The sequence below is a fragment of the Narcine bancroftii genome (assembly GCF_036971445.1).
Source record: "Narcine bancroftii isolate sNarBan1 chromosome 2 unlocalized genomic scaffold, sNarBan1.hap1 SUPER_2_unloc_2, whole genome shotgun sequence".
Lineage (NCBI taxonomy): Eukaryota > Metazoa > Chordata > Chondrichthyes > Torpediniformes > Narcinidae > Narcine > Narcine bancroftii.
Window position 1 is genome coordinate 15,679 of NW_027211799.1, and position 288,358 is coordinate 304,036.

At 45.4% G+C, this 288,358-nt stretch overlaps 4 protein-coding genes across 10 annotated transcripts; 2 read left to right on the forward strand and 2 right to left on the reverse strand.

Moving 5' to 3' along the window:
- Positions 1 to 21,631: 21,631 nt before the first annotated feature.
- Positions 21,632 to 23,230, forward strand: LOC138750086 (basic salivary proline-rich protein 1-like). Its single transcript, XM_069912209.1, has one exon. The coding sequence runs from the start codon at positions 21,632 to 21,634 to the stop codon at positions 23,228 to 23,230; it is 1,599 nt and encodes a 532-aa protein (XP_069768310.1).
- Positions 21,799 to 182,926, forward strand: syne3 (spectrin repeat containing, nuclear envelope family member 3). Of its 7 annotated transcripts, none has more exons than XM_069912216.1 (13): positions 21,799 to 21,881; positions 26,752 to 26,906; positions 39,020 to 39,192; positions 40,856 to 41,165; positions 43,586 to 43,765; positions 50,123 to 50,449; positions 53,523 to 53,656; positions 57,572 to 57,737; positions 62,943 to 63,125; positions 72,982 to 73,119; positions 78,584 to 78,739; positions 82,488 to 82,520; positions 182,867 to 182,926. In XM_069912216.1, the coding sequence occupies exons 2-13, from the start codon at positions 26,760 to 26,762 to the stop codon at positions 182,909 to 182,911; spliced, it is 1,992 nt and encodes a 663-aa protein (XP_069768317.1). In that variant the 5' UTR covers positions 21,799 to 21,881; positions 26,752 to 26,759; the 3' UTR covers positions 182,912 to 182,926. The 7 variants fall into 7 exon arrangements, with proteins under 7 accessions (XP_069768317.1, XP_069768313.1, XP_069768315.1 ...); XM_069912212.1 differs by lacking the exon at positions 182,867 to 182,926 and adding an exon at positions 101,104 to 102,180; XM_069912214.1 differs by lacking the exon at positions 182,867 to 182,926 and adding an exon at positions 101,104 to 102,179 and having other exon boundaries at positions 43,601 to 43,765.
- On the reverse strand, positions 151,258 to 152,790 carry LOC138750085 (probable G-protein coupled receptor 139). The gene is made up of 2 exons (XM_069912208.1): positions 152,775 to 152,790; positions 151,258 to 152,171 (listed from the first exon to the last, which is right to left on the reverse strand). The coding sequence occupies exons 1-2, from the start codon at positions 152,788 to 152,790 to the stop codon at positions 151,258 to 151,260; spliced, it is 930 nt and encodes a 309-aa protein (XP_069768309.1).
- A 38,011-nt stretch (positions 182,927 to 220,937) lies between the features above and the next one.
- On the reverse strand, positions 220,938 to 271,052 carry ssbp1 (single-stranded DNA binding protein 1). The gene is made up of 8 exons (XM_069912211.1): positions 270,653 to 271,052; positions 269,606 to 269,675; positions 265,583 to 265,628; positions 253,947 to 254,007; positions 243,217 to 243,357; positions 239,448 to 239,535; positions 224,736 to 224,824; positions 220,938 to 221,132 (listed from the first exon to the last, which is right to left on the reverse strand). Exons 1-8 carry the CDS (start codon positions 271,050 to 271,052, stop codon positions 221,089 to 221,091), a joined length of 939 nt encoding a protein of 312 aa, XP_069768312.1. The 3' UTR covers positions 220,938 to 221,088.
- Positions 271,053 to 288,358: the final 17,306 nt, after the last annotated feature.

Below are 288,358 nucleotides of genomic sequence, written 5' to 3' on the forward strand. Positions count from 1 at the left end.
CAGGGTAGGGGTCGGGTGGGGGGGGGAATACAGGGTAGGGGTCGGGGGGGGAACACAGGGTAGGGGTCGGGGGGGGAACAGGGTAGGGGTCGGGTGGGGGAGGGAACACAGGGTAGGGGTCGGGTGGAGGGGGGGGAACACAGGGTAGGGGTCGGGGGGGGGGAACACAGGGTAGGGGTCGGGGGGGGGAACACAGGGTAGGGGTCGGGGGGGGAACACAGGATAGGGGTCGTGTGGGGGGGGGGAACACAGGGTAGGGGTCGGGGGGGGGAACACAGGGTAGGGGTCGGGGGGGGGGAACACAGGGTAGGGGTCGGGTGGGGGGGGGAACACAGGGTAGGGGTCGGGGGGGGAACACAGGGTAGGGGTCGGGGGGGGGGGGAACACAGGGTAGGGGTCGGGGGGGGGAACACAGGGTAGGGGTCGGGTGGGGGGGAACACAGGGTAGGGGTCGGGTGGGGGGGGGAACACAGGGTAGGGGTCGGGGGGGGGGGAACACAGGGTAGGGGTCGGGGGGGTGAACACAGGGTAGGGGTCGGGTGGGGGGAACACAGGGTAGGGGTCGGGTGGGGGGGGAACACAGGGTAGGGGTCGGGTGGGGGGGGGAACACAGGGTAGGGGTCGGGGGGGGGGGAACACAGGGTAGGGGTCGGGTGGGGGGGGAACACAGGGTAGGGGTCGGGGGGGGGAACACAGGGTAGGGGTCGGGTGGGGGGGGGAACACAGGGTAGGGGTCGGGGGGGTGGAACACAGGGTAGGGGTCGGGGGGGGGGAACACAGGGTAGGGGTCGGGGGGGGAACACAGGGTAGGGGTCGGGTGGGGGAACACAGGGTAGGGGTCGGGTGGGGGGGGGAACACAGGGTAGGGGTCGGGTGGGGGGGGGAACACAGGGTAGTGGTCTGGTGGGGGGGGAACACAGGGTAGGGGTCGGGTGGGGGGGGAACACAGGGTAGGGGTCGGGTGGGGGGGGGAACACAGGGTAGGGGTCGGGGGGGGGAACACAGGGTAGGGGTCGGGGGGGGGGAACACAGGGTAGGGGTCGGGGGGGGGGAAAACAGGGTAGGGGTCGGGGGGGGAACACAGGGTAGGGGTCGGGTGGGGGGGGAACACAGGGTAGGGGTCGGGGGGGGGGAACACAGGGTAGGGGTCGGGGGGGGGAACACAGGGTAGGGGTCGGGGGGGGGGAACACAGGGTAGGGGTCGGGGGGGTGGAACACAGGGTAGGGGTCGGGGGGGGGGGAACACAGGGTAGGGGTCGGGGGGGGAACACAGGGTAGGGGTCGGGTGGGGGAACACAGGGTAGGGGTCGGGTGGGGGGGGGAACACAGGGTAGGGGTCGGGTGGGGGGGGGAACACAGGGTAGTGGTCTGGTGGGGGGGGAACACAGGGTAGGGGTCGGGTGGGGGGGGAACACAGGGTAGGGGTCGGGTGGGGGGGGAACACAGGGTAGGGGTCGGGGGGGGAACACAGGGTAGGGGTCGGGGGGGGGGAACACAGGGTAGGGGTCGGGGGGGGGGAAAACAGGGTAGGGGTCGGGGGGGGAACACAGGGTAGGGGTCGGGTGGGGGGGGAACACAGGGTAGGGGTCGGGGGGGGGGAACACAGGGTAGGGGTCGGGGGGGGGAACACAGGGTAGGGGTCGGGGGGGGGAACACAGGGTAGGGGTCGGGGGGGGGAACACAGGGTAGGGGTCGGGTGGGGGGGGAACAGGGTAGGGGTCGGGTGGGGGGGGAACAGGGTAGGGGTCGGGTGAGGGGGGAACACAGGGTAGGGGTCGGGTGGGGGGGGGAACACAGGGTAGGGGTCGGGTGGGGGGGGAACACAGGGTAGGGGTCGGGTGGGGGGGGGAACACAGGGTAGGGGTCGGGGGGGGGAACACAGGGTAGGGGTCGGGGGGGGAACACAGGGTAGGTGTCGGGTGGGGGGGGAACACAGGGTAGGGGTCGGGGGGGGAACACAGGGTAGGGGTCGGGGGGGGAACACAGGGTAGGGGTCGGGGGGGGAACACAGGGTAGGGGTCGGGTGGGGGGGGGAACACAGGGTAGGGGTCGGGGGGGGGGAACACAGGGTAGGGGTCGGGGGGGGAACACAGGGTAGGGGTCAGGGGGGGGAACACAGGGTAGGGGTCGGGTGGGGGGGGGAACACAGGGTAGGGGTCGGGTGGGGGGGGAACACAGGGTAGGGGTCGGGTGGGGGGGGAACACAGGGTAGGGGTCGGGTGGGGGGGAACACAGGGTAGGGGTCGGGTGGGGGGGAACACAGGGTAGGGGTCGGGTGGGGGAACACAGGGTAGGGGTCGGGGGGAGAACAGGGTAGGGGTCGGGTGGGGGGGGGAACACAGGGTAGGGGTCGGGTGGGGGGGGAACACAGGGTAGGGGTCGGGTGGGGGGGGGAACACAGGGTAGGGGTCGGGTGGGGGGGGGAACACAGGGTAGGTGTCGGGTGGGGGGGGAACACAGGGTAGGTGTCGGGTGGGGGGGGGGAACACAGGGTAGGGGTCGGGGGGGGGAACACAGGGTAGGGGTCGGGTGGGGGGGGGGAACACAGGGTAGGGGTCGGGTGGGGGGGGACACAGGGTAGGGGTCGGGGGGGGGGAACACAGGGTAGGGGTCGGGTGGGGGGGGAACACAGGGTAGGGGTCGGGTGGGGGGGGGAACACAGGGTAGGGGTTGGGGGGGGAACACAGGGTAGGGGTCGGGGGGGGGGGAACACAGGGTAGGGGTCGGGGGGGGGAACACAGGGTAGGGGTCGGGGGGGAACACAGGGTAGGGGTCAGGGGGGTAACACAGGGTAGGGGTCGGGTGGGGGGGGAACACAGGGTAGGGGTCGGGTGGGGGGGAACACAGGGTAGGGGTCGGGTGGGGGGGGAACACAGGGTAGGGGTCGGGGGGGGAACACAGGGTAGGGGTCGGGGGGGGAACAGGGTAGGGGTCGGGTGGGGGGGGGGAACACAGGGTAGGGGTCGGGTGGGGGGGGGAACACAGGGTAGGGGTCGGGTGGGGGGGGAACACAGGGTAGGGGTCGGGTGGGGGGGAACACAGGGTAGGGGTCGGGTGGGGGGGAACACAGGGTAGGGGTCGGGTGGGGGGGAACACAGGGTAGGGGTCGGGTGGGGGAACACAGGGTAGGGGTCGGGGGGAGAACAGGGTAGGGGTCGGGTGGGGGGGGGGAACACAGGGTACGGGTCGGGTGGGGGGGGAACACAGGGTAGGGGTCGGGTGGGGGGGGAACACAGGGTAGGGGTCGGGTGGGGGGGGGAACACAGGGTAGGGGTCGGGTGGGGGGGGAACACAGGGTAGGTGTCGGGTGGGGTGGGGGGAACACAGGGTAGGGGTCGGGTGGGGGGGGGAACACAGGGTAGGGGTCGGGGGGGGGGAACACAGGGTAGGGGTCGGGTGGGGGGGGGAACACAGGGTAGGGGTCGGGTGGGGGGGGGAACACAGGGTAGGGGTTGGGGGGGGAACACAGGGTAGGGGTCGGGGGGGGGAACACAGGGTAGGGGTCGGGGGGGGAACACAGGGTAGGGGTCGGGTGGGGGGGGAACACAGGGTAGGGGTCGGGGGGGGGAACACAGGGTAGGGGTCGGGTGGGGGGGGAACACAGGGTAGGGGTCGGGTGGGGGGGGAACACAGGGTAGGGGTCGGGTGGGGGGGGGAACACAGGGTAGGGGTCGGGGGGGGAACAGGGTAGGGGTCGGGTGGGGGGGGAACACAGGGTAGGGGTCGGGTGGGGGGGGGAACACAGGGTAGGGGTCGGGTGGGGGGGGGAACACAGGGTAGGGGTCGGGTGGGGGGGGGAACACAGGATAGGGGTCGGGTGGGGGGGGAACACAGGGTAGGGGTCGGGGGGCGGGAACACAGGGTAGGGGTCTGGTGGGGGGAACACAGGGTAGGGGTCGGGTGGGGGGGGAACACAGGGTAGGGGTCGGGTGGGGGGGGGAACACAGGGTAGGGGTCGGGGTGGGGGGAACACAGGGTAGGGGTCGGGGGGGGAACACAGGGTAGGGGTCGGGTGGGGGGGGGAACACAGGGTAGGGGTCGGGGGGGGAACACAGGGTAGGGGTCGGGGGGGGAACACAGGGTAGGGGTCGGGGGGGGGAACACAGGGTAGGGGTCGGGTGGGGGGGAACACAGGGTAGGGGTCGGGGGGGGGGAACACAGGGTAGGGGTCGGGGGGGGAACACAGGGTAGCGGTCGGGTGGGGGGGGAACACAGGGTAGGGGTCGGGTGGGGGGGGAACACAGGATAGGGGTCGGGTGAGGGGGGGAACACAGGGTAGGGGTCGGGTGGGGGGGGGAACACAGGGTAGGGGTCGGGTGGGGGGGGAACACAGGGTAGGGGTCGGGGGGGGAACACAGGGTAGGGGTCGGGCGGGGGGAACACAGGGTAGGGGTCGGGCGGGGGGAACACAGGGTAGGGGTCGGGGGGGGAACACAGGGTAGGGGTCGGGTGGGGGGGAACACAGGGTAGGGGTCGGGTGGGGGGGGAACACAGGGTAGGGGTCGGGTGGGGGGGGAACACAGGGTAGGGGTCGGGTGGGGGGGAACACAGGGTAGGGGTCGGGTGGGGGGGGAACACAGGGTAGGGGTCGGGGGGGGGAACAGGGTAGGGGTCGGGGGGGGGAACACAGGGTAGGGGTCGGGTGGGGGGGGAACACAGGGTAGGGGTCGGGGGGGGGAACACAGGGTAGGGGTCGGGGGGGGAACACAGGGTAGGGGTCGGGGGGGGAACACAGGGTAGGGGTCGGGGGGGGAACACAGGGTAGGGGTCGGGGGGGGAACACAGGGTAGGGGTCGGGGGGGGAACACAGGGTAGCGGTCGGGTGGGGGGGGGAACACAGGGTAGGGGTCGGGGGGGGGAACACAGGGTAGGGGTCGGGGGGGAACACAGGGTAGGGTCAGGGGGGGGAACACAGGGTAGGGGTCGGGTGGGGGGGAACACAGGGTAGGGGTCGGGGGGGGAACACAGGGTAGGGGTCGGGTGGGGGGGGAACACAGGGTAGGGGTCGGGGGGGGGAACACAGGGTAGGGGTCGGGGGGGGAACAGGGTAGGGATCGGGTGGGGGAGGGAACACAGGGTAGGGGTCGGGTGGGGGGGGAACACAGGGTAGGGGTCGGGTGGGGGGGGGAACACAGGGTAGGGGTCGGGGGGGGAACACAGGGTAGGGGTCGGGTGGGGGGAACACAGGGTAGGGGTCGGGTGGGGGGGGAACACAGGGTAGGGGTCGGGGGGGGGGAACACAGGGTAGGGGTCGGGGGGGGGGAACACAGGGTAGGGGTCGGGTGGGGGGGGGAACACAGGGTAGGGGTCGGGGGGGGGAACACAGGGTAGGGGTCGGGGGGGGGGAACACAGGGTAGGGGTCGGGGGGGGGAACACAGGGTAGGGGTCGGGGGGGAACACAGGGTAGGGGTCAGGGGGGGGGGAACACAGGGTAGGGTCGGGTGGGGGGGGAACACAGGGTAGGGGTCGGGGGGGAACACAGGGTAGGGGTCGGGGGGGGGAACAGGGTAGGGGTCGGGTGGGGGAGGGAACACAGGGTAGGGGTCGGGTGGGGGGGGGGAACACAGGGTAGGGGTCGGGGGGGGGGAACACAGGGTAGGGGTCGGGGGGGGGAACACAGGGTAGGGGTCGGGGGGGGGAACACAGGGTAGGGGTCGGGTGGGGGGGGGAACACAGGGTAGGGGTCGGGTGGGGGGGGGAACACAGGGTAGGGGTCGGGGGGGGAACACAGGGTAGGGGTCGGGTGGGGGGGGAACACAGGGTAGGGGTCGGGGGGGGGAACACAGGGTAGGGGTCGGGGGGGGGAACACAGGGTAGGGGTCGGGGGGGAACACAGGGTAGGGGTCAGGGGGGGAACACAGGGTAGGGGTCGGGTGGGGGGGGAACACAGGGTAGGGGTCGGGGGGGGAACACAGGGTAGGGGTCGGGGGGGGGAACAGGGTAGGGGTCGGGTGGGGGGAGGAACACAGGGTAGGGGTCGGGTGGGGGGGGAACACAGGGTAGGGGTCGGGGGGGGGAACACAGGGTAGGGTCGTGTGGGGGGGGAACACAGGGTAGGGGTCGGGTGGGGGGGGAACACAGGGTAGGGGTCGGGGGGGGGAACACAGGGTAGGGGTCGGTGGGGGAACACAGGGTAGGGGTCGGGGGGGGGAACACAGGGTAGGGGTCGGGGGGGGGGAACACAGGGTTAGGGGTCGGGGGGGGGAACACAGGGTAGGGGTCGGGTGGGGGGGGAACACAGGGTAGGGGTCGGGGGGGGGAACACAGGGTAGGGTCGGGGGGGAACACAGGGTAGGGGTCGGGGGGGGAACACAGGGTAGGGGTCGGGGGGGGGGAACACAGGGTAGGGGTCGGGTGGGGGGGGAACACAGGGTAGGGGTCGGGTGGGGGGGGAACACAGGGTAGGGGTCGGGTGGGGGGGGGAACACAGGGTAGGGGTCGGGTGGGGGGGGGAACACAGGGTAGGGGTCGGGTGGGGGGGGGAACACAGGGTAGGGGTCGGGGGGGGGAACACAGGGTAGGGGTCGGGTGGGGGGGAACACAGGGTAGGGGTCGGGTGGGGGGGGGAACACAGGGTAGGGGTCGGGGGGGGGAACACAGGGTAGCGGTCGGGGGGGAACACAGGGTAGGGGTCGGGGGGGGAACACAGGGTAGGGGTCGGGTGGGGGGGGAACACAGGGTAGGGGTCGGGGGGGGGAACACAGGGTAGGGGTCGGGGGGGGAACACAGGGTAGGGGTCAGGGGGGGGAACACAGGGTAGGGGTCGGGTGGGGGGGGAACACAGGGTAGGGGTCGGGGGGGGGGACACAGGGTAGGGGTCGGGGGGGGGAACACAGGGTAGGGGTCGGGGGGGGAACAGGGTAGGGGTCGGGTGGGGGAACACAGGGTAGGGGTCGGGTGGGGGGGGGAACACAGGGTAGGGGTCGGGTGGGGGGGGAACACAGGGTAGGGGTCCGGTGGGGGGGAACACAGGGTAGGGGTCGGGGGGGGGAACACAGGGTAGGGGTCGGGGGGGGAACACAGGGTAGGGGTCGGGGGGGGAACAGAGGGTAGGGGTCGGGGGGGGAACACAGGGTAGGGGTCGGGGGGGGGGGAACACAGGGTAGGGGTCGGGGGGGGGGAACACAGGGTAGGGGTCGGCGGGGGGAACACAGGGTAGGGGTCGGGTGGGGGGGGAACACAGGGTAGGGGTCGGGTGGGGGGGGAACACAGGGTAGAGGTCGGGTGGGGGGGGAACACAGGGTAGGGGTCGGGTGGGGGGGGGAACACAGGGTAGGGGTCGGGGGGGGGAACACAGGGTAGGGGTCGGGGGGGGGAACACAGGGTAGGGGTCGGGTGGGGGGGGAACACAGGGTAGGGGTCGGGGGGGGAACACAGGGTAGGGGTCGGGGGGGGGAACAGGGTAGGGGTCGGGGGGGGAACACAGGGTAGGGGTCGGGTGGGGGGGGGAACACAGGGTAGGGGTCGGGGGGGGAACACAGGGTAGGGGTCGGGGGGGGAACACAGGGTAGGGGTCAGGGGGGGGAACACAGGGTAGGGGTCGGGGGGGAACACAGGGTAGGGGTCGGGGGGGGAACACAGGGTAGGGGTCGGGTGGGGGGGGGAACACAGGGTAGGGGTCGGGGGGGGAACACAGGGTAGGGGTCGGGGGGGGAACACAGGGTAGGGGTCGGGGGGGGGGGGAACACAGGGTAGGGGTCGGGGGGGGAACAGGGTAGGGGTCGGGTGGGGGGGGAACACAGGGTAGGGGTCGGGTGGGGGGGGGAACACAGGGTAGGGGTCGGGTGGGGGGGGGAACACAGGGTAGGGGTCGGGTGGGGGGGGGAACACAGGATAGGGGTCGGGTGGGGGGGGGAACACAGGGTAGGGGTCGGGGGGCGGGAACACAGGGTAGGGGTCTGGTGGGGGGAACACAGGGTAGGGGTCGGGTGGGGGGGGAACACAGGGTAGGGGTCGGGTGGGGGGGGGAACACAGGGTAGGGGTCGGGGTGGGGGGAACACAGGGTAGGGGTCGGGGGGGGAACACAGGGTAGGGGTCGGGTGGGGGGGGGGAACACAGGGTAGGGGTCGGGGGGGGAACACAGGGTAGGGGTCGGGGGGGGAACACAGGGTAGGGGTCGGGGGGGGGAACACAGGGTAGGGGTCGGGTGGGGGGGGAACACAGGGTAGGGGTCGGGGGGGGGGAACACAGGGTAGGGGTCGGGGGGGGAACACAGGGTAGGGGTCGGGGGGGGGAACACAGGGTAGGGGTCGGGTGGGGGGGGAACACAGGATAGGGGTCGGGTGAGGGGGGGAACACAGGGTAGGGGTCGGGTGGGGGGGGGAACACAGGGTAGGGGTCGGGTGGGGGGGGAACACAGGGTAGGGGTCGGGGGGGGGAACACAGGGTAGGGGTCGGGGGGGGGAACACAGGGTAGGGGTCGGGCGGGGGGAACACAGGGTAGGGGTCGGGGGGGAACACAGGGTAGGGGTCGGGGGGGGGAACACAGGGTAGGGGTCGGGTGGGGGGGAACACAGGGTAGGGGTCGGGTGGGGGGGGAACACAGGGTAGGGGTCGGGTGGGGGGGGAACACAGGGTAGGGGTCGGGTGGGGGGGGGAACACAGGGTAGGGGTCGGGGGGGGGAACACAGGGTAGGGGTCGGGGGGGGGAACACAGGGTAGGGGTCGGGTGGGGGGGGAACACAGGGTAGGGGTCGGGGGGGGGAACACAGGGTAGGGGTCGGGGGGGGAACACAGGGTAGGGGTCGGGGGGGGAACACAGGGTAGGGGTCGGGGGGGGGAACACAGGGTAGGGGTCGGGGGGGGAACACAGGGTAGGGGTCGGGGGGGGAACACAGGGTAGCGGTCGGGTGGGGGGGGGAACACAGGGTAGGGGTCGGGGGGGGGAACACAGGGTAGGGGTCGGGGGGGAACACAGGGTAGGGGTCAGGGGGGGGAACACAGGGTAGGGGTCGGGTGGGGGGGGAACACAGGGTAGGGGTCGGGGGGGGAACACAGGGTAGGGGTCGGGTGGGGGGGGAACACAGGGTAGGGGTCGGGGGGGGGGAACACAGGGTAGGGGTCGGGGGGGGGAACAGGGTAGGGATCGGGTGGGGGAGGGAACACAGGGTAGGGGTCGGGTGGGGGGGGGAACACAGGGTAGGGGTCGGGTGGGGGGGGAACACAGGGTAGGGGTCGGGGGGGGAACACAGGGTAGGGGTCGGGTGGGGGGAACACAGGGTAGGGGTCGGGTGGGGGGGGAACACAGGGTAGGGGTCGGGGGGGGGGAACACAGGGTAGGGGTCGGGGGGGGGGAACACAGGGTAGGTGTCGGGTGGGGGGGGGAACACAGGGTAGGGGTTGGGGGGGGGAACACAGGGTAGGGGTCGGGGGGGGGGGAACACAGGGTAGGGGTCGGGGGGGGGAACACAGGGTAGGGGTCGGGGGGGAACACAGGGTAGGGGTCAGGGGGGGGAACACAGGGTAGGGGTCGGGTGGGGGGGGAACACAGGGTAGGGGTCGGGGGGGGGAACAGGGTAGGGGTCGGGTGGGGGAGGGAACACAGGGTAGGGGTCGGGTGGGGGGGGGGAACACAGGGTAGGGGTCGGGGGGGGGGAACACAGGGTAGGGGTCGGGGGGGGGAACACAGGGTAGGGGTCGGGGGGGGGAACACAGGGTAGGGGTCGGGTGGGGGGGGGAACACAGGGTAGGGGTCGGGTGGGGGGGGGAACACAGGGTAGGGGTCGGGGGGGGAACACAGGGTAGGGGTCGGGTGGGGGGGGAACACAGGGTAGGGGTCGGGGGGGGGAACACAGGGTAGGGGTCGGGGGGGGAACACAGGGTAGGGGTCGGGGGGGAACACAGGGTAGGGGTCAGGGGGGGGAACACAGGGTAGGGGTCGGGTGGGGGGGGAACACAGGGTAGGGGTCGGGGGGGGAACACAGGGTAGGGGTCGGGGGGGGGAACAGGGTAGGCGTCGGGTGGGGGGAGGAACACAGGGTAGGGGTCGGGTGGGGGGGGGAACACAGGGTAGGGGTCGGGGGGGGGGAACACAGGGTAGGGGTCGTGTGGGGGGGGAACACAGGGTAGGGGTCGGGTGGGGGGGGAACACAGGGTAGGGGTCGGGGGGGGGGAACACAGGGTAGGGGTCGGTGGGGGGAACACAGGGTAGGGGTCGGGGGGGGGAACACGGTAGGGGTCGGGGGGGGAACACAGGGTAGGGGTCGGGGGGGGGAACACAGGGTAGGGGTCGGGTGGGGGGGGGAACACAGGGTAGGGGTCGGGGGGGGGAACACAGGGTAGGGGTCGGGGGGGGAACACAGGGTAGGGGTCGGGGGGGGAACACAGGGTAGGGGTCGGGGGGGGGAACACAGGGTAGGGGTCGGGTGGGGGGGGAACACAGGGTAGGGGTCGGGTGGGGGGGGAACACAGGGTAGGGGTCGGGTGGGGGGGGGAACACAGGGTAGGGGTCGGGTGGGGGGGGGAACACAGGGTAGGGGTCGGGTGGGGGGGGGAACACAGGGTAGGGGTCGGGGGGGGGAACACAGGGTAGGGGTCGGGTGGGGGGGAACACAGGGTAGGGGTCGGGTGGGGGGGGAACACAGGGTAGGGGTCGGGTGGGGGGGGGAACACAGGGTAGGGGTCGGGGGGGGGAACACAGGGTAGGGGTCGGGGGGGAACACAGGGTAGGGGTCGGGGGGGGAACACAGGGTAGGGGTCGGGTGGGGGGGGGAACACAGGGTAGGGGTCGGGGGGGGGAACACAGGGTAGGGGTCGGGGGGGGAACAGGGTAGGGGTCAGGGGGGGGAACACAGGGTAGGGGTCGGGTGGGGGGGGAACACAGGGTAGGGGTCGGGGGGGGGGACACAGGGTAGGGGTCGGGGGGGGGAACACAGGGTAGGGGTCGGGGGGGGAACAGGGTAGGGGTCGGGTGGGGGAACACAGGGTAGGGGTCGGGTGGGGGGGGGAACACAGGGTAGGGGTCGGGTGGGGGGGGAACACAGGGTAGGGGTCGGGTGGGGGGGAACACAGGGTAGGGGTCGGGGGGGGGAACACAGGGTAGGGGTCGGGGGGGGAACACAGGGTAGGGGTCGGGGGGGGAACACAGGGTAGGGGTCGGGGGGGGGAACACAGGGTAGGGGTCGGGGGGGGGGGAACACAGGGTAGGGGTCGGGGGGGGGAACACAGGGTAGGGGTCGGGGGGGGGGAACACAGGGTAGGGGTCGGGTGGGGGGGGAACACAGGGTAGGGGTCGGGTGGGGGGGGAACACAGGGTAGAGGTCGGGTGGGGGGGGAACACAGGGTAGGGGTCGGGTGGGGGGGGGAACACAGGGTAGGGGTCGGGGGGGGGAACACAGGGTAGGGGTCGGGGGGGGGAACACAGGGTAGGGGTCGGGGGGGGGAACACAGGGTAGGGGTCGGGTGGGGGGGGAACACAGGGTAGGGGTCGGGGGGGGAACACAGGGTAGGGGTCGGGGGGGGAACACAGGGTAGGGGTCGGGGGGGGAACACAGGGTAGGGGTCGGGTGGGGGGGGGAACACAGGGTAGGGGTCGGGGGGGGAACACAGGGTAGGGGTCGGGGGGGGAACACAGGGTAGGGGTCGGGGGGGGAACACAGGGTAGGGGTCGGGGGGGGAACACAGGGTAGGGTTCGGGTGGGGGGGGAACACAGGGTAGGGGTCGGGTGGGGGGGGAACACAGGGTAGGGGTCGGGTGGGGGGGAACACAGGGTAGGGGTCGGGTGGGGGGGAACACAGGGTAGGGGTCGGGGGGGGGAACACAGGGTAGGGGTCGGGGGGGAACAGGGTAGGGGTCGGGTGGGGGGGGGGAACACAGGGTAGGGGTCGGGTGGGGGGGGGAACACAGGGTAGGGGTCGGGTGGGGGGGGAACACAGGGTAGGGGTCGGGTGGGGGGGGGAACACAGGGTAGGTGTCGGGTGGGGGGGGGGGGAACACAGGGTAGGTGTCGGGTGGGGGGGGGAACACAGGGTAGGTGTCGGGTGGGGGGGGGAACACAGGGTAGGTGTCGGGTGGGGGGGGGAACACAGGGTAGGGGTCGGGTGGGGGGGGGAACACAGGGTAGGGGTCGGGTGGGGGGGGGAACACAGGGTAGGGGTCGGGGGGGGGAACACAGGGTAGGGGTCGGGTGGGGGGGGGAACACAGGGTAGGGGTCGGGTGGGGGGGGGAACACAGGGTAGGGGTCGGGGGGGGGAACAGGGTAGGGGTCGGGGGGGGGAACACAGGGTAGGGGTCGGGGGGGAACACAGGGTAGGGGTCGGGTGGGGGGGGAACACAGGGTAGGGGTCGGGGGGGGGAACACAGGGTAGGGGTCGGGGGGGGAACACAGGGTAGGGGTCGGGGGGGGGAACACAGGGTAGGGGTCGGGTGGGGGGGGAACACAGGGTAGGGGTCGGGTGGGGGGGGAACACAGGGTAGGGGTCGGGGGGGGGAACAGGGTAGGGGTCGGGTGGGGGGGGGAACACAGGGTAGGGGTCGGGTGGGGGGGGAACACAGGGTAGGGGTCGGGTGGGGGGGGGAACACAGGGTAGGGGTCGGGTGGGGGGGAACACGGGGTAGGGGTCGGGTGGGGGGGGGAACACGGGGTAGGGGTCGGGTGGGGGGGGAACACGGGGTAGGTGTCGGGTGGGGGGGGGGAACACGGGGTAGGTGTCGGGTGGGGGGGGGAACACGGGGTAGGGGTCGGGTGGGGGGGGGACACGGGGTAGGGGTCGGGTGGGGGGGGACACGGGGTAGGGGTCGGGGGGAACACGGGGTCGGGGGGGGACACGGGGTCGGGGGGGTACACGGGGCAGGGGTCGGGGGGGAACACGGGGCAGGGGTCGGGGGAACACGGGGCAGGGGTCGGGGGGGAACACGGGGCAGGGGTCGGGGGGGAACACGGGGTAGGGGTCGGGGGGGACACGGGGTAGGGGTCGGGGGTGACACGGGGTAGGGGTCGGGGTGGAACACGGGGTAGGGGTTGAGGTGGAACACGGGGTAGGGGTCGGGGGGAACACGGGGTAGGGGTCGGGTGGGGGGGGGGACACGGGGTAGGGGTCGGGGTGGAACACGGGGTAGGGGTCGGGTGGGGAACACGGGGCAGGGGACGGTGGGGGGGGAACACGGGGCAGGGGTCGGTGGGGGGGGAACGCGTGGTAGGGTTCGGTGGGGGGAACTCGGGGTAGGGGTCGGGGGGGAACACGGGGCAGGGGTCGGTGGGGGGGAACACGGGGTAGGGGTCGGGGGGAACGGGGTCGGGGGGGAACACGGGGTAGGGGTCGGGGGGGACACGGGGTAGGGGTTGGGGGGGGACACAGGCTAGGGGTCGGGGGGGGGACGGGGTAGGGGTCGGGGGGGGACACGGGGTAGGGGTCGGGGGGGAACACGGGGCAGGGGTCGGGGGGGAACACGGGGCAGGGGCCGGGGGGTAACACGGGGCAGGGGTCGGGGGGGATCACGGGGCAGGGGTCGGGGGGAACACGGGGCAGGGGTCGGGGGGAACACGCGGCAGGGGTCGGGGGGAACACGGGGCAGGGGTCGGGGGGGAACACGGGGCAGGGGTCGGGGGGGAACACGGGGCAGGGGTCGGGGGGGAACACGGGGCAGGGGTCGGGGGGAACACGGGGCAGGGGTCGGGGGAACACGGGGCAGGGGTCGGGGGGGGAACACGTGGCAGGGGTCGGGGGGGGAACGGGGCAGGGGTCGGGGGGGAACACGGGGCAGGGGTCGGGGGGGTGAACGGGGCAGGGGTCGGGGGTGAACACGGGGCAGGGGTCGGGGGGAACACGGGGCAGGGGTCGGTGGGGAACACGGGTCAGGGGGGAACACGGGTCGGGGGGACACGGGGCAGAGGTCGGGGGGAACACGGGGCAGGGGTCGGGGGGGAACACGGGGCAGGGGTCGGGGGGAACACGGGGCAGGGGTCGGGGGGGAACACGGGGCAGGGGTCGGGGGGAACACGGGGCAGGGGTCGGGGGGGAACACGGGGCAGGGGTCGGGGGGAACACGGGGCAGGGGTCGGGGGGAACACGGGGCAGGGGTCGGGGGGGAACACGTGGCAGGGGTCGGGGGGGGGAACGGGGCAGGGGTCGGGGGGGAACACGGGGCAGGGGTCGGGGGGGTGAACGGGGCAGGGGTCGGGGGTGAACACGGGGCAGGGGTCGGGGGGAACACGGGGCAGGGGTCGGGGGGAACACGGGTCAGGGGGGAACACGGGTCGGGGGGACACGGGGCAGAGGTCGGGGGGGAACACGGGGCAGGGGTCGGGGGGGAACACGGGGCAGGGGTCGGGGGGGAACACGGGGCAGGGGTCGGGGGGGATACGGGGCAGGGGTCGGGAGACACGGGGCAGAGGTCAGGGGGAAACATAGGGTAGGGGTCGGGGGGATACGGGGCAGGGGTCGGGAGGCAGGGTCGGGGGGAAACGGTAGGGGTCAGGGGAAACACGGGGCAGGGGTCGGGGGGGGATACGGGGCAGGGGTCGGGAGACACGGGGCAGAGCTCGGGGGAGACACACGGGGCAGGGGTCGGAGGGGGGGAAAACACGGGGCAGGGTTCGTGGGGGATACGGGGCAGGGGTCGGAGGAGGGAAAACACGGGTCGGGGGGGGAAACAGGGCAGGGGTTGGAGGAGGGAAAACACGGGGCAGGGGTCGGGGGGAAACACAGGGCAGGGGTGGTGAGAGGGGGAGATTGAGAAGAGATCGCAAGGATTGGGAATTCACTGAGGCAGCGTCTCCTGTTTGGAGTTAAGGAAGAAAGTGTGCAGCCTTGACAGTTTTATTGGATCATTTCACAGATTCACTTTTCTCTGGCAAAAACATTTCCTACTTATCTCTCTTAAATCGACAGCTCCTCCCTAAACCTCAACTGTCAGAGAAACAAACGAGCTGCTTCTCTGTTTTCTATTTCTTTCTTAATTTGGCTTCTGCCAGATCTCCTGTCATCCTTCTGAACCCCAATGAGTATTGTCCCAGTTTATCAACCTGTCCTGAAAAGATAACCCCTTCATTTCAAGAACTAACTGGTGAACCTTCTCTGCATGGCAAGTAAGCAGTACTCCAGGAATGGCCTCATCCCAGTGTCTTGGACTATGGCAGAACAACCACCCTTTTTGAAAATTCAATCCTTGCAATGAAGCCCATCATCCCATTTCCCTTCTTGAATACCTGCTGGAAAAAATAACTTTTTGCAATTCTTGCTGAAGTTCTCCCAGGACTCTGCACAACAGCATTCAGCATTTCTCCACCATTTAATGTACTGTTTTCCTTCCTTAAGTGGGTGACCTCACATTGTACTCCATTTGCCAGACCCTTGTCCACTCACTTATCAATATCTCTCTGCAGTCTCACACAATTTGCTTTTCCACTCAGTTTAGGGTCACTATCAAACTTAGATCAGCTACACTAGGTCCCCTCATCCAAATTATTCATGTATGGAATTTAATGCAGACAAGTGGTAGGATGACATTTTGCAAGGACTGAGCTTGATCAGGCACTGAGAAGTGAAGTGGAACATGTTTCTGGGAACACAGATATATAGTTCCCTGAATGTGTTGTCACATGTAGAACAGTCATAAAGAGGCCTTTTGTCACATTAGCCTTCATAAATCAAGGTATTGAATACAGGAGTTGGGATGTTTTGGCGAGGTTATTTAAGACATTGGTGAGGCCAAATTTGGAGAATTGTGTGTAGTTTTGGTCACTGAACAACAGGAAAGATATTAATAAGATAGAAAGAGTGCAGAGAAGATTTACTAGGATGTTGCCCAGACTTCAGGAACAGAGTTACAGGGAAAGGTTAAACAGGTTAGGACTTTATTCCCTGGAACGTAGAAGAATGACATCTTTCCTGTAGTTCGGTGACCAAAATTGCACACATTTCTCCAAATTTGGTCTCTCCTTTTCAAACCACACTGACCAGCCTAATTTATCTCGTGCATTCAAGTACACAGAAACTTTATCCTGAATATAGTAAAAGTCCTAAAAACTGGACTGCTTGGGGATTGGGTTGGATTTTCTGGATTCTCAGGAAGTTCTTTTAAAATTCAAAGTTAAGGATGAATAAAGAAGAGATAAACAGGTAAATTTTGATTTTTTGTTCACTACAGTAAAAAGCACAGGTAATCCTTGAAATGATGTTGAAAAATGAACGTTGTAAAAGAAAAATGCAATATACCAATGAATTTCTTTGCGATAAGATGACCTGTATTAAGCGTGGTCACTTGTTGCCGCTGTGCATCTGTGGCAATTGCACACACACACCTACACTAGCCGCTAAATTTAAATAGTTTTAGAATCCAGATTTTCAGATGGTTCCAATTTCTGGAATCTGATTTTTTCAACTTTTATATAATGACTCTCATTCTTCCTACTACTGAAGTGAAGCAAGTTGGCCTTTTGCTTTTCTCCCTTCTTCAAGAGTGGAGTGACATGCTTCTTATTTTAGCAATTGAACCACTGGTGGAGATAATAAGAAGGGATCCAGATATAAAGGGCTTCAAAGTCAGGCAAGAAGAACACAAAATTAGTCTATTCACTGATGATGTGTTATTGTACTTATCAGAACGGCTAAATATTTGGAAAAATTACAAGGAACACTAGAAAAATATGGAAGAATATCAGGCTACAAAATAATTATTGATAAAAGTGAGATAATACCATTAATAAATTCTGAATATGAAAGAGACCAAAAAGGAAGTAAATTTAAATGGAATAAAATATATTGGAATAGCAACTGACAATAACTTGCAAAATCTGTACAAACTCAATGATGTTCCTCTTCTTGGGAAGATAGAAAGAGACCTACAGAAATGGAGGGACTTACTGATTACTTTAGTGGGAAGGGTTAACTGCATCAAAATGAAAGTGATGCCAAGACTGCAATACCTTTTTCAATCACTGCCTATTCTGGTATGGACCGGGTGCTGGTCAGTGGGACTAGGAGGGTGGGGATTTGTTACGGCATGGACTAGTAGGGCCGAACTGGCCTGTTCTGTGCTGTAAGTGGTTATATGGTTATATGGTATAGTTTTGGAAAAAAAATTCAAAAAAAGAGTGGAATGAATTTGGCATTTTTCCAGTCCTCTGGAATCATTCCTTACTCCAGTGATTCTGGAAAGATCTCCAGCGATGCATTCACAATATCTTCAGCTGCATCTTTCAGATCCCTGGTGTTTCATCTCTCCAGTGAAGATAACATCCACCTTCAGCCCCTTGACCTTCCCAAGCACCTTCTCAGAAATAGAGGCTCCACTCACTCCTGCCGCCTGACTCTTTCAAATTTCTGGCATCTGTCTGGTCTTCCACAGTTAAGACAGACACAAAATACCCATCCAGTTCAACTGCCATTTCTTCGTTCTGCATTCCCCTTCTCCTGGGTCAATTTCCTGTGATCCGATGTCCACTCTTGCTTCTCTTTAACTCTTTATGCAGCTGATATATAAAGATCTTTTTGTTCTGGCTAGCTTAATTTTATTTGTCATCTTTCTCCCCTTAGTGCTTTATTTTGATGTTGGTTTTTAGAGCCACCCCAATGCTCTGACTTCCTATTAATTTCTGCAAGGGTTTTTTTGCTTTGATGCTATCTTTGACTTCCTGGGTCAGCCACGGTTGCTTCACCCTTCACAATGCTGCTGCTTGCTTGGGATGAATCGATCCTGCACCTTCCGATTATTCCCACAAACTCATGCTATTCCTGCTCCACTGTCTCCCTCCTTGGGCCCCCCTGCAACTGCCTTTGGCTAGCTCCTCTCTCCTTCGTTCAGTTGTAACCAACTCCTCTGACCTCATCGTCTCCCTCTCTGATTTCAGAGCAAGTTATATTGTGATCTTCGTCTTCTGAGGGTTCCTTTACCTTCAGCTCCTTAATCAAGTTTGGTTCATTGCACAGCCCCAAATCTAGAATTGACGTTTCCCCCGTGGGCATGACCAGGAGCTGCTCTAACAAGCCATCGTGTGGGCAATTATTCCCCAGTCTAACTTCATATCAAAGTCCCTCATGGCCACCGTAATGTTACCTTTTTTACATGGGTTTAACAATTTATTGTCATGGACAAGTCACAAAATTGATTGTTTTGTGGCGGCATCACAGGGCAAGCATTCAAAATAAATAAAAATAATGCATGAAAAGTCAAAGTAAGACAGTGCCTGTGATTCAATATCTGTGATTGTTCAGGAAACTGGTGGCAGCAAGGAAGAAGCTGGAGTAATTTTTTTCCTGTGCATTGGCACCTTCACACCAGACAGTGATGCAACCGGCCAGAATGTTCTCCTGTAGAATTTTCAAGAGTCTTTGGTGACATACTGGATCTCCTCAAACACCTCACAAAGTATGGCCACCAGCGAGCCTTCCTCATGATTGCATCAACACGGAGGCTCCGGGACAAGTCCTCAGAGATGTTGACACACAGGAATTTGAAATTCTTGACCCTCTCCACGACTGAGCCCTTGAAGAGGACTGGGTCGTGTTCCCCTGACTTCCTCCTGACATCCATGATCCTCTTCTGGGTTTTGCTAACGTTGAGCACAAGGTTGTTGGTGTGACTCAATGAGCTGATCTATCGCCCTCCTGCAAGCTTCCTCGTTGCCGTTTGTGATTCTGCCAACAACTGTGGTGTCATTGGCAAACTTGTAGATGGCCTTGGGATTGTGCCTGGCTACACAGTCAAGGGTGTTTGTGAAGTAGAGCTGAAGGCTAATCATACACCCTTGATGTTGAGAGTGTGTGCAAGTGTACTTTATCAAGCAAAGATACAGACCCAACATTTCGGGCTCAGCCCTTCATCAAGGAACAAGCAAAATATGGGTAGGTTCCCTATCTGGGCACTCTCTACTTTTTGCTCATACCTTGGTGAAGGGCTCAAGCCCGAAATGTTGGTTCTGTATCTTTAACATCGCTAGGATTCTACTAAATAGAATAATACCTAGTGTCGCCGAGAATATTCTCCCAGAATCACAGTGCGGCTTTCGCGCAAACAGAGGAACTACTGACATGGTCTTTGCCCTCAGACAGCTCCAAGAAAAGTGCAGAGAACTAAACAAAGGACTCTACATCACCTTTGTTGACTTCACCAAAGCCTTCGACACCGTGAGCAGGAAAGGGCTTTGGCAAATACTAGAGCGCATCGGATGTCCCCCAAAGTTCCTCAACATGATTATCCAACTGCACGAAAACCAACAAGGTCGGGTCAGATACAGCAATGAGCTCTCTGAACCCTTCTCCATTAACAATGGCGTGAAGCAAGGCTGTGTTCTCGCACCAACCCTCTTTTCAATCTTCTTCAGCATGATGCTGAACCAAGCCATGAAAGACCCCAACAATGAAGACGCTGTTTACATCCAGTACCGCACGGGTGGCAGTCTCTTCAATCTGAGGCGCCTGCAAGCTCACACCAAGACACAAGAGAAACTTGTCTGCGAACTACTCTTTGCAGATGATGCCGCTTTAGTTGCCCATTCAGAGCCAGCTCTTCAGCGCTTGATGTCCTGCTTTGCGGAAACTGCCAAAGTGTTTGGCCTGGAAGTCAGCCTGAAGAAAACTGAGGTCCTCCATCAGCCAGCTCCCCACCATGACTACCAGCCCCCCCATATCTCCATCGGGCACACAAAACTCAAAACGGTCAACCAGTTTACCTATCTCGGCTGCACCATTTCATCAGATGCAAGGATCGACAATGAGATAGACAACAGACTCGCCAAGGCAAATAGCGCCTTTGGAAGATTACACAAAAGAGTCTGGAAAAACAACCAACTGAAAATCCTCACAAAGATAAGCGTATACAGAGCCGTTGTCATACCCACACTCCTGTTCGGCTCCGAATCATGGGTCCTCTACCGGCATCACCTACGGCTCCTAGAATGCTTCCACCAGCGTTGTCTCCGCTCCATCCTCAACATCCATTGGAGCGCTTTCATCCCTAACGTCGAAGAACTCGAGATGGCAGAGGTCGACAGCATCGAGTCCACACTGCTGAAGATCCAGCTGCGCTGGGTGGGTCACGTCTCCAGAATGGAGGACCATCGCCTTCCCAAGATCGTGTTATATGGCGAGCTCTCCACTGGCCACCGTGACAGAGGTGCACCAAAGAAAAGGTACAAGGACTGCCTAAAGAAATCTCTTGGTGCCTGCCACATTGACCACCGCCAGTGGGCTGATATCGCCTCAAACCGTGCATCTTGGCGCCTCACAGTTTGGCGGGCAGCAACCTCCTTTGAAGAAGACCGCAGAGCCCACCTCACTGACAAAAGGCAAAGGAGGAAAAACCCAACATCCAACCAACCAATTTTCCCCTGCAGCTGCTGCAACCGTGTCTGCCTGTCCCGCATCGGACTTGTCAGCCACAAACGAGCCTGCAGCTGACGTGGACTTTTACCCCCTCCATAAATCTTCGTCCGTGAAGCCAAGCCAAAGAATGAAGGACACTGTTTGGCCTGCTGAGTTTCTCCAGCATCGTGTTTTTACTTCAACCATGGTGTTTGCAGACTTTTGAGTATTACTTTCATCAGTGAGCCTGCATTCATTGCATCCACACCATGGTTCTGAATCAATCAGCAAATAAAGCTTAAAACGAGCTGGTGCACAAGAGTCACAGATCTGAGAAATCTTATGGAATTTTCGAGGAGGTTACCAAGAAAGTTAACAAGAACGGCTGTGGATGTTTTTTCCATGGACTTTTGACAAGGTCCCTCATGGGAGGTTAGTTGGGAAGGTCCAGACGCTGCGCATTCATGGTGAAGTAGTGAACTGGATTCGACAATGGCTGGATGAGAGAAGCCAGAGGGTAATGGTGGATAATTGCCTCTCAGACTGGAGGCCTGTGACTCATGGTGTGCCTCAGGGGTCGGTGCTGGGACCAGCATTATTTGTCATCTACGTCAGTGATCTGGATGGAAATATGGAAAACTGGATCAACAAGTTTGCAGATGACACTAAGATTAGAGGCAATGAGATCAGTGATGAAGACTTTCAAAGCTTGCAGAGGGATCTGGACCAGCTGAGAAAATGGGCTGAAAAATGGCAGATAAAATTTAATGCAGACAAGTGTGAGGAAGGACAAACCAAGAAAGGTGAATAGTAGGGCATTGAGGAGTGAGGTAGAATGGAGGGATCTGGGAATATAGATACATAATTCCCTGAAAGTGGCGTCACAGGTGGACAGGGTTACAGAGAGAGCTTTTGGCATATTGGCCTTCATAAATCAAAGTATTGAGTCCAGGAGTTGGGATGTTATGTTAAAGTTATACAAGATATTGGTGAGGCCAAATGTGGACTATTCTGTGCCATTTTGGTCACCGAATGACAGAAAGGAGATTAATAAGATAGAAAGAGTGCAGAAAAGATTTACTAGGATGTTGCCCAGATTCCAGGAACTGAGTTACAGGGAAAGGTTAGGACTTTATTCCCTGGAGCGTAGAAGAATGAGGGGAGATTTGATGGAGGTGTTTAAAATTCTGAGGGGAATAGACAGAGTAAATGTAGGTCGGCTTTTTCCACTGAGGGTGGGTGAGACACAAACTGGAGGACAGGGGTTAAGGGGAAAAGTTTAGGGGGAACTTCTTCACAGAGAGAGTGAGGTGGGGGTGGGGACCGAGACCAGGTGGGGAAATGAGGGCTCGATTTGACACTGAAGGAGAGTTTGGACGGGACAGGGATGGAGGGAAATGGACTGGGCGCAAGACCCACGACCGCTCCCTCCCTCGCCCCGCCCCTCGACTCGGCCCCGCCCCTGGACCCGGCCCCGCCCCTCGGCTCGACCCCGCCCCTCGGCTCGGCCCCGCCCCTGGACCCGCCCCCGCCCCTGGACCCGGCCCCGCCCCTCGACTGTCGCCGTGTTGGAACCGGAAATGATGCTGATGGTCCGGCGGCGGGAAGGGAAGGGGAGCCGGCGGCATCGGAGCTGGGTAAGGCCGCGACGGGATCGGCTGGTGGAGGAGGAGGGAGCCGGGGACGGATTTGGTGGCGGGCGGGGGGCGAGCGAGCGCCGAGGCTGAGCGGATGCAGGGAGGCCCGGGCGGGGCGGGTGGGTTCACGGCAGCCCCCTCATTTCACCGCTTACCCCCTCCCCTCCCAACACCCCCCCCCGTGCCCTCCCCCACCCTGGTTCCTACCCCCGCTCCCAGTAACTACCCCCCACCACCCATACCCCCCCAGCTCCTTCCCCCCTCCCAGCAACTACCTCCAACCCCCCGGCTCCCCGCAACCCCCCGGCTCCCCGCAACCCCCCGGCTCCCCGCAACCCCCCGGCTCCCCGCAACCCCCCGGCTCCCCGCAGCCCCCCGGCTCCCCGCAACCCCCCGGCACCCCGCAACCCCCCGGCACCCCGCAACCCCCCGGCTCCCCGCAACCCCCCGGCACCCCGCAACCCCCCGGCTCCCCGCAACCCCCCGGCTCCCCGCAACCCCCCGGCTCCCCGCAACCCCCCGGCTCCCCGCAACCCCCCGGCACCCCGCAGCCCCCCGGCTCCCCGCAACCCCCCGGCTCCCCGCAACCCCCCGGCTCCCCGCAACCCCCCGGCTCCCCGCAACCCCCCGGCTCCCCGCAACCCCCCGGCTCCCCGCAGCCCCCCGGCACCCCGCAGCCCCCCGGCTCCCCGCAACCCCCCGGCACCCCGCAACCCCCCGGCACCCCGCAACCCCCCGGCTCCCCGCAACCCCCCGGCACCCCGCAACCCCCCGGCACCCCGCAGCCCCCCGGCACCCCGCAGCCCCCCGGCTCCCCGCAGCCCCCCGGCTCCCCGCAGCCCCCCGGCTCCCCGCAGCCCCCCGGCTCCCCGCAGCCCCCCGGCTCCCCGCAGCCCCCCGGCTCCCCGCAGCCCCCCGGCTCCCCGCAGCCCCCCGGCTCCCCGCAGCCCCCCGGCTCCCCGCAGCCCCCCGGCTCCCCGCAGCCCCCCGGCTCCCCGCAGCCCCCCGGCTCCCCGCAGCCCCCCGGCTCCCCGCAGCCCCCCGGCTCCCCGCAGCCCCCCGGCTCCCCGCAGCCCCCCGGCTCCCCGCAGCCCCCCGGCTCCCCGCAGCCCCCCGGCTCCCCGCAGCCCCCCGGCTCCCCGCAGCCCCCCGGCTCCCCGCAGCCCCCCGGCTCCCCGCAGCCCCCCGGCTCCCCGCAGCCCCCCGGCTCCCCGCAACCCCCCGGCTCCCCGCAACCCCCCGGCTCCCCGCAACCCCCATTGCTCTTCCCCCCTGCACCCATGCAATTTCAGCATGAACTGCGGGAGGAGGTGGAAGAGTGGGCGGGAAGAATGTCTGTGAGACACTGATCTTGGCAAAAGGTGGGTGGGGGCAGATGCAGCCATCAGTGTGTTGACACTGAAATTGGCAGAGATGTGGAGGCTGGTGGGGTTGACATTGGGACTGAGGGGAATCTGACCTTGTCCTGCCTGGTGAGGTGGCCAGTAGGAGATGCTGATGACAGTCGGATGGATGGAATGCACTTGTTATTGAAGAAAGGTGGCATCAAGGTGGAGGCTGACAAACTGGGAGAAAGCAGTTGATCCAAGGTGATGGCGATTAGTATAATCCAGGAACCTATGGGAGTCGATGGGCTTGGAAGAGATGTCTGTTAATAGTTTGTCCTGAGATTGAGACAGGGAAATGAAGCAAAGAGAGGTATCAAAAACCATCCAGGTGTATGAGAATGTGGAGTTGGCCCTTTGAATCACAATTTTGTGTTATCCCTTGTAGTCGCACACCCTTCAACGCATGATATTGTGCTGACCAGTGTTAACCAACTCCACAACAATCTAATCCTTCTCTACCTCACACGTATAACTCTCTATTTCTTACATCCATATCAGAATCAACATTTCTTCTCATGAATGTTACGAAATTCACTGCATGTGTTGATGTAGAACACTACAGCATGGTCCAGGCCTTTTGGCACTCGATGTTGTGCTGACCCATATTCTTTTTCTTGGCTTCGCGGATGAAGATTTATGGAGGGGTAGGTCCACATCTGCTGCAGGCTTGTTGGTGACTGACAAGTCCGATGTGGGACAGGCAGACACGGTTGCAGCTGTTGCAAGGGAAAATTGGTTGGTTGGGGTTGGGTGTTGGGTTTTTCCTCCTTTGTCTTTTGTCAGTGAGATGGGGTCTGCGGTCTTCTTCAAAGGAAGTTGCTGCCCACCGAACTGTGAGGCGCCAAGATGCACGGTTTGAGGTGATATCAGCCCACTGGCGGTGGGTCAATGTGGCAGGCACCAAGAGATTTCTTTAGGCAGTCCTTGTACCTCTTCTTTGGTGCACCTCTGTCACGGTGGCCAGTGGAGAGCTCGCCATATAACACGATCTTGGGAAGGCGTGGTCCTTCATTCTGGAGACGTGACCCACCCAGCGCAGTTGGGTCTTCAGCAGCATGGATTCGATGCTTGGTAACTCTGCCAGCTCGAGTACTTCGATGTTGGTGATGAAGTCATTCCAATGAATGTTGAGGATGGAGCGGAGACAGCGCTGATGGAAGCGTTCTAGGAGCCGTAGGTGATGCTGGTAGAGGACCCATGATTCGGAGCCGAACAGGAGCGTGGGTACGACAAAGGCTCTGTATACGCTTATCTTTGTGTGTTTCTTCAGGTGGTTGTTTTTCCAGACTATTTTGTGTAGTCTTCCAAAGGCGCTATTTGCCTTGGCGAGTCTGTTGTCTATCTCTTTGTCGATCCTTGCATCAGATGAAATGGTGCAGCCGAGGTAGGTAAACTGGTTGACCGTTTTGAGTTCTGTGTGCCCGATGGAGATGTGGGGGGGCTGGTAGTCATGGTGAGGAGCTGGCTGATGGAGGAACTCAATTTTTTTCAGGCTGACTTCCAGGCCAAACAATTTGGCAAGTCCGCAAAACAGGACGTCATGCGCTGGAGAGCTGGCTCTGAATGGGCAACTAAAGCGGCATTGTCTGCAAAGAGTAGTTCACAGAGAAGTTGCTCTTGTGTCTTGGTGTGAGCTTTCAGGCGCCTCAGATTGAAGAGACTGCCATCCGTGCGGTACCGGATGTAAACAGCGTCTTCATTGTTGAGGTCTTTCATGGCTTGGTTCAGCATCATGCTGAAGAAGATTGAAAAGAGGGTTGGTGCGAGAACGCAGCCTTGCTTCACGCCATTGGAGAAGGGTTCAGAGAGCTCATTGCTGTAGCTGACCCTACCTTGTTGGTTTTCGTGCAGTTGGATAACCATGTTGAGGAACTTGGGGTTGCATCCGAGGCACTAGTATTTGCCAAAGCCCTTTCCTGCTCACGGTGTCAAAGGCTTTGGTGAGGTCAACAAAGGTGATGTAGAGTCCTTTGTTTTGTTCTCTGCACTTTTCTTGGAGCTGTCTGAGGGCAAAGACCATGTCAGTAGTTCCTCTGTTTGTGCGAAAGCCACACCCATATCTTTGGCTTGGCTTCGCGGACGAAGATTTATGGAGGGGGTAAAAGTCCACGTCAGCTGCAGGCTCATTTGTGGCTTAAAAAAACACAAAACCCTCCACATCTCCTCCATAAATGTCCCTGTCCAAGATTCTCTTAAATGTCTCCAATATTTCAGCCTTTACCACCATCCCTGGCAAGGCATTCCACAATGCATCACCTCACACTTATCTGGATTGAAATCCATCTGCCACTTTTCTGCCCAACTCTGCATCCTGTCTATATCCTCTTGAAACCTTCAGCTCCATCCACAACTCCTCCAACCTTCATATCATCCACAAACTTACTGACCCATCCTTCTGCCTCTTCCTCCAGGTCCCATTGAAGAGTATTTTTAATGTCCCCACTGTACCAGCCTCTTTCTCCACCCTGGCGATGCATTCCACATACCCACCACTCTGTGTTTTATTACCTCCTTCATCTCCCCAAAACCTTTCCTCTGCTTACCTTAAACAGATGTCCTCTGGTATTTGATATTGTTGTCCTGTGGGGAAAAAGGCGCTGACTGTCCTCTTAGTCTATGGCCCTCATAATCTTTTGTATCTCTTGAGCACCTCTCATCTTTCGTCACTCCAAAGGGAAAAAACCTCGTTCTCTCAACCTTGCTTCATATGACAGGTTCTCCAATCCAAGCAGCATCACAGTACTCAACATCCTCTCAATTTTCCACATCTTTCCTGCAACGAGACGGCCATAATTGAGCACAATATTCCCAAGTGTGACCTAACCAGGGTTTTGTGGAGATGCAACATTACCTTCTGGCTCTGGAACTCGCTCTCCTGACTAATGAAAATCAGAGTACTTTACGGCTTCTTAACCTCCTCATCTTGTGCAGCAGCTTTGTGGGATCTGTGCATTTGGACCTCAAGGCCCCTTTTTTCCTCCCTGCTACCAAGAATCCTGCCATTAACCATGTATTCTGCACTTCCAAAGGGGTTGACTTCACTTTTCCAGAAATAACTGCAGGTGCAAACTAACTGACCCACTCTTCTATGTCCCTGTCTATCATTTATAAACATCACAAAGACCAATGGGGTCCTGAACAGAACAGCGAGAAAGAGACTGTTCTAGAATCAGGTCTGCATTTTAACTTGATTTTTATCTGCCTGGCAGATGGGGAGAAGGGTGAGAGAACCTGCTTAAGATGGTTCATCTTCGAGTGGGTGGAATGACTTTCCTGGTGCACCACTGCTTCATTGTGGGGTGCAGATCACTTGCTCCCATGAAATCTGTTGTACCACATTTGCTTCTAAGTGTTATCTGATCAGTGATAGGGTGCTAAATGTACATTACAAGCAGGCTCTTGTGTTCAGGAGTAATGTTACTTCCACCTGGTTGGTGGATATTATTTTACTGCATCTGTAATGCCTCTGTTTGTAATTCCAGTTGCTGAAATGATGGTGCAGGGAGCAGAGGAAGAATTTGGAACATGCTATTCAAATGTACACTCCTGGATCCAAATGATCCAGAAACGTTTGCAAGCCACTGACAATATAGAAGGATCAAAGGAAGCTCTGGAAGCCAGGCTGAAAGAGACTGAGGTGAGGAAAGAACTGGTCTATGGGTGATGCACAACCAAATTAATGATAAAGTAGTTATCTGTAATTACTCCAGGATTTTGATCAAATGGGGGAAATGGACCTCAGAATGTTGGAAGGAATTGAAATTGAACAAGTGTGTTTTGTGAGAGGTAGGGAGGGTAGGAATTACATGGTAAATGGCAAAGATTCAGAGAGAATTATCAAACAGGGAGACCCAGGTATCAGTGGACACAGTTACATGTGATGACACAGTTGGACAGTCTGGTGGTGAAGGCGGCGTTTGACACGCTTGTTTTCATCGACACTAGGAACATGTGGTTACCAAACTGGACAAAGGATGTCATGAAGCTGGAAAAGGGGCAGAAAAGATTCACTAGATTAACACTGGCACTGGAAGGCTTGAGAACACCGACATAGCATCATAAAAGTTCTCTGGCACATAATCTTGTGCTGAACAATGTCACCTACACCACAATAATCTAATCCTTCCCTACCTCACACCCATAATCCTCTATTGTTCTTGCATCTGTATGTCTATTGAAGAGTCTTTTGAGTGTCCCTATTGCATCAACCCTCAACACCACCCCTAGGTATGCATTCCAGGTATCCACCACTTTTTGTGTGTGGGGTGAGGGAAACTTGTGACATCTGCCATAAACTTTACTTGACTCATCTTTGCAGATGCCCTTTGGTATTTGCTATTTTCACCTGAGGATAAAGATGCTGGCTGTCCACCCTGTCTATGAGTCTCATTATGTCTATTAAGTCACTTCTCATCCTTCTTTGCTCTGAAAAGCCCGAGTTCTGTTGCCCTTGCTCATTAAGACATATTCTCCAATTCAGGCAGCATCCTGGTAAATCTCTTGTACACCTTCTCCAACCTTGTGTTGAAGTGATGAGAACTTAACATGATTGAACAATGCAGCACAGTTCAGGCCCTTTGGCCCTCAATGTTATGGTAACCCATATATCTCTTTCTTTAAAAAAAAGTACTAAACCTTCCCTTCTCTGACTCTCTATTTTTCTTTCATCCATGTGTCTGTCTAAGAGTCTTAAATACCCCCAGTGTTTCAGCTTCCACCACCATTCCCAGCAAGGCATTCCAGGCACCCACAGCTCTCTGTGTGTAAAAAGAAACCAAAAAAAACATTATCCCTGACGTCTCCCCTAAACTCCCCTCCCTTCACTTTGTATGCATGTCCTTTAGTGTTTGCTAATCCTGCTCTGGGAAACGGGCTGGCTGTCCACCCTATCTATACCTCTCATAATCTTATAGACCTCTATCACTCTCCTTTCATCCTTCTATGCTCCAAAGAGAAAAATCCCCAACTCTGCTAACCTTGCCCTGTAAGACTTGATTCCCAATCCAGGCAACATCCTGATAAATCTCTGTATCCTCTCCACAGCTTGCACATCCTTCCTATAATGAGGTGACCAGAACTGAACACAATACTCTAAGACTGGTCTCACCAGAGATCAGTCGATGACCTTTTTTCTCCTGAACTCAATACCCTATTAATGAACCCAGCATCCCATAGGCCTTCTTAGCTATCCTATCGTCCTGTGCGGTGACCTGGAGGGATGTTTGGATTTGAACCCTAAGGTCCCTCTGTTCATCCACACTCTTAAATAACCGACCTAGAACCCTGTACTCACCCTTCTGGTTTGTCCTTCCAAAATGCATCACCTCACACTTACCTGGATTGAAATCCATCTGCCACTTTTCTGCCCAACTCTGCATCCTGTCTATATTCTCTTGTAACCTTCAACAACCTTCAGCTCCATCCACAACTCCTCCAACCTTTGTGTCATCCATAAACCTACTGATCATTCTTCTGCCTCTTCATCCAGGTCATCTATAAAAATCACAAAGAGCAGGGGTCCCAGAACAGATCCCTGCAACATTCCACGAGTCACTGACCTCCAGACAGAAAACTTTCCTTCCACTAATACTCTCTGTTTTCTTCCTACAAGCCAATTTTTTATCCACACAGCCAAGGTTCCACTGATCCCGAGCCTCATGTCTTTCTGAATGAGTCTTTCATGCGTGACCTTGTCAAATACCTTGCTAAAATCCATGTAGTCCACATCTGCTGACCGACCCTCATCAATTTCTTTTGTAACCACCTCAAAAAACTCAATTAGACTCGTGAGGCTCGACCTTCCCTTCCCAAAGCCCTGCTGACTATCCTTGAGTAGACTGGACTTCTCCAAATGCTTTATTCTCCCACCCCCAGCCCCCCAGAGAACACTATTTTCCTATACTTATAACAAAGCTCTCTTTTTTCCCCCTTCTTCCCCTTCTCTTATCCATCTTTAAATCTTTATATATACATTATCTTAACTTTATATTTTTACATATTTTTGCATGTTTTCTTGCCGGTCCTTCTTGTCACTCCTCCTCCTCTCTTCTCCTGTCCTGCAAATGTTCAGCAAATTCTTGGGCTTTCTTTGAGTCCGAGAACAGTCTATTCCGTTCCCCAGGAATAAATACTTTGAGTACTGCTGGATGTCTTCATATAAAGTTATACCCTTTCTTCCATAAGATTGTTTTTGTCGTGTTGAATTCCTTCCTCTTCTATAAAAGTTTGAAACTTATGTCTGGGTAAAAAAATATTTTTTGTTCCTTATATTCCAATGGTTTATTATCTTCTCTAACATTCTTTCTTGCCTGCTCCAGTATGTTTTCTCTTGTCGTATATCTTAGAAGTTTTACCAATATGGATCTCGGTTTTTGATGTGGAGGCGATTTCGGTACTAGTACTCTATGTGCCCTTTCGATTTCTATTTCTTCATGTGTATCTGTCGTTCCCAGCACCTTCGGGATCCATCCTTTTATAAATTCCTTCATATCTGACCCTTCTTTGCCTTCTTTCAGTCCCACTATTTTTGTTTTTCGCCTACTGTAGTTTTCCAATACGTCAATTTATTGTGACAATAAATCTTGTCTCTTTAATTTTTTTTCCCCTCTCTTCCAACTTCCCTCTTAAATCATTTGTCTCCATTTCTACAGCAGCTTCTTGTTCCTCCACATTTTCTACTCTTTTCCCAATTTCAGTCATGACCAATTCTAATCTTTGCATTCTGTCTTCAGCTCTTTTCATTTTTCTTTTGATTGAACTAAATTCTAATGATGGCCATTCTTTTAATGACCTTATTTGTTCTTCGAAAAAGGCTTTATCTAAATTTTGTCCTTCTATTTTACTTTCTTCTTTCCTTTGAAATTCTTGGTCTTCTTCCTCCTCTTCTCCTGTGTCTGTATCTCCGTCTGTGTCATCATCTTCTCTGTATCTGTGTATCTTCATCCTTCTCTGGTGAGCTGTTTCTGTATCCCTGCCGGGCCTCCCGCCCCTGCCGGGCCTCCCGCCCCTGCCGGGCCTCCCGCCCCTGCCGGGCCTCCCGCCCCTGCCGGGCCTCCCGCCCCTGCCGGGCCTCCCGCCCCTGCCGGGCCTCCCGCCCCTGCCGGGCCTCCCGCCCCTGCCGGGCCTCCCGCCCCTGCCGGGCCTCCCGCCCCTGCCGGGCCTCCCGCCCCTGCCGGGCCTCCCGCCCCTGCCGGGCCTCCCGCCCCTGCCGGGCCTCCCGCCCCTGCCGGGCCTCCCGCCCCTGCCGGGCCTCCCGCCCCTGCCGGGCCTCCCGCCCCTGCCGGGCCTCCCGCCCCTGCCGGGCCTCCCGCCCCTGCCGGGCCTCCCGCCCCTGCCGGGCCTCCCGCCCCTGCCGGGCCTCCCGCCCCTGCCGGGCCTCCCGCCCCTGCCGGGCCTCCCGCCCCTGCCGGGCCTCCCGCCCCTGCCGGGCCTCCCGCCCCTGCCGGGCCTCCCGCCCCTGCCGGGCCTCCCGCCCCTGCCGGGCCTCCCGCCCCTGCCGGGCCTCCCGCCCCTGCCGGGCCTCCCGCCCCTGCCGGGCCTCCCGCCCCTGCCGGGCCTCCCGCCCCTGCCGGGCCTCCCGCCCCTGCCGGGCCTCCCGCCCCTGCCGGGCCTCCCGCCCCTGCCGGGCCTCCCGCCCCTGCCGGGCCTCCCGCCCCTGCCGGGCCTCCCGCCCCTGCCGGGCCTCCCGCCCCTGCCGGGCCTCCCGCCCCTGCCGGGCCTCCCGCCCCTGCCGGGCCTCCCGCCGGTTGCACCTTCACCGCTCACCTTCTTCCAGCATTTCATTCTCTTTCTCACCACTCTTCTTCTTTATTACTTACTTCCCCCAGCTGATCACCCCAATATTGGGGATCTCTCAGCTGGCTGCTCCTCAGCTGAGTCCCCCTCCCGCTGGCGTTAACCTTTTCTTTTACTTGCACACTGCGCATGCGCAACTCTTCACGCATGTGCAGTTGTGCACCTTCTTGGCTCTGAGAGACATTTTTTAAGTCCGCCAGTTGGGAGGACACTGCTCCTCTGGGGACTCACCAATACCGGAGATCGGCCACTCCTCTTCACAGTGGCTTTCTGCTCCGACCTGCAGGTAAGGCCTTCTTCTTTCTTCTCCAGTGATTTTCCTTCTTCCCTTTTCTCTGTTGTTTTTACTTTTTCTCTTTTGGGTGCCATCTTCTGTCTCTTCTCTGTAACTTTATCTTTCTCTTCCTGTATTTTATGTTTATTGAGCTCTGTTTTTTCACACTTTTTTTCTTTTCTCTGGAGAGGGCTGGCTATACTCGACCAGCCATTACTCCATCATGTGACTCCTCCCTCCTAAGCTCCTTCCTGGCTACCATATATTTCTCTTGAGCCCTTCCTGTTTCCTGCTTCCTATATCTAACATATGGTTCCTTAATTCTCTCGACTAGTTGCCTGACCTGTTTCGTCAGCCATGGTTCCCTTTTCCTACCATCTTTTCCATGTCCCAGTGGGACAAACCCATCCTGAACCCAGCTTATCTGTTCCTCTTTGCCCCGAGGGCTATTTGGGGTCCTAGACTCCTAGCACAATGAGAGCTCCCTTGCTATTTCTGACCCACCCATATCGACTCAGTGGACACTCTCTCTGCAGCCTCCTCCCTGTCTATAGTCGTGATACTATCCCTGACCCGGTAATGCTACTCCATTCCCCCCCTCCCCCCACCCTTTCCTACTTCCCATCCTATTTTTAAAATCCCTAAACCCCAGTACTTGCATCAGCCAATCCTGCCCTTCCTCCAGTCAAGTTTCAGTAATGGCCCAAACAATACTCTTAAGTGTTGTGTAACCAGAGTTTTGTGGAGATGCAACATTACCTCACAGTTCTTGAACTCGATCCCCGGACTTGCGAAGGCCAGCACAACATACTCCTAGATTATCTCATCGACTTCCATGGGAACTTTGATGGAACAATGGACCTCAAACCTACGATTACTCTGTTCCTCCACAAGAATCCTGTCATCAAGAGTGAGGTTACAGTGTACTTGGAGGCAAAGCCAGCGTGGTTTCCTTAAGGGAAAATCTTGCTTGGCAAACCTATCAGATTTATTTGAGAGGTGACAGGCATGCTGGATAAGAGAGATGCAGTAGATGTGTATCTGGATTTTCAGAAGGCATTTGACAAGATGCCACACATGGGGCTACTTGACAAGATCCCATGGTATTACAGGCAGGTGGAGCATTGGCTGATTGGGAGGAAGCAGAGCATATTCTGATTGGCTGCCAGTTGCTAGTGGTGTTCCCAGGGTCAGTGTTGGGGTCGCTTCTTTTTATGTTGTATATTAATGATTTGGATTATGGAATTAATGACTCTTTGGCCAAGTTTGTGGATGACACGAAGGTCGGTGGGGGAGTAGGATGTGTTGACGAAGCACAAAGGCTGCAGAAGGATTCTGATTAGAAGAATGGGCAGAGAAGTGGTCATTGAAATATAATTTCGTAAAGTGTACAGGCATATACACTTTGGTCGAAGAAATAAACGGGGAGACTATTTTCTAAATGGGGAGAGAATTGAAAATGCCCAAATGCAAATGGATCTGGGAGTCCTCGTATAGGACGGCCTGAAGGTAAACTTGCAGGTTGAGTCAGTGGTGAAAAAGGCAAATGCAAAGCTGGCGTTCGTTTCAAGGGGAATAGAATATAAAAGCAGGGCTTTATAAGGCATGGGGAGACCTCGCATGGAGGATTGTGATCAGTTTTGGGCTCCTCATTTAAGAAAGGATGAGCTGACATTACTGAGGGTTCATTTTGGACAATGAGGGGGTGATCTCATTGATACATTTTGAATGTAGAAAGGTGTGGACATATTAAATGCGGAAGATTGTTTCCGATGATGGGAGAGTCTTGGTCAAGAGGACGCATCTTCAGGATGAAGGGATGTCCACTTAGAACAAAGATGCGGAGGAATTTCTGTAGCCAGAAGGTGGCAAATCTGTGGAATTTGATGCCACAGGGGGTTGTTGAGGCCAAGTCATTGGGTGTATTTAAGGCAGAGATTGATAGGTTCTTGACTTGCCGGAGCATCAAAGGTTACGGGGAGTAAAGCAGGGAGTGGGGCTTTGTCGGGAAATGGATTAGCTCATGATTGAATGACAGGCATACTCAAAGTCGTTGAATAGTCTATTGTCTTGTGAATAAAATATGTCTTGTGTTCTCCAAATAGGAGATTCAGTATTGATCTCTCTCTCGTTGGAACCCCTATATAATGATTCAGTAAACTTTCCTGAACACATTTGAAATCTCTACTCGATCCAGCCCCTTTACACTTTGGGAATACTAGTTAATATATGTAAAGTTTAAAATAATTTATTAATGCAACATTATGTTTCTTGGAATTGTCTCATCTCTAAAACTTTTCCCTGACCAACAATGCCACCCATCCCCTTTTTATAATAATAATAATAATAATAACAATTACAGCACGGAAACAGACCATTAGGCCCTTCTAGTCCGCACCGAACCAAACACCCCTTTCTAATCCCACCTCCCTGCACAATGCCCATAACCCTCCATCTTCCTCTCATCCATATACCTGTCCAACCTTTTCTTAAATAATACAATTGACTCCGCCGCCACTATTTCTCCCGGAAGATCATTCCACACAGCTACCACTCTCTGAGTAAAGAAGTTCCCCCTCATGTTACCTCTAAACCTCTGCCCCTTAATTCTTAACTCATGTCCTCTTGTTTTAATCTTTCCTCCTATTAACGGAAATAGTCTATCCACATCCACTCTGTCTATCCCTTTCATAATCTTAAATACTTCTATCAAATCCCCTCTCAACCTTCTACGCTCCAAAGAATAAAGACCCAATCTGTCCAATCTCTCCCCATACTCCAGATGCTTAAACCCAGGCAACATTCTGGTAAACCTTCTCTGCACTCTCTCCACTCTGTTTATATCCTTCCTATAATTAGGCGACCAGAACTGCACACAGAACTCCAAATTAGGCCGCACCAACGTCTTATACAATCTCAACATCACCTCCCAACTCCTATATTCCATGCAATGATTGATAAAGGCCAGCATACTAAAAGCCTTCTTCACCACCCTATTCACGTGAGTTTCTACCTTCAGGGAACGATGTACCGTCACTCCTAAATCTTTCTGCTCTTCTGTATTCCTCAATGCTCTCCCATTTACCACATATGTCCTATTCTGATTCTTCTTACCAAAATGAAGCACCTCACACTTATCAGCATTAAATTCCATCTGCCATTTTTCAGCCCACTTTTCTAAGCAGCCCAAATCCCTCTGCAATCCTAGAAAACCTTCTTCATTATCCACTATTCCACCTATCTTAGTATCGTCTGCATATTTACTAATCCAATTCACCACCCCATCATCTAGATCATTAATGTATATAACGAACAACAATGGGCCCAATACAGATCCTTGAGGCACACCACTGGTCACCGGCCTCCAACCTGACAGACAATTATCCACTACCACTCTCTGGCCTCTCCCTTTCAGCCAATGTTCAATCCATTTGACTATCTCAAAATTTATACCTAAAGACTGCACCTTCCTAACTAACCTTCCATGTGGTACCTTATCGAAGGCCTTACTGAAGTCCATATAGACAACATCCACTGCGCTACCCTCATCCACATTCCTAGTCACCTCTTCAAAAAATTCAATCAGATTGGTCAAACATGACCTTCCTCCCACAAATCCATGTTGAGTACTCCTGATCAGACCCTGTCTATCCAGATGTTTATAAGTACTATCTCTAAGAATTTTCTCCATTAATTTACCTACCACAGACGTCAAACTTACAGGCCGATAGTTGCCAGGCTTCCTCCTTGAACCCTTTTTAAATAACGGAACCACATGCGCAATGCGCCAATCCTCCGGCACTATCCCCATATCTAATGACATTCGAAAAATTACCGCCAGAGCCTCTGCTATTTCCTCCTTCACTTCTCTCAATGTCCTGGGGAAGATCCCGTCTGGTCCTGGTCCACCTTTATATTCTTCAAAAGCCTTAAAACTACACCTTTTGTAATCTCTATATTCCCCATATTTACCCAATTTGCTTTTTTTATCCCACATCTCCCAATATCCTTCTCCTTAGTGAATACCGAAGAAAAGAAACTGTTCAATATCTCCCCCATTTCTCTAGGTTCCACACACAGTTTTCCACTCTGATTTTCTGAGGGACCAATTTTGTCTCTAGCTTTCCTCTTACCATTAACATATTTGTAGAACTCTTTTGGATTTGTTTTCACCCTGCTTGCCATAGTTTTCTCGTACCTTCTTTTAGCTTTCCTAATTCCTCTCTTAAGATTCCTCTTACATTCAATGTATCTTTCAAACATCTCCTTAACTCCATGCTTCTTATATCTAATGTACGCCTCCCTTTTTCTTCGAACCAAGTTTCCAATATTCCTTGAAAACCACGGCTCTCTCAAACCTTTTGCCCCTCCTTTTAACCTAACAGGAACATAAAGCTTTTGCACTCTCAAAATCTGATCTTTAAAAGACTTCCATCTCTCTACTACATCCTGCCCATAAAACAAATTGTCCCAATGCACACCCTGCAAGTCCTTTCGCATCTCCTCAAATCTAGCTTTTCCCCAATCAAAAACCTCAATCCTTGGCCCTGATTTCTCTCTTTCCATAATGACATTGAAGCTGATGGCATTATGATCACTGGACCCGAAGTGCTCGCCAACACTAACCTCCGTCACTTGACCCATCCCATTTGCCAACAGTAGATCTAACACTGCTCCTTCTCTGGTCGGCACCTCTACATATTGTTGTAAAAAACTATCTTGCACACATTTCACAAACTCTAACCCATCCATTCCTTTCACAGAATGTGTTTCCCAATCTATATGTGGAAAATTAAAATCTCCCATAATTACAACCCTGTGCTTATCACAAATATCTACTATCTCCCTACAGATTTGCTCCTCTAGGCCTCGGTCCCCTCCGGGTGGTCTATAATACACCCCTACAAGTGTAACCTCTCCTTTCCTACTCCTCAGTTCCACCCAAATAGCCTCCGTGGATGTGCCCTCTAATCTATCCTTCCTAGGCACCGCTGTAATATTTTCCCTGACAAGCAATGCAACCCCACCTCCTCTTGCCCCTCCGACTCTATCACACCTAAAACAACGAAACCCAGGGATATTCAGTTGCCAATCACATCCCTCCTGCAACCATGTCTCACTAATCGCTACCACATCATACTTCCAAGTATCAATCCACACCTTCAGCTCATCCACCTTTTTTACAATACTCCTGGCATTAAAATATATGAATTTCAGGGATTTCCCATTTTTTAATCCCTGTTTTCCCTCATCTTTAAGAACAACATTATTTACTTTTCCTGACAATTGCCCTTCATCTTCTTCCAGAGCATTTCCCTTCTCTATCACCTGCCCATCCATATTCAAATACTTACTACAAACTTTCATTGTTTTCATTCTAACCTTCTCCTTACTGCTCTGTACTATTTTGTTCCCTTCCCCCAACCATTCTAGTTTAAAGGATCCTGAGTAGCCCTAGCAAATACCTCTGCCAGGATTCTGGTCCCCCTGGGATTTAAGTGTAACCCGTCCTTTCTATACAGGTCACATCTCCCCCAAAAAAGGTCCCAGTTATCCAGAAACTTAAAACCCTGCCCCTTACTCCACCCCTTCAGCCACGTGTTAATCCTCCACCTCATCCTATTTCTATTCACACTGTCACGTGGCACAGGGAGTAATCCAGAGATTACCCCCTTTGCGGTCCTTCTTTTTAACTCCCTACCTAACTGCCTGTACTCACTTTTTAGGACCTCTTCTCTAATTCTCCCTATGTCATTGGTACCTACATGTACCACGACCTCTGGCTCCTGTCCCTCCCACTTTAGGATATCTGGGACACGAGCAGCAACATCTCGGACCCTGGCACCAGGGAGGCAAACCACCATCCGGTTCTCCTTGCTGCGTCCGCAGAATCCCCTATCCGTCCTCTTAACTATGGAGTCTCCTACCACAATTGCCCTCCTCTTCCTTTCCCTCCCTTTCTGAGCTACAGGGGCCGACCTCGTGCCGGAGGCACAGCCACTGTCACTCCCCCCAACCTTGATGTCCCCCTCAACAGTGCTCAAAGAGGCGTACTTATTGCTGAGGGTTACATTCACAGGGCTCGTCTCTGGCACCTTACGTTCTTTTGTCCCTCTCCTAACAGTTACCCACCTTTCATCCTCCCGTGGCCCTGGCGTGACCACCTGGCTGTAACTCCTGTCTATGACTACCTCTGTTTCCCTAACCAGCCTGAGGTCATCGAGCTGCAGCTCTAGTTCCCTAACACGGTCCCTGACAATCTGCAACTCGACACACCTAGTGCAGATATGGACATCCGGGAGTCTGGAAGACTCCAGGACCTCCCACATCTGGCACTCCCGACAACACACAGCCTTAACACTCATCCCTTACCCCAATGAAGTAGTAATAAAGACTATCTTAGCTTTCTCTCCGCCTGCTTTCGCCGAAGCCTGATGAGCCAAAGCCTGGAAGTCCCACTCCTTCACTGGGCCACTCATTCGCTGGCCGCTCGCTGTCCCTCTTATTTATTGGCCTTTTACCAATTAACCCCTACACACTCTCCTGTACGCTGACTCGACCAATGGCCGCCTCCGACGCCGACTCCTCCCCGCAGACCCTGGTAAGAAACTTTTAAAAAAGTTTTCTTACCTGCCCCGGACTCTTTTCTTTTCTGTCCTTCTCCTCTCCTCTCCTCTCCTCTCCTCTCCCTACTGCTAAGCTCTGTCCCCAGTAAGAGTCTTTAAAAAGACCTTACCTTCCCGTCACACTCTCCTGTACGCTGGCTCGACCAATGGCCGCCTCCGACGCCGACTCCTCCCCGCAGACCCTGGTAAGAAACTTTTAAAAAAGTTTTCTTACCTGCCCCGGACTCTTTTCTTTTCTGTCCTTCTCCTCTCCTCTCCTCTCCTCTCCTCTCCCTACTGCTAAGCTCTGTCCCCAGTAAGAGTCTTTAAAAAGACCTTACCTTCCCGTCACACTCTCCTGTACGCTGGCTCGACCAATGGCCGCCTCCGACGCCGACTCCTCCCCGCAGACCCTGGTAAGAAACTTTTAAAAAAGTTTTCTTACCTGCCCCGGACTCTTTTCTTTTCTGTCCTTCTCCTCTCCTCTCCTCTCCTCTCCTCTCCCTACTGCTAAGCTCTGTCCCCAGTAAGAGTCTTTAAAAAGACCTTACCTTCCCGTCACACTCTCCTGTACGCTGGCTCGACCAATGGCCGCCTCCGACGCCGACTCCTCCCCGCAGACCCTGGTAAGAAACTTTTAAAAAAGTTTTCTTACCTGCCCCGGACTCTTTTCTTTTCTGTCCTTCTCCTCTCCTCTCCTCTCCCTTTACTGCATTTGAAACCATGCAACCTGGAACAGTCGTGCCCCTCCTGCAACCAAGTCTTACCATTAGCCACAATGTCATCGCACCATGTGCTGATGTATGATCTCCATTCATCTGCCTTTCCTACGATACTCCTTGTATTGACATAGACACAACTCATTATTCTCTTCTCTTGTTGTTAGTCCTGAAGTGAATCACAACATTTTGCTGTTCACTTTCACACATAAGAATGGTGTGGACTCGATGTGTGACTTCCCTGACCCTGGCACCCAGGAGGCAGCATAGCTTCATGGAATCTTGATCTCATTCACAGAAACAGCAGGTGTTGATCAGCTGTTCAGGTTATTAATTTTTCATATGTTCTGTTGGATAGGAAATCTTGACCAAGGAAGCTGAAGGAAGAAGGTGGTTACAGATGGTGCAGGCAAAGGCAGATTTGATACTGCGGGATAAGAGTGATGACAAGAAGCACGAAATCCACAGGGCGATGAAACAAATCAAAACCATGTGGGAAGATACTCAGACTAACATGGTGCATTGTCACAGGTACCACTCACACAGCTTCCAGGGAAGATTTTCAGTGCCTGTTGAGAATTTGAGTGTGGCATAACGTTTAGTCTCGGTACAATTTCTCTTTGACATCACTGAACAACTTGAACATTTTGTAAAGGCTGAAGAAGATTTTTGCATGGGTGTGTGGGTTGTGGCTGTGATATTGGTGGGAGATGCGGATAATGTGGAGGGAGTAGAATGTTGTGGAGTAATGATGGAGACATCCAAACCTTGCAGTATTTTCATAATTCTATAATCTTGCGCATTAATCTCATGAGGGAAATGTCCAGCCTGCCTTCCTCAGCCATTAAATCTCACCTTTGACCCCTTTAAACATGGAACATAGAAGCTCACAATGTTGGGCCAACTTCATAACCTACCCTAACAGCTGCCTGGACTTTCCCTACTGCGTAACCCTCCATTTGTTTCAGTTCCATCTAATAGTCACTAAAGAGATCCTATTGTACGTGCCTCCACCACTTGCTGTCAGCACCTTCCATGCACCCACCACTCAGTGGAAATATGTACTGTACCTCTTGAATTCTCCCCCCCCACCCCCCCCAAGTTCTTACTCCCAAGCACCATAAAACTATGCTCCCTGGTGTTAACCTTTTCAGCCCTGGGAAAAAGCCTCTGGCCATCCACATGATCAATCCCTCTAAGTTCTATTACCCCTCATCCTCCATTCCTCTAAGGAATCCATTCCTCAACCTATCCCCATAAGGCATGTTCTCCAATCCAGGCAACATCCTTGTACATCTTCTCTGCCCCCATAGAGCCATGGAACGCTACAGCACAGAAAACGCCATTCAGCCCCTTTAGTCTGTGCCGACCATCATTTCCCTAGTCCCATTGACCTGCTCCCAAACTGTAACCCTCCAGGGCTCTCACATCCATGCAACTATCCAATTTACTCTTAAAACAGAGGTGGAACCTGCATTCACCACTTTAGATGGCAGCTCATGCCCTGCTCCCACCACTCTGAGTGAAGAACTTCCCCCTAATGTTCCTTCTAAATCTCTCCCCCTTCAGTTAAAACTAGTACCTCTCGTATTTATCTCCTGCAATCTATGTAGAAAATTCCTATTCGCATCTACCCTGTCTACACTTCTCTTAATCTTATAAACCTTGATCTAATCTCCCCTCATTCTTCTTTGCTCCAAGGAATAAAGTCCTAACCTGTTGAATCTCCCTGTAACTCAATTCCTGAAGACCCAGAAACATTCTAGTACATCTTCTCTCTCAATCTTTCAATCTTATTAATATTCTTCCTGTAATTAGGCATCCAGAATTACACACAATATTCCAAATTTGTCCTTAGCAATGTGTTAAACAACTTCAACATAACGTCCCAACTCCTATACTCAATACTTTGATTTATAAAGGCCAAGATGCCCAAAGCTTTCTTTACAACTCTGTCCACATGCAACACCACCTTCAGGGAATAATATATATGTATTGTCCGTCTGTATGCGTGTTTTGTCTGGTTGTGTGTCTGCGTGTTTACACTGAGGACCGGAGAACACTGTTTGTCCGTTTGTACTTGGCAGCCAGATGATAATAAATGTAACTCCTTGTAACTGAATTTTTTCAGCTCTGGCAGGATGATGAAGGTCTGATTTTGATTAGAATTGATGTTCATCTTATTCCCTCCCAGTCGGATTGAATGGGTTTTGCTGCATTGGTCGGAATATTTGAAGGCAAGGGAGGACTATTTTTCATGGCTGATAAACATAAAACAGAAGCTGGACTCCGATCTTGAATTACAGCTTGCCTTAAAGGAGAAGAAATTGCAGCTCAACCATTATGAAATTATCCTCAGTAGCATCCTGAACCAGACACCTCTGCTTGAACGTCTCCTCCAGGAATCGGGGTCCTTGTTTGCCAAAACTGTAGATGAGACGCTTAATGAGGAAGCTCAGCAGAAATTAAAAACTGATCATGAGGAACTTGAGTTGAAAGCAAAGGTGGGATGAACTCGTTGCTTCTGTACTTTGTATGAATGGAGGGATGTTTGTGTGAACCAGTGTTCTGTTTTATATTACAAATTTCTATGCATGTCTTTAATAATCTGTTTGGAACATGGGCAAAATATCATCCCTGGTTAAAATCTTCCATCAGGCCACCTCACAGAACACAGATTTCAGGTAATCAACAAAAGAGCCAAGGCCACCAGTCGACATGGGCTGATGAGCTCTTGGATTCCACAGCATGATGTTTGAATGGTGATGGAAGCAGATTGAGTCGTAAATTTCTAAAGTAATTCGATTAAATATTGGCAAAAGCTTGAACAGACACGATTGCCAAAGATATTTCATGCTGTATGATTCAGTGGGCATAAATCAAAGAGCAATGGGGTAGATCGACAGGGATGAATGATTTATTTAAATTTAGACCAACAGCAGAGGAACTGGCCTTTTTGGCTCACAAGCTGCTGCCACCCATTTACACCCAGTTAACTTAGAACCCCGGGTACGTTTTGAAGGGTGGGAGGAAACTGGAGCCCCTGGGGAAAACCCACACAGACATGGGGAGAACGTACAAACTCTTTACAGACAGCGTAGGATTTGAACCTGGTGCCGAAACAGCATTACGCTAACCGTGGTCAATACCAAGTTGCAATGTTAAATTAGGCAGGAGAAGACAGGACCTTGATGGAGGTTTTCACCTCTTCCTCAGTAACAAATGAAGAGTGAAGAGGGGGCATGGTTGGCATAGCAGTTAGCGCAAAGCCTTTACTGCACCAGCGATTGGGACTAGACTGGTGTTTGAATCCCGCACTGTCTGTATGGAGTTTGTACGTTCTCATGTACGCGCGGGTTTTCTCGGGGTGGGGGGGGTTCCAGTTTCCTTCCACTGTTCAAAACGTTCCGGAGTCCTGGTTAATTGTGTGTAAATTGGGTGGTATGGACTTGTGGTCGAAAGGGCCTGTTACCGTGCTGAATGTCTAAATTTGAAAAAATTATAAAAACTTTTTTATTGGATTGTTCCTTTCTTTAATAAGGGCAGGAAGGGAGAGGCAAGGTCATCACAGAACACTCCAGCACAGAAGATTGCCCTTTGGCCCATCTTGTCCATGCTGAACAATGTATTGCAATGACTCTCATCATCTTATACCTGGACCATCCCCCTCCTATCCATGAAACTATTCAATTTTCTTTTCAATGTCAAAATCAAACTCACATCCACCACTTCTGCTGGCAGCTCTTTCCACCCTTGAGTGAAGAATTTCCCACACGTTCCCCAGAAATATTACAACTTTCATCCTCAACCTTATGTCTCCTAAATATTGTCTCACCCAACCTCTGGGAAACGCCTGTTTGCATCCACCATGTCAGTTGTTGGAGTAAATCCAAAGGGAAAGAATTCATTTAAACTTTAAAATGGGGCTAAGCCAGAATAGACACCGTGGTTTTGGTCAGGAAATTCCTGATTCAATAAATGTTTGATCTTTGAGAAATGTTGAGCGTGGAATAGTTCAGTACAGGAAAAAGCCTTTTGGCTTGCTGTCTGAACAAGAGATGTGCACAGAGATAGGGTTAGGGTTCCAGACACCTTCCACACTGTGGTGGAGAGGACAGGGGGTGGGGGAGAGAATTACTGTATAGTTCTTGTACTGTAATCTCCTTTCAACCTTTTCTTCTCTCATTTTAAAGCCCTGCCCTCTGGTATGTGACATTTTTATGCATTAATTGCACGAGTTACTGCAGAGAGATGCTTCAAGTATCAATGTTTTTCTCTATATTTTCCACAATTTGGTTTATAATCCCTGTGATTGGTAAATACAAATTTATTATCCTCTTCAAAACAACGATAATTCAAGGTGATTGATTACTTTTGTGACACTTGTTCATGACAATAAATTCTAATCCTGATTCTAATGCAAAATAAAATGTCCTTAACAGGAAATAATTTTTAACACTTAATGTTAATGGTACCGGTCATGGTTTATTCTTTGAAAGCAGCTTCTTCCCCTGTGTGTTTCAGAATGAACTGTGTTGGGGTGGGGTGGGAGAGAGTGAGAGGAACACCACCTGGAAGGGACAACTATCTCCTTCGCTGACGACCAAGGGTGGTGATCCACTAGGTCCGTCTGATGAGTAAGGGCGGCGATCCTCTGAGTCTGTCTGTGAGTAAGGGCGGTGATCCACTGGGTCTGTCTGTGAGTAAGGGCGGCGATCCACTGGGTCTGTCTGGCGAGTGAGGGCAGTGATCCACTGGGTCTGCCTGGCAAGCAAGGGTGGTGATCCACCAGGTCCATCTGACAAGTGAGGGCCATAATCCACTGGGTCCATCTGGCGAGCGAGGGTGGTGATCCACTGGGTCCATCTGGAAAAATGTGTGTAGAAATGTTACCACCTTGATTCATATTTAAAATCCAGTTCAGATTTTCGTATTTCAGCAAAAGGTGACCATTTTGGAAGAAATTGTGCAAGAACATCAGCTTTACCTGGAGAATTGTGAGAAATTTGCAAACTGGCTGCAATTGATGAAGGAAAAGAACAACTGTTGCAACATGCACAAGAAGAACCAGGACCACGTGGATGGATCACTCCAAGAGCTGAGGGTGAATACATTCATCACCATTTGTACTGGTAAAACAACACCGTGCACTGAAGGGCCTTGTCTGCGCTACACTCGTGTTCTAAATTGGATTACAGGAGCGGTTCCCAGAATTCTTTCAGATGCTCCTGTATTTGACCTTAAACATACATTACAGCACAGTACAGGCCCTTCAGCCCACAATGGTGTGCCAGCCTTTGTAAACCTACTCCACAACAGTCTGACTTTTTGTGACCTCATTCCCATTGCTCTCTATTTTTTTCATGCATTCATGACCCTGAGCATTTGTACCAGCCTCCTCTACCACTCTGGCAGTGTGTTCCAGGCATCCACCATTCTCTGTGCTTTTTAAAAAAAAACCCCATAAATCGTACTGGTGGTTGTACCTCTTTTAGGTGTAATTGGGCATCATGGGGTCATGGACTAAAAGGGCCTGTTACGGTGCTGTATATCTAACTTTAAAACAAAATTTACCTTTGACTTACCAAAATTTCTCCACCACTCACCTGTAACAGATGTCCCCTGGTATTTTCTACTGCGATGCCAGGGAAAAGGCACTGTACGTCCACCCTATCTAAGCCCATAATAATCGTATACCTCTATTAAGTCACCTCTCATCCTTCTTCACTCCAAAGAGACAAGTCCTAGCTCTATCATCCTTCTTTTATAAGACAGGTTCTCCAATCCATGTAATTATCATCTGCACCCTTTCGAAAGGATCCACATCCTTGCTGCAGTGAGGCGACCAAAACAGCATCCGAGTGTGGTCAAACCAGACTTGACTAGAGCTCCATCAGTACCTCACCGCTCTTGAATTCAATCCCCTGACTCATGAAGGCCAACATGCCATGCATCTTCTTAACCAGCATATACAATTGAATGACAACCTTATGGGATCTATGGATTCGGATCCCAAGGTCACTCTGTTCCTCCACACTGTTAGAATCCTGATATGAGCCATGTACTCAGTCTTTAAGTTTGACCTGACAAATTGCATCACTCCACACTTAACCAAATTGAGCTCCATCTGCCACCTCTGCATCTTCTTGTAACCTTGGAACCATAGAACACTATAGCCATTCAGCCCTTCTAGTCTGTGCTGACCATTGTTCAGCTAGTCCCAATAACCTGCTCCCATTCCATAACCCTCCAGACCTCTCCCATCCATGTATCTATCCAATTTATTCTTAAATCTCAAGATCGAGTCCGCACCCACCATATCAGATGGCAGCTCATTCCACACTCCCACCACTCTCTGAGTGAAAAAGTTCCCCCTAAACCTTTTCCTTTTCACAATAAAGTCATTTCCTCTTTAAAGGAAAAAAGTGAAGATATGGATCGATTAGCATCCTTCAGAAACCAGACAGAGAATTGCTGGATCATCCAAATTACTTAAATCTGCCGATCATGATAGTTTTCTATGGATGGGCCCCACTTCAATTTCATTATTAATATCCTTATTTATGAGGATTTATTGGATTTCAGATCAGCCTCAATGACTGGGATTAAGAAGGATTGGAGCGTGATCTCAGTATAACATTTCCAGATGAAGACTGGTTCTCTGCTCTTTGATCAATTTTTCATTTTGTGCAAGGCATTGTGTATTACAATTTAAGGTGGTACATAGAACACATATGTCCAAACTTAAATGATCTTGTTTTTATGCAGGTGTTGATCCATTATGTGAGAAGTGCAAAATTTTTGAAGTGTCATTGATCCATATGTTTTGGGAGTGTCCCAATTTAGGAATATTTTGGAAAAAATTTTCAATCTTTATCGATAATTTTTAAGATCAATGTTGAACCATGTCCTTTAACTGCCTTGTTTGTTTTTTTTCTTGGGAACCAGATCAACCTTTGTTAGCATCTCAGGAGAAAAGTTTTAACTTTTAGCACATTGATAGCCAGACAAGCAGTTTTATTGAAATGGAGTGATGAACTCCCAGCGGTTTGTATACAGTGGCTACACGATGCAATTATATATTTAAGCTTGGAGAAAATTAGGTACAACATTATAGATAGAAAGGTTTAATTTCAAAAGGTCTACATTAAATTTCATCTGGAATTTTTCCAGCTGGTCCAGATCCCTCTGCAAGCTTTGAAAACTTTCTTTGTTGTCCACAACATCTCCAGTCTTATTGTCATCTACAAACTTGCTGATCCAATTTACCACATTATCATCCAGATCATTGATATAGACAACAAACAACAATGGTCCCAGAACCAATCCCTGGGGCACCACTAGTCACAGGCCTCCAGTCTGAGAAATTACCATCCACCACTACTCTCATGTTGATCCTTGTTAAAGGCCTTACTAAAGACAATGTAGACAACATTCACAGCCTTTCCTTCATCAATGTTCCTGGTAACCTGCTTGAAAACTCTACAAGGTTGGTAAAACACGACCTACCATGCACAAAGCCATGTTGATTATCCCTAATCAGTCCTTGGTGATCCGAATAATTGTATATCTGATCTCTTAGAATACCTTCCAATAATTTACCTACTACTGTCAGGCTCACTGGCCATTAATTTCCAGGGTTACTTTGGAGCCTTTTTTAAACAATGAACAACATGAGCTACCATCCAATCCTCCGGCACCTCACCCATGGCTAAGAACATTTCAAATATTTCTGACAGAGCCCCTGCAATTTCTATACTAGCCTCCCTTAAGGTCTGAGGGAATATCATGTCAGGCCCTGGGGACTTATCCACCCTTATTTGCTTTAAGACAGCAAGCACTTACCTCTCTTTAATCTGTATCGGTTCCATGACCCAACTGCTTGTTTTCCTTACTTCCCACAACTCTGTGACTGTTTCCTGAATGAATACTGATGGGGAAAAAAAAACACAGGATCTTCCCCATCTTTTTCAGCTCCGTACAAAGCTGACCACTTGATCTTTAAGGGGACAAATTTTGTCCTTTCCTATCCTTTTATTCTTAATATACCTGTAGAAACCCTTAAGATTTTCCTTCACATTGTCTGCCAAAGCAACATGTCTTGTTTTTAAGGTTGGATTTTCTTGAGGTTTTTTTTTTGCATTTTCTATGCTCCTCAAGTACCTCATTTGCTCTATGTTGCCTATACCTGTTATACACTTCTTCCGAACCAAATCCCCAATATCTCTGAAAAACCAAGGTTCCCTACACCTGATGACCTTACCTTTAATCCTGACAGGGACATACAAACTCTGTACTCTCAAAATTTCACCTTTGAAAGTCCTCCACTTTCCTTGCACATCCTTGCCTGAAAACAACATCCCAATCCATGCATTCTAGCTTCTTTCTCGTTTCCTCAAAATTTTTCTCATGTTTTAAATAGAAAGGACCATTCCAAACAGTTGAATGCTTTTTCCGTTTCCAGGGAGACTCTAATACTTGGATTGCATTTGAATTTTGTCACGTGTATTAAATACACATCTCCTGGCACTATTTTCCCCCTTAAATCGGAGTTCCCACCCTGCTACTTTCTTTTCTTTCTAGAGCTCGCCATGTAAATTTTTCTTTTAGCAGTAATAACAAGGTGGTTCAGAACTACTAAATATAAATAAAAAGATACAGGTTTCAATTAGTCCTGTTATGAAATGGTCTTTTCCGTCTTCTCATCTGGTGACTTTAATCTTTTAATGACATTCTTAAAAACTCTTCCACTTCTTCTTTGTTCTTGAAAATTCATTGATTACCTTCTGAGACATCCACCCTCAATGTCGCTGGGTTAATCATTGAATATTTAAAGATTTGGATTGTAGTTGTCTCTTTACCTCATCAAATTCCTTTCTTTGACCATGTACTAGAAAAACATCACTTTTGCATTGTACACCACTAATAGGCTTTTGTAAATTTTTTTGAATATTCGTATGTTGCTCCCAACATCACATCTCTCTCCCAGAAACTTAAAAGTCTTACCAGGACTGGTCGTGGTCAGTTCGCCGTTTCTTCTGGGTCCGAGGGTCCGGTGAGGCCTTTCAATTTGCAGCTTTGCATTTAACTTATTTTGTCCCAGCATTTGTGGGATCTGTGTTTCAAAGAAACTCACCGTTTCTTTCCCCTCGATTCCTTCTCTCAGTCCAATGATTCTTACGTTGTTACATATGCTGAAATTTTCCCAATGGTCGATCTTGTCCATCAGTCCTTTTCTGTGTCCCATGTTTTAGCTTTTTCTTCCAGAGCCTTTAGCCTCTTTTGTTTTGCCAGTTCAGCCTCCACTTGACTCATTCGTTCCATTAAATCTTCCATGATTTCTTTCATTTCTGATAGGTGTCTTATCGCTGATTCAACACTCATAAAACAAGTGCACAAAGTTTCCATCTTGTTCAGGATGTTGGCTATATCTTGGGCCAACCCCTCCAGCTCTGCTGGGTTCAGCCAGTCCCAAGGATCCTCCTGAGCCGCTCCTCGTTGGGCTTTGACTCGATGTTCTTGGCTGAGCTGTTGCTTCTTCAGTTTTTGTTTTTGGTTGCCTCGGTCATTTAATACTAGTTTTATCCATTTTTGACAATAAAATTCTGGTTTTTGAACTTTCAATCTGTCTTTTTAATGCTTTTTATGGAGAGCTCTTTCAGAATGCTTCTCAGATCCTCAGCACAGCCACGCCCCCCCCTCTTGATATACTTTTTGATCTACGATTTATTCACAGTGGATTGATATCACACATTTATATTGATTTATTGGATTTAAGTCTAGTCCCAATGGCTAAGATTAAAAATGACTGGGAGCGTGATCTCACTATAACTTTTTCAGATGAGGACTGGTATTCCGCCCTTGGTTTGATCAATTAACCTTCATTTTGTACAGGACACTGTTTATTACAATTTAAGGTGGTTCTCAGAATACACATGTTTAAACTCAAATTAGCCCGTTTCTATGCGGGTGTTGATCCATTTTGTGAAAAGTGTAAAATTTTTGAAGCCTCACTGATTCATATGTTTTGGGAATGTCCTAAATTAGAGGATATTGGCAGAATATTGTTCAGTCTTTATCAACAATTTTTAAGATTAAATTAGATCCATGTCCTTTAATTGCCCTGTTTGGTTTTTCACGTGAACCAGATAAACATTTTATCGACATCTCAAGAGAAAGTTTTAGCTTTTAGTAATGTTGATAGCCAGACGAGCAGTTTTAATTAAATGGAAAGATGAACTCTCAGCGGCTCGTGCACAGTGGCTACATGATGTAATGACATATTTAAGCTTGGAGGAAATTAGATATAGTATTAAAGATAAAAAGTTACAGTTTGACAAGGTTTTGGGCCCATTTATAGAATACTATCATAACTGACAGTTTTAGAGGATTTGGGTGCTCTAGGTCTGATCTGTCCATCCTCTGGAGGTCGCAACTTGATCCATCTTTGTATTTTTCTTGTAACCTTGACTAGGGGTTAGTTTAGTATTAGTTTTAGGGTTTTTTCCTTCTATGGCGTTTAATTATGATATCCTAGATGATGTCTTTTTTTACACACTATATTAAGGTATAATTAAGTTTGTTATAATATTATTTAACTGATCTTTAGTATAATCATTTTAACAAGGATCACATTTAACAGTTAGGGCTAAAATTTAAAATTGGTCGTATGTGCGTTTACTTTAATTATATGTGATATATATGGTATCCTATTGCTTTGCTACATTAATAACTTGTACATGGATTATTAAACCCAATAAAAATATTTTAAAAAGACACTCAGCACAGTAACAGACCAGTTCAGCCTATGAGGGGGTTGTTGATCAACCAATTGATCAACAATCCCCTGGTACATTTTGAGTAGTGGGAGTACTGGAGCCCTGGGGAAAACCCATGCAGACACGGGGAGAACGTACAAACTCCTAACAGACTGCGTGGGACTCAAACCCAGGTCCCGATCGCTGGCGCTGTAAAGGCCTTGCGATAACTGCTTTGCCAACTGTGATGCCTTGGAAATATAGATGTGTTTCAAGACATTGTTAATCATTTACCTCAATATCTGAGTTTCCATGACCCTCTCCACAGAATCTACAGATGAGGAATAGTCTTCACCCGTGGGTTAATGCATTGACCTTTAAGGAGATTTATTCTTTACTGAGTTACCATTTTGCTCTTAATATACCTATAGAATCTCTCAGTAGTATCTTTTAATCTTGTCTTCCTGAGCTACCTAAATTCTTAGGCCCTCCTGATTTCCCTCTTAAGTGAACTCCAATATTTAATTTTTATCAAGGGATTTGCTTGTTCCAGCTGCCTGTCCTTTACATTAGCCTTGTCCTGACGAGAGCCTCAATATCCCTTGTCAGCCAGGGATCCCTAAATCTGCTTGCATGCTGAATAGCACTGACTATGAACCCACTTTATCGCACTTTGACAATGTAAACCAACCAAATGTTTGTAGGAGTTGAGAGATGCAGTTATGGGCAAGGAAGGAGACCTGGACAATCTGCAGACCCGGGCCCAAGCCGTTATGCAGAATACTTCTCCCAAGGGTGCAGAGGACATCATGAGAGACCTGGATAAACTAAGGACAGACTGGGAAAACCTGAGGGTGAAGTGTGAACAAGATCAAAGCACATTGGAGCTTCAACAGGAGTCCACGCAGGAATCCCAGTCCAGGGTTCAGCAGCTGGAGAGACAAGTTGTTGAGTTATTGGACCGATTACAGTTCCTGGATCTGGAGCCTTCAGCTGAGAACGAGCCTGAAATGATGTGGCATGAGTGTTTGGTAAGTCGTGTCTTTGGGGTCGCAGGTCAGCCCATTTAACTCTTGGAGATGGAAAAGCCAAAAGCCGGCCATCTCTCGTTGCTTTTAAACCTTTTCAGTGAAGACTGAAGCACAGACTCCATACCTCTCTGAAGAAAAGTGTACAGTCATGCCCTTTGGTTGAAGGATTAAAAGGGCAGACTTATTTGGATGGGGAGAAAATTCAAAATTTGAAGATGCAAAGGGGCTTGGGAGTGATAGGATACCCAAAAGTTTAAACTCCAGCTTGAGTTGTGGTGAAGAAGGCGAATACAGTGTTGGCGTTCATATCTAGAGGAGGGATATGATGTTGAGGTTTAAAAGGCACTTGTGAGGCCTCACATAGAGTTTAGGATATAGTTTTGTGCTCATTTCAGAAAGGAAGTGCTGGCATTTTTGGGATTTTATTTTGGAAAGATATTTCAAGGCTTTGAGGATGATGTCAAGGATGATGGACTGGTAATTTGTTTCTGTGAGAGATAGAGGATGTAGAATTGTTTTATCAGGAGCAGGTAAGATAATTTAGTAGGATGTTGTCAAATTTCAGGTGGCTATTGTGTGGCACTCACCCTCCAGTCAGTCTGTGTCTGTGCCATCGCCATCCTGCACCTCCTCTTCTGGTGGAAGAAACTTTAAGGAAGAGATCAGAAGTGTTAATTATGAAGGACTAATTAGAATAACTAGAAAGCATAAAGTTTCTTTTCAGCTGGTAACTTGTACCTTAAAATCACAGAAAAGGTTTTAAAAAATGCATGAAGGTCAGAAATATGAGACCTGGTTGGAAGCTGTTTGCCAGTCATGTGAAGATTTGTGGAAGGCAAGGTGTGTGGAAGAAGAGAGTCTACAGAGGGGGTTGGGCAAGTTGGGAAAATGGGCAGAGAGGTGGCAGATGGAGTACAGAATAGAGAAGTGTACGGTTATGCACTTCAGTCGAGGGATTAAAGGCGTGGACTATTTTCTAAACGGGGAGAAAATTCAGAAACTGGAGGTCCAAATGAATTTGAGAGTCCTCGTGCAGGATTCCTGAAAGTTAACATGCAGGTCGAATCGATAGTAAGGAAGGCAGATGCAATGTTCAGATTCATTTTGTGAAGTCTAGACTTTGTAAGCTGTAGCTCAGACTGCATTTAGAATACATTAAAATCCCCATTTTCTGCCATCTACAGGGATCATGGATCCTGGATATGCAAATTTTCCGGTTTCCTGAGGCTCATTCTTACAGTGCTTGACTAATACACCTGCTTTAAGAGAACAAGTTTAACAGACAAAAGGCAGCGCAAAATGTAAAGTAATTTGGGGAAAAAAATCAGTATTGTCTTTAATTATATAAAGTTCACTTTATTCAAGTAATTCTCATAATTCACAATATTTAAATATGAACCCGGTCCTGGTGCTGTCACAGTGCTGGCCTAAACACTACATTATAATTAACCCCCTCCCCTCCCCCAAATTTACAGATAAAGGCTTAACACTAATAAAGACTCTCCCAGCAGGGAGAAGGAGACACAGGGAGAGTCGGCCCAGCAACAAGCAGTATCGGCTGCTCTTCATCCTATTGTCCTGGTTAGGCCTTCGGCACAACCTGACTCCCCTCCACGCCAGTGTCCCAGTCAGGCCTTCGGCACATCCCGACTCCCACATCAGGTTCCAGGTCAGGCTTCAGCACGACCCGACTCCCCTCCATGCCAGGTTCCAGGTCAGACCTTCAGCATAACCCGACTCCCCTCCATGCCAGGTTCCAGGTCAGACCTTCAGCATAACCCGACTCTCCTCCATGCCAGGTTCCTAGTCAGGCCTTTGGCACAACCCGACTCCCCTCCACGCCAGGTTCCAGGTCAGATCTTCAGCATAACCCGACTCCCCTCCATGCCAGGTTCCAGGTCAGACCTTCAGCATAACCCGACTCTCCTCCATGCCAGGTTCCTAGTCAGGCCTTTGGCACAACCCGACTCCCCTCCACGCCAGGTTCCAGGTCAGATCTTCAGTACAACCCGCCTCCCCTCCACGCCAGGTTCCAGGTCAGGCCTTCAGCACAACCCGCCTCCCCTCCACGCCAGGTTCCAGGTCAGATCTTCAGTACAACCCGCCTCCCCTCCACGCCAGGTTCCAGGTCAGACCTCCAGTGTACTTTCCTTTAATTTTGAACCCGGTCCTGGTGCTGTAACTGCTGCACTAAATGCTACACTAACCATGGTGCTGTCGTACTTAACCCCCCTCCCCCAAGTTTACAGCTAAAGGATCACTAATATACATAATACTAATAAAGATAAAGACTCTTTCCTGTCAGGGAGAGGGAGACACAGGGAGATTCAGCCCAGCGACGAGCAGCATTGGCTGTTCTTCATCCTGGGTGCCACCATTTTATTCAAGCACAACTTTATTGAAACAGCTATTGTGAGAGGGGCGTGACCGGGGCTCCGCTGGCTGAATGTTTGCTCCCATCTTCACCAAGGGGTTGTGTGTGGCTTCGGAGAACATTTACTTTTACAATATTAAACTTTTATTTAAAATGATTTATTTCTATTTATTTATTTCCTCGGTTATTTGAGTTTCTGGTTGATTGAAGCTGGATAATGGGGATTTGAATACATTGTGAGCAGTTTAGGGCCCGATGTCTAAGGAAGAATGTGCTGATGTGGACAAATCTTCTCTTGTAAGCCCTCCAATTGCATTCCTGATTTCCATCTCAAATGTATTCTCTTGCAAGCCCTTCAGTGCATTGATTGATCAAGCTCAGCAAATTCCATCCAAGCCCTTTGCACTTTGGCTGTCCCAGGAATATAATGACTACAGCCCTCCCTCTGTGATCGCCCAACACCCCTGCTTCTTTAATTCCCATCGGTTATTGGGGCCAATAATACAGTCCCATCACAGTGATCATTTCTCCCCCAAGGCTGTCCTCCAAACATTGTTGTGATGTCTTTCCCTAACAACAGCTCCTCCCCACCTCACCTAAACTTGTATCATGCCTGTGGCATCTGTCTTGAGACATTGAGCTGCACTTGTATAAACTTGAACAAAAAATAGTTTCATTTAAACTTTTTCTCTGACGTAGAGCTCCAGATCTTCAGTTTTAGAAGAGGAATCAAGAGTGGAAGAACTTCAAATGAAACTGAAAGACCTCGATAGATTCTTTCAGAATGAAAATCTCTCTGCTAAGGTCTTGAATGCTGTTCAAGAATGTAAAAGGTAAAGTTGCCGGCTGAGTTCCAGTGGTTGAATGTTTGACAATGACCTCTTGGTTGATGGCTATTGATTATGATTGACGCTAACTGGATCTGTGGACATTCGACCCTTCTCCAGATGGACCAACCTCATCCATTTACCTGCGTTTGGCCCCTATCCTTCTACACCTATCGCACCCCAGTACCCATCTTAATGTCTATTGAGGCTTGCAGTTATACCCACTTCCTCTGGCAGGTTGCTACACATACCTATCACTGTGGAAAAAGGCCCCTTTTAAGCTTTTCCTCTCTCGCCTATGACATCTTATTTTAGATTCATCCGTTCCTGGGTGAAGAGGGGATAACTATTTACCTTGCCAATGCCCCTCATAATTTTACAAATTTCCGGGAAAAAACTTTCCAGCCCTTCCTTGTAATTCAATCCCCCAGTTACAACAATTTCTCGTGAAACTTTTCTGTTCCCTTTACAGCATAATTATATATTTACAGCAGCAGGGTGACCGAAACCACATAAATATTGTCTTGCCAACCTCTTGTCCAGTTGTATTTCTGCCTCGCTGCCCGTGGACTCCTTGCTTCGACAAGTGTGCCAAAGGCTGTCTTCACTACCCTGTCAAACTCTATTGCTACTTTCAATGAACTAAATATAAGGAATAAAAGTGTGTGGTGTTGGGTCAATATTGGACAGATAATAAGGCAATAGGATATAAATAGCAAAGAAATATGATTTAAACATCCTGAAATTCTGGGTTTTCCATTTTCCCAGATTCTAACAGGGATTGACAGGTGGATGTTATATACTTACACAGGGTGTTTTATAAATATACAAGACCTCTGTATCAAATAAAGACTCATTGAGTAGGGGTATTGTGAGCAGAGTGTTGCAGGTAAGTCCATGAGACTATTGAGCAGGAATAGTCCATTCAGCCCATCAAGTCTGCCCCACCATTCAATCATTCCTACTCAACCCCACTGCCCAGCCTTCTCCCCCTTCACCTATGGTGCTCTGGCTAATCAAGAACCTGTCAATCACAGTCTTAAATTCACCCAATGACTTGGACTCCACAACCACCTATGGCAACAAATTCCACAGATTCACCTCCCTCTGGCTGAAGAAATTCCAACAATTTCTCCACATCTCTGTTATAGGTGGGTGCCCTTCAATCCTGAAGTTGTGCCCTCTGTCCTAAGCTCCTCCACCATGGGAAACAACATTTCTACATCTGTTCTGTCCAGGCCTTTCAACATTCAAAATGTTTCAATGAGATCCTACCCTCATTCTCCCAAATTCCAATGACCAAGAGCTGTTAAACCCTCCTCATATAACTCTTTCATTCCTGGAATCATCCTCGTGAACCCCCTCTGAACCATCTCCAACGTCAGCACATCTCTTTTTAAATGAGGAGGCCTGAAACTTATGTTTTTCAAAAAAAGGTATGGGGGTTGTAGGTTTGTTTGTGGGCCAGAAGGGCTTGTTACTATGCTGTATGTCTAAATTTTAAAAAACAATTTAAAATTGCTCCCAAAACTCCGTGAAGTCTCCCAGTGCCTTATAAACCTTAATATTTTTCTTGAACCGAATGCCAGCGTTGTATTTGCCTTCTTCACCACCAACTCAACCTGCAAATGTACCTTCAGATTATCCTGCACGAGGACCCTTTGGGCCTGGTTTTTCAGTTTTCTCCTCATTTAAAAAAATTGTCTGCCTGTTTGTATTTTTCTACCAAAGTGGATGACGTTCACTTTCTGACCTTGTATTTAACTTGCCTTTTCTCTGCCCGCTCTCCTCATCCGTCTGAGTCGCGCATGCGCTGTTGCGCACTTTTACTCGGCTCTACGAGCCCTTTTTGTAGTCCCGAGCCCGGGACTTCCACTGACCTGAGGGAGCGAGCTTCTCTCTCCGCGGCGGGCCTCCTCGGACAGGTAAAGCCTTCACCTTCTTCTTCCGACGTTCTTTCTTCTTCTCTTCTTCCCGTCGTTTTCGACTTTTCTCTCTTCGCTGCCATTTTCTTCTCACCTTTATTTTTACTTTGTTGTAAATTTTAATCTTGTACCTTTGTGTTTTGTGCGTTTGTTTTAAACTTTTCGGGAGCGGGCTGGAATTCCCTGACCGGCCGCTACTCCATCACGTGACTCCTCACTCCCATTAGTATTTTCATGCCTTTCCCATTCCTCACTTCCACCAAATATCCTCACTGGACTACCCTCCGATCTGGGATGGAGAATGGAAATGGGTGGCCACTGTGAGATCCTCGCTATCGTGGCGGACAGAACCAAGGTGCTGAACAAAGTGATCTCCCAGCATAGCCCCGCTGTTATGTTTTCTCTATCAAGTAACGCGACTCCCCCTGTTCTATCACACCTAAAATAACAGAATTCTGGAACGTATATAGCTGCCAATCGAGTCCCTCCTGCAACCAACTTTCACTGATGTCTACAGTATCATATTTCCACATGTTCATGCTCTAAGCTCATCCACCTTATTTACAATGCTCTTTGCATTGAAATATATACACTTGAGACAATGTCCCCACATTCACTCCTTTGATTACCATCTACTTTTACCAACCCCTCCCTTTCATTAACTCTAACAATCTGATTCCTCTCTCCCTTCAGATCTAGGTGTTCTACCCTAATCTCTGCCCTTACATTCTGATTCCCACCCACTCCCGCCAAACTAGTTTAAACCCTCCCCGACAGATCTTGCAAACCTCCCCACCAGGATATTGGTCCCCCTGCAATTCAGATGCAGCCTGACATGTTTGTACAAGTCAGAGATTCCCCAGAAGAGGTCCCAATGATCCACAAACCTGAACCCCTGCCCCTTGCACAAACACTTTAGCTACACATTTATCTGCCACATCTTCCTATTCCTACCCTCTCTAGCATGTGGCACAGGCAGCAATCCCAAAATTACCACCTTAGAGGTCCTGCTTTTTAACTTCTCTTCTAACTCCCTATACTCCCTCTTCAGGACCTCATCCCCACTCCTATCTATGCTATTGGTCCCCAGGTGGACCATGACATCCGGCTGCTCACCTTCTCCCTCCAAAATGCTGTGAACGCGATCAGAGACATCCCTGACCCAGGCGTCTGGGAGGCAACATACCATTCGGAAGCCTCGATCTCATCCAGCAAACTTCCTATCCCCTCGTCTAACCAACGAGTCCCCAATCACATGCCAAATTTCCTCAGACTTCTTCATGGTTACCTCGATGTGCTGACTCCTGAGAGGTCTTCTGAAACATAGACTCCCAGGAACTTGAAGGTTCTTGCTCTCTCCACCGCCTCCTGTCAATGAAGACTGGTCCGTTAGCATCCTCTTCCTAAGGTCCACGGTAACCTCATCAGTCTTTGCTTGAATTGAGAGCAAGATTATTCTGGCACCACACAACCAGATTCTCAATCTCTATCCTATATTATCTGTCTTTTATTTGACAATATTTGTGTGTACTTGGTACTTGTGTTGAAATGATAATAAGCTTTCATTCATTCTCTTAAAGAATTGATTAATCTTTGCCACTTCCTTATTCTCAAATATAATTTCTCCTACTTGTTGGTAAGGAACTCTAAACCTTGCTGAATTTGTATCTTTCGTCGATATCGCGAGAAGAATTTATTGTTGGTGCCTCTTGAAGCATTTACAGTCTGTTCTTAGTTTTGTGCTAATTTTCCGATTGTGTGTTCACTGGAAGAGATTGGGATATAGCTGGGGTTATTGTGTGGGCTGGTGAGCAATGCGAAGGGATGGGGTGTAGGGTGAGCTCTGAGTGGGGTTGTCAGTGGTTCAGGGTGGTGGTGAGGATTGGGGGCAGGGGTGGGTGAGGCGGAGTGGGGATGCAATGCCCGACGCTGCTCGAATTCTGTTCTTGGTTGTTTTTGTTACAAATGAACAGATTTGATGTTCTCTGCTTTACAGAGTAAAGAGCAATATAATGAAAAGGTGCAGCCGGTTGGGGGAGAATCTTCGCCAGGGCTTTCAGAAGCTGCTGAAAGAGTTTGATCAATGGAGGCACAGCGCCAGGAATCTGCTCAACTCTTTGCATGATGAAACAATGACCAGACCTGATCTGCAGCACATTGAGGTATTGGGAAGACAGCAGAAAGACCAAAGGAGTTTGATTGTTAGAGTGAAATTTTCAAAGCAAGACAAGAGACCAGAAAAACCCCAGGAATGTTGGAGGATCTCAGTTCTCACAGCAGGAAGTAAAATTATTACTGACATTTCAGGTTTGAACCCTTCTTCGAGGTACGAGTAAAACATGCCTGAATTAAAAGGCTGGGAGAGAAGGAAGGAAAGGGCAGTGGGAGGAGTACAAGCCGACAGACAAAAGGTGACACTTAGTCAGGGATTGGAGGAGAGGAAAGGTGAGAATTGAACGTGCAAAGGAGTGGCTCTGTGGATGTAGAGCTGAAGGAAAGGAGGCAGGGAAGGGAGAGACAGAACAAGAGGAAAGGAGAAATAGGGATATATTGGAGAGGGCGGGGGGGGGAGGTAACAGAAACCAGAGAAGTCCATGTTAATGGCATCCATTTGGAAGTGCCCAGATGGAATTTGTGGGTGGTCTCAGTCTGGCGGTGTTTGAGATCATGGACAGAAATGTCAGCGAGGGAATGGGATGGATAATGGAAATGGATGGCCACTGTGAGATCCTCGATATTGAGGTGGATAGAACCAAGGTGCTGAACAAAGTGATCTCCCAGACTGATTCCAGTCTCTCCGACATAGAGGAGACCACAACAGGAGCAGCAGACGAACCCTGCAGATTCACAAGTGAAGTGTTGATTCACATGGAAGGACTGTTTTGGGCCCTGACTGGTGATGAGGGAGGAGGTGTGAGCATGAGTGTAGCTGGGTGGAGAGGGGGTAATTGGGAAGGGAGGAGTGGACGAGGGAGGGGGGAGGAGGTAATTGGGAAGGTAGTGGATGAGGGAGGGGGAGGGGGTAATTGGGAAGGGAGGAGTGGATGAGGGAAGGAAGGAGTGGAGGAAGGAGGGGAGGGGGTAATTGGGAAGGGAGGAGTGGACGAGGGAGGGGGGAGGAGGTAATTGGGAAGGTAGTGGACGAGGGAGGGGGTAATTGGGAAGGGAGGAGTGGACAAGGGAGGGGAGGGGGTAATTGGGAAGGGAGGAGTGGATGAGGGAAGGGAGGAATGGAGGAAGGAGGGGAGGGGGTAATTGGGAAGGGAGGAGTGGACAAGGGAGGGGAGGGGGTAATTGGGAAGGGAGGAGTGGATGAGGGAAGGGAGGAGTGGAGGAAGTAATTGGGAAGGGAGGAGTGGACGAGGGAGCCATAGAGGGAGCGGTCCCTGTGGAAGGGAGTGAGGGGAGGAAAGAGGAAGACGTGTCTGGTGGTGGGTGCATTGTCCTTATGCCTCACATGGAGGCCTTGACTCAGTTTTGTTCCCCCAGCCCAGTCTCTCTCCACCTCCATCCAGGACTCCACGTGCCCTCCATCGCTTCAATAACTTCCAAATCCTTGACCTCGATCCCCTCACATTTTCCATGTACATCCAATCCCTATACGCCTCAAAGCCCTTCATTTCTTTCTCGACAACAGATCCAAGGTGTTCTCTGCCGCCACCAGCAGCCTTCTCCAGCTGGTAGAACTTGCCCTCATCCAAAATAATTTTGACTCATCCCTCTTTCTCCAGTATATAGGAGTAGCCAAGGGAATCCACACGGGCTCCAGCTATTCCTGTCTTTTTTTCTTGGCTACGTGGAGCAATCCATGCCACAAACCTACAACTCACCCGCGCTACATTGACGAAACTTTTGTGCTGCCTCATGCACCTTCACCAGTTCCCTCACCACCATTCGGGGCCCCAAACAGTCTTTCCAAGTGAAGCAACGTTTCACCTGTGAATCTGCAGGGATCGTCCACTGCATCTGGTGCTCCCATTGTGGTCTCTACATCAGAGAGACTGGATGCAGACTGGGATATCACTTCATTGAGCACCTTGACTCTGTCCGCACAATAGCGTGGATCTCCAAGTGACCATCCGTTTCAATTCCCTGGCCCATTCTCTTGCTGACATGTCTGTCAACGGTCTCAAACCTTGCCAGACTGAGACCACCCACAAATTGGAGAAACGGCACCTCATCTTCTGATTGGGCCCCCTCCAACCAGATAGCATTAACATTGACATCTTCAGTCTCTGTTTATATCTCCCCCCACCATCTATCCCTATTTCCTTTTTGCTCTGGTTCACGCTCGCGCTCTCTCTCTCTCTCTCTCCCTCCCCCTCTCCTTTCCTTTACCCCAATTCTGCATATACAGAGCCACCTCCCTCCCCTGATCAATTCTCCTTTCCTCTCCTGTCCCATCCATGTTCAATCAACACCTTTTGTCTGTTGGTCTGTACTCTTCCCCCTGCCCTTTCTTTCCTTTTAATACAGACACCTGCCTGCTTTTTTCTCACACCTTGAAGGAGGGCTCAGCCTTGAAACATTGGTTATATATCTTTAATACACATCCCATGGACTCTGCGATTTCCTCCAGCATTTCTCTGTTTTAACTTCAATCACAGCCTCTCAAGATACAAGCAGGCAGATTTGATGGAATCTCTTTTGGAATGTTGAAACATGGTGAAGAGAGAAATAAAGAAGCCAAAATGAAGTTTGGAGATAGCTTTGGCAGACAGTGTAAGGGAAAATCCAAAAATACGTTCACAGTATATCGAAAACAAAAGGGTCACGTTCTTCAGTGCCCCATGGCTTGAAGTTCAGCATCCCACCCAGTCTGTCTGCATGGCCACTTCCAATGAGTATGTATCTCCACAATGACATTTCTTTGCACATCAATACTTTTAAGAGCCTGACCATTAATTGCATACATTCCCCTTCCATTAGACCTCCAAAAGTGCAACACCTCACACATGTCTGGATTCAACTCTTTATCTACCACCTCTCTGTCCATGTCTGGAGCTGATCTACTTCTGTATAATTCTTTCACCCTCCACACTGGTCATAATTCCAATCTTTGTAATGTGCAAATTTGCAAACTCACTCACCTTGTTTTTCATCCAACTCATTTATGCACATCCTGTGGAACGCCTCAGTATTCAGGCCTCCAGCCTGAATAACACCCACCACCGCCCTCTGTCTTCTGTGAGCCATTCAATTTCATATTCAAGCTATTAACTCACCAGAATCCCATCCGTCTGTACTTCCTGTGCAGCTAACCACGAGGAACCATACCAAGTCTACATGGCAACATTCACCACTCTACCTTCTTTGTCACTTCCTCCAAAAATAATATCAAAGGGGTCAGACATTTGGGAAAAGGCCAATGTTGGTACCATTAGGCAGTATTTGCTGATTGGGAAAGGATGATGCCGATTAGGATGAGGGCTGGCAAATGGGAAGCATTACAAGGAGATAGTGAAGAGTTCAGGGGCAGCATGAAGGGCAAGGTTGGAAAGTTTAAGCAGCGACAGATATTGACGCTCAAGTCAAGAAAAGAGAAGCATGCTCCAGCGTCGTCTGAATCAAGCCAATCCCTTGAGTACAAGAGTGCAGAATATTTCAGGTGTAAATCAGAAGGGGCACCAGTGGACATTGGATGAATTTGGCAGGTCGGAGAATTCCAAGAGATTGTAGAGGAAAATTCTGAGTACAAAGGCGACCAACTCAATTCAGGACTCGTTTAGGGACTCTCACCTTTACACTTTATTGATGTTTTTGTATTGAACAGTCAGTTTGTTAAAATGTGTGCGTTGTGTACACTTTTTATTGCACCACCAATAAGTGGTGATTCTGCCTGGCCTGCAGGAGAAAGAATCTCAGGGTCATATGTGACGTTATGTATGTACAATGACAATAATGATCTTGGACAGTATGGAGCGTTATCAGGATATAAGGTTAATTGGCAAGAACGGATTATACAAATTGTCGACCTATTGTTAAATTTAAGTGGTTGGATAAAATTAAGTATTTAGGGATAATTGTAGATAATTATAATCATTTATATGAGTAGAATTATTTATCATTGTTGTTTAAAATTAAAGTTGATTTAAATAGGTGAAAGATTTACCGATAACTTTAATAGGGCGTATTAATTGTATTAAAATGAATGTTTTCCCTCGTATTCAGTATCTTTTTCAATTGATTCCATGTAGGATTCCGAGAAAGTTTTTTAAGGATTTAAACGCATTGGCAAGATCTTTTTTATGGAAAGATAAATTGGCAAGAGTGTCTATACAAAAATTGACTTGGAAGTATGCCTTAGGAGGTTTACAATTACCACATTTTCAGAATCATGATGAAGTGGCACAATTAAAGTTTATTAATAGAATGTTTGAATCACAACAATCTTTAAGCTGGGCTAAAATTCAAATGGCTCAGATTCACGAACAAAGAATGGAACATTTTATTAATAAATATAATCCTCAACTTTTGCAAAATTATAATTTGCCAGTGTTAAAACATTTGATGGAATTATGGTGTAAGACAAATGTTGTTATTGGAACTGAAGGTAAAATCTCAGCTAAAACTCACTTGTATAAGAATAAGCTTTTTTCTTTTTCAATGAATAATCAATTCTTGAAAAATTGGGAACAGAAGGTATTAGATTGGTTGAAGACTGTTGTGAAACCAGAAGATCTCTTGAAACAATTATTGCAAGGACACTTAGCAGCAGCAATGTCCGCTTTCTATTGAACGTTCTGTCCCAAAATGTGACTTCTTGTCCACATTGAGGGAATCAACATGGTGATGGGGAGAGACAGAGTAAGTACAAGTAGTTTTTCCACTGAGGGGAGGTGAGATACAGACTAGAGGACACGGGTTAAGGGTGAAAGGGGGAATGTTTAGGAGGAACCTCTTCACTCAGATTTGTGGGAGAATGGAACGAGCTGATAAATGAAGTGGTGAATGTGGGCTCGATTTTAACATTTAAGAGGAATTTGGACAGGTACATGGATGGGAGAGGGATGAAGGGCTATAGACTGGCTACAGGTCAGTGGGTCTAGGGAAAAAAAAGTGGCTCAGCACAGACTAGAAGGGCCAAAGGGACTGTTTCTGTGTTGTGACGTTCTATGGTTTTATTGAATTCCATCTGCTCTTTCCCTGTCCAACATTGATATCCTGACAGATCCTTCAATAACCTTCCTCACCTACATCCTTATTTTATTATTCCCTATTTTCTTTGAGTGATCTTCAAAATCTGTGATGTAGACTTTTAAAAATGTGATCGTGTCTGTACAAGATGTCTGGTAATTGGAAGAATAAATTTGAGACAAGTTATTCAGTTCCAATTCCATCTGAATATTGACTTTTGTTTCTTTCAGAACCATTTGACTCGTAGCAAAGAGCTTCAGGTCCAACTTGGCCGATTGCAGGCACTTGAGGGGGTGACGAGGAGCATTTTCAACAGTGAACAAACAGCAGCATTCGGGGCTGAGCTGAGGGAAGCTACATGGCAGCGAGAATTCCTCACTCACCTTCTGATGAGGAAAAAGGAGCAGATACAGGTAATAACACCATCCAAACTAGTAACCATGGCATCAGCCTTCACTATGATAAAAACGACAGCAACTCCGAATGCAGCCCATTGAGTTGAACTGGCATTTTGACCATTTGATACACAGTCAAAATTATTTTGAGAAATGGAAACATAAAGACTGCAGATGCTGGAATCTTGAGCAAATAATGTGCTGCTGGAGAAACTCAGCAGGTTAGACAACATCCATAGGTAGAAATGTCAGTCAATATTGCAAATCTGGACTTGTCATCAAAACCAGAGGGTATGTGATGATATCACATAAATGAAGGGGGAAAGAAGCTGGGGGAGGGACAGAAGGTATGAGAGGTTGAGCGAGAAAAATCACTAGGAGTGGTTGGGGGGGGTGTGGGTTGGAAATGGGGAAGTTAAGTTGGGGGAAAAACGTGTAGAAGTTGGCCGAGTTGGAAACAGTGGAACCATCTTGGTGGGAGTCCGCTAAAATTGGGAGAATCCATGTTCATGTTGTTGGTTTCAGGCTGTCCAGTTGGAATATGATGTGTTTTTCCACAAGCTTGTCTTTGGCCTCCTTGTGACAGTGGATGAGACCAAGGAACGAATATATCTCCTGTGTTGGAGTGGTTGTGGGAGGAAGCTCAACTTTCGACCAACAGAGTGCAAGTGTTTGGCAGTGGTCAGCCAATCTAAGTTTGGTCTAGCTGCAGGAGAGAGATTGAGAGATTTTGAGGCCTTGGTTAAGAATAAGGAGGAGGTAGATTGCAGATATTGGCAACAAGGAACAAATGAGGGACTTGAGGAGCACAAGATGTGCAAGAAAACATTGAAGAAGGTAATCAGGAGGATAAAGCAAGGCTCAAAGTGGCTCCAGAACACAAGGTGAAGGCAAATCCCAAGGGCATTCACATATATATTAAGAGCAAAGGGACAGAATCGATCTAATTAAAGTCCCGAGTGGTCTTCTGTTGTTGAAGTCAAAAGAGATTGGGGAGATCTCATTTTTCATTTTGCATGGGTGTCTCCCTGGAGGAGAAGGACACCGTGTCTGTAGAATTGAGGCGAAACACCAGTTCAGTTATGTACCTTATCCAGGTTAGAGGAGGTGGTGCTTGGTGACTTGAGGCAAATAAGTGTCGATAAATCCCCAGGGCCTGACAAGATATTCTCTTGTACCTTGACGGAGGCTAAATCAGAAATTGCAAGGGCTCAAGCAGAGGTATTTAAAACATCCTGAGCCACAAATGAGGTGCTGGAGATTTGGAGGAAAGCTAACATTGTCCTGTTGGTTAGTAAAGGCTGTAAGAATCATGTGGGAAGTTGTCGGTCACTGAGCCCTGATGCCGGATAAGCCAGAACTTGAATAGACATGGACTGATTAGGATAGTCACATAGAAACATAGAAGATAGGAGCAGGAGTAGGTCATTCGGCCCTTTGAGCCTGCTCCGCCATTCAACGAGATCATGGCTGATCTTAAAGTTCAGTACCCCGTCCCTGCCTTCTCTCCGTAACCTTTAGTACCCTTATACTGAAGAAATAGATCTAATTCCCTCTTAAATATATTTAATGAACCTGCCTCTACTGCCCTCTGTGGCAATTAATTCCACAGATTCACCACCCTCTGGGTCAAGAAATTCCTCCTCATCTCGGTCCTAAATGGTTTGCCTATTATCCTCAAACCATGGCCCCGGGTTCTGGATTTTCCCATCCTTGGAAACATCCCATCTGCATCCATTCTGTCCAGTCCTGCCAGAATTTTATAGGTCTCTATGAGATCCCCTCTCAATCTTCTAAACTCCAGCGAGTACAATCCCAATTTGCGCAATCTTTCCTCCTAAGTCATTCCTGCCATTCCAGGTATCAGCCTGGTGAATCGCCTCTGCACTCCCTCCATTGCAAGAACATCCTTCCTTAGATAAGGCGACCAAAACTGCACACAATACATGGCTTTATGTATGGTAGGTAGTGTCTAGGTTACAAGTAAAGCACAGAAGACTGCAGACACCGTGACTGAAGTAATAACACATGCTGATAAACTCAGCAGGTCAAACAGCAAAGGTACATAACCAATGTTTCCATCTCGAGCTCTTCATCAAGGTATGAGCAAAATGTGGGCAGGTGTCCAAACAAAATAGTGGGGGGGAGCACAGGTCCACAGGCAGGAGGTAACTGATAGATAAGGGAGGGAGGGCATAGCACCAAACAAGAGGATGGCTCTGGATGGAGAGGGAATGGGCTGGAGAACTGGAGGAATGAAGATGGATGGATGGGGAAGTGTGGTGAATGTCTGCCAAACTGCCTGTCTCCCCTCTGGCGAGCCTTGCTGTATTAACATTGGCTGTGCATTATCTCTTCTGTTAAGGACACTCCCCTTGGATATAACTGTGTATGCACCTATTGTCTTTCATTTTTGTACCATGAGTTTCTGCTAATAAAAGGCATGATTATTGTTTGACCCCATCGTCTTTGTCTACTTCATCAACTGGCACTTCAATTTTATGAGCAGAAATGGATGGAGCCCTCAGGCCAGAGCGGCTGATAATCGACCAGTCTGCCCCGAGGGCCAGAGAAATTTTCAACCACTGGATTGCTTGTTTCGCTTACTACATGGCTCGAAACAATGTGGTCGACAAGGCGATACAGTGGGGCCACCTGAACTCTCTGCTGGGTGAGGTCCATTTTGCCGTAACGCAAGGAGCTACCACTCTGGCTATAGCCCGGGAACGTCTGACAGTTTACTATGCAGTGCCACGGAATGTGGTGCTTCCTCGACACCAGTTGCTGACTAGACACCAGAAACCCGGGGAAAGTGATGCTGCCTATGCACTGGCCCTCGATTCGCTGGCAAACGAATGTGATGTCAGGGCAGTCAATGTGCAACAACACCGCAATGCCTTGAAGCTGGATGCTTTAGTCAACGGGATTGACTCCAGTTACTTCTGATAGAGGCTGCTGGAGACGGAGCCCTTAACCTACGACCAAGCTGTCACTCAAGCCAAAACACTGAGAAGTGTCATGCAGTCCAGTGAAATGCTAGAAACCGAAAAGGAAACATCCAGGAGTGCTGGAACCCCGAAGGAAAGAAAAAGGTGAACTCCTGAAAAATGCTACTTCTGTGATAAAAGCTGGCACCCCAGACAGAAGTGCTTGGTTCGATTTGCTACCTGCAGCTATTGTGGGAAACTCGGCCACTTTGCTAAAGCGTGTAAGGCGAAAAGTACTCCCACTGATAAGAAGAGAAGCACCAAGAAAATGCGTCCTGGAGCTGCAGGAATGGAAGACAACTGTAAAAAGGGGGAATCTTCAGACGAGCAGGCTGAATCGACTTCAAGTGATGACGAGGTGAGATCCCCTGTGATAGCTCAATTAACTCCAAAGCTTGGGGGATGTTATGGACTGGAACAGTCGTCTATGAAGGGGGAGGTGAATGGTGAGACTCTTGATTGTCTAATAGACTCGGGGAGTGCTGACAGCTACATCCACGAGAGAGTTGCCAGAGCCTTAAATTTGTGGAGATATCCAGCGAACCAAAAGCTATCGATGGCTTGTAGTGAACATACAAAAGCTGTATGGGACAAGTGTAAAGTTACTTTAAATTTACAGGGACTTTGCTTAGCTGATGTGTGGCTCTTTATTATGCCGGAGCTCTGCACCCCTGTGGTACTGGGGTTAGATATTCAATCTCAGGTGAATAGTGTAGAGTTAAATTTTGGTGGGCCACTACCCACACTTACCATCTCCCGCGCTAGTTATTGCGGTCTGTCCACATTAAAGATCAAAGCTCCCTCCATAAGATTGTTAAGATGTATGAGTTACAGGGTACGTTTCCCTTTCTGGATAATGTCACTATCTGTGAGAAAACACAGACTGAGCATGACAGCAACTTAAAGAAATGTTTAGCAATAGCTAAAGAACTCAACCTTACATTTAATGAGGGCAAATGTGTGTTCAATGCGGCAGAGCTACCCATTTTGAGCTACATTGTCTGCAAGGGTGAAATCCACCCCGACCCGGAAAGAATGGCCCCCCTTTTGGAGGTTTCCACCACCAAACTCAGCAAAAGCCCTTAAAAGGTGTATGGGATTCTTTTCCTACTACTGCAAATGGGTACGTGACTACGTCACGAAGGCACGCCCTCTGTTTGACACTAAATCTTTTCCTCTCTCTCCAATGGCCTTGAAGGCTTTCGAGAGAATTAAAGCTGATATTGCCAAAGCTGCACTCTCGTCCATTGACGAGGATGTCCCATTCCAAGTGGAAACTGATGCCTCGGATTGTGCCTTGGCAGGAACCCTTAATCAAAAGGGCAGACCTGTGGCATTCTTCTCCCGCACGTTACGTGGACCTAAACTTAAACATCCTGCCATTGATAAAGAAGCCCAGGCTATTATTGAAGCTGTTCGCTACTGGAGACACTTTCTAGCTGGCAGAATATTTACTCTTGTCACTGATCAGAAATCTGTAGCCTACATGCTCAGTACTAAACACAAAAGTAAAATCAAGAATGATAAGATGGCACGCTGGCGATTAGAACTCTCAACTTATAATTATGAGATCCAGTACAGACTGGGTGTAGAGCACGTCAAAAGAACCAAAGACTTGTTTATCCAAACCAAGGCTTTTATTAACTAAAAGACTGGAGCGCATCACATGTAGATTGACCAGTCCAGAATGACCTGGTCTGGCTAGGAGCAATCCTTTAAGATCTGCCAGTAGGTGGTGCTACACTCTCAGCCAATCACAGTCATCCTACACGACCATCTGTACATAGACACATTGGTGATAGAATCTGTACGATCACACTGGTCAGGTTAAATGATCCCTCTGACGCATTGTCACGATCTGCTGCTGGTGCTCAGCTGGAGGGGCTAAAAGAGATCCATAGCAGACTGTGCCACCCAGGAGTCACGAGGTTCTTCCACTACATAAGGGCTAACAACCTTCCTTACTCTCTGGAAGAAGTCAGGAAACTGACTAAAAGCTGTCCCGTTTGCGCAGAATGTAAACCGCAATACTTCAAAGCTCCAGAGCCCACTCTCATCAAGGCAACCCAACCTTTTGAGAGGATTAGCTTAGATTTTAAAGGGCCGTTACCTTCCAACAACAAAAATGTATATTTCCTTGCTGTAATTGATGAATATTCCAGGTTTCCCTTTACGATACCCTGCCCTGACGTCTCGTCAGCGTCTGTCATTAAGTCACTTGACAGAATTTTCAGCATTTTTGGTTTTCCCAATTACATTCATACCGATAGGGGCTCAGCATTCATGAGCGCTGAACTGCGGCGAGCCCTGCTACGGAAGGGGATTGCCACCAGCCATACCACGAGCAACCACCTGCAGGGCAATGGGCAGGTTGAAAGGGCTAATGCAAAGTCTGGAAGACTGTTAATCTTGCTTTAAAAACACATGGTTACCCTGTTACCCGGTGGCAGGAGGTGCTGCCTGAGGCGCTACATTCTATTCGGTCTTTATTGTGTACTGCAACAAATCAAACACCTCATGAACGTATGTTTGCCTTTCCTAGGAAATCAGGAACTGTGATGGACTGGCCAGCCTGTTTATCTGAGCCTGGAACCGTGCTGCTGAAGAGCCACGCTCGGGCGTGTAAAACAGGCCCCCTAGTCCAACCAGTTCAGCCACTGCATACTAACCCCAACTACGTACATGTTAGATTCCCAGACGGGAGTACTGACACTGTACCCCTAAGAGATCTGGCCTCGCCTGGTTCCGCCCCTTCCTCGCACCCCTACTCAGAGTGAGCCTGAGTGGTTGGACTCACCCCCCCAGCCTGTGACCCCTAGTCAGCTTTCAGATGGCCATGCTGAGGCTCCACTGCCTCTCGCTGGCGATTCTGGAGCGGGTCCAGAAGTCAGTCCTTCCCACACTACTGACCCAGGACCTGTACCAGTTCCCAAGGTTGCAAAGGAGCCACCTGTTTTGAGACGAAGCACCAGAATTCGTAAACAACCTGATAGGCTGACATATTCATAAAACATCTCATTATATTTCGATTGCTTGCTGGATACTGGTGTATTTTGCCTGTTAGAATATTTCAAGGCCAAACATGATATCCATGTATCGCTTGCTTCAGTCTTTCCTCGCAGCTGTCCTTTTGATTTTAACCCTTCTTCTGCCAGGAGGGAGACTGTGGTGAATGTCTGCCAGGCTCCCTGTCTCCCCTCTGGCGAGCCTTGCTGTACTAACATTGGCTGAGCATTATCTCTACTGTTAAGGACACTCCCCTTGGATATAACTGTATATGCACCTATTGTCTTTCATTATTGTATCATGAGTTTCTGCTAATAAAAGCCATGATTATTGTTTGACCACATCGTCTTTGCCTACTTCATCAACTGGCACTTCAGGAAGAGAGGGAGAATGGGGGGTAAGCTAGCAGAAACTGAAGTCTATGTAAATGCCAACCATTTGGAGAGGGCCCAGATGGAAAATTAGGTGTTGCTCCTCTAATTTACGGGTGGTCTTGGTTTGACTGCATGAGGCCAAGGATAGCCTGTCACCCCATTCCCACGCTGACACCTATATCAGTGATCTGGATAATGATGTGGTAGATCAGATCAGCAAGTTGGCAGATGTCAGTAAGATTGGGGGTGTGTGGACGAAGAAGGAGGATTTTAAAACTTGCAACTGATGTTCACCAGCTAGAAAAATGGACTGCAAAGCTGCAGATGGGATTTAATGCACCTAAGTGTGAGGTGTGACACTTTGGATAGACCCACCAGGGTAGGAGCCATGCTTAGCATTCATCATCATACCATCGAAAATTGTGATCAAACCAGGGATCTGGTTTTCTCAGATTTAGAATCAGTTTATTGTCATGAATGTTTGTCATAAAATGTGTTGTTTTTGTGTTTATAGTAAAATTGCTATAAATTACATTTCAAGATTCAGGATTTAATTTATTGTCATGTAACGAAGTCTGTGATGTTAAACGAAATTTGTTTTCATCTGCTGTAAGGCAGACAGATTCACAATTGGCAGAAATTGCCTGAGGTGCCTCTTACAGTCAGAGAAGGAAAACAAGAGAGTTTCCCCCAGAGTCACTGAGTTATCTGGAATTGCCAGCACTTCTGCAGTCCCCACAGCCACACAGAGTCTGTGTCCAAACCATCATCAGTCTGAGCTCCAGATCCAAACCTCCGGCACAGTCAGGAACCCTTCAGCACCCTTGGCACCCTCTCGTATTCCAGTTCCAATACCTGGTATCCCTTTAGCCAGTCTCCAGCCTTCCACAGGCTGGTCCTTAACTGCAGTTGCCACCGTCGCCAACAGCCCACCACCTGTGTGTTCTTCAGCTGTAGAGACCCTCACTGGTCCGCCACCATGGTCACTGTCCTGTGGGTCATCTCCTCTGCTTCTCTTTCTCAAAGGGGAGGTGGTCTCCTTGTTTTGTGGTGTCCCGCGCCAGTCCTCTGCTTCCCTGGAGTCTGTAACCCATCGTGACTGCTGCCGATTACAGGTCTCGCTATCTTGGGAGCAGACCTTGCAGTCATGGAATTTTTCAATAAAACCACTTGGCTCCTTTTAAAGCCTGTGCAGATTAATGGCAGCCAGACTGGGCAGTTGGACCCCGCAGGAGTGTTGTGACTCTACTCTCCGCGGGTCCACACCAGTGGCAGCACTGCTGGTGCAACAGCCCTGGCAGCGCCAACATTTAAATTCAATTTCTGTGAGTACACTATTTAAAAATGAATAAATTAGTGCCAAAGAGGGGGAAATGTGAGGTCGTGTCTGTGGGTCATTGTCCATTCAGAAAACTGATGCACTGTTGTTTGTCTTCAGACTCCTGTACCTCCTTCCTGATGGAAGGAGTGAGAAGAGGGCCTGGCCTGGGTGGTGAGGGTCTTTGAGGACAGATGCTGCTTTCTTGAGTTACCACATCTTGTAAACATCCTTAATGGAGTGAAGACTGATGCCCATGATGGCACTAGCCAAGTTTACAACTCTCTGTAGCCTGTTCCTGTCCTGTGCATTGACACCTCCATACCAGACAGTGATGCCACCAGTCAGAATGCTCTCCACCGGTCCACCTGTAGACATTTACAAGTCTTTGGCGACATATCAAATCTCAAATAAGTCATGCCGCCGTTAAGCCTTCTTCGTGATTGCATCAACATGAAGGCCCCGGGATAGATCTTCAGAGATGTTGACACTCAGGCAATTGAAATTCATCACTCTTTCCACTGCTATCCCCTCAATGAGGATCAGTTTGTATTCCCTTCCTGGTCCACAATCAGTTCCTTAATTTTGCTCATGTTTAGTACCAGGTTGTTGTGACACCACTCAACCAGCTGATCTATCTCACTTCTGTGCGCTTCCTCATTGCCATCTGTGATTTGCTGACAACCTCGGTGTCATTGGGAAATTTATAGATGGTATTTGAATTGTGTCATGGGTGTAGAGTGAAGAGAGCAGAGGGCAAAGCATGTATCCTTGAGGTGCTCCTGTGTTGATTGTCAGTGAGGAGGAGACAATGTGACTGAACTGCACTGCACTGACTGGTCTCCCGATGAGGAAGTTGCAAAGGGAGGTGCAGAGGCCCAGCGTTTGAAGCTTGCTGACCAGTGCTGAGGGGCTGATGGTGTTGAGAGCTGAGCTGTAATCAATGAAGGTCTGCCAATCCCTCTACAGTTGGACACTTGACTTCCTCATTGGCAGACTCCCATCAATACAGATGAACAGCAGCACCCTCCACACTGACCATTAATACAGGGGCACTCCCAGGCGGTGTACCGAGCCCACCACTCTATTCTCTCCACTAATGATTGAGTCGCCAATTTCAGCTCCAACCCAATCTATGTTCACTGGAAATGATGCCACAGATTGCAGGATGGAGGTGGAGAATCTGGCTGGGTGGTGCTGGAGGAACAATCTCTCCCCCCCCACCCCCCAGTCAACAACCCGAGGGAACTCATTGTTGATATTTGGCCAGGGACCACGTGCTTGTTTACATTGATGTGACTGAGGTGGAGATAGTCAGAACCTTCCAGTTCCTGGGACCTTTCCTGGAGTTAGGACACTGAGGTAACTGTCAGAAAATACTCAATGTTTCTACTTTCTGAGAAGCCTGAAGGATGTTGGCATGTTGTAGGTTGCTCTCTTAAACCTCTTCAGAGGTACTGTGGAAAGTACAGAGACTGGGCATATTATATCCTGCTTTGGGAATTCAAGTGCCCAGGAATGCAAAGCCTCCAAAAAATGGCAAAAAATACCAGGGCCATCACAGGCTTCAGCCTCCCATCCATTACCGACATATACGTGAGGCACAGCCTCAGGAAGGCGGCCAGCTCGTGAAAGACCCTCATCACCTTGGTCACAGCCTCTTCTCACTGCTCCCTTCAGCAGAAGGTACAGAAACCTGAAGACCAGTACCTCTTAGTTCAAGAGCAGTTCCTTCCCAAAAGTTGCTATGGTATTGAATCTCCCCTTGTTACACTAATCACAGACTGCTCTGACACCACAAATGGACTGCCTGCACTATTCCCTCATTGTTTTTGCACGAGGATTATGGTGAATGTTGGTCTTTCAATTCGTCATGTGCTTGTCATTTGTAATGTCATCCTGTTAATATTATGATTTTTAACATATGCCTGTTCGCTTCAGCAAGTAGGAACTTCGATGTATATGTACATTGACAACGATGAGTTTGCTCATTAGCGCTTTAATGTATCTCTCATCATGGAATTGAGTTGACCTTGAAGCTGGATAATGACCTGAAAGGAAAGGATTTGCGGGGCCTTGAACAGAGTGCAAGTAGTGAGACTGGCTGGATTGGTCCAGTGTGCAACCAGTCGAGATATTGTAATCGTTCTGTGACTTGTACTCCTATTCCTTCTGATAATTGCTAATAGATGAGGAAACACGATGGCGTTAATCGCAAGTTCCTGATGAAGAAGTTTGAAACTTGGCTAAAAACTGAAGATCAGAAATTGACACATATTTTGGATGCCAAGAATCCCCTGAGCAACAACAGGAAAGAAAGTCTAAAGGTAAGAGAGGCCTCACATGTTTTGAATGGCCATTTTTTTACTGGACTGTGTGAGTGAACATGTATTAATCTTGTATTACATTGGCCACGAGTCTCATCAAATGGAAATTAATCAATAGCTTGGATATGGAACAGTCTGCCTCAGAGAAGATGGAGTAGTGCTGGAAGGGTTCTATTTGACCTGTTGGCCCGTGACCAGTGAGGTTTCAGTGTTCAGACCCTGTTTATAATTTAGCATCTGACTTGGATGAAAAACATTTGTAAGTTTGCAGATGACATTAAGATTGGTGGAGTTGCGGAGAGTGTAGAGAGCTATTTTTTTTTTTAAAAAAAAAAGAGAGCTATTATAGAACATAGAACTGTACAAGCCCTTTGGGATGTGGTTTTCTACCAAAGAATACAACAGAATATTGATCAGTGAAATTGCAAGTATGAAGTGGGCATTGGGAGATGAAATGTAAAGGGCATGTATACAGTTCATGGTCGGAGCTTTTTAAGCACAGTTGTGCAGACGGATCTGGGGGGCGGGGTTCAGGACTGAAGCTCATTGAAAATTACCACGTAATTACAGGTTGGTTTTTATGAAAGGATGGGGTGTGAATGGTTTCATTGGGCAGGGCATTGGTTATAAAATTTGGTTATGCTACACTTGGAACACTGTGCAGTTCTGGTTGCCCCATAATGGGAAAGATGTGAAGGCTTTGGAAAGGGTACAAAAGAGGATCACCAGGATGTTGCCTGGTTTAAAGGGCATGGGCTGTGGGAGGGAGACTGGACAAACAGCTTGGCGTGTCAAAATACAGATGCTGGAGGAACTCAGCCAGTCTCTCAATGTTACTGACATTTCAGGCCTGAGCCCTTCCTCAAGGTATGAACACAAAAAAGCTAAGTATCTGTGTTAAAGGCTGGGGAAAAATGGGGAAGGGGAATGAATGGGGGGAGGGGGGGATGAGCACCAACCAACGGACAAAAGGAGTTTTTGGACATGCAACGAGGACAGGAGAGAGGTAAGTTCCGGGACCGGACAAGATAAACCCAGGTTGCTGTGGGAAGGGAGGTAAGAGATTGCTGGAACATTGGCAATTATCTTCGCATCCTCCTTGGCCAATGGGGAGGGAGGTGCCGGAGGATTAAAGAATGGGAAATGTGTGTCCTGATCCAGGGTAATCGAGGCCAAAGTCTGGTCGCTGCTGGAGAGTTGGTTTGGGGCGGTCGCCCCCATGCTGCACATGCGGGGCTGCTCCTTGCTGCCAGAAATGGTGCCAATCTGGTTTGCCGCCCCTATGGCCCTGATGAGCTGTTCTCCACCACCAGAAGTGACACCAGAGGTGAAGCTGGAAGTGGCGTGGTCCAGGATGGTAGTGCCTGTTGCCTGCACGCGGCGCTGCTGGATGGACGTTAGGATCTACATACCTTCCCATAGTGTCCCTTCTTCCTGCAGGCAGACCATGTAATATTTCAGGCCAGGCTTTCTTTCGGGGATGCTTCATGTGTCCGCAGAAGAAGCACTTCTGGTGCTCGATGGCGGTGGTGATGACCTAGGACCTCGCGTTCCAAGATGGTGGCACCCGAGCTCCCCATGTGTTGGCCGTGTTCCTCGAGGAGAAGACCACTGCCTTCAGCTGCTCTGTCTCAAGCGCTTTAGCCAGGTTGACTACTTCTAGCAGGTTTCAATCGTCCTTTTCTGAGAGTCTCTGTCTGATGTGATCAAACTTGAATCCAGCTACAAATGCATCATGTATCAGGCCTTCTAGATGGGCAGCAGCAGAGACTTCTCGACAGTCACAGGCTTGCCGCAACTCCCACAGGACCCTTATGTACTCGTCAACTGACTCACCAGGTGCTTGTCTACAAATGCCCAGGAGGAATTGGATGTAGATGACGTTTGTCAGGGCCAGATACTGTTTATGCAGGAACTCCGTTGTGGCCGAGTACGTTGTGCAGTCCTTGATCACCTGGAAGACACGTGGCTGACCTGAATGTTGCGTCTCATTAAGGCGTTGAGGCAGTGCAGCTCTTGATCAAATTTGATTGAGGCCTCCGGATCTTAAGGGTCGATGTCCAGTTTATCCGCCCATGTTGCCTTGTCCATGGCGATTAAATTGTAGTGCGATCGATCAACCACATTAGATAAAGAGTTGTGATTAATAGGCTTTAATCACCTTAAGAGATCAGCACATCTCACATGTTGCTGGCCTGGTTCCAAGGCAGGTACTGAAGGAGGGGTTTGGGTGTAACAACCTTTATGGGGATTGCAGGGAGGGAGGACTCACAGGTTCGGGGGCCGGGCCAGCCAATACAGTGATTGCACAACAACCCTCCCACCCCTTGTGCTGAGGGGCTGATGGTGTTGAGAGCTGAGCTGTAATCGATGAAGGTCTGCCAATCCCTCTACAGTTGGACACTTGACTTCCTCATTGGCAGACTCCCATCAATACAGATGAACAGCAGCACCCTCCACACTGACCATTAATACAGGGGCACTCCCAGGCGGTGTACCGAGCCCACCACTCTATTCTCTCCACTAATGATTGAGTTGCCAATTTCAGCTCCAACCCAATCTATGTTCACTGGAAATGATGCCACAGATTGCAGGATGGAGGTGGGGAATCTGGCTGGGTGGTGCTGGAGGAACAATCTCTCCCCCCCCCCCCCCCCCCCACCTTGTTAGCCTGTACTCACTGTGCCCCTCCCCTCCACCTTGTGAGCCAGTACTCACTGTGCCCCTCCCCTCCACCTTGTGAGCCAGTACTCTCTGTGCCCCTGCCCTCCACCTTGTGAGCCAGTTCTCACTGTGCCCCTGCCCCCACCTTGTGGGCCTGTACTCACTGTGCCCCTGCCCCCACCTTGTGAGCCTGTACTCACTGTGGCCCTTCACCCCCCTCCCCCACCTCTTCTTCCACTACCTTTTCATTCAGGAACCTGCCTGTTTGAGGAAGGACTCAGATGTAAATTACTGGTTACCCTTTATCTACAGATTCTGTGTGACCTGCTGAGTTTCCTCAACAATTTTGTGTATTTCACTAAAATCACAACGTCTGTACACTTTCTGTTTGAACTGAAGTAACAAGGGATTCCAGGGAATGGAGTCTTATTCTTTAAGATAAGATTTGAAGGGAACCCAAGGGAGAATTTTTCATGCAGAGGGTGGAGAACATATGGAATGAGCTGCTGGTGTAAGTCATTTAAAAAGATGGAGACAGGTACGTACTGTACATAGTACAGGTGTAGAGGGATATCGAACCACAAAATACTGCGGCACTGAATCAGGCCTCTTCGGCCCTCCTAGTTTGTGCCAAACCATTTTTTTTGTTGCCTCGACCCATTGACCTGCACCCCATCCATAGCCCTACATACCTCTCCTATCCATGTTCCTGCTCATATTCTTCTTAAATGTTGAAATTGAACCCACCCCCACCACTCTCTGTGCGAAGGTTCCCCTCATGTTTCCCCTAAACTTTTCACCTTTCATCCTTAACCCATGTCCTCTGTTTCTCCCCATCTGCCCTCAGTGGAAAAATTTGACCTACATTTACTCTGTCTGTCCCCCTCATAATTTTAAATAACTCTATCAAATCTCCCCTCATTCCTCTATGCTCCATGGAATAAAGTCTTAACCTGTTGAACCTTTCCCTCTAACTCAGTTCTTGAAGTCCGGGCAACATTGTAGTAAATCTTCTCAGCACTTTTTCTATCTTATTGATATCTTTCCTATAGTTGGGTAACCAAAACTTCACACAATCCTCCAAATTTGGCCTCACCAGTGTCTTAAACAACTTTACCATAACATCCCAACTCCTGTACTCAATACTTTGATTTATGAAGGCCAACTTGCCAAAAGCTCTGTTTATAACCCTATCCACCTGTGACTCCACTTTTATGGAATTATGTAACTGTACTCCCAGATCTCTCTGTTCTACATCATTCCTCGGGCCTGACCATTTACCGTGTACGTCCCTTCTTGGTTTGTCCTTCCAAAATGCAACACCTTACACTTGTCTGCATTAAATTCCATCTGCCATTTTTCATCTCATTTTCCAGCTGGTCCAGATCTCTCTGCAAGATTTGGAAACCTTTTTGTTCACAACACCTCTTGGTGTCTTTCTCTAAGCTTACTGATCCAATTTACCATATTATCATCCAGCTCATTGATATAGATGACAAACAATAATGGTCCCAGCACTGATCCCTGAGGCACATCACTGGTCACAGACCTCCAGTCTTTGAACCAATCATCCACCACTACTCTCTGGCTTCTCCCATCCAGCCATTGTTGAATCTAATTCGCCACCATGTAGCGTCTGAACTTTTCTGACTAACCTTCCATGCAGGACCTTGACATCATCCACAGACTTTCCTTCATCAACTTTCCTGATAACCTCCTTGAAAAACTCTGTTTATTCCATGCAAAAGCCATTTTCAGTCTATAGTTTCTATATTCTCTCTGTGTCTGCGTGGGTTTTCTCCAGCGGCTTCAGTTTCCTCCCACTGTTCCAAAATGTACAAGGGCGTTGGTTAATAGGATGTAACTTGGGTGGCACGGACTTTTCGGCCGAAATGGCCTGTTACTGTGCTGTATGTCTAAATTATGATCACTAGACCCAAAATGTTCCTCTTCATCTACTTCAGTCACCTGTCCTGCCTCGTTCCCTCTCTCTAGTTGGTACCTCAATATATTGATTAAGAAAACATTTGACAAACTCCAAGCCGTCCAGGCCTTTTACAGGATGGGAGCCCCAGTCAATATGTGGAAAGTTAAAATCCGTTCCTATCACAGCCTTCTGTTTCCTGCGTCTGCCATCTCTCTACAGATTTGCTCCTCCAATTCTCGCTGACTATTTGGTGGTCTATAATGCAACCCCATGAGGGTGGATATACCTTTCCTGTTCCTCAGCTCCACGCATATAGTCTCAGTAGATGAGCCCTCTGGTCTGTCCTGCCAAAGCACAGCTGTGATATTTTCCCTGATGAGCAATGCCATTCCTCCCTCTTTCATTCCCTTCTCCCCCCCCCCCACCCAACGCCCGCGTTCTATCACGTCTAAAGCAACAGGAGGCTGAAATATTGAGCTACCAGTCCTGCCCCTCCTGTGACCAAGTTTCACTAATGGCCACAGTGCCACACACTCTAAGCTTGTCTGCCTTTCCTACAATTGCTTGCACTGAAATAGATGCACCTGAGAACATTTCCACCATGTACAACCTGTTGACTCTAACGGTGCATGTAATTTTCGCATCTTTTCCCTCCTCCACTCTGGTTCCCCTTCTCCACAAATCTAGTTTAAACCCACCGGAGCAGTACTAGCAAACATTCCCGCAAGGATATTCATCCCCCTCCAGTTCAGATGCAAACCAAATATTGGCTAATGGCTCAGGAAGACACCTTGGTCAAAACCAGAGTTGGCCCAAGGGACTGTTTGCTGTAAAACTGTAGATCACTAACTTTTTTGAAATGATTGTTTCCAGAAGCTGAATTGTGCTGTCCCTCATGGTCAGAAGATCTTTGAAAAGCTGATGGATATCAAGTATGCCATTGTAAATGAAGAGAAAAAGAAGCTGGAAGATCTGCGATATCGATGGGTATTATACAAAACAAAGCTGAGAGATGCTGCCTATCTCCAGGTATGCACTGTTTCTTGGATTCACAGGATTTCCAAAATTTCTTCCAGGTTTATGTCAACATTTTGAATTGAGTCAAGTTCATGTGTACTAAGATGAACTTTTAGCATTTTGGCAATTTTAACATTTAAGCAAAATTTGGACAGGGACATGGATGGGAGAGCTATGGGAGGGCTCTGGACTGGATGCAGATTAGTGGGACGAGGCAAAAAAAATAGTTCTGCACAGACTAGAAGGACTGAGGGGGCCTGTTTCTGTGCTGTAATGTTCTATGGTTCTAAGTGATAGAGGTTGTTTTGTGAGCAGTCCAGGAGACATACATGGTACAACAAATGTGACCATACAAAAGTGCAGTTTCAAAGATTAGTTAATATGGAACAATGGCTGCATGAGAGTACTGTTGGGGTTCATTCTGGAGTCTGATGGTGGCAACAAAGAAACTCACCTTGAACCTTAATCTCATGCTCCTAAATTCTTCTCATTGCGAGAGTGGTGAAGGGAGTGTGACTGAGTTGAATGAGGTTTTTTTTAAACATGTTGGCTGCTTTTCCAAGGCAGTGGGAGTTGATGGACGAGAGGGCGATATATGTAATGGCGTGAGTCATATTAATAATCATCAGCTGTTTCATGTGGTCTTGGGCAGAGCAGTTCCTGCACCACGTGGTGATACATCCTGATAGGATACTTTCAATGGTGCCCCTCCAGAAGTTGACGAACAATCGTGGTGACTTGCCAGAGTTCCTCGGGGTTCTGCAGTGGAGGTGCACCAGCATCTTCTTGGCCTTTGGATTGACATGGGTGGACTAGCACATATCATTGGATATGTTGATTCCAACAAAATTCAAGCTGCCTAACATCACCACCTAATGAGGTGACCAGAACACGACACAATATTCCAGAAATATGGTCTCACCAGAGATTTATAGAGCTGAAACTTTACCTCATAACTCCTGATTTCCATCCCCCAACTAATGAAGCCCAGCATACCATAGGCTTTCTTAGCTATCCTATCAACCTGTGTGGCCATCTTGAGAGAATATCCATTTGGACCCCAAGGACCCTCTGTTCTTCCACACTGTAGAGTATCCTCCCATTAACCATGTACTCTGCCTTCAAGTTTGATCTTCCAAAATGCATCACCTCACACTTATCCAGTTTGAAATTCATCTGCCACTTTTCCCCATACTCTACATTCTGTCTATATCCTGTTGTAACCTATGACAATTTTCAACACTAACTGATGAGAGGAGAAGCCTTCTTGGATTTAGTACTGGGTAATGAAACTCCAATCTTTGTATCATCTGCAAACTTTTTGACCCATCCCTCTACTTCATCCAGGTCATTTATAAAAATCTCAAAGAGCAGGGGTGTCAGAACAGATGCCTGTGGAACTCCACTGGTCACTGACCTCCAGACAGAATACTTTCCTTTCACTACTACCCTCTCTTTCTTCAGTCAAACCAATTCTGTATCCACAAAGCCAAGGTTCCAAGGATCCCATGCCTCATAACTTTCCGAATGAGTCTCCCAAGGGGGCCTTGTCTAATGCTTTAATCAAATCCGTAGACACCGCACATGCCATCCTGCATTCATCAATTTCCTGTTGTCCCATCAAAAAACAATTAGAATCGTGAGGCACGACCTTCCCTTCACAAAGCCCTGCTGACTATCCTTGAGCAGATTGTACTTCTCCAAATGCTCATAGATCCTATCCTTAAGAATCCTCTCCATTAGTTTACACACCCCTGACTTAAGACTCACTGGTCTAGAATTTCTAGGATTCTTCCTATTACCTTTTTTAAACAAGGGGGCCACATTTGCCGTTCTCCAATCCTCTGGTACCTCCTCTGTTGCCAAGAAGGACACAAAGATCTAGAACTACTTCTTTCCTAATCTCAATGTGCTCCAACACAAGTGCTGGTTCTGTTCTGACCTCATCTTTTTCTCTTGTGAATACTGAAGCAAAGTATTCATTTAGGTCCTCCCCAACCTCCTCCGCCTCCAGACACGTTGCCTCCTTTATCCTTATGCACCTCTACATTCACTCTTGTCATTCTTCTGTTCTTCACATATGCATAGAACACCTTAGAGGATTCCTCAATCCTACATGCCAAGGCCTTCTCATGCCCCCTTCAAGCTCTCCTAAGATCTTTATGAAGTTCCTTACAAGCTACCATAAAATTCTCATGAGCCCTTCCTATCATCTGCTTCCTAAATCTTGTGTAAACTTCCTTCTCCCCAACTAGCTGTCTCGCCTCTTTTGTCAATCATGGTTCCCTTTTCTTACCATTTTTTCCATGTCTCAGCGGAGCAAACCTATTCAGAACCCTGCACGTGGCCCCTAAATATCCTCCACAGTTCTTTGCTTTTCCCCGAGAGACTAATGCCATCATAATTAGCCCTTCCCCAATTAAACACACCATTTTGTCTATTCCTATCCTTGTCCATAGCTATGCTAAAGTTCAGGGAGATGTAGGCACTCTCTTCAAAATTCTCCCCCACCAAGAGGTCCAAGTTCATTACCCAGTACTAAATCCAATTATGGCCTCTCTTATCAGCTGGTCCACATATTGTCAGGAATCCTTGGACAGACCAGAGAAATTCAGCCCCATCCATTCCTCTTGCAGTCAGGAGGTGCCAGTCAATATTAGGGAAGTAGATGTTCTCTCTGCACCATTCCAAAATTTGCTCACTGATCTGTCCTCAGTGTCCCGAAGGCATTTTGGGGGCCCATAGACAACTCCTAATACAGTAATGTCTCCCTGTTTCTGACTGACTCTGTGGCACTTGCTTTTCAATAGAAGTGATTCAATCCCTGACCAGTAGTGCTACTCCCCCACCCCCTCCCCCTTCTACCTCCCATCCTTTTCCTTTTAAAACCCCTAAACCCTGATTCCTGCATCAGCCAAGTCTCTGTAACAGCCACAACATCGTAGTTCCATGTACTGATTCAGGCTCTAAATTCATCCCTTTTATTCCTAATGCTCCTAGCATTGAAATAGACACATTTCATCCCCTCTAACTAACTTCACTTTTCCCTCATATACCCATAAAATTTCATCATCTTTTCCACTTCATGCCCTATTCTCTGCCCTCACATAATGGTTCCTACCCCCCTGCCAAACTCGTTTAAATCTCCCCAACTGCTCTAGCAAACCTGCCCATTGGGATATTGATCCCCCTCCAATTCGGGTGCAGCCCCTCCTTTTTGTACATGTCAGACCTTCCCCAGAAAAGATCCCAATGATCTACCATTCTAAACCCCTTCAGCCTCGCATTCATCTACCATAAACCTACCCTCTCTGGCATGTGGTACAGGCTGAAATCACGAGATTACCACCCTTGTGGTCCTGCTTTTCAACTTCCTTCCTAACTCCCCATATTCCCTCTTCAGGACCTCATCCATTCTCCAATCTGTCATTGGTACCAGCGCAGTCTATGACATCTGGCTGCACATCCTCCTGTTTGAGAATATCGTGGACCCGATCAGAGGCATCCCTGACCCTGGCAGCTGGGAGGCAACATGCCCTCTGGTAGTCTCGGTCTTCTTCACAGAAGCCTTCAATCTGATCACAGAATTATTGAATCACCAGCCACTGCACTTATCTGTCTAAGCTTGCGTTCAATTCATCATATGGTATTTACAGATCTTGGCTGATCACTCTGGGCTGCTCAGCACCCTGTCTTTGTTCAGGCACTGGTTATTTGCTGTTTTATTTACTGTCCACTTTTCATGTGATTTATTTCTTAGATCCAAGCTGAAGATGCTGTTGAAGTTGAAAAGGTAATTGTATTTTGTTGAACTGATTGTTTTTAATGGTATGCACTCAGCTTTCGAGGAGGCAGATGTGGTGTGTCGAATTGAAAGCATAGATTGGGTAGATAGTAATGTGGGTCATCAGGGAAGCTCGCAGTATCCCTGATGACTTTATTAGCGAGAAGTGCATCCAGCTGCAGCTCGTGACAGACTGTATTATGGAATTGGAGTTGGAGCTGGATGAAGTCCGGATCATTTGAGAGGCTGAGGGGGTGATAGGAGGTGCAGGGATCCTATCATACGGAGGAAGCAGGAGGGAGGTAGCTGGGTGACAGACAAGAGGGAAAGGGAATAGGCAGTTAGTGCAGGGCGCCCTGTGGCCATGTCCCTCAATAACAAGTTCAGTAAGATCCAGTAAAATCCCCGTTATCCAGAATTCAAGCAACCAGCAAAAAAAATCACAGAAAATAAATAGGTTAAAAAATGAAAGCTTAAAATTAGGCCCCTCCCCCTCCCACCCAGTCACTTTGCCAATCACACAACACGCTATCTCAAGCAACTGGCAGGGAGGTTTGCTAATGCTGCTGGGGGGTGGGGGAGTTTAAATGAGATTGGCAGGGGATGGGGGAGCCAAAGTAAAGCAGTAGAGGAAGAGGTGGATGGTACACAAGTAGGGGCAGCTGGTGGGGAATTTGTGTGGAAGGACAGGCAGAGCAGGCAAAATTACAGCCAGTGGGATGTTTTTATTAAAAAAAAAGTAACAAATACAAGGCTGAAAATTTTGTATTGAAATGCACACGGGATAGGAAATAAAGTGGTGACCTTGTAGTGCATCTCCACATTGGCAGGTGTGGTTTGGCCATCACATCCTTTATTATCTAATTGCAGAAGTACAACCCGATGAAACCATATTCTCTAGTCCTCGGTGCAAAACACACAGACACGGACCCACACGTAACACGCACACAGACAAACAATACATACGTATCTATATAAATAATGTTCCGTGAATATGAGAGTATCGGAGGGTCAGTGTGAGCAGTTCCTATAGTGGTTTCAGCGTTCTCACTGCCCGTGGGAAGAAGCTGTACCTCAGCCTGGTGGTGCATCTCTTCCCTGACAGGAGCAGCTGAAAGTGGCTGTGTGAGGAGTGGAAGGAGTTCTCAATGATTTTGGGCACCCTCTTCAGACAACAATCCAGGTTGATCATGTAGATGGAGGAGGGAGACTCTGGTGATCCTCTCTGTCACTCTTGTGGTCCTGTGGATTGACCTTTGATCCATTTCTCTGCAGCAACTGTACCCACACAGTGATGTAACTGGCCAGGGCGCTCTCGATACAGCTCCCGTAGAAGGTTGACCTGATGGTGGCGGTAGCCTTGTCCACTTCAGTCTTCTCAGGAAGTGCAGTCGCTGTTGTACCTTCCTGACCAGTGAGGAGATGTTGAATGTCCACAATAGGTCACTAGTTAAGTGAACTCCAAGGAACTTGGTGGCTTCTACTCTCTCCACTACAGAGTTGTTGATGTGTGGTGGAGAGTGGTCGTCCCTGATGCACTCAGGTAAGTCATTCCTGAACTGCAGCTCCCACACTCATCAAGCTTAACAATCAATATCTTGTTGACACTTATAGTCGACTGGTTTTGAACCTCTTCTTCCTGCAAATGGTTCAACCAAGCATAGTTTTTACAGTGCGAGGTTCATCTCCCACACTCCTTATCCTATCTAGTAGTTCCAGAGCATTTGGAACGTCTGAACCAATCAGCAACTCTATCTCAGAGTTGATTTTTGCGTAAACAGACATTTTTCCAATGCGTCCACGGTTCAATGTCATTTTGATGTGGGATGTTTCCTTCATGCACAGGCATAGGTTTCTGAGTGCATTCACCTGGAAGTTCACAAAATGTGTTACTATCCAGTCCGGTGATCTCGAAACCCAAAACAATGATGGTTTCAATGGGTTGAACTTGAACTATAGTTATCAATAGAAGTTTTGACCACCTTCTTTGAAGATTAAGCTTATTCATTAGCCCCTTAGTATTGCTTCCTGGGTGAAGAAATGCAGAATTATGCACTTTTGCATTTCCTTTCTTGGCCTTGACTTTTTTAGGTACTACACCCCTCCCCCCCCCCCCCCCCCCCCCGTCCTAGGAAGACAATTTGTCAGTGCTGAAGCTTCAATATTGTTTTCACCAGCTTCTTTTCTTGGAAGATATGTAGCATTTTGGGATGCTTTTGACTACGTATGTTGCAGCTAAGTTGCTTTTTGCAGTTTTTACTGATGTGTCCTTTACACAGATGACCAAAACACACTCCATTTTCCTTCACAAAAGTGACTTTCCCACTATTCATCTTCCATCTGTGCACACTTTCCAAAGTATACTTATCATTGCAGAAAAAACATTTCTTCACAATAGGCAAACTTTCATTTTCCTTATTTTCTTCATCCGGCACTGTCAGAGAGATGGCAAATGTTTGTTTTTAGAATTTTAGTTGCGGGTCCAATAACAACCAATGTCACCAAAACTAAGGAGTTGATTGTTGACTTCAGGAAAGGAAAACCAGAGGTTTACAATCCAGTGATCATTGGGGGATCAGAGGTGGAGAGGGTGAGCACATTTAGGTTCTTGGGAGTCACTATCTCGGAGGATCTTTCCTGGACCCAACACACCAATGGCAACGTGAAGAAAGGACGACAGCGCTTCTATTTTCTTGGGAGTTTGCGAAGGTTTGGTAGACGTGTGGTGAAAAGTGTGCTGACCGGCTACATTGTAGCCGGGGACACCAATACAACTGAGTCTGGTCCAGGGACACCAATACTACTGAGCATAAAGCCCTCCAAAAGGTAGTGGACACAGCCCAGGACATTACAAAACCTTCCCCACTATTGAGTACATTGGCAGGGAACACTGCCGTCGGAGAGCAGCAGCAATCATCAAAGACCCACACCACTCAGCACATGCTCTGTTCTCACTGCTGCCATCAGGAAAGAGGTCTAGGGGCCACAAGACTCGCACCACCAGATCCAGGAACAGTTGCTGCTCCTCCACCATCAGACTCCTCAACAACAAACTCATATCAGGGACTGGTTTAAGGACTCGTACTTGTGCACTTTATTGATTTTTCTTTCTTTGTTCTCTCTGTATTGCACAGTTGTTTACATTTATTACCTGTTAACAATTCTTTTGATTGTTTACATGTTTATGCTGTGTACAGTTTATTTTTTGCATTACCAATTAGTGGTGATTCTGCCATGCCCGCAGGAAAAAGGAATCTCGGGGTTGTATGTGATGTTCTCTGACAATAAATCTGTAATCTGATTTGGACCACTCTACTTCTTCCTGTCTGAGTGCCTTTGATATTTCCATTGTTGTTCGTTATATACATTAATGATCTAGATGATGGGGTGGTAAATTGGATTAGTAAATATGCAGACGATACTAAGATAGGTGGAATAGTGGATAATGAAGAAGGTTTTCAAGGATTGCAGAGGGATTTGGGCTGCTTAGAAAAGTGGGCTGAAAAATGGCAGATGGAATTTAATGCTGATAAGTGTGAGGTGCTTCATTTTGGTAAGAAGAATCAGAACAGGACATACGTGGTAAATGGGAGAGCATTGAGGAATACAGAAGAGCAGAAAGATTTAGGAGTGACGGTACATCATTCCCTGAAGGTAGAAACTCACGTGAATAGGGTGGTGAAGAAGGCTTTTAGTATGCTGGCCTTTATCAATCATTGCATGGAATATAGGAGTTGGGAGGTGATGTTGAGATTGTATAAGGCGTTGGTGCGGCCTAATTTGGAGTTCTGTGTGCAGTTCTGGTCGCCTAATTATAGGAAGGATATAAACAGAGTGGAGAGAGTGCAGAGAAGGTTTACCAGAATGTTACCTGGGTTTAAGCATCTAGAGTATAGGGGAGAGATTGGACAGATTAGGTCTTTATTCTTTGGAGCGTAGAAGGTTGAGAGGGGATTTGATAGAAGTATTTAAGATTATGAAAGGGATAGACAGAGTGGATGTGGATAGACTATTTCCGTTAAGAGGAGGAAAGATTAAAACAAGAGGACATGAGTTAAGAATTAAGGGGCAGAGGTTTAGAGGTAACATGAGGGGGAACTTCTTTACTCAGAGAGTGGTAGCCGTGTGGAATGATCTTCCGGGAGAAATAGTGGCGGCGGAGTCAATTGTATTATTTAAGAAAAGGTTGGACAGGTATATGGATGAGAAGAAGATGGAGGGTTATGGGCATTGTGCAGGGAGGTGGGACTAGAGAGGGGTGTTTGGTTCGGTGCGGACTAGAAGGGCCTAATGGCCTGTTTCCGTGCTGTAATTGTTATGTTATGTTTATGTTATGTTACACTGGATCTATGACAATGTCCACTTGCCCTTCAATGAACTCCACCAAGTCCTTAAGGGTAGCTGTCTCATCGCATCTTTTCTGGTATTCAACATCCGGTAGGGTAATTTATTTAAGATGATTAGTATACTAGTAGATATGTCAAGCTCTCGTAGATGGCCAATCTCCGACCTGTCCTAAGCTTGTAAAAGCCTTGTGTCGCCTGGTTTTATTGATGACCATGAAAGAGCCTTCTGTACATAAACTGAAGGAATTTTATTCTTGTTGTCAAAATGCCTCTTTAGTAAAAACTTTAGTAAACAGTGAATTTCATGACTTGTTCATGACAATAAATCCTGATCCTGATTCTGACTTGGCCTTTTCAAATCCTTCATTCGGGGTCATTTGATGGCAACTTGATTACAAGTTAATGCGCCTGTCCACTCGTCAATTTATCCAAATAACATAGACAATCCAACTAGCTTTGGGTCTCAATTTTAATATTTTTCATAAATGATTGGAATTGAAGTGGGTCACTATCAAAAACTGGACTCTTTTGGGCAGAGAAGAGCGAGACTGTAACTGAATGAATGATGAATGCAGCCACTTCATCTTGCCTTCTTATGCCGAGGCGTAAATTACTTTGTTCACCTGGATTTCTGTTACTTGTCAGGAGTGGGCAGTATTCTGCTTGATTGGACTTGCATCTCTGTCCACTGGGTTCATAATTGGGCTTTGAGATTTGGAGTCGAAGTGGGAGTTCCTGGAAGGCCCGGCGAGGGGCCTGCGTACAGAGAGTGGGAGGAGTGAGCAGAGGCAATTTCGATGAGGGAGAGGGTTCTGATCACACGAGGAGTAAGAGGATTGGGGAATTACCAGGCCGAAGAGGCCCGACGAGGATCGCAGGCTTGGAGAGCCCCAGCGAAGCCTGCTTGGAGCAGTGGCAGCCGCGGAGAGAAGTCCAGGCTGGCGAGACCTGGGGGGGAGAAGTGGTGAAGAGGAGAATCAATTTTCTTTCTTTGTGTTTTGGTCTAAATTGTTACATAATATTAGAAATAATATTTGCTGTTAGTGCATCATTCCTTTTCAGTGATGATCTGGAGCTTTGCAGATCTGTTACACTGAGGAGACAGGAAGAGGATAGTTGGGTTACAGTCAGGAGGGAGAGAGGGAGCAGGCAGAGCAAGGCTCCCCGGCGGATAGATGGGGAAGATGTGTACACAAGGCTCTTTCGTGCCGCAGAATGTGGACCAGGCAAAGGGTGGAGAGGCCATACTGGGTAAAGAACTTGGTCAGGTGACAGACCTCTCAGTGGGGGAGCAATTCGGTGACAGTGACTGCAACTCCCTGGTCTTAGCAGAGCTAGGAACAAGGATAGGAGTAGACAAAATAGACAAGAGTCTACTTGGGTAAGGGCTAATTACAATAGGATTAGGCAGGAACTGAGGAGAGTAAATTGGAGCCGATGTTCTCCAGCAAAAACACAGACATAATTGGAGGATGTTTAGGGACCACTTGCGTGGGATTCTAGTAAGGTTTATCCCACGGGAAAAGATGGTAGGATAAGGGAACCGTGATTGACAGAGGTGAGACAGCTAGTGAAGAGGAAGAAGGAAGCACATATAAGGTTTAGCAAGTAAAAGTCAGGAAGGGCTCGTGAAAATTAACTTAATTAAAAGAACTTAAGGACTTAGGAGAACTAGAATCGGGCACAAAAAGGCCTTGGCAAGTTGGATTGAGGAAAAATGAACAAGATGTCTGGAGTTCAGGTAGGGGTGCTTAAGAATAATGGCGGCAACATGAGTCTGGAGGAAGAGATAGGGGAGTTCCTGAATGAATACTTTGTTTCAGTGTTCATGGGGACCTTGGCCATTTTCAAACAGGCTTATGTGCTGGAGTATGTTGAGTTGAAGAAAGATACAGTGCTCGATCTTCAATGCATTGAGATTGAAGATTTATGCAACATGGTTTTGTGAGGGGGTAGGTTGTGCATCACGAGCTTAATTGGCTTTTTTGAAGAGGTCATAGAAATTGATGAAGGGAGGGTGGTAGATGTGGTGCAAGGTCCCCCAGGTAGACTTATTCAGAAAGTCACGGAGCATGGGATCCACGAAACCGTGGCAGTATGGATACAGAATTGGCTTGCTTGCAGAAAGCAGAAGTTAGTAGTATTTTGCCTGGAGTAAAGCACAAAAATTTGCAGACACTGTGGTTGAAGTAAAAACACGATGCTGGAGAAACTCAGCAGGTCAAACAGTGGGTCCTTCATATAGTAACGTTAAAAATACAGAACCATCGTTTTGGGTTTGAGCCCTTCAACAACGTATGGGAAAATGTCAGCAAGTGTCTGAACAAAAGAGTGGGGGTTGGTAATAGGTGGAGAAGTGGGAGGGGAAAAGGGCAAGCAAGGGCAGGGCTGGGTGAATAAAAAGGGAAGAAAGGGAGGAGAGCTGCAAGGGAGTTCTTCAATAACAATTTTGATATCAGGATGACCTGGTTGCTCAGATTCAACTGAAAAAGGATGATATTGTAGCTATTACTGAAACATGGCTCAATGAGGGGTGCTCAATATCCATAGTCTATAGGAAAGATAGGCAGGTGGGTAGAGGAGGAGGGGTGGTTCAGATGATTAAAAAAATTACATTAAATCAATAGAAAGAAGGGACATAGGGTCAAAAGAGGTAGAATCATTACGGGTTGAATTAAGAAATGTCAAGGGTAAAAAGACCATATTAGCAGTTATATACAGGCCCCCAAACAGTAGCCGGGAAGTGGATAATGAGAAACAGCAGGAAATATAGAGGGCGTGTCACAGGGATAATATCAAAATAATTACGGGGGATTTTAACATGACAGGAGATTGGGAAAGAGGAAAATTCTGGAAGCCAGGAGAGAGAGTTTGTAGAAAACCTAAGAAATAGCTTTTTTGAACAGCTTGTTGAGAAGCCCACCAGGGGATCTGCAGTTCTGGATTGGGTCATGTCCAATGAACCCGAGGTTGTTAGGGAGTTAAAGGTCATGGAACCTCTAAGAAGCAGCGATCATAAAGTGGTTGAATTTAATTTAAAATTTGAAAAGGAAAAAAAATTATCGGATGTATCAATTTTTCAGATGAATAAAGGAAATTACAGTGGTATGAGAAAGGAACTGGCACAAGTAAATTGGGAAAGCAAACTAATTGGAAGATCAGATAGGACTGGAAGATATTTTTGCAAGTAATAAAAGGCATGCAGGATAGATATATTCCAAAGAAAAAGAAATTTGTCCAAGGAAAGATGGTACCATTGTGGCTAAAAAAAGAGGTGAGGGCTAAGAAAACCAAAGGAGAGGGGATACAAGGAAGCTAAAATTAGTGGGAAATCAGAGGACTGAGATTCCTTTCGACAATTACAGAAAGAGACAAAAAATGTCATTCAGAAAGAAAAGATGACTATGAAAGGAGATTAGCTAACAATATTAAAAACAATACTAAGAGTTTTTTCAAATATATAAGGAATAAAAGAAAGACTCGTGTTGGCATAGGACCGATAGAAAATGATGCTGGGGAAATTGTAATGGGTTAGAAAGAGATGGCAGAAGAACTTAATTAATATTTTACATCTGTCTTCACCGTGGAAGACATTAGTAATATCCCGGACATGCAGAGGCTCCATGGAGTAGAGTTAGATTCGGTTAGGTTTACTAGAGAACTTGTGCAAGGCAAACTAAATGGATTAAAGATTGATAAATATCCTGGGCCAGATAAAGTGTATCCATGGGTTTTGAAAAAGGTGGCTTTGGTAATTGTAGATCCACTGGCGATGATCTTCCAGAAATCGATAGACTGGAGAGATTTCAGAGGACGGGAAGGTTGCAAATGTGGTTCCACTGCTTAAGAAAGGTGGGAGACAGAAAAAAAGGAAACTATAGGCAGATTAGTCTGACATCGGTGGTTGGGAAGATATTAGAGGCGATCCTCAAGGATGAGGTGATGAAATACCTAGAGATGCATGACAGGATCGGTCCAAGTCAGCATGGTTTATTAAAGGGTAGATCCTGCCTGACTAACCTATTAGAGTTATTTGAAGAAATCTCAAGTAGGATAGATAAAGGAGAGGCTGTGGATGTTGTCTTTTTAGATTTTCAAAAGGCTTTCGATAAGGTGCCGCATATTTATCATAATTCTGTTAGTTTTAGGGTAGTTTTAAAGTGATCATAATTCTGTTAGTTTTAGGGTAGTTTTAAAGTGATCATAATTCTGTTAGTTTTAGGGTAGTTTTGAGGAAGAGCAAGGAGAGGCCTAAAGTTGAGGTTCTGGATTGGAAAAGAGCAAATTTTGAAGGAATAAGAAGGGATTTGGGGAGTATTGAGTGGGACAGGATATTTTCAGGTAAGGATGTTAATGAAAAATGGAGGATATTCAAAAAAGAAATTTTGAGGGTACAGAGTAGTTATGTCCCAGTCTGGATCAAAGGAAAGGCTGGAAGTCATAGGGAGGCTTGGTTTTCGAGGAATATTAGAAATTTGGTTAGGAGAAAAAGGGAGGTGTACAAGAGGTATAAAGAGCAGGGAGCTGAGAAGTTGAAGGAGGACTACAAGGAGTGTAGAAGGAATCTTAAGAAAGAAATTAGAAAGGCCAAAAAAAGGCATGAAGAGGCTTTGGCTGACAGAGTAAAAATAAATCCAAAGGGTTTCTATAAGTACATTAAAAGTAAAAGATTAGTGAGAGATAAAATTGGACCCCTTGTAGATAGCGAGGGTAGGCAGAGTGAGAAGACAGAGGAAATGGGGAAAATTTTGAATGATTTCTTTGCCTCGGTATTCACTAGGGAAAAAAATGTTGAACCAGTTGAAGTAAATAAAAATAGTGGGGAGGTCATGAAGCATATAAGGATAACCGAGGAGGTAGTGATGGCTGTGTTAAAAAAGATAAAGGTGGATAAATCTCCCGGACCGGACAAAATATTCCCTAGGACATTCAGGGAGGCTAGTGGACAGTTAGTGGGGCCATTAACAGAGATATTTAGGATGTCACTGGCCACGGGGGTGGTACCAAAGGATTGGAGGGTGGCACATGTGGTTCCTCTGTTTAAGAAAGGGACCAAATGCAAACCTGGGAATTATAGGCCTGTAAGTCTGACGTCTGTGGTGGGCAAGTTGATGGAAAGTGTTCTGAGGGATGCTATTTACAAATTTTTGGAGGTACAGGGATTGATAGGGAGTAATTAGCATGGTTTTGTCAGGGGTAGATCATGCTTGACAAACCTGATTGAGTTCATCAAGGGGGTTACAAAAAAGGTTGATGAAGGGAAAGCTGTGGATGTTGTCTATTTGGACTTTAGTAAAGCTTTTGACAAAATTCCCCACAGGAGGTTAGGAAAAAAGGTGGAGGCATTAGGTATAAATAAGGAGGTAGTGAAATGGTTGGATGGAAGGTATTAGAGAGTAGTGGTAGAAAATTGTTTGTCCAATTGGAGGCCGGTGACTAGTGGAGTTCCTCAGGGTTCAGTCCTGGGTCCACTATTATTTGTTATATATATATTAGCGATCTGGATGTAGGGGTAGAGAATTGGATAAGCAAGTTTGCGGATGACACAAAGATTGGTGGTGTTGTGGACAGTGAGATAGATTACCGTAGATTAAAAGGTGATTTAGGAAGGCTGGAGGTGTGGGCTGAGAAATGGCTGATGGAATTTAATACAGATAAATGTGAGGTGCTACATTTTGGAAAGGCAAAGGGTTAAAATTAAGGGTTCCCGTTCTGAATGGCTGCCTGTAACTAGTGGTCGGTCTTGGGGCCACTGCTGTTTACAATTTATATTATTGATTTGGATTATGGTATCAATGGTTCTGTGGCCAAATTTGCGGATGACACCAAGATAGGTAGTGGAGTAGGAAGTGTTGAAGAAACCATTAATTAGCAGAAGGATATAGACAGATTAGGAGACTGGGCAAAATTATGACAGATGAGATTTAACGTAGAGAAATGTACAGTTGTACATTTTGGCAGCGGAAACAAAGAGACAGAATACTATTTGGATGGGGTGATTCAGACCTTGGAAGTGCAAAGGGACCTGGGCGTCCTCATGCAGGGAAAGCTAAAAGTTAATGACCAGGTGAAATTGGTAGTGAAGAAAGCGAATGCTATGTTGGCTTTCATTTCAAGAGGAATAATGTACAAGAGTAAAGAGGTGTTGATGAGGCTCTATGGGACACTGGTGAGACCCCATTTGGAGTACTGTGTCCAGTTTTGGGCTCCCTATCTGAGAAAGGATGTGATGTTAGAGAGGGTGCAGAGGAGATTTACTAGGATGATTCCCAGAATGCAAGGGCTAACATGCGAAGAGCAGTTGGAAGCTCTTGGGCTGTATTAATTGGAGTATAGGAGAATGAGAGGAGATCTCATGGAGGTATTTTGAAAGGTTTAAATAGGGTGGATGCAGGTAAGATGTTTCCCTTGGTGGGTGAATTGAAGACAAGGGGTCATAGTCTGAAAATGAGAGGTTATCTATTTAAAACAGAGATTAGGAAGAACTTCTTTAGCCAGAGGGTCGTGGATCTGTGGAACTCACTGCTGTATGCAGCAGTGGGAGCCAGATCACTGGGAGTATTTAAACAAGCAATAGACAAGTATCTCATTAGTGAGGGCATCAAGGGATTATGGGGAAAGGCCGTAAATTGGAACTAGTGTAGAGTAGCTGTGTAGATTTACGGAACAGACTCGATGGGCCTAGTGGCCTACTTCTGTTCCTTTGTCTTGTGAAGTGATTCATTTTGGAAGGTCAAGCTTGAAGGCGGGGTACAGGGTTAATGGCAGGATTCGTAATACTGTGGAAGAACAGAGGGATTCGTATCCATAAATGATCCAATTTTACAAGATGAGGGGGGGAAGGTTTAGGTGAGATGTCAGGAGTATCTTTGTTTTACAGAGTTGTGGGTATCTGGGATGCATTGCAGGTTTCAAAAGGGATCAGGAGGGAGGTATAGGGGGGAAGGGTGGGGTGGAGGAGTGCCCATGCTCTTCATGGATAGTGTGGAAACTGGAAAGGACGGATGGATGTTGTGAAGGGATTATCTACTGAATCCTTTTGAGTTGAAGTCAGAAGCAGGAAAGGAGATCCGGCTGCAACCTGAGGTGTGCAGTAGGAATAGGGTGGTATTAGTTGGGGATTTCAATTTTCAAAACATAGATTGGGAAACGGTCAATGAGTGGGCAGGATGGCTTATTATTTATACAATGTGTTCAGGACTGCTTTTTGCAGCAATATGGTGAGACACCAACTAGAGGGGGAGCAGTGTTAGATCTGTTGTTTGGGAACGAAATAGGGCAGGTGATGGAGGTGAGCGTTGGGGAGAACTTCGGATCCAGTGATCATGGGTCCATTAGCTTTAGCTTAATTATGGAAAGGGAAAAGTTGGGTCAGAAGTCGAAGGTCTTCGAGTAGGGGAAGGCCAGATTTGAAGAAATGAGAATGGATTTGCAGAGAGTTGTATGGTCTGATATTTTTGCCGGAAAGAATGTAGAGGAAAATTGGAGGGCATTTAAGGGTGAGATTTTGAGAGTACAGGATCTTTATGTTCCAGTCCAGCCGAAAGGCAAGACCAAAAGTTCAAGGGAGCCGTGGTTTTCTAGAAAAATTATGAAGTTGGTTTGGGACAAACAGGGGATTGAGGAAATGTATGATCGTTACTTAGATTGCAGGAAGAACCTTAAGAGGGAAATTAGAAATGCAAAAGGAAGGTATGAGGTGTCCATAGCTAATAAGGTGAAAGTGTATCGTAAGGGTTTTTAAAGATACGTGAACAGTAAAGGAGGGTTAAGGATAGAGTAGGTCCACTAGATGACAGGACCGATGAAGTATATAAGGAACCATATGAGATGGGAGAGATATTGAACAATTTTTTCTCGTCAGTATTCACGAGGGAAAGGGACATTGGGCTATGTGAGATAAGTGAGGCAAAGGGCTTAGTTATGGAGTGGATGGGGATTAGTAAAGAGAGGGTTTTGGAGCTTCTAGGGTCAATAAAGATGAATAAGTCTCCTGGTCCTGATGGGATTTTTCCCAGGACATTAAGGGAGGTCAGGGAGCAAATAGTGGGGGATTGGAGGGTTGCAAATGTAGTTCATTTGTTTAAAAAAAGGCATAAGGTGAAGCCAAGTAATTATCAGCCAGTAAGTTTGACTGGTGGTGGGGAAAGTTATGGAGGGTATTCTCTGAGATAGTATGGACAAATATCTGGATAGGTAGGGATTGATTAGGGGCACCCAGCTTGGTTTGTAAAGGGAAAGTCATGTTTGACGAACCTTGTTGAGATTTTTAAGGAGGTGACAAAAAAAGCGGATGAAGGTAGGGTGGTTGACGTGATCTATTTGGATTTTAGTAAGGCTTTTGATAAGGTTCCGCATGGAAGGTTAATAAGGAAGGTTCAATCACTAGGGATAAATAGTGGGATAGGTTCAGACAGAAGAGAGTCATGGTGGACAACTCTCGGTCAGGATTGAAGACTGTGACAAACAGGGTGCCTCAGGGATCGGTGCTGGGTCCCCTGTTGTGTATCATTTATATTAATGATTTAGAGAAGGGTGTGGTTAACTGGGTAAGCAAATATGCAAACTATACGAAAATAGGGGGAGTGATGAATAGTAAGGAAGGTTTTCTTGGATTACAGAAGGATTTGGTTTGTTTGGAAGAGTGGGCTGAAACATGGCAGATGGAATTTAATGTAGACAAGTGCGAGGTGCTGCTTTTTGGTAAAAATAACCAGAATAGGACATAGCAGTAAAGGGGAGGACATTGAGGCACGTAGAGGAGCAGAGGGACTTGGGGGGTTATGGTACAGAGTTCACTGAAGGTGGATTCCCATGTAGACAGGGTGGTTAAGAAGGCATAGGGTATGCTGGCCTTCATAAATCATAGTATTATGGCGGTGAACTCGGCAAACTGGCCCCGCTTGTGACGCCACGTGGCAGGGCATCCCTGGGAAGATGGCACCGTCGGGGTTTTCTTCCCCGGTCTAATCTCCCACGTGGCGCACGCCCCAGGCAGCTTTTATGATGTCATCACGCACAGGGTGACTGAGCCAGCGCTGTCCTTAAAGGGGCATGCGCCAAATTCAAATAAAAGCAGTCATTAATGATCCTCAACGTGGTGGCTGTGTCTCTTTCACTGCTCACACCGCCACAGTGGTGACCCCAACGAGCCCACATGCCTTTCTGGACTCAAGAAAAAACCATGGATTCGGCAGAGCTTAACGCTATCTCCATCAAGCTTCACCCCTTTTGGACCAACTGACCGAGAACGTGGTTCAGGCAGGCGGAAGCGCAGTTTCAACTCCGCAATATCTCCGCAGACGCCATGACGTTTTACCACGTTGTGAGCGCTCTGGACTTAGATATGGCGGTGAGGGTGGACGACATTATCCATCACTCCCCGGCTACAGGCAAGTACATCGCCCTTAAAGATTTGCTGCTGGGAACATTTGGGCTCACCCCCCTCCCACCCCAGCAACGGGCTTCCAGGCTCCTACAGCTTGATGGGCATGGGGACCGTAGTCCTTCGGCGCTGATAGACGAGATGCTGGCCCTGGTGGAAGACCACAAGCCACGTTTTCTCTTCCGCCAAATATTTCTGAAGCAAATGCCGGAGGACATTTGGCTGCACCTTACAGATGAGGACTTCTCAGACCCGAGAAAGACAGCAGCCCGTGCGGATGCTCTCTGGCTCACGAAGAGGGAAAACTAGGCAGCCCTCAACTTGGTGGCATGTCTGGGAACTAGCAGCCTGCCCCCCGCCCCCAAGACCAAGCCAGAAGAGGGTCAGATGTCCTGGTGTTTCTACCACCAGCACTGGGGAACTTAAGCCCATAAGTGCCACCAACACTGCAGGTTTCAGGGTAATGACCAGGCCAGCCGCCGTTAATGGCTAGGACAGCTGGCCGCACGAACAGCCTCCTTCATGTGACGGACAGATCCACCGGCCGCCGATTCCTGGTGGACACAGGCTGAGCTGAGTGTCCTCCCCCTCCCCCACTGCATTAGAGACTTGCACCCGATCTTGCGGTCCAACTTTGCAGGCGGCCAACGGCTCCACCATCAGGACCTATGGCACCTGCAAGGCACAGATCCAGATCAGGAAGGAGAATTGCCACTGGAGGTTTATCCTAGCCTCCGTGGGCACCGCACTGTTGGGGGCCGACTTCCTGAGGGCTCACGGTCTGCTGGTTGACATGAAGGGCAAGAGACTGGTCAACACCCGAACGTTCCACTCCACATAACTGGACACAGTAGACGCCTGCAGCCCTGAAATCACCGCCGTAGCCACCGCCAGAGATGAGTTCGCCGACATCCTCCGCTAGTTCTCCACCATCCTAGAGCCATGGTTCAACACCGCCATGACCCAGCATGGGGTTTTCCACCACATTGCCATGCAAGGCATTCCGCTGCACGCTAGGCCCCGACGGCTGCCACACAAGAAGCTCCAGCAAGCAAAGGAGGAGTTCTCCAGACTCCAAGAACTTTGAATCGTCCGGTGCTCGAACAGCTCCTGGGTATCGCGCTCCATATGGTCCCAAAATTGTCTGAGGGCTGGAGTCTGTGCGGGGACTACCGTTGGTTGAACGATGCAACGTCCCCGACAGGTACCCGGTGCCCCACAAACAGGACTTCTCCACCAACCTCCACGATGCACGGGCCTTCTCCAAGGTGGATCTCGTGCAGGGATACCATCAAATCCCAGTGCATCCAGACGACGTGGGTAGGACGGCCATTATCACCCCATTTGGCCTCCGAGTTCCTGCGTATGCCCTTTGGCCTAAAGAAAACAGCCCAAATGTTCCAGCGCTTCTTGGACGTGGTTGGGAAGGATTTGGACTTGTGTTCATTTACCTGGATGATATACTCATTGCCAGTCGCGTCCGCGACATGCACAAAGCCCACCTCCCCACCCTCTTTGCTCAGCTGGCGGATTTCGGCCTCACGGTCAATGCAGCCAAATGCCAGTTCGGCAAGGAGACCCTCCAGTTCTTGGGGCATACCATTTCAGCGGCTGTGTCACACCACCTGTTCAACGTTTCTCCAAACCCACATCCCTGAAAGGCCTCCAGGAGTTCGTGGGGATGGTGAACTTTTACCATTGTTTCATCCTCGGCGCTGCTCACACCATCCGCCCATTTTTCGCGCTGATGTCCACCAAAGAAAATCCTGGCCGGAAGAGGCGGACAGGGCTTTCGTCACGACAAAGGAGCCCCTAGCCAACGTGACACTATGAGTACACCCACAGCTGGAGGTGCACACAGCGCTCTCCGTGGATGTGGGGGGGGGGGGGGGGTGTCCTGGAACATTGGCACCTGCTGTCCTTTTTCAGCAAGCAGCTGCTCCTGCCAGAACTCACATGTAGCGCCTTCGACTGGGAGCTCCTGGCACTGTACTTGGCCATCCGCCATTTTCGCTACTTCCTCAAGGGCTGGCTGTTCACAGTCTTCACGGATCACAAGCCCCTCACTCAGACACTGGCGATGGCCAAGGATCCGTGGTCCGCCAGACAACAGCATCACTTCTCGTACGTGTCGGAATTCACAACAGACACCCGACACAGGGCCGGCAAAGACAATGTGGTGGCGATACACTTTCGTGCCCCGCCATCAACACTCTCACCTATTCTGATTACCCCCAGCCTAGATTACCCCCAAATGGTCCAGGCCCAGAGGAACGATGCGGAGACACAGGCCTTGCGGACTGCCATCTCGGGCCTCGAACTCCAAGACGTCCAGTTTCCCAACAGCCCGGACACACTGCTCTGCGATGTCTCAACAGCACGCCACGACCGGTAGTCCTGCTGCAATGGAGAGCAAGGGTTTTCAGCTTAGTCCATGACCTCGCTCACCCAGCAGTGAAAATGACAGTGCAGATGGTCGCAGAGCGGTTCACGTGGCATGGGCTTAAGAAGGAGGTGGCGGAGCTTGCCAGGAACTGCACCAGGTGTCAGACCTCAAAGGTCCATAGATACACGCTGACTCCCATACAGAACTTCGACTCGGCGTCTCGCATGTTCCAACACATCCATGTCAATATCGTTGGACCCCTGGCGGTGTTAAGGGAGGCTCGTTGCCTCCTCATGGTGGTCGACTGTGCCTGAGGCCATCCTGATCAAGGAAGCCTCTGTGGAGACTTGCGCCAGGACTCTAGTCCTGGATCACCCAATTTGGAGTCCCGCCGCACATAACTAGCGACAGAGGCGCACAGTTCACGTCTGCCCTGTGGACCCAGATGGCGAAACTCCTGGGGGTGAAGCTCCATCACACCACGGCATACCACCCGCAGCCCAACAGGTTGGTAGAGAGGTTCCACAGGCATCCAAGGCATTGCTCATGGCCAGGCTTTCCGGACCAGATTGGGTGGACGAACTACCCTGGGTCCTCCTGGGATTAGGATGGCACCCAAGGAAGACCTACAAGTCTCGGCGGCGGAGATAGTGTACGGTGCACCACTTTCCCTACTAGGTGAGTTTTTCAGCTCAGACCCTGACACCGTGGCCACCGACGCAAACCTGCTGGCGTACCTCCGTAGGAGTCTGGGCTCCCTGGCTACCCCACCCCCAGCACGCCATGGCACCCGGCCAATCCACCTCCCCAAAGAACTCGATTCAGCTCAGTTTGTTTTCGTGCGAAGGGGTCTGCAGGGTGCACCGCTGCAGTAATCGTAGGAGAGGCCGTACAGTCTTGCACTGTGAAGGCGGAACCTTTACCCTAGACACTGGGGGGAGGGAGGAACTTTTTATGGTGGACCGCCTGAAGGTGGCCCATCTGGACTTGTCTCAGCCGGTGCCGACAGCCAAACCTAAGCAATGGGGCCACCCGCCCAAGCGGTGGGACACGTAGCCAGTTCTGGGTGTTTGTGTGGCGGCGTACTCGCTCAGGGCAAACTGGCCCTGCTTGTAATGCCACGTGGCGGGGCAGCCCTGGGAAGATGGCACCGTCAAGGGTTTCTTACCCAGTCAAATCTCCCGCGTGACGCGTGACCCAGGCAGTTTCTATGATGTCATCACACACAGAGTGACTGAGCTAGCGCTGCCCTTAAAGGGGCACGCACCAAATTCAAATAAAAAGTCGTCAACGACCCTCAACATGGTGGCTGTGTTTTTTTCACTGCTCACACCACCACAGTATAGAATATAGGAGCTGGGAAGTGATGCTGTGGCTGTTTAAGGCATTGGTGAGGCCAGGTTTGGAGTACTGTGGTCAGTTCTGGTCTCCAAATTGTAGAATTAAGGTGGAGAGGGTGCAGAGAAGATTTACCAAGATGTTGCCTGGCTTACAGCATCTGGATTACAGGGAGAGATTAAGGAGACTGGGACTTTATTCATTGGAACATAGATGACTGAGAGGGGATTTGATAGAGGTATTTAAAATTATGAAGGGAATAGATAGACTAGACATAAATAGACTCTCCCCAAGGGCAGGGGAGCTTGGAACGAGAGGGCATGATTTAAGGGTAAGGGGGCAAAACTTTAGGAGTAATGTTAGAGGTGGCTTTTCACTCAGAGAGTGGTGGCAGAATGGAATAATCTTTCAGAAGAGAGAGTGACAGCAGGGTTCCTTCTGTCATTTAAGAGAAGTTTGGATGAGTACATGGACGTGAGGGGGTTGGAGGGTTATGGGCAGAGAGCGGGAGGAGGGGAGCTAGTAGAGTTGTTCAAGTGAACCGGCGCAGACTCGAAGGGCTGACAATGGCCTGTTTCCGCGCTGTAAACTTATATGGCGATATATAAATCAGGGGGACATGGCGGAAATATTCTGCGAGGATGATGTGGCCAGTGGGCTTGTGTCTGTGCTGTAGAGTTGAAGGGTTCTTTTTGAACCTTGTGCGTTTGGATTGGTTTGAAAGTGGCTGCCTCCCTCTCCATGATTTTTAATTTATTATATTTTGTATCTTCTTTTGTGGACACCATCCAATACCATGCAGCTAAATTTTGTTTGTCATTGCCTCCAATATGACTGCCCTTGGTGCCACAGAAAGCCTTTGTAAAGTTGCTGGGAGAAATCAGCAAGGGGAATGTGGAACTATGGCATTATTGGCAGTTGCCTCATCTTTGGGCTTGTGTCAGTTTAAATTATTTATTAATCTGTCCTGGTGAGGTCAATGGGTTTTTTCCCCCATATTCAACTGAAAACTAAAACAAAACATAAAATACTACTCCTTAAAGCCTCATAGATGGCTGCGAAACACAATGTGTGTTTTGAATTTGCAATTGAATGTTCTGCTTTGTAACTGATTTTGTTCTCTGCTTTATTTACCAGTGCACCTCACGAGGAATCTGCCATTACCTCTCTCGTGTCTGCTGGGCAGCTCTCCCTCTCCAATTGATCCTGCTCCTCCTGTTGCTGCTCGCCTTCTTACTGCCTCTTACAGAAGAACAGGGCAGCTGCAGTGTGGTCAATAATTTGGCACGCTCTTTCTCCCTGATGCTGCGATATCAGGGCCCCCCTCCAACATAGGCAGTCACATATGTGCACGCTCTTTCTCCCTGATGCTCCGATATCAGGGCCCCCCTCCAACATAGGCAGTCACATATATGCACGCTCTTTCTCTGATATTGCAATATCAGGGTCCTATTCTAGCTTCTCACAGTGTATCCAGCACCCTGATCTTGCTCTGAAATGAGTATCCAATGCAGGCAGCTTGTCTTGCACAATGTTTGGGGACTGACAAGGGGTGATTTCGTCTGAGATGCTGAACAGCAGTATGTGCCTTTTGTTGCCTGACATCTTGTGGCAGAAGTTATCTTTTTGTCTGTGTGGATGTGGAAGCAAGGTGTGCCATTCTTCACAATGAGCTGTTTTATAAACCTTTTTTAAAGTTAGGAGATAAAAATAATTTATTGGGAGGAATTTTCAGCTGATGTTTGAGATTCTGGACCTCGTATTGAAACAAGACATGATTGATTTTATTTGTAAATTCTGAGGGGAGTATCTTTTTGTGATGGGTGGTCTTAAAATTGCAGAAAGTCATCTGTGTCTCTTTAAAGTTAACCAAGTGTGAAGTTTTTGCAACTGCACAGCAGTTGACGCAACTAATATGAAGGAAAAATTCCATGAGAAATGTTATCCTCAATTACATAATAAATGTTAGACCGTCACATCATTTCCATAGACTTGTATAAGACAGAATAACAGGCCAGCTATTCTCGACAGGGGTCCTCCAACACCCCCCCCCCAAACAAAAAACAACCTGAAGCTACATCTTGTGTAACATAAATATTTTTTTATGATTTTATATAGTCGGAGAGAAGTATGGAAGAAGCCAAAACCTGACGGCTTCACAGGGAAGGGGGTCCGTGAACTTTGAGCCAAGTCCAAGGTGGTGGGGGTGGGGGGGGGGCACAGCTGCAGAAAGATTGAGGATGGCTGACAGAGACCACTAATTTGGTCATGTTGCAGAATCTCGCAGCAGTGGAGGTCTGATGCGCTTGTGCCGAAGGTTGAAAGATCTTTCCATTGCCCTGTAAAGAAACCTTGTTTTTGTCTAGAATGGCTGAACCCTCTTTTGAGATGCTTGGTTCTGACTGTGCAAAGGGAGGAAAAGCCTACAGTCAAACAGCACTGGACAGGCTCTATGGCCCAACATCCATACTGACTAAGTTGGCATTCTGAGCTGGTTTCATTAGCCTGCAATTGGTGGTACAAATGTCTTTTGAATTCTGTTATGGTTCTCCTTATGGTTTCCATTGGCAGATTGTTCCAGAAACAGATCACCCTCAGCTTAAACAGATGCCTTCCAGTGTTTGGCTTGTCTACACTGGACAAAAAGACAGCGAGCATTTACTTTATCTCTGTCCTCGGTTTTATAAACTGCAGCTACTGAGTCTAGCTCCATACGAACTGTATGTTCAATGATCTCACCTCGTCATTGTACTTGAAAGTGTGGGCTGAGACCACCGTCTGTCCTCGTACAACAAACTGACCACCCCAGCCAGCAGTCTGGTGTACCTTTGCTTCCATCTGAGGGAAGTCAATAATTACTAGTTACTCGATCGATTCACAAAGTTCTGGATGCAATCTCACTAGAGCCTTAAATAATTGAGAAAATGTCTCTGTAACAATGGTAAACCCGAATTTTATATATGTTCTCTTGCAACAAAGATTAAAATAATGTTTATTATTATTTGATGTGACTGCGTATTGTCTTTTTGTGATTCATGTAATTTGGAACTATTTTTCAGCCTCCCAACATTTAAAAACAAGTTTTGTCCATTGTTCGGCATGGACTAGAAGGGCGAACTAAGTTGGCCTGTTTCTGTGCTATAATTGTTATATGGTCTTCTGACTGAAATGCCAGAGCTTGCATTTTCAAATGTTGAGCATAGAAACAAACTCATTGTGTCTATTATGACATCCAAATCAAACTCAAAATATGCTGCTTGCACCTGATCGATAACTCGCCATCCTCTTCATGTTCATGTGGCCCTATAGAAGCCTCTTCAGTGGGACCTCCACTGCTCCTGGCAGCCTGTCCCAGGTTCCCACTGCTGTTTAAAAATACATTTTTGGACATCACCCTTAAAGATTCTCCCTCTCAACTTAAATCTTTCTCCTCCTCTAATGCATCACCCCTTTACCTTGGGGAAAAGAGTAGAATGTTACAGCATAGGACAGGTTCTTTGGCCCATAATGTGACAAGACCACAACCTAATCACTACCTCACATCCACATCCTCTTTTTGTTACACCCTCTATCTGCTTATCAAAGAGTTTTGAATATCCCAGTTCTACCAGTCTCCACTAGCACCTCTCACTACAACAACAAAAAATCCCTCTGCCATCTCCCCTGGGCTTTCTCCACTCACCTTGAATAGATCTCCAGTATTTTCTATTCCTGCTGACTGTTCACCCTTTGTAGGCCCCTCAAAAACGTGTATTCCTCAATTAAGTCTCCTCTCGTGCTTGCTATTCTGAGAGGAAGAGCTCCATTTCTGTCAGCCTTGCTTCATATGACATGTTCTTCAGTCCAGGCAACATCCTGGTGAATCCTCTCTTGAACTTCTCAACTCTTACTGTGTTATGCAACCAGAACTTCCAATACTCCAAATGTAGAGTTTTGTAGAGCTGCAGCATTACCTCATGGCTCGAACTCTCCCCAATACATAAAGGTCAGGACACCATATACCTTCCAAATTACCCTATCAACTTCAGTGCAGAGTAGAGGGGCTTGTTTCCTGTGCTGTCATGTTCTATGGTTCTAATTTGTAAGGCAACCTTGAGGATTCGATGGACTTGAACTCCAAGATCTGTCTCTTCCTACACATTGTCATGAGCCACATATTTCACCTTCAAATGCATCACTTCACACTTGCCTGGATTGAACTCCACTTGTCACTGCTCAACTGAACTCTGCATCCTGTCTATCCTGTGGCAACCAGCAACAACGACTATCAAGCAGTGGCTCTCACATCCATAGAGATGAAGTGTTTTGAGAGGCTGGTGTTGAAGCTCTCTGAGCAGCGACATGGATTTGTTCCAATTTGCACGTCTACGGCAGATGCCAGCTCACTGGCTCCATACAAAGCCTTGGAACACGTGGAAAGCAAAGACTCGTACATCACGATACTTCTCATCGATTACTGTGGAAGTCGGTCGGTGGCTCTGAAATGAAATCCGACTGCAAAAAACCTTTTCAAAGTAGGCAGACTATTATAAATGATCAATTCACATACGGGAAGTGAGGATGACCAGTCAGGAGTCGTCTTTCTAAAGTCTCAAAAATACAGAGGTATGCTTCTGAATTTATACAATTTCAAACGAGTCAGGGGCAAAATGCATCATTCTATATGGAAAAATAGTTTCCCTGCCCCGATGCCTGGGTTTTTGGTGTTTACCTTTCACAAGCAGAACAGAACGTACATGTCATTGCTTCAAAAAATGCAAAATGAATTCTGTTTATGCCAGCTTTATCTCACCGTCTAATTGTGTTTACGTAAGCCATCCTCTTGGCTGTCCATGTAAAGTACATTGGGTGTTATTTTTCATATTGTGTTGCAAGATCATATTTGCAGCTGTCTGTTTTCAGCCATTTTGTCTGTCTCTAAATTTAAAAAGCACCAGCTTTAGTATTGGGATATAAATCAAAAGCATTGCAATATAACCCTCATTCTTCTGCACTACACTACACTACCTTCACCACCACCATCATCTGCTAAACCTGATCAGCAAACCCCATAACCTGGGCCCCAATACCCCCCTACGGAATTGGATCATGGATTTCCTCACCCCCAGACCACAATCAATGAGGGTTGGTTAAAATAAAATTTCCATCAGGACTGGACACCACTGACCTGTGTTCTTAGCCTACTCTTCTCATGTTGCACCTCTGACTGTGGCTTGGTATGACAATAACACCATCTACAAATGTCCTTCGATGCCACAGTAGAAAAGGGTTTGATAGGGACATCGGAAACCCTGGCAAACTTATATAGGTGTGGAATGGAAAATGTGCTGTCTGTATCGCAGCCTGGTATGGGAACATCAATACCTCTGAGCTGAAAGTCCTGCAAAATGTAATGGACACATACTAGGACATCACAGGCAAAGCTCTCCCCATCATCGAGAACATCTACAGGGAACGCTGCCATTGGAGGGCGGCAGCAATTATCGAAGATCCATGCCACCCAGCACCCGCTCAGTTCTCGCTGCTGCCATCAGGAAAGAGGTGTCGGTGCCACCAGCCTCGCACCCCCAGGTTCAGGACCAGCTGCTCCCCCTCCACCCTCAGACCCTCAACCACAAACTCATTGAAGGACTTTTACTCTGTACATTATTATGACTGATTTTTTTTCTGTATTTGCACAGTCCGTTAGTTTTCATTTCTTCCTTTGTTTACAATTTTCTCATTTATATGAGTATCTTTTTTTGGTACAGATTTTTTTGTACGACCAACAAATTTCATCTGTGAGAAGTGCATCCAACTGCAGCTCTTGACAAGCTGAGTTAAGGAATTGGAACTGGAGTTGGATGAACAGGGATTCAATCACACTAATGAGGCAGAAGGAAGGCAGATGTGTGACAGGAGAGGGAAGGCAACAGGAAGTCAGTGCAGGGCACCCCTGTGCCAGTCCCCCTCAGTCACAAGTGTGCCCTTTTGGATACTGTTGGAGGGGACGACCTACCAGCGACAAGCCATGACAGGGAGGTCTCTGGCACATGTAATGGATGTACATCTTCAGTTAGAAAATATATATTTCTTAATAAGTTATAGGGTTAAATATTGATAAAAGATTCCACAAAAGGGAGGGGTTGGGGGGAGGGAACAAAATAGTACAGAGCAGTAAGGAGAAGGTTAGAATGCAAACAAAGAAAGTTTGTAATAAGTATTTGAATATGGATGGGGAAGTGATAAGAAAGGAAATGCTCTGGAAGAAGATGAAGGGCAATTGGCAGGAAAAGTAAATAATGTTGTTATTAAAGATGAGGGAAAACAGGGATTAAAAATTGGGAAATCTCTGAAATTCATATATTTTAATGCCAGTATTGTAAAAAAGGTGGATGAGCTGAAGGTGTGGATTGATACTTGGAAGTATGATGTGGTAGCGATTAGTGAGACATGGTTGCAGGAGGGATGTGATTGGCAACTGAATATCCCTGGGTTTCGTTGTTTGAGGGGCAAGAGGAGGTGGGGTTGCATTGCTTGTCAGGGAAAATATTACAGCGGTGCCTAGGAAGGATAGATTAGAGGGCACATCCACAGAGGCTATTTGGGTGGAACTGAGGAGTAGGAAAGGAGAGGTTACACTTGTAGGGGTGTATTATAGACCACCCAGAGGGGACCGAGACCTAGAGGAGCAAATCTGAAGGGAGATAGTAGATATTTGTGATAAGCACAGGGTTGTAATTATGGGAGATTTTAATTTTCCACATATAGATTGGGAAACACATTCTGTGAAAGGACTGGATGGGTTAGAGTTGGTGAAATGTGTGCAAGATAGTTTTTTACAACAATATGTAGAGGTGCTGACCAGAGAAGGAGCAGTGTTAGATCTACTGTTGGCAAATGGGATGGGTCAAGTGATGGAGGTTAGTGTTGGCGAGCACTTCGGGTCCAGTGATCATAATGCCATCAGCTTCAATGTCATTATGGAAAGAGAGAAGTCAGGGCCAAGGATTGAGGTTTTTGATTGGGGAAAAGCTAGATTTGAGGAGATGCGAAAGGACTTGCAGGGTGTGGATTGGGACAATTTGTTTTATGGGCAGGATGTAGTAGAGAGATGGAAGTCTTTTAAAGATCAGATTTTGAGAGTGCAAAAGCTTTATGTTCCTGTTAGGTTAAAAGGAGGGGCAAAAGGTTGGAGAGAGCCATGGTTTTCAAGGAATATTGGAAACTTGGTTCGAAGAAAATGGGAGGCATACATTAGATATAAGAAGCATGGAGTTAAGGGGATGTTTGAAAGATACATTGAATGTAAGGGGAATCTTAAGAGAGGAATTAGGAACGCTAAAAGAAGGTACGAGAAAACTATGGCAAGCAGGGTGAAAACTAATCCAAAAGAGTTCTACAAATATGTTAATGGTAAAAGGTAAGCTAGAGACAAAATTGGTCCCTTAGAGAATCAGAGCGGAAAACTGTGTGTGGAGCCTAGAGAAATGGGGGAGATATTGAACAGTTTTTTTTCTTCGGTATTCACTAAGGAGAAGGATATTGGGAGATGTGAGATAAAAAAAGCAAATTGGGTAAATATGGGGAATATAGAGATTACAAAAGATGTAGTTTTAGGGCTTTTGAAGAATATAAAGGTGGATAAGTCTCCGGGACCAGACGGGATCTTCCCCAGGACATTGAGAGAAGTGAAGGAGGAAATAGCAGAGGCTCTGGCGGTAATTTTCCAAATTCATTAGATATGGGGATAGTGCCGGAGGATTGGCGCATTGCGCATGTGGTTCCGTTATTTAAAAAGGGGGAAGCCTGGCAACTATCGGCCTGTAAGTTTGATGTCTGTGGTAGGTAAATTAATGGAGAAAATTCTTAGAGATAGTACTTATAAACATCTGGATAGACAGGGTCTGATCAGGAGCACTCAACATGGATTTGTGGGAGGAAGGTCATGTTTGACCAATCTGATTGAATTTTTTGAAGAGGTGACTAGGAATGTGGATAAGGGTAGCGCAGTGGATGTTGTCTATATGGACTTCAGTAAGGCCTTCGATAAGGTACCACATGGAAGGTTAGTTAGGAAGGTGCAGTCTTTAGGTATAAATTTTAAGATAGTCAAATGGATTGAACATTGGCTGAAAGGGAGAGGCCAGAGAGTGGTAGTGGATAATTGTCTGTCAGGTTGGAGGCCGGTGACCAGTGGTGTGCCTCAAGGATCTGTATTGGGCCCATTATTGTTTGTTATATACATTAATGATCTAGATGATGGGGTGGTAAATTGGATTAGTAAATATGCAGACGATACTAAGATAGGTGGAATAGTGGATAATGAAGAAGGTTTTCAAGGATTGCAGAGGGATTTGGACTGCTTAGAAAAGTGGGCTGAAAAATGGCAGATGGAATTTAATGCTGATAAGTGTGAGGTGCTTCATTTTGGTAAGAAGAATCAGAATAGGACATACGTGGTAAATGGGAGAGCATTGATGAATACAGAAGAGCAGAAAGATTTAGGAGTAACGGTACATCGTTCCCTGAAGGAAGAAACTCACGTGAATAGGGTGGTGAAGAAGGCTTTTAGTATGCTGGCCTTTATCAATCATTGCATGGAATATAGGAGTTGGGAGGTGATGTTGAGATTGTATAAGACGTTGGTGCGGCCTAATTTGGAGTTCTGTGTGCAGTTCTGGTCGCCTAATTATAGGAAGGATATAAACAGAGTGGAGAGAGTGCAGAGAAGGTTTACCAGAATGTTACCTGGGTTTAAGCATCTAGAGTATAGGGAGAGATTGGACAGATTAGGTCTTTTTTCTTTGGAGCGTAGAAGGTTGAGATGGGATTTGATAGAAGTATTTAAGATTATGAAAGGGATAGACAGAGTGGATGTGGATAGACTATTTCCGTTAAGAGGAGGAAAGATTAAAACAAGAGGACATGAGTTAAGAATTAAGGGGCAGAGGTTTAGAGGTAACATGAGGGGGAACTTCTTTACTCAGAGAGTGGTAGACATGTGGAAAGAACTTCCGGGAGAAATAGTGGCGGCGGAATCAATTGTATTATTTAAGAAAAGGTTGGACAGGTATATGGATGAGAAGAAGATGGAGGGTTATGGGCATAGTGCAGGGAGGTGGGTCTAGAGAGGGGTGTTTGGTTCGGTGCGGACTAGAAGGGCCTAATGGCCTGTTTCCGTGCTGTAAATTGTTATGTTATGTTATGAATTCTTCCTTGAGAGATTCTGTGGGGTTTTTTTGCGGGGTTTTGGGGTTTCATGTTTATGTCACAATCATGGCAGGGAGAGGGGAAAGATCCGTGCATTATTTAAATTATTGAAAAAGTTTTATTGTTAAACAATATTTGAAAAATCAATATGGATAGAACATTAAAATTTATTAGTCTTAATGTTAATGGGATAAACAGAACAGTGAAAAGGAGGAAGGTCTTGGCATACCTAAAAAAATTAAAGGCAGTTATAGTCTTTCTACAAGAATGTCTTGGGTAAATTTATACCTCTCATTTTGTTCATTTAGATTGGTCACAGTGTTTGAGCTACCGAAAGAAAATAGACACACACACCGAGAGCAGTTCAGTTTATACAAATGTTTATTACTAATTCAAAAGCTGATTTCACACTACAATATGCAAGCCCTTCCCAACTATACTTATCAACGCTTGGACTGGTCCCAACTGCCGAAGCGAGGCAACGACTTGTTGTCAGATTTTCAGGATGCTGGTAGCAGCTTCTCCACCTCCCCCGACCGGGACGTTGCTCGGACTTTGGCTGTTCTTCCTTCTTGACAAGGGGTGTTCCCACCCCTCGGAGAGTCTAAACTTCAGCAGCAGGACCACAGGCTTATATACCCCAAAAACAATTAATCATGTGCCTACTCCTTCTAATATTTGTCAGTCAAAATCAAAACTGAACATTATATTCTACAATTTAGAAGATTAATTATTATGGAACCAGGATGTTATGATTTCCTGGTTTATCTCGTAGATACAAAGACTTATTAAAACTTCTCGAGCAAGACAGGTTGTGACCAATTCGTCAATTTCAGAGTGTTGCATTTGACAACTGCTTTCCCTGGGCCCCACAGTGGAATTCCATTTCAAAGTGTATCTTCAGATAAGTCCCCATGGCTGAGTTTAATTACATCTGCTAGTTCTGATAGTAAGGTGACCTGCGTGTGGACCCAGTGTCGTCAGTTCCATATAAGCAAAAAGCATCTGGGTACATGGTTTTAATCCTGCATTACAAAGAAACACATCTTACCAAATCGGAACATGCTGAATGAAAGAGGATGGGTGGGACGTAATATCATATTCATGGCTCAAAAGCAGGAGGAGTAGCGATTCAAATTAATAAAAATATTCCTCAAATAAAAGAAGAGACATTGACCAAGCTGGAGGATTTGTAATGGCGCACTGTAAAATTCATGCAGAATCATGGACAGTTTATGAACATCTGTGCACTAAATTATGATGAAAGATTAAAAACAGTATCTCTCTTTGGCTTGGCTTCGCGGACGAAGATTTATGGAGGGGGTAAAAGTCCACGTCAGCTGCAGGCTCGTTTGTGGCTGACAAGTCCGATGCGGGACAGGCAGACACGATTGCAGCGGTTGCAAGGGAAAATTGGTTGGTTGGGGTTGGGTGTTGGGTTTTTCCTCCTTTGCCTTTTGTCAGTGAGGTGGGCTCTGCGGTCTTCTTCAAAGGAGATTGCTGCCCGCCAAACTGTGAGGCGCCAAGATGCACGGTTTGAGGCGTTATCAGCCCACTGGCGGTGGTCAATGTGGCAGGCACCAAGAGATTTCTTTAGGCAGTCCTTGTACCTTTTCTTTGGTGCACCTCTGTCATGGTGGCCAGTGGAGAGCTCGCCATATAACACGATCTTGGGAAGGCGATGGTCCTCCATTCTGGAGACGTGACCCATCCAGCGCAGCTGGATCTTCAGCAGCATGGACTCGATGCTGTCGACCTCTGCCATCTCGAGTACTTCGACGTTAGGGGTGTAAGCGCTCCAATGGATGTTGAGGATGGAGCGGAGACAACGCTGGTGGAAGCGTTCTAGGAGCCGTAGGTGGTGCCGGTAGAGGACCCATGATTCGGAGCCGAACAGGAGTGTGGGTATGACAACGGCTCTGTATACGCTTATCTTTGTGAGGTTTTTCAGTTGGTTGTTTTTCCAGACTCTTTTGTGTAGTCTTTTGCCTTGGCGAGTCTGTTGTCTATCTCATTGTCGATCCTTGCATCTGATGAAATGGTGCAGCCGAGATAGGTAAACTGGTTGACCGTTTTGAGTTTTGTGTGCCCGATGGAGATGTGGGGGGGCTGGTAGTCATGGTGGGGAGCTGGCTGATGGAGGACCTCAGTTTTCTTCAGGCTGACTTCCAGGCCAAACATTTTGGCAGTTTCCGCAAAGCAGGACGTCAAGCGCTGAAGAGCTGGCTCTGTATACAGTATAGGGAAGACAAAATATACTGTTGGAGGAGACTTCAATTTCTGTCTAGATCCAAATCTGGATAAATCAGCCAGAAAAATGATAAGGGCAAAGGCTGCAAAAACTACATTATCATTTATGAAAGATTTAAATTTGATTGATATATGGAGGCAGCTTAACCCTGTAGAAAGTGACTACTCGTTCTACTCAACGGTACATGATTCACATACAAGGACTGATTTGTTTTTAACGTGTGTCCAGTTAAAAAGTTGAGTGGTAAAAACAGAATATTTTGGTGAGACTTCTATCACATCATTCACCATTAACTATTGCAATAATGGAAAAACAAGAAAGTGTATATAGATGGTGTCTCAATGCCACACTGTTGAAAAGGAAAGACTTTTGTGAGTTTATTAAGAGTTAGATAGAACTATTTTGTGAAATCTTTCTTCTATTGATAATAGCATTTTAATATGGGATATACTTAAAGCTTAAGAGAACAAATTATTTTTTTAAACAAAATGATCTTGAGAGAATATGCAACAGAACTAGATGGTGTAGAGAAAGATATAACAAAATTGGAAAAAGAATATCAGAGAACAGGGTCACAGAAAAAAATACAGATTGGTAGAGAATAAAAAAATTGAAATATAACACATTACAGATGTATAGAATGGAAAAAAATTAAAAACTTAACAAAAATATTATGAATTAGTGAACAGGCACATAAAGTATTATCTTGGCAGTTAAAGGCAGAGAGTCATCTAGAATGATAAATGCAATAAAAACAGAGGCCGATATCACCACACATAATCAAAAAGAAATAAATAATACCTTTAGACAATATTGTACAAAACTATATAAATCAGAAATATTAGGAGATGAAAATTAGATGGACAATGTTGAACTTCCAAAATTAAAAGATAGAGAACAAATTGATTTAGATGCCTCTTTCATGAGAGAAGAAGTTGAGAAAGCCTTGGGTACTTTATAAGCTAACAAATCTCTGGGGAGGATGGGTTTCCTCCCAAGTTCTACAAACAATTTAAAGACAATCTAGTGATGGATGTATTAGACCAGGCAGTGGAGAATATTTTTCAACTGCTATAATTACAGTTCTACCAAAGAAAGGTAGTGACCCATTATAAAATATTGGTAAAGGCATTAGCTGACTGGGACAAGATCTACCAAAATGAATTTACAGATCAAGTGGAATTTTTTAAAGGAAGACACTCTTCAAATCGTCTAAACAGAATACATATGGAAAAATCAAAGTTGAATCCAAGCATAATATCTCTCTAGACGCAGAAAAAGCATTTGATTGACTAGAATGGTCTCTGTTATTAAAACATTGGAAACATTTGGTATAGGCAGAAAATTTATAAATTGGATAAGAAGTCTATTACAATCCACAAGCCAAAATTATAACCAACATTATAATCAGATGTCAGGAGTTTTTCCTTTGAGCAGATTGAGTAGACAGGGATGTCTACTTTTTTGAAGATGAAGACAGTCCCCCTTCTTGGATCCGAATGGGATTGAATTCAATAGAAGAAGAAACAGCAAAGGACGTTATTTATAAGTGAAATGTTAATTTAATTTAAAAAAAGACAAATAACCCTATATTAATACATATGATTAGAATATGGCAAGAAAAAGAAGTATTGGAAAAAAGCAGGTATATAAAATGTAGTGCTGCCTGTGGATCTGGGTAACAAAATATTGAATTCATGGCATGATAAAGGAATAAGATACATAGACGATTGTTATGTGGAGGGATCTTATGTCTTTTGAACAATTAAGAAATAAATACATAATAGCTAATGGGACTTGTTTTGTTTTCTCCAGTTAAGTTCGTTCCAAAGCAAAAGATGGGGGCCAAGTTTGGCCCCACCTTAAATTAGTGAAATGGAACAAATGATTTGGCTGGGGAATACACCTACATTTATAACTAAGATGTACTTTGCTCTAGGGAATGAAAGTGCAAAGCCAGGTTAACAGAGATTGACAGAGCGATGGGAATTGGATCTAGGTGGAAAGATACTGGTCTGATTGGTGTTTGGACAGCACAACGTCAACTATAAATGCAAGATACGGATTAGTACAATATAATTTCCTCCACCAATTATACCTCACACCACAGAAATTACATAAATCAACATCAGAAATATCAGACATATGTTTTAGGTATGGGATAGAAATAGGAATGTTCTTACATGTTACAGAGTCGTGTGTAAAGGGGAGATCTTTCTAGAAGGATATTACTGAAATATTAACAAGAATAATAGGGGTGGCCTTCACGGGCAACTGGAGGTTTATCTTTTGGGCAATTTCACTGAACTAAGTAATAAACTAAATTCCAAATTTAATTTGTTAAAATAGCCTTGGCAGTGACTAAGAAATGTATTGCGATTACCTGGAAATCCCTCTCCCCTCTACAGAGGGGACTGCTGACATGAATAGATGCATATCTGTGGAAAAAATTACATACAACATCAAGAACAAATAAGACATTTATTAAGCTGTGGCAGCCGTATTTGGAACATCTCAGGGCCCAATTATAACTATAAATACAATAATAAATAACAATAATAAATCCTGCTAAAGTACAAATGGAAGTGACTTCCCCGTGTGGAGTTTCTAATGGCCAACGTGAATGTGAGCGCTGACGGTGCATGGATCTAAACGGGGAAACTCCTTACAGACAGTGCAGGATTTAAACCCCAGTTCAAATTGCTATAACAGCATCACCCTTCAGTGGAAGAGGTTAAGTGTCCTGGATGGTATGTTGCCTCCCTGATGCTGGGGTCTGAGGTATCTCAGACTGAGGTCATGAGATTCTCTGGAGGGAGGGTGAGCAGCCAGTTGTTGTGGTCCATATAGGGACCAATGACGTGAGTAGGAAGGGTGAGGAGATCTTGCAAAGAGGGTTCAGGGAGTTAGACATGAAGCTGAAGGAAGAGACATCGAGGGTTGTGATTTCAGGATTGGAACCGACGCAGGGTGTGGTCGTGCTGATGAGCTGAGCAGAAGTGTTCTGAAAGAGCTCTCCACACATAACAGCTCAGCCAGGAACATCGAGTGGAAGCTCGATGAGGAGCAGCCCAGGAGGGGCCTTGGGACCAGCTGAACCCAGCAGAGTAGCCAACATCCTGAACAAGATGGAAACTTTATGCAGTCATTTTATGAGCGTGGAATCAGCAATGAGAGATAGATCAGAGAAGGTAACAGAAATTAAAGAAGTTGTGGAAGACTTAATTAACAAATGAGTCATTCAGAGGCTGAGCTTGTTAAAATAGAAGACAGGCTGAAGGCGCTGAAAGGAAAAGCAAAAGTATGGGACACAGAAAAGAAAGGACTGATGGACAAGATCGACCATACGGAAAAATTTCAACAGACACAATGATGTAAGAATCATTGGACTGAGAGAAGGAATCGAGGGGAAAGGCCCAGTGAGTTTCTTTGAAATGTGGATCCAAAAAATGTTGGGACAAAACAAGTTAAATGCAAAGCTGCGAATCGAAAGGCCTCACCGGACCCTCAGACCCAGAAGGACCAGTGAAAATGTCTACGACCAGTCCTGGTAAAACTTTTAAGTTATCAGGAGAGAGATGTGATCCTGGGAGCAACATACGAATATTCAAAAAATAATAATGGCCCATTAGTGGTGGACATTGCAAAAGTTATGTTTTTCCAGGACTTCATCCCTTCCTTGGTCAAGCAAAGAAAGGAAGGTTGAAAAACAGGTCCTCCAGAGTGGTCATCTCCGGTTTGCTTCCAGTTCCTCAGTCTAGTGAGGGCAAGAACAGGGAGATAGGGGATCGGAATGTGTGGCTGAGGAGCTGGTGAGTGAAGCAGGGATTTAGGTTCTTAAATCACTAGGATCTGTTTTGGGGATGAGGATGAATTGTACAGGGGTGACAGGTTGCACCTTAACCGGTGGGAACCAGCATTCTGGCAGCCAGGAAGGGATCGGGGAGTATGGCCAAAGGCAATAGGAATTAATGTGAAGTGGGAGGGGGGGGGGAGTATAGATTCTATATGAATGCACAAAGTACCAGAAATGAAGTGGAAAAGCTTGAGGCTCAGCTGGAAATGGGCAAGAATGATGTTGTAGGAATAACGGAGACACGACTGCAAGAGGACCAGGACTGGGAAATGAATATTCAAGGGTATACATCCTATTAAAAGGACAGACAGGCGGGCAGAGGGCATAGGGTGGCTCTGTTGGTGAGGAATGAAATTCAGTCCCTTGTGAGGGGTGACATAGAATCAGGAGATGTAGAGACAGTATGGATAGAACTAAGAAATTGTAAGGGGAAAAAGACCCTAATGGGAGTTATCTACAGGCCCCCAAGCAGTAGCCTGGATTATAGGGTGCAAGTTGAATCAAGAGTTAAAATTGGCATGTTTCAAAGGTAATGCTACGATTGTTATGGGGGAATTTCAACCTGCAGGTAGACTGGGAAAATCAGGTTGGTCCTGGACCTCAAGAAAGGGAGTTTGTGGAGTGGCTCCGAGCTGGATTCTTAAAGCAGCTTGTACTAGAGCCTGTCAAGGAGAAGGCAATTCTGGATTTAGTGTTGTGTAATGAACCAGATTTGACAAGGGAACTCGAGGTAAAGGAACCATTGGGAGGTAATGATGTTATAATCTACAGTTTGAGAGGGAGAAGGGAAAATGAGAAGTGACAATATTACCGCTAAACAAAGGGGACTATGGAGCCACGAGGGAGGAGCTGGCAAAGGTGACTGGAACAATACCCGAGCAGGGATGACAGGGAAACAACAAAGGCAGATATTTCTGGGAATAATACAGAAAGTGCAGGATCAGCTCATTCCAAAGCGGAAGAAGGATTCTTAGGGGTGTAAAGGGCGACCGTGGCTGACGGGAAGGACAGTGTAAAAATAAAAGAGAAGTATAACATAGCAAAGATGAGTGAGAGTTCAGAGGATTTTGAAACTTTTAAAGAGCAACAGAAAATCACTAAAAAGTCAATGCAGGGAGAGAAGATGTGATTCAAAGGGAAGTCAGCCAAGAATATAAAGGGGGATAGTAAAAGCTTCTTTAGGGATGTGAAGAGGAAAAAATTAGTTCAGAGCAAAGTTGAGCCCTTAAAGACAGAAACGGGTGAAATTATTCTGGGGAACAAGGAAATGGGAAACAAGTTGAACAGGTGCCTTGGATCTGTCTTCACTAGGGAAGACACAAACAATCTCCCAGATGTAATAGTGGACAGGGGACCAAGGGTAATGGAGGAACTGAAGGAACTTCACATTAGGCAGAAAATGGTGTTGGGTAGACTGATTGGACTGAAGGCTGATAAATCCACAGGACCTGATGGTCTGTATCCCAGGGTACTTAAAGAAGTGGTTCCAGAAATCATGGATGCATTGGTAATCATTTTCCAATGTTCTCTAGATTCAAGATCAGTTCCTGTGGATTGGAGGGGAGCTAATGTTGTCCCACTTTTTAAGAAAGGAGGGAGAGAGAAGACAGGGAATTATAGATCAGTTAGCGGACGCCTGGGGAAGATGTTGGAGGCAATTATAAAAGATGATACAGCAGCACATTTGGAGAGCAGTAACAGGATCGGTCCGAGTTGGCATGAATTTACAAACAGGGAATCATGCTTGACTCATCTTCTGGAATATTTTATTTATTAAAAACCATGATGCATACATTAAAAAAACAATTAATACATATAGTCCAAAAAGCCATACATGGTATATATATATAGAAAACTCTTCCCCCTACTACCCACCCTCACCCACCCATTCCCCCCATACCAACTAACCAATCCCCATAAAGAAAAAGGGAAGGAAAGAAAGAAAAGGGAAGATATAAACCAGAATAACATAATTAATTCCCATGGATGAGAGTAACACCACAACCAATTGGCTGGAGAATTCAGAATTTTAAACCCATATTATCCAAATAAGGGCTCCAAGTTTTACAATAAAAAACATAATCGTCATGTAAATTATATGTAATTTTATCCAATGGAATACAAGATAGCTCAGTTCCATGAGGCCATCTACGTAAACTCAAATCAGTCTCATTTTTCCAAGTCATCACTAAACATTTTATGGCTACAACCAATGCTAATCTCAAAAATGCAATTTGAAATCTAGTTAGTCTTAATTCTAAACTCAACTTCTTAATATTACCTAACAAAAATACTGATGGATCTAATATGAATTTCACTTTAAAAATAACTTCTAAAAATTCCTCAAGTTGCTTCCAAAAAGGTTTTTAACCATATTACATAGCCAAGTAGAATGTAAAAAAGAACCTACTTCCTTCAAACATAAATCAGAAGAAATTAAATTACATCTCTTCAATTTTTCTGGAGTTAAATATAATTTATGTATAAAATTATAATGAACTAACCAATATCTCACATTAACAATTTTAGTCATACTAACTTTACATAAATTTCTCCAATCATCTTGATTAATTACTATTTCTAAATCTTTTCCCCACTTTAACCTAGATTTATGCAAATCTAACTCAACCATTTTATTCTGTAATAATGAATACATTTCAGATATAAATCCCTTCTTCCCACCATCTGTAGTAAAATTTCAAATTTAGATTGTCTAAGTATGTCCAAAATTATCCAACAATAACAATTTTAATAATAACAAAAAACAGTATTTGATGATATTTCATATTTTTTTCATTCTTTGAAAAGAAATAAAATAACATGCTTCATAATAATCTTGTACAAATTTAATTCCTTTCTGATCCCATAATTTAAAAAAAACTGATTATTAAGCATAAAAGGAAAAAGTTTATTTTGATATCAGGGTGTTTTACTTGAAATTTTCACTGGAGTTGCCGACTACATCATTTATTTTATTCCATTATTCCATTAAATGTAACAAAATAGGTGAATTGTAATTACACAATTAGAATTCCATTTATAAATAAAATGATCCATCTTCTTCTCATCAATAATTCAATGCTTGCCCATACCAATGACCTTTCCAAATCAAACATTCAATTAATAAATTTTAATTGTGCCACTTTATAATAATTTTGAAAATTTGGAAGCTGTAAACCTCCTAATTCATATTTCCAAGTTAATTTTTGTAAAGATACCCTTCCCATTTTAGCTTTCCATAGAAACTTTCTCACAATAGAATTCAAATCTTTAAAGAATTTTTGAGGAATCTTACAAGGAATAGATTGAAAAAATATTCATTTCAATACAATTCCCATTAATGTTATCAGTAAATCTTTCCATCGATTCAAATCATTATTAATTTTATAGAGAAATGGTAATTTAATTCATACAAATGACTAAAATTACTATCTAATTTAATACCTAAATATTTAATTTGATCCAACCATTTAAATTTAACAATATGTTTACAAGAAGTGTAATCTTCTTTTCTTCTTTTTTTCTTTCACAAGAAGTGTAATAAACTTCTGCTAAATGACATGATCTCATTTTTTTTCCAAATAATTTTATAACCTAATATTTCACCATACTGTTCCAACCTATCATGTAACCATTTTAAAGAATTCTGAGGTTCTGTTAAATATATCAAAACATCATCTGCAAATAAATTAATTTTAAATTAATCAGACTTCACTTTAATACCCTTAATATTATTATCTTGTCTAATCATCTGAGCCAAAGGTTCAATAACTAATGCAAAAAGAGCTGGTGACAGCCTTATCTAGTAGATCTATTCAATGTAAAAGGCAAAGATAACTGTCCATTTGTCCACCAAATAATGATTTTTAATAAATTCAGCCTGATCCAAATAAATCAAACCTGGTAAATATTTTGCCAATCTATTTTCTCGAATCTTCGTTACAATTTTATAATCAACATTTAACAATGAAATTGGTCTATAAGATCCAGTTTTTAAAGGATCCCGATTTTTTTTTTAAGAATTACTGTAATAATTGTCTGAGAAAAAGAATCCATAAAAGAATGAACTCCCATCACCTGTTTCAATACTTCCATCAATAATGGAATTAATAAATCTTGAATTTTTAATTAAAATTCAGAAGTAAAACTGTCTTCACCTAGGGATTTCCCATTGGGCTTAGATTTTATAATCTCTCTAGAAGTAAAAGGAGCATCCAATTCTTTAATATCCATACTATTCAAAGAATATAAATGAAGGTCAGATAAAAAATTCAATTTTAAATTCATCCTTATCTGATTCAGATGTATATAATTTTAAATTAAAATCCCTAAATCTCCTGAAGTTTCTATGTAATCTTTGAATCATTTTTAATAGCATTTATTGTTCTTGAAACTTGTTCTCTTTAATTGCCAAGCTAAAACTTTATGAGCTCTTTACCCTAGTTCATAATATCTTTGTTGAGTTCTTTGTAATAACTTCTCAAATTTCTAAGTTTGTAATGAATTATATCGTAATTTTATATTAATTAGACTTTTTAAATTTCCTTGAAAACTGTTGTAAATCTTTTTCTAAAATTTCTATCTCCTCTAATTCATTTTCTTCAAATGCATATTGTTTCTTAATTTTAGATGTAAAACTAATGATTTGTCCTCTCAGATATGCCTTTAAAGCATCCCATAAAACAAAGTTACTTTTAACTGAATCCATATTTATTTTCAAAAATTGTTGTATTTGATCCCTTATAAAGTTACAAAATTCTACATTTTTTAACAACAGAGTTGAATAACTATCGATACGTCGATTCAATCTTTTCTAAACCTGTACATGTATTAATAAAAGAGAATAATCTGACAATGTTTGACTCTTATACTCAGCTGGTACAACATGGCCTTGTAATTTTGCCAATATCAAAAATAAATCTATTCTAGAATAAGAGTCATGTTGAAATGAATAAAATGAAAAATCTCTCTCTTTCAGATTTAATCTCCTCCATATATTGACTAAATTCATATCTTTGTTACAAGATCAAACCAGCAACCACAAAGAAGGCATATCACACAGGGGAAAAGATGAACAATTACTTTATTAACAAAAAATTCACCTTCAAACTTTAATTCAAATCCCCCCTTTTATAACAATGCCCACTGGATACTATGTAAATTTCTATAACAGTGTAAAACTAATAAATTCCTCACCCTAAATATTACATATGTAATTAAAGTCTAAGTTATATTTCCAACCAGCCCACAGAAAAACTTAAACACAAAACAAACACAAAACACACAAGACTCACAAAACTTCAATCTCAACTCAATCAAAGATCATAAACAAAATTCAGTTTGTTTGGTAAACTGAAGCCAAAAAATCTTTGAGAGCAAGAGAGAGCACAAAATTCGAAGATGTCTTGTGTTGCTTGCAGGGAGAGGAACAACTGGCTTGGTCCGGATCCTTCTGGCTGCCTTCGGAATGTTCATCCTTTTTGAAATCCCAATGTTCTAAATGGTCCTCCAGACCATGACTCATGCTCTGGGCCTTCATCCACTCCACAGCACCACCCAGTGGTGGTTTATCATCCAAGTCTAAAATTTTGTTTTTCATTTTTTTCATTTTCTGCACATGCCCAGTTCGTCTCCCACTCTCTCAGCAGTCCACCTTCACCTTGGCACTCTAAGGCAAAATGTCGCTTTTTAGCATAAAACCACACAACACATAAACCAATACACAACACAGAACTCTGTAACATCTCCCCTGCTAAAAATAGTTTGGTCCACAAGAAATTTTTTTTAACAATTAATGGAAGTATTACATAAATAATATAAAATAAACACTCAATTTTTTACAATAAGAATGTGATTAGATTCATATCTACCCAGATTAACATCTTGACAAACAATCTGCTATTACATTATCCATCCCCTTTATGTGTGTAATAATTAAATCATACTCTTGCAATAGTAAGCTCCAATTCAATAACCATCTGTTCTTATTTTTCATTTTAGGCAGAAATACTAATGGATTATGATCAGTATATATTATTAACAGTTTTTGAGCAGTACAAATATACACATCAAAATGTTGCAATGCTAAAACAGGCACTAATAACTCCTCAATGGTTGAATAATTTTGTCGATGGTCGTTAAACTTTTTTGAGAAGTACGAAATAGGATGTTCTACTCTGTCACCAGAACAGCACCAACCTCTTTGTCACTGGCGTCCATGGCTAAAGAGAATGGTTTTTCAAAGTTAAGGGACATAAGTACAGGCTGATGGCATAAAATGACCTTTAACTTCAGAAATGCTTCCTGGCATGCATCTGACCAGATAATGTTTTCTTTTTTTCCAAGTAGTTTTGTTAATGGGAGTGCAATTTCTGCAAAGTTTTTACAAAATCTACGATAGTAGCCAATCATACCTAGAAATCTCCAAAGAGCTTTCTTATTACCGGGGGGATAGGGAACCTAATGATAGCCAATACTTTTGCTCCGACTGGTGCCACCTGTCCCTGTCCTACCACATAACCCAGATAAATTACAGTGGCATGTCCAAACTCACTCTTGTGCAAATTGACTGTGAGGTGTGCTTCCACCAGTCTCTGAAATAAGTGAAATAAGCATGTGTTCTTCCCATGTATCTGTACCAATTACTAAATCATCGATATATGCTCCTGTGTGCTCTAAACCCTGAATTACTGCATTAATCATTCTCTGAAATGTGCCAGGCACATTTTTTAACCTGAAAGGCATAACATTATACTCATACAATCCCGAAGGTGTAACAAATGCAGAAATCTCCCTGCCTTTCTCTGTCAAAGGAACACACCAGTATTCTTTTAAGAGATCAATCTTTGTAAGGAACTTAGCCTTCCCCTCATTATTTATATAATCATCTATTCTGGGAATAGGGAATGCATCAGTCTTTGTCAACATGTTTACCTTTCGATAATCTGTACAAAACCTAATTGAGCCATCTGGCTTAGGCACCAGAACACAGGGTGAACTCCAATTTGAACTTGATTTTCAGATGATGTCATTTTTGAGCATATAATCCACCTCTTGATCAAACAATCTGCTCTTTTCTTGATTAACTCGGTAAGGATGCTGCTTAATAGGCTCAGCATCACTGACCTCCACCGTAGTTCTTCTTGGAACATCTGGGAATATATCCTTAAATTTCATAAGTAATGTCTTCATTTCTTCCCTTTATGATTTAGTCAAATGCATTAACTTGGTGTCTAAGTTTTGCAAAACTATAGAATTTTCCAATCTGGGGCTTATCACTTTCTGTGCTCCATGACCTTCCACAAAACTTGTCTCCTCCTTACCTTCTTCTATAACTAGCACCTTGGTTGGAATCCTAGTCTCTTCCTCAGGTTTAAGCATGTTCATGTGACAGACCTGTATCTCTCTTCGATGATCAGGCATCTCAATGACATAGGTGACCTGGTTAATTTTTGATTTCACCTTATATAGTCCTGAAAACTGAGCTTTCAAAAGGTTTTTAAAAATTTTATTTTTCACACTAACCAAAATTAACCAAAATATATACAAACATTTCCCTCTTGAATATACACAGTGTCATTTTCTACCCTTTTCCCCCCTCCCTTCCCTCCCTCCTTCCCACCCCCTCCCTTCAACTACAATAAACCCATTAAACAATGTCATCACACAATGAAAATAAACAAGGAAATTGTATCATCTGCTTTTACACACTGGATCAGTTCATTACGTCTCATTCTATCATTTTAGGGGGTGGAGGTCCACGGTAGGCCCTCTCTGTTGTGTTCCATGTATTGTTCCCAAATTTGTTCGAATACTGTGACTTTATTTTTTAAATTATATGTTATTTTTTCCAATGGAACACATTTATTCATTTCCATGTACCATTGCTGTACTCTCAGGCTCTCTTCTGATTTCCAGGTTGACATTATACATTTTTTTGCTACAGCTAAGGCTATCATAATAAATCTTTTTTGTGCTTCATCCAATTTGAGGTCTAGTTCTTTACTTCTTATAATACTTAGAAGAAAGATCTCTGGATTTTTTGGTATGTTGCTTTTTGTGATTTTATTTAATACCCGATTTAGATCTTCCCAAAACTTTTCCACTTTCTCACATGCCCAAATTGCATGTACTGTTGTTCCTGTTTCCTTCTTACAGCGAAAACATCTATCTGATACTGTTGGGTCCCATTTATTTAACTTTTGGGGCGTGATATATAGCCTGTGTAACCAATTATATTGTATCATGCGTAACCTCATGTTTATTGTATTTCTCATAGTTCTGGAGCATAGCTTTTCCCATTTTTCATTCTTTATCTTTATGTTTAGATCTTGTTCCCACTTTTGTTTGGGTTTACAGCTTATTTCATTGTTCTCCTTCTCTTGCAGTTTGATGGACATGTTTGTTATAAATCTTTTAATTATCATTGTGTCTGTAATCACATATTCAAACTGCTTCCTTCTGGTAACCTCAGTCTGCTTCCCAATTTGTCCTTCAAGTAGGTTTTCAGTTGGTGGTATGCAAACATTGTACCGTGAGTTATACCATATTTGTACTTCATTTGTTCAAAAGATAATAAATTATTTCCCAAAAAACAATTTTCTATTCTTTTGATCCCTTTTCTCTCCTATTCTCTAATGGAAAGGTTATCTATTGTGAAAGGGATTAGTTGATTTTGTGTCAATAATAATTTTGGTAGTTGGTAATTTGTTTTTTTTTCCTTTCTATGCAAATCTTCTTCCAAATGTTGAGCAGATGGTTCAGTACTGGTGAACTTCTATGTTGCACCAGTTTTTCATCCCACTTATAAAGTATATGTTCAGGTACCTTCTCCCCTATTTTATCTAGCTCTAACCTGGTCCAATCTGGTTTTTCCTTTGTTTGATAAAAATCTGATAGATATCTTAATTGTGCTGCTCTATAATAATTCTTAAAGTTTGGTAGCTGTAAGCCCCCTTGTTTGTACCATTCTGTTAATTTATCTAACACTATCCTCAGTTTCAGCCCTTTCCATAAGAATTTCCTTATTATTTTCTTTAGCTCATTGAAGAATTTCTCTGTTAAGGGAATTGGTAATGATTGAAATAGGTATTGTATCCTTGGGAAGATGTTCATTTTAATCCAATTTACCCTTCCTATCAGTGTTTGTGGTAAATATTTCCAATGTTCTAAGTCGTCTTGTAATTTCTTCATTAATGGCTGATAATTTAATTTGTATCGATGGCCTAGATTATTATCTAGTCTAATGCCTAGGTCTCGGATTGCTTGTGTTTGCCATTTAAATGGTGATTCTTTCTTAAACTTTGTGAAATCCGCATTATTCATTGGCATTGCTTCACTTTTATTTGCGTTGATCTTGTACCCCGATATTTCTCCATATTCCTTCAATTTCTTATGTAATTCTTTTATTGATAACTCTGGTTCTGTTAAGTATATTATAACGTCATCTGCAAATAGACTGATTTTGTATTCCTTCTCTTTTATTTTTATCCCTTATTTTCTGTTCTTATCAGTTCTGCCAAGGGTGTTATTTCCTTGTACTGCATGGATTAAGTTAATGAACTTACAGATATTGTCCGTTGTTCATCTTTTCTTAATAAATCCAGTTTGATCTAGTTTTACTATTTTTGGTCCACAATTGGCCAATCTGTTTGCTAATAGTTTAGCTATTATCTTATAACCTGAGTTAATTAGAGATATTGGTGCTGGTGTTAGTGGATCTTTCCCTATCTTTGGTATTTCTGTAATTATTGCTGTTTTACATGAATCTGGCAAGTTTTGTGTTTCTTCAATCTGGTTCATTACTTCCAGGAGAGGAGGAATTAATAAATATTTAAATGTTTTATAGAATTCTATTGGGAGTCCGTCCTCTCCAGGCATTTTATTGTTCGGTAGCTTTTTAAATATATCCTGTATTTCCTCTATTTCAAATGGTTTTATCAATTTGTTTTGCTCCTCTTCTTGAAATTTCAGTAGTTCAATTTGAGCTAGAAACTCATCTATTTTGTCTTCTTTCGCTTCGTTCTGTGTTCGGTATAATTGCTCGTAGAATTCCTTAAAGTTTTCATTGATCTCTGTTGGGTTATATGTAATTTGTTTGTCCTTTTTCCTTGATGCCAATACTGTTCCTTTAGTTTGTTCTCTTTTAAGCTGCCAAGCTAGTATTTTGTGCATTTTTTCTCTTAGCTGATAATACTTCTGCTTTATCTTCATTATGTTCTTCTACACCTTATATGTTTGTAGTGTTTCATTTTTTTTTGTCCTCCAATTCTCTTCTTGTTTGTTGTATCTTCCCTTGTTGCTAGTTCTTTTTCTGTACTTATTATTCCCCTTTCCAGCTGATCTATTTTCCGATTGTAGTCCTTCTTCATGTTAGTTACATAACTTATTATCTGCCCTCTGATGTAGGCTTTCATTACATCCCATAATATAAATTTATCTTTCACTGATTCCGTATTTATTTCAAAGTACATTTTAATTTGGCACTCAATGAATTCTCTAAAATCCTGTCTTTTAAGTAGCATGGAGTTTAATCTCCATCTGTACGTTCTTGGTGGGATGTCCTCCAGCTCTACTACTAATAACAGGGGTGAGTGATCTGATAATAATCTAGCTTAATATTCTGTTTTCCTAATTCTCCTTTGGATATGGGCTGACAACAGGAACAGGTCAATCCTTGAGTATGTTATATGTCTACTCGAATAATATGAGTATTCTTTCTCCTTTGGGTGTTGTCTCCTCCATATATCCAAAAGTGCATTTCCTGCATTGATTTAACCATAAATTTGGCTACTTTGTTCTTTCTGCTAGTCTTTTGTCCAGTTTTATCCAACATTGGATCCAAATTAAGGTTAAAGTCCCCTCCTATCAATTATTCCCTTGCGTATCTACAATCTTCAAAAAGATATCTTGCAAAAACTTTTGATCCTCTTCATTGGGTGCATATATATTGAGTAAATTCCAGATTTCTGAATATATCTGACATTTTATCATTACATACCTCCCTACTGGATCTATTATTTCCTCTTCTATTTTGATTTGTATGGTTTTATTGATTAATATAGCTACACCTCTGGCTTTTGAATTATATGATGCTGCTGTTACATGTCCTATCCAATCTCTCTTTAATTTATTATGTTCCACTTCAGTTAGATGTGTTTCCTGTACGAATGCTATATTGATTTTTTCTTTCTTCAGTAAATTTAATAGCCTCTTCCTTTTGATTTGGTTATGTATTCCATTAATATTTATAGTCAAGCTCTGAAAGGGTTTGACTGCATTGAAAACAAAACCAATACTTTGTCGCCAGGTTTAATGTCCCTAATTTTTGCTTTTTGATCATACTGAATTTTCATTTTTCCCTGAGCAGTTTTTAAATTTTTTCTTGCCATCTCACAAGCCTGATGTAATCTGTTTTTAAATTTGAAAACATAATCCAACAAGATTTGATTGTATATCACAATGTATCCACTGTAATGGACCCCTGGCTTCATGACCAAACACCAACTCAAATGGACTAAATCCGAAAGACTCCTGAGTTGCCTCTCTAACAGCAAACAATAACAAATAGAATCCTTCATCCCAATCCTTTTCATTTTCCACGCAATAAGCCCTCATCACCTTATTACTGCCCAGTTTTGACAGTTAAATGGAACCTTTCCAAAGCCCCTTGACTTTCAGGATGATAGGCAGATGACACAATTTGATGGGCTCCCAATTCATACACTACCTGTTGAAATATTCCAGACCTAAAATTACTCCCTTAGTCCAGTTGAATTTACCTTGGTAGGCCAAACAGTGTGAAAATATTTAGCATCGCCTTCACAATTGTCTTTGCTTTCATGTTTCTCAGGGGAATAGCCTCTGGAAACCTTGAAGCTGTGCACATGAGTGTTAACAAATATTCATTTCTCACTCTGGTTTTTGGCAATGAGCCAACACAATCCACTATCACTTTTGAGAAGGGCTCCCCGAATGCAGGCTTGAAGGAGTGGGACTTCCAGGCTTGAAGGAGTGGGACTTCCAGGCTTGAAGGAGTGGGACTTCCAGGCTTGAAGGAGTGGGACTTCCAGGCTTGAAGGAGTGGGACTTCCAGGCTTGAAGGAGTGGGACTTCCAGGCTTGAAGGAGTGGGACTTCCAGGCTTGAAGGAGTGGGACTTCCAGGCTTGAAGGAGTGGGACTTCCAGGCTTGAAGGAGTGGGACTTCCAGGCTTGAAGGAGTGGGACTTCCAGGCTTGAAGGAGTGGAACTTCCAGGCTTGAAGTAGTGGGACTTCCAGGCTTGAAGGAGTGGGACTTCCAGGCTTGAAAGAGTGGGACTTCCAGGCTTGAAGGAGTGGGACTTCCAGGCTTGAAGGAGTGGGACTTCCAGGCTTTGGCTCATCAGGCTTCGGCGAAAGCAGGTGGAGAGAAAGCTAAGATAGTCTTCATTACTTCTTCATTGGGGTAAGGGATGAGTGTTAAGGCTGTGTGTTGTCGGGAGTGCCGGATGTGGGAGGTCCTGGAGTCTTCCAGACTCCCGGATGTCCATATCTGCACTAGGTGTGTCGAGCTGCAGATTGTCAGGGACCGTGTTAGGGAACTAGAGCTGCAGCTCGATGACCTCAGGCTGGTTAGGGAAACAGAGGTAGTCATAGACAGGAGTTACAGCCAGGTGGTCACGCCAGGGCCACGGGAGGATGAAAGGTGGGTAACTGTTAGGAGAGGGACAAAAGAACGTAAGGTGCCAGAGACGAGCCCTGTGAATGTAACCCTCAGCAATAAGTACGCCTCTTTGAGCACTGTTGAGGGGGACATCAAGGTTGGGGGGAGTGACAGTGGCTGTGCCTCCGGCACGAGGTCGGCCCCTGTAGCTCAGAAAGGGAGGGAAAGGAAGAGGAGGGCAATTGTGGTAGGAGACTCCATAGTTAAGAGGACGGATAGGGGATTCTGCGGACGCAGCAAGGAGAACTGGATGGTGGTTTGCCTCCCTGGTGCCAGGGACCGGGATGTTGCTGCTCGTGTCCCGGATATCCTAAAGTGGGAGGGACAGGAGCCAGAGGTCGTGGTACATGTAGGTACCAATGACATAGGGAGAATTAGAGAAGAGGTCCTAAAAAGTGAGTACAGGCAGTTAGGTAGGGAGTAAAAAGAAGGACCGCAAAGGGGGTAATCTCTGGATTACTCCCTGTGCCACGTGACAGTGTGAATAGAAATAGAATGAGGTGGAGGATTAACATGTGGCTGAAGGGGTGGAGTAAGGGGCAGGGTTTTAAGTTTCTGGATAACTGGGACCTTTTTTGGGGGAGATGTGACCTGTACAGTAAGGACGGGTTACACTTAAATCCCAGGGGGACCAGAATCCTGGCAGAGGTATTTGCTAGGGCTACTCAGGATCCTTTAAACTAGAATGGTTGGGGGGAGGGAACAAAATAGTACAGAGCAGTAAGGAGAAGGTTAGAATGCAAACAAAGAAAGTTTGTAGTAAGTATTTGAATATGGATGGGCAGGTGATAGAGAAGGGAAATGCTCTGGAAGAAGATGAAGGGCAATTGGCAGGAAAAGTAAATAATGTTGTTCTTAAAGATGAGGGAAAACAGGGATTAAAAATTGGGAAATCCCTGAAATTCATATATTTTAATGCCAGGAGTATTGTAAAAAAGGTGGATGAGCTGAAGGTGTGGATTGATACTTGGAAGTATGATGTGGTAGCGATTAGTGAGACATGGTTGCAGGAGGGATGTGATTGGCAGCTGAATATCCCTGGGTTTCATTGCTTTAGGTGTGATAGAGTCGGAGGGGCAAGAGGAGGTGGGGTTGCATTGCTTGTCAGGGAAAATATTACAGCGGTGCCGAGGAAGGATAGATTAGAGGGCACATCCACGGAGGCTATTTGGGTGGAACTGAGGAGTAGGAAAGGAGAGGTTACACTTGTAGGGGTGTATTATAGACCACCCGGAGGGGACCGAGACCTAGAGGAGCAAATCTGTAGGGAGATAGTAGATATTTGTGATAAGCACAGGGTTGTAATTATGGGAGATTTTAATTTTCCACATATAGATTGGGAAACACATTCTGTGAAAGGACTGGATGGGTTAGAGTTTGTGAAATGTGTGCAAGATAGTTTTTTACAACAATATGTAGAGGTGCCGACCAGAGAAGGAGCAGTGTTAGATCTACTGTTGGCAAATGGGATGGGTCAAGTGACGGAGGTTAGTGTTGGAGAGCACTTCGAGTCCAGTGATCATAATGCCATCAGCTTCAATGTCATTATGGAAAGAGAGAAATCAGGGCCAAGGATTGAGGTTTTTGATTGGGGAAAAGCTAGATTTGAGGAGATGCGAAAGGACTTGCAGGGTGTGCATTGGGACAATTTGTTTTATGGGCAGGATGTAGTAGAGAGATGGAAGTCTTTTAAAGATCAGATTTTGAGAGTGCAAAAGCTTTATGTTCCTGTTAGGTTAAAAGGAGGGGCAAAAGGTTTGAGAGAACCGTGGTTTTCAAGGAATATTGGAAACTTGGTTCGAAGAAAAAGGGAGGCGTACATTAGATATAAGAAGCATGGAGTTAAGGAGATGTTTGAAAGATACATTGAATGTAAGAGGAATCTTAAGAGAGGAATTAGGAAAGCTAAAAGAAGGTACGAGAAAACTATGGCAAGCAGGGTGAAAACTAATCCAAAAGAGTTCTACAAATATGTTAATGGTAAGAGGAAAGCTAGAGACAAAATTGGTCCCTTAGAAAATCAGAGTGGAAAACTGTGTGTGGAACCTAGAGAAATGGGGGAGATATTGAACAGTTTCTTTTCTTCGGTATTCACTAAGGAGAAGGATATTGGGAGATGTGGGATAAAAAAAGCAAATTGGGTAAATATGGGGAATATAGAGATTACAAAAGGTGTAGTTTTAAGGCTTTTGAAGAATATAAAGGTGGATAAGTCTCCGGGACCAGACGGGATCTTCCCCAGGACATTGAGAGAAGTGAAGGAGGAAATAGCAGAGGCTCTGGCGGTAATTTTCCAAATGTCATTAGATATGGGGATAGTGCCGGAGGATTGGCGCATTGCGCATGTGGTTCCGTTATTTAAAAAGGGTTCAAGGAGGAAGCCTGGCAACTATCGGCCTGTAAGTTTGACGTCTGTGGTAGGTAAATTAATGGAGAAAACTCTTAGAGATAGTACTTATAAACATCTGGATAGACAGGGTCTGATCAGGAGCACTCAACATGGATTTGTGGGAGGAAGGTCATGTTTGACCAATCTGATTGAATTTTTTGAAGAGGTGACTAGGAATGTGGATGAGGGTAGCGCAGTGGATGTTGTCTATATGGACTTCAGTAAGGCCTTCGATAAGGTACCACATGGAAGGTTAGTTAGGAAGGTGCAGTCTTTAGGTATAAATTTTAAGATAGTCAAATGGATTGAACATTGGCTGAAAGGGAGAGGCCATAGAGTGGTAGTGGATAATTGTCTGTCAGGTTGGAGGCCGGTGACCAGTGGTGTGCCTCAAGGATCTGTATTGGGCCCATTGTTGTTCGTTATATACATTAATGATCTAGATGATGGGGTGGTGAATTGGATTAGTAAATATGCAGACGATACTAAGATAGGTGGAATAGTGGATAATGAAGAAGGTTTTCAAGGATTGCAGAGGGATTTGGACTGCTTAGAAAAGTGGGCTGAAAAATGGCAGATGGAATTTAATGCTGATAAGTGTGAGGTGCTTCATTTTGGTAAGAAGAATCAGAATAGGACATACGTGGTAAATGGGAGAGCATTGAGGAATACAGAAGAGCAGAAAGATTTAGGAGTAACGGTACATCGTTCCCTGAAGGTAGAAACTCACGTGAATAGGGTGGTGAAGAAGGCTTTTAGTATGCTGGCCTTTATCAATCATTGCATGGAATATAGGAGTTGGGAGGTGATGTTGAGATTGTATAAGACGTTGGTGCGGCCTAATTTGGAGTTCTGTGTGCAGTTCTGGTCGCCTAATTATAGGAAGGATATAAACAGAGTGGAGAGAGTGCAGAGAAGGTTTACCAGAATGTTGCCTGGGTTTAAGCATCTGGAGTATGGGGAGAGATTGGACAGATTGGGTCTTTATTCTTTGGAGCGTAGAAGGTTGAGAGGGGATTTGATAGAAGTATTTAAGATTATGAAAGGGATAGACAGAATGGATGTGGATAGACTATTTCCGTTAAGAGGAGGAAAGATTAAAACAAGAGGACATGAGTTAAGAATTAAGGGGCAGAGGTTTAGAGGTAACATGAGGGGGAACTTCTTTACTCAGAGAGTGGTAGCTGTGTGGAATGATCTTCCGGGAGAAATAGTGGCGGCGGAGTCAATTGTATTATTTAAGAAAAGGTTGGACAGGTATATGGATGAGAAGAAGATGGAGGGTTATGGGCATTGTGCAGGGAGGTGGGACTAGAGAGGGGTGTTTGGTTCGGTGCGGACTAGAAGGGCCTAATGGCCTGTTTCCGTGCTGTAATTGTTATGTTATGTTATGTTATGTAAAGGTGCCACTGGTGGTCCTTGATTAGACTTGCCCACTAGTTGACAAGTGTGACAGGTTCTACAAAAGTTCACAACAACCTTTCTTAATTTCAGCGAATAAAACTGTTTCCTTATCTTTCCTACCATCTTCTTCACTCCAAGATGACCTCCTAAAGGTGTATTATGAGCCAACTTTAATATTTCATTCCTGTAAGTTTTCAGAATTACAACTTGCCTTATTACTGCCCAGTTTTCACTGGCAGGTATCACTTGTGGTCTCCACTTTCTCATCAATATTCCATCTTGAACAAAGTAACCTACTGGCACAATTTCAATTTCCTGGTTAGACAGAATCTTATCTCTTATTCCAGCAAGATCAGGATCATGCTTTTGTCTAGCTATTAATTATTCTCTTGACAACAGCAAAGCTGGATCCTTAGGTTTGTCCTCAATGCTTGTCTCCACTACAGGAACATCACAGACTTTCTCCCCCTCTACCTTTTTTCTAGACATGGCTCTAGTAATGGCACACATGGGGTAGATTTCCAAATCATTTTCAGACTCATAAACCAATGGCTTACTTGTGAGTTTCACCGCAGGTATGACTTTACCCTCTGCTAAATCATTCCCTAACAAAAGAGAAACTCCATCCACCGGCAGACTTGATCTTATCCCTATCGTAACCGGGCCATTAACTAAGTCTGATTTCATCACTATTTGATGCGAAGGTATAGACTCTGCTTCACCACCGATGCCTTTAATTAACTTCACATCTCCAGTATCGGTCTCCTCACCAAAATTCAAAATATTGCTTAATACAAGTGATTGGGCTGCTCCAATATCCCGCAGGATTTTATCTGGCACTTGATTGGATCCTTCTTTAACTGAAATGAAACCTTCAGTCATGAATGGTTTAAAAATATCCCTAACTTTCTCACTCTGAACACAGGCAGTTGGTACCACCCCTTTCTCTTTCTTTCTCCTCAGTCCAGGACAATTTGCTACTATGTGCCCTGGCTTCTTACAACAGTGGCAAATAACACTCAAAAAAATTTCCTTCACCCATTTCTCTTCCTCTCTTCCTTTAACCTCACTTCTAGATTTTATTTCGACTTTACTTGGATTATCAGCAGTATTCTTTGAAAGGTTTTCCCTGGTGCGCACTTAGGCTTGTAGGTTAAAGCACATTCCTCTGCGAATTTAGCCATTTCTTGCGAAGTTTTTATATTTTTCTCTGCCAATATCGTCAGGAACACAATTTTTATTCTCCTCATCCAGAATGATTTCCATCAATAAATCAAAGTTATCTTCTACTTTCATTGCGGCACACCACCGATCAAAACACACAACCTTCCTATAAGCAAAATCCAGGTAAGATTGGGTTGCTGTGTTTTTTAAACTCCTGAACTTTTGTCTGTAAGCTCTAGAATTAGTTCATAAGATCGGAGTATAGCCTGCTTTACAAATTTGTAATCAGCTGCTTGTTGTACAGTGAGACACGAGTCCACCTGTTGGCTTTCCTTTTAAGAACACTTTGTAGCAGGAGTGGCCATTTTAAATTTACAGCTACTTTCTCAAAAAGCTGAAAATACTGGTCTATTTCAGCTTCCTCAAATGGAGGAACTAACCTCACTTGTCTACTGACCAGAAACCTCTCCTCCTGACCAGCACATGGGTTTTGGGCTTCTCCCTCTCGTTGTGTTAGGGTCAGCTTTAATTTAGCTAGTTCTAGCTCGTGCTTATGTTCTTTCTCTCTCTCCTCCATTTCTACCTGCCTTACTGCTTCCTGTTCGGCTTTCCTTTCTGTCTCTCTTTTTTTCCTCTAACTCTAGTTTTCTCAAAGCCAACCTTACTTCCTCTGCAGTTTTCTCTTTTGGAAACTGTTCTAATGCAGCTTCTTCATATACTCCCTTTCCTACATAGAGCTTAACAATCTTTTGGGCAATTTCCTTTTTTTTCATCTCAGTTCTTACTGTAAGAAATTTTAACTTGTCATCTATATCCATCAGTTCTGACTTTTTAGCCATTTTTAAATTAACCACTGAAGGGTTCACGATGAACTAGTCAATATTAATAGTTGCTGGGTTTTTTTTGCTGGTGATTTATACACTCATCATTTATTTTTAATTTCAAGCTGGAGGTTGAGTCAAGCTCAGATGACTGATAACTAAGCACACGTCAATTGCCCCTAGATCTTCCAAATTGGTTTGATCCTGGATGAATCCCCCAAATTATGTTACAAGATCAAACTAGCAACCACAAAGAAGGCATATCACACAGGGGTAAAGATGAACAATTACTTTATTACAAAAAATTCACCTTCAAACTTTAATTCAAATCCCCCCTTTTATCACAATGCCCACTGGTTACTTTGCAAATTTCTATAACAGTGTAAAACTAATAAATTCCCCAGCCTAAATATAACATATGTAATTAAAGCCTAAGTTGTATTTCCAACCAGCCCACAGAAAAACTTAGACACAAAACAAACACAAAACACACAAGACTCACAAAACATCAATCTCAACCAAAGCAAAGATCATAAACAAAATTTAGTTTGTTTGGTAAATTGAAGCCAAAAGATCTTTGAGAGTGAGAGAGAGAGAAAGCACAAAATTCAAAGATGTCTTGTGTTGCTTGCAGAGAGAGGAAGAACTGGCTTGGTCTGGATCCTTCTGGCTGCCTTTGGAATGTTCATCCTTTTTGAAATCCCAACATTCTAAAAAGTCCTCCAGACCATGACTCATGCCCTGGGTCTTCTTCCACTCCACAGCACCACCCAGTGGTGGTTTATCATCCAAGTCCAGAAATTATTAGATCATTTTTTGCACATGCTCTGTCTGTCTCCCACTCTCTCAGCAGTCCACATTCACCTTGGCTCTCTAAGGCAAACTGTCACACAACCCACACAACACATAGGCCAATACACAACACAGAACTCAGTAACATCTTTCATTAAAGTTATCAACTGTTTTGCCATTTTAGTCCTAATTACGGGTTTTGGAGATTTGTCCAATAATGGATCCTAACAACAATTAAAATCACCTGCAATCATAACTTTTTCATATGTCTGATTCAAGTTTTAAAAAAACCTAACATAAATTTCTCATCTTCTACACTAGATACATAAATATTCATCAAGGTCCGATTCAGAATAAATTTTACAATTTACAACTATAAGTCTACCAACTGATTCAATTATTGATTCCAACTTAAATGATAATTTCTTATTAATCAAAATAGCTACACTTCTTGCATTAGAATTAAATGAAGAAGCTATAACCTGACCAATCCAATCTCTTTTTAATTTCTGATGTTCCTTTTCAGTTAAATTTTGTATCTTGCAAAAATTCAATATCAACGTTCAACTTTTTAATATAAGCCAAAACTCTTTTTCTCTTAATTGGATTATTGAGCCGATTAACATTAAAAGTAACAAAATTTAAATTCTTCATCTTAATTTACCTCAAAAACCTTCAAGCCCCATGTAGTGGGACTCCAACCCACAGTCAATATACAAAAAAAATACATCTCCTCAAAAGAAGAAAATAGAAGAAAAAGAAACCCTATATAAACCTTGAAGTGCCAGTTGATGAAGTAGTCAAAGACGATGTGGTCCATCATTAATCATGGCTTTTATTAGCAGAAACTCATGGTACAATAATGAAAGACAATAGGTGCATATACAGTTATACACAAGGGGAGTGTCCTTAACAGTAGAGATAATGCTCAGCCAATGTTAGTACAGCAAGGCTCGCCAGAGGGGAGACAGGCAGCTTGGCAGACATTCACCACAAACCCCCAGCAGCAAAAGCCAGTTCTGCACCTCAGTACCTCTACCTCCCTCAATTATACTGGAAATGATTAATGCCACAAAGTGGCCAATGACTTGGGAAGGAGAAGCAAACAAACCCATCTCCCCCGAACAGTAAATAAATTATCTCAAGTACGATAAGCTTCCTCCAAATCTCTGTTAACTTGATTATCATCAATGGTAATTTCAACCAACTGTTGACATTCCCTCTCCCTCCCACATTCTCCTCTTGAGCTGGTTTGAATTGTTGAGAAAGACTTTCTTGACTTTTTTTCTGTTTATTATCAAACAGGGTCTTCACTAAAAAACTGGGATTGAAAACCTCCATAAAAAAAACTTTAGGAAAAGCAGGATTTGAAAAACAAATTTATCTCCTTTCTTCCACATAATAGCTTTGACAGAATTACATTCTTTATGGCGTTTATGACTCAAATCAGCATAGAAAAGCAATGATTATCTTTAACCACCAAAAGACCTTGATTTTTCTTTGCACTCTGAAGTGCAACCCATAAAATCAGTTCTCTATCTTGATAATGCAGACTCCTGATTAATACGGAACATGGCGGTTGTCCAGGAAAGAGCCTCTTTCTAATTGCTCTGTGAGCTCCGTCCAGCTCTAAACCATTTGGAAAATATTCCTTTCCCAGAAAGCCAGGAATCCATTTCTGAAAAATTTGTACCGGGTGTTATGAACCCAAAGGACCCCAAAACCTAGCAACAATAGACATTCACCAAGACAAGTAGTTATTTAAACAAAAGTTGTTTTTAATTATCTTTAAACATGAAAACAGAATCAAACTTTACCTTTTCTCTATTAACTTAACTAACCTAACTTAACCCCCTTCTAATTCTAACCGCACATATATGTGATGTGTGTGTAAATTTAAGAAAAGTTCTTTACCTCACTTCTCCTTCCAAGTTCACTGGTTGCAGGCAATTCTTATACTGTGCACAGAATTTAACATGCATAAAGTTCACCAGGCTTTGGTGCTCGAAAGGTAAATGTTTACTGCTCAGGAAGGTTCTTGTAGGTTTGCAGAGAGAGATTTGTTGTTTCGGGATTTCCACAACTGAGGTACCACCATTAGTCACCTCAATGTCTTGCTGATGAAACTTGCCCCACTAGGGTTCTCCAGATGATAACCTCTTTCATTCAGACTACCACAGAGATCCTTTCTGTTCCACTTATTCCAAGAGAAGCATCAAACAGAGAGCACTTCCAGCCATCTGCCACTCTGGAGCTTCTGTTTCAGGTCCAACCAGCTTCTCCTGCTTGTTTCAGCTCTCCATCTCAGATTCCAACTGCCAGCCACATGTCCTGCTCTCTCTCACTTGCAAAACCCCATCCTTCTCCAGCAAACAATAGGTGTCAGCCTTCTGCTCCCATCTGTTGTTTTAGGTAAACAAACCTCTCATTGACCTTTGAGTGAGCACTTTGCAGAGAGGTCAGAAGTCTTGTAAAAATGTTTCACACAGACAACCTGTCTCCAGTCCATTCATTTCATGACATCATTTCAATTAACACCTACTTGTGAAATGTGCATAGCATTCTTCATGATTTCTGTAAAGTCACTGAATATGAATTCTTCAGTATTTCAAATAAGATCCGTTTTAAAATGTGTGTATGTATATAACCTACTCTAATTTTACCAATTTATCTCCCAAATACATCTACAAATATTACATCACATCAGGTCTACCCTTTCAAATTCTTCAGGTAGTCCAACAATTTTAACATTATTCCTTCGACTCTGATTCTAAAAAGCATTAATCTTCTTGGGAGGTTTACAATTTCCCCACTTTCAGAATTACTACAAAGCGGCCCAATTAAAATTTATTAATGTAATGTTTGATGTGACAAAATCTTCTTTTTGGGCTAAAATGGAGTTGGACAAAATTGGTGAAAAATCTATGATGGAATTTATTTATAATGGAATTCAAAATTACTAATTGGTGTAGACCCACCAATTTTAAAGCATTTAATTGAATTATGGAATAAAATTGATTATCAGACAGATGGAACAGGGAAGATTTCAATGAAAACACCTTTATACCAGAATAAACTTTTTTCTTTTACTGTAGATAATCAGTTTTTGAAAGTTTGGAACCAAATGGGAATTTTAAAAGTTGAAGATTTGAAAGATAAACTTCAAATTCCTCCAAACACTCTTTTTTGTTAATTATCAAGTCAAAATTTCTTTATTAGAACAATTGGGTCATGGTTTAAAATTACCTAGACAATCTTAACCATAACCATAACCACTTACAGCACAGAACAGGCCAGTTCGGCCCTACTAGTCCATGCCGTAGCAAATCCCCACCCTCCTAGTCCCACTGACCAGCACCCGGTCCATACCCCTCTAGTCCCCTCCTATCCATGTAACGATCCAGTCTTTCCTTAAATGTAACCAATGATCCCGCCTCGACCACGTCTGCCGGAAGCTCATTCCACATCCCCACCACCCTCTGCGTAAAGAAATTTCCCCTCATGTTCCCCTTATAATTTTCCCCCTTCAATCTTAAACCATGTCCTCTAGTTTGAATCTCCCCCTTTCTTAATTGAAAAAGCCTATCCACATTTACTCTGTCTGTCCCTTTCAAAATCTTAAACACCTCTATCAAGTCCCCTCTCAATCTTCTACGCTCCAGAGAAAAAAGCCCCAGTCTGCACAACCTTTCCCTGTAACTTAGACCCTGAAATCCTGTCAACATTCTCGTGAACCTTCTCTGCACTCTCTCTATTTTGTTTATATCTTTCCTATAATTCAGTGACCAAAACTGTACACAGAATTATTTCTTACTAAAGATGATTCAAAACAATTTATTTCTGAAATGTATAAGTTGTTACAAAATGCGTAAACCTGATCTTCATAAATCAAGAATGAAATGGGAATTGGATTTGGATAGAAAGATTGATGAAAATGTTTGGAGAAATCTGTGTAAAGATAGTAGGACTACGGTAATAATTGTACTTTACAGATTAGTGCAGTATAATTTTTTGCATCAATTGTATTTGACTCTGTATAAACTGAAAAATTTTCAACTTAGTTCTTTAGATTTATGTTTTAGATGTGGCCAAGAGGTAGGTACCTTTTTTTCATTCAACATGGACTTGTCCTAAGGTTAAAAGTTTTTGGTTTCAAATTAAACTGTTTTTAGAATAGATATTAAAAGTAAGTCTACCTTTTGACTCAATGTTGTTTTCATTAGGAGACATTAAGTCGACACCTTTAAGATTGAGATTGACTATGTATCAAATTGAATATTTGCATTTGTCTTTTGCGGTTTCTAAAGAGTGTTTAACTATTACATGGAAATCGGACTCGGTTTTAGGGATGAAAAGATGGCACAATGAAATGAAAGCTTGTATTCTTCTAGAAAAGATTACATATAATTTGAGAGACAAATATTTTTTCTTCACTAAAGTTTGGAGCCCATATCTGAAAATTATTGGTGTTAGAATTTGATCTCTTGGTCTGCTTCGATGGATGCTGCCGCTCCTGCAGCCAAAAAGTTTTAAAGTTTTAAAAGTGATTGTATGAGATGATGATCTTTTTCTTTCTTTGTAGGTAGGGAAGGGGTGAGGGAGGGTATTAGTGGGTGGTTGGGTTCTTTTAATATAAATGACTAATCACATTATGTCTATTAAAATGTAGTAACTAATGTTATATAATGTGATTTTAAACTTCAAATAAAATATTTTTGAAAATCTTCTTTAATAAATCATTTTGTTGTATTTTCCAACCAGTAAAACAATTTTCCATCTCTCCCATCCTTTCTTCACTTGTTCTACATCATCATGGCAATCATGAATGGCCTCTTCAATCTTTATCCACCCGCTTCAAACATTTTGCAACATCAGACTTAATGGTTAGCATTTCTTCCTTCGTACCAGTAAATTGATTATTTGAAGATGAAAAACCTTGATTAATTTGCTTTGACATAGTTTCAATTTGTTTGACAAAATATCTAATTGAACTGCAGAATCTGCATGATGAGATGTTTCAGATATTTCCTGAACATATTTAGACAAGGGCCTGCCCTTGTATATCACAGTTTCCTCTTCATCTGTGCCTGGATAAACATGCACTTCTTCACTTCCACTGGTGACATTAGCTTCTTCTTCCACTGTTCAAAGTGACTGCATCTCGATCCGTCCATGGGTTCTGGTCCTCTGTGGTCCAACATCACAATGAGATCTCGGTGTCCTTGTTCATCGGTCACTGAAAGTAGGCCTGCAGGTACAGCAGGCAGTGAAGAAAGCTCATCGCATGCTGGCCTTCATCACAAGGGGAATTGGTTCAGGAACAGAGAGGTCCTTCTGCAGTTGTTCAGGGGCCTGGTGAGACCCCACCTGGAGTATTGTGTGCAGTTTTGGTCTCCAAATTTGAAGAAGGACATTCTTGCTATTGAGGGAGTGCAGTTTAAGTTCACAGGGTTAATTCCTGAGATGGTGGGACCATCATATGTTGAAAGATTGGAGTAACTGGGCTTGTATGCAATGGAATTTAGAAGGATGAGAGGGGATCTGATTCAAACATACAAGATTATGAAGGAATTAGAAATGCTAGAGGCAGGAAACAAGTTCCCAATGTTGGGGGAGTCCAGAACTAGAGGCCACAGTTGAAGAATAAGGGGGAGGCCATTAAAAACAGAATTGAGGGGGGGGGGGGAGTCACGTGATGGAGTAGTGGCCGGTTGGGGAACTCCAGTCCTCTCCAGAAAAGTTAAAAATAGATAGAGAAAAAGCAAAGGCACAAACTTAAAAACCAAAACAAAGTGAAAGTAAAAGTGTGAATAAAATGGCAGCGAAGAAAGAAAAACCAAAAACAACGGGAAGAAAAGAAGAAGGAAAGACGTCGGAAGAAGAAGGTGAAGGCCTTACCTGTCTGAAGAGGCCCGCCGCGGAGAGAGAGGCCCGCTCCCACAGGTCAGTGGAGGTCCCGGGCTTGGGACTACAAAAATGGCTCGCAAAGCCGAGTAAAAGTGCGCAACCGCGCATGAAAAAAAACGCACTGACGGGAGGGGGGAACAGCTGCGGAGTCGATCTCCACAGCTGAGAGAGACACCTGCAACACAGCAACAGGTGCAGAACACGGACAATAACGAGAACAAGAAAGAAGAGGGTAAAAAGAAAACAAGGAAACAACAGATGGTCAATCCAGAGGAAGAAGAAGAAGAAGAACAGAAAGAAGTGGAAGAAGAAGAGAAAAGCAAGACAATGGATGTAGCTTTTTTTAAAGAATATATGGAATCAGTGAAAGAACGGCAATTACAAGAATTTGATGAGATAAAAAGAAGAATTAAGAATGCAGAAGAAAAAATGAATAAAATGGAAGTGGCCATATCAGAATTGGCAAAAAGAGTGGAAATTAAGGAAAAACGAGAAACATTTGTAGATATGGAAGTAAAAGACTTAAAAGAGAAATTAGAAGAATCTAATAAAAAAGTTAAAGAGGCACAGGAGCTGTTAGCCCAGAAGATAGATATAATGGAAAACTATAATAGAAGAAATAATATAAAGATAGTGGGCCTTAAGGAAGATGAAGAAGGCAAGAATATGAGAGAATTTATAAAAGATTGGATCCCCAGGGTCCTGGGAAGACCAGAATTACAGGAAGAAATGGAAATAGAGAGGGCACATAGAACTTTAGCCCCGAAACCACAACCGCAGCAAAAAGCAAGATCCATTTTAGTAAAATTCTTAAGATATACAACAAGAGAAAATATATTGGAGAAAGCAATGAAGAAAGTAAGAGAGGACAAAAAGCCACTGGAATATAAAGGTCAAAAATTTTTTTTCTATCCAGACATAAGTTTTGAACTCCTGAAGAAGAGGAAGGAGTTCAATACAGCAAAAACAATCTTATGGAAAAAAGGATATAAATTTATGTTAAGGTACCCAGCGGTACTTAAAATAATTATTCCAGGGCAACAAAACAGACTATTCTCGGATCCATAGGAAGCAAGGAAATTTGCAGAACAACTACAAAACAAGCAGAGAGATGAATACATGTAATAAGAGTAAAAATGACCACGATCTATATGTATGTGTGTAAAGGGGTATATGTGTGGGTATATGCCAGTGGGCTGATAACGCCTCAAACCATGCATCTTGGCGCCTCACAGTTTGGCGGGCAGCAACCTCCTTTGAAGAAGACCGCAGAGCCCACCTCACTGACAAAAGGCAAAGGAGGAAAAACCCAACACCCAACCCCAACCAACCAATTTTCCCCTGCAACCGCTGCAATCGTGTCTTCCTGTCCCGCATCGGACTTGTCAGCCACAAACGAGCATGCAGCTGATGTGGACTTTTTACCCCCTCCATAAATCTTCGTCCGCGAAGCCAAGCCAAAGAAAAAGATATATATAGTGTTGGAGGGGCCTGCCTCCCCTCCTAGGTCTGTCCATACTGCCCGGACCGGGGCTCACCCTGTGCCTGGACTGGGGCCGCCGCCTCCCACTCCCTGCCCGGACCGGGGCCTCCACCTGCCTCACTCGACCGAGGCCGGGGCCGCCGTCTCCCCCTTGCTCCTGCCCATATCGGGGCCACCGCCATCTATCTTTCGCCCGGACCGGGGCCGGGGCCGCTGCTGTTCTCCCTGTGCCCGGACTGGGGCCGCCGCCTCCAACTCTCTGCCCGTATCGGGGCCTCCGCCTGCCTCACTCGACTGAGGCCGGGGCCGCCGTCTCCCCCTTGCTCCTGCCCGGATCGGGGCCGCCGCCACCTACCCTTCGCCCGGACCGGGGCCGGGGCCGCTGCTGCTCTCCCTGTGCCCGGACTGGGGCCACCGACTCCCACTCCCAGCCCGGACTGGGGCCTCCGCTTGCCTCACTCGACCAAGGCCGGGGCCGCCGTCTCCCCCTTGCTCCTGCCCGTATCGGGGCCGCCGCCGTCTACCTTTCGCCCGGACCATTATTCGCAAGTGGGTGTGTGTGTGGTGTGGTGTATTGTTTTGTGTGTGGTTTCAAAGCCCAGATCATTACAAGGGCTTGCTTCTGGAGTCGTTAATTTGAACATCCCATTTCAAAGGCGAGAAATCAGACTGCTCAAACTACAGGGGAATCACGTTGCTCTCCATTGCAGGCAAAATCTTCGCTAGGATTCTACTAAATAGAATAATACCTAGTGTCGCCGAGAATATTCTCCCAGAATCACAGTGCGGCTTTCGCGCAAACAGAGGAACTACTGACATGGTCTTTGCCCTCAGACAGCTCCAAGAAAAGTGCAGAGAACAAAACAAAGGACTCTACATCACCTTTGTTGACCTCACCAAAGCCTTCGACACCGTGAGCAGGAAAGGGCTTTGGCAAATACTAGAGCGCATCGGATGTCCCCCAAAGTTCCTCAACATGATTATCCAACTGCACGAAAACCAACAAGGTCGGGTCAGATACAGCAATGAGCTCTCTGAACCCTTCTCCATTAACAATGGTGTGAAGCAAGGCTGTGTTCTCGCACCAACCCTCTTTTCAATCTTCTTCAGCATGATGCTGAACCAAGCCATGAACGACCCCAACAATGAAGACGCTGTTTACATCCGGTACTGCACGGATGGCAGTCTCTTCAATCTGAGGCGCCTGCAAGCTCACACCAAGACACAAGAGAAACTTGTCCGGGAACTCATCTTTGCAGACGATGCCACTTTAGTTGCCCATTCAGAGCCAGCTCTTCAGCGCTTGACGTCCTGCTTTGCGGAAACTGCCAAAATGTTTGGCCTGGAAGTCAGCCTGAAGAAAACTGAAGTCCTCTATCAGCCAGCTCCCCACCATGACTACCAGCCCCCCCCACATCTCCATCGGGCACACAAAACACAAAACGGTCAACCAGTTTACCTATCTCGGGTGCACCATTTCATCAGATGCAAGGATCGACAATGAGATAGACAACAGACTCGCCAAGGCAAATAGCGCCTTTGGAAGACTACACAAAAGAGTCTGGAAAAACAACCAACTGAAAAACCTCACAAAGATAAGCGTATACAGAGCCGTTGTCATACCCACACTCCTGTTCGGCTCCGAATCATGGGTCCTCTACCGGCATCACCTACGGCTCCTAGAACGCTTCCACCAGCATTGTCTCCGCTCCATCATCAACATCCATTGGAGCGCTTTCATCCCAAACGTCGAAGTACTCGAGATGGCAGAGGTCGACAGCATCGAGTCCATGCTGCTGAAGATCCAGCTGCGCTGGATGGGTCACGTCTCCAGAATGGAGGACCATCGCCTTCCCAAGATCGTGTTATATGGCGAGCTCTCCACTGGCCACCGTGACAGAGGTGCACCAAAGAAAAGGTACAAGGACTGCCTAAAGAAATCTCTTGGTGCCTGCCACATTGACCACCGCCAGTGGGCTGATATCGCCTCAAACCATGCATCTTGGCGCCTCACAGTTTGGCGGGCAGCAAACTCCTTTGAAGAAGACCGCAGAGCCCACCTCACTGACAAAAGGCAAAGGAGGAAAAACCCAACACCCAACCCCAACCAACCAATTTTCCCCTGCAGCCGCTGCAACCGTGTCTGCCTGTCCCACATTGGACTTGTCAGCCACAAACGAGCCTGCAGCTGACGTGGACTTTTACCCCCTCCATAAATCTTCGTCCGCGAAGCCAAGCCAAAGAAATATAGTGTGCATACATGAATGTATCCGTATTTAGAGGAAAATATATAGAGTATAGACAAGAATTAATTAGGGAGGGAAATGGAATAGAGGGAATAAGGAAGGAATTAAAAGAGTGACCTTTGTTACATATGAAAATTGAAATCTTTTCTGGGGGGGGGCTGGGTGGGGAGGATTTACGGTCACTGCAAAATCAGCTGATGTTTGCGAGTGAATTCGCAAATCCAAATGGAGAGGGGAGATGTGGTTGTCCGACAAGGGATAAAGGACAACTCAGGAGGGGGAGGGGAGATTGGGGTTAAAGAAGTTTTAAATAGGAGAATAGGGAAAATGTTTGATGTTTTAGAAATGTTGTCTTATAAAGTGTTCAAAACAAGAAAGCAGAAATGGATAAGAAGGAAAGGTGATGATGGAGAAACGGAAAGGGAAGATAAACAAAGTATAAAATGGCTACGCTGAACTATATGAATTTAAATATTAACGGAATACATAACCAAATTAAAAGGAAGAAACTGCTAAATTTACTGAAAAAAGGAAAAATTGATACAGCATTTGTGCAAGAAACACATTTAACTGAATTGGAGCACAAGAAATTAAAGAGAGATTGGGTAGGACACGTAACAGCAGCGTCGTATAATTCAAAAGCAAGAGGAGTAGCTATATTAATTAGTAAAAATGTCCCAATTAAAATAGAAGTGGAAATAATAGATCCAGCATGAAGATATGTAATGATAAAATGTCAGATATATTCGGAGTTTTGGAATCTACTCAATGTATATTCACCTAACGAAGAAGATCAAAAGTTTATGCAAGATATTTTTTTGAAGATAGCAGATACGCAAGGGAACATATTAAAAGGAAAGGATTTCAACCTGAATTTGGATTCAAATATGGACAAAACTGGGAAACAAATTAACAGAAAGAACAAAGTAACCAAATTTATAATTAAATCGATGGAAGAAATGCAACTTTTGGATATATGGAGGAAACAACACCCAAAGGAAAAGGAATATTCATATTACTTGGGTAGACATAAAACATACTCAAGAATAGACCTATTTTTGTTATCAGCTCGTAAGCAAGATAGAGTAAGAAAAACAGAATATAAAGCTAGAATATTATCGGACCATTCACCCTTAATATTGACAATAAAGTTAGAGGACATCCCTCCAAGAATGTATAGATGGAGATTAAACTCCATGTTACTCAAAAGGCAGGATTTTAGAGAATTCATTGAAAGACAAATTAAAATGTATTTTGAAATAAACACGGAATCAGTGAAAGATAAGTTTATACTATGGGATGCAATGAAAGCATTCATCAGAGGGCAAATAATAAGTTATGTAACTAAGATGAAGAAGGACTATAATCAGGAAACAGAGCAGTTGGAAAGGGAAATAGTAAATATAGAAAAAGAATTAGCAATGAAGGAAGATACAACTAAAAGAAGAGAATTGGCAGATAAAAAAATAAAATATGAAACACTACAAACATATAAGGTGGAGAAGAATATAATGAAGACAAAACAGAAATATTATGAACTAGGGGAAAAAAACACAAAATTCTAGCATGGCAGCTTAAGACAGAACAAGCTAAGAAAATAGTATTGGCATCAAGGAAAAAAGACAAACAAATCACATATAATCCAAAGGAGATCAAGGAAAACTTTAGAGAATTCTATGAACAATTATACCAAACTGAAAACGAAGGGAAAGAAGAGAAAATAGATGAATTTCTAACTAAAATTGAACTACCAAAACTACAAATAGAGGAACAAAATAAATTAACAGAACCATTTGGAATAGTAGAAATACAAGAGATAATAAAAAAATTACCAAATAATAAAACACCAGGAGAGGATGGATTCCCAATAGAATTCTATAAAACATTTAAAGATTTATTAATTCCTCCCCTCCTGGAAGTAATCAACCAGATTGATAAAACACAAAGCTTACCAGATTCATGTAAAACAGCAATAATTACAGTAAGACTAAAGCAAGGGAAAGATCCACTCGCAGCAGCGTCGTATAGACCAATATCTTTACTTAACACAGATTATAAGATAACAGCTAGACTATTAGCAAACAGATTAGCAGAGTATGTACCGAAAATGGTAAATCTAGACCAAACTGGATTTATTAAAAAAAGACGCACAACAGACAATATTTGTAAATTTATTAACTTAATTCATGCAGTAGAAGGGAGTAAAGCGCCAACAGTAGCAGTTGCTTTAGATGCAGAGAAGGCCTTTGACAGAGTAGAATGGAATTATTTATTCAAAGTATTGCAAAAATTCAGTTTACCAGAGAAGTATATTAATTGGATTAAAGCATTATATAAGGGACCATTGGCGAAAGTGACAGTAAATGGATATTTATCAAAGCAATTTAACTTAAGCAGGTCAACACGGCAGGGATGCCCACTATCACCTTTATTGTTCGCGTTAGCTATAGAACCACTAGCAGAATTGATAAGAACAGAAAATAATATAAAAGGGATAAAAATAAAAGACAAGGAATATAAAATCAGTTTATTTGCGGATGATGTTATAGTATAATTAACAGAACCAGAACTATCAATAAAAGAATTATATAAGAAATTGAAGGAATATGGAGAAGTGTCGGGTTACAAGATTAACGTAAATAAAAGTGAAGCAATGCCTATGAATAATGCGGATTTCTCAAAATTTAAGAAGGAATCACCATTAAGATGGCAAATGCAAGCAATAAGATACCGAGGTATACAAATAAATAAAAATCTCGACCAACTATATAAACTCAATTATTATCCACTAATGAAAAAATTACAGGACGATTTAGAGCATTGGAAAGATTTACCACTAACACTAATAGGAAGGATAAACTGTATTAAATTGAACATTTTTCCAAGGATATTATACCTATTTCAGGCATTGCCAATACACCTGACAGAGAAATTCTTCAAGGAGTTAAAGAAAATAACAAGGAAATTTTTATGGAAAGGGGGGAAACCGAGGATAGCACTAGATAAATTAACAGAATGGTATAAACAAGGAGGCTTACAACTGCCAAACTTTAAAAATTATTATAGAGCCGCACAATTAAGATACCTATCAGATTTTTATCAAACAAGGGAAAAGCCAGATTGGACTAGATTAGAATTAGATAAAATAGGGGAAAAGATACCTGAACACATATTATACAAATGGGATGAAAAATTGGTACAACATAGAAGTTCTCCAGTATTACATCATCTCCTCAATATTTGGAAGAAGATTCATGTAGAAAAAAAATAAAACAAATTATCAATTACCAAAACTAATATTGACGCAAAATAAGTTACTCCCTTTTACAATAGATAACCTTTCCTTTAGAGAATGGGAGAAAAAAGGGATCAAAAGAATAGAAAATTGTTTTTCAGGAAATAGATTATTATCCTTTGAACAAATGAAAGATAAATACAATATAACTCAAGATACAGTGCTGGCATATTACCAATTGAGATCCTACTTGAAGGACAAATTAGGAAGCATTCTGAGTTTGCCAGAGGGAAGTAACTTTGAATATGTGATTACAGATACAATGATAATCAAAAGATTTATAACAAATATGTATATTAAACTGCAAGAAAAGGAGAATGAGGAAACAAATGGTAAAACTAAACAAAAATGGGAACAAGATTTAAATATAAAGATAAAAAAGGAAACATGGGAGAAGTTATGTTCTGGAATGATGAGAAATACAATAAATACGAGGTTACGTATGATACAATATAACTGGATACACAGGCTATACATTACACCTCAAAAGTTAAATAAATGGGACCCAACAGTATCTGATAGATTTTTTCGATGTAAAAAAGAAATGGGAACAACAATTCATGCAATCTGGACATGTGAGAAAGTAGAATAATTTTGGGAAATCTAAACCAAATATTAAATAAAATTACAGAAAACAATATACCAAAGAATCCAGAGATCTTCCTCCTAAGTAACATAAAAAACAAAGAATTTGGAATTGATTTGGAGGATGCACAAAAAAGATTTGTTAAGATAGCTCTAGCCGTCGCAAAAAAATGAATTATGTCAACCTGGAAATCGGAAGATAATTTGAAAATACAACAATGGTATATAGAAATGAATAAATGTATTCCATTAGAAAAAATAACATATAGTTTAAGAAATAATATTGAAATATTTGAACAAATATGGGAGCCTTACATGAAACACAATAGCGAAAACCTACCGGGGACATTCACTACCTAAATTAACGAAAGGAGAAGGAAATGAAAAGAATTGACTCAGTGGAATTTCTTGTTTATTTTTATTGAATGACAACATTGTTTGACTGGTTTAATGCATCCTAGATTTTGTACTTTAAATGGACGGGAGGGGGGAGGTAGGAAGGGTGGAATGGGAGGAGTGGGGGGGAGAAAATGGCACTGTATATATTTGAAAAGGAAAAAGTATGTATCATGGTTAATGTGGTTTATGGTGTGAAAAATGAAAAAATTAAAAAAAAAAGAACAGAATTGTGGAAAAACATTTTCACCCAGAGAGTTGGGGATCTCTGCCTCAGGAGGCCAATCTTCTGGATACTTTCAAGAAAGAGTTAGATAGACCTCTTAAAGATAGAAGGGTCAGGCGGTATAGGGAGAAATCAGGAACGGGGTACTAGTTGGGGATGATCAGCCATGATCACTGTGAATGGTGGTGCTGGCACGAAGGGCTGAATGGCCTTCTCCTTCACCTATTGATTAAGTCTGTGACTGACTACACAAATCAAGCAACTGAAGACAGGAGAATACTGATGAAAGCAATCTACACGTCATTTTTCTTCAACACCCTCCTCTTCTTTAATGCAATTCAAATCCAGGATGTTTTTTTTTCTTCAAAATAATCCAAAAGGTTTCCAGTGGTTCAAAGTGCTGCAACTGGGTGTTTAAATATTTAAAAATAGAACATCTTACCTCAGCAGAGCATTGCTAAATTTTCAAGTCCCAAGGCGATAATCTTATTCACAGAGACGTTTGCCTCAAATTCCCCATTGACTGTTCCCTGCCATGGGAATATCATTATTGGGGATTAGTTGTCATCTTTTTTCAAATTAACTCTCTCCTCACATTTGTCATTTCCTCTGGGGAAAATCCATCTTCCATGGCTCCAACCAATGATATCTATGTTGAGCTGGAACTCTCCGAATCTTCAGCAATTAGACAAGATGCATTTTATGTAACCTGATCCTTTTTGTTTTGTGCATCTAATCGAGTGCACTGCCCTTGGTTCTCTCCATGTGGTTTCTACAACAACGGAAACATCAATGCAGGTTCGGCAGTTGCTTTCCATGGGACCTTTGTTCAGCCTCCAAACATGAGCCTGATCTTCCTCACCAATTTATGGAACACGGAACCAGGCTCACCCTGTCCATGCCGACCAACATCAGTGCAAAAGTTTCTCTTCATGATGTCCTAAGTGCCTCTCTGATGTGCCAGATAATGAAGAGATCAAAGGCAATGTCGTTAAACACATATCATGGCTTTTATTAGTCGAAACTCAGTAGTACAGTCATGAATGATAATGGGTGTGTACACAGTTCTAGTCAAGGGAGAATGCCCTTGGTGGTAGAGATAATCCACGTCCAATGCCAGAAGTGCAGACTAAGCAGAATGAGAGATTGACAGCACGACACAGGTTTACCACATTTACCATATCTTTGGACTGGGACCCCTTTTTCTGGACTTCCCCAACATTAGGAAGATTCTTCCTGCATCTCACCTGTCCAGTCCTGTTCGAATTTTATGTGTCTCTAAGAGATTCCTACACTGGTTTCTGAATTCCATTCAGTGTAACTCCAGTCTTTGTCCTTATGCCAGTCCTGCCATCCCACGAATCATACAACATTCAATGGTACAGCACTGTGCGGAAATGTTCTGCTGACCTTCTTAAACTTACTCCGGATAAATCAAACTCTTTCCTCCTCCAACGAACATGACCCTGAACTTTTCTTACCTCCATCCCAGGAATATTTTAAATGTCCCTATTGTATATGGTGAGAAAGCTGCTGACTGTCCACCTTATCGGTGCATCTTAGAATCACATACACCTCAATGAAGTCCAATTTTATTCCCTGTTGCTCCAAAGAGAAAAGCCCAGCTCACTCAACCTTTCCTGAAAAGCATGCTCTCCAATCCAGGCACAACCCTATCTACTGGCACAAGAATCTTGAGGAATCTGTGATCTTGGACCACAAGATCCCTCCATTCCTCTCCACTGGTTTAAAAATCTATTCACTGCATACTCCAATATTCCTAAGTGCATCGCTTCACATTTTTCTGGATTAAATGCCGTCTGCCACTCCTCTTCCCAACTCTCCACCTTGTCTCTATCTCATTGTAACCTACAACAACCTTCTACATAATTCCTAACCTTCATGTCATCTTCAAACGTACCAAACCACCCCTCCACTTCCTGCTTCAAGTCGTTTATGAAAATCACAAAGAGAAGAGGTTTCAGAACAGAACAGATATCGACTGGGCACCACTCATGGGCTTCAGCCAGAATATGTTCAATTTATCACCACTCTCTGCTTTTTGTGGCCAAACGAATATGAATCCAAGTTTCCACAGATCCCATACTTCTGGATGAGTGCACCTTCGGGAACCTTCTCAAATGTGATGTATCTGCATGGTTCATGCTCTCCCCTCCGTGACACTCTTTAGGCCACTGCTATTAAAAGAGTAAGTCCTCCCCTGGTTCTATTTCCCACATACAGCACCTTCTGCTTCTCCAAGTTGACCTGCATCTGCCCTTATTCAGCAAAGATCCTGATCTGATCTTGATCAGATTGAAAACCCAGGTATCCTTCTTCATTGTCCATGGCAGTAAATATTGTTGTGTCATCAACAAGTTTACTCACCTTTCTACAAACATCCTTGTCCAAATCATTTATGTTTTTATTATTAAAAGCAAGGATCCTAGTTCTGAACCTTGAGGCATCCACTGGTTACGGTTCTGGTCACTGGTCACTGAGCCAATTTTTATCTGGAACATTAGAAAACTACAGCACAAGTGCAGGCCAGATATTGCTGCTATCCAGATTCCAGTTCACTTTCATTTCTTTTTACACTTAATGAATTGGAACAGAAGAATAAACAGATATTTTGCAGCATTCTTAACTTCATTTCTGAATTTAGCCTGGGTCACTACGTAAATGCTGGCATTTGTACAAGAGCTCAAGAGCTGTAGCATAGTCCCTGCTTGTTGAACCTTAAATAAAGGATCATTGAAGCTATTGTGATAAAATGCCTTCGTAATCCGTACATATAAGAAATATACAAGATACGTGGTCCACAGTAGCATAAAGCTTCCAGATATGGTGATGAGTAAAGTGATGGACTTGTTGCGATTGGCTATCTCAGGGTCATGTTGTTTCTGACTACTGCCACAATCTCGGAGCCCTCTGCGAACTTTACTTGCTATTAAAATATTCTTGATAGTCAGAACATTGAGAAATAGAATGAAACCAAATGGCAGCAAAGGGGTGAGAATGCGATGGAGCCAAGCAAAAGCTGCCCATGCTCGGGATGTATGGAAGGTTTGTGTAAGTATGCAGTCCCACTGGACATTTTCCATTGCATATCGCGGCCCAAATGCAAAATACCAGGGAATGCATTTGAAACAGAACATTGTGCACACGACTGCTATCACCACCATGGCTGTTTTCTCAGTGCAGTATTTTGTTTTCAACTGTTGGCAGCAAATGGCAATATAACGATCAAATGTGAAAGCCACGGTCAACCAAACAGCACAATCCTGGCTTGCGGCGTACAGAACGACAATGGAGCGACACATTACTGTGGTGTTCAGGAAAGAACCTCCGAAATAGTAATAGACAATCTTATACAATATCACGTCAGACACAATGACCAGCAGATCTCCAACTGCCATCGACACCAGGTAGTAGGTGATGCATTTGGTGAGGCCACATTTACCACGGGACAGGATCACAATTGCAAGTACATTAACTGCAAGATGAGAATAATAAACAGTTAATGAACAGGTTGATGTGAACAGCAGCAATGTAAATATATCAAGTCATGAGGAGAGATGGGAAGGAGGAAATCACCAGGGACTGGAGAAGATTTACAATGAAGGCTGAAAAGTTGAGAGAGCTGGAAGATACCAGAACACCCTGAGAAAGAGTGGCATGCTTGGTGTAGTGGTTAGTGCAATGCCTTTACAGTGGTAGCAACTGGGAGCGGCCTTCGAATCCTGTACTGTCTGCAAGGAGTTTGTACATTCTCACCATGTCTGTGTGAGTTTTCCTTGGGGACTCCAGTTTCCTCCTACCATTCAAAAAAATACCAGGGGGGGGGGTGCAAGTTAATTGGGTATAAATTGGGTGGCATGGACTTGTGGGCTAGAATGGACTTGTGGGCTGGAATTGACTTGTGGGCTAGAATGGACTTGTGGGCTGGAATTGACTTGTGGGCTAGAATGGACTTGTGGGCTGGAATTGACTTGTGGGCTAGAATGGACTTGTGGGCTGGAATTGACTTGTGGGCTAGAATGGCCTGTTACCGTGCTGAATGTTCAAATTTAAAAAATTATAAATCAGAGAAACCCACTCTGTGGATTTTCCATGTAGAATCAATCAATGAATACATTCTTGCGCACTTCACGAACGTATACTCACAGTTCATTTGCTTTCAACGAATGCTCTCTGAAGACCAGAAATAAAGGACCAAATGGGAAGAGAAATTGCTCGAACAAGTGGCACAGGACAAAGGGATCTAGGGGTCCTGGTTCAGAACTCATTGAAGATGTCCATGCAACTAGATCATGGGGTAAAGGCGGTGAATGGTCTGCTGGGCTTCACTGGGTGGGGCACTGAGATTAAATGTAAGGAGGTCACGTTGCAGCAATATAAAACTGTGCAATCCTGGTGGCTCCATTACAGGAAGGATGTGGACGCTTTGGAAAGGTTTACCAGAATGTCGCTTAGTTTAGAGAGAATGCGTTCTGGGGAGGGATAGGATAGGGGTGGAGCATAGGGAGACCTGATAGAAGTTCATAAACTTGTAAGAGAGACTGACTCTGTTCTGCAGGGTAAAGGAGTCCCATGTCAGAGGGCATGAGTTTAAGGTGAGGGGGTGCAGGTTTCTGGGAGGTATGTGGGGCAAATATTTTATACAGGGAGTGGAATGGGCTGCCAGCGAGGGTGGTGGAAGCAGATGCAGCACTAACATACAAAAGGTTTCAAGATAGGCTCATGAATTTGAAGGGGATGGAGGGATATCGTTCAGGTCCATGCAGCGGAGTTGTAATTGGATTTGGACATCATGCTTGGCACATACACAGGGTCAGTTCATGTGCTGTTCTATGTTCTATGAACTGCTGGTTACCTATCAATATCATCTGATTATGATCTAATAAATGTAGCTGTCCATACCTGGAACAATGTTTTGGACAATTCCTGTGTAATCACGGTGGCATCTTCTTCAGGTACCATTTAATATAACTGCATTTCCTCTCTTCCCACAAACAGTTCCACCCTTGCTGATAATCTTTTTAACATTTCTTTCTTTTTACTTGTCCTTTTTATTTATTTGAATTCTATCTTCACACGAGTTGAGTAAGGTTTAGAAATTTATGGGTGAATGGACCAATTAGTAAAACCAGATTACATTTGCCAAATCTGATATTAACTCCATCCAAAATCCTGCATCAAATGGCAATTACAATATAAAAAATCTATCTCTTCACCAAAGTATCAAGTACAAGAGTTCAAGAGCAAAAGTACAGTCAAAATCGAGTCTCCAATATTAACGGCGACTTACCAGGAACGAGTCAAAATCGAGTCTCCAATATTAACGGCGACTTACCAGGAACGAGTCAAAATCGAGTCTCCAATATTAACGGCGACTTACCAGGAACGAGTCAAAATCGAGTCTCCAATATTAACGGCGACTTACCAGGAACGAGTCAAAATGGAGTCTCCAATATTAACGGCGACTTACCAGGAATGCCAAAAGCTGCTAGGATTGGATAGTAAACAAAATCAAGGGGATGAATCAGTTCTTGACGATGCATTTTGAGGGAGTGGTAATATAGGTGGATCCGAGAGCTGCACTGGGTGACGATGTTCCTAGGAAGCTGCACTTATCTACAGAGGGACGTCCAAGGGGGGGCCATTAGGATGTCTCAGAGGTAACATTAGTGACAGTCATTTGAACAAACAGATGATCAAAACAATCATTCAATCATTTGTTGAAATGCTTTTCTGAAAAGGATATTTGAAGTTTCCTTCTTCAGGAAAGAAATGAAGAACTTCAGCAGTGATGGTACACAGTAAATTTTGAAGGCTCTAAAATACCCATGTTGTTTAGTTAGTGTGGTTTACACTGGTGTGGAAATCTTCAGTCCTCACTTCACTCTATTGAAGCAGCTCATCCAGAGTGAGATATTCATGGGACGTCAGGAGATGTAAATTGGCTCTTCAAGCCAGTGGTGAGGGAGAGCTCAGCTGGAGCAACAACAGTCGGGCAGCGTCCCTAAAGGTTGTTGTAAGTTACAATGAGATAGAGACAAGGTGGAGAGTTGGGAAGAGGAGTGGCAGACGGCATTTAATCCAGAAAAATGTGAAGCGATGCACTTAGGAATATTGGAGTATGCAGTGAATAGATTTTTAAACCAGTGGAGAGGAATGGAGGGATCTTGTGGTCCAAGATCACAGATTCCTCAAGATTCTTGTGCCAGTAGATAGGGTTGTGCCTGGATTGGAGAGCATGCTTTTCAGGAAAGGTTGAGTGAGCTGGGCTTTTCTCTTTGGAGCAACAGGGAATAAAATTGGACTTCATTGAGGTGTATGTGATTCTAAGATGCACCGATAAGGTGGACAGTCAGCAGCTTTCTCACCATATACAATAGGGACATTTAAAATATTCCTGGGATGGAGGTAAGAAAAGTTCAGGGTCATGTTCGTTGGAGGAGGAAAGAGTTTGATTTATCCGGAGTAAGTTTAAGAAGGTCAGCAGAACATTTCCGCACAGTGCTGTACCGTTGAATGTTGTATGATTCGCGGGATGGCAGGACTGGCATAAGGACAAAGACTGGAGTTACACTGAATGGAATTCAGAAACCAGTGTAGGAATCTCTTAGAGACACATAAAATTCGAACAGGACTGGACAGGTGAGATGCAGGAAGAATCTTCCTAATGTTGGGAAAGTCCAGAAAAAGGGGTCCCAGTCCAAAGATATGGTAAATGTGGTAAACCTGTGTCGTGCTGTCAATCTCTCATTCTGCTTAGTCTGCACTTCTGGCATTGGACGTGGATTATCTCTACCACCAAGGGCATTCTCCCTTGACTAGAACTGTGTACACACCCATTATCATTCATGACTGTACTACTGAGTTTCGACTAATAAAAGCCATGATTTGTGTTTAACGACATTGCCTTTGATCTCTTCATTATCTGGCACATCAGAGAGGCACTTAGGACATCATGAAGAGAAACTTTTGCACTGATGTTGGTCGGCATGGACAGGGTGAGCCTGGTTCCGTGTTCCATAAATTGGTGAGGAAGATCAGGCTCATGTTTGGAGGCTGAACAAAGGTCCCATGGAAAGCAACTGCCGAACCTGCATTGATGTTTCCGTTGTTGTAGAAACTACATGGAGAGAACCAAGGGCAGTGCACTCGATTAGATGCACAAAACAAAAAGGATCAGGTTACATAAAATGCATCTTGTCTAATTGCTGAAGATTCGGAGAGTTCCAGCTCAACATAGATATCATTGGTTGGAGCCATGGAAGATGGATTTTCCCCAGAGGAAATGACAAATGTGAGGAGAGAGTTAATTTGAAAAAAGATGACAACTAATCCCCAATAATGATATTCCCCTGGCAGGGAACAGTCACTGGGGAATTTGAGGCAAACGTCTCTGTGAATAAGATTATCGCCTTGGGACTTGAAAATTTAGCAATGCTCTGCTGAGGTAAGATGTTCTATTTTTAAATATTTAAACACCCAGTTGCAGCACTTTGAACCACTGGAAACCTTTTGGATTATTTTGAAGAAAAAAAACAACCTGGATATGAATTGCATTAAAGAAGAGGAGGGTGTTGAAGAAAAATGACGTGTAGATTGCTTTCACCAGGATTCTCCTGTCTTCAGTTGCTTGATTTGTGTAGTCAGTCACAGACTTAATCAATAGGTGAAGTAGAAGGCCATTCAGCCCTTTGAGCCAGCACCACCATTCACAGTGATCATGGCTGATCATCCCCAACTAGTACCCCGTTCCTGATTTCTCCCTATACCCCCTGACCCTGCTATCTTTAAGAGGTCTATCTAACTCTTTCTTGAAAGTATCCAGAAGATTGGCCTCCTGAGGCAGAGATCCCCAACTCTCTGGGTGAAAATGTTTTTCCTCAATTCTGTTCTTAATGGCCTCCCCCTTATTCTTCAACTGTGGCCTCCAGTTCTGGACTCCCCCAACATTGGGAACTTGTTTCCTGCCTCTAGCATTTCTAATTCCTTCATAATCTTGTATGTTTGAATCAGATCCCCTCTCATCCTTCTAAATTCCATTGCATACAAGCCCAGTTACTCCAATCTTTCAACATATGATGGTCCCACCATCCCAGGAATTAACCCTGTGAACTTACACTGCACTCCCTCAATAGCAAGAATGTCTTTCCTCAAATCTGGAGACCAAAACTGCACACAATACTCCAGGTGGGGTCTCACCAGGCCCCTGAACAACTGCAGAAGGACCTCTCTGTTCCTGAACTCAATTCCCCTTGTAATGAAGGCCAACATGCGATAAGCTTTCTTCACTGCCTGCTGTACCTGCAGACCTACTTTCAGTGACTGATGAACAAGGTGTTGGGCACGACCAGTTTCCCTGTTAATCACAAGGACCAAGACTGAGGGGAACAATAGGCTTTATTGTACAGAAGATTTGAGCTGGCCCAGATCCAAGATGGGGAAGTGCAGGAAAGGGAGAGGTGGCTTGACCTTTATGGCCTGGGGAGGAGTCCAGAGGAGAGTGTCATCAGGGGGCAGGCCTGTCTGAGCCTTTACCGGCCAATGAGTACATACAATCCATACCATTACATTCATCCTCTCTTTTTAAACAGAAACCACCCCCCCCCCCCCAATGTTTTCGATACAACAAGAAAAATTTTAAAAATCTAACTAGAGGTTTAGCCACACCGGCGACTTCCTCCTTCTGCAGGAGTGCCGGGGGGCAGGCATATCTGTGCTCTGCTGTTTGGGAGGTAAAGCAGTTCTGGGGGGGGTGCAGGGTAGGTACAGTCAGAATCGGGGTGATGATTGAGGGCTCCTGGGAGGAGGAGGGGTTTGATGTTTCCCAGAGGACCGACTCCTGGAGAGGAGGACCGGATGGCTCGGCCTCCAGTATTGCGCTCCTGTGTGAGGTGATTTGCTCTGTGGAATGGATGCTGGCAGGCCGGGCAGATTTGGGATCCCCAGCCCTCGCCAGGTTTCGGAAAGGCACAGCGTCCTTGTGGCCATCGGGGTACCTCACAAACTCATATTGTGGGTTGGCGTGTCTGAGGTGCACTGGTTCCACCAGTGGATCCATCTTATGGCCCCTCATGTGTCTCCATAGCAGGACCGGCCCTGGGGTTGCCAGCCAAGGAGGAAAGGAGGAACTATTCGCCAATCTCCTAGGGAAACCAAACAAGCGTTCATGAGGGGTGGTGTTAGTCGTAGTGCATAGGAGTGATCAAATGGTGTGGAGCACTTCAGGCAAAACATCCTGCCAGCGGGACACTGGCATGTTTTTGGACCTAAGGGCCAGGAGCACTGCCTTCCAGATGGTGGTGTTCTCTCTTTCCATCTGGCCATTACCCCTAGGGTTATAGCTGGTGTTCCTGCTAGTAGCTATGCCTCTGGCCAGGAAGTACTGTTGCAGTACCTCACTCATGAATGAGGTCCCCCATCGCTGTGGATGTACACGAGGTACCCGAACAGGGTGAAGATACTGTGCAGCTCCTTGACCATCACCAAGGTCATATCCAGGCAAAGAAGAGCAAAGGGGAACCTGGAGAACTTGTCCACCACTGTCAGGAAGTAGGCATTCCCATTTGTAGTGGGTAGGGGGCCCTTGAAATTGACACTGAGTCATTCAAAAGGGTGTGTGTCCTTGATGAAATGTGCTTTTTCAGGTTTGAAGAACTGCGGCTTACATTCGGCACAGATCTGGCAGCATCTAGTCATGAATCGAACGTCCTCAACGGAGTATGGAAAGTTCTGAGTCTTGATGAAGTGGTGTAACCTTGTGAATCCGGGTGGCACAGACTGTTGTGGAGGGTCTGGAAACAGTCAAGATGTGCGCTGGTGCACGTCCCCCGGGATAGGGCATCTGTAGGATCGTTGAGTTTACCTGGTCAGTACAAGATGTTGTAATTATAGGTGGAGAGCTCGATCCTCCACCTAATAATCTTGTCATTTTTTGATTTTACCCTGCTGTTTGGTATTAAACATGAAGGCCATGGCCTTCTGGTCTGTCAGCAGGGTAAACCATTTACCGGCCAGGTAATGTCACCAGTGGTGCACCGCCTCAATGATTGCTTGGGCCTCCTTCTTGACTGAGGAGCAACCAACCTCAGGTCTGTGCAGGATGCGGGAGAAAAATGCTACTGGCCTTCCTACCAGGTTAAGAGTGGTGGCCAGAGTGAAATCAGAGACATACTCTCCACCTGAATGGTGACCTTTGCGATGTCTCCTTGGATATGGTAGAATGCAGCTTGGGCTTCTGCCGATAATTGGAAAGTTGTGGACTTAATCATGGGGTGGGCTTTATCGGTGTAATTGAGCACCCATTGTGCATACAATAGGAAAACAGCCCCAGGCACCTCTTCAGCGCCTTAGTTCCACAAGGGATTGCATGTGGTCAGGGTCTGGGGCAATGACACTATGTGCCACAACGCATCCGAGAAGGGCCAGGCGGTCTGTGTTGAATACGCACTTGTCCTTATTCTATGTCAAGTTGAGAGACTTGGTTGTATGTAAGAACTTTGCGAGGTCCGTGTCGAGGTCCTGCTGGTCGTGGCCACAGATGGTGACATTGTCAAGGTATGGGAATGTCGCCGTCAGCTTGTGCTCCTCCACCATCCAATCCAATTAGGTGAAGCGGTTTATGGTTTGATTATAATCAATCACCATCCGGGGATTTCCTGCCCCGCCAGTTGCCTCAATAATCACAAGGACCAAGATTGAGGGGAATGATCGGCTTTATTGTACATAAGACTTGAACTGGCCCGGATCCAAGCAGGGAAGTACAGGGAAGGGAGAGGTGGCTTGACCTTTATGGCCTGGGTCCCAGGGGAGGAGTCCAGGGGAAAGTGTCATCAGGGGGCGGGCCAGCCCATGCCTTTACCAGCCAATTAGTACATACAATCCATACCATCACACAAGGACACCGAGATCTCATTGTACTTCCCTTTTTCCTAACTTGACACCATTCAGATAGTAATCTACCTTCTTGTTCATGTCACCAAGGTGGATCACCTCACATTGATCCACATTAAACTGCACCTTCCATGCATCCGCCCACTAACCCAACCTGTCCAAGTCACCCTGTATTCTCATAACATCCTCCTCACAATTCACACAGCCTCCAAGCTTTGTGTCATCTGCAAATTTGCTAATTTAACTTTTAATCCCTTCATTTAAATCATGAATGTAGATTGTAAATAGCTGTGGTCCCAGCACCGAGCCTTGTGGTTCCCCACTAGTCACTGCCTGCCATTCTGAAAAGGACCTGCTAATCGCTACTCTTTGTTTCCTGCCTGCCAAACAGTTTTCTATCCATGTGAGTACCCTACCCCCAATACTATTGTGGTGGAACACTGTATTGCAGTCATGGTACTGGTTGGCCTGCCTCCCATATTATAACTCTTCCCCCTCCAGGATCCCTAATGAAGGCAGTATTGCCCAAACTCCTTCCTCAGTACTGCCTTGGAATCAGGCCAATAGCATGTGAGTTTATAGTGAGTAAAGCCTGCTAATTTCGACTTCGGGCCTGTCGGCTCTAATTGATAGCGCTACAACTGTCTGCTCTAATTTTGCCCACTAATCTCCTGTGTGGGATCTTATCAAAGGCTTTCTGAAAGTCCAGGTACACTACATCCCTTGTCCAGTTTCAGAGTTACATTCTCAAAATATTCCAGAAGATTAGCCAAGCATGATTCCCCCTTTGTACTCGGACCGATCCTGTTACTGCTTTCCAAATGTGCTGCTAGATCATCTTTTATAATTGCGTCCAGCATCTTCCCCACCAATGACGTCTGCTAACTGATCTATAATTCTGTTTTCTCTCTCCCTCCTTTCTTAAAAGGTGGGACAACATTAGCTCCCCTCCAATCCACAGGAACTGATCTTGAATCTAGAGAACATTGGAAAATGATTACCAATGTGTCCATGATTTCTAGAATCATGTCCTTGAGTACCCTAGGATACAGACCATCGGGCACAGGGGATTTATCAGCTTTCAGTCCATTCAGTGTACCATTTTCTCCTAATGTGAATTTCCTTCATTTCCTCCATTACCCACAGTCCTCTGTTCACTATTACATTTGGGAGATTGTTTGTGTCTTCCCTAGTGAATGGGGTGGGAACAGGGGTGGGAACTGGGAGGTGCGAATAGGGGATAGAAACATGGGTTGAAACAGAGGGATAGAAACAGGGGGGAGAAACAAGTTGAAACAAAGGGGTAGAAACAGAGGGGTAGAAACAGTGGGGTGGAAAGAGAGGGGTAGAAACAGAGGGGTAGAAATAGAAGGATGGAATCAGAGGGGTGGAAACAGAGGGGTAGAAAGAGTGGGGTGGAAACAGGTTGGGAAACAGAAGGGTGGAAACAGAGAGGTAGAAACAGAGGGGTGAAAGAAAGGGGTAGAAATAGAAGGATGGAAAGAGGGGTGGAGGCAGAGGGGTGGAAATGGGTAGAAATAGCTGAGTCAGAACTGAGTGTGAAATAGAGGTGTAACAGAAGGATGAAACAGAGGGGTGGAGGCAAAGGGATGGAAACAGGGGGGGGGGAACAGGAGAAGGAACTGATTATGTGAAATGGGTAGGAACAGAGGGATGAAGCAGAGTGGGAAAAACATGGAGAGAATCAGAGAAGGAGAAACAAAGGGAGAGAAATAGAGGGTAGAAATAGAGAGATAGAAATGGAGGAATGGAAACACGGGTAGAAACAGAGGGGTAGAAAAATGGGTGGAACAGAGGGGTGGAAACCAAGGAGTTAGAAACAAGGGTAGAAATAGAGGGGTAGAAACAGAGGGGTGGAAAGAGAGTGGTAAAAACTGAGGGGTAGAAACAGAGGAGGGGAAACAGTGGGGTAGAAACTGAGGGGTAGAAACTGAGGGGGGAACAGTGAGGTAGAAACAGGGATAGAAACAGAGGGGGGAATAGTGAGGTAGAAACAGGGGTAGAAACAGAGGGATAGAAACTGAGGGGTAGAAACTGGCATAGAAACTGAGGGGTAGAAACAGAGGGGTAGAAACAGAGGGGTAGCAACAGTGGGGAAGAAAATGAGGGGTAGAAATTGAGGGGTGGGAACAGAGGGGGAAAAACAGAAGTTTTGATACAGAGGGTCAGAAACAGATTGGCTGAGACAGCAGGTTTGAAATTGATGGGTTGGTAAATAGAGGGGTAAAAAGAGAGGCATCAAATCAGAGGGTGGAAAATAGGGGAAAAACAGTGTTACAGAATTATGTTATTAGTAATCTTTAGGTTAAAATATGTATTTTAATAGTAAAGGGACTTTGTGCGTTTGTAACAGTGGATAAATACACAAAGAGAAAATGACAGATGTTGGGGTCCTGTCAAGGGGGAAGATGAAGAAACGTATCATTTAGTTGAAAGCTGTAAACAGTCATAAAAGTCTTATGATTGTTCTCCATTGAAAACTTAATACAAAGAATGTTTGCTAAAGGGAAGCACCGATGTGAACAGAGACCATTTGCTTGTAATTAGACAATAGGCACTGCAGTAGGCCATTCAGCCCATTGAGCCAGCACCACCATTTTTTTTAGATCGTGGCTGATCTTCCACTATCAGTACCCTGTCCCTGCTTTCTTCCCATAACCCTAAATTCCCCTGTCCACAAGAACCTTATCTAACTCCCTCTTGAACTTATCCAGAGAACCCACCTCTACCACCCTCTGTGGCAAAGCATTCCACAGACCAACAACTCTCTGGGTAAAAAAAAATTCTCATCTTTGCCCTAAAGGACTTTTTCAGTATTATTAAACTATGGCCCCTAGACCTAGTCTCCCTTAACATTGGGAACATGGAATCAGTTTCTATCATGTCCAATCCTTTAATAACCTTATATACCTCAATCATATCTCTCCGCATCCTTCTAAATTCCAACGTATTCAACCCTAGTTTATCCAACCTTTCCGATAACATCAATCTCACCAGGGCCCTGTACAACTGCAGATTTTTACTCCTAGACTCTATTTCCCTTGTTGTGAAGGCCAATATTCAGTTTGTCTTTTTCACAGCTTGTTGAACCTGCATGCTAGCTTTTAGTGACTGACATACACCTAGATAACATTGTACTTCCCCACTTCCTAACTTGACTCCACTTAAATAATAATCTGCTTTCCTGTTCCTGCCACTAACCTCACAGTTATCCACATGCATCCGCCCACTCATCCAACCCGTCCAAGTCTCCCTGCATTTTCCTGACATCCTCCCCACACTTCACACTGCCACCCAGTTTCATATGATCTGCAAATTTGCTAATGTTATTTATTATCCCCTTACTACCAGCCCCCCCACATCTCCATCAGGCACACAAAACTCAAAACGGTCAACCAGTTTACCTACCTCGGCTGCACCATTTCATCGGATGCAAGGATCGACAACGAGATAGACAACAGACTCGCCAAGGCAAATAGTGCCTTTGGAAGACTACACAAAAGAGTCTGGAAAAACAACCAACTGAAAAACCTCACAAAGATAAGCGTATACAGAGCCGTTGTCATACCCACACTCCTGTTCAGCTCCGAATCATGGGTCCTCTACCGGCATCACCTACGGCTCCTAGAACGCTTCCACCAGCGTTGTCTCCGCTCCATCCTCAACATTCATTGGAGCGACTTCATCACCAACATCGAAGTACTCGAGATGGCAGAGGCCGACAGCATCGAATCCATCTAAATCAACTGACAAGCAACTGAGCACCCAGCAACGAACCCTGTGGGACCCTGTAATGGAGGACTTAGACCATGCATTTGCTTATGCAAGGCTGAGTATCAGTCACCTACTTTGAGAATAATGAAAGAATCAGCAGACAGAAGCTAAATTCCACCAGGGGGCCCAGTGATCCAGTTATCTGAAAAAAAGACATCTGGTACCAAGAACGTTTAATCTTCCTGCTTGTTAGCCAGTTGCTGAATTTTGAGATTGATGGGATCGTTGTTCGTAGACTGTCAGGCGAGACCTTAAAGCTAAGTAAACCAGTGTATTCAAAGTGATAAGCTAGAATAGGTAATATAAGCCGTGGTCCTGCTGCTGAAGTTTCAGACTCTCTGAGGGGTGGAAACGTCTCTCAGCAAGAAGAATTTCTAGAGTCCAACCAACGTCCCAGTCGGGGGAGGTGGAGAAGCTGCTACCGGCGCCCTGACAACATACTACAAGTGTGCAGTCGTTGCCTCGCTTCAGCAGTTGGGACCAGTCCAGGCGTTGATAATTATAATTGGGAAGGGTTTGCATATTGTAGTTTGAAATCAGCTTAAGATTTTGTAATAAAGATTTGTATAAACTGAAGTGCTCTTGGCATGTGTGTCTGTTTTCTTTCGGTAGCTCAAACACAGTGACCAATCTAAAATGAACAAAATGAGAGGTACAAGTTTACCCAGGATAGACCCCACTTGTCACATTCTGCCATCCCGAAAGTGACCCATTAACCCCAACTCTGTTTCCTGTCTGTCAAACAATTCTCTATCTATCTCAGCACCCTACCGCCAATACCAAGCTCTCTGATTTTGCCTACTAATCTCCTGTGCGGGACCTTATCAAAAGCCTTCTGAAATTCAAAGTACAACCCATCCATTGGCTCTCTCACATCCACACTCCTCATCACATACTCGAAAAATTTAAGATTAGTCAAGCATGATTTTCTCTTCAGAAATCCACGCTGGCTTGTAATTATACTATTATTTCCTTCTAAGAATTCTGTATTATCTTCGTTTATAATAAATTCTAATATCTTCCCCACTACTGATGTCAGGCTAACCAATATATAATTGCCCATTCTCTCTCTCCTTCCCTTCTTAAAAAGCAGCACAACGTCGGCCACCCTCCAATCCACAGGCATCTCTCCTGAATCTATAGAACATTGGAAAATGTCGACCAACGTGCCCACAATTTCAAGAGTAACCTCCCTAAGCTCCCTGGGATGCAGTTCATCAGGCCCTGGGGACTTATCAATTCAATCAAGACCACATGCTTCTGAATCAGGATTTCCATCAATTCCTCCATTACCGTTGGAATTTCTATCAATTCCTTTTATACTGCAGGACCTCTATCCCCTATCTGGCCTTTACCTGTATCTTCCCTGCTGAAGACAGATCCAATGTATCTGTTAAACTCGTCAGCAATTTCCTTGCTTCCCGTAATGATTTTGCCCGTTTTTGTTTTTAAGGATCCAATTTTGGTCCTAACTAATTTTTTCCTCTTCACATACCTAAAAAAGCTATTATTATCCCCTTTTATATTACTGGCCAGTTTACCCTCATACTTCACTTTTTCCTCCCATATAGTTTTTTTTAGTTATCTTCTGTTGATCTTGGAAGGTTTCCCAATCCTCCAGCTTCCCACTCCTCTTTGCTATATTCTACTTCCTCTCCTTGGTCTTGACACTGTTCTTGACTTCTTTTGTCAGTCACAGTTGCCCTTTGACTCCCTTAGAACCTTTCTTCCTCTTTGGAATGAACTGGTCCTGTACCTTCTGAAAAATGCCCAGAAATCCCTGCCATTTTTGTTCCACTGTTCTCCCAGCCAGCATATCCTTCCATTGTATTTTTATGAGCTCCTCCCTCATGGCTCATAATCCGCCCTTTATTCAACTGTAATACTGATACTTCCAACTTTCTTTCCTTCTCCCTTTCAAATTGCAAATTAAAACTCACCATATTATGGTCACTATTACCTAATGGCTCCCCTACTTCAAGTTCCCTTATCAAATCTGCATTGTTACACAACACCAAATCCAGATTTGTCTTCCTCCTGGTGGGGTACTGTTGTGTGCTGTCCATCAGAAATGAACACACAAAACCAAAAGACTGTACAACAGGTTTTATTCGATGTAAAACTCCACAGAGCCAGCTTTGAGTAGTGCTGTTGCAAGCTCTGAGAGTGACTTTGAAAGGGCCGGCTCAGGAATATATCCTGGAGGGCGATTGACACCCGACCAGGTGGGGCTTGGTCCATTCAGGTCGGCTGATTGACAGCCGGCCAGGTGTTGTCTTGACTCCATGCTCTTCTGCAGGTACAAGGTTTCCCCCTGCAGTAGGTTCATCATGAGCTGCTCTAAGAATGTATCCCAGAGATATTCTATAAAATCACTTCCTTGCAGTCCTGCACTAGCTAGATTTTTCCCAGTCTACCTGCATGTTGAAATCCCCCATAACAACTATATCATTACCATTCTGACATGCTAATCTTCATTCCTGATTTATTCTGCCTCCTATATCCAAGCTACTGTTTGGGGGGCCTGGATATGACTGCCATTATGGTCCTCTTGCCCTTGCAATTCCTCAACTCTATCCAAACAGACTCTACTCCACCTGCTTTTATGTCGCTCCTTTCAAGGAACTGAAAATCATTCTCACCAACAGAGCCACCCCACCCCCTCTACCCACCTGTCTGTCCTTTGATAGGATGTATACCCTGGAATATTAATTTCCCAATCCTGGCCCTCCTGCAGCCATATCTCTGTTATTCCTATAACATCAAACCCTCCAATATGCAGTTGAGCCTCAAGCTCATCCATTTTATTCCCTATACTCCGTTGGTTCAAGTATAATCCCTTTAATCTGTTACTCCCCACACTCCTCACCTTGTTACCTGATGCACTTGGCCACACTCTCCGATCCCTTTCTGCTCCTTTTGCCCTTTTGCCTATCCAAACTTTTCCTATTTTCTCTTTCCTATCCATTGCCCTATCACTCAGGTTCACATCCCCCCACCAAATTTGTTTAAACCATATCCAACAGCTCTATTAAACCTGGCCGCCAGGATATTGGTCCCTTTTGGGGTTCAGGTATATCCCGTCCCTCTTGTAGAGGTCATGACTCCCCCAGAAGAGATCCCAATGGTCTAATAATCTGAAACCCTGCCTTCTTCACCAGCCCCTCAGCCTCACATTCATCCGTTTGATCCTTCCATTTTTGCTCCCACTTGCACTCGGCATAGGTAGCAATCCTGAGATCACTACCCTAGAGGTCCTGTCTCTTAGCTTCCATCCTAACTCACTGTAATCTCCCTTCAGGACCTCCTCCCCTATTTTATCTGTGTCATTGGTACCCACATGTACCAAAACATTAGGCTGCTCACCCTATCCTCTCAGAATACTCTGGACCCGATTTGAGATATCTCGGACCCTGGCATCTGGGAGGATACACACCATATGGGTGTATCCATCAGGTTCACAGAATTCCTTGTCTGTACCCCTGAAAATGGAGTCCCCTATGACCACTGTATTCCTCTTCCTTCCCTTCAACACCACAGCACCAGGATCAGTGCCAGTGACCTGGTCACTGTGGCCATCCTCTGTCAGGTCATCCCCCTCCAAAGCATCCAATACGATATACCTGTTGCTGAGAGGAATAGCCACAGGGTGCTCTCCACTATCTCGGTATTTCCCTTCCCTCCCCTGGCAGTTGCCCGCTTACCCGACATCTCTAGTCTAGAAGTAACTACCTCCCTGTATGTCCTATCAACCACCTTCTCGCTCTCTCTAACAAGCTGCGGGTCATCAAGCCACAACTCTAGCTCCCTAATTTAGTCCTTAAGGAGATGCATCCTAGTGTACCCAGTGCAGATGTGACCATTGGGAAGGGTCAATGTCCTATCAACCACCTCCTCGCTCTCGCTAACAAGCCGTGGGTCAAGAAGCCACAACTCTAGCTCCCTAATTTGGTCCTTAAGGAGCTGCATCCCAGTCCACCCAGTGGAGATGTGGCCATTGGGGAGGGAGGATGTCCTATCAACCACCTCCTCGCTTTCTCTAACAAGCTGCGGGTCATCAAGCCACAACTCCAGCTCCCTAATTTGGTCCTTAAGTCAATTGATAAGCATGGATAGAGGATTGGTTAACTAACAGAAGGCAGAGAATTGGGATAAATGGTTGATTCTTTGGTTGGCAATCAGTGGAGAGCAAAGTGCTGCAGGGGTCAGAGTGTACCTGAATGATTTGGAAGAGTGGACTGAGTGCAGTGTATTAAAATTTGCTAAAGAATCAAAAATGTGGAAAAAAAAATGGTGCAGAGGTTGCAGAGAGATATCGCTTGGTACAGGGGCCTGGCAGATGAAGAACAATCTAAGGTCATCCACTTTGGAAGGAAAAAATAGAAGATCAGATTATTATTTAAATGGTAAAATATTACAGAATGCTATTGTGCAGAGGCACAAATTACAAAAGGTAGATTTGAAGGTTCAATTAGTAATCAAGAACACAAATGGGTCGAGGGATTGATTTTAAGAGCAGGGAGGTTCTACGGGGTACTGGTGTGGCCGCTCTTGGGTTCTGCATGCAGTTCATTTCCTTACTTGAGAAAGGATATACTAGCTTTGGAGGTGTTGCAGTGGAGGTTCACCAGGTTGATTACGGAGAAAAGTACGTGAGCCTACTAGAAAGATCTAGTTTCTTCCCCTCCTAGGTTGGACCATACCTGGTCGCAATCCAACCTGTTGGCCTCCGCCTGCTTCTCGGGGCCTCCACCTGCTTCACTCTGCTGAGGCCAGGGCCACTGCCTCCCCCTCACTTTTGCCCGGATTGGGGCCGCCGCCACCTACGCTCTGCCTGGTCCAAGGCCGGGGCTGCCGTTCCTTCCCTGTGCCCAGACCGGGGCCGCCGCCTCCTTCTTTCTGCCCGGACCGGGGCCTCCGCCTGCTTCGCTCTGCCGAGGATGGGGCCACCGCCTCCCCCTCGCTTCTGCCCGGACTGGGGCCTCCACCTGCCACACTCTACCGATGCCGGGGCCGCTGCCTCCCCCTCGCTTTTGCCCGGATCGGGGCCGCCGCAGCCTACCTTCTGCTCGGACTGGGGCCAGGGCCGCTGCCGCCTACCCACTGCCCGGACCGGGGTCAAGATTGCAGCTTTAAAGTAGTACACAGGACTTAAAATGCTCTCAATTGCAGGCAAAATCTTCACTAGGATTCTCCTAAATCGAATAATACCAAGTGTCGCCGAAAATGTTCTCCCAGAATCACAGTGAGGCTTTCGCGGAAACAGAGGAACTACTGACATGGTCTTTGCCCTCAGACAGCTCCAAGAAAAGTGCAGAGAACAAAACAAAGGACTCTATATCACCTTTGTTGACCTCACCAAAGCCTTCGACACCGTGAGTAGGAAAGGGCTTTGGCAAATACTAGAGCGCCTCGGATGCCCCCCAAAGTTCCTCAACATGGTTATGTAACTGCACGAAAACCAACAAGGTCGGGTCAGATACAGCAATGAGCTCTCTGAACCCTTCTCCATTAACAATGGCGTGAAGCAAGGCTGCGTTCTCGCACCAACCCTCTTTTTAGTCTTCTTCAGCATGATGCTGAAACAAGCCATGAAAGACCTCAACAATGTAGACGCTGTTTACATCCGGTACCGCACGGATGGCAGTCTCTTCAATCTGAGGCACCTGCAAGCTCGCACCAAGACACAAGAGCAACTTGTCCGTGAACTACTCTTTGCAGACGATGCCGCTTTCGTTGCCCATTCAGAGCCAGCTCTTCAGCGCTTGACGTCCTGTTTTGAGGAAGCTGCCAAAATGTTTGGCCTGGAAGTCAGCCTGAAGAAAACTGAGGTCCTCCATCAGCCAGCTCCCCACCATGATTACCAGCCCCCCCACATCTCCATCGGGCACACAAAACTCAAAATGGTCAACCAGTTTACCTATTTTGGATGCACCATTTCATCGGATGCAAGGATCGACAACAAGATAGACAACAGACTCGCCAAGGCAAATAGCGCCTTTGGAAGTCTACACAAAAGAATCTGGAAAAACAACCAACTGAAAAACCTCACAAAGATTAGCGTATACAGAGCCGTTGTCATACCCACACTCCTGTTCGGCTCCGAATCATGGGTCCTCTACCGGTATCACCTACGGCTCCTAGAACGCTTCCACCAGCGTTGTCTCCGCTCCATCCTCAACATTCATTGGAGCGACTTCATCACCAACATCGAAGTACTCGAGATGGCAGAGGCCGACAGCATCGAATCCACGCTGCTGAAGATCCAACTGTGCTGGGTAGGTCACGTCTCCAGAATGGAGGACCATCGCCTTCCCAAGATCGTGTTATATGGCGAGCTCTCCACTGGCCACCAAGACAGAGGTGCTCCAAAGAAGAGGTACAAGGACTGCCTAAAGAAATCTCTTGGTGCCTGCCACATTGACCACCGCCAGTGGGCTGATGTCGCCTCAAACCGTGCATCTTGGTGCCTCACAGTTTGGCGGGCAGCAACCTCCTTTGAAGAAGACCGCAGAGCCCACCTCACTGACAAAAGACAAAGGAGGAAAAACCCAACACCCAACCCCAACCAACCAATTTTCCCTTGCAACCGCTGCAACCGTGTCTGCCTGTCCCACATAGGACTTATCAGCCACAAACGAGCCTGCAGCTGACGTGGACATTACCCCTCCATTATTCTTCATCCGCGAAGCCAAGCCACAGAAGAAGAAAGATACTGTATAAGATAGAGGCAGAAAGGTTGTTTCCATTAGTGGATGAAATTAGAACTGAAAGACATAGTCTCAAGATTCTGGGAATCATATTTAAGACAGAGATAAGGAGGAACAGGTTTTTTTCTCATTGAATCTGTAGAATTCTCTGCCTAAGGAAACAATAGTCACTGGTTCACTAAATATGCTTAATCTGCAGGTAGATTGAATTTCAGTCGGGGAATTAAGCATCTTGGTAAAAAAGACAGTCATGATCTTATAGTCCAGCTGAGCAGGTTCAATGGGCCACGCAGTCTACTCTTCCCCCTAATTCTTATGTTTTTATTTCAGCCACTTTTCATAGCATCCAAAAGCTCTGTCTCATCGCCCAATTTACTGCTCACCACAGCATCAAAGAGTTGCCCTCATACATATGCACAGAAATTATTTGATCTATTGAGATTTTGGTGAAAAGCAGCTGGAATTTCTAGCAATTACTTTTGTTAGAATTGTTGATTTCCCAGGAGATTGAACAGCTATTGATTTCTCTCACGTAACTACTAGGTTTCCCCTTAATAACTGAGAACTTTTATGAATAGCAAGATTTCCACTCCCTTAATGTCCAACTTTTTGTCATTCAAAAGAAGATGCTGAACACCATATTCAATAACATTTTGAAACAGTACAACATATTTTTGAAAATATTAGCTGTTAATTAAAATTAACAATGTCCCCGAACTCAGCGATCAGATTTTTATACCAAGAAGATCAGGAGATCATACTGTAAAATACGAAGGTCCGCAGACACCGCGATTGAAGTAAAAACACTAGAGAAAGTCAACAGGTCAAACAGTGTCCTTTAGAAAGCAAAGATAAAGATACAGAACCAATGTTTCAGGTTTGAGCCCTTTATCGACGTAAGAAACATTGATTCTGTATCTTTATCTTTGCTACATAGCATTCGCTGTTTGACCTGCTGAGGTTCTCCAGCATCGTGTTTTGCTGAGAAGAACATACTGTTATGTTGGATGCCATAAGCAGGACATGGGCAATTGCAGCCAGCTGGAACTGGCAAAGGATACCACCAAACATTTTAGGCAACACCAACAAAGTAAATCTGGATTCTGGAAGGATACCTAATTCAGCCTCAGAAATAGTGCTGGTATCAAGGTAAAGGGGACCTGCTCCATTGAATGACAGAGCAAGCTCAAGGGGCTCCTGCTCTGGCTTCCAAAGTTCCTAAGCTGCTTTGCTTTTTATAATCCTTGATGTCATGATAATGAATATGTATGAGATGTACCGGAAGTCACGTGGTATGAGGGAGAGATAAGAACACAAGCAGGAGAACAAAGGAAACGGGAGAATAAAAGATACTCAGAAGTTTACCTGATAAAACTTGTGTTTAATGTTTTATTAACTTCACATTTCGGGCCACAAATGTGACATTGGCGATGAGGATGGGATAAGCTTGAAGAAAATTAAAGACTAAACAAGATTACAGAGGATTACAGACAACTTCAAGGTGATAAGAATTTTCTCTGTGACTCAGTACTTTTGGGGCTGGAATATTTCCTCATGGCTGGGGCAGACTGTGACTTTCTAACACATAGTGGAATTGCTCATTTTGACCCAACGGGTGATGCAAGTACTGTAAGTGTGAAGTGGAAGGCATGGCTGGAAGAATTTGAATCCTACGTCGACAGTCGTGGCCTATTTCTAGATACCGGTACAGTTGAACAGAAAGCGCAGAGAAGGGCGTTACTTCTTTTCACTGCAGGACCCTCAGTTCAGGAAACATTTAAGACATTTTTGAATACTGGAAGAAAGGATGAGTACCGGAAAGCGGTAGATGCATTAAATGCACACTATGTAGTGACACCGAATGCTACATTTGTTTCGGAGAACGAGACAAGAAGATGGCCAGACAATTGCTCAGTACGTGACGAGACTACGCCAGCTAGCTGTTGGATGCAATTACATGCCAGCTGATTTGGACAACCAATTATTGGATCAAGTTGTACAGCACTGCAGATAAGATAAACTCAGAAGACATCTACTGGAAAGAGGGAGTGAGTTGGAACTCACCGATGCTTTAACCATTGCTGCTGCGTTAGAGGCTGTTGAAGGGCAATTTCATACCATGACCCTGAAAGACAACTCAAGCCAGCAAATTAAGAGGCTCTCACATCGCCATAATCATCCAAGATATACGCCGACACATGACGTGGAGTGTTATCGATGTGGAAACCGAGATCACTTTGGAAAAGACCCATATTGCCCGGCCAAAGGCAAAGTTTGCAGAAAGTGTGGAGGTAAGGATCACTTTGCAAAGAAGTGCAAAAGCAAGTCCAATGCAGACCAGAAGAGGAAGATTACAACTTCCAAAGGCAAAGCCTGGGGGAAAGGAAAGTATCCTGGAAAGAAAGACACCATTTGCCAGATAGACGGTGACGATGATGATACCCAGGAGGAACAGAGTTGTTACCAATTTATGTTGAATGAAGTACATCATGAGAAGGTCCCAGTGATCATTGGTGGAGTGACAGTGCAGGTCATTGTAGACTCAGGCAGTGACAGTAATGTAATTGATCGACATTTATGGGAGAAGTTGAAAAGGAAAAAGATCATCTGTACCTCAAAGAAGTGTTCCAAGAAACTGTATCCATACACAGCGACCAAGCCATTGCAGACCATTGGATGTTTTACTGCAACTGTTGAAGCTGGAGATAAGTACACCGAAGCAGAGTTTATGGTCATAGAAGAGAGGGGAGAACCATTGCTGAGTAGAAGCACAGCGCAAGACCTGGCAATACTTCATATTGGAGCTTGTGTCAATTCAATTCAGTCATATGAGGATATGAAGCAAGAATTCCCCGCAGTCTTTCAAGGAGTAGGAAAGCTGAAAGGTCGACAATTGAAGCTAGCGGTAGATGAAACGGTCAAACCCAAGGCACAAGCAATGCGCCGAACTCCGTTTGGATTTCGTGGGAAAGTCGAAGCTAAAATTAAAGAATTGATCGAACAAGACATTATTGAACCGGTGGAACATTTGACACAATGGGTCAGTCCCATAGTGATTGTTCCCAAACCAAAGGGTGACATAAGACTATGTGTTGACATGAGAATGGCCAATGAAGCTATAATTAGAGAACGACACCCTATACCAACAGTGGAGGAAATACTTCAAGAACTAACTACCAGCAAGGTATTCTCAAAAATTGATCTGAAATGGTGCTATTGTCAATTAGAGCTGGATCCAGGTTCCCGAGATGTGACAACATTTGTGACTCACTGTGGATTGTATCGTTACAAGAGAATTTCATACTGGTAGATCTCCGAAGCTGCATTAATTCATTTGGAATTAATGCAGCTTCTGCAGCTTCGGAGATCTACCAGTATGAAATCCATCGAGTGATTCAAGGCATTCCTGGAGTTGCCAACATTTCTGACGACATCATAGTCCATGCACCAACGAAGGAAGAGCATGACAAACGGTTGAGGTGTGTACTATCTAGACTACAGGAGGCAGGCCTTACCGTGAATGGAAACAAGTGCCAGTTCGGTGTGTCAGAAATGGACTTCATGGGACACAGACTTACATGGGAAGGACTAAACCCTGCAGAGGCCAAGGTGAAAGCTATTGAAGAGGCACGTGCACCTCAGAACGCAACAGAGGTGAGGAGTTTCCTGGGATTGGTCAATTTTTGTGCAAAGTTCATTCCTAATTTCGCTACAGTGGCAGAACCACTAAGGAAACTAACCAGGAAAGGTGTACCATTTCATTTTGGATCTGAGCAAAAGAAAGCGTTCACAGCACTGAAGCAAAGCCTGACAGATGCAAAAACTCTTGGATATTACGATCCGGCGGCATCAACCAAAGTCATAGCGGATGCCAGCCCGGTTGGTTTAGGAGCCATGTTGGTTCAGATGCATGATGGAGGACCAAGAATCATTGCCCATGCCAGCAGATCGTTATCAGATGTGGAAAGAAGATACTCTCAGACAGAGAAAGAAGCACTCGGACTTGTATGGTCCTGTGAGAGGTTCCATGCATATTTATACGGCATTAAATTTGAACTCATCACAGATCATAAGCCATTAGATGTGATCTATGCACCTAGATCCAAACCATGTGCCAGAATAGAGAGATGGGTACTCAGACTACAACCCTACAAATATAAAGTAATCTACATTGCAGGGAAAGCAAACATTGCTGATCCGCTGTCCAGATTGGTGAAGGTTGGTGGTCCACAATCCAAGTCAGAATTGGGAACAGAAACAGAGAGCTTTGTACACTTCGTAGCTATTCAGGTGACACCGAAAGCTGTGACTATGAAGGAGGTCGAGAGAGAATCTGAACGTGATCCAGAACTCATGGAAATAAGAGAATGCATACAGAGTGGACAATGGGACAAGTGTACTCACAAGGCTTACATTCCCATTAGAGACAAACTTTGTTGCATCGGACAGTGTGTATTAAGAGGTTGCAGATCGGTGATTCCACAAATATTGAGACTGAAGATCGTATCCTTAGCGCATGAAGGACACCTAGGCATTGTTGGTACCAAGCAAAACCTCAGGACCAAGGTATGGTGGCCAGGTTGTGATAAAGACGCAGAGAAATTTGTTAAAACTTGTCACGGATGTCAAATCACAAGTAGGAGTAATCCGCCAGAACCGATCCGGAGTACGCAACTCCCAACAGGACCTTGGATCGACGTAGCTGTTGATTTTCTTGGACCTTTACCGACGGGTGAATCAATTATGGTAGTGATAGATTACTACAGCAGATACTACGAGTACGTGGTGTTGAAGTCCACAACCACTGAAAAATCAATACAAGCGTTAGCAGAGATATTCGCAAGATATGGATTACCTGTTACATTATACTCTGACAATGGTCCACAATTCATTTCAGAGACATTTGCGGAATACATGAGGACCACAGGTATCCATCATCATAAAGTAACTCCGAAATGGCCGCAAGCCAATGGAGAAGTAGAGAGACAAAATCAGTCCATTGAAAAACGATTGAGAATTGCACACGCAGAAGGACAAAATTGGCGAGAAGCATTGCTATCTTATGTGGCTATCTATCGAGCAACGCCTCATGCAACCACTGGAAAAAGTCCTGCAGAAGCATTTTTTGGGAGAAAAATCTGCACAAAAATGCCAGAAATAAAGGAAATCCGAGACGACCAGGAGATGAGGGACCACGATGCTGAAAAGAAAGGTGCAGCAAAGCTGTACACAGATTCGAAACATGGAGCCAAGTACTCAGACATCATGCCAGGAGATAATGTTCTAGTGAGGCATGAAACTGGTGGTAAGCTAGACACACCTTATTACCATCAACCCTATACTGTCGTATCCAGAAGTGGCAGTATGGTGACTGTCAAGTCTCCGACTGGAGTCCTGTATAAGAGAAATGTATCAAGTGTAAAAAGGTACCAGTCCAGAGATACATCGAGCGAAAAAGTTGAAAGGCCAATACGAGATGCTGAAACTGAGAGACCTGATGATGTTCCAGAGGCAGTTACCAGCACTCCTGATGAAGTGACTAGAGCGCCAGAAACACTCGAAGCCATGGCGAGCAGTATTTCCGACGCCGAGAGTGAACAACCGAGAAGCGACGACAATATCGCAGGCAGGCCGAAACAAAACCGGAAAGTGCCCAACGATACGAAGACTTTGTGCCATAGTTTTAATAAGAACTTTGGGACGGTATTTTAATCTTATATCATAAAGTGCAAGTATGAATGCTGTAGGAAGTAAATTTTATGTAGTTGAGTTATAGTATTACCATTAGTTACGATGTTTGTATGTTTCCGAGGGATATTGGTAAGTGAAGGTAAAGTTTATTTCTGATTAAAGGAGGGATGTCATGATATGTACCGGAAGTCACGTGGTATGAGGGAGAGATAAGAACACAAGCAGGAGAACAAAGGAAACGGGAGAATAAAAGACACTCAGAAGTTTACCTGATAAAACTTGTGTTTAATGTTTTATTAACTTCACATTTCGGGCCACAAATGTGACACTTTCTATCTGCACAAATAAAATATTACAAGTATTCCTCATCTAATGATAATTAAAAAAAAACTTCATGTAGTGTTGCCTTTGAAGAATTGGAGGCAGAAACCTCTCCTCAATTTCCAATGCTAACTAGGCAAAATGATGGCATCACATGTTGCATTCACTTCCAAAATATTTAAGATTTTCAAGACCAATGCTGTGATCAAATTGGGTTGAAAAATCATTGCTTTATTCAGATAATGCTTCATTAATAAGTACTACAAATATTCTAGAAGGATTTCAAAAAAAGTGCATGGAATTAGAAGCAGTTCAATTTTTTTAATACTTTATTTTAAAATTTAAAAACCACAATTACATTGAATTCTAATAAAATTCACAAACAGAAAAATATGTGGATAATATATAACAACTCCTGCCCCACCCCCCCCACAACCTCCCTCTCCATTCCCATTAATTCCCACCCTCCTTCCCCTACAACTATCCTCTAAGAAAGGAAGGAGATCACCAATTATATATCATTCAACTTTTCAAACATGAAACCAAGAGTCATCACTGGAATGGAGGAGAGGTTAAATCTTCAAACCACTTGCAAATATGGGCTCCATACTTTCAAAAATAAATGGTCATTATCCTGTAAATTATATGTTATCTTTTCACAAGGGATACAAGATTTCTTTCCAGTCTGCCAACTGGAAAAGGCACAATTTCATCTAAAATGCCTTTATATCAAAATAAGTTTTTATCTTTAGTGTTAATAATCAGTTCCTGAAGATAATGGAATTAATTGGGGATTAAAAAGGTGGAGGATTATTTTTAAGTGGGAAAATTTATATCTTTTAACCGAATTAAGGAAAAATATGAAATCCCTAATTATACTTTTTTTGTTATTATCAAGAAAAAGCTTTTTTTAACTGAAAAGTTAGGTTTTAGTTTAAAATTACCCAGACAAACTGCTTTAAGAGTTATTACTTACTAAAGGAGATATAAATAAATTTATTTCTGAGATGCATAAATTATTACAAAGTAAAATGTCTAAACCAAATATTCATAAATCAAGATTAAAATGGGAAACTGATTTGAACAGAAAGATCGATGGAAATGATTGGAGGAATTTATGTAAAGATAATATGATTAAGGTTATTAATGTAAGGTACACATTAGTACAATATAATTTATTGCATCAATTATATTTAACCCCTCAAAAATTAAAAAGACTTAACTTATTGTCTTCAGATTTATGTTTTAAATGTGGTAAAGAGACAGGTTCCTTTTTTCCATTCTTCCTGGATCTGTTCTAAAATTAAGACTTTCTGGATAAATGTTAAATTATTTTTGGAAAAAATATTAAAAGTTAAACTTCTGCTTGATCCAATGTTGTTTTTATTAGGAGATAATTAAAATGATTAGTTTAAAATTAAGATTGACCAAGTATCAAATTGAATTTTTACATTTAACTCTAGCTGTATCTGAGAAATGTTTAGCTTTCATGTGGAAATCTGATTTGGTCTTGGGAATTCAAAGAAGCAGTTCAATATTGAAATATTCAAGAAGACATTGAACTAATTTCCCATTTAAATTTGCTTAAAAGTTTTTTTTACATATTTTATGTATTAGAAAACAAAGCAATAACCACAATGACAGAATGAGGATTAACAAATTATCAAAAGGAAATTTGCATGGTTACATAGAAAAAACTACAAGATCTATTAAAAAATCCTAAAAACCTAACCACCCATCCCCCTCTACTCATCCCCTTAACCTAAATCTACCCCATAAAAAAGAAAAAAAGAAAAGAGATAAGGAGAACAACTTCAATCATTTATTTATTATTCAATGCGGAGATTCAGTTTCAGATTTTCAAATTAAAATAATCCAAATATGAGCTTCAAATCTTTTAAAATCTATAATATTGATCCTTGCTACAGCTAAAGCAAATCTCAAAAATGCCATTTGAAATTTATCTAATTTATGTAATAAAGCCATTTCAGTAAGGTCCCCGATTTAAAATAATCTTTGGGTCTAGAGAAAAAATGTACTTTCAAGATTTCTTGCAAACAGTCTCTTAATTTAGCCCAAATGCCCAAACTGAATGCAAAAATGTACCCTTCTGCTCATTGCATCGAAAACACAAATCTGAAGCATTCAGTTTATATTCATTTCAAACATTCAGGAGTTAAGTATAATTGATATATAAAGTTATGTTACCAACCTATACCTAATGTTAACTAACTTTGTCATAGTATCTTTATTAATCTTCCTCCAATTATCTATATCAATCTGAATTCCCAAATCTTCCTCCCATTTAAGTCGTGATTTTATGGAAATCCACTTTAGGCATTTCCCTTGTAATAATTTATATATTTCTGAAATAAATCCTTTACTTCCCCATCTCAAATTAATACTTCAAATAATGATTCTTTAGGTCATTCCAAATGTCTTCCTAAACAATCATACAGCATTGACTTAAGTTGATATAACAAAAAAGAGTATGATTAGGAATTTGATATTTCTCCTTCAATCAATCAAATTATAAAAAGCAACTCACCTCAAAACAATTATTTACCATTCTTTTTCCTTTCTGGTTCCAAATTTTAAGGAGGTTATTGTCCATTATGAAAAGTAAACTCCTATTTTCCAACAAAGGAGTATATCTAGATAATCCACCTGCCATTCCTATAATTTTAATAACCTCCTCCTATATACTTATCAAATGAAACAAAACTGGAGATTTACAATTATTAACAATTTTACTCATTCACTTATAAATAAAATGATCTCTTCTAATCTCTCCAATTTTGTTCAATTCAATATCTAACCAAGTAACTGAACTCTCAAAATCAAACATTCTATTAATAACTTTCAATTGAGCTGCTTTATAATAATTCTCAAAATTTGGTAACGTATTTCCAAGTTAGTTAATGTATTGAAACATGCGTCATTTTTCCCTTCCGTAAAAATTTCCTCACCAAAACATTTAAATCCTTTAAAAATCTATTCGGTATTTTACAAGGTATATTCTGAAAAAAATATTGTAATCTAGGAAATTTATTCATTTTTATACAGTTCACTCTTCCTACCAACATTAACGGTAAATCCATTTATTAAAATCCTCTTTTATTGCAGATAATAATGGTAAATAATTCAAATCTACTAATTGATTTATATTTTTATTCACTTTAATACCTAAATATTTAATACACTTTGACCATTTAAATCCTACTACCCACTTACATTCTGAATAATCTGCATCTGACAATGACATAAGTTCACTCTTATTCCAATTCACTTTATATCAAATACTCCCCATACTGTAACAATCTTTCCTGCTATACTTTCAAAGATTCTTTTGGGTCAGTCAAATATACCAATACATCATCTGCAAATAAACTATTTTTATATACCTTTGAATCTGATATAATTCCCTTTATTCTATATTCTTGCTTTATTGCTTGTGCTAAAGGTTCAATCACCAATGCAAATAATGCTAGAGGGAGAGGACATCCCTGTTAAGTAGATCGTTCGAATTCCATTAGTTATTACTCATGCCTTAGGTTGTTTATATATAGCTTTAATCCAATTAATAAACATCCCTCCAAACTGTATTTTTTCAAATACCTTAAATAAAAATCCCTATTCTACCCTATCAAAAGCATTTTCTGCATCCAACAACAAGACCAGTGGTAAATGGTTTTCCTCCCTAGAAACATTAATCAAACTAATAAATTTAACCACATTATCCACTGAATATCTCCCTTTTATAAAACCTGTTTGATCAACATGAATGAAATTCGGTAAATACTGCACTAATCTATATGCCAAAACTTTAGTTAAAATCTTAGTCTACATTCAATAATGAAATTGGCCTATAAGATCCAGGACTTAATGGATCTTTATCTTTTTTAAGAATCACCATAATAATTGCTTGAGAAAATGATTCCGGCACTGACTGCATTTCCGATACCTGCTGAAGAACTTCTCCAAATATTGGAAAACTAAATCCATCCTCTCCTGGAGATTTACCATTTGGCATTGAATTCAAAGTTGATCTTAATTCTCTTAAACCAGTTGGTCTTTCTAACTGATCCCTAGTTCAGTCATTCAACTGTGATAACTGTAGTCCATTTAAAAACTCTTCTATTTTACCTTCATTCTGTCTTATATCAGAAGTATATAATTTCCTATAAAATTCCTTAAACTGTTCATTAACATCTTGCAATCTATAAGATACCCCTGAATTTTTCCTCACTACTTTTATTCTTCTTGACATCTGTTCAGATTTCAACTGCCATGCCAATACTTTGTGTTATATCTCCTAACTCATAATATCTCTAATTAGATTGTTGTATTAATCTTTCAACTCTATGTTTATAATGTATTATATTCCAATTTCAGAGCATCTAATTTACTCCTCTTCTCCTTATGCAGTTTTTCCTTTTGTAACTCTTTCTCTAAAACTCCAATTTCCTGCTCCAACCTTTCTGACTCAGCTAAATACCGTTTTTTCAACCTAACTGTATAAATGATAATTTGTTCTCTCAAAAAAGATTTGAATGCATCCCACAATGTAAACTTACTAGTTACAGAATCTTTATTTATATCCAAAATTTGTTGAATTTGTTCCATTATGAACTTTCAAAACCCCTCATCTTTTAACGATGATGGACTAAACCACCAATGATAAGAAGGTTGCACCATTTCAATCCCTACATACGTCAACAACATCAAAGAATGATCAGATAATCCAGCCTTGTATTCAGTCTCCACTATATTATCCATTAATTGAGATGACAAAAAAGTAAATTCTAGAATGTGTCATATTGTGCTGAATAGTATGAATAATCTTTTTCTTTCAGATTTATTTTTCTACATACATAAATAAAATTCAATTCTTTCATCAAAAATAATAATATTTTAGCCATTTTTTCTTATGTACTACTTTACCTGATTTATCTATCGCTGGATCCAAACAACAATTAAAATCTTCCCCTATTATCATATGATCTTTAGATTCCAACATGTTAAGCAAGACATCTTGAAAAAAATCATTCATCATCAACATTTAGTGCATAAATATTCGCCAAAGTCCAAGATTCTGCTAAAATCTTACAATTTGCTATCAATGCTGCTCCAATAGCTTCATAAACAGATTCCAAAAGATAAATTCGTATGAATTAAAATCACAACTCCTCCATCTTTAGAGTTATAAGAAGAATAAATAACTTGACCTACCCAATCTCTTTTTAATTTTTGATGTTCCCTATCCATATTAAATGTGTTTCTTGTGGAAAAACAATATATACTTTAAATTTCTTAATATAATTTAACATTTTATTATGCTTAATCGGGTTGTTGAGCCCATTCACATTAAATGTAGCAAACTTTAAATTAGTCATCTATGATATCCTCTCCATAATCTATGCCACTGGATCTCCACCCCAACAATTCAAAATAACACATCTCCTTAAGGAAAAAAAGATAAGAACTTATCTATAATTAATAAAAACACCTTTCATTCTTACCCTCCCACAAAGTTACAAGTACTATCTCCCCAAAAACACGGGTAGCAGCCTAAGCCACTAAGCGAGAGATGGTTTTGGCTGAGTTACCATATGTACACATCCCCCCCAGACAGATTTATCACAAATTCAGAATACACTTCTCAAGTACATCCAGTATCTTCCAATTCTTTATTCACTTGATCTTCATCTATCAAGCCCTCTTTGGAATCACTTGAACTCTCATGTTGCTTTTCTGCCAGTTGACCTTCCGTCTCCTGCTTCTTCTTCCCCCTTAAAGACTCATCTCCACTTCCATTTTTCCTCATATGAGTTGGGGAAGATTGATCCTTTCTCAGATCCAGCAAAGACTTAGCAAACCTCAAAGCTTCTCTCTCATTGTCAAAAAAACAAGATTCATAATTCCTATAAAAAACTTTCAACACTGCAGTGAATTGGAAAGCAAATTTATAACCCTTTTGTCAAAGGACTGCTTTCAACAGATTAAATTCCTTATATCGTGCAATCACCTTCTCTCAAATCGGCATTAAAAAAACCCTTCTATAATGATCCATCAATGGATCTCCATGTTCTTTTGCATTCTGTACTGCCAGTTGTAAAATTAATTCCCTGTCTTGATATCTGAAGCATCTAATCAAAACCGATCAGTGTTGTTGACCAGGTACTGGTTTACTTCTTAAAGCTCGATGTACTCTATCTAATTCCAACCCCTCTTTAGAGCAACGAAGGATGAGACGTGACTTAATGGAGTTATACAAAATCAGAGAGACATGGGCAGGGGGACAGCCAGTGCCTGTTTCCTAGAAAGCAGTATCAAATACTAGAGGACATCTGTTCAGGTTAGTGAGGAAAGTTTAGGGGAGATGTCAGAGGTATTATTTTTATGTAGAGAGTGATAGGTGTCTGAAATTCATTGCCAGAGATGTTAGTGAAGGCCGGTACAATTGTGACATTTAAAATAATCTTAGACAGGCACATGGATGTAAGAGAAATAGAGAGTTATGGGCTAAGGTTGGGAAGGATTCGATTGATAGGAATAGGTTCAGAGACCATCACAGTATTGTGGACTGGAGGGCCCAGACTGTGTTGTAATGTTCTATTTTCTACATTTTCATCCTTGTGTAAAAAAGTGACGAAATATCAACAATCAATTTATCTGATAGGTGCTGAAAATAAAATCTATTTGCACTGATGTTTTTAATGCTTCACTGATGCGAAAAGTCATTATGGACCTGCTTTTATAGGATTGCATCCACTTCCATTTGAAGTCCCACCCATTGGGAAATTAGACCTGGCCCTCCAAAATCCCAAGCAGGTAAAGATCCCACCAACATGGTAAGTGTTCATTTCTCAATCATGACTTATACAAAAATGTATAACCGATAACATGTTTCTCTCTGAGTGTCAAACAAGGAATGAACCATGTATTAAGTTAATAACTACAATAGATATCAATTTATGCAACCCACTAAAACATTATGTTCTGCTCCATCTTCACACCTGGACAAATGAGCCAGGCTTTCCTTCAGGAGATGAGTTCTGCAGGTCATTAATTTTATAAGAGCTTTCAACTGGAGATATCAGAGGTTCTGATCTCTGCCTGCATTATGATCTTGAGCATGACCAGTGACTTATGGCCAATTAGGGGAGCAGTTCCAATATGAGGCACATTCCAATCATCAGGAGGGTGGGGGTGGGGGGGTCTAGGAAGCTCTAATAATATTCTGAACATTTTATGGGAAGTTTGCAAAGTAAGTGTAAATAAATATTAATATCTTCAGAATATTAAGTGCCTCAGTCATAGAACCTCCAAAAATTCCCAGAAATTCCCAGGACTGCCTGAATTCTTAAAAGACCAGCTATAACACACCATCAGATGTTTATCAAAGGGAAAGGGGAGCAGGGAAGGAGAAGATGCTTCAATGAATGTGGACGTGGGAGTTTCACTCACAAAAGTTGGGAACTTTGTTCTGCATCCCAAGATATATTGAAAAGCTTTACTTTTCATATCATTTAAGGCTAGCAAAGAAATGCCATGTTAAAAAAAAAGAAAGATTGGAAAGAAAACACTGGTAACAGCAAGTGGTCAAGTACCACACCGTCTCCTCCAGCATAACTGAGCTCAAGCCCCAGCCATTTTCTCTCCATTGCAGTTTCTTGAACCATGGTCACACTTCCCAAAGAGGTCAGAGACCTTGACCTCTAATTGTTATGTTCCTTCTGCAGTGCTACTCATCCTGAGAATGGACCTCCTGTGTTTCTTTATTTCTCTCTCTCTCTCTCTCTCTCTCTCTCTCTCTCTCTCTGTCTCTGTGATCTACTCCTAGACATCCCTTTTTTGTCCCACTTTCCTGCACCTCCCCTTCAGCCATGAATCACTCATTTTAATCCTCTACCTGGTTCTTTTCATGTCAAAGAGAGTTCAGTATTTAGATTTAGATTTCTGAGGCCCTGGGACTGGTCAGAAAGATTGGACGTCGACATGCTGACGTTATATCCAAACTGGACCAGAACCTACATCTTCACAGGGCTGTTTGCCAGTGCTCTTGGGTTGAATTTAAGGCATGAATGTGACGAAGAGGAAAACAAGGAGATAAATGAAACAATACAAAAATAGCTAAGATTGGGGAAGAGGGAAGAGGGGCAGGATGTAAACTAAAGGACCCAACAAGTAAAGTTAATGCAAGGAAAAATGGTAAAAAGACAGAATTAAGAGCCATATTTCCAAATCATACACAGTGAATTCACATTTATTTTCATGGGTAAGATCCATAAAGATTCAGAGATCAAAGCTGAGAACTCAATATTCAAGGATTTTCAACTTTCAGGATGAAGAGATGGGAATGAAAAGATGACAGCTTAGCTTCACTAATAAGAATTGAAGAGGAGTTGAAAGAGGTTCTTAGCTTAAAAGATCCAGAATTTATTTGGACAGAGGTGAGAAAAATAAATAAAATGAAAGAAGATGATAAGAATATTTGTAGGTACATAAACAGTAGATACACTGAAGGAAGGATACAAATCAAAAAACAATGGGGAAATGTCAAAAGAGCGGTGGATTAATTATTTGTGACTTTAATCTTCATGTTGATTCATTTAATCAAATGGGAAATGGTAGCCATGAAAATTAATTGATAGTGAACATATGGAACAGTTTCCCAGAACAAATCAAGCAACAATCTATTTTGAATCTGGCAAATATGTAATAAGACAAGTCTAAAAAATTATCTCAGAGTGAAAGTGCTCTCAAGGCAGTAGTGATCACATCCTGATAGAATTTACACATCAACTTGAGAATACAAAACTTGGATTTGAAACAACTGTATTAAACTTAAATAAGGGAAATGACAAAGGAATGAGGAGAAAATTGACTGCAGTGAAAAAGGCAAATAGGTAGGCCATCTTAAATTTCAAGATAACATGATTCCGAGAAAAAAAGATTCTCGATAAGAAGGAAATATTCAAATCGCAGAGGAGGGGGAATAAAATGACATCGTTAACATGGAAGTCGAGGTGGGTATTAAGTTGTAAGAGAAAACATGCACAGCTCCAAAGGTTAATGATAAGTCTGAAGAACAGAATTCACGGCCCACCAAAGAGACACCAAAAAAATAATTTGGAGATAAAAATATTGCAGCAAGAAATATCAGAACGAACAGCCAGAACTTTGTTTTGAGTGCATTAGAAAAGAGATCTATTTGATCTTTGGTCTCTGAAAGAATTCAACTGGGAAATAGTTGTAGAGAACAAGGGATTTACAGAGAAGTTCGATAGTTTTATCAGCCAATATAAAAAAGATACTGCAAACTTTGAAAATTGAATATTGAGAAAAATGGGTAAAACCATAGAAAATTCTGTAACCAGTAAAGTAATGGAGCTAAATGCCAGTAAATTCTCAGGACTCCATGGTTTCAATCTTCAGATCCTAAAAGATTAGCCACAGAGTCAGACAAGACACTAAAGTTGTAATCATCCAAAAACATTGAAATTCTGGAAAGTTCTTAAAGACTGTAAAACTGCAAAGTGATACCCTATTCATAAACATGGGAGGCCAAAGCCCAGTTAGTCTTCTGCTTATTTTTAGAAAAATGTTGGAATCAATTATTAAAGACTTAATAGCAGAACATTATCTGATCAAGGAGAGTTGACATAGATTAATCAAGGGAGAATTATGTCTGAAAAATTTATTTGAGGATCTATCACCCTCAGTGGATAAAGGGGATTCATTGAAGTACGTAATTTATTTGCATTTTCCGAAAGGGCTTGATAAGGTACGACACAAAAGATTACTTCACAACAGCTCATAATATTTCGTGGTAACATGTTAGTATAAATAGAAGAATAACAAGTTAATTTTTTAGCTTAGAAACGTGTAACCAACTGGGATTGGTGCTGGGACTGTAACTGCCTTTTGTTTAAAAATTCCCATCTACTTATTTATTTATTTGTTTCTTGATATTTTCTTGTATTTCTTTTAGACGTACAGTACAGCATGGTAACAGACCATTTTGGTCCACAAGTCTCATCTTTCTGAACAAAATGAAACTTAAGAGCCAATAGTGATGTCATGTCATGTGATATGAACACTTCAAGAAAAGAGGCATCTTTAATATTGTGAACCAATGTTCGTCTGAAGACAGAGATGCAGGACATTCCGGGAGAAAGGTTCTGTTGCATTGTGTTTTCCCTTTGACAGGAAAGAAACACAGAATCAGTGGCTTCAAATGGTCCCTTTGTCAGAGAGGGGAGTTCTTCCATGTCTATTTGTAATGAAAATTTTATTTAATTCACATATGCCTTAAAATAATTTCCATATATTTCTTATTCAAGTATAATAAAAAATTAATGCATAGTGTGTGACAGATTATGTTGTGTTTGTTTTGTATATAGATATGTTTTTGGGAGATAAATCGGGCCAGATTTTTTTTAGTGCAGGTCACATACAAACACTTTAAAACAGATCTTATTTAAAATACTGGAGGTCTGCTCATATTAGACAGTCTGGCTTCAAGAGCCTTTGCAAGAACTTTGGAGAGTGTCCAAGAGACTTCACTAATGGATTGTTTTTTCCAAAAAGGCAACAGATGAAAGAACTTGTCGGAGCCGCAGACTGTCTGCAATGGAACTTGCTGTTCTAGGAGGGTCATGTGGTTTTGCAAACAGAGAGAGTCAAACAGGCTTTCTCTCAGAGAGAGAGAGAGAGAGAGAGAGAGAGAGAGAGAGAGAGAGAGAGAGAGAGAGAGAGAAAGAGAGAGAGAGAGATCAGTTCTGCAGTTTTACAGTCAGCAGCAGCAGCTGGGACTGGAACAGGACAAGCTGGCAAGCTTGTGGAAAACCCCATTTGGAAGACAGGTTATGAATGCTTAATTCACCCTGGTCAAAGCCCTTGTGGTTCATGCAAGAGGGGAGGACTGGCTGCCTAATGTTTCATTTGAAATAAGAGAAACAAAAAAGCATTCTGTGGTGACCTGAAAGAAAGAGGTTATCATCTAGAGAACCCTGAGGGGGCAAGTTTCTTCGGCAAGACACTAAAGTGGCTGGGTGTCCAGCGTACAACAAATCTCTCTCTGAAAACTGACTAGAACTTTCCTGAGCAGTAACCATTTACCTTTCAAGCACCAAAGTCTGGTAAACTTTATACACAGTATAAGAATTGCCTGCAACCAGTAAATTTGGAAGAATGAGAAGTGAGATTGGACTGTGGACCAAAGAACTTTTCTGATTTTACACACACATTACATGCACATGTGCTGAATTAGAATGGGGTTAAGTTAAGTTAGTTAAGTCAATAGTGATAAGTTAAAGTGTGATCCTGTTTTCATGTTTAAAGATAATTAAAAGCAACTTTTGTTTAAGTAACTATTTGTCTTGGTGAATTTCTATTGCTGCTGGAATTTGGGATCCCCTGGGTTCGTAACATTTTTTGGGGATCATCCTTTCAGATCGAAAATTGGAATTTTGGGATCTTAAACTTTTGGAGTTATAGTAATTTATTAGTTAATTGGTTTTTCCAAGCTAATTTGAAGCTTGTGCGTTGAAAACAGCAGCAATGGATGTTGATACATTTTTGTCACAACTATCTCCTGCAGACCTGACGTGCAAAAGAAAAGAGGAATTTATTTCTAAGGCATTAAAACTGACTGAAGACAAGCATTGGATGAAGAAAATACAAATACAGAGGATTATAGTCAAATGTTATATAGGTGAGGTAAAATTTGTTGAGAAAGACTTAGAAAATTTTCCAGAGGATAGATCTTTTGAGTTGCAATTGGAATTGGAGAAATTGATGGTGGAAGAAGAAAGAGAGAAACGGAGGGTGGAATAGGAAAGGAAGAAGTGGAGGGTGTTGGAGACTGAGAATATGAGGCAGACCACACTGAAAAACAAAGAGAAGAGGCTGAAAAACAGAGGATATATGTGGCAGAGTAAAGTGAATAATGAAGGAAATACTGAAAAATGGAGGGAGTTTGAGACAAAGTAAATCTGACTTGGAAAAGATTGAAAGGGACAGATGGTTTCAATTAGAGGTTAAACATTGAGATGGAGGGAGGAAAGAATATTTCAGCTTTTGTAACTCCATCCAGTTTATACAAGTACAATGTGTTATCTTTTGGTATGAAAAATGCCCCTGCAACATTCCAAAGGATCGATAATCCAAGGGTTAACACATACAGATACTTATATTGATGAATTGGTCACAATAAGTGACACATGGGAAGAACATCTAAGGGAATTGGACAAATTGTTTGCAAGATTATCCAAAGCAAACTTAACTGTAAATTTAGCAAAAAGTCAATTTGCAAATGCCACTGTAACATACTTGGGTCACGTCGTTGGTCATGGCAAAGTTGCACCCATTCAAACTAAGGTGAATGCAATTTCTGAGTTTCCTATTCCCAGTGGCAAGAAAGCAGTGAGAAGGTTTTTCAGAATGGCAGAATATTATCGGAAATTTTGCAGAAAATTTGCTGAGGTTGCTCTTCAAATACAAATTTCAAATTGCTCTTAACCAAACTTATGAAGAAAGGGGAGAAATTTGTGTGGACAAAAGTTTGTCAGCCAGCTTTGGAAAATTTAAAGGAGATGCTATGCCATTACGCTGTTTTAAAATCTCCTGATTTTGACAGACCATTTTCTTTAGCAGTTGATGCCAGTGAAGGGGCAGCAGGTGCAGTTTTATTACAAAAACATAATGAAATTGACCATCCAGTTGCCTACTTTTCAAAAAAATTCAATGTTCCACTATTGAGAAGGAACTGACGTCTATCATATTTGCTCTACAGAATTTTGCTGTATATCTCAATGCCTCTCATGTACCAACTGTGATATTTACTGACCACAATCCTCTGGCGTTTTTGAATAAAATGAAGAATAGAAACAGAAGTTTGTTAAACTGGAGTTTAATACTGCAAGAATATAATCTGCAAATTAATCATATCAGAGGTACAAATAATGTGATAGCAGATTGTCAAGATGTTAAAATTGATCATGTATAGAAAAATATCCTCTCAACATTGGGTTACTTTATTATAACATGTTATTTACTGGGAACTGTTATCTCTTTAGTGATTTTAAAGACAGTTTAGTTATAACTGAATTTTAACTCAAGAATTAAAATTCCTTTGTCGGGGAAAGTGTGACAGATTAAAGATGTGTTTTTGGGAGATAAATTTTGGCAAGTTTTTTTTAGTGTAGGTCACATACAAACACTTTAAAACAGATGTTATTTAAAATACTAAAATCAAGAGCCTTTGAAAAAGCTTTGGAGTGTGCCCAAGAGACTTCACTAACGGATTGTTGTTTACAAAAAGGTAACAGATGAAAGAATCTGTTGGAGCCACAGGCTGTCTGGAGTGGAACTTGCTGTTCTAAGAGGGTCATGTGGTTTTGCAAGCAGAGAAAGTGTCAAACAGGCTTTCTCAGAGCGAGAGAGGGAGAGAGAGAGAGAGAGGGAGAGGGAGAGAGAGAGAGAGAGAGAGAGAGAGAGAGAGAGAGAGAGAGCGAGAGAGAAAAGGACTGGCTGCTTCATGTTTCACTTGAAATAAGGGAAACAAAAAGGAACTCTGTGGTGCCCTGGAAGAAAGAGGTTATCAACTGGAGAACCCTGAGGGGGCAAGTTTCTTCGGCAAGATACTGAAGTGGCTGATTAAAAAAGAATCAGTTGTGGGTGGCCAGTGAACAAGAAATCTCTCTCTGAAAACTGACTAGAACCTTCCTGAGTCGTAACCTTTCTAGCACCAAGCCTAGTGAACTTTATAAATGTTAAATTCTGTGCACAGTATAAGAATTGCCTGCAACCAGTGAACTTGGAGGAATGAGAAGTGAGATTGGACTGTGAATCAAAGAACTTTTTGAAACTTACTCATTACATACACGTGCACTTAGAATTAGAAGAGGGTTAAGTTGGGTTAGTTAAGTTAATAGTGATAAGTTAAAGTTTTATTTTATTTCCATGTTTTAAGATAATTAAAAACAACTTTTGTTTAAATAACCATTTGTCTTGAATATCTATTGCTGCTGGGTTTTGGGGTCCTCTGGGCTCATAACAGTATCATCGCTTTCTACCCTTGTCTCAAACCTTGTTTCTATCCCTCCATTTCAACTCCTCTTTTTATACTCCTCAGTTTCTCACCATCTCTTTCTGCTGCTCTGTACCCTCTAATTCAACAGCTCTTTTCCTGCCCCTCCATCTATACCTTTTTCTAGCCTTATGTTGCTACCCTTCTGTTTCTACCCATTTCAATCCCGTTTCTACCCTCTGTTTCTCACCATCTCTTTTAACCCATGTTTGTATCCTCTGATTCACACCAGTTTAACTCTTGTTTATCAATTCCCTCTTTCGACCCCTCAGTTTCAAACCTTCTTTTTCAACCAAACTGTTTCCATCCCTCTGTTTCTCCCCGTTTCTCCCCCTTTCTTTTTTATCCCTCTGTTCCTCTCCTGTTTCTACCCATTTGTTTCAACCATTTCTCCTCCTCTGTTCATACTCTTCAATTCAATCTCTCTGCTTTAACCTATTTCTACCTTCAGTTTCTACCTGTTTCCCCTCCTCTGCTTCTACCCGTTTGTATCATCTATTTCTATCTATCTCAAACCCTCCATTTCTACCCTGTTTGTACCCTATTGTTTGTACCTTCTTCAACCCATCTGCTTCCACCTCTCTGCTTCAACCCTTGTTTCAACCCTTCAGTTTTTACCCATTTCTACCCCTCAGTTTCAACTCATTTGTATAATCTCTTTCTATCCCTGTCTCAAACCCTGTTTCTACCCCTCTGTTTCTCACTATCTTTCTACCCCTCTGTTTGTACCCTCTAATTCTACCCCTTTCTACCTGTTTCACCCCCTTTTACCCCCATTTCTATCCCTCTGTTTCAACTCCTCCACTTTTATCCCTCTTTTTGTATCATCTATTTCTACCCATCTCAAACCATTTCTACCTCTTTCACCCCATTTCTCCGTGTTTCTTCCCCTTTATTTCTACTCCCTGTTTCTACCCCTCTCCCCATATATTTCTAACCCTGTTTCATTCTGTTTCAACCACTCTGTTTCTACCCATTTATCCTCCTGTTTCTACCCCTCCATTTCTATCCCTATTTCTACCCTGACCCCATATATTTCTAACCCTGTTTCAATCTCTGTTTTAACTCCTTTGTTTCTTTTTTTCAACACTTTATTTTAAAATTTTAAAACCAAAATAGCATCAATTATAATAAAATTCATATACAGAAAAATATATGTGGATAATAACAAAAAACACTCCCCAATTTCCCTATACCTCCCCACTAATACCAACCCTCCTTCCCCTATATCGACTCACTAAAGAAAAAAAGGAGATAATCAAATATATATATAAAATATATATATATAAAATTCAACTACTCGGCCCACAAGAACATCAAGACGCCCCACCAGAACCGATTAAGAGCTAAAATCTTCAAATCAAATAGGTTCCATGCTTTTACAAAAAAAATGATATTTTTCCTGTAAATTACATGTTATCTTTTCAAGAGGAATACAAGATTTAATTTTAGTGCCATCTTTGCATTCCCAGAGCGAAATCAGATTTCCAAGTAATAGCCAAACGTTTCTTATTTACAGCCAAATGTAAAAAAAATCAATTTGATACATAGTCAATCTTAATTATCTTAATATCTCCTAAAAAAAACCAAAATTGGATCAAACAAGAGTTTAACTTTTAATTCTTTTTCCAAAAATAATTTAACTTATATACAAAAGATCTTAACTTTAGGACAGAAAAGGTACCTGTCTCTTTATCACATCTAAAACATAAATCTGAAGACATTAAATTAAATCTCTTTAATTTTTAAGGGTTGAATATAATTGATGCAATAAATTATATTGTACTAATCTGTACCCTACATTAACCTTAGTCATATTATCTTTACATAAATTCCTCCAATCATTTCCATTGATCTTTCTATTCAAATCAGTTTTCCATTTTAATCTTAATTTACGAATATTTGATTTAAGACATTTTACTTTGTAATAATTTATACATCTCAGAAATAAATTTATTTATATCTCTTTTAATAAGTAATAACTCTAAAGTAGTTTGTCTGGGTAATTTTAAACTGTAACCTACCTTTTCAGTTAAAAAAGTTTTACTTGATAATAACAATCAAGTATTATTAGCGATCTCATATTTTTCCTTCATTCAGTTAAAAGATATAAATTTTCCCACTTAAAAATAATCCTCCACCTTTTTAATCCTCAATTGATTCTATATTTTCAAGAACTGATTATTAACACTGAAGAACTCCAAAACCCAGCAGCAATATTCACCAAGACAAATAGTTACTTAAACAAAAGTTGCTTTTAATTATCTTTAAACATGAAAACAGAATCATACTTTAACTTATCACTATTGACTTAACTAGCCTAACTTAACCCCCTTCTAATTCTAAGCGCACGTGTATGTAATGTGCATGTAAGTTCCGAAAAGTTATTTGATTCACAGTCCAATCTCACTTCTCATTCCTCCAAGTTCACTGGTTGCAGGTAATTCTTATACTGTGCCCAGAATTTAACATTGATGAAGTTCACCAGGTTTTGGTGCTAGAAAGGTAAATGGTTACTACTCAGGAAGGTTCTAGTCGGTTTTCAGAGAGAGATTTGTTGTACGCTGGACACCCACAACTGATTCCTTTTTAATTAGCTACTTCAGTGACTTGCCAAACAAACTTGTCTCCTCAGTGTTTTCCAGATGATAACCTCTTTCTTTCAGGTCACCACAGAATGCCTTATTGTTTCTCTTACTTCAAGTGAAACATTAAGCACCCAGTCCTCTCCTCTTGCATGAACCACAAGGGCTTTGATCAGGCCAAACTGAGCTATCATAACCTGTCTTCCAAATGGGGTCTTCCACAAGCATGCCAGCTTGTCCTGTTCCAGTCCCAGCTGCTGCTGCTGACTGTAAAAGCGCACAACTGATCTGTGTCTCTGTCTGTCTCTCTGTCTGTCTGTCTCTCTCTCTCACACAAACACACAAACACACACACACACACACACACAAACACACACACACACACACACACACACACACACACACACACACACACACACACAGAAAACCTGTTTTACTTTCTCTGCTTGCAAAATCACATGACCTTCCTAGAACAGCAAGTTCATCTGCAGACAGTCTGTGGCTCCGACAAGTTCTTTCATCTGTTGCCTTTTTGTAAACAATAATCAATTGGTGAAGTCTCTTGGGTACTCTCCAAAGCTTTTGCAAAGGCTCTGGGGCTGACATGGCTAGCATGAGCAGAGCTCCAGTATTTTAAATAAAATCTGTTTTGAAGTGTTTGTATGTGACACGCACTAAAAAGCCTTCCCCAATTTATCACCCAAAAACATATCTATAGTCTGTCACAAGGGAAAAAGCTTATTTTGATATAAAGACATTTTCAATGAAATCTTACCTTTTCCACCCATCTCATAATCAATTTTATTCCATAATTCAATAAAATGCTTCAATATCAGTGGGTCTCTACCAATTAACAATTTTGAATTTCATTTGTAGATAAATTCTTGGATACATTGTTCATCAAATTTAGCTAACTCTATATTTACCTAAACTGAGGATTTATTTAAATCAAATATTCCACTAACAAATTTCAATTGGGCAGCTTTATAACTAAAAACATGGAAGTTGTAAGCCACTTAATTCAAATTTCCAAGTTGATTTTTTTCCAAGGATACTCTAGCTATTTTCCCTTTTGATAATTTTTTAAATAATTAAGTTAAGATCTTTAAAAAAAATGTTTGAGGGTATAGACCAAAAAAGATATTGGATCCTTGGAAATATATTTGTTTTAATACAGTTTACTCTACCTATTAAAGTTATAGGTAAATCTTTCCATCTATTTAAATCATCTTTAATTTTAAAAGGTAGCAGTAAATAATTCAATTTATACAAACTGTCTAAATTTCTATTAATTTTAATACCTACTTATTTAATCAGATTTTGTGTCCATTTAAATTAGGCAATTTGTTTAAATAGAAGATAGGAGCAGGAGTAGGTCATTCGACCCTTCGAGCCTGCTCCGCCATTCAACGAGATCATGGCTGATCTTAAAGTTCAGTACCCCATCCCCGCCTTCTCTCCGTAACCTTTAATACCCTTATACTGAAGAAATAGATCTAATTCCCTCTTAAATAGATTTAATGAACCTGCCTCTACTGCCCTCTGTGGCAATGAATTCCACAGATTCACCACCCTCTGGGTAAAGAAATTCCTCCTCATCTCGGTCCTAAATGGTTTGCCTATTATCCTCAAACCATGGCCCCGGGTTCTGGATTTTCCCATCCTTGGAAACATCCCATCTGCATCCATTCTGTCCAGTCCTGCCAGAATTTTATATGTCTCTATGAGATCCCCTCTCAATCTTCTAAACTCCAGCGAGTACAATCCCAATTTGCGCAATCTTTCCTCCTAAGTCATTCCTGCCATTCCAGGTATCAGCCTGGTGAATCGCCTCTGCACTCCCTCCATTGCAAGAACATCCTTCCTTAGATAAGGTGACCAAAACTGCACACAATACTCCAGGTGGGGTCTCACCAAGGCCCTGTACAGCTGCAGTAAGGTATCCTTGTTCCTATACTCAAACCCTCTTGATATGAAGGCCAACATACCATTTGCCTTTTTAACTGCCTGCTGTACCTGCATGCTCGCCTTCAGAGACTGATGTACAAGTACCCCTAGGTCTCTCTGCACTTCTCCATCTCTTAATCGATTGCCATTCAAATCGTAATCTGCCCTCCGGTTTGTATTACCAAAGTGGATAACCTCACATTGATCCACATTGTCGTGCATTTGCCATGTATCTGCCCAGTCCCTCAATTTATCCAAATCACACTGGAGCTTACTGACCCCCTCTTCCGTGCACACAATCCCTCCTAGCTTAGTGTCATCTGCAAATTTGGAAATATTACATCCAATCCCCTCATCCAGATCATTAATGTAAATTGTGAAACGCTGGGGTCCCAGTACAGATCCCTGTGGCACCCCACTGGTCACCGCCTGCCACTCAGAAAACGAGCCATTTATCCCAACTCTCTGTCTTCTACCTGCCAGCCAGTTCTCAATCCACATCAATACTTTGTCCCCAATCCCATGAGCCTTGATTGTAAGCCAGTCGTTTATGCGGGACCTTATCGAAGGCCTTTTGGAAGTCCAGGTACACCACATCCACTGGCTCTCCCCCATCTATTTTACCTGTCACCATCTCAAAGAATTCCAATAGATTTGTCAAGCACGATTTACCTTTTGTCAATCCATGTTGACTCCGTCCGATCCCTTCTCTGCTAGTCATATGCTCTGCTATTACATCCTTAATAATGGATTCCATCATTTTGCTCACTACTGGTGCAAGGCTCACCGGCCTATAATTCCCCGCTTTTTCTCTACCCCCTTTTTAAATAGTGGGGTAACATTAGCTACCCTCCAATCCATGGGTATTGATCCTGAGTCTATCGAGTTCTGGAAAATAATTCTTAAAGCATCTGCTATCTGAATGGCCACTTCCTTAAGTACCCTAGGATGTAGATTATCAGGCCCTTGGGATTTATCTGCCTTCAATCCCATCAATTTCCCCAAGACCATGTCCTTAGAGATACTGATTTCTTTCAGTTCCTCCCTTGCATTAGTCTCTATGTTTCCCAACATCCTTGGGAGGTTATTTGTATCCTCTCTTGTAAAAACAGAACTAAAGTAAGAATTTAATTGGTCTGCCATTTCCTTATTCCCCATTATATATTCCCCTGACTCCGACTGCAAAGGACCTACTCTGGATTTCACCAATCTTTTCCTCTTGACATATTTATAAAAGCTTTTGCAGTCGGTTTTTATATTTGCCGCAAGCTTACTTTCGTAATTTATTTTTGCTCTCTTGATTAATCCCTTTGTCCTCCTTTGGTGCATCTTGAACTGCTCCCAGTCTTCGGTTGTGGTACTTTTTTTGGCCAATTGATATGCTCTCTCTTTGGACCTGTAGAGCTCGTCGAAAGAACCAGTCCGGAATGATCCGACCTGGCTAGGGACACAACCCTTTAAGGCCCAAACAATAGGTGTGGCTTAGCTCTCAGCCAATCGCTGTAAGCACAGTCTAGATACAGTAACTATATACACTATGTACATTGGTGATAGATCTGTACTATCACATTCACCCCTTCTTGGAGAATTGACCCGGGAAAAAAAAAACAAAAACGAGGGAGAGAATGAAAAGGAAGGGGTAGGTCAAGGACTGTAGCGGTCAGGGGGTCTGACCATCCGGCGTGACCGCCGTGGTGCCGGGATTGGGGTCGCTGGAGTGGTGTCACCAGCGGGCTCATCGGGTGCGACTGCTCCGTCACTCAATTCCCCAGTCGTTTTGTCGGCAGGGTGGCCCGAGTCATTGGGGTGCTGTTGGTCCTTCTGTTGCGGCACGGGGCCTGGAGCATAAGGAGTTGGGGGGTTTGCTGGGTCTACCGCGTCCTGAGCTAGGTCCCGCACCGAAACAGTGTCCTCCCGCCCGTCTGGGAACTCCACGTATGCGTAATGTGGGTTCGCGTGGAGTAGAGTCACTCGGTCGACCAAGGGGTCGTTCTTTGAGTGCCGGACGTGGCGTCGCAAAAGGACGGGGCCAGGGACGGTGAGCCATGCCGGTACAGTGGTTCCCGATTCGGATTTCCTCGGGAAAAGGAACATCCTTTCGTGGGGGGTGGCATTTGTTGCAGTACATAGGAGGGAGCGGATGGAGTGTAAGGCACTAGTGAGAACCTCCTGCCAGTGAGAGGTGGGGAGACCTTTAGACCGGAGAGCCAGTGTAACCGCTCTCCATATGGTGGCATTCTCCCTCTCGACCTGGCCATTACCGCGTGGGTTATAGCTCGTGGTCCTGCTTGAAGCAATACCACACTCCAGAAGGTACTGTTGCAGCTCTGCACTCATGAATGAGGACCCCCTATCACTGTGGATGGAATTGGGGTACCCGAAGATGGTGAAAATACTGTGAAGGGCCTGTATCACTGAGGTGGCAGTGGTGTCTGGGCAGGCCACAGCGAATGGGAAGCGGGAGTATTCGTCGATGGCCGTAAGGATGTAGGTATTACGGTTGGTCGACGGTAGGGGTCCCTTAAAGTCTACGCTAAGACGCTCGAAGGGGCGGGTGGCTTTGATGACGTGGGAGTTATCCGGACGGAAGAAGTGGGGCTTGCATTCGGCGCACACCGAACAGGCTCGGGTCATGGAGCGGATCTCCTCAACTGTGTAGGGTAAGTTGCGCGCCTTGACAAAGTGAGCAAACCTAGTGACCCCTGGATGACAGAGCGCCTCATGGAGTTTCCGTAGTCTGTCCATCTGTATGCTGGCGCACGTCCCCCTGGAGAGCGCGTCAGGCGGGTCGTTGAGCTTACCAGGCCGGTACAGGATGTCATAGTTAAAGGTGGAGAGTTCGATTCTCCATCTGGCGATTTTGTCGTTTTTTATCTTACCACGCTGGGTGTTGCTGAACATGAAGGAGACCGCGCGTTGATCAGTCAACAGTGTAAAGCGCCTCCCAGCGAGGTAATGTCTCCAACGACGTACCGCTTCAACTATGGCCTGGGCCTCCTTCTCGATCGAGGAGTGTCTACTCTCCGGACCCTGGAGGGTTCTGGAGAAGAAGGCTACAGGCCGACCGGCCTGGTTCAAGGTGGCTGCCAGGGCGAAGTCGGATGCATCGCTCTCGACTTGAAACGGGACAGACTCATCGATCGCGTGCAGCGTCGCAGCAGCGATGTCAGATTTGATTCGATCGAAAGCCGCTGTGGCTTCGGTCGAGAGGGGAAAAGAGGTGGTCTTGATAAGAGGACGTGCCTTGTCGGCGTAGTTTGGAACCCATTGGGCGTAATAAGAGAAAAGGCCCAGGCAGCGTTTGAGAGCTTTCTGGGTATGTGGGGGGGGGTAAGTCCATTAAGGGACGCATGCGGTCAGGATCTGGCATGACTATCCCGTTTTCCACCACACAACCTAGAATAGCGAGTCGTGTGGTCCGGAAAACACACTTGTCCAAATTGTAAGTCAGGTTTAGCTGACGGGCAGTTTGAAGAAATTTGTCTAGGTTGGCGTCATGGTCCTGCATGTCATGGCCACAGATGGTGATATTGTCCAGATACGGGAAGGTAGCGGTTAGCCCGTTCTGGTCCACCATCCTGTCCATTTCCCGCTGGAAGACCGCGACACCATTTGTGACCCCGAATGGTACCCTGAGAAATTGATATAGCCGCCCATTCGCTTCAAAGGCCGTGAATGGTCGGTCCTCGCAGCGGATCGGGAGCTGGTGGTAGGCCGAACGTAGGTCAATAGTGGAGAAAATGCGGTACTGGGCGATCTGGTTCACCACATCCGTGATGCGTGGCAGGGGGTACGCATCCAGGAGTGTGAAGCGGTTAATGGTCTGGCTATAGTCGACCACCATCCGTAGTTTTTCCCCATTCTTGACAACCACCACCTGGGCTCTCCAGGGGCTTGAACTGGGTTCGATGATGCCCTCATCCAGCAATCTACGCACCTCACTCCTAATGAATTGCCTGTTTTCGTAACTATATTGCCGACTTTTGGTGGCCACAGGCTTCCAGCCAGGGGTGAGGTTTGCGAAGAGTGCTGGCGGGGCAATCCGGAGTGTGGAAAGGCCGCAGGATTGGCCCCGGGGCACGGGGGCGGGTTGCTCGGGTGCTTCGGGAGTGGGGCGATGGCAGACCGAGAGGGGGGCGTGGGGTCCCCCAAAGTGTAGGGACACCGTTTGGAACTGACACTGGAAGTCTAATCCCAGCAACACTGGGGCGCACAATTGGGGAAGGACGAATAATTTAAAGTGGGTGACCGTCACGCCCTGTACTTCCAGCGTGGCGATGCAATACCCCTTTATCCCAGTCGAGTGCGACCTCGTCGCTAATGATATCCTCTGGGTAGTGGGGATAATGTCAAGTCCCCAACGGAGGGCCAGATCTGGCTGGATAAAACTGTCAGTTGACCCAGAGTCAAATAAGCAATTGGTGTAGTGTCCATGCACTTTAATCAGTTCCATTGCTCTGGTGAGGGGATGAGAGCATTGCTGGTTTAATGTTATTGAAGCAGTTGACAGGCGAGTTTTGCGCGATGACGTCACGCAACGGGATGACGTCACACAACGGGATGACGTCACGCAACGGGATGACGTAGTCAACGCTCGAGGAGAAGGTTGGAGAACCTCCCGGAAGTGCTGTTGTGGCAGGTGAATGGTAAGTAGTGGGGTTTGTAGTTGCTCGTGATCGGTGGTCGGGCCCTGGCGGTCGTCAGCGATGGACGCTAGGGTGAGCACCTGGTTGGCCGCGGGGGTGGCTGCGGCGGCGGTAGCGTCGGCCCCGGGGGTGTCCGTGGCGGCGGCAGCAGCGGCTGTAGCGTCGGCCCCGGAGGTGTCCGTGGCGGCGGCAGCAGCGGCGGTAGCGTCGGCCCCGGGGGTGTCTGTGGCGGCGGCGGCAGCAGCGGCGATAGCGTCGGCCCCGGGGGTGGCTGTGGCGGCGGCAGCAGCGGCGGTAGCGTCGGCCCCGGGGGTGTCCGTGGCGGCGGCAGCAGCGGCGGTAGCAGCGGCGGTAGTGTCAAGTGTTCCGCACGGGGGCGAGAGGCAGGCCATCACCATGGTTGCGACGGTGGGTTGCCCCTTCCGGGTTCGGCGTCTCCGTGACGTCAGGCGTTGCCGTGCAGGGGAGCCCTCGCTCTCATTGGACGAGAGCTCTGGGGAAGAAGAGTTTGAATGGGATAGTGGCGGTTGAGCTTCACACGAGGCACTGTGTTTGCTGGCGGCCATTTTAGACCTACAGACTGCAGCAAAGTGGCCCTTTTTAAGGCACTTCTGGCACCTGGCTTTTCTTGCTGGGCACTGGGACCTGCTGTGCTTGTCCCTCCCGCAGAAATAACATTTCGGGTTCGCACGGGGCAGGGTAGCAGCAGCCGACAGGCCGTCAGGGGTAGGGTAGAAGGGCACTTTACTCACATCAGAACGAGGGGTCCAGTCCCTAGAGAGCTCGGTGGACTTTAAGGCTGCATCCTCCATTGTGATTGCAATCCGGGCCACGTCCTCTAGTTTTTCTACCCCTTGTTCGAGCAAACGCAGCCTCACTTCGTTTGATCGGAGCCCGGCCACATAGGCATCCCGGACGAGGTCGCTAGTGATCTCGGCAGCAGTTTTGTCCACACAGTTACAGTCCTTGCCCAATGCCTTTAATACTTGTAAATATGCTCTGCTGGACTCACCGGGCTGTTGCTTCCTCGACGCAAGCACGAGCCGGGCATGAACTCTGTTCACCGGTTGATCATACAGTCCTTTCAGTACCTTTATGGCTGCGGTGTAAGTGGTCTCATCCTGGATGTTCTCGTAGACTCTCAAGGACACCATAGACAGCAATGCTGTTAGACGCTGGTTATCCTCCTCTACCTGAATGAATCTCAGGAAGTTTTCAAAGTTCAGCAGCCAGAAGTTAAAGGCTTTGAAGGCTGTAGCTGACTGTGGGTCGATATCAAGTTTTTCTGGCCGAGTTAAACGCTCCATCCCTTTCAAAAAAAATTCTTTTGCTAATAAAATTGTAGAGCTCGTCGAAAGAACCAAAGACTTGTTGATCCAAACCAAGGCTTTTATTAGCAAAAGACCGGAGCTCTTCACAGGTGGCCGACCAGTCCGGAATGATCCGACCTGGCTAGGGACACAACCCTTTAAGGCCCAAACAATAGGTGTGGCTTAGCTCTCAGCCAATCGCTGTAAGCACAGTCTAGATACAGTAACTATATACACTATGTACATTGGTGATAGATCTGTACTATCACAGGACCTAATGCTGTCTCTAATTTCCCTTGTTATCCACGGTTGAGTCACCTTGTTTGGTTTATTTTTATGCCAAACCGGTATAAACGATTTTTGCAATTTCTCCATTAGATCTGTGAATGCTTTCCATTGTCTATCCACAGTCAACTCCCCCATAAACACCACCCAATCAATCTTACTCAACTCCCGTCTCATACCATCATAATTCCCTTTATTTAAATTCAGGATCTTCGTCTCAGTTTTAATTTCATCACTCTCCATGTCGAGTGAGAATTCGATCTTGTGATCGCTCCTACCCAAAGGGCCTCGTACAACAAGATTGTTGATTAGCCCCTTATCATTGCATAATACCCAATCTAAAATGGCCTGCACTGTGTTGGTTCCTCGACATATTGGTCTAGATAACCGTCCCGTAAACATTCAAGGAATTCCTCCTCCTCAGTATTTTTACTAATTTGGCTAGTCCAATCTATATGCAAATTAAAGTTTCCCATGATGACAGATGTTCCCTTATTGCACGCTTTTCTAATTTCTCTTTTAATGTCTTCCCTCACCTCTACACTACTATTTGGAGGCCTATATACCACCCCCACTAACGTTTTCCTCCCCTTGGTATTCCTCAGTTCTACCCATATAGATTCCGCATCTTCCGAGTTGATATCCTTTCTGTCAATCGTGTCGGTCCCTTCTCTCACCATCAATACTACCCCACCCCCTTTTCTTTCTTGCCGATCCCTCCTAAATATCGTATACCCCTCAACTAACAGGATGACCTCACCTTTGTCCAAATAAATTTTATTACCAGATATGTTCCCATAATATTGAAATTTCTTATATAAAGATAAATTATCAAATACCAAAAATGATATTAATACAAAACCCATTAATCTCCTTTACACTAGATAATTTATTTTTTCAAGGAATGGAATAGAAAAGGAATCAAGAAAATAGAAGATTGCCTTTTGGGAAATAATTCATTAACATTTGAGCAATTAAAGATAAATATGGAATAACACAAGGTACAATGTTTGCATATTACCAGTTGAAAACTTATTTAAAAGATAAACTAGGAAATAGCTTGAAATTATCAGAACGTACCAACTATGAATATTTAATCACAGAAACTACAATAGTTAAAAACTGCAATATAAGGAAGAGGATGAAACAAGGTATAAACAAAAATAAAGCTGGGAAAAAGATTTAAATATAAGGATAAAGAATGAAACATGGGAGGAGTTACGTACAGCAACTATGAGGAACTCAATAAAGACTAGATTACGTATGATACAATATAACTGGCTACATAGATTATCTATTACTCCTTAGAAATTAAAAGAGTGGGACCCAACAGCATCGGACAGATGCTTCCACTGTAAACAAAAGACTGGATCAACATTACATGCAATTTGGACATGTTCAAAAGTAAAAACTTTCTGGGAAGATTTAAGCCTAATATGAAACAAAATTATAAAAAATAATATTCCAAAAGATCCAAAAAGAATTCTGTTAAATAATATAAGAAACAAAAAATTAGGACTAAAATTAGACAGAGCCCAAATAAGATTTATTATGAGAATGCAAGTAGCAGTAAAAAGATGTATTATGACAACTTGGAAAATGGAAACAAACCTTAAAATACACCAGTGGTATCCAGAAATGAACAAGTGTATTCCATGAGAAAAAATTACAAACCATCTGAAAGACAAGTGCACATTATTCGAACAAATTTGGGAACCATACATAAGATATGTTAGAGAACGCCAACCACAAACCTCCATCTGCTAAAACGACATGATTATGAGCACAATAAGATTTAAATATGTGAAAGTGGACAATATGACTTTTTTCTTTGTTGCTTTTTGTTATTTCTTTGTTTTATGTGTTTTATTATTTATTGATTTTTGAAGAGTGGAGAAGGGGAGAGGGATGAAAGGGGGGAAAAGAAGAAATGTCACTGTGTATATATTGATGATGATTATTTGTGGATGTTGTTATTGATATGACTCAGTGCAAGAATAAAAAAATTAAAAAAGAAGACAATGAATTTTCAGGATCTGTTAAAAATTAATACATCATCAACAAACATACTAATCTTATATGCCTCTTTATTAACTTTCATTCCTTAATACTAATATCTTGTCTTATTAAGTGTGGTAATGGTTCAATTGCCAAAACAAATAATGCTGGAGACCAAGGACAACCTTGCCTGGCAGATCTAGTAAACGAAACAGGAGAAGAAATTTGTCCATTAGTGACCACTCTAGCCAAAGGACTTCAATATAAAGTCTTAATCCAATTAATAAATATTGATCCAAATTGAAAATTTTCTAAAATTTTAAATAATAATTCCATTCTAATCTATCAAATGCCTTTTCAACATCTAGTAATAAAATTATGGATGAATCTGACTTCTTCTGAGAAACATGAATTAAACTTATTAATGTAGCAATATTTTCATCAGAGAATCCCTTTTTAACAAATCCAGATTGATCTGAATGAACTCATTCTGGTAAGTATTCATTCAATTTATTCACCAAAATTTTAGCTGCAATCTTATAATTGACATTTAATAAAGATATAGGTCTGTAAGACCCTGGTTTTAATACATCTCAATCTTTCCTAGCCATTACTTTTATTATAGTAGTTGAAAAAGATTCTGGTAATGAACAAGTTTGGGTTGCTTGTTTTAATATTTCCATTAATAAGGGCATTAATAATTTTTTAAAACTTTTTCTAAATTCACAAGTAAACCCATCTTCACCTGGAGATTTGCCATTTTGCATAGTATTTTAAGCCTTAATAACTTCCTTCAACATAAATGGAGAATCTAAATCTTTGCAAGCTTGACAATTTAAAGATGGAAGTTGAAGCTTCTGTAAGAATTGTTTAATTTTACCTTCATCATTTGTTAACTGAGATGTATATAGCTTAGTATAAAACTCTTTAAAAGAATCATTTATGTCTTGCAGTTTATAAGTAATTTTTGAATTCTTTTTAATAGCATTAATAGTTCTTGATACTTGTTCCATTTTCAATTGCTAAGCTAATACCTTATGTGCTCTTTCTCCTAGTTCATAATATTTCTGCTTAGTTCTTTCAATTAATTTCTCCATTCTGTATGTCAGTATCGAATTATAATGCATTTTCTTATTTATTAATTCATAACATAACATAACATAACATAACAATTACAGCACGGAAACAGGCCATTAGGCCCTTCTAGTCCGCACCGAACCAAAACACCCCTTTCTAATCCCACCTCCCTGCACAATGCCCATAACCCTCCATCTTCCTCTCATCCATATACCTGTCCAACCTTTTCTTAAATAATACAATTGACTCCGCCGCCACTATTTCTCCCGGAAGATCATTCCACACAGCTACCACTCTCTGAGTAAAGAAGTTCCCCCTCATGTTACCTCTAAACCTCTGCCCCTTAATTCTTAACTCATGTCCTCTTGTTTTAATCTTTCCTCCTCTTAACGGAAATAGTCTATCCACATCCACTCTGTCTATCCCTTTCATAATCTTAAATACTTATATCAAATCCCCTCTCAACCTTCTACGCTCCAAAGAATAAAGACCCAATCTGTCCAATCTCTCCCCATACTCCAGATGCTTAAACCCAGGCAACATTCTGGTAAACCTTCTCTGCACTCTCTCCACTCTGTTTATATCCTTCCTATAATTAGGCGACCAGAACTGCACACAGAACTCCAAATTAGGCCGCACCAACGTCTTATACAATCTCAACATCACCTCCCAACTCCTATATTCCATGCAATGATTGATAAAGGCCAGCATACTAAAAGCCTTCTTCACCACCCTATTCACGTGAGTTTCTACCTTCAGGGAACGATGTACCGTCACTCCTAAATCTTTCTGCTCTTCTGTATTCCTCAATGCTCTCCCATTTACCACGTATGTCCTATTCTGATTCTTCTTACCAAAATGAAGCACCTCACACTTATCAGCATTAAATTCCATCTGCCATTTTTCAGCCCACTTTTCTAAGCAGCCCAAATCCCTCTGCAATCCTTGAAAACCTTCTTCATTATCCACTATTCCACCTATCTTAGTATCGTCTGCATATTTACTAATCCAATTCACCACCCCATCATCTAGATCATTAATGTATATAACGAACAACAATGGGCCCAATACAGATCCATGAGGCACACCACTGGTCACCGGCCTCCAACCTGACAGACAATTATCCACTACCACTCTCTGGCCTCTCCCTTTCAGCCAATGTTCAATCCATTTGACTATCTCAAAATTTATACCTAAAGACTGCACCTTCCTAACTAACCTTCCATGTGGTACCTTATCGAAGGCCTTACTGAAGTCCATATAGACAACATCCACTGCGCTACCCTCATCCACATTCCTAGTCACCTCTTCAAAAAATTCAATCAGATTGGTCAAACATGACCTTCCTCCCACAAATCCATGTTGAGTGCTCCTGATCAGACCCTGTCTATCCAGATGTTTATAAGTACTATCTCTAAGAATTTTCTCCATTAATTTACCTACCACAGACGTCAAACTTACAGGCCGATAGTTGCCAGGCGTCCTCCTTGAACCCTTTTTAAATAACGGAACCACATGCGCAATGCGCCAATCCTCCGGCACTATCCCCATATCTAATGACATTCGAAAAATTACCGCCAGAACCTCTGCTATTTACTCCTTCACTTCTCTCAATGTCCTGGGGAAGATCCCGTCTGGTCCCGGAGACTTATCCACCTTTATATTCTTCAAAAGCCTTAAAACTACACCTTTTGTGATCTCTATATTCCCCATATTTACCCAATTTGCTTTTTTTATCCCACATCTCCCAATATCCTTCTCCTTAGTGAATACCGAAGAAAAGAAACTGTTCAATATCTCCCCCATTTCTCTAGGTTCCACACACAGTTTTCCACTCTGATTTTCTAAGGGACCAATTTTGTCTCTAGCTTTCCTCTTACCATTAACATATTTGTAGAACTCTTTTGGATTAGTTTTCACCCTGCTTGCCATAGTTTTCTCGTACCTTCTTTTAGCTTTCCTAATTCCTCTCTTAAGATTCCTCTTACATTCAATGTATCTTTCAAACATCTCCTTAACTCCATGCTTCTTATATCTAATGTACGCCTCCCTTTTTCTTCGAACCAAGTTTCCAATATTCCTTGAAAACCACGGCTCTCTCAAACCTTTTGCCCCTCCTTTTAACCTAACAGGAACATAAAGCTTTTGCACTCTCAAAATCTGATCTTTAAAAGACTTCCATCTCTCTACTACATCCTGCCCATAAAACAAATTGTCCCAATGCACACCCTGCAAGTCCTTTCGCATCTCCTCAAATCTAGCTTTTCCCCAATCAAAAACCTCAATCCTTGGCCCTGATTTCTCTCTTTCCATAATGACATTGAAGCTGATGGCATTATGATCACTGGACCCGAAGTGCTCGCCAACACTAACCTCCGTCACTTGACCCATCCCATTTGCCAACAGTAGATCTAACACTGCTCCTTCTCTGGTCGGCACCTCTACATATTGTTGTAAAAAACTATCTTGCACACATTTCACAAACTCTAACCCATCCATTCCTTTCACAGAATGTGTTTCCCAATCTATATGTGGAAAATTAAAATCTCCCATAATTACAACCCTGTGCTTATCACAAATATCTACTATCTCCCTACACATTTGCTTCTCTAGGTCTCGGTCCCCTCCGGGTGGTCTATAATACACCCCTACAAGTGTAACCTCTCCTTTCCTACTCCTCAGTTCCACCCAAATAGCCTCCGTGGATGTGCCCTCTAATCTATCCTTCCTAGGCACCGCTGTAATATTTTCCCTGACAAGCAATGCAACCCCACCTCCTCTTGCCCCTCTGACTCTATCACACCTAAAACAACAAAACCCAGGGATATTCAGTTGCCAATCACATCCCTCCTGCAACCATGTCTCACTAATCGCTACCACATCATACTTCCAAGTATCAATCCACACCTTCAGCTCATCCACCTTTTTTACAATACTCCTGGCATTAAAATATATGAATTTCAGGGATTTCCCATTTTTTAATCCCTGTTTTCCCTCATCTTTAAGAACAACATTATTTACTTTTCCTGCCAATTGCCCTTCATCTTCTTCCAGAGCATTTCCCTTCTCTATCACCTGCCCATCCATATTCAAATACTTACTACAAACTTTCATTGTTTGCATTCTAACCTTCTCCTTACTGCTCTGTACTATTTTGTTCCCTCCCCCCAATCATTCTAGTTTAAAGGATCCTGAGTAGCCCTAGCAAATACCTCTGCCAGGATTCTGGTCCCCCTGGGATTTAAGTGTAACCCGTCCTTACTGTACAGGTCACATCTCCCCCAAAAAAGGTCCCAGTTATCCAGAAACTTAAAACCCTGCCCCTTACTCCACCCGTTCAGCCACGTGTTAATCCTCCACCTCATCCTATTTCTATTCACACTGTCACGTGGCACAGGGAGTAATCCAGAGATTACCCCCCTTGCGGTCCTTCTTTTTAACTCCCTACCTAACTGCCTGTACTCACTTTTTAGGACCTCTTCTCTAATTCTCCCTATGTCATTGGTACCTACATGTACCACGACCTCTGGCTCCTGTCCCTCCCACTTTAGGATATCCGGGACACGAGCAGCAACATCTCGGACCCTGGCACCAGGGAGGCAAACCACCATCCGGTTCTCCTTGCTGCGTCCGCAGAATCCCCTATCTGTCCTCTTAACTATGGAGTCTCCTACCACAATTGCCCTCCTCTTCCTTTCCCTCCCTTTCTGAGCTACAGGGGCCGACCTCGTGCCGGAGGCACAGCCACTGTCACTCCCCCCAACCTTGATGTCCCCCTCAACAGTGCTCAAAGAGGCGTACTTATTGCTGAGGGTTACATTCACAGGGCTCGTCTCTGGCACCTTAAGTTCTTTTGTCCCTCTCCTAACAGTTACCCACCTTTCATCCTCCCGTGGCCCTGGCGTGACCACCTGGCTGTAACTTCTGTCTATGACTACCTCTGTTTCCCTAACCAGCCTGAGGTCATCGAGTTGCAGCTCTAGTTCCCTAACACGGTCCCTGACAATCTGCAGCTCGACACACCTAGTGCAGATATGGACATCCGGGAGTCTGGAAGACTCCAGGACCTCCCACATCCGGCACTCCCGACAACACACAGCCTTAACACTCATCCCTTACCCCAATGAAGAAGTAATGAAGACTATCTTAGCTTTCTCTCCGCCTGCTTTCGCCAAAGCCTGATGAGCCAAAGCCTGGAAGTCCCACTCCTTCACTGGGCCACTCACTCGCTGGGCCGCTCGCTGTCCCTCTTATTTATTGGCCTTTCTCCAATTAACCCCTACACACTCTCCTGTACGCTGGCTCAACCAATGGCCGCCTCCGACGCCGACTCCTCCCCGCAGACCCTGGTAAGAAACTTTTTAAAAAGTTTTCTTACCTGCCCCGGACTCTTTTCTTTTCTGTCCTTCTCCTCTCCTCTCCTCTCCTCTCCTCTCCTCTCCCTACTGCTAAGCTCTGTCCCCAGTAAGAGTCTTTAAAAAGACCTTACCTTCCCGTCACACTCTCCTGTACGCTGGCTCGACCAATGGCCGCCTCCGACGCCGACTCCTCCCCGCAGACCCTGGTAAGAAACTTTTAAAATAGTTTTCTTACCTGCCCCGGACTCTTTTCTTTTCTGTCCTTCTCCTCTCCTCTCCTCTCCTCTCCTCTCCTCTCCTCTCCCTACTGCTAAGCTCTGTCCCCAGTAAGAGTCTTTAAAAAGACCTTACCTTCCCGTCACACTCTCCTGTACGCTGGCTCGACCAATGGCCGCCTCCGACGCCGACTCCTCCCCGCAGACCAACTTCTTTTTCTCAGAAGAATCTTGTTATAATTTTTTTCCAAGATTGCTATTTCTTTCTTGAATTTAGTTACCTCTTTAAGATAATATTTCTTAATCTTAGTTAAATAAGCTTTTAGTGAATCCCACAAAACAAATTTATTATCAACTGAATTAGTATTTATATCTAAATATATTTGTATTTGATTCCTTATAAAATTACAAAATTCAACATTTTTTAATAATGAAGAATTAAATCTTCCTCAATAAATTCAATCAATTTTATCAGAACTTAAACACGACACCAATAATGATGAATGATCCAATACAATTCTAGGTTTATATTGTACATATTCAATTCTTCCTTGCAAATTATCTGAAATTAAAAAGAAATCTACTCGAGAATAAGAATCAAATCAATATCTTTTTTCCTTGGATTCAATTTTCTCCAAATGTCTACCAAATCAAACTCTTTCATTAATATCAAAACTCTTTAAGCAGTTTTTGTTTCTGTTAAAGATTTTTGAAATTTATCTAAAATTGGATCTAAACAGCAATTAAAATCTCGGCCAATTATTATACTTTCATTTGCTTCTACCAAATTAAAAGAAGCATCTTGAATAAATTTCTCATCATCCGGATTAGGTGCAGAGACATTCATAAGAGTCCAAAACTCTGAACAAATCAACTCCTCTGTTTCTACCATTTCTCCTTCTGTTTCTACCCCCCTGTTTCTACCACTTTGTCCCCATATTTTCTAATCTTTTTTAAAAAAAATTATTTCTTGCACCATGAATCATATCAATAACAACATTCATAAATGATCATCACAGTGATATTTCTTCCCCCCTTTCATCCCTCCCCCTTCCCACCCCCCTTCAAAAACCAATAAATAATAAAACACATAAAACAAAGAAATAACAAAAAGCCAAGAAGTTGTATCATATATTTAAATATATATTTAAATCTTATTGTGCTCATAATCATGTCGTTTTAGGAGATGGAGCTTTGTGGTCGGCCTTCTCTGACATATTTTATGTATGGTTCCCAAATTTGTTCGAATAATGTACACTTGTCTTTCAGATTGTATGTAATTTTTTTCTAATGGAATACACTTGTTATACCATTGTTGTATTTTTAGACTTGCTTCCATTTTCAAAGTTGTCACAATACACATTTTTGCTGATGCTCTCTCATAATAAAATTTTTTGGGGCTCTATCTAATTTTATTCTGAGTTTTTTGTCTCATATTATTTCACAAAAAATTTTCTGGAACTCTTGGTATATTATTTTTTGTGATGTTGTTTAATATTAGGTTTAAACCTTCCCAGAAAGTTTTCACTTTTGAACATGTCCAAATTGCGTGTAATGTTGTTCCAGTCTCGTTTCTTTGGCTTGGCTTCGCGGACGAAGATTTATGGAGGGGGTAAATGTCCACGTCAGCCGCAGGGTCGTTGGTGACTGACAAGTCCGATGCGGGACAGGCAGACACGGTTGCAGCGGTTGCAGGGGAAAATTGGTGGGTTGGGGTTGGGTGTTACAGTGGAAGCATCTGTCGGATGCTGTTGGGTCCCACTCTTTTAATTTCTAAGGAGTAATAGATAATCTATGTAGCCAGTTATATTGTATCATACGTAATCTAGTCTTTATTGAGTTCCTCATAGTTTCTGTGTATAACTCCTCCCATGTTTCATTCTTTATCCTTATATTTAAATCTTTTTCCCAACTTTGTTTCTGTTTATACCTTGTTTCATCCTCTTCCTTATATTGCAGTTTGATGTACATGTTGGTGATAAATTTTTTAACTATTGTTGTTTCTGTGATTAAATATTCATAGCTACTACTTGCTGGTAATTTCAAGCTATTTCCCAGTTTATCTTTTAAATAAGTTTTCAACTGGTAATATGCAAACATTGTACCTTGTGTTATTCCATATTTATCTTTAATTGCTCAAATGTTAATGAATTATTTCCCAAAAAGCAATCTTCTATTTTCTTGATTCCTTTTCTATCCCATTCCTTGAAAAATAAATTATTTATTGTAAAGGGGATTAATGGGTTTTGTGTCAATAACATTTTTAGTATTTGATAATTTATCTCTTTTTCTTCCAGGTGTATTCTTTTCCATAATTTAAGTATGTGATGTAATACTGGTGAATTGTTGTATTGCACCAATTTTTCATCCCATTTATAAAGTAAATGTTCCAGGATATTTTCTCCCACTTTGTCTAATTCTATCTTAGTCCAGTCCAGTGTTTCTCCCCTCTGATAAAAATCTGATAAATACCTTAACTGTGCTGCCCTATAATAATTTTCAAGTTTGGTAGCTGCAGCCTCCTTGTTTGTATCTCCATGTTAATTTTTCTAGCGCTATTCTTGATTTCTTACCCTTCCATAAAATTTCCTTACTACCTTCAGTTTTGCAAAAAAAAAATTCTGTCAGGGAAATTGGTAACATTTGGAATAGATATTGCAGCTGTGGAAACACATTCATCTTAATACAGTTTACTATTTATATATCTAATCTTTTTCCAACCTTTTTCAACCTGTTTCAACACCTCTGTTTATACCTATTTCTCACCTTTCTTTCTACCCCTTTGTTTGTACCCTCTGATTTGATCCCTGTTTGTCCCATGTTTCAACCTGTTTCTACCCTTCCGTTTCTATCCATTTCAACCCCTAAGTTTCTACCTGTTTCTATCTTGTTGTTTCTCCTCCTCTTTCTACCCATGAGTTCAACCCCTCTGCTTCTATCTCAATGTTTCAACCCATTTCTACTCATTTCTCATCATCAAATGTTACGAGCCCAGAAGACCCAAAACCCAACAGCAATAGATATTCACCAAGACAAATGGTTATTTAAACAAAACTTGCTTTTAATTATCTTTAAACATGAAAATAGAATCAAATTTTAACTTATCTTGATTTAACTACCTAACTTAACCCCCTTCTAATTCTAAGTGCACGTGTATGTAATGTATATGTGTAAGTTCAGAAAAGTTATTTGGTTCACAGTCCTATCTCACTTCTCATTCCTCCAAGTTTACTGGTTGCAGGCAATTCTTAAACTGTGCTCAGAATTTAAAATTTATAAAGTTCACCAGGGTTTGGTGCTATGGTGAATGTCTGCCAAGCTCCCTGTTTCCCCTCTGGTGAGTTTTGCTGTACTAACATTGGCTGTGCATTATCTCTACTGTTAAGGACACTCATAACTGTGTATGCACCTATTGTCTTTCATTATTGTACCATGAGTTTCTGCTAATAAAAGCCATGATTATTGTTTGACCACATTGTCTTTGTCTATTCATCAACAAAGGTAAATGGTTATCATTCAGGAAGGTTTTTGTCAGTTTTCATAGAGAGATTTGTTGTACGCTGGACATCCAGCCACTCCAGAAGTTTCTTCTGTCTTGCCGAAGAAACTTGTCCCTTCAGGATACTCCAGATGATAACCTCTTTCTTTCATATCACCACAGAGTTCCTTCTTGTTTCACTTATTCCAAGTGAAACATTAGACAGCCAGTCTTCTCCTCTTGCATGAACCACAAGGGCTTTGACCAGGCTGAACTAAGCACTCACAATCCGTCTTCCCAATAACATTTTCCACAAGCTTGCCAGCTGGTCCTGTTTCCAGTCCCAGCTGTTCTTGCTGGCTCTAAATCTGTAGAAGTGATCTCTATGTGTGTGTCTCTCTCTCTTTCTCTCTCTCTCTCTCTCTCTCTGAGAAAGACTGTTTGACTCTCTTTGCAAAACTACATGACCCTCTTAGAACAGCTCCAGTATTTTAAATAAGATCTGTTTTAAGGTGTTTGTATGTGCCCTACTCTAACAAGCCTTTTCCAATTTATCTCCCCAAAACATATCTATATACTATGTCACACTACCCCTCTGTTTGTACCCTCTGATTCAAACCTGTTGTGATGAATCTGTGTCATGCTGTCTTGTGCTTAGTCTGCTCTCCTGATATTGGACATGTATTATCTCTACCATTAAAGACACTCCCTTTGGGTATAACTGTGTATGCGCCCATTATCATTCATTATTGTATTACTAAGTTTCTACTAATAAAAGCCATGATTTCTGGTTAACTACACAGCCTTCGGTTTCTTCATTTACTGGCACTTCACCTGTTTCTACCACTCCATTTCTACCCCTCTGCTTCAACCCCATTCCTACTCCTCTGATTTCAACTCCTCTGTTTCTGCCTCCCCATTTATACCCATTTCTCACCATCTCATTCTACCCCTCTGTTATCAAATGCATTTATTGCCCTCAGTTTCTACCTCTATTTAAACCTTTTTCAACCAATGCTTCTGACCCTCTGTATCAAAGCTTCTGTTTCTCCCCTCAGCTTAAAGCTTTGTCCTGAACCCTCTTTTCCACCCACTTTCATCCCGCTACTCCTAACCCACTATTTCAACTGATTCTATCCTCATTTTGACCCCACAATTTCTTCCATTACCCCCCTTATTTCTGCCCCTCTTTTTGCATCATTTTGTTTCTACTGCTCTGTTTCAACCTGCTTCTACACCTCTGTTCCTGTCCATTTCAATCACTGATTACAACTGTTTCCACCCTTCTGTTCCATCCACACTGTTCCAACCCATTTCAAACCCTGTTTCCACCCCTCTGTTCCATCCACACTGTTCCAACGCCTGTTTCTAACCCTGTTTCCACCTGTCTGATTCTACCTGTTTCCACCCCTCTTCCATCCACACTGTTCCAACCCATTTCTAAGCCGATTTCTACCCCTCTGTTACAACCCATTTCCACCCCTCTGATACTAACCACCTGTATCAACCCCTGTTCCATCCCCTTTCGAAGCCTGTTTCTACCCATCTGTTCCAACCTCTTTCCAACCTTGTTTCCACCCCTCTGTTCCATCCACACTGTTTCACCCCTCTGATTCTAACCACCTATTTCTACCCCATTCCATCCACTCTGTTCCAAATCCTGTATCTGCCCCTCTGATTTTTTCCATCTATTTGTTCTTTGCAAACCTTCCCCATTTCTCATTTTTTACCCCTATTTCAACCTTTGTTTCTACAATTAACCTCCTTTCCTTATCACGTTGATGAGAAAAAAAATTAAAAATATCACGTTAGCTTTTGTAGTTCTCCAGATCCGCCACCAGATGGAGGTATTGAACCTTCCACGCAGTGCTCAATAACATCACGATATGCGGTAGCGTCCAGGTCTTGCAGTGAGTGGTTTCTGACACCAGATGTGGAATTGTCCCCATTTCTTGCCTCATGCAGGACAGCAGGTCCTCCCCAGACCAGTCACCACCACCACGTCCTCCCCAGACCAGTCACCACCACCATGTCCTCCCCAGACCAGTCACCACCACCACGTCCTCCCCAGACCAGTCACCACCACCACATCCTCCCCAGACCAGTTACCACCACCATGACCTCTCCAGACCAGTTACCACCACTACGTCCTTCCCAGACCGGTCATTACCACATCTACCCCAGATCAGTCACCACCACCACGTCCTCCCCAGACTGGTCACCACCACATCTATCCCAGACTGGTCACCACCACTGACCACTCTCATTCACTGATTCACCAACAGATTAAATCAGCTTTATTTGTTGTTTTATCTTTCTTCAATGTCTGAACAGCACATATTTATTTCAATGTTTACTTCTGCAATTATTTCAAAAAGTTTAGTTTTAGAAGTGTTTTGAGTCATTATATAGAGGTTTTGTTTTTTTGTGATCGGAAGTAAATTGTAGGAACTTGACTCTTGTTTTATTATTGAGCCTTTGGTTTTAACTTCATTTCACTAAAAGCACCATTTTCCAAGAATAAATCAATATTTGGTGTGGACCTGCTGTCCTCTGCCTGAGATATTTCCTGCAACCTTAAAATACCAGTTCTTGGAAATTGGAATTTTCAGTGAAATGACGTCAAACGTCAACAACTTTAACCAGAGGCTCTTGCATTCAGTTAAGAGTTAAGGCAGTGAACGAGGCCATGGACAGACATGTCAATGTGGGGACTGGTGTGGAATTTAAATGGCCCCGGCCACTGGGTGATCCTGCTGTTGCAGCAGACAGATCTCCAAGTCTGCCACCAGTCTCCTCCCACTTGTAGAGGCCACATCAAGAGCACCAGATACAGGGGATGAGCCCTGCAGATTCACGTGGTACTGCTGCACATGGTTAGCTACCGAGGGAACCACTGATGGGAGGGGATGAGTGGACAAGGGAGTCACGGACAGAGCAATCACAACAGAAAGGGAGAGGGGAGGATGTGCTCGGTAATGGAATCCCATGGTAGATGGCAGTGGTTGAGGAGAATATGGTCGATGCAGAGGTTGGTAGGTGAGGACAAGGGGAATCCTGTTCTTCTTATGTCTGGGAGGGGTGGGGGTGAAGTTGGAGGGAAGGGGTCAAGTCAGATGTGCAGGGAATAGAGTTGTGGCTGAGGGCTGAGTAAGTCAGATGTCCTGATATGGAAGGTCTCATCCGGGGAAGAGATGAATTAGAAAGTGGCAGTTTTCAGACTGGAGGACGGTGACCAGGGCAGTGCATCAGGGTTTGGTACTGGGACCCTTGCTGTGTATTATACAGAAATTATTTGGACAAAGATGTTTGTGGCAAGGTAGTTAGATCTGCTAATGACATGTGTGATGGGCCCAGAGGACCCCAAAACCCAGCAGCAATAGAAATTCACCAAGACAAATGGTTACTTAAACAAAAGTTGCCTTTAATTATCTTTAAACATGAAAACAGGATCAAACTTTAACTTATCACTATTAATTTAACTTAAACCCCTTCCAATTCTAAGCACACATGTATGTAATGTGTGTGTAAGTTCAGAAAAGTTATTTGAATCACAGTCCAATCTCACTTCTCACTCCTCCAAGTTCACCAGTATCAGGCAATTCTTATACTGTGCACAGAATTTAACATTTATAAAGTTCACCAGGCTTTGGTGCTTGAAAGGTAAATGGTCATTCTCAAGTAATATGGTTACATTCTGTTATATGGTTATATTGTGTGCATGGATATGAGGGGGTTGGAGGATTATGGGCAGAGAGTGGGAGCTAGTGAAGTTGTTCAAGTGAACCTGAGGGGAGTCGTAGGGCTGATATGGCCTGTTTCTGCCATGTAAACTGTAATATGGTTATTACAGTAATATGGTTACCGCTCAGGAAGGTTCTTCTCAGCTTTCAGAGATTTGTTGTTCTGATCCCTTTCGATCAGCCACTTCAGTGTGTTGCTGAAGAAACTTGCCCCCCCCCCCCCCCACCCCAGGGTTCTCCAGATGATAACCTCTTTCTTTCAGGTCATCACAGAGTTCCTTTTTGTTTCCCTTATTTCAAGTGAAACACTAGGCAGTCAGCTCTCTCCTCTTGTATGTACAAGGGCTTTGACCAGGCTGAACTAAGAACTCACAAACCGTCTTCAAAATGGAGTTTTTCCACAAGCTTGCCAGCTTGTCCTGTTCCAGGCCCAGCTGCTGCTGCTGAACTGTAGAACTGAATTCTCTTTCTCTCTCTCTCTCTCTCTCTGAGAAAACCACATGACCCTCTTAGAAAAGCCAACTGCACTCAGACAGACTGTGGCTCCAGACCTAATCTTCTGAGTCCGTTCATCTGTTGCTTTCCAAAACAACAATCCATTACTCCACAGCAAGATCAATTAACACCTACTTGTAAAGTCCTTATAGCCATTCTTCAAAGATTTTGCAAAGGCACCCGGAGCCTGAACTGTCTGGCTTGAGCAGAGCTCTGGCATTTTAAATGAGATCTGTTTTGAAGTGTTTGTATGTGACCTACACTAAAAAAAAACTGCCATAATTTATCTCCTTTTAAAACATATCCATATAGAATATAAAATATAACATTATCCATCACACATGAAAATATGTGCAATGATGGCAGTGAGGAAGTTTGCCTGGGTTTGCAATGGGATCCAATCGGTTGGAACTCGGCTGAGGAATGGCAGATGCAGTTCAACTCAGAGAAGTGTAAGGAGCTGCATTTGGGTAAAATGAACCAGGGCAGGATTACTCTTAACAGCAGGGCCATAAAGTGTGTTATAACCATTAACGGAAATAGGCCATGTTGGCCTTTCGAGTCCGTACCAGTTCACTGATTTTGTCCGCCCTCTTCAGGCAATGGTCCCAGTTTGTATGACTCGGTCTTGCACTTGTTGTGAAACACCTTGGAGGTGCAGTTTGTTCCCAGTTTATTTTAGTTTGACTCGGTCGTGCATTCGTTTTGAATCAGTGCAGGTACACAGCTCTTTAACGATGACAGCACAGGTGTACAGAATAGTGAATGGAGTGTTTGGGATGCTCGTCATCAGTCCGGACATTGAATACAAATATTGGTGCATCATGTTGAAGTTAGACAAGACGTTGGTGAGGGCACACTTGGAATATTATGGCCGAAAGAGAGGAAGGATATTATAAAGTTGGAAAGTATGCTGGTTGTGTTACTGTGAGAAAGTGGAAAAACATTGGTCTTTTTCCCTTGGACTGTCGGAGGTTGAGCAGGGATCTTATTGAGGTTAAGACAAATCATGAGATGCTTTGATAAGGCAGAGCCATGCAGCAGGGGACCAACATACCCACGCTGACCAAAATGTTCCACCCCCGCTTGACCCACCTACCCACATTTGAGCCACAACCCTCTCAACCCATCTTATCCATGTCTGTCCATTTTTTAAACCATTGCAATAGGATTGAACCATGAGAGTCTGTTTCTTAGAGCAGAATCTAAGACAAGAGGGCATAACTATAAGGTGAGTCGGTGGGATTTGGAAAGGACATGTGGGGACAGTTCTTCACTCAGAGCATGAATGCCACATGGAATGAGCTCTACATAAAGTGGTGGAAGAAGGTACCTTACAAACTTCAGCCCACAATGTTGTGCCAGCCTGAGTACATCTGTTTCTGACTTCCACCCAGACTGACTCAATAAAGGTAAAGGCGCCATTATTGTCATGTAATACGACATTTAGAATGTAGCTTACATGAAATTCCTTAACTTTGTCTACCGTAAGGAAGACAGTCACCACTTTGTCAAGCGCACCTCACAGAAATGAGGCCCCATTGAGGAACGAGCGTGCGACCCCTGGTTTACAAGACCAGTTCTCTAACAATAGACAATCCCTTCACTTTCTACAGCTGTGATACCCTCCCTGCTTAGCAATGCCACTTTGCCTTTTACCTCCTTTGAAACATCTAAACCCTCCAATTTGCATCAACCAATCCTGCCCTTGTGTCAGCCAAGCCTCTGTAATGTCATCGTAATTCCACTTACTGATACATGGTGTCTTCTCCCTTAGTCCTAAAACTTCTCACATTAAACATATTTCAACCCCATCCACTGCCCGTCCGTCTTCAGGCACATCTTAATTTCCACCAACTGCTCCATCATCCGAAAGAAATTGTTGGTGCTACTGAAACTACTGTAACAGCAGGTGCGGATGCAGGGAGAGCAGTCACACTACTCCTGCAGGGTCCAAACCTCCAGTCCAACCGCTCTCACTCTGTACAGGCTTTAAATGGCCAGTAAATGGATGGTGGTTTTATGGAAAAATACTAAAAGTGCAGGGTCTGCTCCCAAGATAGCAGGATGATGGGTTACAGACAGAGTTGGTGCCAGAACGAGTGTTGGGGGGCATTAGGGTAACAGGGAGCACAGTCCAACACTGGTACACTCACTCAGCTGGGGTGAGGGATGGATGCTGGTACCTACCCACTAAACCAACATTGATTTCCTCCGTCCCTCCGATGTTGCAATTGAAGGCACTGCTTTTATTGTGCGGAGTCACAGCATGCGCTTGACACACATTAGAGACTCAGCTGGGGTAGATCTGGCAGCAAGCAATGGCCATGAGTATATGGGGAGCACAGCACCTCACAGGGGGGGGGGCAATGGCCACAAATGCCCCCCCCCCCCACCCTGGCACCAACCCTGGTAACAGACTCCAGGGAAGCAGAGGACTAGCACAAGGCACCAGTAACAGGGAGACCATCCCCCCCCCCCCATCTATGGGAGTGACCACGGCAGCTGACCAGTGAGGGACCACACTGGCAGTGGGCTGATGGTGATCAAGCTGGGGAAACCATGCAGGCTGCTGGCGACTGTGGTTGAGGGTTCACACCAGGCTGTGCACTGTTGGAGACTGGCTGAAGGGGTAACCAGGTATTGGAACCAGTGTGTGAGAGGGTGCCAAAGGTGCTGAACTCTGGGGAGACTCTTTTGCTTCTTTCTCTGACTGTAGGGGGCGCTTCAGGCAATTTCTGCTGATGGAGAATCTATCTTACAGACGACAAAAACAATTTCATGTAATAGGACAGTGTTTTCATACATGACAATAAATTGAATCTTGAATCTTGGTTTCCATCTTCCTTTCTCGGATGTTTTAACCCTGCAAAGATATTGATCCCTCTCCAGTTCAGGTGAAACTGATCCCTTTTTCACAGGTCAGACCTTCCCCAGAAGAGATCCAAATGATCCACAAATCTGAACCCCTTCCTCTGCACTAGCTTTTCAGCCACACATTTATCTGCCACAACTCCCTCTTGTTGCCCTCACAGGCAGCGATCCAGTGATGACCAGCCTTGCCCTTTAGCTTTCTTCTCAACTCTAGATTCTCCCTTCAGGACCTCAGTCCTTTTTGCATCTTATGTCATTCGTACCAATGTGGACCCCAACATTCTATGGATTTGATCAGAGATGTCTCTGACCCTGGCACCTGGGAGATGACATAACATCAGAGAGTCTCAAACCCTTTGAGGGAATCTCCCATTTCTTGTCCTCACCAATGAATGCCTGATCACTACTGCTCTCCTCCTTTCCCTTCTGAGCCACTGAACCAGAGTCTGTGGCAGATTCTTGGCTGCTGTAGGTCATGTCCACCACCATCCACCCCCCCCGATCCAAATGTTGTTCCTGTTATCGAGGGAAACGGCCCCAGGGGTGCCCTGCACTGTCTGTTCCCGTTCCCTCTCCTGACACTCACCCAGCGACCTGCCTCTTGGGGTATGATGACCTCCATCACTCTGCCTCCACAATGTTTCTGAACTCGGTCTGTGCAGAGCTGCAGCTGAGTCCACATCTCACAGGTGTAGACATCAGTTACCCTTGTGCTGACCCAGATTTCCCACATCCAAGAGGATACTATTCCCCTGGCTGCCATTCCCACTGCTCCAACTGTACAATAAGTCCTCACCACATCTGCTCAGACCTGTGCCTTCTGACTGAAACCTATTTCCTATGGGGCTGGTAACCTGCAACTTCAGCTACTGCTCATTGGGGCTGCCAAACCCCACTTCCACTGCTATAATGGCCACTCCGCCTTCTTTTATTGGCTATAGAGTCAAACTCATGCAAACACCTACCTTCACTGCTGCTTTTAATAACTCACTGAAAGTATCACCTCTGTTAGCTTTTTTGAAGAAGCAGATAACAAAATTGTTTGAAGGGGATTGGACACCTGTTTGTCTCATGCAGCAAGTGGAACTAAAGTAGGAAGGCCCAGCGTTTGGCACGGACAAGCTTCTGTGCTGTGCTGTGGGACTCTCGGATATTCTCAGGTGCATCAGCCAAACTTCAAATGGTTGCATTGGCTTCACCATCCCAGGCAACTCAGCAGAACTCCAAATACTGAAGTAAATTGTGGGATTGTGTCCATCAACAATTAATTCAATCACCTCCTGTTGTGCTTCTCTTCCTCAAAATATTGTTTTGAGAGTTTTTCCAGAATTTCTCCAAGAGGCAGATTCTATGGAATTCCTGTCATGCTGAATTACGACTATTTACCTCACTAGCTGCAGTCTCCTGTGTGGCCCATTTAGACATAACATTGCCAAAACATCTGTACACTGCCTGACGTGCCCTTGATCCCTAACAACACTGATGTTTCCTACCATTTCTAAATGTTCCTGACTGAATCCATAAACATGAGCATGGGGATTATTAACAGAGACACGGGAGAGTCTACAACTTAACAATGCATGAAAACAGACCAGTGAACACTGACCCACGTTTCAGGAAAGGTGTGACCACTCAGCATGGATAAAGTTATTGAATTCCCACTTCTACCTTGAAAAGTTTGGAACCATTCACAACAACTGTGTTATAAAGGCCAGGACTAGCAGGAAGAGTGATTCAGGTTTAATCTTTGTGCACTGAATGACAGATTATGAAAAGGACATGATGTGGTGGAAACGTGACTCTTGTCCACAGAAATATAAAATAATGAGAAACAGGTCCCTGTTCAGCAGCCCTTGTCAGCAAAGTGCCTGTGTGGCTAGACCTTCTCTTTGACAGAGTCACTTAAAAATATCAGATTATCTGTAAAAGGGAAAAAATAAATAGGGTTAAGTGGATAAAATCCGATGAAAAATTAGACCACATTGACTGTTCATTTTCAGATCTTCTTGAAACTTATCACCTTCTATTATTTTGACTTTTCTATCTGGGACACATCTGATAACCATCCCACCTTTCTGGAGGGATTTATTTTGTGTGGTTAATCCAAAGTAATCTCATCATTTAACCAAACAATACGGTCATTGCACGAATCAAAATGGATGCAGAGATTTGTTCAAAACATGGAGCTTATCCTGGACCAACAAGGCACAGCAGCACCTACTCTTCCTAAGGAGAATGAGGAGGGCAGGCCTACTGGCCCCTACCTTGACAACATTATGCAGGATCACAACTGAGAGTGCCCTGCCTGGCTGCATCATTGTGTGGGACGGTAGCTGCAAAGCGTTACACCAGAAGTCAATACGGGGGATCATCAAAACGGCCGAGAAGATCACTGAGGTTTCTCTTTCTCCTACTGACGACATTTACCAGGAACGTTGCTTAAATAGCGACTAAAGAATTATTGAGGATCCTTTCCATCCTGCACACAGTATCTTTAACCTACTACCATCAGGAAGGAGGTACAGTAGCGTCAAAATATGAACAGCCAGTCTGGGAAATAGCTTCTTTCCGCAGGGTGTGAGACAGATGAACAGTATCGTGTAACTGACTAGATCATCCCAAAATATTTATGTACATTTTAAATTATATTTTTATGTTTATGTATATTTCTTGTGTTTGTGTGCGTGCACGCTGTGGTCCAGAGAAACACTGTTCATTTGGTTGTGTATGTAGTCACACGGAAATGAACTTGAACATATTTCAAACAGGTTTGGAAAGTTTAACGGTTGGCGTAGTGTTTACTGCAGCACCAGCGACCCGGGCTGGAATCCCACGCTATCTGTAGAGTTTGCACATTCTCCCCGTGATTGCGAGGGTTTCCTCTGGGTATTTCGGTTTCCTCCCACCCTCCAAAGAAGTCTGAGGTTGTAGGTTAATTGATCACATAGGTGTATTTGGGTATTGCTGGATCCTGGGCTGGAAGCCTGCTGTATCTTTAAATTAAAATGAACATAGAATGGTATATTGGCCTTCATATCAAGAGGGTTTGAGTCTAGGAACAAGGATACCTTACTGCAGCTGTACAGGGCCTTGGTGAGACCCCACCTGGAGTATTGTGTGCAGTTTTGGTCACCTTATCTAAGGAAGGATGTTCTTGCAATGGAGGGAGTGCAGAGGCGATTCACCAGGCTGATACCTGGAATGGCAGGAATGACTTAGGAGGAAAGATTGCGCAAATTGGGATTGTACTCGCTGGAGTTTAGAAGATTGAGAGGGGATCTCATACAGACCTATAAAATTCTGGCAGGACTGGACAGAGTGGATGCAGATGGGATGTTTCCAATGACGGGAAAATCCAGAACCCGGGGCCATGGTTTGAGGATAATAGGCAAACCATTTAGGACCGAGATGAGGAGGAATTTCTTTACCCAGAAGGTGGTGAATCTGTGGAATTCATTGCCACAGAGGGCAGTAGAGGCAGGTTCATTCAATCTATTTAAGAGGGAATTAGATCTATTTCTTCAGTATAAGGGTATTAAAGGTTACGGAGAGAAGGCGGGGACGGGGTACTGAACTTTAAGATCAGCCATGATCTCGTTGAATGGCGGAGCAGGCTCGAAGAGTCGAATGACCTACTCCTGCTCCTATCTTCTATGTTTCTTGGCCCAAGTCTGTGTGGTGAACATGATGTACAAATTAAGCTAAAACTCTGCTACTTGATACATACCACTCCGTTCTCTCCATATTCATGTGTCTTATCTGGAAGCCTCTGAAATTCTACCAATGAATAATTATTTATACACTGTACAACCACAAAAAAATGGGGAAGGGGAGGTAGACAGTATATAAAGGGGTAAAATGGGGAGGTGGTAGGGACAGTGTCATGAAGTGTTGGCCGGGAGGTTAGACGGTCAAGATACAAGGTGGCAGGAAGATGGAGAGAAAAGTGAGAAAGAGTGCAGGCAAAGGAGAGATGGAAACTTTGGAACCAGTTAGGAGTGAATTTAATAAAAGTTGGACAATTCATTGTTCATAACATTATGTTTAGGCTATCCAGAAAGAATACGTGTTCCTGAAACTGATGTTTAGCCTCTTCCTGGCAATGGGTGAGGTTGAGACCAGTCCAAGTGGGAATGGTGAGTGGAATTGAAATGGCTGACCTACAGAGCACAGATGCTCAGCGTCTGATTGCTCCAATGTACAGGAGGCCACAGGGAGTATACCAAATGCAGTAGATTAGTCTGGATAACGTGTCACACCTGGAAGGTCTGTTTGTGGCCCTGTTTAGAGATGAGGGAGGAGACAAGTTTTGAACCTTCTGTGAAGTGCCTAAGAGGGTGGAAAGGTGGGTGCGATGTGAATTTGACGCGATGCTATTTTGACGTGACACACATTTGACGAGAGAGAATGGGGAGGGAAAGGTATGCCTGGTGGTGGGTGGCACTGAGGGTGGCAGATGTAGAGGCGAATAGTGAGGAACAAGAGAATTCCACACTTATTCCGTGTGGAAGGAGGAGAGAAACAAGAAAGGGCAGTGATGGCAGGAGGAAGCCAGAGTTCCTGGAGGAGGACATATTGGATGTCCTGAGTGGAACCGATGCAGTAGAAATGCAGGAATTGGGAGAAAGGGACGGTGTCTTCCCAGGAGACAGGGAGGGAAGAGGGATAGTCCAGATTTTAAATGTCTGTAGATAGTTTGTCTCCTGAAATGGATAATGTCCCTGGCAAAGATAAGATCATTAAAATTAGTTTGGGTAGAGGCAGAGGTATTATTGGAACAATAAAATCTTAGATTTATTTCCTACATGGATGAGAGGAGGTTGGAGGATTATGGGCAAGGAGTAGGTAGGTGGAACTAGTGGAGTTTCACATAAATCGGTGCGGACCAGAAGGGCCAATATGGCCTGTTTCCGTACTGTAAATTGCTATATGGTTACACACAGAGAATGGTGTATACCTGGAACAGGCAGTTAGAGGTAGTGGTGGCAGAAGATACCATGGTAGCATTTTAAAGGCTTCCATTTAAAGGCTTCCAGATGGACATGAGCATATGCAGTTAATAGAGGAATATGAATCATGTGGAAGTATCAGAGTTTTAGTTTAATTCGAGCATTGTGTTCAGCAAAGACGTTGTGAGCCAAAGAGTCTGCTCCATGAACTTGGCCTTGGTGGCGCAATCGGGCTGTTTCTGTGTTACAAAATCCTGGTTATTCCTTGCTTTATTTGGCACGAGGCATAATTTCAAAGATTATCATTCATATGAAACTAATTAAACCCAAATTAAATGGACATTTGCTTACCACCCTGGCATTATTTACATGTTCAAGTTACACTTCATGTTCTGTTCTTCACTGTCCCTTCATTTCTCCTCCACTCTAATTGCTCAAAGGTTAGGTAGCCAGAATTATCCAATAAAATGTGGTGAGTCATTCTGCCCATCATAACTGTGCTGGTTAAGAACATGCCTATCACTACTTGTCCACAGGAGGCCCAGCTCCTCACGTGCACACAGAACGAACCCACCTGCTACAACTGTTGTTGCCTGTCGTCGAACGTTGCTTTTGTCAGTATATTCTCCATAGTCCAGCTTCCCTTCTACATAAATTCTTGCTCTGCTCAGTAAAAGAGAAATAAATCTAAACAAAAGCACAATCATATTCCAACATTTCATAAAAAAGAACGAGAGAGTGTAAATCTGAAATAAATCAGGAAAGACTGGTGATAATCCATGGGATGGGTATCATTTGTGGAGAGACATGTCAATGGCCTTTTATCCATCAGGTCCTCAAAAGTCAGAGATCTGTCACCCCTCCACTGAGCACAAAGTGCCCATTGACACAAATACAACATAATTAGAATTTTAAATTTCCTGTAATTCTGGTCTTCCCAGGACCCTGGGGATCCAATCTTTTATAAATTCTCTCATATTCTTGCCTTCTTCATCTTCCTTAAGGCCCACTATCTTTATATTGTTTCTTCTATTATAGTTTTCTATTATATCTATCTTCTGAGCTAACAGCTCCTGTGCCTCTTTAACTTTTTTATTAGATTCTTCTAATTTCTCTTTTAAGTCCTCTACTTCCATTTCTACAATTGTTTCTCGTTCTTCCATATTTTCCACTCTTTTTCCTATCTCTGACATGACCATTTCTATTTTATTCATTTTTTCTTCTGCATTCTTAATTCTTCTTTTTATCTCATCAAATTCTTGTAATTGCCGTTCTTTCACTGATTCCATATATTCTTTAAAAAAAGATACATCCATTGTCTTGCCTTTCTCTTCTTCTTCCACTTCTTTCTGTTCTTCTTCTTCCTCTGGATTGACCATCTGTTGTTTCCTTGTTTTCTTTTTACCCTCTTCTTTCTTGTTGTCCTTATTGTCCGTGTTCTGCACCTGCTGCTGTGCTGCAGGTGTCTCTCTCAGCTGTGGAGATCGACTCTGCAGCTGTTCCCCCCTCCCGTCAGTGGGTTTTTTTTCATGCGCGGTTGCGCACTTTTACTCGGCTCTGGGAGCCATTTTTGTAGTCCCGAGCCCGGGACCTCCACTGACCTGAGGGAGCGGGCCTCTCTCTCCGCGGCGGGCCTCTTCGGACAGGTAAGGCCTTCACCTTCTTCTTCCGACATCTTGCCTTCTTCTTTTCTTCCCGTTGTTTTTGGTTTTTCTTTCTTCGCTGCCATTGTCTTCACACTTTTACTTTCACTTTGTTTTGGTTTTTAAGTTTGTGCCTTTGCTTTTTCTCTATCTTTTTTTTAACTTTTCTGGAGAGGGCTGGAGTTCCCCGACCGGCCACTACTCCATCACGTGACTCCTCCCTTAGAATTTTAAATTTGATGTTCAGCATGGTAACAGCCCACGAGCCATTGCAACGCAAATACACCAATCAATGTACAGCCCCTGTATGTTTTGAAGAATGGGAAGAAACCAGAGCCCCCGTGGAAAACATTATGCAGACATGGGGAGAAAGTACAAACTCCTTTCAGACAGTGCTGAATTCGAGCCCAGTTCGCTGGAGCTGTAACTAGCTATGCAAACCATGCAGCCCAGAAACAGGCCCTCCCACCCATTCAGAACTATTTACTCCACCTTGTCCCATTGATCTGCACCAGGACCACTTCCCTCCACACCTCTCCCATCCATGTATCTATCCAATCTTATCTTAAATGTCAAAATCAAACTCTCCACATCTACCACATCTGCTGGTAACTTGTTCCACACTCTCACCTGCCTCTGAGTAAAGAGGTTCCCCCCGAATGTTCCCCTTCAACATTTCACCTTTCACCCTTAGCCAATATTCTCCAGTTCTTGCTCATCTAACTTCAGTGGAAAAAAACTTGCTTGCATTTAATCTATTTATGCACATCATAATTTTGTACATCTCGATCAAATTTCCCCTCATTCTTCTACGTTCCAGGGAATAAAGTCCTAACCTGTTTAACCTTTCCCTGTAACTCAGTTTCCGAAGTCCAGGCAACCTTCTAGTAAATCTTCTCTGCAGTCTTTCAATCTTACTGATTTCCTTCCTGTAGTTGGCTGACCAAAATTGCACACAATACTTCAAATTTGGCCACACCAATGTCTTATACAACTTTACCATAACACTCCAGTTCCTGGACTCAATACTTTGATTGATGAGGGCCAATATGCCAAAAGCTCTCTTTGCAACCCTATCTACCTGTGACACCACTTACAGGGAATTATGTATCTACATTCCCAGGTCCCTCTGATCTACCACACTCCTCTGTGGCCTACCTTTAACAGTGCATGTCCTTTCTTGGTTTGTCCTTCCAAAATGCAATGCTTCACACTTGTCTGGCATTTTTCAGCCCAATTTTTCAGCTCGCCCCAATTTCTCTGCAAGCTTTCCTCACTGCCCACAACAACTCCAATTTTTGTGTCATCTGTTAACTTGAAGATCTAATTTATCATGCAGATCAATGATATGGATAAGAAACAACAATGGACCGATCCAAGAGGCACACAACTAGCGCCTCCATTTAGACAGGCAAAGATCTACTAATACTCTCTGGCTTCTACTGCAAAGCCAATGTCTAATACAATTTATTTCCTCCTCCTGAATACCAAACGACTGCTTTCTTAACCAACTCCAATGTGCACATTTTCAGAGCCTTACGAAAGTCCTGAGAAAATATTCATGGCCTTATCTTCAACTTTCATAGATCCTCTTCAAAACTTGACAAAATTAGTTTGAATCGACCTGCCACACACAAATCCATGTTGACGATCTCTAATCAGTCCAAATACTTGTATATCAGATCTCTGAAAATACCTTCCAGTAACATCAGGTCTATTTGCCCACAATTTCCTGGATTATTCTTGGAGCCTTTCTTAAACAACAGAATAAGATGAAGTTATTCTACAATTCTTCGGCACCTCACCCATGGTTAAGGACATTTTAGATATTTCTGCCAGGGTCCTTGCAATTTTTACACTAGCCTCCTTCTAGGTCCATTAGAATATCCTTTCAGGCCATGGGGATTTATCTACCCATATTTACCTCAGGACAGCAAGCACCTCACCTTCTTTAATCTGAATAGATTCCATATCCTCTCTGCTTATTTGCCTCACTTCTGTAGACTCTTTATTTGTCTCCTGAGTAAATGCAAATACACACAATCTACTTAAGATCTCTGAGGATTTTCTTTCACTTTGTCTGCCAAAGCAACCAGTCATTTAGCCCTCCTGATTTCCTCTTTGTGTTTTCTTGCATTTTTTTAATCCTCTGCAAGTTCCTCATTTGCACTCATATCACAATTACAGCAGAGAAAAATAACCCTCCACAACGTTCCCTCCTCCACAACGTTCCCTCCTCCACAACGTTCCCTCCTCCACAACGTTCCCTCCTCCACAACGTTCCCTCCTCCACAACGTTCCCTCCTCCACAACGTTCCCTCCTCCACAACGTTCCCTCCTCCACAACGTTCCCTCCTCCACAACGTTCCCTCCTCCACAACGTTCCCTCCTCCACAACGTTCCCTCCTCCACAACGTTCCCTCCTCCACAACGTTCCCTCCTCCACAACGTTCCCTCCTCCACAACGTTCCCTCCTCCACAACGTTCCCTCCTCCACAACGTTCCCTCCTCCACAACGTTCCCTCCTCCACAACGTTCCCTCCTCCACAACGTTCCCTCCTCCACAACGTTCCCTCCTCCACAACGTTCCCTCCTCCACAACGTTCCCTCCTCCACAACGTTCCCTCCTCCACAACGTTCCCTCCTCCACAACGTTCCCTCCTCCACAACGTTCCCTCCTCCACAACGTTCCCTCCTCCACAACGTTCCCTCCTCCACAACGTTCCCTCCTCCACAACGTTCCCTCCTCCACAACGTTCCCTCCTCCACAACGTTCCCTCCTCCACAACGTTCCCTCCTCCACAACGTTCCCTCCTCCACAACGTTCCCTCCTCCACAACGTTCCCTCCTCCACAACGTTCCCTCCTCCACAACGTTCCCTCCTCCACAACGTTCCCTCCTCCACAACGTTCCCTCCTCCACAACGTTCCCTCCTCCACAACGTTCCCTCCTCCACAACGTTCCCTCCTCCACAACGTTCCCTCCTCCACAACGTTCCCTCCTCCACAACGTTCCCTCCTCCACAACGTTCCCTCCTCCACAACGTTCCCTCCTCCACAACGTTCCCTCCTCCACAACGTTCCCTCCTCCACAACGTTCCCTCCTCCACAACGTTCCCTCCTCCACAACGTTCCCTCCTCCACAACGTTCCCTCCTCCACAACGTTCCCTCCTCCACAACGTTCCCTCCTCCACAACGTTCCCTCCTCCACAACGTTCCCTCCTCCACAACGTTCCCTCCTCCACAACGTTCCCTCCTCCACAACGTTCCCTCCTCCACAACGTTCCCTCCTCCACAACGTTCCCTCCTCCACAACGTTCCCTCCTCCACAACGTTCCCTCCTCCACAACGTTCCCTCCTCCACAACGTTCCCTCCTCCACAACGTTCCCTCCTCCACAACGTTCCCTCCTCCACAACGTTCCCTCCTCCACAACGTTCCCTCCTCCACAACGTTCCCTCCTCCACAACGTTCCCTCCTCCACAACGTTCCCTCCTCCACAACGTTCCCTCCTCCACAACGTTCCCTCCTCCACAACCCTCTCCTCCAACTTTTCCTTAAATATTAAAATCTACTACTTCAGCCGGAAGCCCATTCCACACTCCCACCACCTTCCGAGTGAAGAAATTCCCCCTCATGTTTCCCCTAAACTTTTCCCCCTTCAATCTCAATCCATGCCCTCTTGTTTGAAAATCCCCCACTCTCAATGGAAACAGCCTGTCCACATTGACTCTATCCGGCCCCCTCAGCATTTTAAATACCTCTGTCAAATCACCCCTCAATCTTCTACACTTCAGGGAATAAAGTCCCAGCCTGTCCAACCTTCCCCTGTAACTTAAATCCTGAAACCCAGGCAAAATTTTTGTAAATTTTGTAGTAGAAATAGGGTTGTGATAGTTGGGGATTTCAATTTTCCTAACATTGATTGGGAAACACAATCAGTGAGAGGGCAGGATGGCTTAGACTTTGCACAATATGTTCAAGATTGCTTTTTACAGCAGTATGTTGAGGTGCCTACCAGAGGGGAGGCAGTGTTAGATCCATTGTTAGGGAACGGAATAGGGCAGGTGACGGAAGTGTGCGTTGGTGAGAACTTTGGATCCAGTGATTATGGGTCCATTAGCTTCAACTTAAATATTTGCAGAAAATTATATGGGCTGATCTTTTTTCTGGAAGGAATGTAGAGGAGATTTGGAGGGTATTTAAAGAGATATTGAGAGTACAGGATCTTTACGTGCCAGTCAGATCAAAAGGCAAGGCCAAAAGCTTAAGGGAACCGTGGTTTTCTGGAAAAATTAGGAAGTTGGTTTGGGATAAAAAGGGGGCAATTACTAAATTTAAGAAGCAAAAAATTGATTTATTACACAGATTGCAGAAAAAGGAAATTAGAAAGGCAAAAATATGGTATGAGGTGTCAATAGCTGATAAGGTAAAAGTGAATCCAAAGGGTTTTTACAGATATGTAAATAGTAAAAGGAGGGTTAAGGATAGAATAGGACCACTGGAAAATGAGAGCGGTGAACTGTGCGAGGAACCGTGTCAGATGGGAGAGATATTAAATGATTTTTTCTCATCTGTTTCACAAAGGAAAAGGACATTGGACTATGTGAGATAAACAAGGCAAATGGCTTAGTTATGGAAAAGATAGGGATTAGTAGAGAGGGTTTTGATGCTGCTAGGGTCAATAAAAGTGGATAAGTCTCCTGGTCCTGATGGGAATTTCCCCAGGACGTTGAGGGAGGTCAGGGAGCAAATAGCGGAGGCACTGTCAGTGATTTTTCAACGATCACTGGAGGAGAGTGTGGTGCCGTGGGATTGGATAGCTCTGTTGTTTAAAAAAGGCATGAAGTGTCGGCCAAGTAATTATAGTTCTGTAAGCTTGATTTCGGTGGTAGGGAAAGTTATGGAGGGTATTCTTAGAGATGGTGTGTATGAATATTTAGATAAGCAGGGATTGATCAGGAGCACTCAGGATGGGTTTGTGAAGGGGAAGTCATGTTTGACGAACCTTGTTGAGTTTTTTGAAGAAGTGACGAGAAAGGTGGATGAAGGTAGGGCAGTTGATGAAGTCTATCTGGATTTTAGCAAAGCTTTTGATAAAGTTCCACATGAAAGGTTAGTAAGGAAGGTTCAGTCACTAGGGATTAATAGAAAAATAGTAAGATGGGTAAGAAGTGGCTGCAGGAGCGACAGCAGAGAGTCATGGTGGACAACTGTCTGTCAGGATGGAAGCCTGTGATGAGCGACGTACCTCAAGGATCGGTGCTAGGTCCCCTGTTGTTCACAATTTATATTAATGATTTGGATGATGGGGTGGTTAACTGGGTAAGTAAATACGCAGACAATATGAAAATAGGGGGAGTGGTGGATACCGAGGAAGGTTTTCAGGGATTACAGAGGGATTTGGTTTGTCTGGAGAGTTGGGCTGAAAGATAGCAGATGGAATTTAATGTAGAGAAGTGTGAGGTACTTCATTTTGGTAAAAATAATTGAAATAGGACATATGTAGTAAAGGGGAGGACAATGGGGAATGCACAAGTACAAAGAGATCTTGGAATTATGGTGCAGGGTTCCTTGAAGGTGGATTCTCATGTTGACAGAGTGGTTAAGAAGGCATTTGGTACGCTGGCCTTCATAAATCATAGCATAGAGTATAGGAGCTGGGAAGTGATGTTGCGACTGTTTAACCCGTTGGTGAAGCCAGGTTTGGAGTATTGTGTTCAGTTCTGGTCTCCATATTATAGGAGGGATATAGATAAGGTGGAGAGGGTGCAGAGAAGATTTACAAGGATGTTGTCTGGCTTAAAATACCTAGAGTACAGAGAAGGATTGAAGAGGTTAGGACTTTATTCATTGGAATGTAGACGGTTGAGAAGGGATTTGATTTGTTTAAAATTATGAAGGGAATAGATAGACTAGATGCAAGTAGACTCTTCCCCCTGAGAGCAGGGGAGGTTGAAACAAGAGGACACAAATTGAGGGTAGGGAGGCAGAATTTTAGGAGAAATATTAGAGGATATTAGAAATATTAGTGGTGGCTGAATGGAATAATCTGCTGGAGGAAATAGTTGAGGCAGAGTCAATTCTTTCATTTAAGAGGAGGTTGAATATATACATGGGTTGGAGGGTTATGGGTGGAGAATAGGCGGGGAGATCTCATGGAGTTGTTTGAGTGAATCAGCAAGGATTTGAAGGGCTGAGATGGCCTGTTCCCATGCCATAAACTGTTATATGGTTATATCTCTTTTGCACTCTCTCTCTATTCTGTTGATATCTTTCCTATAATTCGGCGACCAAAACTGCACACAATATTCCAAATTTGGCCCTCTACAACTTCAACATGCATCCCAACTCCTGTGTTCAACACTCTGATTTATGAAGGCCAACATAACAAATGCTCTCTTCACCCTATCTACATACAACTCCACTTTCAGGGAATTATGTATCAGAATTCCTAAATCCCTTTGTTCGACGGCCCTCCTCGATGACCCGCCATTTAACATGTATAACCTTTTGCTGATTAGTCTTCGCAAAACGTAGCACCTCACACTCAGTATTAAACTCCATCTGCCATCTTCCAGCCCACTCTTCTAACTGTCCTATATCCCACTGCAAGCTTTGAAAACCTTCTTCACTGTCCACAACACCTCCAATCTTCATATTATCTACATATGTACTAATCCAATATACCACACTTTCATCCAGATCATTAATATATACGACGAACAACAATAGACCCTGTACTGATTCCTGAGGGAAATCCACTAGTCACCAGCCTCCAATTTGACAATTTTCCACCACTACTCTCTGGCATCTCCCATCCAACCATTGTTGAATCCATTTCACTATTTCAACATTAATACCTAATGCTTGAATCTTCATAACTAACTTCTTTGACGGAATCTTGTCAAAAGCCTTACTAAAGTCCATATGGACAACATCCACAGCCTTCCCCTCGTCAATCTTTTTAGGAACCTCCTCAAAAAACCTCCTTCTTCTTAACCAGATCCTCAAAATCCCTGTTAACTTTGCCTTTAGTCTGGTAGGAACATCCAAGTACAAGCTTAACAGAAAACAACCTGTCCTAACCCACATTTGCCAGATCCTTTCTGATTCCATCAAAATTAGGCTTTCACCAATTTATAATCTCACCCTGAAGACCAATTCTATCCCTTTCCATAGTTATATTGAAACTAAAGGCATTATGATCACTGGACCCAAAATGCTCCCCCCCACACTTGTATCACCTGTCCTGTCTTATCCAATATTGCATTCTCTCTTGTTGGTTCCTCCATACATATTGATTTAGACATATTGAGATAGACAACAGACTCGCCAAGGCAAATAGCGCCTTTGGAAGACTACACAAAAGAGTCTGGAAAAACAACCAACTGAAAAACCTCACAAAGATTAGCGTATACAGAGCCGTTGTCATACCCACACTCCTGTTCAGCTCCGAATCATGGGTCCTCTACCGGCATCACCTACGGCTCCTAGAACGCTTCCACCAGCGTTGTCTCCGCTCCATCCTCAACATTCATTGGAGCGACTTCATCACCAACATCGAAGTACTCGAGATGGCAGAGGCCGACAGCATCGAATCCACGCTGCTGAAGATCCAACTGCGCTGGGTAGGTCACGTCTCCAGAATGGAGGACCATCGCCTTCCCAAGATCGTGTTATATGGCGAGCTTTCCACTGGCCACCGAGACAGAGGTGCACCAAAGAAGAGGCACAAGGACTGCCTAAAGAAATCTCTTGGTGCCTGCCACATTGACCACTGCCAGTGGGCTGATATCGCCTCAAACCGTGCATCTTGGCGCCTCACAGTTCGGCGGGCAGCAACCTCTTTTGATGAAGACTGCAGAGCCCACCTCACTGACAAAAGATAAAGGAGGAAAAACCCAACACCCAACCCCAACCAACCAATTTTCCCTTGCTACCACTGCAACCGTGTCTGCCTGTCCCGCATCGGACTTGTCAGCCACAAACGAGCCTGCAGCTGACGTGGACATTACCCCTCCATAAATCTTCATCCGCGAAGCCAAGCCAAAAGATTGATTTAGAAAACTTTCTTGAACATATTTGACAAACACTAACTCATCTAGCCCTTTTACAGTACGGTTTGAATTCGGTGCTGCTTTTAAGGTCTGTGACCTGCATGGGTGCTCTGGCTTTCTCCCACATTCGGTTAATTAAATATAATTGGCATAAAGATTAATGGCCAGAATCGGCTTCTTCTGTGTTATAAATAAAATTTAAATTTAAATCCAGATTCTTTTCACTGTGATCAAACTTTCTCTTTCTGTCTTTGTCTGCAAGACTAACATCTTTTCCCTTAACCATTATCTGCTCTGGGGTTATGGTTTGCATCCCTCTGGAAATCTCGTTTGAACCCCCAGAGTATCCTAAGCAAATGGTCCCGCAAGGATATTGATCCCTCTCCAGTTCAGATACAAACCGTCCTGCCAGTACCTTTGATCTGAGGCCCCTCCTGCACCATCGCATTAGACAAGTGTTGAGCATAATTGTCCTCCTATTTCTAACCTCACTACCACATGGCATGGTCAGCAATCCTGAGATTAGTCCTTTCCTTTATCCTAGCATCTAATTACCTGAACTCACTTTGCAGGATCTCATCATCCTTCTGACCCACATCACTGGTCCCTACACACACCACGATATCTGGCTGTTCACCCTTCCACTTGAAAATGCTATGGACTTGATTTAAGATATCCCTGATTCTGGCACCAACCATGACAGCTCACCTCTTCTTCTTCGCCTGCCCTTCTATACCAAAGGGCCAAATTCCTTGCCAGACCTGCCCAATGTGGTTTGCCCTGGAAGGCTGTCTGCCTCAACAGCATCCAAAACAGTCGATTTAGTGTTGTGGGGAATAGCCCAGGGTACCCAGCATCCTGCATTTCTGTATTTTCTTCAAATTTCTTATCTGCTCCAAAACATTCTTGGGTCCGATCCCCTGGAAAATGAGTTTCCATGCTCCTGAACACCATCTTGGCAGCTGCTTGGTTTCATTTCTTGCCCATGAATGAAGATTCTTGACAGGTCACAAAGAACAATCTGCTGGAGGGTTCCAACCTGAACCCTCCACTGCCACGTGGCTAATTGACCCATTGAGTTCATTGAGGGGTTTTTTGCGCCAGATTGCACAATCTGCAATCTCATGAGTGTCTTCTTGAATAACCATAACCATACAATAATTACAGCATGGAAACAGGCCATTTCGGCCCTTCTAGTCCACCCCGAACCAAGTATTCTCCTCTAGTCCCACCTACTTGCCCATAACCCTCCATTCCCCTCCCATCCATAGACCTATCCAATTTTTCCTTACATGACAAAATGGACCCTGCCACCAGTACTTCTCCCAGAAGCTCATACCACACAACCACCTCTCTCTGAGTGAAGAAGATCCTCCTCATGTTACTTCTAAACTTTTGCCCTTTAACTCTTAACCTCTTCTTTCAATCTCTCCTACCCTCAAGGAAAAAAGCCTATTCACATCAAGTCTATCTATCCCCTCATAATCTTAAATACCTCTATCAAATCCCCCCTCAACCTTCTATGCTCCAAAGAATAAAGACCTAATCTGCTCAATCTTTCTTTGAAATCTAGATTCTGAAACCCAGGAAACACTTCGTAAATCTCTGCACTCTCTCTACATTGTTGGTATCCTTCCTAGAATTCGGTGACCAGAAATACACACACTATTCCAAATTTGACCTCACCAATGCCTCGAACAGTCTCAACATCACCTCCCAACTCCTGTATTCTATGCATTGATTTATAAAGGCCAGCATACCAAAAGCCTTCTTCACCACCCTGTCAACATGAGATTCTATCTTTAGGGAACGATGAACCGTTATTCCTAGATCTTTCTGCTCCACTGCATTCCTCAATGCCCTCCCATTTACTATGTATGTCCTGTTTTCATTATTGCTTCCAAATGAAGAACTTCACACTTCTCAGCATTAAACTCCATCTGCCATCTTTCAGCCCACTTTTCAAGCAGTCCAAATCCTCCTGCAATCTTTGAAAACCTTCTTCATTATCCATAATTCCTCCTATTTTAGTATCATCTGCATATTTACTAATCCAATTTATCATCCCATCATCCAGATCATTAATGTAAATGACAAACAGCAAGGGACCCGAAACAGATCCCAAGGCACACTGCTTGTCACCGGTCTCCAGCCTGACAAACAGTTATCCATTACGACTCTCTGGCATCTCCCTTCCAGCCACTGTTGAATCCATTTGACTATCTCAAAATTAATACCTAGTGACTGAACGTTCCTAACTAACCTTCCATGCAGAACCTTATAGAGGATCTTACTGGTCCATATAGACAACATCTACTGCTCTACCTTCATAAACATTCCTAGTCACCTCCTCAAAAAATTCAACTCAAACGTGACCTTCCACGCACAAACTCGTGTTGGGTTTTCCTGATCAGACCCTGTCTCTCCAGATACTTATATATATTATCTCTAAGAATGTTTTCCATTAACTTGACTATCACAGATGTCAAACTTACAGGCCTCTAATTGCTAGGCTTGCTCCTCTAACCCTTTTTAAACAATGACCACATTAGCAATATGCCAATCCTCCCGCACTATACCCAACTCGAGTGACATTTGAAAATTCACTATCAGAGCCACTGATATTTCCTCACTAACTTCTCTCAGGGTCCTGGGGAGAATCCCGTCAGGAGCTGGAGACTTATTCACCTTAATATACTTCAAAAGCTCCAGTACTTCCTCTTCCTTACTCACTACAGTCTCCATAATTACCTTCTTTGCTTCCTTTACCCCACACAATTCAATATCCTTCTCCTGAGTGAATACCTAAGAAAATAACTTGTTCAATATCTCCCCCATCTCATTTGGCTTGACACATAGTTGTCCACTCTGATTCTCTAAGGGACCAATTTTATCCCTCACTCTCCTTTTGCTATTTACATATTTTTGGAAACCTTTTGGATTTATTCCGTGCTGTAATTGTTATGTTATATGTTATGTTATTTTCACTCTGTTTGTTAAAGCCACCTCGTACCTTCTTTTAGCTTTTCTTATTTTTCTTAAGATTCTTTTTACATTCAATGTATTCTCCAAACATCTCACTTATTCCTTGTTTCTTATATTTATTGTAGGGCTCTCTCTCTTTTTAAACCAAGTTTGCAATATTCCTTGAAAAGCATGGCTCTCTCCAACTTTTGACCCTGCCTTTTAACCTAACAGGAACATAAAAGATTTTGTACCTTCAAAATCTCACCTTTATGTAATGGAGGATAAATATTGGGAGGAATTTGGTAAGATTAGTGGGTTACATACATACACACATTTTAAAACAGATCTTATTTGAAAGATTGAAGAATTCATATTCAAGAACATTGCAAAAACTATGGAGAATTTTATGCACATTTCACAAGTAGGTGCTAATTGAAATGACATCATGAAATGAATAGACCATTGTTTGGAGGAGACAAACTCTGTTTAAAAGTACCTACAGTGTACTCACAGAAAGATCACTCCTGGGTTTTGTTTATCTAAGACAACAGCTTGACCAAGAGAGGAGAACTCCTGTGGTTTGCTGGGGGGTTTTGCAAGTGAGAGTTACTTGGCTTTCTGGCAGTTGGAGAAAGAGAGAGAGAAAAGACAAGTTCAACAAGCTCTCTCAGCTACTGTGAATGACACCGAAAGCAGCTGAAAGGTGCAAGCCAGGAAAAGCTGGTTGGAAACAGAAAGCTCCAGAGTGGTGGATGGCTGGAAGTGCTATCTGCCTGATGTTTCTCTTGGAATAAGTGGAACAGAAAGGAACTCTGTAATAGCCTGAAAGAAAGAGGTTACCAATCTGGAGAACCCTGATGGGACAAGTTTCATCAGCTAGACACTGAGGTGACTAATGGTGGTACCTCAGTTGTGGAAATCCTGGAACAACAAATCTCTCTCTGTAAACCCTACAAGAACCAAAGCCTGGTGAACTTTATACATGTTAAATTCTGTGCACAGTATAAGAATTGCCTGCAACCAGAGAACTTGGAAGAAGGAGAAGTAAGATTGAACTGTGAACCAAAGAACTTTTCTTAAATTTACACACACGTGTGCTTAGAATTAGAAGAGGGTTAATTTGGGTATAGAGATCAGTTAAAGTTTGATTCTGTTTTCATATTTAAAGTTAATTTAAAAACAACTTTTGTTTAAGTAACTACTTGTCTTGGTGAATGTCTATTGCTGCTGGGTTTTGGGGTCCTTTGGGCCTGTAATATTTAAAAGACCTCCATTTCTCTACTACATCCTTCCCATAAAACAAATTGTCCCAACCCACTCCTTGTAAATCCATTCGCATCTCCCCAAATCTACCTTTTCCCCACTTGAAAACCTCAACCCTGGGCCCTGACCCATCTCTTTCCATAATTACACTGAAGCTAATGGCACCATGATCACTGGACCCGAAATACTCCCCAACACATACCTGTCACCTGACCTACCTCATTCCCCAACAGTAGATCCAACACTGACCCTTCTTTAGTCAGTACCTCTACGTATTGCTGTAAAAAACTATCCTGCACACATTTTACAAACTCCAACCCATCCAGCCCTTTCACAGAATGGGTTTCCCAATCTATATTTGGAAAATTAAAATCTCCCACTAACACAACACTGTGCTTATTATAAATATCTGCGATCTCCCTACAAATTTGCTCCTCGAGTTTTCATTCCCCAATAGGTGGTCTATAATACACCCCTGTAAGTGTGACGACCCCTTTCCCATTCCTCAATTCCACCCATACAGCCTCCCTGGATTAGCCTCTAATCTATCCTCCCGAAACACCACTGTAATATTTTCCCTGACAAGCAATGCTACACCACCCCCTCTTGCCCCTCCAATTCTGTCACACTTAAAGCAACAAAATCCAGGAATTATTTAGCTGACAATCACATCGCTCCTGCAACCATGTTTCACTAATTGCTACCACGTGATACTGCCAAGTGTCCATCCACACCCTCAGCTCATCCACCTTCCTTACAATTCTCCTAGCATTAAAGTATATGCATTTCAGAGATTTCCCACTACTTATTCTGATTGCCCCTATCTTTACAAACAACTATTATGTTCCTTTTCTATCATCTCCCCTCCATCTTCGTACAGAGTATCATCTTTCTCAATCTCTTGCCTATCTACCCCCAAACTTTGTCTACAAGCTTTCTCTGTTTGCAATCTAACCTTCTCCTTACTGTTCTCCTTCATTGGGTTCCTTCCCCCCAACTATTCTAGTTTAAAGTCTCCTGAGCAGCCTTAGCAAATATCCCCACCAGGATCCTGGTCCCCCTGGAATTCAAGTGCAACCCGTCCATTCTGTACAGGTCCCACCTCCCCCATAAAAGGTCCCAGTGATCCAGAAACGAATCCCTGCCCCTTGCTCCATCCCTTCAGCCACACATTCAGCCCCCACCTCATTCAGTTCCTGCTCTCACTGTCGCGTGGTGCAGGCAGTAATCCCAAGATGACTCCCTCCGCAGTCCTTCTTTTCAGTTCCTTTTACCCCAATAGAATGAGTGAGCAGGCTGGTCTTGGGAGAGAAGCATTGCAAATCATACTGTGGCAAAATCCACATATACCTACCCTTTCTTCACATATTGATAAGCCAAATCTCTCAAACCAGGCCTGAAGATGGAAATTCGATGCCATGTTGTCTTCTGGCTGATGTCTCCTGCAATAATTCAGCAACACTTTTTATCAAATCATTGATCATGCTGAAATGATCAGTTCATCATGATGAGAGCCTTAGATTACATTCTTAATACCCAAGTTCTGTGGAAGAGCTACCCATTTAGACCAGGAGTGGCCAACCTTTTAATTTTTAATTTAGACATAAGGATGGTAACAGGCCATTTTTGGCCCACAAGTCCATGCTGCCCAATTAACCTACACCCCCGATATGTACTCGTGGGCCAATATGTGCTGTATGTCTAAATTAAAAATTAAAAGGTTGGCCACCTTTGATTTCGACCCTTGGAAATGATCTGGGCTGCTTCAGGCACAGATGAGCAGAATGGAATGGGAGGGAGGTTGTGCTCGTGGGTGAATGTGGCTGCCAGAAGGCAAAAGGTCAGAGTTTGTGGAGGATCTTGAGACTTCATAACCTGTGTTTTGGTGAAACAAGTGAATTTAATTTGGAAAGTGAGAGCTAATGAAGGGACTAAGGACTAAGGGCAGTAAAGACAACGTACTGAAGAAGGAAATCATAGTGGAACAACAGTAGTATAAAAGGCTAGAGGGAATCAACGTTTGGTGGGAAAGGAATCAGAATTTATTGTCATTGTAATGGAGGATTTAGACCAGCTTATGCAAGAAGGGATGCAATTGCATCAGAAGACATCATCTAAATTCCACCACGGGGCCCAGGATGCAGTTGAATCAGTAGACATTATCCAACTTCCACCATGAGGCCCATAAATCATTTGTTCAAAGAGATAAGATCTGAAGTAAACAACTTTTGGGTAATATAAGCCATTGTCCCACTGCTGAAGTTTGAGACATCTCTCAGCAAGAAGAAGAACTTCAAGAGTCCAGCTAACGTCCCGGTCGAGGGAGGTGGAGAAGCCGCTACCGCCCGCCCCGACAACCTACTACAATGTGCAGTCGTTGCCTCGCTTCGGCAGTTGGTCATGAACAAGTCACAAAGTTTGTTGTTTTGTGGCAGCGTCATAGCAGAAACATTCATATAAACCACCTTACAAAAATAAATAAAAATAGCACACAAGTCAAAGTACGGCAGTGTCTGTGGTTCATTGATCATTCAGGAATCCGATGGCAGTGGGGAAGAAGCTGCCCTTGTGCCACTGAATGCTCATCTTTAGGCTCCTGTACCTCCTTCCTGATGGTAGCAGAGTGAAGAGGGCATGGTCTGGGCGGTGGGGGTCCTTGAGGAAAGAGGCTGCTTTCTTGAGACACTGCCTCTTGTAGATGTCCTTGATGGATTGGAGTCTGGTGCCCATGATGTCACTGGCCAAGTTAACATTCCTCTGGAGCTCTTTTTCTTGTCTTGAGCGTTGGCGCCTCTGTGCCAGAGAGTGATGTAACCAGCCAGAATGCTCTCCACTTCAGTGACATACCGAATTTCCTCAAACACCTCACAGAGTACAGTGGCTGACAAACCTCATTTGTAATTGCATCGACAAAGAGGCTCCAGGATAGATCCTCAGAGATGTTGGCACCCAGGAACTTGAAGATCAGAACAGAAAGACTCAGGAGCAGGAGTTGGCCATTGAGCTTGCTCCGCCATTCAGTAAGATCATGGCTGATCTGACTGTGAACTCAACTCCACTTACCCGCCTTTTTCTCTTAACCCTTAATTTACCTACTACGCAAAAAATCTACTTAACTGTGTGTCAAATTTATCAAATGTGACAGCCTCTCCTTCCTTTGGCAGAGAATCCCACAGATGCACCACTCTCTGGCAAAAGCAGGCCCTTTTTTTTTGAATATTTTATTTTTGTTTTTTCCAAAAATATACATAATAAAATCTTCAATAACACAATATATTAAACTTTTCTTACAAACAACAATTGAAAAAGAAAATCTCTCCCTCCTTCCCCCTCTTCTCTACATACAGATCGATGCACTGTCTGAGCTTACGTCTTTTACGTATATAGAATACAGTTGGGAAATCACTTTTGGGTATGTATAATATCAGCATTTATATTCATTACTGTTGATTGTATTTGAGCCCCAATGTAGTCCAGATATGGCTGCCAGATCTTTACAAAAGTGTCATATTTATTCTTTAAATTGTATGTGTCAACAAAAGATGCTCCACTTGCACCTATACCTCCTCCCTCACCATCATTCACCACCCAAACAAGCCTTCCAAGTGAACCAAAACTTCCCTTGTGAATCTCCAGGTGTCATCTACTGCATCTGGTGCTCCCATTGTGGTCTCTATCTCAGCGAGACTGGACACTGACTGGCAGATCATTTCATTGAGCACCTTGGCTCTGTCCACCACAATAGCGTGAATCTCCCAGTGATCACCCATTTCAATTTCCCACCCCACTTTCATGTTGACATGTCCGTCCATGGTCTCAAGCACTGCCCAACTGAGACCACCTACAAATTGGAGAAACAACACTCCATATTCTCTCTGGGCACCCTCCAACTGGATGGCATTATCATCAACTTCTGGTTTTCACCACTCTTCACCCCTATCACTATGTCTCCTTACCTCCAGCTACCCACCCATTCTCTCTCTTTTTCCCTCCCTCTGTCTCCGTTCCTCTGGTCTGTATACACAGAACTACCCCCTCCCTGATCAATTCTCTACTTTCCTCTCTTGCTCTCATCCATATCCTCTTGTGGCCTCTTGGCCATTGCCCCATGTTACTCCCCCTGCCCATTCTTCCCTCCTCCCCTCACCTTTTTATTCAGGGGCCTGCTGCTTTTCGCTCGTACCTTGACGAAGGGCTCCGGTCTGAAATGCTGGATGTTGCAAGACCTGCCGAGTTTCTTGAGCACTTTTGTGTATTTACCACAATCACAGCAACTGTAGACTTTCTTGCTTCACTCTATTTAATCGAGTAGTTCATGACAATGGTATTAATCAGGAAATTGGAGTTGTTTTTGCGAATAGATGCTCTCAGGTAAATGCAGATCAAAATATGGAAGTTGTTTAGGTATGATTTGCACAGGGCTCTGCAGAGGTTTGATCCACTGAGAGAAAATAGAACATTACAGCACAGGTCCTCTGCCCATGAAGTTGCGCTGACCTTTATACACCACGGGTACATGGATGGGAGAGGTACAGATGGCAATCGACTGGGTGCAGGTCAGTGGGACTAAGCAGAATGATTAGTTCAGCGCAGACTACAAGGGCCGAAGGGCCTGTTTCCTGTGCTGTATTGTTCTATGGTTCTAGCAATAACCAGCTTCTACTCAGCCACTGTAGAGTGGCAGAGCTGAGTGTCATCCAAAAATTTGGCACTAAGATCAGGGGAGTATATTTTTAGCAAAATCTCAAAAGAGAGGATGAGGGTATAAAGTGAACAGTTTTTGAGGACCAAATCCAGAGCTAATGCCAGCAGGTGAAAATACCACTGTTACCAGAGGTCTGATAACAATGATGGGACAGTTGGAGAGTTGACAGAGTGAGACTTAGAAAAGTGTGGAGTAGGAGGATACTGCAGATAGAAACAAGTGAACCAAGGTCATGGTTTAAGTCAAAATGGTGCTTAACCCGAATCTCATTAAACCAAAAGAGAATTGTAAAGCATTTGGTGTAGTATGTACTGTATTTAGATTCCCAACTTTTAACTTAATAATCTGTGACCCTCAGGTGGCCTTGAAATTCACTTAATCCAAACCCAGCAGACAAGCTGAAGCATTTGGTCATTACCTGATGCAAATGTGTCACTGTCTCCTGACCGCCACATTTCATTAGTGGCCAATGAGAAGATTGTTACAGGATTCTTCCCATCAATCTGTCGCATAACAGGATCCTGCCCAACTCGGCCAAGCAACTGAACTCGATTCAAGGCTGGGGAGAAAAAGAAAAACTGAAATTCAAAAAATCTACAACCAACTCCATCGCTAATGACAGAGTGCAAGCAAGGAATTCAAACGTGGGTTTTTGCAAGGACAAGGGAAGCAACTGCAATAAAAATAAACAGCCTAAACCCAAGCAAAAGGAGACAGAGGGAAAGGAATAAAGCAAGGGAGATGAGGGCAAGGAAAAAACAGTATTAAAAATGAGTTAATCTTTGGAGCAAACCCAGGAGTTGGAGGCAGGACCGTGAGACATGGCTACAGAACTCTCAGGATTAGAGAACTGAACATTGCAGGATGTCAATTTTGAGAAACAGTGCAGAGGCAAAAGAAATGGAGAGTAGCAACACGGTTAGCGCCACACGGTTACAATGCCAGTGACTCAGGTTCAAATCTTGCGCTGTCTCTAAGGAGTTGGTATGTTTTCACCATGTCTGTGTGGATTTCCTCCAGATGCTCCATTTCCTCCCACCTTCTAAAGTGGTACAGATTATGAGGTTAATTAGTCACATGGGTGTAATTAGGTGGTGTGGGCTTGTAGGCTGCAAGGGCCTGTTACTGTGCTGGATCTCTGAATTTAAAAATAGCTGCAGTGCTTGTTAGGGTCAAGGGAATAGAGTCAATACAGTTATGAATGAAAACAAGAACCGAATCGATTTTAAAAATATGGACAATTAAAACTAAAGAATACAGCACAAAACCTCACTTTTAAGCCTATTATGAGAGGACAGTCAGCGCCTGTTTCCCAGGCCAGGAATAGCAAACACCAGAGCACATCTGTACAAAGTGAAGGGAAGGAAGTTTAGGGAAGACATCAGGGGTAGGTTTTTCTTTATGCAGAGAGCTGTGGGTGCCTGGATTGCCTTGCCAGGGATGGTGGTGGAGGCTGAAACATTCGGGGTATTTAAGAGACTCTTTGACCCCACATGGATGGAAGAAAAATAAAGGATTACAGGGTAGGGAGGGTTTAGTATTTTTTTTAAGGAATATATGGGTTGGCACAACATCAAAGGCCAAAGGGCCTGTACTGTGCCGTAGTGTTCTATGTTCTACCCTATAGTAATATCAGGGATGAACAGCTTCAGTAACTCAGCAAAAACTATGTTCAAGAATGGACCCAAGCCAAGAAGCACTGCTGAGACTGACCGACAGGTTTGAAGCCACGTAGGCAGGCAGGATTGCCTAATGCCAAACCTATCCAGGAGGCAGAAGAATGTAAGGGGGAGGGTATTCCTATACTGAAATAAACTGTATAAAAGTTGGTTGAGCCCCAGTGTATGTGTGTATTCCCAGGGTAAGGGGAAGCACCCAACTTTGCATTGTTGTATAATAAATGTTCTTTGTTCTCAATTTTTGTCTCGAACAGTTTCTGTGGGGGTGCTTCTGTTTCTAACAACAACCTTGTTTTGGAACAATGCAGAATCCAGATCCGAATTTATTGTCATGAACATTTCACGGAATGTATTCCGCAGCAGTATCACAGGTGAAAATATTGCTATAAATTACATTTTCAAAAGAAGAGAATATGAGGTCGTATCTTTGCTTCGTTGAACATTCAGAAATCTGATCACAAGGTAAAGAGACAGAAGCAGGTCACTTGGCCAATTGAGTCTGTTCCATGACTCTGCACTCAACTGAACTATGCTCACACCTCGTTCCAATTTCCAGCCTTCTCCCCAGGTCCCTTGATACCCTTACAAATGAGATACTTATCCATTTCCTATTTAAGTTCTCCTCGTAATCTGGCCTTCACTGCCTTGTGCGGCTGTGAGTTCCACAGATCCATGACCCTCTGACGAAAGAAATTCTTCCTCCTCTATGAATAATTTCTAATTTTAAGACGATGACCCTTGTCCTCGATTCACCTATCAAGGTGTTGGAGACAGAAGTGCCTTTGCAGGGGTTGCTCGAGACAGGGGTTGAGAACAAGGAACATTTATTATACATTGAATGGTAGACAATTGAGGAGAGCAGAGCAACAAAGGGATTTGGGAGTTATGGTAAATAGTACCCTCAAAGTTGATACTCGGGTAGATAGAGTGGTGAAGAAGGCATTTGGAATGTTGGCCTTCATAAATCGGAGTATTGAATTCAAGAGTTGGGATGTTATGATGAAATTGTACAAAGCATTGGTGAGGCCAAGTTTGGAATACTGTGTGCAGTTTTGGTCACCAAATTATAGGAAGGATTTAAACAAAATAGAGAGAGTGCAGAGAAAGTTCACGAGAATGTTGACAGGATGTCAGGGTTTGAGTTACAGAGAAAGGTTGAGCAGCCTGGGGCTTTTTTCTCTGGAGTGTAGAAGATTGAGGGGCGATTTGATGGAGGTGTTCAAGATTTTAAAAGGGACAGAGTCAACGTGGTTAGGCTTTTTCAATTAAGAGTGGGGGATATTCAAACCAGAGGCCATGGTTTGAGTTGAATGGGGAAAATTATATGGGGAATATGAGGGGGAAATTTCTTCACGCAAAGGGTGGTTGGGATGTGGAATAAGCTTTCGGCGGAGGTGGTTGAAGCAGGGACGTTATTTTCATTTAAGGAAAGACTGGATGATGACATGGAGGGGAGAGTATTGGAGGGTATGGACCAGGTGCTGGTCAGAGGAACTAGGAGGGTGGGGATTTGTACTGGCATGGACTAGTAGGGCCACACTGGCCTGTTCTGTACTGTATATGGTTATATGGTCATTTCACGGGCTACAGCCACACAGTGAACAAGGCATCTGGAAGAGAAGAGCATTGAACCAGTGGAGATTGCAGAGATGGACCAAGAAGGCAGAAAAGGAGCTCTGTGACAGTTTGGAATTGGTGAACTTGGCTCAAGGACATGGCTGTGATTTTTTTTAAATTTAAATTTAGACATGCAGCACGGTAACAGGCTCTTCTGGCCCATGAGCCTGTGCCACCGAATTACACCCAATTAACCTACAAACCCTATAGATTTTGAGGGTGGGAGGAAACCGGAGCACCCAGAAGAAACCCTCGCAGACACGGAGAGAACATACAAACTCCTTACAGACGGTGCTGGATTCGAACCCCGGTCCCCATTGCTGGCGCTGGAACAGCATTGTGTTAATCGCTGCACCCACTGTGCTGCTCTGAATGGATTTGTTTCAGTGATCACTGACTTTATTGAGAAATGGGTAGTCCACCAAGTCGATCCAAGTGAATCTAAATCAGAAGCCATGGGTGATCCAAGAAATCCACAAACTTGTGAAGATCAGATCTGGACATTCGCATCAGGTGATTCAGAAATCTACAAGAACAGGGACAGCCTCTGTAAAACCATTGACATCACAGAGACAATTCCAGACCAAGCTGGGGTCTTACAGCTGTGGCAGGACATGCATGCCATCACATCTGATAGGGCAAAGGAAGGCAGTCTCATTAACTGTGATAAATTTCTCTTGGACAAGCTCAATATTTTCCATTTCAAAGTGAGCAAGAGAAGGCAATGCATAACCCTCGTGTGGTCCCACAGCCCCTGGCGAGAGTGTGCTCCTAGTCTTTGAGGCTAATATGACTAGAACCTTCAGGAGGGTGAATTGTTAAAAAACATCCAGCCCGTTCAGTGTACCTGCAATGTCCTCAAAACGTGTATGAGCTAACTGGGGAGTTTTTATGGACATTTTCAACCTCTGGCCACAATAGTCAGAGGTCCCCAACTGCTTCAAAAGGCCTTCCATCATTCCAGTGCCCAAGAAGAACAAGGTGACCTGCCTCAGGACTATCGGCTGGTGGCACTGACCTCTACGATATTGAAGTGCTTTAAGAAGTTGGTTATGAGGCAGGACAACCATTTCAGGGAAGACCCGAATCCACTTCAGTTTTCCTATTGCTACAACAGTGATTGGCAGACACCATCTTGTTGGTCCTCTACGCCAAATCACTCGGACCACGAGAACACCTTTGTCAGGCTGACAATCATTCACTACAGCTTAGTGTTCAACACCATCATCATACCAGCAAAACCCATGACCAAGCTAAAGGAATAGGGACTCTGTTTCTCCTTCCACAACTGAATCCTTGACTTCTTTATCAGCGTGGATGAGCACTTTCACCTACTCCTTGCTGACCATCAACACAGGGGCTTCATACCCTACTCGATTCCATAGAACAATGCAGAAGAGAAACAGGCTCTTCACCCCATTCAGTCTTTACTGCCTTGTCCCACTGACATGCATCCAGTCCATATCCCCCCATACCCCTGCCATCCACGTATCTGTCCAAATTTTTCTTAAATGTTAAATTGTTAAAATTAAGCCCACATTCACAACTTCAGCTGGCAGCTCGTCCTACCGCGCATAAAGCAATGTTGACCATCCCTGATTATCCAAATATTTGTATATTTGATCTGATAGAACACCTTCCAATAACTTGACTTCTACTGATGTCAGGTTCAATGGCCTATAATTTCCAAGGATATTTTTGCAGCCTTTTTTAAACAACGGAACAACATGAGCTACCCTTCAATCCTCCGCCATCTCATCCGTGGCTAAGGACATTTTAATATATCTGCCAGGGCTCCTGCAATTTTGACACTGGACTCCCTAAAGGTCCAAGGGAAGGTCCCTTGTCAGGACCAAGGGATTTATCCACCCTTATTGAGAGGGGACTTGATAGAGAGGGGACTTGATAGAGGTGTTTAAGATTTTAAAAGGGACAGACAGAGTAAATGTGGATAGGCTTTTTCAATTAAGGGGGAGATTCAAACTAGAGGACATGGTTTAAGATTGAAGGGGGAAAATTATAAGGGGAACATGAGGAGAAATTTCTTGACGCAGAGGGTGGTGGGGATGTGGAATGAGCTTCCGACAGACGTGGTCGAGGCGGGATCATTGGTTACATTTAAGGAAAGACTGGATCGTTACATGGATAGGAGGGGACTAGAGGGGTATGGACCGGGTGCTGGTCAGTGGGACTAGGAGGGTGGGGATTTGTTACGGCATGGACGAGTAGGGCTGAACTGGCCTGTTCTGTGCTGTAAGTGGTTATATGGTTATTTTTATTTTTAGACGTACATGATAACTGTCCCTTCTGACTCATGAGTCAGTTCACCCCAAATACACTGATTACCCTACAAAACCCAAATGTTTAAGAAGGGTGGGAGGAAACCAGAGCCCCCAAGGAAAATCCACACAGACACAGGGAGAACATACAAACTCCTTACAGAGAGCACGGGATTTAAACATCATTGCGCTAACTGCTACACTAACTGTGCCACTCTGTAAAACAGCAAGCACCTCTGTATACTGTACATTCCATGACTTCACTGCTTGTTTGCCTCACTTCCCTGGACTCTGTGCCAGTTTCCTGAGGAAAATAAGATGCAAAAAAAACATTTATTATCTCCCCATCTCGTCAACCTCCACACAAACCCGACCACCTCTGATTTTCAAGGGGACCCATTTTGTCCCTCACTATCCTTTTCCTCTTAATATCCCTGTAGAATCCCTTTGGATATTCTTTCACTTTTGTCTCTTCTTTTAGCTCTTCTTCTAGCTTTTCTTGCATTTTTTTACACTCCTCAAATGCCTTATTTGCTCCTTATTGCCTATTCCTGTTAAACAATATTCCTTGAAAACCAAAGTTCCTTATGCCTGTTATCTTTGCCTTTAATCCTGACAGGAACATACAAACTCAGATGACCCATGACTGGGTCCCTTGTTTATCATTTATATTAATGATTTAGAGAAGGGTGTGGTTAACTGGGTAAGCAAATATGCAGATGATAAGAAAATAGGGGGAGTGGTGGATAGTGAGGTAGGTTTTCTTGGATTACCGAAAGATTTGGTTTGTTTGGAAGAGTGGGCTGAAATGTAGACAAGTGCAAGGTGCTGCATTTCAGTAAAAATAACCAGAATAGAACATATGCAGTTAAGGGGAGGGCATTGAGGTATGCAGAGGAACAGAGGGACCTGGGGATTATGGTACAGAGTTCACTGAAGGTGGATTCCCATGTGGACAGGGTAGTTAAGAAGGCATATGGTATGCTGGCCTTCATAAATCATACTATAGGGTACAGGAGCTGGGAAGTGATGCTGCGGCTGTTTAAGGCATTGGTGAGGCCAGGTTTGGAGTACTGTGCTCAATCTGGTCTACAAATTATAGAAAGGATATAGATAAGGTGGAGAGGGTGCATAGAAGATTTACAAGGATTTTGCCTGGCTTATAACATCTGGATTACAGGGAGAGATTAAGGAGACTGGGACTTTATTCACTGGAACATAGACGGCTGAGAGGGGAATTAATAGAGGTATTTAAAATTATGAAAGGAATAGATAGACTAGACATAAACAGACTCTTTCCCCTGAGGGCAGTGGAGGTTGGAACGAGAGGGCATGAATTAAGGGTAAGGGGGCAAAACTTTAGGATAAATATTAGAGGATGCTTTTTCACTCAGCGAGTGGTGGCAGAATGGAATGATCTTCCAAAAGAGATAGTTGCAGCAGGGTCCCTTCTGTCATTTAAGAGAAGGTTGGATGTGTAAATGGAGGTGAGAGGGTTGAAGGGTTATGGGCGGAGAGCAGGAGGGTTGAGCGAGTGGAGTTATTCAAGTGAACCGGTGCGGTCTTGAAAAGGGCTGCTGTAGCCTGTTTCCGCGCTGTGAACAGTAATAGGGTTAATCTGTGGTACAGTTTTAAAGAATTGTTCCCAATATTCTTGTATTTCTGGACATTCCCAAAGCATATGAATCAGGAAGCCTCAAATCTTTTGGTAGATAATATACAAAATTTATAATTGCTATTACATTTTGATATTTCAGATGATCAACATCCTTGGGTAAAAATGGAATTGAGTTTTCCAAGATATTTAGCATGTTGGCAGTTTTCGGTTCTTCATTACTCTCTCCTTTTTGAAATTTATGGACAACTCGATAATGAGACAGAGTGAGAATATGGGCCCAATTTAGGAAATGTTTCTCTTGCCAGCTATAATATAAAGAATCATCTTTTCAATCTTCTAACTTGGATGCAGGTTTTAGGAAATGGGTTGGATTGGGAATAAAAAGTTCTAAGGATCTATGTATTCGAGGCGATTTCATTTCATTGAACAATTAACAGTTAACAGTTAAATTCAACCTTCCAAATAGGCATTTTTTTTAGATATCTACAGATTTGGCATTTTATTTCATATAAATTCTCCTCGAATTCCTTGAACAGTCTCAACATCACCTCCCAATGCTTTAATTTATAAAGGCTAGCATACTAAAAGCCTTCTTCACCACCCTATCCATATGATTCTCCCTTCAGGGAACGATGAACCATTATTCCTAGATCTTTCTGCTTCACTGCATTTTTCAATGCCCTCCCATTTACTATGCATGTCCTGTTTTGATTTTCCCTTCCAGGCAGAAAACTTTCCTTCCACTACTACTCTCTGCTTTCTTCCTGCAAACCAATTCGGTATCCACAAAGCCAAGGTTCCACGGATCCCATGCCTCATAACTTTCTGAATGAGTCTCCCATGGGAACCTTATCAAATGCCTTAATAAAATCCATATACATCACCGCCCTACCCTCATCAATTTCCTGTTGCCTCCTCAAAAAAGTCAATTAAATTCGTGAGGCACTTCCTTCCCTTCACAAAGCCCTGCTGACTATCCTTGAGTAGACTGGTCATCTCCAAATGCTCATAGATCCTGTCCTTAAGAATCCTCTCCATTAGTTTGCACACCCTAACGTAAGACTCACTAGTCTATAATTCCCAGGATTCTCCCTATTACCTTTTTTAAACAAAGGGACTACATTTGCCATTCTCCAATCCTCTGGCACATCTCCTGAGGCCAAAGAGGAATCAAAGACCATAGCACTGTCCCAGCTATCTTTTCTCCCACTTCCCACAGCAACCTGGCCCCAGGGACTGATCAATCTTGATGTTTTTTTAAGAATATCCAACACTTCCGCTTCCTTAATCTCCACAAAGTCCAGCCCACCGGCCCGTTCAATTTCAACCTCACCATGATCAAGGTCCTTTTCTCTTGTGAATACTGATGAAAGTATTCATTTAGGACCTCCCCACCCTCATTCTCATCCTCCAATCCTCCAGTAACTCTCTTGTAGGCAAGGAGAACACAAAAATTGTCACCAAAGCCCCAGAAATCTTTTCCCTCATCTCCCATATCCCATACAACTTCAGGGAATTATCTGAATGCTTTTGAGAAGTTCCAGCAGTAATTCCTTCTTAACATTGACATGCTCTAACATGTCTTCATGTTCATCAAGGTCCCTCTCCCTGGTGACCAATGAAGCAAATGACCTCTCCTACATTCTCTGCCACCAAGCACGTCCTCCCCTTACTCTAGTCATCCTCCTGTTCTTTGCATATGTGTACACCTTTGGGCACTCCTTCATCCTACCTTGTCAAAGGGCAGTGTGATTGGTACAGTGGTTAGTGCAATGCCGTTCCAGCACCAGCCATCAGGACAGGGGTTTGAATCCTGCGCTGTATACAAAGAGTTTGTACGTTCTCCCTATGTCTGTACATTTTCCCCAGGGGCTCCAGTTTCGTCCCACTGTTCAAAATGTATTGGGCTGGGGGGGGGGGGGGGTGGTTGTAGGTTAATTGGGTGTACTTAGAGCACGGGCTCGTGGGCAGAAATGGCCTGTTACCATGCTATGTGTCTAAATTTAAATTTAAACATTCTCAAACCCCCTTTAGCTCTCTTAAATCCTTTCTAAAGTTGCTCCCTGGCTACCTTTTAATTCTTAGGAGCCCTGCCTGATTTTTGTTTCCATTGACCACCGCCAGTGGGCTGATATTGCCTCAAACCGTGCATCTTGGCGCCTCACAGTTCGGCGGGCAGCAACCTCCTTTGAAGAAGACCGCAGAGCCCACCTCACTGACAAAAGACAAAGGAGGAAAAACCCAACACCCAACCCCAACCAACCAATTTTCCCTTGCAACCACTGCAACCGTGTCTGCCTGTCCCGCATCGGACTTGTCAGCCACAAACGAGCCTGCAGCTGACGTGAACATTACCCCTCCATAAATCTTCCTCTGCGAAGCCAAGCCAAAGAAGAACTTCTAACTGCTCAACCTCTCGTCAACTATGGTTCCTCTACCCAACCATCTTTTTTCTCCGAGTGCGACAAACCTATTCACACTTGTGGCCCCTAAATTATAAAGGAAAGATGGTCTCATAAAAACTAACTGCAAAACTATCAGATCATCATTATTCCCTCAAATAATTCACTTATGACCATCAGGGGAGAAACCCTTTCTCTGGTATTCTGAAATCCCAATTCACTCAGGTATCTCCCTTTAGCCTATAACTTTTTCAAATCTGTTCACTACCAAAGGACAACTTGACAGTCTTATCAACCTCCTTGCAGAAGACATTGTATGAAGACATTGTCATCCAACCTGGTCTACCATGCAGAGGTGAAATGTCTACCTGAAGCCTACATATTCCCACAAACATCACTTTTATGTTGTCCTTTCATTATACTTTCCTCTGGATCATGACCCCCTTAATTAATATTGTCCCACATAGTCAGACACCTCATTTCCTCAGATCTGCCCTTCACAACATCTGACCTTGCCGTGTTCCAGCATCACACATCCCTCTACCACCTCTTGCCTAAAATCCCCAAGTTAGATTCTCATTCTCTTGGAGTATCATGTTCCGTTCTTGTTACCTTATTTCAGGAAGGATTAAGAAGCTTTTGAGGGAGTGCAGGAGATTTACCAAGATTTACCATGCATTGGAGAATATGTCAAATGAAGCAAAGCTGACGGAGTTGGGTTTTCTCTTTGGAGCAACGAGAGTTGAGAGATGACTTGCAGGTGTATAAGATTTTGAAGGGCATAGGATGGACAGCCAGCACCACTTGTTTCCTAGGGGACAATAGTACGTACCAGAGGGCATCTGTTTCAGTTGAGTGGAGGAAAGTTCAGGGAGGTAAGTTTATTTTCTTATTATTTATTTATACACAGAGTGATGGGTGCATGGAATGCATTGCCAGGTGTGGTGGTGGAGACTGGTACAATGGGGAGACTCTTTGAAAGGCACACAGATGTAAGAATAATAGAGGGCTATGGGAGTGAGGTGGGAAGGACCAGACTGTTGTGGAGTAGGTTTATGCAGATCGGCACAACAACGTGGGCCAAATAGTCTGTACTGAGCTGTAATGTGCTGCTCAGAGTGATCTGGGATGATTCACAAAAGACTGGTAATGAGGAAAGCCAGTATGTTGCTCATTGCTGAGGGCACTGAATAGAAAAATAGGGAAATTGCACCTGATTAAATAGAACATACAAAACTTGAATAGCAGGAAGGTCATGTGCCTTTTCAAGACTGCTCCAGGCTTAGCTTTACCTCAGGAACACTGATCAAGCAATCTATTCATTTCAATAAACAATGACACCCTCCAGGGTCACCTGGAAGCAGTCTGAAAACATTTGATGCAAGGTATATGGATGCTTGATAAACAAGTGCAGATAGGCAAGAAAATCCTGTTGAGGTTACAGATTATGTCATGATCTCATCCAGAGCAGGCTTGAGGGGCTGAATGGCATGCAAATCCTCAGCTTCAAATGAGAGTTAAAATCGGTCAAGGGAAAAAGAAGAGGCACTTACATCTCTCCAGTACTAGTGAGGAGGCGTCAGTCACCTGATGTCTCACCAACTGCTGAATAATCTGCAAGAAAATAAAGAATCAGGACAATGAGCAAAACTTGGAGCAGGCCAGGAGGCAGGAGGCCAGGTGGCCGGACTGGTCCACAGAATAAAGCCCAAAATGTTAGTTGGGATGGAATTTCTGGCTCATAAACCTGCATAATGCATGATGGAAGAGGGATGAGCTTTTCCCAAAAATATGTCGGCATTGCTGGAACTTCTGTAACAGCAGCATTGTCGCTGATGCAGACCCACGGAGAGTGGAGAGTGGAGGGAGATGCAGCACTCATTGCAGGGTTTTACCAACCAGTCCAAATGCTGGATTCTGTACAGGCTTTAAACAGCCTGTTAAAGGAACCAACAAAGATTTATTTTAAAATCCTGCAACCACAAGGATTGGGCCCAAGATGGCATCGCCTATATTCAGAAGAAGCCTCGAGGGGTTGCGGAGTCCAGGGAAGCAGTGCATCAGAAAGCAATGAGACCACTCCCCATTTGAAAATGAGCAGAGGAGATGACCCACAGGATGGTGACCACAGCGGCGGACCAGTGAGGGGCTCTGAGGTTGAAGAACACACAGGTGGCAGACAGCTGGTGACTTGAGACTAGGAACCCACAGACTGCGGGCTGCTGGTGACTGCGGTCAATGCACTCACACCAGGTTGCAGACACTGCAGACTGGCTCAAGTCTGGCTGAAGGGGTACAGGATGCGAGAGGGTGCCGAAGGCTTCCTGATCGTGCTGGGTGTTTGGATTGGAGCTCAGGTTGCCAATGGTTTGGACTGAAGGCTGTGGGAGTGTCAGATGTGACTCTGGGTGGAGGGGAACACATACTCTCTTTTGCTACTCTTTTTTTTCTCTGTCAGGAGCACTGGGCAATTTCTGCTGATCTTTGTTTGCCTTATGGTAGACTAAAGGAAATTTCATGTCATATTACATTTTCTCTTTTATTACATGACAGTAAAAGAACCTTGAGCACAGATCACATGTGTGAGGCACGGTGGAGCAGAAGCAACATCAAATCGCACCACTGCATTCCAAAAGCCCTGGGCTCATTCCACCACTGCTCAAGCCACGGGATCAAGCCGAGCTGTTAGCCTTCTCTACATCGGAGATACTGGGCACAGACTGGAAGATTCGCTGAACACCTTCCATCTGCACAAGTGGATCTCCCATTGGCTAACCTCTTCAATTCCATGCTCTTATTCCCATGCTCACACGTCTGTCTAGGGCCTCATGCACTGTCCCACCAAGATCACCCAAAAATTGGAGGAGCAATACTTGATTTTCCATCTGGGCCCTCTCCAATCAGATGATATTAACATCAACTTCCAGTTTCTGCCTGCCTTCTCTTCATTCTATGTTCCATCACTTTGTCTTCTTCCCTCTTGCTCTCCATCCCCTTCCCTCTCTATTCAGAGCCATCCCTCCTCCCCCTGCTTGCTGGTGTGCCCTCCCTCCCTTCTATGACCTCCTGCCTTTGGGACTGTGCTCCTTCCCCTGCCTCTCCATCCCCCCCACCATTTTGTTTGGACGCCTGCCAACATTTATCCTTTGATGAGGGGCTCAAGCCCAAAACGTTGGTTGTGTATCTTTCTCTTTGCTATATAAAATACACTATTTGACCAGCTGAGTATCTCAAACATTCGTGTTTTACTTCAACCAGTGTCTGGAGACTTTCGTGTCTTATTACGAGCTGTGAGGAGTGGGGATGACATCATGGAAGCACCACCAGGCATCATACACAATTAATTGAGGGGCAGCACAGTTGGTAATAGTGGTTAGCACAAGGCATTTACATGCAAATGATCGGGACTGGGGATTTGAATCCTGCACTGTCTGTACGTTCTCCCCATGTCTGCATGTGTTTTCCCCAGATTCCAGATCAAAAATGAGGGATAATTTGGTGTTGTTATGCTGGCATCAACAGTCTGCCTGAGCTCAAAAGCCACACAGAACTGTCAGTCGCTGCTCAGCCTCTCCACCTGGAAAACCAGGTGCTTGCCTGCCCACCAGCCAGAGCACACACCAACATTGACCAGACCCCATACAATGGGAGCCCCTGCCCCTCAGAGTGGGTTATTTAAACCACGGCCCCCATTGTCCGCACTCTCTGCCTTGTAGTCAACTCCTCCATTCAGTCTTGGTCGCCGTTGCCACAGCTGGACGTTATCTGGAGGGGAATGTAGGTAAGGGATAGAAATCCCCCACGCTGACCAGGGCGTCACCATCAATCGGGTAGTCACTGGTAGAGCAGCCACAGACCTCCACTAACTGGGGATTAGATCCTTTAATCCAAGCCACCTGTATGGCATCTCCCCCAGGAGTCAGAACCCTTCATGTGGGTCGTTACTCCAGAGCTGCAGTGAGTGCTCATGCACACTCTAACGCCAATGTGCCCCTTCCTCCGGTTGGGATTTCTCGGTTGGGTGGGTGGGTGGGGGTGTGTGTGGGGGGTGCGCGCGTGCTGCATCTTGTTAACTTAATAACTGTGTACTCCGGAACTGCCCCGCAGTTTATCTCGTTTAGTGACTAATAAAGCACGTGTTTTACAGCACCCTACTGTGTTTCGGACTGTACATCTTTCTCTACCCAAATGACCTAAAATCGCACACTACAATTGACACTGTGAGCAGGGCACAGAAGGACCAACCAGATACAGTCTTGCCATGGAAATGTGGGAGACTGGCTTAATTCACCCACACATGATTCCCTTACTGACCACTGTGGGGGGAATACCAATGGCATGGATAGTGGCATGGTGGTGCATGGGCTGTAATAGCTGGAGGCGATCCACCCGTAGTGATAGGGTGCCCAAGCCAACCATCTCCAGGTGGCCTGAGGATGAACAGGGATTCGGTCGCTTGGCAGTTCGGCTGGAACAGTACGCTATGCCAGTCGATTGGTCGCTTGAGGCCGACCTCTAAAGACAATGGATAGGTCCTCAAGAACCTAGACTTCCCGTACTCTACGGAGAGCAGGGGGAAAGCCATCTGGCTGTCTGCGGCACTGTTCCAAGGCTTTGGCAGAAGCACAGCGCAGAAGTGCCCAAGTGAATTGAGACCTTGCTCACTGGGTGCAGGATGCCCACATGAGTGCCAATGCCTAGGCAGATTGCATGGAGGTGAAGTACACACAAGCCTCCTGCTAATTGACCTGGGCAAAACAGATCAGGGCAGCCCGCTGGACTGGATGGCAGGTAGACCCAGTTAAAGTTAGGGTGTTAGTAATGTGGGGTGAGGAGTCTGAGATGTGGGCAGGGGAAGGAGACATATGGATGGCAGCAACTCTAAAGAGAGGGAGACCAAAACCAAACATCCCCCGCCTTACACCTTGCAAGCAATCCAACCTGAAGAGAAGCGGCCCCACACAATGATCCCTCCCATAAGGGGCCCATAGAACCTACAAGCTCAACTCACGGTCACCCGCTCCCAGTCCCTCAGGGAGCAGCCCCTCTTGTACTGACAAGCCAGGCTCTCGGGGGAACAGGAGCCACCCTGCTGGGATGTTGATGAGCAGGAATTTACCACAAGTGGCCAGGTGAGCAGCTGGCTGCTGCAGCTGTGAGATGAGGGAGCATCCTATGTCCACCTTTCTACCATGGAGGCTAGCACCTTGGGGAGTCTGTCCACCCAACACTTGGTCCAATAACTCCCTGTGAACTCCTCCAGATGGTAATGGCGAACCCATCTCCCTTTGGGAGAGGGTCACAGCAGGCGTGCGGTTAAGTTCCCTTCCCTGCAGGAATGGAACCTTTTTGGGCTGCCCCCAGTGGCATACCGTCATGGAAGGCATACAGGCAATGAGGGAATGGGACCTTATCACATTCCTGCATGCAGGCATCCTTGCTGGGGCTTCCCCAAAGAAGCCATAGTTACTCCAGCACTAAATACCCACCTGGTTGCTGCCGCCTGCCCAGACCACAAGGGGGTGGTCCTCACCACGATAAGTACAGCGACAGGTAAAACTGTCTGGGAGGCAATTGCCCTCCTGGAAGGGTTGGAAAATCTACAAAAGGGATGCCTAGTGATGGGGGCTCAAGCTCAGGTCAGGCAGATCAAAACCATTTAAGGGGATTACCAGGCCATCAAGGGTAGGGACCCCGAATCCCATTGAACAGAAGCAGGGCAAACCCTTCAACAGCTCTGTTAGGAAAGAACTGTTGCACACCCTTGCAAACGTTGGAGTAGACTACTCTAAAATACAAGGCCTCCCCACAACTGCCCTTCGCCCTGTGGCAGGAATGTTGCAGCAAGGGGCAGAAGATGCTCATCCAGCCCAATGGCCCCCAGCACCTAAGCCTGTAAAAAACTCCCACCAGACCCCATAGGATGGAGGCCACCAGGAACTCCGGTAGATCCGCTCAGCAGTCCTCTCCCACCCAGGTGACCCGAGGCCATTTTTCCCAGTGACCACTTACTGGGCTAAGGAAAATGCCTTGCGCTTGATGGCGCTGGTGGACATAAGTGCGAAACACACCATTGTCCTTAGTAACCCCACAGGGTGGAAGGGTCCCGAGTTACAGATAGAGGGATTTGGGGGTTCAATGCTCCATGCCAAGGACATTATCCAACATTTCTCGCTGTCTCGGGAATGTGTCTCTGACCTGAGTGCCATTGTATGCCCAGGAAGAGTGTAGACTGACTGGGATCCTGTACTTTTCCCTGTTGATGGCCCAGCCTTGTTTGCAGATTCCTGTAATGAGGCTGTCGAGCACTTGAGCCACCAAGTCCTCAGTGGGACCCTCTATTGTCAAAGACCACCCCCACCTCCGTCCCATTCTCGGTCTTAGTGGCCGCATCTCCCGAGTGCATGAAAATCAACATGGGTAAATTCATCTTTGGGGTCAGTCAAGCATCCATTGTGGTAGGTACAGCCAAATGGACCCCCCTCTCCATTCCCAGCCTATTTATACACCCCAATACTGTGTCCCCAAGGGAACTAGAGACATCACCGACACAATTACAGTTCTCCTCCATGAAGGAGTGATAAGACGAGCCATCTCCCCCTTCAACTGCCCCGTATGGCCCATCAAGAAGAAGGAGGGCTCATGGCACATGATGGTCGACTATAGAGGACTTAACAAAGTCACACTGCCACTGCCTCAGCTGTCCCTGACGTGATCACCCTGGTCAAGGACATCAATGGCAGAGATACCAAACCCAAGTATGCTGTCATCAACCTTACCAATGCCTTTTTCTCCATTCCCCTCTGCTCTGAGTCCCAGGACCAGTTCACCTTCACCTGGGCTGCTGAGCAATAGAGCATTTGCCACCTGCCCCAGGGATACATTCACAGTCCAACCTTCTGCCACAGGCTCATAGCCTGCGACCTCCAAAACATCATCCTCCCCATGGTCATCAGTCTGGCTCACTACATTAACACAGGGTCCCACTGAGGACTTGGTGGCTCAAGTGCTCGACAGCCTCATTACAGGAATCTGCAAACAAGGCTGGGCCATCAACAGGGAAAAGTACAGGATCCCAGTCAGTCTACACTCTTCCTGGGCATTCAGTGGCACTCAGGTCAGAGACACATTCCCGAGACAGTGAGAAATAAATTCCTGAACACCGTCCTCCCCTACCAACAAGACGGAAACTAAAAGGTTTGTCGGGCTCCTGGGATACTGGCAACAGCACAACCTGTAACTATCCATGTTGCTGCGCCCGCTGTATGCTGCCTCTCTCAAAAAGGCTACCTTCCTCTGGGGAGCAGAGCAGCAGCTCACTTTCAAAACTTTAAAACAAGCTGTTGAACAGGTCCTTCCCCAAGCCCCACGCCAGCCTGGAGTTTCCTTTAAGCTCCAAGTCTCTGCAACCACCCCATCAGGCAAGTGGAGCTTTCACAAAAGATTATCGGTCACAGACTACCATTTGGCTTTAGGACTAAATCCTTCCCATGTGCTATAACCCCTTTGAGTGTCATCTTCTCGCCTGGTATCTGGCACTGCTCACCATTGGGCACCAGACAGAAAACAAGACGGTCGTCCTTAGACCCCATCTCCCCATCATTCACTGGATTAAATCTGCAGATGCCACCCACAAAGAGGGTCATGCCCAGTGTTGCTCCATTGTTAGGTGGCGGTGGTATATTGCTGACAGGGCCCGGGCTGGACCAGAGGGGGTCAGCAGGCTTCATGAGCAGGTCCTATCCCTCCTCACTAGCCAGGGTACACAGCCAGACATTCCCCAAGATGCTCTCTCCCATGACCTGGGGTCAGTCCTTCGATTCTGTCACAAGCCAGGAACAACGAATGATGGTTCAAAGATGGCTCCAGCCGCTGGAAAAATAGCAACAACTCTGGCAAACTGCTGCTCTACAGCTGGCAAAACTGTCTTCTGAGGGTCTGGGGGATCCAACCAGCTCGACAAACTGGTCGCTATCACGCTTGCCATCAGGTCCACCACAAGCCCGATTACATTTACACAGATTCCGGGGCTGTGGCCAATGGGATGGCAGTCTGGATGCCCAGGGCTGGAAAAGGACTGGCAGATCCATATGCACCTAATGTGGGATATGGAGCACTGAGGAGCATGGGGCATGGGGAAACAGACTGGCAGGCAGCACATCACAGTCCATGTGGATGGCCACACTAACGAAACCCTGCCGAGGCAGTACACAATGCTGTAGTGGACAAAGCGGCCCAGATATACTCCCCAGCTATCCACTGCAACTATGTGGACTCCAGCGCACTAGCCACCTGGGCTCATTGCAAAAGCAGCCATTTAGGATATGGCAGCATGCAGTGAAGGGCAGAGGGTTTAAAGGTGGCCCCCCAGCAGACATGGCAGTGAACAACTTTTCCATTTGTCAGCATGTTAAACCATGGTGCTAGCCACCAAGGACAACGGGGTACATTTGATGCGGCAAGGGAGCTACCCAAGTCTGGCAAGTAGACCACATCGGCCCACTCCCTCCCCGACAGAACAAAGCATACGTGCTCACTTTCTTCAGGGAGCTCGCTGCAGTCCCTTGCACCAGAGCTGACCAGAATACCATCCGTGGACTTAAGTATCTCTTCTCCATTTATAAACAGGAGCTCTGTTGCCATCACACCAATAGGCTTACAAAGCTTGAGTGACATACACTCCCCCCCCTCCCCTCCACTCCGTGACATTCCATGACCGATTGGGTGCACTGCTCTAACCTGCCTCCTCTACTCCAGGATGGCTGACCAGAAATGAAAACCTCCCCCACTGAGTGTAGCGGTCAATTCTCCAGCCATTGTGTTCCTGCTCTGTCACCCAGGTGGTGTTAATAGCGCCTTTGGAAGACTACACAAAGGAGTCTGGAAAAACAACCACCTGAAGAAACACTCAAAGATCAGCGTGTACAGAGCCGTTGTCATACCCAGGCTCCAGTTCGGCTCCAAATCATGGGTCCTCTACCGGCATCACCTACAGCTCCTACGGCTTCCATCAGCGCTCTCTCCGCTCCATCCTCAACATTCATTGGAATGACTTCATCACCAACATCGAAGTACTTGAGCTGGCAGAGTTCGCAAGCATTGAATCCATGCTGCTGAAGACCCAACTGCGCTGGGTGGGTCACGTCTCCAGAATGGAGGACCATCGCCTTCCCAAGATCGTGTTCTATGGCGAGCTCTCCACTGGCCACCAAGACAGAGGTGCACCAAAGAAGAGGTACAAGGACTGCTTAAAGAAATCTCTTGGTGCCTGCCCCATTGACCACCGCCTCCAACCATGCATCTTGGCACCTCACAGTTTGGCGGGCAGCAACCTCCTTGGAAGAAGACCGCAGAGCCCACCTCACTGACAAAAGACAAAGGAGGAAGAACCCAACACCCAACCCACCAATTTTCCCTTGCAACCGTGCCTGCCTGTCCCGCATCGGACTTGTCAGTCACCAACGACCCTGCAGCAGACGTGGACATACCCCTCCATAATTCTTCGTCCGCGAAGCCAAGCCAAAGAAGAAGAATTATTGCTGCAGTTCCAGTTGACAAGGTGTCAAGATTCTTTTCCCTGATAACCATCTCCATATGTCCTTTCACGGTTCGTTATTCATGGCACACAGACATTTTCTCACTGACCGAGACAATTCACTTCCTCTCGAAACTACACGTTTCCATCAAGGCCACTGTCAGTGTTATAAGAACCATTTAAGTTCTTGTACTTAACTGATGCTTTTAGATTTATGCTACTAGTTTAAGTCATATTTAAGTGTTGAATTATTGCTCCGTTTTCATGTTTACCTACCCTCAGCATGTATGAATGGCAGGCCTAACCTGCCTGCCCACCACCCCCCCCACCCTCTCTCCTCCTCCCCCCACCCCATTGAATGGTGTACTACTGGGTATTGGACATTAATTCTGAAATTGGCACACCTTCGACTCCCCCCACCCCCCCGGCTATGCACTAGTCCAAATGGCACTTGTGGCATCCGAGAGCAGGACAGGCAGCTGCAGCGCTGACGACTGACACGGCCAGAACAAGAGAATGGCAACACTGTCACGGCGGACCAAAAAGATGGAAGATACTGCTCCTGGTGCCTTATGTGTAATGCCACAGCACGAACTTTCCTGGGGCTGCCACTTACTGGCCCCTGTACCAACAATAAAGACTTTCTCCTTCTCTACTGCTGGCCTCTTATGTTGGATGTCAGAGCCTGAATGACCTTGGGGCCACCTACGGCTGCTCCGCCTGAAACTTGGACTCTCACTGCACAACCACTCTGCCCTTACTACCCCCATAAGCAGCCTACTAAGGCAGATGTGCATGTGTCTGGCCCACGGAGAACCCAGGAGGGAGTCACTAAACCCTCTTGGTTTTTATTTTTGCCACCCACTGTACACCACGCCATTTGCACACATACACCTGGTGCTTGTTACACATCCAGCACTGAATGGCTTCCGAAAGGGTAAAATGTTATGCTGGCATTAGCAGTCTACCTGAGTTTAGAAGCCACATAAAACTGTCAGTCACTGCCCAGTCTGTCCACCTGGACAACGAGCTGCGTGTCCACCCACCAGCCAGAGCACGCACTGATATTAGCCAGACCCCGTACAATGGGAGCCCCTGATTCTCAGAGCAGGTTATTTAAACCACAGCCCCCAATGTTCACGTTCTCTGCCTCCTGCATTCAGTCTGGGTTGCTGTCGCCACAGCTGGACGCCATCCAGAGGGGAACATAGGTAAGGGATAGAAACCCTCCCCCCCCCCTACGCTGACCAGGGTGTCACCATCAATCAGGTAGAGCAGCCACAGACCTCCATTAACCAGGGATTAGAGGTTGTGTATTCCCCCCTTGAAACCAAGCCACCTGTATGGCACCTCACTCGGAGTCAGAACGCTTTCTGTGGGTCATTACTCCCCAGTTGTAGTGAGTGACCATGCACATTCCACTGAGCCCCTTCCCCTGGTTGGGATCCCTCGGTTGGGTGTGAGCCAGTTGTGAGTGTTGTGGTACTGTACAAGTTAATTATGTGTGTGTTTCACTGCCGCATCCCGTTAACTTGTTTAAACCATTATTTTCATAACTGTGTAAGCCGGGACTGCCCCGCAGTTTATCTCGCCTCGTGACAAATAAAGCACATTTTTTTATAGCACGCTACTGTCTCGGACTCGAGTTCTTGCTGTACCCAAACAAACTAAAATCACACATTACAGGTGTACATTGGGCAGCATGGAGTCGTGGGCTTGTTACCGTGCTGGATATCTACAATTTAATCGTCAACCAGCCCAAGCTGCTAAACAGCACAGAACCACAGAACAGTGCCTCTGCTCAGCTAGTCTGCCCCATTGCCCTCCAAACCTCTACCATCGAAGTCATATCGAAATTTCTGTTGAGTCAGTCACATTCACCACTTGAGCCGGCAGCTCGTTCCACATATTGTATGAAGAACTTCACTTTAAACATCTCATGTTTCACCCTCGAGTTATCTCACCCTCAGTGCAAAAAGCCTCTGTCTGTACCCATCATAATTTTCTATGCCCTATCAAATCTCGCCTAATTCTCTGTCACTCCAGGAAATAAACCTAACCTTTTTAACCTTTCCCTGTAATTCAGCTCCTCATGTCTGGAAACATCCTAGGAAATCTCTGCTCTCTTTAAATCATATTGATACCTTCCTTGCAGTTTGGTGACCAAAACTGCACTCGATACTTCAAACTTTGACCAAACAGGCAGTGCTCAGTGATCTCATAGGGCACTAACCTGTGTCATGAACAATTAAACAGCTGATGAGAGGAGAAGGATCTGGAAACATCCAGGGTCAGCAGGTGAGAGTTAAAGCATTCTCAATCATGTTGAACCTATCCGTTTCTGTGGCAATCCTTGCCAGTCTTCAACTAATCCATTTGAGAGCAGAAAATGTGACAGATGCCACGTGACTAGTCAACATTCCAGCTGTTGCTCTGGAGATCTGTGCTCCAGAACTAGCTCTGCTTCTAGCAAAGGGTCATGAATAATGTTGCCAAGGGGAAAACATGGATGAAAGAGCTGATCTCCAGAAATGAGGCAAGGTGAGAGATTTCCCTGAGATGTCACTGTTTAAAAAGCAGGACTTCAAAACTTGTCACCTCTGGATTGCTTCTGTGGGAATTCAGGGAGACTTGGCCTCTCCCTGACAGCTACATCTGAACAAGGTGCATCAAGTTGCAGGTGAGGGATCTGGAGCTGCAGTTTGATGATCTTCAGCTCGTACAGGTAAATGAAAAGTTCAAAGATGGCAACTACAGGAGGCAGTCACACCGAAGGTGCAGGAAGCAGGGAGTTGGGTGATGGTCAGAAGAGGGATAGAAAAACCAAGCAGGCAGATAATGCAGGGTTAACTCTGTGGGTGTTCCCCTCAATAATAAGCAGATCGCTTTGGATATTGTTAGGAAGGTTAAAATGGGTCACAGTGAATTGAGAAGGAATTCTATCAGTTCATTAACAGCAGATAGAAAAATATGGCTCATTAGTGAACACTGAGCCAATTTTTGCTTGAAGCCAGAAAGTAAAGGAGGTCCTAAATTAATAATTTTTCATAAGAATTCACAATGGAAACAGATTTTGTAGATGTCGAATTTGAGGACAAAAGGGCCTGCGCTGTGCTGGCCACCATCAATGAGATTTTGATGCCTTGGCAGCCTCGAAGATGGATAAATTCCCAGGACTGAATAAGACAAGGTGTGTGGAAAACATGGGAAGGAATTTTCAAGATCTGGCTGAGACTTTTACATTTTTGCTGGACATGAGGTACCAGGCCAATCCCTCTTGAGACAGGTGACAGTTAATTTATCTGTTAACTTAGATCTGTGAGGAGCTCACCTACACCTTGGTGGCAATGAGGGACGCACAAGGTCTCATCTTGGATCGAGGACTCAACCAATTTTGCCGGTCACAATCTGATCGTGAAAAATAAATAAAAATGACTCCACAGAAACTCCTTCACAGAATCGACGTTCTACAAACCTGAGGCTCCACATGGAAATATTCAGATGTGAAGAGCCAGTCATGGTAACAAGGAAGTCAGTGAAAACATTTGGATGGAAACACCACTGAGCAGTGTGGTGTCTGAGAATTAGAAGCTGCACCCAATCACACTCTCTCAATTCAACACTACTCAATTTAAGGCCAAACAGTAAACTTACATTAAAAGTACATCTTTGAAACATCTTTTGGTATGTCAAGATTTTCCTGTAAAGAGTCAAGACAGAAGTCACAGTTTAAAATGGAACCTTTGGAGTTATTTATTCTTGATCCTTCAAACTATTGATCATTGCACAGACTTCAAATTAACTGCAAAGCGTATCACCTCAGTGACCATTTTCAAGTATGCACTTTCACTCTGTTCATGACAACGACAAGATTTTCGCCTCTCATACACTCACGGTCTGGACATTCCCGTGGAAGCTCGATACAAACATGCACCATGAGACACATGTCGCCGAGTCTCCCCCACCACCAGTCTCTCTCGTCGCACTCCTTCAGTCTCTCCCCCACCCCCCAGTCTCTCCCCCACCCCCCAGTCTCTCCCCCACCCCCCAGTCTCTCCCCCACCCCCCAGTCTCTCCCCCACCCCCCAGTCTCTCCCCCACCCCCCAGTCTCTCCCCCACCCCCCAGTCTCTCCCCCACCCCCCAGTCTCTCCCCAACCCACAGTCTCTCCACCACTCCCAACCCCCCAATCTTTCCACCACCCCCCAGTCTCTCCTCCACACCGCACCCCCCAGTCTCTCTTCCACCACCCACACCCCACCCGCAGTCTCTCCCCCGCCCCCCAGTGTCCCGCCCCCCGCCCCCCAGTCTCCTGCCCCCCGCCCCCCAGTCTCCCGCCCCCCGCCCCCCAGTCTCCCGCCCCCCGCCCCCCAGTCTCCCGCCCCCCGCCCCCCAGTCTCCCGCCCCCCGCCCCCCAGTCTCCCGCCCCCCGCCCCCAGTCTCCCGCCCCCCGCCCCCCAGTCTCTCCCCCGCCCCCCAGTCTCTCCCCCGCCCCCCAGTCTCCCCCCCGCCCCCCGCCCCCAGTCTCTCCCCCGCCCCCCGCCCCCCAGTCTCTCCCCCGCCCCCAGTCTCTCCCCCGCCCCCCGGTCTCTCCCCCGCCCCCCGGTCTCTCCCCCGCCCCCCGGTCTCTCCCCCGCCCCCCGGTCTCTCCCCCGCCCCCCGGTCTCTCCCCCGCCCCCCGGTCTCTCCCCCGCCCCCCGGTCTCTCCCCCGCCCCCCGGTCTCTCCCCCACCCCACAGTCTCTCCCCCACCCCCCAGTCTCTCCCCCACCCCCCAGTCTCTCCCCAACCCACAGTCTCTCCACCACTCCCAACCCCCCAATCTTTCCACCACCCCCCAGTCTCTCCTCCACACCGCACCCCCCAGTCTCTCTTCCACCACCCACACCCCACCCGCAGTCTCTCCCCCGCCCCCCAGTCTCCCGCCCCCCGCCCCCAGTCTCTCCCCCGCCCCCCAGTCTCTCCCCCGCCCCCTAGTCTCTCCCCCGCCCCCAGTCTCTCCCCCGCCCCCAGTCTCTCCCCCGCCCCCCAGTCTCTCCCCCGCCCCCCAGTCTCCCCCCCGCCCCCCAGTCTCTCCCCCCCGCCCCCAGTCTCTCCCCCGCCCCCAGTCTCCCCCCCGCCCCCCAGTCTCTCCCCCGCCCCCAGTCTCTCCCCCGCCCCCCAGTCTCCCCCCCGCCCCCCAGTCTCTCCCCCCCGCCCCCCGCCCCCCAGTCTCTCCCCCCCGCCCCCCGCCCCCAGTCTCCCCCCCGCCCCCCAGTCTCTCCCCCGCCCCCAGTCTCCCCCCCGCCCCCCAGTCTCTCCCCCGCCCCCAGTCTCCCCCCCGCCCCCCAGTCTCTCCCCCCCGCCCCCCAGTCTCCCCCCCGCCCCCCAGTCTCCCCCCCGCCACCCAGTCTCTCCCCCCCGCCCCCCAGTCTCTCCCCCCCGCCCCCCGCCCCCAGTCTCCCCCCCGCCCCCCAGTCTCTCCCCCGCCCCCAGTCTCCCCCCCGCCCCCCAGTCTCTCCCCCGCCCCCCGGTCTCTCTCCCCCGCCCCCCGGTCTCTCCCCCCCGCCCCCCGGTCTCCCCCCCGCCCCCCGGTCTCCCCCCCGCCCCCCGGTCTCTCCCCCCCGCCCCCCGGTCTCTCCCCCCCGCCCCCCGGTCTCTCCCCCCCGCCCCCCGGTCTCTCCCCCGCCCCCCAGTCTCCCCCCCGCCCCCCGCCCCCCAGTCTCTCCCCCCCGCCCCCCGCCCCCAGTCTCCCCCCCGCCCCCCAGTCTCTCCCCCGCCCCCAGTCTCCCCCCCGCCCCCCAGTCTCTCCCCCGCCCCCAGTCTCCCCCCCGCCCCCCAGTCTCTCCCCCCCGCCCCCCAGTCTCCCCCCCGCCCCCCAGTCTCTCCCCCCCGCCCCCCAGTCTCTCCCCCCCGCCCCCAGTCTCTCCCCCGCCCCCAGTCTCCCCCCCGCCCCCCAGTCTCTCCCCCGCCCCCCGGTCTCTCTCCCCCGCCCCCCGGTCTCTCTCCCCCGCCCCCCGGTCTCCCCCCCGCCCCCCGGTCTCCCCCCCGCCCCCCGGTCTCTCCCCCCCGCCCCCCGGTCTCTCCCCCCCGCCCCCCGGTCTCTCCCCCCCGCCCCCCGGTCTCTCCCCCCCGCCCCCCGGTCTCTCCCCCCCGCCCCCCAGTCTCTCCCCCCCGCCCCCCGGTCTCTCTCCCCCGCCCCCCGGTCTCTCCCCCGCCCCCCAGTCTCTCCCCCGCCCCCAGTCTCCCCCCCGCCCCCCGGTCTCTCCCCCCCGCCCCCCGGTCTCTCCCCCCCGCCCCCCGGTCTCTCCCCCCCGCCCCCCGGTCTCTCCCCCCCGCCCCCAGTCTCTCCCCCGCCCCCCGCCCCCAGTCTCCCCCCCGCCCCCCAGTCTCCCCCCCGCCCCCCAGTCTCTCCCCCGCCCCCCGGTCTCTCCCCCCCGCCCCCCGGTCTCTCCCCCCCGCCCCCAGTCTCTCCCCCGCCCCCCAGTCTCCCCCCCGCCCCCCAGTCTCCCCCCCGCCCCCAGTCTCTCCCCCGCCCCCCAGTCTCTCCCCCGCCCCCCGGTCTCTCTCCCCCGCCCCCCGGTCTCTCCCCCCCGCCCCCAGTCTCCCCCCCGCCCCCAGTCTCCCCCCCGCCCCCCGCCCCCAGTCTCCCCCCCGCCCCCCGCCCCCAGTCTCCCCCCCGCCCCCCGCCCCCAGTCTCCCCCCCGCCCCCAGTCTCTCCCCCGCCCCCAGTCTCCCCCCCGCCCCCCAGTCTCTCCCCCGCCCCCAGTCTCCCCCCCGCCCCCCAGTCTCTCCCCCCCGCCCCCCAGTCTCCCCCCCGCCCCCCAGTCTCTCCCCCCCGCCCCCCAGTCTCTCCCCCCCGCCCCCAGTCTCTCCCCCGCCCCCAGTCTCCCCCCCGCCCCCCAGTCTCTCCCCCGCCCCCCGGTCTCTCTCCCCCGCCCCCCGGTCTCTCTCCCCCGCCCCCCGGTCTCCCCCCCGCCCCCCGGTCTCCCCCCCGCCCCCCGGTCTCTCCCCCCCGCCCCCCGGTCTCTCCCCCCCGCCCCCCGGTCTCTCCCCCCCGCCCCCCGGTCTCTCCCCCCCGCCCCCCGGTCTCTCCCCCCCGCCCCCCGGTCTCTCCCCCCCGCCCCCCGGTCTCTCCCCCCCGCCCCCCAGTCTCTCCCCCCCGCCCCCCGGTCTCTCTCCCCCGCCCCCCGGTCTCTCCCCCGCCCCCCAGTCTCTCCCCCGCCCCCAGTCTCCCCCCCGCCCCCCGGTCTCTCCCCCCCGCCCCCCGGTCTCTCCCCCCCGCCCCCCGGTCTCTCCCCCCCGCCCCCCGGTCTCTCCCCCCCGCCCCCAGTCTCTCCCCCGCCCCCCGCCCCCAGTCTCCCCCCCGCCCCCCAGTCTCCCCCCCGCCCCCCAGTCTCTCCCCCGCCCCCCGGTCTCTCCCCCCCGCCCCCCGGTCTCTCCCCCCCGCCCCCCGGTCTCTCCCCCCCGCCCCCAGTCTCTCCCCCGCCCCCCAGTCTCCCCCCCGCCCCCCAGTCTCCCCCCCGCCCCCAGTCTCTCCCCGCCCCCCAGTCTCTCCCCCGCCCCCCGGTCTCTCTCCCCCGCCCCCCGGTCTCTCCCCCCCGCCCCCCAGTCTCTCCCCCCCGCCCGCAGTCTCTCTACCCCCATCCATAGTTCCTCAACCCCCTGAGTCTCTTCTCGCTCCCACTCCTTTACTCACCAGTGGCGCCGCGGACCTCGAACTACCGGAAGCGGAAATTGCGTGTGGGTGACGCTGGTCGGGGAGGGGCCTGGAGGAGAAGGGGAAAGGGAGATGGAGGAAGGGTGGGAGAGGGAGATGGAGAGGAGGAAGGGTGTGGGGAGGGGTTGGGGAAAGGGGATAGGTGGGAGGGAATGTGGATATGGATGGGTGAGGGGGAAGGGTCTATGGGGGAAGGGTCTATGGGGGAAGGGTCTATGGGGGAAGGGTCTATGGGGGAAGGGTCTATGGGGGAAGGGTCTATGGGGGAAGGGTCTATGGGGGAAGGGTCTATGGGGGAAGGGTCTATGGGGGAAGGGTCTATGGGGGAAGGGTCTATGGGGGAAGGGTCTATGGGGGAAGGGTCTATGGGGGAAGGGTCTATGGGGGAAGGGTCTATGGGGGAAGGGTCTATGGGGGAAGGGTCTATGGGGGAAGGGTCTATGGGGGAAGGGTCTATGGGGGAAGGGTCTATGGGGGAAGGGTCTATGGGGGAAGGGTCTATGGGGGAAGGGTCTATGGGGGAAGGGTCTATGGGGGAAGGGTCTATGGGGGAAGGGTCTATGGGGGAAGGGTCTATGGGGGAAGGGTCTATGGGGGAAGGGTCTATGGGGGAAGGGTCTATGGGGGAAGGGTCTATGGGGGAAGGGTCTATGGGGGAAGGGTCTATGGGGGAAGGGTCTATGGGGGAAGGGTCTATGGGGGAAGGGTCTATGGGGGAAGGGTCTATGGGGGAAGGGTCTATGGGGGAAGGGTCTATGGGGGAAGGGTCTATGGGGGAAGGGTCTATGGGGGAAGGGTCTATGGGGGAAGGGTCTATGGGGGAAGGGTCTATGGGGGAAGGGTCTATGGGGGAAGGGTCTATGGGGGAAGGGTGAGGATGCAGGAGGGAAGGACGGGGAAGGGTGAGGGTATATGAGGAAAGAGAGAGGATGCAGGAGGGAAGGACGGGGAAGGGTGCTGTGTGATATGTAGAGAGGTTTAAGGCCGAGCTGTAGTCAATGAACAGCAGCCATATGTATGAGTTGCTGTTTTCGAGGTGATCCAGAACTGAGCAGAGAGCCAGCAATATTGCATCTGCTGTGGAGTGATTGTGGCAATAGGCAAACTTCAGTGGATAACTGATCTGAGTAGGACGTCGTGGAAATAACCGGTCTGGGGAGGATGTGGTGGCAGTTACTGTTCTGGGGAGGACGTGGTAGTGGTAGCTGGTCTGAGGAGGATGTAATGGTGGTAACCGATCTGGTGTGGTCGTCATGGAAGTAACCGGTCTGTGGAGAACATAATGGTGGTAGCTCGTCTTGGGAGGATGTAATGGTGGTAGCCAGTCTGGATAAGACGTGGTAGTGGTAACTGGTCTGGGGAGGACGTGATGGTAGTAATCGGTCTGGGGAGGACATGGTGATGGTAGCTGGTTTGGGGAGGACATGGGAAGGATCAAGGGAGGAGTTAAGGTTTGGTAACCAGCCTGGGGAAGATGTGGTGACAGTAATCGGTCTGTGGAGGATGTAATGGTGGTAACCGGTCAGCGGAGGACGTCATGGTGGTCACTGGTCTGGGGAAGATGTAATGGTGGTAATAACTGGTCTGGGGAGGACATTGTGGTGGTAATTGGTCTGGGGAGAATGTAGTGGTAGTAATCAATCTGGGGAGGATGTAATGATGGTGATAACCGATCTGGGAAGGACGTAGAGGTGGTAAAGTCTGGGGAGGATGTCGTGGCAGTAACCAGTCTGGGGAGGATGTCGTGGCAGTAACCGGTCTGGGGAGGATGTGGTGGTGGTAACTGGTCTGGGGAGGACATTGTGGTGGTAATTGGTAGTGGTGGTAATCAGTCTGGGAAGGACGTAGTGGTGGTAACCAATCAGTGGAGGACATATGGTGGTAAAGTCTGTGGAGGATGTCGTGGCAGTAACTTATCTGGATAGGATGTGGTGGTGGTAACTGGACTGGGGAGGATGTGGTGGTGGCAATCGGTCTGGGGAGGACGTCGTGGTGGTAATCGGTCTGGGTAGGATGTGGTGGTGATAACTGGTCTGAGGAGGACGTGGTGGTGGTAAAGTCTGGGAGGATGTGGTGGTGATAACTGGTCTGAGGAGGACGTGGTGGTGATAACTGGTCTGAGGAGGACGTGGTGGTGGTAACTGGTCTGGGGAGGACATTGTGGCGGTAATCGGTATGGGGACGATATAGTGGTGGTAACTGGTCTGGGGTGGACGTAGTGATCGTGGCCGTTCTGGGGATGACGTAGTGGTGGTAACTTGTCTGGGGAGGACGTAGTGGTGGTGGTGACTGGTCTGGGGAGGACATGGTGGCGGTAACTGGTTTGGGGAGGACTTGCTGTCCTGCATGAAGCAAGAAATGCAGAAAATCCCGCATCTGGTGTTGGTAATGTATGGAACCTATGACTATATCCTGGAGGGGTGAAAAGATGATGTGAAAATTGCATGCACCATTGGAAGTCAATGGGTTGTATGTGGCAGAAATGTTCTCAGGTGCATCCGTTTCTTTTTCAATTATATATATTTGTTTTTTTGGAAATACAATGAAGAATGGAGAACAAAATTGTAAATACTATATCATCTGGAAGAGTAATGTTAGAAACATTTACATCAAATGAAAATAAGACATAAAAGATTGCTATGCATCTTCAAATTTCACAGAGGAATCAAATACATGATATTGTGGCGACCCACTTACCAGCATGCATGCGCACCGGCTCCTGAAATGGCGAATGTGCTGTGGAAAATGCCGGAAATTGACCTGCATCCAACACGTTTTTATCTAGGCTGATGACATCACTGACGACATCTCTTCCCCTCCATGTGACAGAAGCAGTGATGTATATAAGCCCAGCATGCAAGCCTTAGAATCCCAACGTATACATGAACTTGACAATGTGTACAACAATTCCACAACGTGTACACCAAGGTCGATCGTAGCTCAGTAGAGAATGCTACATTGGTAACCCTGTTGGTCCAAATGATATTTGGACCCCAAACATGGAAACTCTTTCTTCGATGCATTGTGTGACTCTGAAACTGCAAGTTTTGTACTTCACAACTATGTGTATGTTTTGGGCAATATCGGTAGCCCAATAATGATGCAGACAGAAGACTGAGGGGGAATGATAAGCCTTTATTAAGCTAGAAACTGCTGGCCCTTGTTTAGGCTAGGAAAATGAGCAGGAGACAAAATTGGTCCCTTAGAAAATCAGAGTGGAAAACTGTGTGTGGAGCCTAGAGAAATGGGGAGATATTGAACAGTTTCTTTTCTTCGGTATTCACTAAGGAGAAGGATATTGGGAGATGTGGGATAAAAAAAGCAAATTGGGTAAATATGGGGAATATAGAGATTACAAAAGGTGTAGTTTTAAGGCTTTTGAAGAATATAAAGGTGGACAAGTCTCCGGGACCAGACGGGATCTTCCCCAGGACATTGAGAGAAGTGAAGGAGGAAATAGCAGAGGCTCTGGCGGTAATTTTCCAAATGTCATTAGATATGGGGATAGTGCCGGAGGATTGGCGCATTGCGCATGTGGTTCTGTTATTTAAAAAGGGTTCAAGGAGGAAGCCTGGCAACTATCGGCCTGTAAGTTTGACGTCTGTGGTAGGTAAATTAATGGAGAAAATTCTTAGAGATAGTACTTATAAACATCTGGATAGACAGGGTCTGATCAGGAGCACTCAACATGGATTTGTGGGAGGAAGGTCATGTTTGACCAATCTGATTGAATTTTTTGAAGAGGTGACTAGGAATGTGGATGAGGGTAGCGCAGTGGATGTTGTCTATATGGACTTCAGTAAGGCCTTCGATAAGGTACCACATGGAAGGTTAGTTAGGAAGGTGCAGTCTTTAGGTATAAATTTTAAGATAGTCAAATGGATTGAACATTGGCTGAAAGGGAGAGGCCAGAGAGTGGTAGTGGATAATTGTCTGTCAGGTTGGAGGCCGGTGACCAGTGGTGTGCCTCAAGGATCTGTATTGGGCCCATTGTTGTTTGTTATATACATTAATGATCTAGATGATGGGGTGGTGAATTGGATTAGTAAATATGCAGACGATACTAAGATAGGTGGAATAGTGTATAATGAAGAAGGTTTTCAAGGATTGCAGAGGGATTTGGGCTGCTTAGAAAAGTGGGCTGAAAAATGGCAGATGGAATTTAATGCTGATAAGTGTGAGGTGCTTCATTTTGGTAAGAAGAATCAGAATAGGACATACGTGGTAAATGGGAGAGCATTGAGGAATACAGAAGAGCAGAAAGATTTAGGAGTAACGGTACATCGTTCCCTGAAGGTAGAAACTCACGTGAATAGGGTGGTGAAGAAGGCTTTTAGTATGCTGGCCTTTATCAATCATTGCATGGAATATAGGAGTTGGGAGGTGATGTTGAGATTGTATAAGACGTTGGTGCGGCCTAATTTGGAGTTCTGTGTGCAGTTCTGGTCGCCTAATTATAGGAAGGATATAAACAGAGTGGAGAGACTGCAGAGAAGGTTTACCAGAATGTTGCCTGGGTTTAAGCATCTGGAGTATGGGGAGAGGTTGGACAGATTGGGTCTTTATTCTTTGGAGCGTAGAAGGTTGAGAGGGGATTTGATAGAAGTATTTAAGATTATGAAAGGGATAGACAGAATGGATGTGGATAGACTATTTCCGTTAAGAGGAGGAAAGATTAAAACAAGAGGACATGAGTTAAGAATTAAGGGGCAGAGGTTTAGAGGTAACATGAGGGGGAACTTCTTTACTCAGAGAGTGGTAGCCATGTAGAATGATCTTCCGGGAGAAATAGTGGCGGCGGAGTCAATTGTATTATTTAAGAAAAGGTTGGACAGGTATATGGATGAGAAGAAGATGGAGGGTTATGGGCATTGTGCAGGGAGGTGGGACTAGAAAGGGGTGTTTGGTTCGGTGCGGACTAGAGGGGCCTAATGGCCTGTTTCTGTGCTGTAATTGTTATGTTATGTTATGTTAGGAAGGAGAGGGGACTCGACCTTTATGGACAGGGGTCACATGGGAAGGATCAAGGGAGGAGCTAAGGTAGGGAGACCCCCGTAGGGGAGGCCAGCCAGCCAGTACGTACAGCCACATCACCACATTCACCCCTCCCCCCTTTAAGAAAGAACCCACCAGTAGTAAATAAAACCCGGAGGCAATACAACAGCAGAAGCAATAACATGTAACAATCAACAAAACTGGCTGAGACCATCGGGGGTCTCCCTACCTTAGCTCCTCCCTTGATCCTTCCCATGGGAAGAGGGGGCCGACGGGGGAGTGTCCACTGCTGGAACTGTGGGGGTTGGGGTGCTGGCGGTGGACTCCTGAAGTGCGGTGGGGGGGGGGGGGGGGGGTTCCTCTGTAGCTGCAGGAAGGGTATGAGCTTGGACGTCCAGCTGCAGGTTGGGCAACTCAGACTCCAGGACTGTGCTTAGGTGTGGCACCGTCGGATCTGCGGCGTGGTCAGCAGCCGGCAAGGCAGTCTCAGGTTCTCCAGCCCTTGTCAGGTCTCGTAAGGGCGCTGTGTCCTCGTGGCCGTCCGGATACCTCACAAACGCATACTGGGGGTTGACATGAATGAGGTGTACCGCTTCAACCAGTGGATCCATCTTATGGCTTCTGACATGCTTCCGAAGGAGAACTGGCCCTGGGGATGTCAGCCAGGGAGAGATGGAAAAACCATTTGACAACCTAGGGAAAGCAAAGAGGCGTTCATCCGGGCTGGTGTTAGTTGAGGTGCAGAGCAACGACTGGATAGCATGGAGGGCTTCTGGCAAAACGTCCTGCCAGTGGGACACTGGTAAATTTTTTGATCTAAGGGCCAGGAGCACTGCCTTCCAGACAGTGCTGTTCTCGCTGTCCACCTGGCCATTACCTCTAGGGTTTTAGTTGATGGTCCTGCTGGTGACTATGCCTCTGGTCAGAAAGTACTGACACACCTCCTCACTCATGAAAAGGTCCCCTGGTCACTATGAATATAGTCGGGGTATCCGAACAGAATGAAGGTACTGCTCAGGTTCTTGATGACCATGGTTGAGGTCATATCCGGGCAGGGAATTGAGAAGGGGAACCATGAAAAATTGTCCACCACCATCAGGAAGTAGGTGGTCCTATTTGTGGTAGGGAGGGGGCCTTTAAAATCAACACTGAGTCATTTGAAAGGGCAGGTGGCGTTGATGACGTGTGCCTTCTCAGACCAATAGAACTGAGATTTACACTGTGTGTAGATTTGGCAGCATCTGGTCATGGACCGGACATCCTCGATGGAGTAGGGGAGGTTCCTTGATCTAATAAAGTGATAGAGCCTTGTGACACTGACTGTTGTGCAGGACCTGGAGATGGTTGAGATGCACACTGGTGCACATTCCTCGGGATAGGGCATCCGGGGGATCATTGAGCTTACCCGGCCAGTACAAGATTGTAGGTGGATAACTCAATCCTCCACCTCAGAATCTTGTTCTTGATTTTACCCCATTATTTGGTGCTGATCATGAAGGCCCCTGCCCTCAACAGGGTAAATCTCTTACTGACTAGGTAGTGCCACCAGTGGTTCATTGCCTCAATGATAGCCTGCGTCTCCTTCTCGACGGAGGAGTGCCAGAGTTCAGGGGCGTGAAGGGTTTGGGGAAAAATGCTACAGACCTGCCTGCCTGGTTTAATGTGGCGGCCAGTGTGAAGTCAGAGGCATTGCTTTCCACCTGAAAGGGGATGGACTCATCTACGGCATGCATCGTGGCTTTAGCGATGTCTCCACGGATGTGATTAAAAGCAGCTTGGGCCTCCGCCGATAGTGGAAATGTAGTTGACTGAATTAGAGGATGGGCCAGGTATTTGATGTTGTACATGGGTTGGCACATCTATCAATCAGAACCATTGGGTGGTAGCCAACAGACTTGAGGACTGGAGGAGATGCCCACAGGAGTCCTAAGCAAACTTCATGGAAAGCTAGGTTCTTTAACTCCCATACCAACATCTCAACATGGTCAGGCCAGGTCTATATACCCCAGAACTTGAAGGACTGCAAGTACATTTTCGTACAGAAAGGAGCACACTGAGCACCATTCCAATGACCATATGAGAGTCCCTTTGAGATAGTAAGATGTACATTTTGGACATCGGAGGTAAAGCTTTTGCAATTGACCACCTCAAACCTGCCCATCTGGATCTGGACGGACCAGTCATGGTTAAGGCGGCTCAGTGAAGAGGAAGACCATCCAAACAAAAAAAACCCCAGATTTTTGGGGTCCACAGTGGAATTGCCAGTTCTGGGGGAGTTGTTCATGTGGCGACCTACTTACCAGTAAGCGAACATTTTCCTTGTGTCTGTGGGGTTTCCTTTGGTGCTCCAGTTTCCTCCCACTATTCAAGACACATAAGGCGATGTTGGTCATTTTGGGTGTAATTGGGAAACACATGTTCATGGTCTGAAAGGGCCTGATACCATGCTGTATGTCCTAATTAAATTTAAAGATCATTTCACATTTACAACCTGATGCAAGTTTTTCTGCAGAGCAGTGCACACAATACAGAGGACATTCTTATCACACAGGTGAATGAATTGTTACGAACTAGACTAGCAGCAATAGAAATTCACCAAGACAATGGTATCTTCAAAGCAATAATTTTTATTAATCTAACATTTCATCATTTTAAATTGAACTCCACGATGTGCAAGTGTGTGTCAGATCCCAAAACATTACAGCTCAGTCTTACAAATCATGTGTCAAAACTCAGATTCTTTAAACTCACCAATTCTTGTTATTTTCAGAGAAATGTTTCTTCATTTGAATGATTTTTCCACAATTCCCCTCTCTTGTGTGGACGTAACAGAACTTGTGATTTCTTTGATGATTTCAGGGGTTTGGAAAAAAATACCATGAGTTGAGGGCCAAAAGGGAAAGTTTTAATAGAATATTAGGGGGAACCTCTGCCCACAGTGATCGGTGGGAGGATGGAAAGAGCTGCCAGCTGAAGTGGTGGTTGTGTGCTAAATTTTGACATCAATTAAAAAAAACGCAATGCTGGAGAAACTCAGTAGGTCAGGTCAAACAGCATACTTCATATCGCAAAGAATTTTGACAGAGGTTTGGAGGGATATGGTCTTGGCACAGGTCAGTGGGAGGAGACAAAGTTGTAGTCTGGCACAGAGTAGAAGGGCTGAAGGGTTTGATGCTCCTTCACCTGTGAAATCTATCTGTTGCTCCACATTCCAGCAAGGGTTGTCTCCTGTCCCCAAGGCAGCATCAATTAAGGGGATGGGAGGCTGTTTATCAGGTGACAGGAGTTCACGGGTTTAAAACAGGGGAGTTTTCACAGTTGTGGCATTCAGATGGAAGATAAGAGGCCCAGTTTTATTGTTGAAAGCCATTTGTTTTCAGGCCTTGTTGGTTGAGTTGGTGTGGAAGGCATCATGTGTTAGTAAAAGTCATAGTACTTTGTTGGTAGTGGTCTGTGAGTGTTGAATAATAATGCAAGCTGTTATTTTCCTTGTTGCCGATTGTTATGTAGTTTGTAAAATTTCTCAAATATATTTCAACTTAAACCATTTGCTCTGCCAGTACTTTTGGATCTTGATTTGGAGTGATGGCTTGGGGATGTTAACATTGAAGATTCAGTCTGGATTCTGCCTGGATGTAGAGTTAGTGCATAAAATGCATTGAAATAAATTGTTCTGTTTTAAGATGTATAAAATGTTATGAGACCAGAGGACCCCAAAACCCAGCAGCAATAGATATTCACCAAGACAAATGATTATTTAAACAAAAGTTGCTTTTAATTATCTTTAAACATGAAAACAGAATCACACTTTAACTTATCATTATTAACTAACCTGACTTAACCCCATCCACCCCTTCTAATTTTAAATGCACGTGTATGTAAATTCAGAAAATTTGTTTAATCTCACTTCTCAATCTTCCAAGTTTACTGATTGCAGGCAATTCTTTTACTGAGCACAGAAAGGAAAATGGTTACCGCTCAGGAAGGTTCTTGTTGGTCTTTAGAGAGAGATTTGTTCTACACTGGACACCCACAACTGATACTTTTTAGTCAGCCACTTCAGTATCTTGCCGAAGAAACTTGCCCCAACAAAGTTTTCCAGATGATAACCTCTTTCTTTGAGGTCACCACAGAGTAACTTTTTGGTTCTCTTATTTCAAGTGAAACATTACGCAGCCAGTCCTCTCCTTGTATGAACCACAAGGGCTTTGACCAGGCTGAACTAAGCACTCATAATCAGTCTTCAAAATGGGGTTTTCCACAAGCTTTGCAGCTTGTCCTGTTCTCGTCCCAGCTGCTGCTGGAACGGTAAAACTACAGAACTGAATTCTCTCTCTCTCACTCTCTATCACACTCACACACACACACACACACACACACACACACACACACACACACACACACACACACACACACACACACACACACACACACACACAAGCCTATTTGACTCCCTCTCTGCTTCCAAAACCATATGGCCCACTGAGAACAGCAAGCAGCACTCCCAGACAGCCTGCAACTCCGAACCTACTCCTCTGAGTTCTTTCATTTTCATCTGTTGCAAAGGTGTTCGGAGCCAGCCTGTCTTGAGCAGAGCTACAGTATTTTAAATGAGATCTGTCTTGAAATCTTTGTACATGACCCCTACAATAAAAAAGCTTCCCCAGTTTATCTCCTTTAAAATGTATCTATAATCTGTCACACAACCAACTTTAGTTTCAAATCTGGGTGCTTATCTTGTGATATTCACTGATTTGTTTTGTCTCTTTTGGTGGATGAATGTCCAACAACTGCAGAAAGATTTGTGGCAGGAAGGAGCTGACTCAAGATGTGATGTGTGTATTGTTCATCAAACATATTTATCTGTTGCAGAGTTGAATATGGACATCACAATACACTGCAGGCTGTTTGGCCCAAAATGTTGCCCTGTCCCATATAAATGTTCTCCACAACCTAAACATTCCCTACCACAAAGCCACATCCTCTGGATGATGATGGCACAGCACAGCTCCAGTGGCCTCTCCACATCCTAATGCTACTGAAATGGTCTAAGCAGTGTGCCATGCTTAATTTTGAAAGGATGAAGATTAGAAGATAGCACTATGGAGACGAGAAATTGAGAAGAACCGCGAAGTCAGGTGAAGATCTGGACGAAGCGCTCGCGGCCTGATCTGCTGTGGGATCAAGGCTTCCAGATATTGAGTGCTGCAGGTGGCCGAGGAGGAGATGCTGTGGCAGATCTGCATCTGGATGCCTGGAGTGAATGGTGTATGCCTGGCTGTCTGATCTGCGGAGGAGGTGCCCCAGAGACTGGAGTGATCATGTCGTGTGCCTGGCCTGGAGGTTCCAGAGGCTGTGCCATCTTAGAGTGTGGGATCCTGCGGCAGATAGTGGAGTCAGAGAGGAGGACGTGGGGTAGGGGGGGGGGAGGTCCTCTTAACAGTTACAGTGCTGAAGCTGATGGGCTTGTCTAGATGTGATCTGTGCGCTGGTTCTTTTTTTTTTTAATTTTTTATTTTTCACACTATAAACCACATTGATCAAGATACATACATTTTTCTTTTCAAATATATACAGTGTCATTTTCTCCCCCCTCTCTCTTCCCATCCCACCCTCCCCACCTCCCCTCCCATTCATTTAAAGTACAGAATCTAAGATACATTAAACCCATCAAACAATGTTGTCACTCAATAAAAATGAACAAGAAATTCCACTGAGTCAATTCTTTTCATTTCCTTCTCCTTCTGTCATTTTAGGTGGTAGATGTCCCCGGTAGGTTTTCTCTATTGTGTTTCATGTATGGCTCCCATATTTGTTCAAATATTGTAATATTATTTCTTAAATTATATGTTATTTTTTCTAATGGAATACATTTATTCATTTCTATATACCATTGTTGTATTCTCAAGTTATCTTCTAATTTCCAGGCTGACATAATACATGTTTTTGCTACAGCTAGGGCTATCCTAACAAATCTTCTTTGTGCACCATCCAAATCAAGTCCAAATTCTTTGTTTTTTATGTTACTTAGGAGGTAGATCTCTGGGTTTTTTTGGTATATTGCTTTCTGTGATTTTATTTAATATCTGGTTTAGATCTTCCCAAAATTTTTTCACTTTCTCACATGTCCAGATTGCATGAATTGTTGTTCCCATTGCCTTTTTAAAACAAAAACATCTGTCAGATACTGTTGGGTCCCATTTATTTAACTTTTGAGGTGTAATGTAGAGCCTGTGTATCCAGTTATATTGTATCATACGTAACCTCGTGTTTATTGTATTTCTCATAGTTCCAGAGCATAACTTCTTCCATGTTTCCTTCTTTATCTTTATGTTTAAATTTTTGTTTAGTTTTACCATTTGTTTCCTCATTCTCCTTTTCTTGCAGTTTAATATACATATTTATTATAAATTTTTTGATTATCATTGTGTCTGTAATCACATATTCAAAGTTACTTTCCTCTGGTAACCTCAGACTGCTTCCCAATTTGTCCTTCAAGTAGGATTTCAGTTGGTAGTATGCCAACACTGTATCATGAGTTATATTATATTTATCCTTCATTTGTTCAAAGGATAATAATTTATTCCCTGAAAAGCAATTTTCTATTCTTTTGATCCCTTTTTTCTCCCATTTTCTAAAGGAAAGGTTATTTATTGTAAAAGGGATTAGCTGATTTTGCGTCAGTATTAGTTTTGGTAATTGGTAATTTGTTTTATTCCTTTCTACATGAATCTTCTTCCAAATATTGAGCAGATGACGTAATACTGGAGAATTCCTATGTTGTACCAATTTTTCATCCCATTTATATAATATGTGTTCGGGTATCTTCTCCCCTATTTTATCTAGTTCTAATCTAGTCCAATCTGGCTTTTCCCTTATTTGATAAAAATCTGATAGGTATCTTAATTGTGTGGCTCTATAATAATTTTTAAAGTTTGGCAGTTGTAAGCCTCCTTGTTTATACCATTCTGTTAATTTATCTAGTGCTATCCTCGGTTTCCCCCCTTTCCATAAAAATTTCCTTATTATTTTCTTTAACTCCTTGAAGAATTTCTCTGTCAAGTGTATTGGCAATGCCTGAAATAGGTATTGTATCCTTGGGAAAATGTTCATTTTAATACAGTTTATCCTTCCTATTAGTGTTAGTGGTAAGTCTTTCCAATGCTCTAAGTCGTCCTGTAATTTTTTCATTAGTGGATAATAATTGAGTTTATATAGATGGCCAAGATTTTTATTTATTTGTATACCTAGGTATAACATAACATAACATAACAATTTACAGCACAGAAACAGGCCATTAGGCCCTTCTAGTCCGCACCGAACCAAACACCCCTCTCTAATCCCACCTCCCTGCACAATGCCCATAACCTTCCATCTTCTTCTCATCCATATACCTGTCCAACCTTTTCTTAAATAATACAATTGACTCCGCCACCACTATTTCTCCCGGAAGCACATTCCACACGTCTACCACTCTCTGAGTAAAGAAGTTCCCCCTCATGTTACCTCTAAACCTCTGCCCCTTAATTCTTAACTCATGTCCTCTTGTTTTAATCTTTCCTCCTCTTAACGGAAATAGTCTATCCACATCCACTCTGTCTATCCCTTTCATAATCTTAAATACTTCTATCAAATCCCCTCTCAACCTTCTACGCTCCAAAGAATAAAGACCTAATCTGTCCAATCTCTCCCTATACTCTAGATGCTTTAACCCAGGTAACATTCTGGTAAACCTTCTCTGCACTCTCTTCACTCTGTTTATATCCTTCCTATAATTAGGCGACCAGAACTGCACACAGAACTCCAAATTAGGCCGCACCAACGTCTTATACAGTCTCAACATCACCTCCCAACTCCTATATTCCATGCAATGATTGATAAAGGCCAGCATATTAAAAGCCTTCTTCACCACCCTATTCACGTGAGTTTCTACCTTCAGGGAACGATGTACCGTTACTCCTAAATCTTTCTGCTCTTCTGTATTCCTCAATGCTCTCCCATTTACCACGTATGTCCTATTCTGATTCTTCTTACCAAAATGAAGCACCTCACACTTATCAGCATTAAATTCCATCTGCCATTTTTCAGCCCACTTTTCTAAGCAGCCCAAATCCCTCTGCAATCCTTGAAAACCTTCTTCATTATCCGCTATTCCACCTATCTTAGTATCGTCTGCATATTTACTAATCCAATTTACCACCCCATCATCTAGATCATTAATGTATATAACGAACAACAATGGGCCCAATACAGATCCTTGAGGCACACCACTGGTCACCGGCCTCCAACCTGACAGACAATTATCCACCACCACTCTCTGGCCTCTCCCTTTCAGCCAATGTTCAATCCATTTGACTATCTTAAAATTTATACCTAAATACTGCACCTTCTTAACTAACCTTCCATGTGGTACTTAATCGAAGGGCTTACTGAAGTCCATATAGACAACATCCACTGTGCTACCCTCATCCACATTCCTAGTCACCTCTTCAAAAAATTCAATCAGATTGGTCAAACATGACCTTCCTCCCACAAATCCATGTTGAGTGCTCCTGATCAGACCCTGTCTATCCAGATGTTTATAAGTACTATCTCTAAGAATTTTCTCCATTAATTTACCTACCACAGACGTCAAACTTACAGGCCGATAGTTGCCAGGCTTCCTCCTTGAACCCTTTTTAAATAACGGAACCACAGGCGCAATGCGCCAATCCTCCGGCACTATCCCCATATCTAATGACATTTGGAAAATTACCGCCAGAGCCTCTGCTATTTCCTCCTTCACTTCTCTCAATGTCCTGGGGAAGATCCCGTCTGGTCCCGGAGACTTATCCACCTTTATATTCTTCAAAAGCCCTAAAACTACATCTTTTGTAATCTCTATATTCCCCATATATACCCAATTTGCTTTTTTTATCTCACATCTCCCAATATCCTTCTCCCTAGTGAATACCGAAGAAAAGAAACTGTTCAACATCTCCCCCATTTCTCTAGGCTCCACACACAGTTTTCCGCTCTGATTTTCTGAGGAACCAATTTTGTCTCTAGCTTTCCTCTTACCATTAACATATTTGTAGAACTCTTTTGGATTAGTTTTCACCCTGCTTGCCATAGTTTTCTCGTACCTTCTTTTAGCTTTCCTAATTCCTCTCTTAAGATTCCTCTTACATTCAATGTATCTTTCAAACATCTCCTTAACTCCATGCTTCTTATATCTAATGTACGCCTCCCTTTTTCTTCGAACCAAGTTTTCAATATTCCTTGAAAACCACGGCTCTCTCAAACCTTTTGCCCCTCCTTTTAACCTAACAGGAACATAAAGCTTTTGCACTCTCAAAATCTGATCTTTAAAAGACTTCCATCTCTCTACTACATCCTGCCCATAAAACAAATTGTCCGAATGCACACCCTGCAAGTCCTTTCGCATCTCCTCAAATCTAGCTTTTCCCCAATCAAAAACCTCAACCCTTGGCCCTGATTTCTCTCTTTCCATAATGACATTGAAGCTGATGGCATTATGATCACTGGACCCGAAGTGCTTGCCAACACTAACCTCCGTCACTTGACCCATCCCATTTGCCAACAGTAGATCTAACACTCCTCCTTCTCTGGTCGGCACCTCTACATATTGTTGTAAAAAACTATCTTGCACACATTTCACAAACTCTAACCCATCCAGTCCTTTCACAGAATGTGTTTCCCAATCTATATGTGGAAAATTAAAATCTCCCATAATTACAACCCTGTGCTTATCACAAATATCTACTATCTCCCTACAGATTTGCTCCTCTAGGTCTCGGACCCCTCCGGGTGGTCTATAATACACCCCAACAAGTGTAACCTCTCTTTTCCTACTCCTCAGTTCCACCCAAATAGCCTCCGTGCATGTGCCCTCTAATCTATCCTTCCTAGGCACCGCTGTAATATTTTCCCTGACAAGCAATGCAACCCCACCTCCTCTTGCCCCTCTGACTCTACCACACCTAAAACAGCGAAACCCAGGGATATTCAGCTGCCAATCACATCCCTCCTGCAACCATGTCTCACTAATCGCTACCACATCATACTTCCAAGTATCAATCCACACCTTCAGCTCGTCCACCTTTTTTACAATACTTCTGGCATTAAAATATATGAATTTTAGTGATTTCCCAATTTTTAATCCCTGTTTTCCCTCATCTTTAAGAACAACATTATTTACTTTTCCTGCCAATTGCCCTTCATCTTCTTCCAGAGCATTTCCCTTCTCTATCACCTGCCCATCCATATTCAAATACTTACTACAAACTTTCTTTGTTTGCATTCTAACCTTCTCTTTACTGCTCTGTACTATTTTGTTCCCTCCCCCCAACCATTCTAGTTTAAAGGATCCTGAGTAGCCCTAGCAAATACCTCTGCCAGGATTCTGGTCCCCCTGGGATTTAAGTGTAACCCGTCCTTACTGTACAGGTCACATCTCCCCCAAAAAAGGTCCCAGTTATCCAGAAACTTAAAACCCTGCTCCTTACTCCACCCCTTCAGCCACTTGTTAATCCTCCACCTCATTCTATTTCTATTCCCACTGTCACGTGGCACAGGGAGTAATCCAGAGATTACCCCCTTTGCGGTCCTTCTTTTTAACTCCCTACCTAACTGCCTGTACTCACTTTTTAAGACCTCCTCTCTATTTCTCCCTATGTCATTGGTACCTACATGTACCATGACCTCTGGCTCCTGTCCCTCCCACTTTAGGATATCCGGGACACGAGCAGCAACATCCCGGACCCTGGCACCAGGGAGGCAAACCACCATCCGGTTCTCCTTGCTGCGTCCGCAGAATCCCCTATCCGTCCTCTTAACTATGCAGTCTCCTACCACAATTGCCCTCCTCTTCCTTTCCCTCCCTTTCTGAGCTACAGGGGCTTGCATTTGCCTTCTGAATGGTGATTCTTTCTTAAACTTTGAAATCCTCATTATTCATTAGCATTGCTTCACTTTTATTTGCGTTGATCTCGTACCCTGATACTTCTCCATATTCCTTCAATTTCCTATGTAATTCTTTTATTGATATTTCTGGTTCGGTTAAGTATATTATTATGTCATCTGCAAATAGACTGATTTTATATTCCTTGTCTTTTATTTTTATCCCTTTTATTTTATTTTCTGTTCTTATCAATTCTGCTAGTGGTTCTATAGCTAACGCGAACAATAAGGGTGATAGTGGGCATCCCTGCCTTGTTGATCTGCTTAAGTTAAATTGCTTTGATATATATCCATTTACTGTCACTTTCGCCAATGGCCCCTTATGTAATGCTTTAATCCAATTAATATATTTCTCTGGTAAACTGAATTTTTGTAATACTTTGAATAAATAATTCCATTCTACTCTGTCAAAGGCCTTCTCTGCGTCTAAAGCAACTGCTACTATTGGAGCTTTATTTCCTTCTACTGCATGAATTAAGTTAATAAATTTACGAATATTGTCTGTTGTTCGTCTTTTTTTAATAAATCCAGTTTGGACTAGATTTACTATTTTTGGTACATAGTCGGCTAATCTGTTTGCTAATAGTTTAGCTATTATCTTATAATCTGTGTTAAGTTAAGATATTGGTCTATATGACGCTGGTGCGAGTGGATCTTTCCCTGTCTTTGGTATTACTGTAATTATTGCTGTTTTGCATGAATCTGGTAAGCTTTGTGTTTTATCAATCTGGTTGATTACTTCCAGGAGGGGAGGAATTAATAAATCTTTAAATGTTTTATAGAATTCTATTGGGAATCCATCCTCTCCTGGTGTTTTATTATTTGGTAATTTTTTTTATTATCTCTTGTATTTCTACTATTTCAAATGGTTCTGTTAATTTATTTTGTTCCTCTATTTGTAATTTTGGTAGTTCAATTTTAGTTAAAAATTCATCTATTTTGTCTTCTTTCCCTTCATTTTCAGTTTGGTATAATTGTTCGTAGAATTCTCTGAAGTTTTCATGAATCTCCGTTGGATTATATGTGATTTGTTTGTCTTTTTTCCTTGATGCCAATACCATTCTCTTAGTTGTTTCTGTCTTAAGCTGCCATGCTAGAATTTTGTGCGTTTTTTCCCCTAGTTCATAATATTTCTGTTTTGTCTTCATTATATTCTTCTCCACCTTATATGTTTGTAGTGTTTCATATTTTATTTTTTTATCTGCCAATTCTCTTCTTTTAGTTGTGTCTTCCTTCATTGCTAATTCTTTTTCTATATTTACTATTTCCCTTTCCAACTGCTCTGTTTCCTGATTGTAGTCCTTCTTCATCTTAGTTACATAACTTATTATTTGCCCTCTGATGAATGCTTTCATTGCGTCCCATAGTATAAACTTATCTTTCACTGATTCCGTATTTATTTCAAAGTACATTTTAATTTGTCTTTCAATGAATTCTCTAAAATCCTGCCTTTTAAGTAGCATGGAGTTTAATCTCCATCTATACATTCTTGGAGGGATGTCCTCTAACTATATTGTCAATATCAGGGGTGAGTTGTCCGATAATATTCTAGCTTTATATTCTGTTTTTCTTACTTTGTCTTGCATACGAGCTGATAACAGGAATAGGTCTATTCTTGAGTATGTTTTATGTCCACCCGAATAATATGAATATTCCTTTTCCTTTGGGTGTTGTTTCCTCCATATATCCAAAAGTTTCATTTCTTCCATCAATTTAATTATAAATTTGGTTACTTTGTTCTTTCTGTTAATTTTTTTCCCCCAGTTTTATCCATGTTTGAATCCAAATTAAGGTTGAAATCCCCTCCTATTAGTATGTTCCCTTGCGTGTCTGCTACCTTCAAAAAAATATCTTGCATAAATTTTTGATCTTCTTCGTTAGGTGAATATACATTGAGCAAATTCCAAAATTCCGAATATATCTGACATTTTATCATTACATATCTCCCCGCTGGATCTATTATTTCATCTTCTATTTTAATTGGCACATTTTTACTGATTAATATAGCTACTCCTCTAGCTTTTGAATTATATGACGCTGCTGTTACATGTCCTATCTAATCTCTCTTTAATTTCTTGTGCTCCATTTCAGTAAATGTGTTTCTTGCACGAATGCTATATCAATTTTTTCTTTTTTCAGTAAATTTAGCAGTTTCTTCCTTTTGATTTGGTTATGTATTCTGTTAATATTTAAAGTCATATAGTTCAACGTAGCCATTTCATACTTTGTTTATTTTTCCTTTCCGTTTCCTCATCATCACCTTTCCTTCTTATCCATTTCTGCTTTCTTGTTTTGAACACTTTATAAGACAACATTTCTAAAACATCAAACATTTCCCTTATTCTCCTATCTAAAATTTCTTTAACCCCACTATCCCCTCCCCTTCCTGAGTTGCCCTTTATCCCTTGTCGGGCAACCACATCTCCTCTCTCCATTTGGATTTGCGAATTCACTCGCAAGCGTCAACTGATTTTGCAGTGACCGTAACTCCTCCCCACCCAGCCCCCCCAGAAAAAAATTTTTTGACCTTTGTATTCCAGTGGCTTTTTGTCTTCTCTTATTTTCTTCATTGCTTTCTCCAATATATTTTCTCTTGTTGTATATCTTAAGAATTTTACTAAAATGGATCTTGGTTTTTATTGTGGCTGTGGTTTCGGGGCTAAGGTTCTATGTGCCCTTTCTATTTCCATTTATTCCTGTAATTCTGGTCTTCCTAGGACCCTGGGGATCCACTCTTTTATAAATTCTCTCATATTCTTTCCTTCTTCATCTTCC

Bases quoted from the DNA above. Each gene is read 5' to 3' on its own strand.
- syne3 (XM_069912212.1), top strand. From the start codon at position 26,760: ATGATGGTGCAGGGAGCAGAGGAAGAATTTGGAACATGCTATTCAAAT. The intron at 63,126-72,981 runs GTAATAACACCA...AATTGCTAATAG, and splicing joins GGAAAAAGGAGCAGATACAG to ATGAGGAAACACGATGGCGT. The intron at 82,521-101,103 runs GTAATTGTATTT...TTTATTTACCAG, and splicing joins ATGCTGTTGAAGTTGAAAAG to TGCACCTCACGAGGAATCTG.
- LOC138750086 (XM_069912209.1), top strand. From the start codon at position 21,632: ATGGAGGGAAATGGACTGGGCGCAAGACCCACGACCGCTCCCTCCCTC.
- ssbp1 (XM_069912211.1), bottom strand. From the start codon at position 271,052: ATGTCCTCCCCAAACCAGCTACCATCACCATGTCCTCCCCAGACCGAT. The intron at 269,676-270,652 runs GCAACTCATACA...CTTCTCCTCCAG, and splicing joins TCTGGATCACCTCGAAAACA to GCCCCTCCCCGACCAGCGTC. The intron at 265,629-269,605 runs GTGAGTAAAGGA...GACTCTTTACAG, and splicing joins CGAGGTCCGCGGCGCCACTG to GAAAATCTTGACATACCAAA.